Source organism: Triturus cristatus, chromosome 7 (genome assembly GCF_964204655.1).
Source record: "Triturus cristatus chromosome 7, aTriCri1.1, whole genome shotgun sequence".
Classification (NCBI taxonomy): domain Eukaryota; kingdom Metazoa; phylum Chordata; class Amphibia; order Caudata; family Salamandridae; genus Triturus; species Triturus cristatus.
The window spans coordinates 1,347,914,700-1,348,185,272 of NC_140590.1; the positions used below are offsets into that span (position 1 = coordinate 1,347,914,700).

A 270,573-nucleotide genomic window follows, 5' to 3' on the forward strand; every position below is an offset into this window, starting at 1 on the left:
TCACTAATATTGCCAAACTAACCAAATATGCCTCCTCTCTTTTACATCTTCTTAGGAAACTGAAGGCTTTAATTACTTACTCAGACTTCAGAAATGTTGTAGAATCACTCATTCTCAATTATTAAGATGTAGGACATTCAGTCCTTACAAGCCAACCTAAATCCACTCCTGCTCCTCCTAGAGCTATACTCCTTACCACTACTAGACTATTATGTATGCCAAACAATCACACCCACCCTGAAACACCTCCACTGGCTTTCCCTTGAATTAATTATTAAACCTATCTATCACCAATGATTTACCTTCCTATGTGGAATGAGAAATTTTACCTCATGGGTAGAAATGCAAAAAAGGGAAAAAGGACAGACTAATCCTCAAAAACCCTGAAACCAAAAAAAAGCAAACGTTTAAAAAAAGCCTTCTTATTCCTTGCCTTAAGAATATGGAACTCTATTTCTGACCATAAGCGAATGAGGCCAGAGCTACTGGCATTCGGAAAGTACTGAAAACATGCCTCTTAAAACTGTACTTCACTGACAAATGATTAACAACCAACCTGTCCATTACTAACTGCGTCTTTGCTCATACTGTTCCATTGTGTTCCAATATAATCTATTTTATGTAGTGCGCTAGTATCTCTATATTACATGCAAATATATTATGTGAAAGGGATCTGATGCCCTTAGACTTCGTCCATTTAATGAAAATACTAGAAGTAAATAATAAACCCTTGTCTTTCCATAACATGAGAAAATCTTAAAGCCTCTGGAACTAAAATATGTTGTCTTGTATGTATATGGTATTTCAATAGCAAAAACCTGCCAAAAGGCAGTGGAGCACTGTGCAGGGTAAAAGACAATCATAAAGTCAGTGAGTGAGAGGAAAGGTAGATGGGTTTTGAATGGTTAATGTGTTGTGATGTAGTATTCTTTAAACGGATGAAGGAGAAGAGCCAGTGGAAGACAAATTGTCTCTTCAATTAACCAATCAAGTTGTAAATCAATAACTTTATACTATCATATACTTTAATCATAAAAGTACAACAGTTTAATAATTTAGTCCTTTTATTTTAAAAAGGCACTGATTTATGGCATTTTATGTCAGATTTTAAAGCGGAGCCGAATGCAAAACAAACGTTCTCCCCATTCAACATCTGTAAAAAGCACATTACAGGTCAACATTAGGTAAAATGATATTGCTTCAACAAAGGAAATAAAAACCATTTTGATAAAGTACCATAATATTTGCAAGGGAAGACAAAGTGCAAGAGTGTCTAATCTGAATGATCATCGCAGGCGCATGCACAGATAATTGGTTTCAGTCATATCGGCCCAAGGGAAGGCATATCTGGGAGCATATAACCCCTGCCCTGAAATGAGTCAAGAGAGCCCTTTCCTAGTGCCCTGCTTGTTGCAATAGGTACCCGTGTTCGTCTGTAACACAACATATTTCCTAACAGTGTACTGTTAACAATTCTTCTCTGTGGCATGGGCCACAGGCTATGGCAAGGCTGCCCACTGTCACCACTGGTATTGGAGCTGGTGATGTAACTGCTGGCCTGCAAGCTAAGGTCTGCGCTACGCCCCTGGCGAATAAAAGTTGGTAACGCCTTGCATTTGGTTTCCATGTACGGGGATGACACATTGGTCTAACTCCAACAGCCAACTTATTCGTTATCGATATTGCTGCATGCAATAGCCGAATACTGGGAAGTCTTAGGACTCAACATTCTCCACACTAAAACTCTACCCAATCAGGGGTGTGCAAGAACAGGGAGTTGCCAACCTACCCTGCCTGGACATACCTTGGGTGACTTCCGATGTCTTGGCATTTAAATTACTCTGACAAAGCAAACAGCCACAGGCTGAACATGGTGGGAAGGGTGTTCTGGAGGGCATCCAGGAATCAATACAATGTTGGAACATGCTCACATTATCGGTCATGGAAAGAGTCGCAGTGGCTAAAATGGTGATCTTGCCCTATGTCCTACAGGGTATCACGTACACTATCCCAAGGCATGTTTATATACTCCTTAAACATTTTTCGGAATAAACTGATCTGGGCAGGTAAAAGAGGTAGAGCCAAGCTAGATACGTTAAAACGTAAGTGGGAACAGGTAGCCCAAATCTGGAACCTTACTACATAGCTGGCGATTTACAACATGCGGCTCAGTGGCTGGACGAAGGGGACAACTGGGAGAAACGATTACTGAGGGATACCCACAAGGGGAACCCTTGCCTGCATCACTGATGAAGTGACGGGCAACACCACACCATCTCCCCTATTTAAACCGTAATGTCTGTCACATACAGGATAAGGTTATCACAATGGTACTCAAATGCCCACCCTTTGTGTAGTATGTGCCACTCAGGGACATTTCGCTGTTTCCTCAGATAGCCATGACCATGTCAGCGGACAAGTGTAAGAGAGGGGAATGCTTAACCATGGTCGACTTATACCTCAAGAACAGATTTATCACATTTGACGATGATCAGATAGTATTCATGTTAAACTCAGGGCTGTTTCTCCAACAAGCAAAGAATGCTTATAGGACCGTGCAGATATGGACCTCCTTCCCAGAGGCTCTACCACAGACTGTTGCGGGGTTCAACAGGGCCCGTGCTCAAATGCATCCATTTTGACTTACAGTTTTAAACTTGACATCTTTTTAGATGGTGACTTTTTACATGCTTTGCACATCCATGATAATACACTCAGAAAATGTTCTGCATGCAAGTATTTTATTATAAGAGGTGGGCAGAACTCGCAGAGTTTCACTCCATGGAATTCCGCAGAGTTACATAAAAACGGCACAGGATTCCACGGAGTTCCGCGAGTAGGTGTAAATTGGTACGTCATGCTGCTTGGGCCGATTTTTAGCAATGGGAGCTTGTTCAACACTGCAAAATAAACGCAAACTGTACCATGCTGCGGGCCTGAGTGAGCAGCTTCTTTGCTGCTGTTTCAGCAGATCTTCTTGAGCGGCAGCTTTCTCACTGCGAATGGTCGCAACACGCCACGGCCGCCAGCGTTGAGAAAATTTTCCCGGCACCCATTCTAGCACCCAAAAAGCATTCTAGGGGACACCGATTCTTGCTTGCACTCACCAACCTAATGTGAGCCAACATGAGAAAAAACTGCACCATGCAGCGGTTGGCAGAGGTTTGCCTGAACTTCGCATTACATTCAGGGAACTGATCCTTGCTGGGTGTCACTCATTCTCAGAACAGACCTTGTTCAGGGTCACACACTGCTTCAATCCTTTGGGGGGGCACTCTCTGCTCAGGGTCACACAGTGACACTGCTGCTCCGAGCCACACCTGCTGTATCCGAGCCACCTCCACCGCATCCGAGCCACCTCCGCCTATGGGCACTGGAGGAAGAGCTGCGCCCCGGAGAGAGCTACCACAGCAGAGCGGGGAACACCTTCACGCCCTGCGCCGAAGGGAGTACGGAGGATCCTGCTGCCCTCCTGTGCTGCAGGGATACCTGGAGAAGGTTTTCTTCACGTTGGCCTGGGCGGTAGCATCTGCGGCTGTGGACGCTGCTACTGCCCGCGGGGTCCTGGTGCCAGCGGACTGGTTCCTGCAGCTGAACTCCTGAAGCCTGGTTCCTGCGACCTCGCCTTCTCCTGCAGATCGGCTCCTGCAGACAGCCGGGGCCCCGGGGATGCAGAGCCCAGAGTCCAACATTTACAGAGGTGAAGGCACTGCTGGCACATGACCTGAAGTCTTCGACTCCGCTCTACGTTCCCTGACAGCGGTCCTGTCTTTCTTTCGATGCTCCAGTTCCAGACATCAGCTCGGATCCGGAAAAGCCTCCAGCTGAGACTAACGTAGGTCGGGTCAGAAGCGCGTCCTCTCAGCAACATTCTGCTTCCTTTGCTGACTCCAAGAAAAGACGAAAAGGAAGAGAATTACGGTAAAAGCAATCTTTTTTTAATTACAATGACAACTATGGAACTGCTGTGAATAACGTCTCCGTTTGACTCAAGAAATCTTTATTGGCAAAGTTGAATTAGACAATAGTCTAGTAAACGGACAAAGCATTGTGAAATATAATTGAGAAGGGTTGGCAAGGCACTACAGGATTGCTTCGGGCAGCACTTAAAGACATTATTTAAGACTGTTATCTCCCTGTTCATGTTTAGTTGAATATTGTATCTGTTCCCTTGCGCATACATTACCAGAAGAAGAACAAAGATTAAGAATGCAGTGCTGTGTTATGTAGGGGAGGTAGTGTGTCCCTCACCTCTCTGCCTTTGCTCCCAGTTCCAGGACCTGGTTCCAGCTCTGACCTTACAACAGCTGGCACTGGCATCATAGCTTTAATAGCTTAAATCACAGCCAATCCGACTCAACCATCTAACCATCTATCTTGCCTGCTTTGTTTTGATTCTTTGAGTCGGTGTGTGGATTGCTGTGGTTGTTGGGGGAGCCTCAAAGAGGACCTTAGAGGACCCTGACAAAGGGTTAAGGTGCACTCCAACCAGGAGGAGCGTAAGCACTGAATTGAACCTCCACAACTTCTAGACACAGACGTTCGAATATGACGCTTAAAAATAAACAGCCAAATAATAAAGATCTAGTCCGTAAGGCCTGTACCAAGAAGGACTACAAGACGCACAGCTATCTCACAAACTCAGGAACAAAATAACTGTAACACCCCCCGCCAAGGGCTTATTACTCGCTTCTTCCTGGCCTCTGGTGGTCCAACAGACACGCTGACAACTCCCTCAGGAGGGGAGGAAGACGAGGCAGAAACTACCTTTAAATTGTCAGGACCCCTAGGGTACAACAAGGATCTGAGTGGTTACCAATTTTGCAATCCCACCAACATACAAAAAATAGGGAGCCCTGATAACACTCCTAAGCCTGCAGCCAAGGCTAAGAGCCCCTTACGGATCACAGCAGAAATCCATCAATGGCCGATAGAGGTGGAGGATAAGGAGAACAAAGAGGTGCCCGTGGTCAATCTTCTGATGCCCGCCTGCATGAGAACTGCTCCAATAGCGACACCCTGGAGAGATCTTCAGACCAATTCTCCAGGTACGGACGATTTACCCTCCTCCTTCCTACAAAAACTTGAGCTGACCATTGAAAGAACATTGGGCACTACACCATTAAATCTTGGAAGGAATTTCGACATGAGAATGCATCAAACATAGGGTTGGAGCACGATGGGCCAAGTAGCCAAACAAAATGCAGCGGAAAAAGATGCAACTCACGAAGTGTTAAATCTGTTAGCACTGAGAGAAGCACAGGATACAATTGCCAGGGCCTTGATTTGTCAGTCTACAAAAATGGAAGTACAAATTGATCTATTGCAGTCAATGGCCCAGCATCTGGTGCGCCAAGTTGATAGGCTGGCAAAAATAGAGGCTTTACTCGAAATTCACGAAGCCAATTCAGCTTGCACTAGCTCTTGTGTCGACATCATAGAAAAGTGGTCAGGGCTACCAGAAGTAGTAAAGGACATGCTGGCACTAGCTGAGGGACAGAGGGAGAGGTAACCATTAGAACAAACAACCCCCAAGACACCAGTTGAGAAGATCATGAAACCAGACAACACTAGAAACAACCTCCCGGAAGATAGCAGAGTACTCAAGGAGCATCAGGCAGGGCTAAGCAATACGTGCAATAAGAACAACAGAGAAGTTCAAGGGAATAGGGACCCTGAGGACCAATTAAGCAACACAATACTCGATGCCCCACAGGAAGAAGTAACCCCCATGGAAAAAGTGGAAGGCGCAGTGGCAGGGGCAGGAGTCCCACTGTCAAGGAGGGCCAAAAGGAAACTGAAGAAACAACTGAAGAAATCCAAAATTAAAAGAAGATCCATGTAACCAGCAATACTGATCTCTGGCCGTATAGAGAAAACAAACAACTCAAAACCACTTTTCCCCATTGTTAACTGCAAACCGCCGAGCAAGGCTGAGACCATAAGGGAAGAACACACTGAGACAGGCGAGGACCGAGTTCAACGGAACACTCACTTGGAGGGCCCACAAATTGCAGGGCAAACAATAGAGAAGACTCAAGAAGACGCAGTTTGGCAGCCCCTATCACAGGAGGCAGTTTGGCAGCCCATATCACAGGAGGCTGTTAGTAAATAAGTCAGGATTACTACTCCCCAGGTCCGGAGCTTCTAGACAGTGCGCCGAAACATCTCAAAAGTAACCAGGCTGATCTGCTTGAAGAACAAAATTGGGTGGGATTGCCAAATGGGGCAACAGGTAGACACCAGGAAAGAGACGCCCACAATAACACACTAAATGAGAATTTACAGAGGCCTTCCCTGTGGGAGGACAGATTGAGATTGCACACCTCCAAGCACAATAATCAACTAGTAATCTATGAGGTGTTTCTCACCCCTAGATACTCGGCTAAAAAAATTCCTATGACATCCTGAATAGGGCCAACATATTACGTCTCTGTGGACACATCGAATCTCTGGCTCAGATTACCTCAGATAACATAGAGTGGGTAAAGTTCAGAAGTCTAGAGAGGGATACCTACAGAAACTCCAACTTAGTCGGTTTTACCCAACAACAACAGGCTGTCCTTAGCGAAGCTCCACATCTCGCAGAATGGGGTATCGAAGCCACCGCCCTCAGTATAACGAAATACCCACTCGTTCTCAAACCCAAATATGATCAGCGGGAACCAGCTTCAGTCCTCAAAGGCACAACGAATAAAAGCCTAGGAGGAAGAAAGAAATCCGGGCGACTCAGAACCCTATTTAAAATTAACATCTCGCACAGCGACATGCAGCGTAGAGTGCAGCCGCTGCAGCAAGAGCATGTCCGAACGGCGGTGCCATGGCAACAGCGTCCCTAACCAAAGAAATAGCGAAGTCAATAGAGGACCCCCAATTTCAATTAGTGGTCAACAAAGTAAACTAACCCTTATTTCATGGACTATCGCTGGGTGAAGCAACATCTTTAGGGACAAGGACACACAAGATTACCTCACAAAGGGGGATATTTAGTACTTCCAGGAGACCTGGGCCCAGACAACCACTCCAATTGGCGGCTTTTATGAACATCATATACCAGCGACTAAAAAGACCTTCTTTGGATGCCTGTCAGGGGGTCTTTCTATTTTTTAAGCCATGCTTGTAAATTCAAAACCACAGTCATAAAAGTGGAAACACTCGACCTCCAAGTTATTAGAAGGGACTGAGAAAGGGACATTAGCCCCATTCCCTGCTATTAATCAATTGCTATATTAATCCAACAAAATTTCAAACACAACAGGCTATGGAATCGTTTATTAGCATCTTGGAAGACATACTCATTAAATTTGAGCACGAAAATGTGATAATTGCAGGAGATTTTAACACAAGAGGTCTGGATCAAGTGCCAGTCATGCCCAGCAGTGGAAGAAGTTGGGCCTGTTGATCTCCCTCCTTAAAACTTTAAGTTGCAATCCACTCACATAATAAACAAAATCAGCCACCCCTCGCGGATCCCCAAGTTGACCTTTAGGAACATATCCACTATAGATTACATTTTAATCAATGAAGGGCTGGCACACAAACTATGTAACTTCGTAGTAGATGACAGAGATGAAAGCAACCACAGGCCACTTTGTGCAATTTTCAATCTGACACTGGAACCAGCAGAAGTTCAGAAAACAATCGGTGTAAAGCACACAATGAGACGTTTCAAAGCCAGGGGGTCATAGGGAGAATTTTAAGACCACACAGGGTTGGATCCCCAACCAAAGTACCTAAAAAACAGTGAGAAACCCTGAGGTCTGAACAAAATGAATTAATAAGGTAAAGTATATAGCACGGACTAGGCCCAGTTGAATAAGTCAAAGGGCAATCCCTTTTGAGGACGTAATCCCTCACTCACCCTAGGTGACATGCTTCATCATATGGGATTCTCCTCCCAGAGAATAATCCTAGTTTCTCTGGGGGCTACAACCCCCTCTCTGAGAGGGAGGAGCTCAGGGATGTTTTATTAGTACACTAGAGGATGAACTAAATCCACATATGATGAGCTAATTCGTATGAGTGAGGGGTGCAGTGCTGTTACATAAATGATGCAGTGAGGAAAGTGTGTTAAAACTAGTTCAGGGACGGCAAATGAAACATGAAGATGATTGCTGAAAACTGAAAAAAAAAATTCACAGCCGTACCAGACCCAGATTAAAATAGTGCACACCAACAGTCAACAATGTAGACTATGGTGAATCAACAACAAATGATGGTCGACATGTTTCAGCCGCAGCGCCTAACAAGGCTAGGCTTTCATCAGGACCACTCATGCTACTGCACAAAATGAAAGCTGTGTGACTCCTACACAGAAAAAGGATACTGCGAACACACACGAGATGCTTGATAGGTCTGCGTCAGCATAGCGTCTCAACTTCACCTAAACAAAGAAAATGAAAATCTGAATTTAAGTACATCAGAAAATAGTGGTACTTAGTGAGAAGTACTACAGAAAAAAAATGTAGGGAATTATATCCAAAAACTATCAGAGAAAACCTGTGAACAGTGTAAGGTTTAAAGACGAGAACCCTCACTCACCGAAATGGTGACATGCTTCATCACTGGGTCCCCTCTTGTACACAGTGTCCGCAAGGTACTCTGTGTAGGCTACAACTCTCCCGCAGGAGAGGAGCACGAGGTGTTCTATACTCCAATGTGAGTGTGTGAATAAAGGGCAGAGTGCAAAAATAATAATACCTAATGTGAATTTAAAATCATCTCAGATGGGAGAAAAATTATTTATTGGCTCTCCCTAATAGATGGTTAAAATAAGTAGTGTGACGATAAGAATACAACATTTCTTATCTGACTAGGTCAGGTCAACATGTTTCTGCCTGTTGAAACGAATTCATAGCATTCTTCAGGACCATTGTCTTGTCGCTCTGCTTAAAATGTATAACAAAAAAACCATACTCAGAATGTGTAGGTCTCTTAAAAGACCAGCGTCATTGGGTCTTCTTTCTGTAATATATGAATATAACAATCTTTAATGTCTCACAATGTCTTTCCCAACATAAATCACCAAGTTTATATACTTATAGTGCCAAAAAACACCCAGGTGGCACACAAGTGAATGTAAAATGAAGAATATTATCCTCACCATTAAGCAGTAATTTACCTGCCAATACCCTTCAATGGTCTTTGCGAACGGGTGTCTAAAATAATTAAAAATAGGCAAGGACACACAATTTAACACATCTTAGGAATTATAAGCAGACACACATCATGTTCATAGCGATATGGTCAAAACTCCTGTTAAGGCATTTCTCATGTAAATTTACAATGCATCATCTCCCATGTAGATGTTATGCCAAATGGAACCAATCGATGGTTCAACCCACTCGTCAGTATAACTGTTTAGGGCTATCCTAGCCCGCATGAGCGCTGCCTCTCAAAGCAATTAGAAACCAACACTATCTATAAACAGCAGAGGCACTCCAAACGAGTGTTCGCTACAAAAGCGTGCTTTTATATCATTGGGACTCGCTGTCAGACATGCGAGTATTATTCCAAGTGACGTGAAAACAAAGCGGGTCTCAGAGAAAACAATCTCCGTAAACTTGTTTGATGGCGACTTATGACGTTGTGTCATTATTTACCAATATTCCGCAGGATGATACTCTCGAAATAATAGAACTATTGTTAGAGAGCCATTCGCGTGATGATCAAACACCCAATCTGTTTGTAATGCAATGTGCACATTTGGCACTTAAAGAAAACTTTTTTACATATGAAGGGAAGTTCTATTGGCAAACAACTGGAACATCTATGGGGAGCACTTGTGCCCCCAGTCTGGCCAATCTCTATATGTATAATTTTGAGTCTCGTTTGATTTTTGACATTAACAACCCCTTTACACACCATCTGACACTCTGGAAGCGATATATAGATGACATTCTGGTCATATGGGAAGGTGACCAGATGTCCCTAGACTCGTTTTCCCGTTGGTTAAACTCTCTTGATCGAAATCTAAAATTTACAGGGGAATCAAGTAATACTACTCTCTCCTTCTTAGATTTACGACTCTATCCTGGTCATGGTAAAATCCAGACAGAGCTATATCAAAAACCGATGGCCCGTAACTCTTTGTTAAGTTTCAATAGCTTCCATCCACGAGCACTTTTGAATAATCTGCCTGTGGGTCAATTTCTTAGATTACGCAGAAATTGCAGCGAAATATCAAGATACAAAATACATGCAAAAAATCTATACCAAGAGCTAATATCTCGCAACTATCCTAAGAAGTTGGTGTTTGGGGCTAACAAAAGAGCACGTAACAACCATCAGGAGGCTCTTCTGGAAACCTATGTAAAACCAGATAATAACAAAATGGTTTGTGTGACCACCTTTAGCGATCAGTCTGATAATGTGAAAAAGGCTGTTAATAAAGCTTGGCACATTTTGAACACAGGTAATCTGTCTCTAGAAAGACCTCTTTTCGCCTTCAAGCGTAGTAGTAATCTACGGGACATGTTGGTACATACTAGACCAAGATCTAATGTACATGAAATGAGACAACCAACTATATGGGGAACCACACCAGTAGTTGGTCATTTTCCGTGTGGGTCATGCTCAGTTTGTCCCCTCACGCAAAAAGTGACACAGCTTGAGTTAGGCCTTGAAACTCCTTGGATTTTGCATACACACACTAATTGTAACACGAGTGGTGTAATATACATGATCAGATGCCCTTGTTTACTTATATACATAGGCATGACTACAAGGAAGGTTAAACAGAGAATGATTGAACATCGTAGTGCCTTCCGTTGTAAAAAAACCAACACGTGTATGACTAAGCATTTTTTGATAAATCACACAAAGAAGACGATTTTACTTGGGTGATCATCGACAAACCAAAATACAATACAAACATGGGCCCTTTAGAGAGAGTACTATTTCGCAGAGAACAGAGATGGGTGTTCCGTTTAAAAATTCATGTTACTGGGTTGAATGAAGATATACTGTGGAATACAGTGTGAGGTTGGTTAATACAATCACTATCCTATTGGGTTGTTGTTTCTTCACATCCTTGAGTCTTAACCCCGACCTCCTTTTGGATCTGTGTGTATTTTGAAATAATTATGGTGTTTACACATTAACAAACCATTTTCTAGCACTTAGAATTCCAGACTGGTCTCAGGGTTATCCTGTCAACGAAGAATTACACCTAGAAATAACATACTAGTTATATAAACTAGATGTCTCAGAATGCATCTGATCGGTGGGACGAATAGATACGAGTGAGTTATACATCTTTTCACAGCTGTAGTTCTTTGTTTCATATTATGGGCTCACTAGTTGAAATAATGTTATTATTCTTTTAAAATTACCGACACTGGTGATACCCGTTATATTTACGAAGCATTTACGGGACTTTTTACCGTATACCGGAAGTTCTTTCCTCAACTTCCGGGTCACGCTAGGTATAGAGGGAATTCATTGGGTATTTAAAGGAACGCCCCATTGACTAGCGTCCGATCCATTCGGGAGAGACGGACGGCTGAGTAGGTAAGCTAGTTTCTCGCTTTTGTTTTGGGTCCTTCGTTCGTTTTTTTGTAACCCTCTGTGAGACCCGCTGTTTCTTTTAGACCTGCCTTTGTTTTACGGAGATTGTTTTCTCTGAGACCCGCTTTGTTTTCACGTCACTTGGAATAATACTCGCATGTCTGACAGCGAGTCCCAATGATATAAAAGCACGCTTTTGTAGCGAACACTCGTTTGGAGTGCCTCTGCTGTTTATAGATAGTGTTGGTTTCTAATTGCTTTGAGAGGCAGCGCTCATGCGGGCTAGGATAGCCCTAAACAGTCATACTGACGAGTGGGTTGAACCATCGATTGGTTCCATTTGGCATAACATCTACATGGGAGATGATACATTGTAAATTTACATGAGGAATGCCTTAACAGGAGTTTTGACCATATCGCTATGAACATGATGTGTGTCTGCTTATAATTCCTAAGATGTGTTAAATTGTGTGTCCTTGCCTATTTTTAATTATTTTAGACACCCGTTCGCAAAGACCATTGAAGGGTATTGGCAGGTAAATTACTGCTTAATGGTGAGGATAATATTCTTCATTTTACATTCACTTGTGTGCCACCTGGGTGTTTTTTGGCACTATAAGTATATACACTTGGTGATTTATGTTGGGAAAGACATTGTGAGACATTAAAGATTGTTATATTCATATATTACAGAAAGAAGACCCAATGACGCTGGTCTTTTAAGAGACCTACACATTCTGAGTATGGTTTTTTTGTTATACATTTTAAGCAGAGCGACAAGACAATGGTCCTGAAGAATGCTATGAATTCGTTTCAACAGGCAGAAACATGTTGACCTGACCTAGTCAGATAAGAAATTTTGTATTCTTATCGTCACACTACTTATTTTAACCATCTATTAGGGAGAGCCAATAAAAAAATTTTCTCCCATCTGAGATGATTTTAAATTCACATTAGGTATTATTATTTTTGCACTCTGCCCTTTATTCACACACTCACATTGGAGTATAGAACACCTCGTGCTCCTCTCCTGCGGGAGAGTTGTAGCCTACACAGAGTACCTTGCGGACACTGTGTACAAGAGGGGACCCAGTGATGAAGCATGTCACCATTTCGGTGAGTGAGGGTTCTCGTCTTTAAACCTTACACTGTCCACAGGTTTTCTCTGATAGTTTTTGGATATAATTTTTTAGGTCTCCTTTCCCTACATTTTTTGTAATGTTTTTCCAATGCGGTATTTTTTGTGAAATTCATGATTAGGAGTAGTACCGCTGTTGGTTGTTAAGTCTCCACTGTGACCTCTTTGTGAGTTTACAAGTACTACAGAAACACACAGTGTAATTCCGTATCTACTACATAGTCACACACCCGTGAAAACTGGGTGGGACCATAACCTTCACCTGGCAACCGCTCAGGAAGGGAACACCGCTCTGAAAAAATGATGCAAGAAACTCAAAATCTGGATCCTACATCTCATGAACGAGTGTTCAATGCTAATGTTATCGAATAATCAACAATCTGTGAGATATAAAAACCCTATCAAAGGGAGACTGACAACTTTACAAGCTAGAAAAAGAATCTAAAGTACTTAATCAGAACGGACTCTTACTACAAGACACACCAATGTGTGTCATGTTCATTTGATTTACATAACACAGTGTGAAAATAAATAAAAAACAACCAAGGTATAATCTGCTAAGGATCTACATTCCTTATTGATAGGAAGTGGAAAGGAAGCTTGTCTCTAGTTTTTGTTAAAGTGAATACTAAACTAAATTTGCATCACCTCGATAATAAGTAAACAGGGCACAGAACCGCCCTACATGTAATTGTTCAAACTACGTAGAAACTGCAAATAAACAATTAGTGAAACAGACCGTTCACAGACTAACACATCACGCCTACCTTTCCGTCGGGGAACCGAGGCTTGAATGAGCCTGAAGCCGGAGGTCCCGCGGGGCTGGTGGCGTGTGAGATAAAAGCCGTCCGTTGCTAGAAGGATCGGCCAATCAGAAAGCTCGTTGTAGGAGGACCAATCCGAATAGCTCTAATACCCGAGTCTCTGTTACCCTTGACAACGGGTGAAGCAACACTCGGAATGACAACATAAAGTTATCGTAAGCAATAGAAATGAAAAGACAAAAGAGTGCTAAATGGCAAGAGGAGCTCAAAAGCACAGCTGGTGAATTACTCGCATAACATACAAATGGAGTAATCAGGTGTGTGAGCAAGCAAGCGCCGGCCTAAAAATGTATGCGCATGCGCTATTCAAAATGGGAACGAAACAAATAAAAAACCCTTTTAAGATGTGTTTACAGTCAACACACAGGGTAAAACCAATCAATAATCTGTTAAAGACAACGTAATGGGCAGAATCCATGGAAAAGTGAAAAACTTTGGGACACAGCTTGTGCCAACTCAAAGAATGAATAATGCATATCTAAGCAAATGGAAAGGTGTCTAGTTAAGGCATCCACTGGGTAGGGATACCTGAGTGTACTACTATGCCACTTTGTACAGAGAACAATGAACCAGACACTTAGATGAAACAGACAACTAAAGATAATGTGTAGACCTAGTCCGATGGGGTGTGGAGATAGCCTAGCTCTGGAAAATTCATAGTAGCAGCCACGGTATTTCATCATTCAACCCACTCGTATGCGTCTTGAGTTTGTAAACCCACCATTGCTCACGTTTAAACAGAAAAGGAGAGCAATCCGTGAGATGGAGAGGTATGAAAGGTTTTTCAAGAACTGTCCATTGTAGGTCATTCGGGGCATGATTTGCTGATAGAAAATGATTGGTTAGTTTGGTTGAAGAACGACCACACCGAATGGTGCTTTTGTGTTCCAAAATGCGGGTTTTAACCCGACGGGTGGTCATTCCAACATACCGCAACTGGCACGGACAAGTTATTAAATAATTCAAATTGGAACTATTGCAGTTGGTGTGACTTCTAAGCATCCAAGGTCTGCCGGACCCTATTTCGATCTCTTTTGTCACAGATGTATGACCACAAGCTGCACAAGAGCCACAAACTACTGGCATCAGTCCCCATAAGGTGTGTTGTGTGTCTGTTTGATGAGTCCGAGGTCGGGTGTGTACCAGTTGATCTCTGATATTGCTGCTGCGTTTAAAGGCAAAAAGAGGTTTCGGCAACTTAACCTCACCTATGTTTAGAATTTTCCAGTTGGTCAAAATAGTTTTCTTGATTTGATTAGAAAACTTACAGAAAGTGTGTACACAGGTCAACCTGTTTTCAGAGGGTTTGGAAAACTTGGGTTCTAGTAAAGCCTCCCGGTTATTATTAGAGGCGCGTTTCAAAGCTCTTCTGATCAATTTTTTAGGGTACTGTCTCGCCTGCAGTTGTTTGGATAAATTTTGCGCGTGCTCCTGGTATTTCTCACTCGAGGAGCAATTCCTTTTCAGGCGTAAAAATTGACCAAAAGGCAGGTTATCCCGCAGTGCTTGTGGGTGAAAGCTGTCATATTTTAAGAGAGCATTCACAGCCATGGGTTTTCTATACAATTCAGTACTTAAACCACCTTCAAAGGGGGTTATCAAAATGTCCAAAAAGGGGAGTTGGGTCTTTGAGTACTCACAGGTGAATTTCAAAAATGTATTGCAGTTATTCAGCCAGTTCTTGAAGTCAAGCAGTGAAGTCAATGGTCCGTGCCATAGCACGAACACATCATCTATGTACCTTTTCCATATCCGTATCTGGTTTCTGTATGGATTGTTGACACTAAAGATGTGCTGCTCCTCAAAAACATGAACATACAGATTGGCCAGGCTGGGAGCAAAAATGCTCCCCATTGATGTTCCTGACACCTGTAGGAATAACTGTTCCTCAAATTGAAAAAAGTTTTCTTTCATGGCTAACTTAGCGCACGAAATAATAAAGGAGACTGGAGTGATGGAATCAGGTGGATTGTCCAACAGGAGAGTTTCGATGACATCTAACGTTTCATCCTGTGGAATGAACGTATAGAGTGATTCAACATCAAATGAGACTAAGGTGCCGATTACGATCCGGCAAAAACCGGGTACTAACCGTCGGACGGAGGCTTTTTTCCGTCCGACTCGTACCCGGTCGTAAAACTTTACGAACATGCAAGTACGATTCGCACGGAAACAGCATTTCCGTACGAGTCGTACAAAACACCGACCGACGAAAAGAAACATACAAATGTGATCCGGGGAAAGCGCCGACGTGACGTCGGGACGCTCTCAGGCAGCGCTTCACGAACCAGGAATTACGATTCGAACCGACAGCGGTCCGGACGACAATATTTTTACGGCACCCAAAAAGTGCCGGAAAAGCGAAGTACGCCGCGATGCGAGTGGAATTGGGGGCCCGGAACGCGCCGTACCCCCCCCCAGCCCCCATGAGTACGCGCTGTACCCCCCCCAGCCCCCGTGAGTACGCGCCGTACCCCCCCAGCCCCCGTGAGTACGCGCCGTCCCCCCGTGTATGCATGGAGCGTACCCCCCGTGTATGTACGGTGCGTACCCCCCGTGTATGTACGGTGCGTACCCCCCCGTGTATGTACGGTGCGTACCCCCAGTGCGGGGTACGACTCGTACATACACGAGGGGTACGCACCGTACATACACTGGGGGGTACGCACCGTACATACACGGGGGTACGCACCGTACATACACGGGGGTACGACTCGTACATACACGGGGGTACGACTCGTACATACACGGGGGTACGACTCGTACGTACACGGGGGGTACGCTCCATGCGTACCCCCCGTGTACAACCATGGAGACATGTGCCCGCGTATGCGGGCACATGTCTCCATGGTTGCTATGGGAGTTCGGTCCGTACGGTGCATTTCCCATACGGTTGTATCATCGGACGCACGGGACGGATCGTAATTCCTCGGTCGGACTTCACTTTTCACATTTGTACGGTGACTCATCCGAGGACGTGTCGGACACATTTCCCGACCCGAGGACGTGTGGGGAATACTTCCCAATGCGATTCGTACGGACTTTTTACCATGCGAATCGTGATTGCCAGTTTGTACGTCACTTGTACGATTCGTACGGTAAAAAGACCGGATACGAGTCTTACGGGGAATATTTTTACCGGATCGTGATCGGCACCTAAATATTCAGTCTCAGGATCAAAGGACAAGTCTTTGAGCAAGATCAAAATGTCCTTGGTATACTTAAGATACGTAGGCATTTTTGCAACCAAAGGACGTAGAAAGTGATCAGAGAATGCCGATAAAGGTTCCAAAAGGGATCCTAGTCCTGAAACTATAGGACGGCCTGGTGGAGGATTGACATTCTTGCACCTTTGGGAGAATGTAAAAATACGGTACAATAGGAGATGTTTTCACCAAGTATAAGGCCTCATTAGCAGTGATCCAGCCATTGGTGCTGGCTTCATTCACCAGAATCTGAATACCCTGTTGTAGTCTCTTGGTGGGATCCTCACTGAGAGGACGATATGAATGATCATTGTTAAGCTGTCTCAAGCATTCGGCCCGATAAGCGGTAGTGTCCATGATCACAGTGGCCCCACCTTTATCTGCCGGCTTGATCGTGATCGTCTCATCAGAGGTAAGAGATCTCAAGGCTTGTCGCTCAGATTTAGTCAAATTCTGATACTGGCGGCTCTCTGCTGAAAAGATTTAAATGGACCACCAACCTTAGTAACAACCTGTTGGATTATGAGGCAGCAAGGGAGGAGGTATTTCAGAAATGCCATACAAGAACATCATACGTCTTTGGGAAACACTGATAGTGGATGTACAGAAGACCCTGGGAAATGTCAACCAAGTAAGAAGAACCCTCAACCTAAAACAACCTTTGCCGGAAGTAGGAGCACCGAAGTTCTTAAGAGCAATTAAGGCAAAAATTAAAGGAGACCAGTTTGACCCCCATTTCTGCCCTGCGATCCACATATAATAAAGTGTGGGAGCTGAAAAGACAGCAGACGGAAAAGAAATGGCTCAAAGTGTTCTCACTCATTAAAGAAAATGATAACACCAAGCTATGGAGATACATCAATAGCCTGAGCTCTCGAAGCACACCCAAAGAAAAGAGCGTTGCTGGCAATGTGTGGGAACAGTATGTGAAGGGTCTGTACACAAGCGAACCATATAAGGTGGGCCCTCCAATCTCAGAGTGGACAGTCAGTTTGACGCTTATACAGTGGAGGAGACCGCCAGGTACATCAGGGCGATAAGAAGCAACGGCGCCCAAGGACCAAACGGCATCCCCGCTCAAATCTTTAGGTCTGCCCTAGCCTCCTTTGCATCCATCCTTACTCTGTTATATAACCACTCATACTTCACAGCAATGTTACCACAATCCTGGAAAGGCTCTATCCTGTTTCCAATCCACAAGAAGGGAGACCACTCGAACGCTGCCAACTATAGGTTAATAGCCCTGCTTGACATCGAAGCTAAGGTTTATGCCTGCTCACTATTAATGGACTTAGAGGACTGGGTGGATAAGATTGGAATTCTCCCACCGGCTTCAGGGCAAACAGCTCCACCATGGACAACATCCTAGCGCTGTCTTAACCTCGAAGCAAGCAGTAATGAGCAATAAGCTTCCCTTGTTCTGCTGCTTTATAGACTATTCTACGGCTTTTGACAGAGTTAATCGAGGTCATCTATGGGTAAAACTCGAATCCTGCGGGATTGTGGTAACCCTTTTAAAAGCGATAACAGCCTTCTACGAGGGGACAAGGGTCCAGGTCAAATTAAGTCCAACAACTGCAACCGCGAGAATTGAAACCAACAACGAACTAAAGCAGGGCTGTGTGCTTGTCCCACTATTATTCAACCTGTACACAGCAGATCTGGGGCGAACCATGAAAGACTCCAGCCTAGTACCCCCGAGATTGGGTAAAATGACCCTGGGGATCCTTCAGTATGCGACAACACAATGTTCTTGGACTACACCAGGGTGGGACTCCAAAGAGCATTGAAAAGTCTAACATTGTACAATGAGGAAAACAGCCTGCAAATTAATGAGACCAAGACAAAGATAATAATCTTCGGTAAATATCCAAACAAAAAGCAAGCAACCTGGTCTCTGGGGGAGCACCAAGTAAGGACAGCTGTATCTTACAATTACTTGGGGGTATGGGTAACAGAGAGGGCTACATCAGCCAAACATATAAAGGAGCTAATGCCGAGAATTGCGATTCTCATATTACCATGACTAGAGAATGTGACACGGAGGCTGACATTATGCGTTATTCCCTTAATGCAGTCCAAGCAGCCGCTTTCATCACAATATTAAAAGGTTCCAGAATAGAACAAGAGCAACACATGAAAGGCATGAACCATCAACAATCTGCCTCTTTTAAATGTGGAGGAAAATAAGTTCATGAACTTGAAACATCAAAACGATCTTCTGATGAGCAGGATGAAGGAGAAGGAAGAACGAAGGTAAAACCAAAGGCGCATTACCTGAAACGAGAAATAAGTAAATATCTCTTGAATGTAAAAAATAGTGTCAAGCTTATCAAGCTAAAAGGAACAAGAGATGAAACTAGTACTGTTAATAAAAAGTACAGTAATAAACTGTAGCAAAAACAGCATTAAATCATTGTAAGACCACCAAGGGGTGGGATGGGAGGGATAATGTCAGCCTCCGTGTCTTTAATGAAATCCACATTCTCTAGTCATGGTATTATGAGAATCGCAATTTCATTACAAGAACAGAGGCTACATTATGCATGTTGGTAGCTTTGTAAAACAACATCAGACATATGTTTAATAGGCTTGCAATAATGGGGTGCAAAGGTGCTAGCATTTGACCAGTCAGCAGCTCTGAGAATGTCATCCAACTTACCTCCAGACCAGAGAGATTTACTGGCCATAGCACCTCTAAGGGAGTGAGCTTGAAATTTCTTTAAGTCAATACCTGCTAAACTCATAACAGTCTTAACCCATCTAGCAATAGAGGTTGAGGTTATGCCTTTGTGGGGTTTAACAAAGGATATAAGTAATTGGTTAACATCCCGAGGGCGAAGAGCAAACATTCTGCGATCATACTCTCACATGCAGTCCACAACGCAAAGTTTTGGACATAAATCAAAACATGGGTAAAAGATTGAATCAGATATAGTCTTTGTTCTTCTATAAATCTCAAATTTGACTCCAAACATGTTATAAGATCTATTCGTAATCTCCAGGGCTTTGACATCAGAGACCCTTCTGCATGAGATTAGGCATAGTAGAGTAACCAGCTTAATGGAAAGTTTTTTTTGTTTTTTTTTTGATTGAGGAGAGTATTAACAGCCCAGTTATTAAAAAGATCAAGGATTAGTTTAACATCCCAAAGACTTTCATATTTAGGTTTAGGAGGTCTTCTTAAACGAATGCTTTTCATCACTCTAAAAACAATGACTTTTTTACCTACCGTTTTACCATTGACAAGCAGAAATAGACGATCTATAGCAATTGATAGGTCTATAGTTGAGGCCTTTATCAAATTGTTTAACAAGGAAGTTAACTATGTCGACAATAGGTGCTTCCAAGGAATCCAGGTTCCTTTCCAGGCACCAACGTACCCAGATTCTCCATATGTTGTTATATCTGTATTGAGTGCCTGGGGCCCAAGACTCTCTGAGGAGAGTTGCAGCCGTCGCCGAAAGTCCTGAGATTTCATTGGATCTCCTCACACTCTGCAGACAAGAAGGGTTAAACTCCTGTTCTGAATTAGGGGGTGAACTCCTCCATCTACATCTGCAAGTAGATTCTCTAGGGTAGGAATTAAGAAGGGGGGGTTGCAAGCTAGTTCTAGAGTTGTGGGGAACCATGCTTGGGATGGCCAAAAGGGAGTTATTAGGACAAGGAAGCACTGATCCTGTCTCACTATCTGAAGAACTCTCTGAATCATGGCAAAGGGAGGGAGTGCGTACACCTTGGCTCCTTTCCAAGATTGTAGTAAGGCATTGACTGCTAGAGCACCCGTGTCGGGCATCCTGCTGAAGTTGTTCTCCAGTTGAAAGGTTAGTCTGCTCCCAAATAAGTCTATCTCTACAGGGCCGCAGATCTTGTTTAGGGTACTGAACACGGAAAACATTCCGTTTTCAATTGCTGTGATCTAACAGGAATCTTGAGTTCCAGTCTGCAGAGATTTTCGATTTCCCCGGAAGGTATTCCGCTTTGAGAGCGATCTTGTGTTCCAGACAGAACATCCAAAGTTTCTTTGCTAGATTTGAGAGGTCTGCAGATTTGGTGTCTCCCAGACGATTTATATAGGCTACCGCTGAGATGTTGTCCATCTTTAGAATGACTGACCTCCCCTGGAGAGAGTGTTTGAAGCTCATGAGGGCATAAAACTCAGCAGTTAGTTCTAAATAATTTATGTGGTGAGATGATTCCTCTTGTGACCAGATACGACCAGTGTTCTGATTGAGAAGGCAGGCTCTCTAGCCATGAAGGCTCGCATTTGATTCTAAAACAAACTCTGGTTTGGAACCAAAGATTGCTTTTCTGTTCCACGCGTCTAGGTTCTCGAGCCACCAGGCTAGTTCCGATTTGGCTTCTTGATCCAGACAGATCCGATCTCTGTACCAGAGGCCAGATCTTAGGGCTCTAGCCTTTAACCTTTGAAGGGCCTGATAGTTGAGGGGACCGAGAAAGATGGCTTGGATGGAGGAGGAGAGGAGACCCAGAAGTCTGGCTAGCTCTCTCAGAGATAAGTCTTGCTGTTTCAGGACGTGTCTTATTTCCTTCCTGATTTTGGTAATCTTTTTGGAAGGTAGTAAAAGGAGACATTTCAATGTGTCTACTGTAAAACCTAGGAACTCCAGAGATCTGGAAGGGGACAGAATTGATTTTTCTTTGTTTATGATGAATCCTAAACTTTCTTGGAGATCCATCACAGTCTTCAGGTCTTTGGCTAGTTGTGAAGGATCTTGAGACATTATAAGAATGTCGTCTAAGTAAATGATTAAATGAATGCCCCTTATTCTTAGAGATGAGGCAACAGCTCTCATGACCTTGGTGAAGCACCAAGGGGCAGAAGAGAGTCCCAATGGGAGAGCCTGAAATTGGTGAAGGTGATTTTTCCAGACTAATTGCAGAAAGGGTTAGTGGGATTCGGCCATAGGAATGGAGAAGTAAGCATCCTTTAGGTCCAGTTTGACTAGCCAGTCTCCCTCTAGAAGTAAATCCCTCAAGAGATGGATGCCCTCCATCTTTAAGTGTCTGTAAACCACATATTTGTTTAGTTCTCCTAAGTTTATGACAGGTCTCCAACCTTTGTCTTTCTTTTTTACAAGAAAGAGTGTGCTTATAAATCTTGAAGTTTCTAATGGGACCTCTATTATGGCTCCTTTCTGAAGCATAGAGGAGATCTCCTTCTCTATTATTTTTTGTTGCTCTAGAGAGAGAGGCATGTCTCTCGGGAAAGAAGTTTGCAAAGGTATGTGAGTCAAATCTATCATAAACCCATTGACAGTGTTTAAGAACCAAGGATTTTGAGTGATCAATCTCCAATTGTGAAGGAAGTATTTGAGTCTGCCACCCACTTTTTGGGGGAAAGAAGGAGAAGGGAGAGGGGAGAGAGTTCTCACTTGCAGGGTTGTTTGAGATGAAGGTTCCACGGGATCTAAATCCTCTGATGCGTTGGCCTCGAATTCTCTAGGGGTAAAATTGAGGCACGTTGTACTGCTGATACCCTCTTCCGAAACCACAGAATCTTGGATATGGCCTTTGATTGAAGCGGCCGGAAGAGAGGCCCCGTCTTCTGGCCCAGCCAAAAAAGTTAGGATTGAAAACTGTGTGCCTATTTTGCTGTGCCTTGTCCAGGGCGGTGAAAGTGGAGACGTATTTCCCCAAGGATTTAATGAGGTCTTCTCCAAAGAGTAAACCTTTTGGGTTTTGCGAGGGTTCTTTATCCGCCATGTCAGTTAGTTTAGATTTATTTTTATCAAATCAAAACGACTCTTTGTCTTTCTGCATTAATTCTAGCGTTGGCATTACCCAGTAGAATTAATGCTCTCTGGCTCCATCCCCTGATGAGAGTGGTGTTGTGAGGGGTGTCATTTATGTGGTGGTCTAGGATTCTGGCTAATGGTCCCAGTACGTCGAGAAGACGGTCTGGCACCCTTTCAGGGATTTTTCCATCCCTTTTCTTGGATCACGTCCAAGTTCGAATAGGAATTTAATGAGTTCAGTGTCCAAATTGGGGGTATAGAAGCTTTTATCCTCAGTAGAAAGACTAGAGCTTTCAGCTCTAAGGATGTTACGAGTGTCCCTTTCTAAGAGGTTACTTATCCATTTTTTAATGAACTTCTTGGGTGTTTCAGATTTAATGGGGAAAACATTTCTTCCCCTAAGGGGTCAAGGATAATGTCCTTAGAGTATGATGGGAGTTCCTCTTATGGATTGTAAAATTCTTGATCATATTCATCAAGATCAAGGACATACTCATCAGGTGTGTCCGAGGATTCTATATCATTAGATTCGTTATCTCCCATATTGTAAAGAGCATTATGATATTTTGTGCCGCTAGGGACACCCAGATGTGTTGTGCAGCTAAGGACACCCAGATAAGTCATGCCGCTAGGGACACCTTGGAATTCGAGGTGCGAGGACCTCCATTAGAAGTTGAGGTGCTAAGACCCCCCTGAATTGATGAGGTGCTTGGACCTCCTATATTGCTCTTATCAATGTTTTTACTTTTCTTAAGTCTTTTACCCCTTAATTCAGTGATCTTGTCAGAGTAGGAGGTTGGAATTTCTGAGATTTCGTCCTCATCAGGGAGTGACCTTTTAGAGGACATGATCTGCTTTGTTGTCTATATTTAGGAGTAGGGGCAGAAGCCTTGTCTTAATCAGAGTCAGACATGGTATATAGAAAATGTTAACTTGTAAAAAGTGGTAAAGCCCTTTAATGAAAGATAATTAGGGAGGATTTCCCTTAATAATAGTGACAAGGTTTATAGATGAAGAAATGTCAAGAGAATAATTCCTCTCTTATTATAATTAATTTTGTTTTAGAATGTTGAAAAGGCCAGTTAAATGAGGATTTCCTGCTAAAAACCCCCTTTTTTTTATGAATAAGTTTGTAAAATAATAACTACTTGCAGATGAAATCCGAAATAATAAAAAGGTAGCGATGCAGAGCTGCGTTGGTGTGCGCGGCCTGCATCGGTGGAAAGAGGTGAAAAACTGGAGTTAAACAAAGACATTAGGTAAGCTAATTATGGCATGAGGAAGTAGAACAAGGATGAAATTGAAGAATAATCGTTTACACAAAAAACAAAATATTAAGGTTCGATTAAACATCTAAAAATCTTTAAATATATTCAAACATTAGAAATAGTACATAAGCTGAAAGAAAAGGCAGGTTAATCTGGTCAGTCACGCAGGGATGGGACTAGGGAAGGGGGTGTGGGGAGATCTCCGTAAATTGGAGATTGGTATAGAGGCAGTAGAAAAGGGGGTTGGGTTAAGCCACACACAAGGGAACTTCAAAATAGAGATAAAAATGATTAATGGTAATGAAGGAAAAGGAACTTATCTGCTTGGAGCCGCATTTAAAAGAGGCAGATTGTTGATGGCTCATGCCTTACATGTGTTGCTATTGTTCTATTCTGGAACCTTTTAATATTATGATGTAAGCGGCTGCTTGGACTGCATTAAAGGAAAAATGCATATTGTAGTCTCCGTTCTTGTAATGAAATTAACAGAATAATTCTGTCACTTAGACATCTAAGCTACCGCCTAGCAAGTCCATCTATAGAGCCCATGCTGACAGTACTTAGGGCGAAACTAATTCCAGCAATTACGTATGGTCACCTAGCCTTCCCTGGTGCATTAGAGAAAGTCATCAACGCAGCTTAGATAAAAGCTTATAAGAGCGTGCTACAGGCAAGCAAAGAACAACAGGCTAAGGCTGGAAATAGGGCTAAACAGACCGGACTTGGGATTACAGGGAGACCTAATAAAATATTATATCAGAGTACTGAAAGCCCCGAAACCACTCTCAAACAATCTTTAAAAACGATTTTTAGCGCAGTGGGTTCCCCGTGGCACCTCAAGCTGGATCAAGCTGTAGATTGTCTGAAAATAGAGGCAGAGAGCATGTCACTTCATGAAATTCCTTATTCCGCCTAGGCTAATGCTGTGAAGCGCGAAGTCCAGACTATCTTGTTTGAACTGTATTGATCCTCACTCCGGTATAACTCCCTCACATCTGTTCCTGATAGTTCAAACATTCCCAGGAAAGCTCAACTATACTTGTGAGATCCACTTTCAGCTCAAGTGAGAAAGAAAATTCTGTTTTTCTGCCTCACAGCCCTCAAGATCTTGGATTTCAACCCAAAATGGGTGCGAAAAGATAAAATCGTCTCCTGCTGGCTGTGCAATTACTGTAGGGAATCTTGGTTACATCTTGTATGCTGCTGTCCCAAACTGTCCAGCGATCGTCAACGTTAGTTGTGCCCAGCTCTAAGGGATAAGGGCCACAGAACCTGCAGGGAGGCCTCGGAATGGTGCTTCACAGAAACCATGACCTGCTTACTTGCTAGAGTCGGCAGGGTTACTTAGTAAATTAGAATGGTGGTTGACTCTCACCAACAGGCTACAGATTCCAGAGTCGAAATCATTCAGTAATAAACCAAGATGGTGGTAAAACACCGATGGACGTCACTCAACCTAGGGGCCCCCAGTACGGTCAAGCGGATTATAAAGAGTGTGTGGGATCCAGCAGGGGGTACATGAACAATCCATAATTAATAACAACCGATATCACGAAGGGAATGAACCTGTTTGATTTTATATAATCATTGATCTTTATAGGACTAAGTGAAAACTGGTTTGAAAAGGTATTTATCCCATATTTCAACTCATTTTTATTCTTATAGGGACACCAAGCAGCAAACAGAGCACATGCAGGCAGGGTGCATATTTTACTTCATATGCTGGGAAACTCCTTGGGGGAGGGCGGATGGAAGGGGGGGGCGTTGTTTATGTGTTTTATACTGTAAAGGTTTTAAGTAATCGTACGGTCAATAAAGAATTAATCTTACTTCGCATTACTAGAATTTATCATCCATCCCTATTTAAAATTACACATGTACACTCTGTCCAAGATTAAAGAACACTGGGCATGTTGCCCTTTCTTATTGCTGTCCGGTTGTAGACAGCTCTGAATTGGAAAGACAAATAATCCCATCAGCAGCAGTAAGATGAGTAGATTGAAAGCCATTTTGTTTCATAAGGGCGTGGCTTTAACATCTGCTAGAGAGATGTTTGATCTCCAAGTAGCAAGGTCTTTCTCTGAATTATAACCGCTGCTATGCACAAATCTCCCTCAACACTTTGGTGAGCTTGTGCACCACATATTTAGTTCTTCAAATACTGCAGGAATAGTGCCCTTTTGAAAAGCGATTGGGTTTGGCTTTGTCAGTATGTTCCAGAACTGTATTCAGAGTGATTCCGTCCTGTATACACTCATGGTTTCCAGTGTATTTGGAGGCATACCGCTAATGTTTTTTCTGATTTGGGGGATTTTGGTCCTATTTTTGCTGCTCCGCAGTGGATGTTCTACCTCGAGGCCAAATGGTAATTCAACTACCACACGTCTTGCTGTGTAATGATCGCATGATACAGTACTTTGGAGTGTCTTTGCTGCAGGAACTGAATGATAACTGGTCTTTGTCCTTTCGACCTATATGGTTACACTGCATTCAACCTGTGTTCCAGTGTCTCCTGTGCACTTTCGAGTGTACACTGGATCTGTGTCTTGGAATAAAGGTGGTTCGATCTATGCATATTGATCTGCAGGTGTATCCTTTGAGGATTTATCTTCAGTGGTGTCCTATGAGACTACCCTTTCTGCAAGATGCATACTACAAGCCTTTAATGTAGGTAAGTAAGTAAAATTTTGTTGATTAATTAATTAAAACCACAACAATGTTTCTTTACTGTTTGTAACAACCATGATAAAAAGAATCAAAACAAATTTTAAAATCTTTCAACTATCCGATATGATGCCATTAAATATATTACAGATTTAAAATCCACTGTTGACCATAAATAAACTATAAAAAACCCAATGAGATAGTGACTATACTCTATTGTTTACTACATGGTTTACAGGAGTACACTGGCATTTATCAGGTGACAAAAGTTATCCGCTTCAGTACCAGCAACAAATCTTTATAGTTAAGAATAGAAGTCTCTACTTCCGAGCTGATCAAGTCCACTTGCTACCTACTTGGGTTATCATCCTCAGGATGGTTGTTCAAAAGGATCAATTTTTGCGGGTGTTAGACCTTCTGTAGGTGAGCCCTCTTGTTGCAGTATTGACTTTATTGCCTGATCATGTGTGAGCAGGAACTTAACCAGTTTACAGTTCACCTGAGGATCAGATTGATCAAGCCCTTTGATAATAGCCACCCGGCACGATCGCATTCCTCTGTCCAAAAAAGCTTTTCTTAGTAAAGTGACTCGTGCTGGGTAAAGTTTCTTGCAGATGTTTGTTCGGCACCCTGCCTTCCCTCCTCTTCAGCCCTCCGGTATGGCTAAGCACGCCACCCGCCTAGGTCTGAAAACTTTAGCGGACCTCTACCCGGGGGACCCGTTCTATTCTCCCGCTGCCGATTCTGGTCCCATGGAAACTCTACTTTTTTATCAGTTGCGGGCCATATGTAGGGAGCTGCATCCCACGTTCCCCAAGCCCCCTCCGATGACCACTCTCGATTTCTTATATTCGTCTCCCACTCATCGGAGGTTGGTTGCCAATCTCTATGCCCTCACGCTGGCGGTCACTTCTATCTCCACTGACCGCGCTCGTTTGGCATGGGGCGAGGACCTCAGTATTGATATTTCTCAAGCCGATTGGCTTTACTGTTGCAACCAAATGAAGCGATCATCTCCGAACTATCGCCTGCGCCTCATACATTTTAAATATTAGCACAGGCTCTATCGCACCCCTGTTCAGCTACACAAATTGGGACTCATTCCCAGTGACAGATGCCTGTGCTGTGCTGCTCCTGCTGCGGACTTCTCCCATCTTGCTTGGTTGTGTCCAAAGGTCTCCGACTACTGGCGGGAGGTTTGTACTGCAATATCCAAAATCACCTCTTCTCCTGTTCAGCCTGATCCCCCGCTATGCCTCCTAGGCTTTGTTAAATATTGCCCCATCCCCTCCCGCCGCTTGATTGCCATGCTGCTTGTCCTCGCGCGACGAATGGTGTCAATGTGCTGGGGCTGCAAACCTGCGCCTATGTTTGCCCAATGGCTTGAGGATGCATCACATTGCCAGACCCTACTGTCTGAATTCTGGGATCTCATGCCTGCTAGATCTCGCCTGCTTGATATTTGGGGCCCCCTAGTGACATACCTCCATACTCTTGCACCTCAGAGCTAGTCAGCCTCTCCCGTGGTCCCTGCTGGCATTTTGCCCGCGGTGGCCGCCGGTGTTGGTCAGTAGCCACCCTTTTCCTTGTCCTTACTCCCCTCCTGTCAGGCCTGCTCCTTTTTCCCGCAGTCTAAACGATCCTCCACTGCAGTGGTTTGTGGCCCAAATGTGCCCTCATGGTGTCTGTAAAAGTTGTTGCCTCATGCTGATCTGTCTTACTGGCTTTCTTTTTTAACAGCAAATGTACTAATGTATGCGGTACTCTGATTCGATGCAAGTATGTATTATATTTCTGCAATTTTGTCAATACAGGTTTTTGAAAACCCCCCCCAAAAAAAAGTTTCTTGCAGATGCATATCAGGTCGATAAGATCTTCTTTTGTACTTCCACATAGGCGACACATTTTTAATTCTGTATTTTTCCAAAAAGGCAATTAAAGCCATAAGACTTATAGTTGGTGAACATGGCACTTAGCCAAAACTAACACCGAACAGCATTTTGTTAGCCTGCTTTATCTTTATTTTAAAGCTATGAGTGACATTATATACAACGTGCACAGAATGATTCAAACTGGGTATTGGTTAATTGTCCTCGAGGTCTTATTTTTCAAATGTCAATATGAGCACTTAGCTGAGATTAAACATTTGAAATCCGTGGACAGGGTTGGGGCAATTGTTGTATTTCATTCTGAAAAGTACTCAGATTCAGTATGAGGTTGAAATGTAATCACACTTGCATTTTACAAGCATTGTCAAAAATATGTCCCTCCATGTAAAAATTTAGAATGAATGTGGGACTGCAATTCTCAGAATGCCCCACAAGGGGTTTTATGGATATTTATGTTTATGTTTGGGATTTATAAAGCGCACAGTTGCCCAAGGGATTCCACACGCTGATCGAGAGTATTGTTCCGGGTAGCTATGCCGATTTGAGATTACAGGGGGAATAACTATGTCTTGAGTTTTTTCCTAAATGTGTGTTCCTCTTCCATCAATCTCATTCTGAGGGGCAGAGTATATTAGGTGTAGGACTCACTCACTGTGAGCAAGACATGTTAATCGAAATGCCTCGTTCGGAGTGGGTGCGGATGTACTATGTAGAATAAAAAATTGCTATGATTTGAACCCCCAGGAGTGCAGCATAATTTTCTTGAATATATATGTGCACATATATATACATAGATGTATATTCAGTGAAAAAAACTAAGGTTCTAGGGACTTTATAGTTAGGCTCACATGTCACTCGTACAAAACCAGAGCAATTCAGCAGTTATAGTTAGCTGAGCCACCTATAATTTTCGCCCCCTGCCATGGACTGCGTTAGAACTCACATAGTACATACCGCATGACATGGTCAGTGACATCACTGATGACATCTCATATGACATCACTGATGACATCATCCAGTGATTGTGAGTGTTTTCTAAAAGTTACTGAGTGTTAAACATGATTACTAAGGTTAGTGGCTGTGGGAGTGCCTGTATGGGTGAGTGAGTGGGTGTGTAAGTGGTGTATAGAAGGGTGAGTGGGTATGTGAGAGACTGTACACATGAGTGAGGGTGTGTGTGAGTTTTTGTATGGTTGAGCGAGTGGGTGTGTCAATGGGTGTATGAGTAAATGAGTGGCTATGTGCGTATCTGTATTGGTGAGTGTGTGGGTGTGTTAGTGGCTGTAAATGGTGAATGAGAGGGTACATGAGTGGCTGAATGGGTATAATGGGTGTAATCTTTTCTCTAAGTTTGGCAAGCAGATTAGTATAATTGATCTGGTAATATGCATTTTCAGTGTCTTGTATTTCTGCCTCAATGTTGCTTAATGTGCACCTGATGGATTTGAGACCCCCACCTGCTTGGCTATGCAGGCTCCCCTTATCACTGCTTTAAAAGTCTCCCATATTTTTGCGGGGGATTGTACGAGTGTTCATTTATCTCAAAATATGTCAGTATCACTTGGCGGATTTTTTCACAGAAAGGTGTATCTAACAGTGCCTCTGGTGGGAGTCGCCACACAAAGGCTCTCAGGACTGTGTGAGTGAGTTGTAATTTTAGTAACACCGGTGCATGGTCTGACAGGGAGTGCAGCATGTGTTTTAGATCTGTAGTCCAGGAGACAGTCCATTTGTCAGTAGCCAGAAGTTCAATCTGGACCATGCTTTGTGGTGCATGGAGAGACATGTGCCTGCTAGTGGATCCGGGTATAGCCCTCTCCAAATATCCACCAAAAATCATCCTCCATAAAGGACTGTATCTGGGCCGCGGCTTTAGGATGTAGTCGGAGATAAAGGACATTATCTGGGCCGCGGCTTTAGGATGTAGGCGGGGAGCTGCGCCCACTCGGTCTTTTTTATCGTCAAGGACTACGGTAAAGTATTCCCCCCAAATTACAGTTTCTCCCCCTATTTTTATGTTGAGGCTAGAGCCAGTGTGCATGCGCTGCTCTGCGAGGCTTACTGTAGAGGAGTAGGTGAATAGAAGCTTTGCCCACTCTTCGTCCATATTTGCGATTGGCTTGTATCATTGTCTTTCTTAAATGCTGGCTTCTGATTCGTCGATAGGCTTGTTAGTCCCTCCTTAGTACCGCCTCCTCTTCATTTGTCACCTCCCATGGCGACTGGCCCCTTTACTTTGAGTGTTACACAGTACGTGCTATTTAGACTGTGAGCACTATTTTCGTTAATGAGGTTCTCCTACTACAGGCACAACTTGCTTTGGTACCTTCTTCCCCCCGGTCTGTCCTCCCGTAAATGTGAGTCCTATTGCCTTGCAAATGTTTGTCTTTCAAGCAATGTGTCACTTAATTAAATTTAAAATACTGTCTCAACAGCGAACTGCCTCCCATTCCACCCCCCTTGCGATTTTATAGTGTTTGGTGGTTAGAACTGACTTGAGCCACTCGGACTGTACTCCATCATGGAAAAGGTCCATGCTCCCAAGCTTCATACCATCAGGGGGAGTGACGATTGGCTTCATTTTAACTCCGGGCAGCTATTAACTACATTCCGAAATCACTGTAAGAACCCGATTTGTTTTCTTTGTCCGACCTAAATATATCTCCTTTGATTTGAAAGGTTGGTGCAGAAATTAAAACCGGCAATAGCTGATGGTGTTCAAATGTTGCCTCTTCATTAGGTTAGTTCTAGTAGAGCGACTCTCTCTGTGATTCGGTTTCATAACATACATACAGCATTGAACCAAATCAACGATCGTCTGCTTTCAGCAAAGCCTTTTCCCCTGTGTGTGTGTTGTACTGTAGCACTGGCTCACAAACTTAAGCCCTACATTTGTAAACACTTTAATGAGCAAGAGGTCTGGAGCGACCACTATATATGCTGTGGGAATTCTGACGTTCAAAATGCGAAATGGACTTTGTTTTCGCTGTATGTGAAGTACAATGATAGTGCATAGTAATTGTAATTACTCGATCATCTGAATGTAGTAAAACAAAAACAAAAAGGGGTGTCTCAGCATTGAGTAATTGTACGTGGGTTTTTTCCTTCAACTCTGCAGTTCTGGGGGAGGTTCTGAATGGAGAGGATTCATTCCTCTACTTTATTCTCAGCACAATAGTTCACACAGCGAAAGTCAAATGAAAAGGTCTCACTCACAGAGTATGAATGTAAGGCACGGATGCATCTAATATTAAGAAAGCCTAACAACCAAATTGTACAGAGAGCCTAACAACCAACTCATACTTGAGTTTGACATTAGGTGGTTGTATCCATCCATACCTCAACTTTTTCTGGTGCCAGACCCCACCTAATATCAGGAGGAAACAGAGCCAAGTGATTAGAGCAACTTGCATAACAACTAAGATGAACAACCGTTTGTGTTGAGACGAAACCTATATTGCGAGGGAAGTATTCAATCATTTCCTGGCGCATTTCTTCATGGAAGGCACTGTCTAGCAAGGTTGTGGGCTGTAGCTGCAGTAGCGGTATAGGGATGAATTGCCCGGTGGCGAGAGACTCATGAGCACGGGGGAGTGGTCTGAGAAGGTATGCGCCAGGTGGGTTGTCTCCCGAAGCCACGTATTGAGCCCTTTTGAGAACAGCCACAAATCAATTCGAGACCAACTGGAATGCACGCTAGAGTAGAAGGTACCTTCCCTCTGTGTTGGGTGGAGGGACCTCCAGGGGTCAAAGAGTTGGTGATCCGCCATAATGCCTGTGAGATGTTTAGTCGCATGTAGATGTGAGGGTTGGGCCTCGAATGAGCGGACAATTTGTGGGTCTAGCGCTACATTGAAATCCCCTCCCCAAATAATGAAGGTGAAGCCTATTTCCAGGATGCGGCCCCATAGTTTGTCAAAGTACATGGCATCCTCTATGTTGCGGGCATAGCAGCACACTAGGGTCACCGTGTGTCCCACCGGTCTGCCCCACAGCATGCTGAACCTGCCCTGTGGGTCTTGGATCGCCCCGATCGGGCAGAATCCCACGCTAGCTTTAATAAGGATTGCCGTTCCTATAGCATATGTTGAGAAGGAGGAGACGCAGCTATGGGCCGCCCATCTTCTCCCACAAATGGGTGCAACTGTCGGGTCAAGGTTGTTTTCTTGTAGCATGGCCACCTGTACTTTATTTCTGTCTAGGTAGCCTAGGATCTGTCTCTATTTTGCGCTGGTCTCAAAGCCCCCGCACATTCCATGTCATATAGGTATAACTGCAGGCTTTGTCCGATCTCAGTCTTGTCACATCCGATCCTCTATCATTGAGACCGGAGGTGTCTGTGAATTCTGTCATGTATGGTCTGTGTGAGGTTGTGTTTTATGTGTTCGTAGCTGTGGAAAGTTAGGGTTCGCCAGTGCAGTGCTAACTTGTGTAACCATTGTGAACCTGGTTCCCCCCTCCCACGCCTATGCCCCAAACCTGTAAGTGTATAGTAGCCCCCCGGAACAATCCTCTATACAAGTCTATACATAGGCTCTACAATATCCCTCGTTTCAGATATTAATATCATTGTACGCAGACGACATCACCCTTTATTTAGACTTGTATAGCCTATTCTCTATGGTGTTGCCGTATTATGGCCGCAAGGGGTTCAATGGCTAGGGCAAAAAGTAGCGGGGATAGGGGGCAGGTTGGGTATATAGTAACTTTAATAACGCCAAAAAAGGCTGAGGGAGGCCCATTCTACCCAGTATGGTAAACATGTAATCCCATTCCAGGGAGTCGAAGGCCTTTGTCGGGCCTAAAAATATCCCTGCTGCGTTCATCTCCAGATCTATTTCATGTAGTAGCACGAATGTGGTACGCAAGTTATGGGAGGTGGCCCTACCAGGGATAAAACCTGCCTGGTCTGGAAGGACGAGTCCTTCCATCAGTAATGACAGCCTGTTGGCGATAATTTTAGCTAGGATCTTGATGTCGCAATTCATCAACAACAGGTGTCTATAGGCCTCACACCTATTTGTCTTTTTGCCCGGTTTGAGCAGGGATATGATCATGGTTTGACGTATGGTCATGGGAAGGGTTCCAGTCTCCCTGGCCTCTTCAAAGACCTGTTTAAGGAAGGGGACTAGCTTGTTTATATAGCTTTTGTAGAAGTCCACGGGCAGCCCGTCAGGCCCCGGGGCCTTGCCTTAGCTCAGTGTAATATTTAGTGAAAACATTGACGATATCCAGTGATTCAATATGTCTAGTACCCTCTTTATCCCGTATTTCTAGAATCTGATTGTCGAATCTGGGGGTCTTAGTAAATGCAGCCAGAGCTCCACCGGGGCGCTCCCCTTCACTGTAAGATCTGGCCACATGGTATTTAGAGCAGAATTTAGACTCACGCTCCGCCTCTGTGGAGTATTCAATTAGCAGTTCTTTAAGCAAAGCCCTCTGCTGCGGTGTGGGGGCAGGAGTCAGGTGCTCCTCAACCTGCTTGATGTCTCTTTCCAGTCTATTTAAGGTTTCCCTGGTGGACTGGAGAATCCATCTGCTCTTGCCCATGTGTAATCCCTGTATAGTGACTTTAAAAAGCTTTTCCATATGCAAGTGAGTGTTGAGAGTCAAGTCTTTATTAACGGTTTCCAAACGATATGTACACGGGCCATTCCCTCTAGAACGGGGCGAGCTAAAGGTGGCTTAGCCACCGTAATCTCATTAACTTTGCCCCTAACATTAAGAAAAGCCTATAACATATCACAATTTTACAAGTTTCTTCATTTTTAAATGGAGAGGAAACAGTCCATTATTTTAATACATTTTTATAACAACATCTTTGATAACTCAAGAGTTAATGTAATTAAGTCACTAGAAGAAGAATTGGATGTTTTTTTAAAGGGGATGGGAGGTGATTATACTCTCATTTGGGCAGGTGATTTTAATTGTGATAGATGCAATATTGTAGCAGGAGAAGAATGTGGTTACTTTGATCATCTTGGTGACCGAATTCCTCACTTCCCACACAATATTTGCGGGAAGCAATACATTCTGCTATTCATAAATATAACCTAGTAGCCATGGAATTGGATGAATCTGATGAAGAGGTACCTACCCAAACATTTGTAGGGGGCAGATCTTCCTCAACCATTGACCATTTTATTGTATCATAGCATTGTAGGGACTTAGTGGGAAATGTTTCAATTTGTGTAAGTTTGTTTAGCGATCATCACCCACTAACCATGATTCTGAAGTTTGTTATGTCACGGCAAAATAGCTGGAGGGCAGCTGATACAAATATTGAGACACAAGGTAACAATGTGTTTCAATAAAATGGTCAGGTGTTAACCCAACCACTTTTATGGATAATCTTATAGGGAAAAGACAGAAAGACAATAATACCTGTTTAGATAGTTCTTCTAATAATTCAGACATTGTTAGTACATTTTGTAATATTACAACTGAAATAGCAGATGATTTAAAAACAAAACAGAAGAAGATAACTTGTAATAAAAACCCCAGATGGTTCAACCAGGAGTGCTTAAGGCTAAATAAGAAATTAAAACCTGCCCTAAAAATAAGACCCAGAGCTAGCGATAGGATAAGTAACTTAAGGAAAAGTTATAAAAACGCCTCGAACCTAAGAAAAATAGAGATTTTTGAGGAGGCTTGGGAAAACTAATTCAAGCCGCAGCGACATGTGACACAACCTTATTCTGGAAAACTGTTGATCTCCCTTTTTTTAAAAGATAGTTCAGCGGTGAAGATAGATGTTATAGTTCCACCGGAAGAATGGACAATGCACTTTGAAAGTATTTTTAATCCAGGAGCTGCTATTGTTAATAAAAAGGAAAAGAGCAGCTTTATCACAGTCGAATCTGTTAGGTCACCCCTACTAACCATGGATGAAATTAAAACAGCTTTAAATAAAAGTGCTAATGGCAAAGTTGCAGGACCCGATGAGGTTCCTATCGATGTTTTCAAACATAACATCGACTTTTGGTCACCTATTTTACTAAATATTTTTAATGCCACCTTAGGTGGAGTATTACCAGCATCCTGGATAGAAAGTATAATAGTACCCATTTTTTAAACAGGGGATAGAGGGAAGGCCAAATGCTACCTTCCCATATCCCTTCTCGACTCTACCTCAAAACTGATGGGTAGAGTCTTGTTAGGAAGATTAGGGAACTAGGCCTCTGAGAATAACATCTTATCCGAGGCTCAGTATGGATTTAGAAGGGGTATTGGGACAGTGGAACAATGTGTGAACTTGGAATTATTGGTAGGGAAATACACCTTTGCTTTGTCGATCTTACCAGTTCTTTTGACCTGGTTAATTATGTTAAACTATGGCAAACACTGATTGAGCTAGATGCCCCCAATGACATCGTTCTTTACCTATCCCAGATTTATACTTTTTTAACATCTAGAGTGCGGTTTGGTACAAAGGGTGAATGCACCCCGCACTTCAGGGTAACCCGCGGGATACGACAAGGTTGTATTTTAGCTCCTCTTTTATTTTCATTATATATAAATAATGTTGATTTTTTCTACAAAATTTAGAGGTAGATGCCCCAAGAGCAGGTGCTCGTTCCACCCCAGTACTTTTATATGCGGACGACTCTGTCCTGCTTTCAAGGACAGCGAACAGCCTGCAATGTCTAATAGAAAAATTCACGCATTTCATGACTGAAAAAGATTTACAGTTGAATCTTACAAAAACGTTTGTCATGACATGCGGGAAAAACAGAGTGAGGAATAGACAGCACCATGTGGGCGGTGCCGTAATTAACAGAGTCTCAAGTTTTACATATCTGGGATTACTGTTTTATAGGAATGGTACTTGGGGCACACATATAAAATTATTCAACCTGAAATTCCTACGAACAATTGAGGACCTTTTTAAATTTTCCACAAAAATAGGAAACAAACCCATACGGTATATCCTTGCCCTATATAGGAGTAAATCTATTATCACTGCATACTATGGGGAAGCTATATGGGGAAGGGCCAATACTACCTCCTTACAAACCCAAGAGAAGACATTTCTAAAACGATTCCTGGCTGTCCCAAGTTCCACAGCCAATTATATAGTTCATAAAGAATTGTCCGTTCCTTATATTAGCGATTTTATATGTATAGCAGGACTTACCTTATGGCATGGGATCTGGACGAAAGAAGAGACAAAGTGTACAAAGGACATAATTATGGTTTGTCTGGTCCTTGACCATGGTAGAAAAATTCCCTGGCTAGATTATATCTATACCCTCTTAAAAAGCTGTAAGGTAACTCTAGACCGAAAAGAGCCATCACTTATACAGGGTTACAGTAAAAATGAGCTGAAGACAAGGTTTATTACTTCTATGGAACTGATAAGAGAGGCCGAAGTAAGTTCAAAACAAAGCGTTACCACTTACTGTGAGCGCCCTCTTTTTATGGGCACACACACATATTTCATCACGGTAAGAAATAACCAGCAAAGGTTTTACCTAACGAGGCTCAGGTTTGGCACCCTACATTATTTAATAGCATTCCCCAGATTGGGAAAGCGGGGTCATAATCTCCCGAATTGTCCATGTGATGGCAAATCCCCCCAGTCTATGCTGTATTTTATACTATTTTGTAACTTTTATAGGGATATTCGACAATTTGTATTAAAACCACTTTTTTTTAGCTAATTTTTTTTATCATTCTAAACAAGCTTTTAATTTCATTTGTAGTCTGGAAAGTGATAAAATTACGAATGCAGTTATCAGTTTTATACAAATATCTATTAGGAGAAGAAAGAATTACTCCTATTTAGAGGCTTTAACTTATGAACAACCTGATGATTGATGATTCTGATGTGTGCCACCATCTTGCACTCTATGCAGTTTAGGAGAATCTCTTCTAGCCAAACGATGATTTTATTGTAGAAAAATGTATGGTTTTATAAACGGTTTTAAAAGGTTTATATCATCCTAAATTATGATTGACTAATTATCCTGAACTATCGATTAAAAATGGATTGTGTATGAATGTGAATTTTTTCGACTTTCCACAAATTTTATTGTTTCTCAGAAATGTAAATTGGTTTTTTTTTGTGATTAGAATGCTTTTATGGTTGTACACAATGTACCAAATAAAGCTTTTTTGACTTGAACAACCGTTTGTCTATTACTTCATTATTTGAATCTAGAAGTTTACTGTCATTGCTTATATACCAGCAGTTTTGCACTTTAAAAAATATATTATGTATTTAATTTACAAAGGCCATTTCAGAATAGTAAATAAAAAAATATATATGCAAAGAATGCCAATGAAAAAACAATGGCGTAACCAATAATTTGTCACTTCCCTTTTGAAGGCGAGCCCTATTGGCGTTGCCAATGCTTGTTAAAACTTCCGCCTATACCTTACTGTAGAATTCAGGGTTGTCAGTGTTCGGGCCGTACATTGCCACCAGTGTGATATTCTTCTCTCTAATATGTCCATCCACTATTGCGTATCTGCCGTTTGGGTGTATTTGGGATTTCGTTGTAATCCAGCCCAAGTCCCTGCAGAGAAGTATTGCCACTCCCCTGTAATAGTTTGAGTATGTTGCTGCATATGTATGTTCCCATCTTCTCAAATGCAGCTTAGTCAATGATGCAGCCGTGAGGTGGGTCTCCTGTAGGAAACACATGTCTACGTTGTGTCGGAGTAAGTAGGATTGCACTAGATGTGCCTTCCTATGATCATTTAGACCGTAAATGTTCCAGGTAAGGAACGTTATTGACGTCATTTCTGGGCATTCAATGTGTCTTCCATTGTAGCTAATCTTCGTGTTATGTCTGAGGACTATGCATTGGTTGTACTTATTCCCTCTGCCACCCACTTCTTGACAAGTGTATCTGAAGATTGTGCTTGATTCATGCATGGGCTTCCATCTACCCTAGTAAAGTAATGATCATTCAACTCTCGTTTATCCAACAACTCAACTTTAAAAACTTTACCCACCACCCCACCAACCCCAATCAGTTTGTGATCCCATGCCCACCCCCACCCCTCAACAAAACTACATACTTGTACATATTAGTACGGGAGCTCTCCCCTGGAGGACAAAGCATCGCCGGCAAACAGCCTCACCATACCAGTGAGGTGGCCAATCAGGCTGAGTGCTCGGTGGACTCCCATTGCATCCAATAGTTCTGCAATAGTATTTGAACGAAGAACCTGACCTTTTTGTAGTGTCTTTTTAGTTCGTTGGGGTTAGTATTGAACAGTAACATTGTCTCTGCTTGGTTTTACCCGGGGCCTTGGGGCTTTTATATCATTTGGGATTGCCAGCCTTACCGATAAGTCATTTTCGCTAAAATTGCTACTTTCTTCCCCTCTGGGAGACGATGAGCAGGAGTGTCCTGGCTCTTTAGGTGCTTTGCATATTTCTGTGCTTATTTCACATCCACGAAAAAATGTTGCTTCTCCTCATAAGCAGCCGCGGCCACTGTAGGTAAGAACGGTGAGGCGGTGGGGCCGGCTGGGGGGGATTTCGAGACACGACCACGAGAGAAAATTGAATATTTATTTATTTTTCCGTCTTGGTCATCTCTCGAAATCCCCCCCACCCGGCCCCACAGCCCCACCGCTCTTACCTGCAGTGGCTGCTCATAAGTAATGCGCAGTTTCGCCGGGTAGAGGAGTGCATAGGGGACTTCTGCCTTCTGTAACAGATGCTTCACCCGGAGAAATTCTCGTCGGGCCACTTGCATACCGGAGGGTGAAGTCAGGGTAGAACTGGAGCGTATTACCTTGATGTTGGATAGTGCCACATTCTCTTTCCAAGTGCAGGATCCCATCGCAGTCTCTATAGTTTAGTATTCATCCTATAATTGGCCTGGATGTGGCCCCGATGAGGGGCTTGGGTCCCAGAGAACAGTGGGCTCTCTCCACTATAAACACGGTGGATAAGTATGTACCAAACAAGTCTTTTAGTAGGGATTTCACATATTTTTCCATTGTCGGGATTGCAGTTGTTTCCGGCACTCCTACGAAGTGCAGGTTGTTGCGATGGAAGCAGGCTTGAGGCCATCATTCATGGCTCTTATGATTGAGAGGACCTTTTCCATTTGTAGCATCTGCCCCTTGGTGTCGACTTTGAACTCATGTATATCATCCGCTCTGTTTTCCAGTGCGTCTAGTCGAGTTTTGTGCGTGTCCACTCTTTTCTTTACTTGATCCAGGCTGGCAGGCGGGGCGTCCAGTTTCCCATCTATGATCTTGAGGCTTGACTGTCCTTCTAGTAGTATGGTGTGGAGGTCCATGTCTGTCTGACTGGTATCCTCCCTTGGTGCTGTGTCAGTGTCTTGCAGTGCCTCTGCATTCGTGTGTCTGGTCTGCCTTTTATTATCAAATTTGATTTTTGGCTGTTTGGCATCTGCTGTCCCTATTTTTGTATGCTTTGGCAGAGTGTCCCTTTGCTGTAGTCACGGGGTGTTTTATGTCTTGCTTGCGCCGTGGTGTCAGTGGGTTGTCTGCACTGGGCTTCAATGTCTCTGTCAGTATTGCCACTCTGTTTCCTGTTATCAGCTAGTGTTTGGCAAGAGGTGTAGGAGCTGTACACGATGAGGCCGCACACTGCACGCATACAGTTTACCCCACCATTTTATTTATCTCTACACCCTCGAGCATAGAGGTGTGTGGCATCTTCTACCAGGCCCCCACGGGCGTATCGCAAGGAAAACGATGATCGGTGGGGTCAGGCCTAGGATCCATCCCCCAGGTGTATCTGGCACAGTCTAGGTATCTCTGGCCCCACTCGTGTTCCTATTCCCTACGTGACCGGTCTTTAGCTCCGATCATGCAGAGCCGGCTCACGCTGCGATCGACACGTTCCCTGCAGTGTGACAGAACCTGGCTCATTACAGCTTCTGCTCCGCTCTGATCAATGGGATAAGGAGAGGCAAGCTGGCACAAGGCCAATTTTCTGTGTGTGTAAAAGGCCGCTTTATTGAAACAGGTGCATATCACAATTTCATCACCTTGGCAACTGCCTTCCAAAACTAAAACCTCACTATACATGAATTTCCTGACCCCTTGTTCCCCCCCACCCCTACGATCCCCACATCAGATCCCCCACCCCACAAAATACAACATAACATTCCATTACAATAATATTACACAATCCTACACAATCTAGCATTTACAAATCCTAACCTTCCCTGACCCTAATCCCTACCTGCCTTTGTGCTGCTGTAACTAACCAACCTCTAATCTAAACTTATCCTACCTGGTTACCCTTTTCCTGCTCCTGCTCACAAACTACCAACATATAACAAAAAACTACAGCCAATCCCGGCCAACTGTCAACCACCCCGTCACCCAGAAAAAGGCGGGAGTGCAGGCAAAGACGCCGCCTCCCCCCTTTTTCTGCCCCCCAACCAAAACCCCACCCCCCTTTCAACGCCTATGAATGCCCAGCAATCTGGCCAACACTTCTCTCAATTCCAACAAGTACAAGTCCATACCCAACCGGGATAGATGGACCCGTCACCTCTGAAAAAATCCAGCGTGTCATACCTAATATCTTTATGCGCAATCCTGCAAATCCCCGACTGCTGACAAAATCTCACTATTTCCGTATTCAGCTTATGCCGGGCTTTGTCCACCGCACCCGGGTTAACCGCCCCTCTCCAAACCCTGCGAGGAACAAACTCTGTCCAGACAATAGTACAACCAGCCCACTGAGCCTTAATCAAAGCCAAGTCCCGCTTCATACATCTCATAAGTGCCAGGCCCATCTCCCTTACCATGTCGTTCTCCCCTAGATGAAGTACCAAAACATTCGGGCACCTACCAGCCACCAAAATCCTGTTGAGAACCTGTAACAGCTCCTTCCACCGCATACTACCCCTGCCCCGCCAGCACACAGAAAACAGTTCTTTATTAAACCCCAAACTTTCCCCAAAATAGCTGGAGCGGGCCTGGAATTGCGCCCGCTACACAAAAGAATGGCCGACAATCCAAATGGACATCTCCCTGGCGAGGGGACCCATCACCGAACCTGAAACGAGAAACATAAATGAACAACAGGAAAAAGGAACAACCGCGCTGTAACCCCCCAGGTACGCTGCTCACATAACGCTGATCGCAGTCAGAAGACCACCTACCCAACCTCATAATGTCCCCTCGCCCCCAGCCTCTAGTGTTAGCTTCTGAAGCCACACCAATCCGAAACGAATGCGTCCCAAAATCTTTCCCTTCAATCCCCAGCCTACCCAGCGCTTTCCGCAGTACAGCTAAAAGCTGTGAATCTTTAACACACCGTCCATTCTCATGCCCAAAGACCCAACCCCCAAATCCCCTGCAAAAGACCTCCACCTCAAACCCCACTGATAAGGACAAACCTGCGAATCAAACCCCTTTTGCAAAGAAACCCATTTTCCCCTTCCCCTCTGATCCGTCTTTGCTTTCCTCAGCCATATGTTGACCCTATCGGAACTAAAAGACACCTCGCTCCAAGACAGCCCCTGCTCAGCTTTGGTTCCCAACAACTCCGAAACCCGAAAAGCCCCGAAAAACATCCAGGGCATCAGTATGGAGAAAAGTAGAACTTCCCCAACGTCAAAACAAGTCCCAGGCAACAACCTAATCACCCCCTCCAACAGCTCCCATGACAAAGGATTCCGCACCCGGGTTACGCGGCCGCATTCATGCGCCCAACCTTCCAAAATGCGCGACCCAAGTTCCCTCGCGGAGGGGGCATAGCCCCACAATAATTTTCTGACAAAAGCAATCCCCGCCAGTTTACCCGCTATCGTGACCCTCGTAAGACCCTTCTCAACCAAGTCCAAGATAAGTTAAATAACATCTTCTTGTCTAGCCGCCAAAGAGACCTGCCGGAGCGCAAATACTCCTCCCATGCTGCCCGATACTCTGCTTTCGTGGAATGAGCCAGAGAACCTAGAACCAGTTGCAAAATCCTGTGTTGCCTACGTACCACAAATGCTGCGGCATTCTGGTTGGGTCCTGTCCGCGTCCTTGGCGAGCCCACGGAATCTCCCCCACTGCGAATGAGACAAAGCATCCGCAATGTCATTGTCCACACCTGGCACATGCACCGCGCGAAAAGCAATATCATGCTTCAAGCACCCCAACACAAAAACCCTCAACAACTTCAGGACCTGTTCATCTCAGGCAGACTGGCGAATCACGATGTGCACCACCACCATATTATCAATTCTGAAGGTGATTTTCTTGTGCGCCAAGAGTTTCCCCCATAGTGTGATTGCCACCACCAGAGGGAAAAACTCCAAAAGGCTATGCTCCTGCCCCCCTCCAACCACTCTTTGGGCCAGTGCTCGGCACACCACCTCCCTTGCCAGTACAAACTAAAACAAGTACTACCCGCCGCGTCCGAAAAAATCTGGACATCCCACAACATGTCTGCCTCCCTCATCAAAGGTATGCCATTGAAATGTTGCAAGGAAAACTGCCACATCCTCAAGTCCTCCCGCACCCCCGCTGACAGACATACATGATGATGCGGAGGCCTCTGTCCCGCAAGTGCCCTGCTCAGTCGCCTACAAAACGTCCTGCCTACTCTGACCACCCAACATGCGAAATTGAGGTGACCCAGCAGCACTTGAATGTCTTTAACCGTGACCTTATGTTTTGCCAACATGATTGCCAGCAGCCCCAACATTTGCTGCTTGTTGTCTGCCGGAAGGCGTGCCTCCATCAACCGTGAGTCCAGTACAATCCCTAAAAAGGACAGGGCCGTGCTGGGTCCCATAGTCTTCTCCGGTGCCAACGGCACGCCCAGTTCCCTCATGATCTCATTGAAACTGTCCAAAGCCCTCTGGCAGTCCGTCGAGCCTGAGGTGCCAACAAAAAAGAAGTCCTCCAGGTAGTGCGTAACTCCTTGGTGACCCGTCCGTTCCGTAAACAACCATTGTAGGAACGTGCTGAAACACTCAAAAAGTGCACATGACATAGAGCAGCCCATTGGCAACGCTTTTTTCCACGTACCAGTGACCGCCAAACTGGATGCCCAAAAGATCCCAGTCATCCGGGTGAACTGGAAGCAGCCGGAAAGCCGACTTTATGTCGCACTTTGACATCATTGCTGTTGCGCCCGCGGTCACTACCAGTGACATGGCTACGTCAACAGATGAATGGGATACTGTGGCCTCCCGTTCATCGATGAAATCGGTCACCGAACCTCCTTCAGGCCACGACAAATGTTGAATGAGGCGAAACTGACCCTGCTCTTTCTTAGGCACCACTCCAATGGGTGACACAATCAGATCTGGCAAAGGCCAGTCTTGAAAGGGACCCGCCATGCGGCCCTCACACACTTCCTTATCGAGCTTGTCTTGCACCACCTGAGAGTGCTCTCTAGCCGATATCAGATTGTCCGCCCACCTTCTCATCCTCTGTCCCTCGTACCCCAGTCTGAAACCCTCCAGAAACCCCAATCGCAAACGCTCGGCAGCCTCCACCTCCGGATACCCCTGCAAGGCTGCCAACAAATTTCCAACGTTAACCGGAGTACGCGCCCTTGGGCCCAGTCCCCTTAGACCCTCGCCCCCCTCCCAACTGCTGCTGCTACTGACCCCCCGCCTTAAACCCTCCTGTCTGCCACTGCTGTGACTCTTGCTGCTGACCTTGGCCGCCCCAATAATTGACCAGCGCGTGCCTTCCTCCGCACCCTGAGCAATCGTGCCGGACACGGCAGTACTCCCGGGTGCACAACCCTTTGTTATAATCTCAGCAAATCCCTTTCGCCCCCGGCTGTCCCCTGCCTGCTCCCCCACGGGTGGGGCCTCCTCGAAAGGGCCGATACACAAGCGGGAGCCCACTGGCCATAAAAATGGTTTTCTCAGACCCAGCTAAACCCATCGTGTGTTGCCACAAATCCGTATCAAGCTCTCCCCATTTTGCCTCCGGGTCCCACGCCATGCGTGCCCGGAACTCCACATCCTACTGCGCCCAGGCGTACCCAGCCCCGTAATCTGAGCCTTCCAGATCACATCCATGTATTTGAACATGGCCACCGACCTTTCAGGGTATTTTTCGCAATACACGCTTGCGTAAATGAGAAACGCTGCCATCCAATTCTCAATCGTCAACTGCACCTTTGGCCGTTTTGCCCTCACTTCCCTATGGAGGAGTTTAAGCATCTCGACATATTCCCCTTTCCAAATCCGTTCCTTGGTGGACAACATTGGATGAGCGCCCAAGCGCTTAGTAACACCCATGTATGGCAACCGTTTTATTTTCACCTCTTTGCTCTCCAATTTGGTCTCCACCTCCCCCGTCTGAATCTCCACCGTCACCTTCTTGTCCGTCACGCCCCCAATGTCTATAGACGTCTTACCTGTCCCCTCCACCGAACCCTTACCTGATTCCTCCGTTCCTACCCCAACATCCACCACATAAGCGCCCTTGTTCAACCTACTTCCACCCCCTCCTCCCTGTCAGCTCTACCCACGCCCACAGACACCATCACAGGATGCAAGCGCGAAGACCGTTTACCTGGCGCCAAGGACTCCGTCCGCCGTTCCACCCTGCGTCCTGGCAAAGGGGCCGACCGCTCCTCCCAGCGCGATGTCCGACCCGTGGGCTGCGCCTGGCGTCGTGACACCTGTAAAATACTAGGCACAACATTACTCACCCACCCTCTCCCTCATCGCCAACATCTCGCACCTCTCCCTCCTCCATACTATCCTCCTCATCATCCAACTCCTCCTGCCTAACGCCCCCAACGCTCCCTGCTGGTGGTGCAGAATGCACCCTTCGTGAAAAACAAAACTCGTTCTCTGCGTCTCTCCGTCTTCTGCTTTGCCCCCGGGACGTTGTGTGCCCATGGGTGTTGGGGCCGGCGAGCCCGTCCCGGGCGTACTTATGCCAGCCACGCCGGGATCCCCTGCTGGTACTGGGTACGCCGCCCGAGGCTCCATCCTCCCTTCTCCTTGGTGCCAATGGGCCGCTCCCAGCCCTACCAAGTCTGGCACCCCGCGATGGTCGCTCCACCGCCTGAAACAAAAAAGTATGGTCTGGTGTGCTCGGCCTACCTCTCTTCTCTCTCCCATCCCAACCCCTCTTACTTTCGGCCCCCAAAGTGCTAGCTACCCATGCCCGCCCTACCGCGCTCAAGTCTACCACCTCCTCTGCTTCCCCACATCCCCTTCCCCATCACTCCACCCCAAACCCCCTGCCTCAGACCCCCCCGAAAACTCGGCCCAGCCCCCTCCTCCTCCAGGTCACCTCCCGACCCCCTCCGCACCCCCCCACTGGCAAACCACGCCGAAACATCTTCCACCCCCCCTAAAACCTCAGGCCCTACCCCCAAGTAAAACCCTTCCTGCTCCACATTCCCCGGCGCCCCGGAAACCCCCTCCTCCCATGATGAAAAAATGTCCAAACCAGCCCAGTCACGCTCGCTCCTGTCCGAATCTATCAGCAGAGGAGAATCCCCCCTGTCCGCCTCACCCCCCTCTTGCCCTAACCCACCAGAGACCCCCAGGCCCCCTCCCAGGCCTACCTGCCCCCCTGACCCCACAACTCCTGCAACTTGGGCCTGCGCCCCTAGCCCAGACCTCCTACCCTCTCTCCCAGCAGCCAAAGAGGCCTGATTTCCCCCACCACCTACCGCAAACTGTCTCTCCTCCACCACCTGTCTCCCTCCATTGCCTCTATGTGAAAAATCTGGCCTGTTGCCCGGGGCCGCTCTCCTAACATATGAGTGGCCCCTCTCAGCCTGCGATCTTGGAGGGGAGCCACGCGACCCCCCCTCCGATCTTTGTTTTGGGCCTCATTCCCTGCCGCCGTACCTTTGTCCCCACCGCCCTGCCTCCCCACCGCAGCCCGGGCAGCACGCTCCGTCCACACGCTGCCCCGCTGCTTTCCTGCCCTACTTTGCACCGGGGCCGCTCCACTGTCGTACGAGCGTCCCCCAACAAAATGCTCCTCATTTTCCCCCCATCTGGGGCCGCTCCTCTGGTATACGAGCGGCCCCCAGCAACAAGCAGGCCCTGCGGGGAGACACGAGATGCGCTCCCCTGCCGATCCACACTGCCCCCAGCCCCGCCACCAGATCGCGCCTCCCCCCACGCCTCCCGCGACCCCGCAAGACGCTGCCCCAAACTCTGGGGCCGCGCGGCCCCCATAACTTACCTTGGGTTTAACAACCGACGGTGGCCACCATCCCATCCGATGCGCGCCTCACCGGGTGCGGGGGCGCGGAAACCATGGGGATCAAAAGATCCATCCGCCCGCCTTGCGGAGAAGCCTCATCGCCTCCAAGACTCTATAATCGCCGCCAGCCTTCACAACTGCACGTAATTCAAAATCCCTAAAACCACCAAAAATTCCCTCACTAGGCCTGACAAAAACCTGGCTACCACATCGCTCCCAGCCACCAGGTCACCAAACCTAAAATGGTGGCTGGGGAAGCGCGAAAAATACCTAAATACCCTTTGGGCTACTCTCTCGAAATTGGTCTACAATTGGGCTAGTCCCAATGTAGCCCAAGCTTACAAAATGGCCGCTCGCCGACCAGCCCCCCCTCCCCTCGCCGTGCTCGGCTGCCCCCCAAACCCCCATTGACTGCTCAGGACCTGCGTGTTGTGTCACTGCCACCTCAGTCCCAAGTTTCAGGCCCTTGCAGCTTTATAAATCAAGGCGGGAGTCGGGATATCGGCCCCAAGGCATGCACCCGGGGGGAGGGCCTTCGCTAACCTCGTCCGCCCTGGGTCGCAGCGGTCCCAAAGCCGAGTCGGCCTCCACTCTACGCCTGACCTCCTGCCTACAACATCAGCATTCCTCTCCACAGGCCGTCAGGATCTCAGACTCCGCTCCTGGCAGCTCTCCGTCGCAGGTATGGAGCGCAGCTGCCTCTGGCGCCTCGCTCCAATGCCTAGCATCTCATCTGCTTCGCGAAGGCCGATCGCGTCAGGAGGCACTTCGGCAAAGGTATTTTTTAATGTAATGCTCTGGTTCCCCCCGTCAGGATCCCCTCCTCATGCTCCGGTTGTTTGGCGCTATGGATCGCCACCGGGCAAAGAGATAACTGGAGGATTACCTCTTTGGCTGGCAGATACCTCTTAGTGTGCGGCCATTTTGCTGCAGGGCTAGACCGCACCCCCCTTATCAGGAAGTTTAAATGTTCAGTTGATGTTGTCTTTGAGGTTGTTTAGTGCGTGTCAATCCTGAAGACAAAAGCTGAATAGGTGAAATATGGAGTACTTCTAATGGTACAAAGCTCTTTTAATAACAGATTCTCAAATGTTAGAATTCTGGGGACATACCTATATTGTGGGGGGAGAAGGTTGTAGGGGGTATCAGGTTGGTAGCCACATTCTGTGTAGGGTACTCAGATGAAGAAAAATGGAATATGAGTCTATTTGTTTTAGAAATATTGCAACATTTCCATCTGTAGTTGAAAGAAATGTGTAGTCATTCACGACAATGGACAGTCCTCTACTAAGTATGGAGATGTCTTTGGATGATAAAACGTGTTTGGAAAGGTTAAAGATTGGGATGGTATGTCCATTATGTGTCATACTTACAGAGTACCAGATTTTTACTACGGTCCCTCCCGTCCCCATCTGTAATACTTCCACTGTGCCTCCCTGTTCTGGGGGTTCTGATTCTGTAATCTGCCTACACCTCTCTTCCCTGTCTGACTCCTTGCTAACGAGTTGTTGCACTTGCACCTGTCCTTATGCCCTCCTGAGGATCAGAGTAATCAAACCCAGCTGAGGATTCTGAAATGTCCTTACCTTTTGGTTTTCATTCTGGCCCCAGGTCTGACACCTGTTGTAGCTTTGTGCCCGGTTGTAGAATTTGGCAAGTGAGTAGGGGCATGGTTTTTATTTGTTATAGTTATTTATGTTGTTTGAAGCATTTCTGCCTTTGTTAGTTGTATTTAATTAAACTCTGCAATTAATTTCTTCAGTTTTTCTAGTGCTTACTTAGCCTCTGCTAGTGCATCTACTTCTAATAAACTTTTTTCTAGTTTAGCAAATGGTAGGCACTGAAACAGTGCTGGAAAATAGCAAGAGAAAGCTGTAGGGGACCTACTCTCTCTTACTGTGTTTTAGTCAAATTCCCCCTTCGGCACAGACTAACTACCTCAGCATCTAATTTACTCCAATACATTCATTGGTGGGGCACATAACACCAATATACTTACTCGGTTGATCTGTTTTCTGAGGGAAAATTCGTCTCCCAACGCTGACATGAGAGTAATACCTTTACCTTACCCTTAAACACATTGCCCTCAGACTTTTAAGATATCCCTCTCATAAGGAGATGGATCATTTAGTTGTTATACTTGGTTTTAATGAATAATGCTCGTCTATCTATACATTTCTTCCTTACCACATTTCTCTTATTCAAATAACTGACACAACACATTTGTCAATTAATCAAACACTCTTTATCTAAATTATTTTGCAAGAAAATTAGAAATCATCATCATCAACTTTTCAGAGCATTATATTTACCTATTCTGGGGAACAACCTTTACAGCGCAACTTTTACAACGCACTACCATTACAACGAAACTGTTACAACGCAAATGCATTGACAACGCATGCCATTACAACGCAACATTACAAATAGTGTAGTTTACTATCCAAACACCTTCCCTACTGTTACGTGGACTGGAGTTAGAATAGTAAATTACACTTTTTTAATGTTAGCACGCCATCTAGTGCAAGTCGATGTAAAGACTTGCGTTGTAAAGACTTGCGTTGTCACTGCATTTGCGTTGTAAAAATTTCGTTGTAACAGCATGCGTTGTAAAAGCATGCGTTGTAACATCATACATCCCCTATTCTGGCTAAAATCGTCCTCTAAGTCAATCAGTCAAAGAAGAATTTTATTCAGCAAAGTTAGGCCGCAATTCAGTCTTTCAAAGATTCAGGATAACAGCTCTCCAGCAGTGTCACATTCCTCTCCGTCAGCATAACGTCAGGTAATCGAGTTCGTCAAAGAAGAGCGGGGGTAGCGTTACTATCCTAATTCCCTACCTACTTTTATAATGAAAATAATATCAAAATGTATCAAGATCAGGGTTTAGAGAGTCTGGATTGGTCAACTTGGGGTTGTGAGGTGAAGTTCTCACATAGTCCGCAAAATGAGGTCATCGCACTTGCTGGGTCCGGTTTTTAAATCAAGCATTGTCCTTTCTCTTGAATGGGTTCCCGGAGTGTCCTTGGAGGGTACATGTTCTCCCGGGGTCAGGTCCAGGCCACTGCTGCTGGAGGTGACGCCTGCGCACTTCACCCAGAACCTCGTGTTGTCAGGCCAGTCACGTTTAACGTCTTGATCAGCCATCTTGTATAGGCCGAAATGGTCAACTTAAGCAAAAGAAACACAAAAACGTAATTAAAAGATAGAAATGACTAATAAAATGTTATCCCCTTACTAATACCCATATGTATGTGTATTTATCTAGCAAAAGCAACACTCAGAGCGGTTTATACTCACTGAATAAAGCACAAATCACAAATACATCACTTTAAGCAACATATAACATGTAATATTCTAATTTTCTACTATTAATAGGTGTACAAACGTTAATTCACAATTAATATAGCCATGCAAAGTGCAATTCCCACATATAATTCTCTTGTTAATATAGTTTGTGAGTTATCACTTCAAACAGATTAATAATATTACAATTAATTGATTATTCGGATTAATATAAACATGCAGAATGGGGGGATATACAAAATGTTGTACTACCCGCTCCAGCAATCCCCCCTTTGGTGATTATATCACCACACTAATTTAAAATTTTGTATCCCTTTTACGGAAATTTCGAATTGATTTCTTGTTTTGTTCATATTTCAGTTTCCCCTGTTTCTTCTCTATTTGCTGTTTTATACATGCTATCCTTTAATTCTTCAAGTTCTATTTCTTCAAATTCTCTTTCTTGTTTCTTATCCCTTCTCCTTAAGTTTTCTCTTTTTATTTTTTTCTGGTTTTTACTCTTTCTAATACAAATACAACCTAATCTTATTATTAATACTAAAATAATCACACATGTTAATGGAAATAATATCTTATCTATAAATGTACTACCTAGTTTTACTACAAAGTCTTTAATAGCTGATATTTTCTTACCAATCTTCTCCCAAACACCTTCAGCCTCCAGTGGTACAATTTTGTTATGCAATTCTGTAATGTTTTTAATATAATTCTTCAAATCTTTACTTTCGTCAGGAATGTAAGTACAACAATGTTGCACTTTCAGCATTCCACAGACTCCACCCTCTTTTGCCAATAAAATATCAAGGGCAAGTCGATTTTGCATTACCATAGCACGCATGGCAACCATTTCAGTGTTTACCGATAAGAATCCTCCAGCGGTGCTTGTTGACAAGCGATCCACTACTGTTGAAAGTTTTCTAATTTTGTTTGCATTCAGAGATATTCCCACTGTGGCTATCAGTGCTCCAAAAATGTCACCCACATTTTCAGTCCAAGATTCTCTCTTACTACGTGCTAAATAACTACCCAAACTATGTACACCATCTTCTCCTCTATCCATGTGAAAAATCTTTGGAAAAACCAGGCCAACATAACATGTGCCATACCAATGGTCTGGTAAACGATAATATGCCCTGTTCCCACAAATAAAATACAGTCCTGGAAAGACTGGATCTCTTCCACCTTTAAATCCCCCCATGATTCGGTATGTATCATGGCACTCACTATTCCCTAGAAAATAATTGTCATACGCCGTCTGATTCCTTCTTATACACAATTTCCCTTTCTGAGGCCAATCTAAAGCCATAGTTGGACTCGTTTCTCCTCTTAAATGTTTCTCCGTTTCTACATCCCAAACCGTTTTCTCCACTTTCCCTTCTGAAACCGTTCTTTGCATTTTCAATCTCCTTTCTTCAACCATATCCAAAAATGTCTTCTCCTCTTTCTTTAAACTGCAAGTCAAGTTATTTCTAAATATATATTCTAAGGTTAGTTCATTTGTCTCTAAGAAAAATTCACCTAATACTTTTGCAGGTTTTACCTTGTTTAGTTTGTTAATTGCGGGTACTTGTGAAAATATAGTATCTACATCTGAAAAATAATACTCTAATTTACCTGTTTGATAAAATAAACTAGCTATTATGCTACATGTTATTCCATATGTTACAGGAAGGTGATGATAAGTCACTCCTTCAGATACAGATGCAGGTAATTGCATACATACGTAGCAATCCCTTACGTCCATTGTTTTTACATATTCAACTTTGAAAATACATTGTTAGAAAAATCTGTTATTGACCTGTCTTTATGTAAATAGTTTTTATCTATTCTAGTTGGAACTACCTTTTGAACTTTCCCTATATTAGTTATGTTATCACTATGTCCTTCTAATGTATCTACAGTAACTTTAAATGAAATTAGTAGAGCAAGAATACTCCAAAGAAGCATTAATAATCCTGTACAACAACAACACATTTTTCACCATCTTCTAAGGAAGGTACATCTACTTTTGCTACTTTCTATGTTTGCCATCTTTCTAAAATGAGCCGTGTCTTTTGACTTAGCCTCTTCTACTTCACAACTAGTTTCTAACCCTAGGCTTCTAAGCACCTATGTGGTTCTACCAGTTTTTGTCTTTTTCAATATTTTATTGTTTTCCCATCAGTAATTTCTTTATCTCATTCAGTTTGGCATCTCATCATCTTTCACTTTCCTTTCATTTTCAGCATACAGGTTGTCCTGAACATCCACTTCTTCTCCAATATCGGACAAGATAACTCTCAGGGTTTCCGATTCTTCGTCTTCCTCAACCACTTCCGGTACAACCACATCTGGATTTCCTTGGCTATCCGCCTCTTCCTTCACTTCAGGCAGGGCCACACATGTCCATTCCGTTGATTTATACTTCTGGTTAGGTTTTCTTGTTCTTTTGTTTTCTTTGACTACTGTCTGTTCTTCTTCTTTCGATTTTTCCTGACTCGTTACTTCATTCACCTTTTCAGCTCTTGGTGAATTTACACATGTCAGTCGATATCTTAGTCTCTTTATTTTGTTTGGCCACACCTCGTCTTTGGCCGCTCTTTTCAGTTTACTCCCTTTATCATTCTTTTCAGTTCTCCAAGCTCTCTTTCTCAGAACTCGGCCTTCTGGTATTTCATCTTCGCTTTCCTCAGATTCTGTTTCGACTTGCTTTTTACCTTCTACGAGTGAGTGTGACTACGAGTGAGTGTGGTGTGTGTTGTTTGGTCCTGAGGCGGAAGCCGGGACAGTGCTAGTAACTTTACCGCTTGACTGCAAAGCCATAGATTGTTTTTAACGCGCACTTGAAAACCGAATGCTGTATTATAGCTTCTTTTAAAATCACATTTTGTATTCTGCCACTTACTAATCAGGCCGACGCTGAGTGATAGCGCATCCTGCCCCCCCTCGTGAAACCGACAGAGCCTTCGGCTCCCCTGCTGCACCTTCAACTTCCGGGCCCACCATCTTGGGTGAGGAACCCGATCACCTTGCTAGGCCCCTCCCACCCCGAGTCCTAGCCTTACAAAAGAACAACGATTACACCATTCGCTCACTGACTACGAGTGAGTGTGGTGTGTGTTGTTTGGTCCTGAGGCGGAAGCCGGGACAGTGCTAGTAACTTTACCGCTTGACTGCAAAGCCATAGATTGTTTTTAACGCGCACTTGAAAACCGAATGCTGTATTATAACTTCTTTTAAAATCACATTTTGTATTCTGCCACTTACTAATCAGGCCGACGCTGAGTGATAGCGCATCCTGCCCCCCCTCGTGAAACCGACAGAACCTTCGGCTCCCCTGCTGCACCTTCAACTTCCGGGCCCACCATCTTGGGTGAGGAACCCGATCACCTTGCTAGGCCCCTCCCACCCCGAGGTCCTAGCCTTACAAAAGAACAACGATTACACCATTCGCTCACTGACTACGAGTGAGTGGGGTGTGTGTTGTTTGGTCCTGAGGCGGAAGCCGGGACAGTGCTAGTAACTTTACCGCTTGACTGCAAAGCCATAGATTGTTTTTAACGCGCACTTGAAAACCGAATGCTGTATTATAACTTCTTTTAAAATCACATTTTGTATTCTGCCACTTACTAATCAGGCCGACGCTGAGTGATAGCGCATCCTGCCCCCCCTCGTGAAACCGACAGAACCTTCGGCTCCCCTGCTGCACCTTCAACTTCCGGGCCCACCATCTTGGGTGAGGAACCCGATCACCTTGCTAGGCCCCTCCCACCCGAGGCCCTAGCCTTACAAAAGAACAACGATTACACCATTCGCTCACTGACTACGAGTGAGTGTGGTGTGTGTTGTTTGGTCCTGAGGCGGAAGCCGGGACAGTGCTAGTAACTTTACCGCTTGACTGCAAAGGCATAGATTGTTGTTAACGCGCACTTGAAAACCGAATGCTGTATTATAGCTTCTTTTAAAATCACATTTTGTATTCTGCCACTTACTAATCAGGCCGACGCTGAGTGATAGCGCATCCTGCCCCCCCTCGTGAAACCGACAGAGCCTTCGGCTCCCCTGCTGCACCTTCAACTTCCGGGCCCACCATCTTGGGTGAGGAACCCGATCACCTTGCTAGGCCCCTCCCACCCGAGGCCCTAGCCCTAGAAAATGATTTACCTACCCAGTAGGCGCAGCGGACGGGCGCAGCGGCGGCACCGGCGGGGCATCGAAGGCGTCCCAAAGGCAAGCCCGTCTGCGCCCGTCCGCGACCGACCGGGACCAGGGGCCATGACCGCTGGCAAAAGTTGTCCCATACAGTACTCCCCCAACAAACTACATCTCCTAGGTGGACACTCTAATAATCTTTGCCATGCGTCATGGGACCCCACTACAAAACACTTCAACTGTTCACACTGTAAGTTTCAAAGCCACCCTACCACACCTTCCCCCTTGTTCCGCATGGTTCTACTCAACTGCAGATCCCTCCCAAAACATGCCACAGAAATATCCCTGCTGATCTCGGACACAGACCCCGACACCTTTTTCCTCACGGAAACTTGGCTCCAATCTGACTCCGACCCCGAGGTCATTCAATCACTCCCTGCAGAATACCAAATTCTCCGAGCAGATCGCTCTTCTGGAAAAGGCGGCGGCATAGCCATTATTTATAAAAACTCCTACACCTGCCGCTCCTTTCCAACTAATCTATCCAACTGCGAACACCTCACTTTCTCGCTGGACTTTTCCCTGCCCTGTACCTTCTCAGCGACTCTCATCTACCATCCACCCGGCACTCCGACTAATTTTATAAATCAACTTGCCCCAGGGATAGCCAGTGGTATCTGCTCATCACCTAATTACACTCTATTAGGCGATCTAAATGTGCACTTAGACGACCCCCTGGATTCGGCAACCGCCGAACTACAAAATAATCTACTAGCACTAGATCTCCCCCAACTAGTTCTGCCACCCACCCACGAAAAAGGTCACCTCTTGGATCCTATCTTCAGTAACTGTACCCATTTTACAGTTAATTCACCCATCACCCTCCCATGGACGGACCACTTCATGATCCCATTCTCCTGGGCACCAGCAGAATCTCGCCCCACACCACTCCCTGCCCCAAGCAGAAACCGCAAATGGTCACAACTCAATACCAACCTGTGGACCTCCGCACTGGAAGTTTCTGCCCCGGAAAACAACCCCGATCCGATCATCAGTAACGACAATTTTAATAAATGGATTTTCCACCTCTTTAGACTCCACTATCCCATTTAAGGACATCAAATCCAAACATAGACCTAAAAATGCCCCTTGGTACTCCCAGGACCTGCGCACTCTTAAGAGAGAATGCCAAAGACTGGAACGGAAATGGCGCCTTGACTACTCTCATACCAACAAAACTGAATATCGGGCGTCTTTAAAACTCTACAAAATCAACATAAAAAAGGCCCAAGCCAGTTTCTTCGAAAATAAGATTAACAAAGCAGCATCCAAACCTAAGGAAATTTACCAGATCGCAAAAAATCTGCTAAAACTCCCAGACAAGCTTCCAGATCCTCCGACCGCACAAACTCGCTGCAATGAACAGGCCGACTATTTTTACAATAAAATAGCCATGATCTACTCCTCCTTCCCCCCATCCCCTCACCCCCTATCGGCTCAACAGTATACCAGACCCACCCCTCCTACTTCTCTGGAAACCTTCCCTCCTCTGCAATCTACCAATCTAGAATCCATAATACTACAAGTCAAGTCTGGATCCCCTAGTGACCCAGCCCCAGCTCGTTTCCTAAAAACTCTTACCCCTACCATCCTCCCCACTATTCTGAACCTAATCAACAACTCTCTCTCAGCAGGGCTTGTTCCCCCAAAGTGGAAACAAGCTATAGTGAAGGCTCTCCTGAAGAAATCCAATCTAGACCCGATGAATCCGGGGAACTACCGCCCGATCTCTTTGCTACCATGGATGACTAAAATCGCGGAAAAATACGTAAACCAATGCCTGACAGAATTCTTGGAAACTAACAACTCTCTGGACACCTCTCAGACTGGATTCCGCCCCATGCACGGAACGGAAACTGCTTTATTAGCAGTAACAGAAGGAGCTAGAAAAATCGTGGATCAGGGCGGCACTGCGGCCATCATTTTACTGGACCTCAGTGCCGTCTTTGACACTGTAAATCATGACATCTTATGCCACAGAATGTCAGAGCTAAGGATAACCTCCACTGCTGCGACCTGGCTACACTCCTTTCTTTCTAGCCGCTCCTTCCGTGTCTGTGAGGGAAATACCACCTCGCCCAGCAAACCACTTAGTTGTGGGGTTCCTCAGGGCACGTCCTTGAGCCCTACACTATTTAACATTTACATGCTTCCCCTTGCAGAAATAATACGCCCTTTTGGCGTTCAAGTCATGTCTTACGCCGACGACACGCAATTGGTGGTTACCCTGACTCATCCCTCCTCTTACTCCAGCGATCCCAGAGGCTGCATGGAAGCAGTATACACCTGGATGAGTCAGTCCTACCTGAAGCTGAACGGCGACAAAACAGAGCTAATGGTGCTGGGTAACTCCCCCCAAAAATCCATCGACTCTCTGTGGCCGCCAGCACTAGGCCCCGCACCCCCAGCCGTGAATTCCATCAAGAGCCTCGGCATCTGGCTGGACAACACATTAACCTTCGGCCACCAAGCAACCAAACTAGCAGCCACCTGTATAGGTATTATGAGACTCATACGAAAGATCCTACCGCTCCTCCCTCTCAAGGCCAGACAGATATTGGTCCAGGGTCTAATCCTCTCCCGGCTAGACTTCGGAAATGCCCTTTACCTAGGAGCCCCTGAATCCACCCTAAAAAAAACTGCAGGTTATCCAAAACTGCGCGGCTCGTACTCTCCTACGCATCCCCAGACGGCAATCAATGAAATCTGAATTAAGAGCCCTTCACTGGCTGCCAGTAAAGGATAGAGTCAACTTTAAAAGCATGTGCATCGCCCACCGTGCTTACTGGAGGAAAGGAGCAACCCTGAATCACACCTTAATCACCCCCTACCACCCCAACAGGCAGCTGAGGTCGACCCTCGCCTTCCAAGTCATCATTCCTAGGTTCAAAAAAGAAAGAAGTGGAGGAAGAATGTTCTCAACAAACGCGGCCAGGCTCTGGAACTCCCTCCCACTCTCTATCCGATCTGAACCTAACATCCTGCTTTTCCGTAGAAAATTAAAAACCTTTTTCTTCAGGAGATAACCTCGACCCGCGCCACCCACTTGTATTCTGTTAAAGCTCTAGGACGCCTGCGGGTAGCTATCGCGCTCTATAAAAATGTATTCCATTCCATTCCATTCAATTCAACGAGTTCCTTTTCCACCTCTTTTGTTTTCCCTACTTCTGTCCCTCCTCGAATCTCCGTCACGCAATCTTCCTGCTGACTACTTGTCCCTGCTTCTAACTGGATGTTGGAGTTCCCTACACATCTTCGGGGGTCTTCCGCAATAATCTTTCCCTCTCTCTCTGTATCTGGCACCTGTCCATCTAAAGGTGTTGTTTCAGGTGGAATTTCTCTCAATCTTTCATCTGGTACTTCCTTCTCACAGATTTCTTTTATTGTCTCTCCACTGTCCTTTTCTTTGTTCTTTCTTGGATGAATGGGCTCTTTGTTCTGTCTCTGAGTCTGAACTGGATTCAGAAATCTGCAATCTTTTCCTCAGGGAGTTACTTCTGGGGACCAAAGTTAGCCTTGGCTCTGTCTCCCCCTTTCAGAGTTTTCTCCTTCCTTATCCTTTGGCTCTCCGTCATCTGACTCAGTACTGGATTCTGACTCATCAAAATACTCTTTCTCTTTACAATCCGCTGGATTTGGAATTCTCAAAGTATGACTTGCATGGATCCAGTTCTTCAATCCAGCACACTTCACAGCTGTTGTCATAGTCAAGATGACTTGCCTTGGTTTTGCCCACCTGGGAACCAAACAGTTTCTTCTTCTGTGTACTTTTATCCTTACCCAGTCCCCCGGGCTCAGATCATGAGCTGGCTTCTTTTCAAGAGTGGTGGCATCCGCTCCAACCTGATGAAACACAGAATGAACTGCGTCATCCAGGCTTTTACAGTATTCCAATACCATGTCATCAATTATTGTCATCAGCTTGTTGACTGGTATAAATACATGTCTCATTGCGCGTCCCATGAGAATTTCATGAGGACTCAAACCAGTAGTTCTGTCTGGTATTGATCTAATAGTCATGAGTACTAGAGGCAAGACATCGGGCCATTTCATACATGTGGCTAAACACATTTTCCCTATTCTGTTTTTGATAGTACCATTCATTTGTTCTACTACACCAGAAGCCTCTGGTCGGTAGGCACAATGCAGTTTTTGTCGTACATTCAATGCTTCACAAATCAATTTTATGATCTCATTATGAAAATGTCCTCCTCTGTCTGATTCAATTGTTACTGGGAACCCAAAACTAGGTATAAATTCCCTCAACAATAATTTTGCCACCGTCATTCCATCATTTCTTCTTGTTGGGAACGCCTCTACCCACCTGGAGAATAGGCATACCATTACCAAAACATACCTCAACCTGTTACAAGGAGGCATCTCAATGAAATCTACTTGCATTCTGGTGAAAGGTCCTCCCTCTCGGCCTATTGTTCCTAGACTCACCACTGTTTTTCTTCCTGGATTGTACTGCTGACAAATTAGACATCTTTGACAAATACTTTCTGCCACAAGCCTAAACTTGGCATTATACCAAGTCTGTTTAAAAGACCTAATCATGGCGTCTCTCCCTATATGTCCCTGTCCATGATACATCCGGAGACATTCTTTACGATTTAAGAAGTGCAGTCAATACATGATACATCAGTGCCATGGCAGACATCATGCTATCAGTCATAACTGGTCTTCCATCTCGATAGACCCACACATGATCTTTCTCTCTTGGTGCACATCCTGCTTTTACCCACTGTTTTACTTCTTCCTCTCCTGCCTCTTCCTGCAATTGTCTTACCTCATCCCATGTTCCCACAGTGTTAGTAAACATTGGGAAACAAGAAACCAATTATTTTTCCTTTGCCCGATTGATTGAATTCTGATTTTGTGCACAATACTGTGCCATGTCATTGGCAAATTTATTTCCAGTGGCAATATAATCACCACTGCGACTATGAGCAGCACATTTTACCACAGCCAATTGCCTGGGCAGCTGTATTGCCTCAAGCAACCTTCCAACCACTTCAGCATTCTTAATGGGAGTCCCACTTGAGGACAGGAAACCTCTTCGCAGCCAAATTTGGCCGAAATCATGGACCACCCCGTAGCCATACTGGCTATCAGTTATCACAGTCACTCTTACATTTTTACCAATCTTACATGCTCTGGTCAGGGCGATAAGTTCAGCTACTTGGGCCTACCTTACTCCTTTCAAATAGGATGCTTCCATCACTGCTGCAACTGTACATACTGCATATGCTGCACTTAGCACTCCATCATCTGTTCTCAAACAAGATCCATCAACAAACATGACATAATCACTTTCTGGTAAAGGGTCATCTTTTATGTCAGGCCTTGGTTTTGTACAAAAATCAAGTACATCTAAACAATCATGATCTGCTTCATCTCTTACCTCCACATGCTCTACATCAGGCAACAATGTTGAAGAATTCACATTCACGCATCTCACAAGACTCACATTTGTTGCGCCCAAAATGACCTTTTCATACTTAGTCAGTCGGCTGTGCGTCATATACTGAGTACGACTCCTTGTTAAAAGAATCGCCACATCATGAGGTACAAACACTTTCACAGGGTATCCCATCACAATTCCTTCGCTCTGTTCCAAACTTTGACATGTAGCAGCTACTGCTTTCAGACACCCAGGAAGGGCTACAGCTACTGGGTCCAACATGGATGAAAAATATGCAATTGGTTTCCTCAGTTTTCAATGCTTCTGCACTAGAACAGAGAGTGCACATCCATTTCTCTCACTGCAATACAACTCGAACTCCTTATCATAGTCAGGCATACCTAATGCTGGTGCTTCACACAATCCTTCTCTTAACTTTTTGAATGCTGCCAACTCCTCTTTGTTCAAATCAATCGGATCTCTCACATCACTTCTTGTCAGACGTACCAAAGGTTTTGCAATCAAGGACAAATTTCCTATCCATTGACGACAATATCCAACCATTCCCAGAAACATTCTCACTTCTCTTTGGGTCATTGGTGGACTCATTCTTTTTATGATCCTGATTCTATCTATGGTTATTTTCCTGTGTCCTTTCTCAATGCTGTGTCCCAAATATTGGACTTCTCTTTTACATAATTGTAATTTTGATGGTGACACTTTTAGTCCTCCATCTGCTAAATGATTTAACAAAGCTACCGTGTCTACCTCACAAGCTTCACGAGTTTTCAATGCCACAAGTAGGTCATCGATATACTGGACTAGTACTGAATTTTCAGGCATTTCTAGACTCTCCAAAGACTTTTTCAATAGCTGATTGAATATTGAGGGACTTTCTGTATATCCCTGTGGAATTCGGCACCACGCCAAAATACGTTTGCCGAAACGAAATGCAAAAATTTGCTGTCGTGGTGCAATGGGATGGAAAAGAAAGCATGGCACAAATCAATCACTGTGTACCATTCTGCGTCATGAGGGATCTGATATAAAATCACAGATGGGTTCGGTACAATGGGACAACATGGTACAACAATTTTGTTTATCTTTCTCAGATCTTGCACTATTCTGAATTTCCCACTAGGCTTTTTCAATCCCATTATCGGTGAATTACATGGGCTACTCATTATTTCTCTCAAAATTCCTTGTTTTATCATTTTCTCAATCACAGGAGTAACTCCTTCGATTATTTCTGGGGTCAATTTATATTGTGGGACATTTGGATAACATACTCCTTCTTTTACAGTTATCTTTACTGGATCTATATTCCTCATCAATCCTACATCTTCTCCAGTGAAGTCCCAAACTTCAGCTTTTACTGATTGTTTCAATTCTTTTGGTAGTTTGTCAGGGTTGAATACAGCATATGTTCCTGTAACCTCTTTCTCTCTGTTTGCCAATGTCGTTTTATACAACACATCATCATCTGGCGTTTCAAAGGCTATTCCATCTGGAGTACAAAATATAGTGCAATTCATCTTGCACAATAAATCCCTACCTAACAAGTTCACAGGACTAGTGTCACACACTACGAATCTGTGCATTTCAGAAAATTTCCCTATACTAACTTTCACTGGTTCTGTAAGGTAAGTTTTAATCTGTCTGTTGGAGACCCCAACTACTTGGATCGTTTCATCCGAGAGAGGAAGATTCTTAACATCAGCTGATCTAACAGTTGATTGAGTAGCACCAGTATCAACTAGGAAAGTAATATTTTCATTATTAACTTTTCCATCTACAAATGGGCCTGTCTGGTCTACTTCTAGAGTTGCGCAAGGTACACACTCTTCTTCCTCCCTTCTGCACTGTCAATAAGCCTCTTCTGAATCGCTTTCATCGCGTTGCAGCCAATACTCCTTACTATACTTCTGGCAATTTTTGTTCTGTGGAAAAGGTGGTTTTGGCACCTGATTCTATTGTGTTACACCCTGCTGTTGTCGTTGCTGTTGCCCACTCACCTCATTCTGCACCTGTAGATTCAAGGATGAATTTTCATCATTAGTACTTGGTGGATTCTTACACTCGGATTTCCAATGCCCTATCCTACCGCAATTATGACACGGAAATTTAATTTTAGCTTCCTCAATATTCCCTTTATTTTTCCCAGGATTCAATCTTGGCTTTGACCCAGCTTGTTCTACTAATTGTGCTTCCTGTCTCTCTGCTACTTTTATCTGTGCCCACATTGCCTTCTCTTTTAGTTTTTGCTGTTTTGCTTCAATTTCATCACTAAAATACTTAGCATGTCTCAATACTTCGTCTATTTTCTTGTTTTGCCAATCTACCGTATGCTGTTTGATCATTTGACTAATTTCTGGACAAAGACCATATACAAACCTGTATACAAAATGACTCAAATCCTTGTCACTCAAATTTTCATCTCCACTGAATTGTTTAAAGGCTAAAATTAACCTCTCATAATAGGCATGTACTGATTATTTGCTTTCTTGATGTGTTCTGTCAATTTTCACCCAATCTGTCTCCTTAGGGGGTACTTTGTTCTTCAAGAATGCCATAACCTATTCGTATTTCTTAATTACCTCAGGGTCTGGAGCTCCTGTCTTTGGGTCCCTTGGGTATTCCTGTGTTGGCCAATCTATTACTATTTTACATTCTGTCCATAGATCTGCTGGTACAATTATGTCAAACAGACTATTCAGATCAATCCACAATACTTTGGATAATTTCACAAATCTGTCCACCTGTCTATACCACTCGACGGGCTTTTCACGCAGTCGAGGGAAATCATTCGTAAATGACAAAATATCCTGTCTAGTCCATGGGACATGCACATATCCTCCTCCTGGAATCTCTCTCATAGGGTATTCTGTCACAACCTTCTCTTTCTCTCTCACAGGATAAGCTGAAAACGTTGTGTCTGAAACTTCGTCTCGCTTACGATACCATCTGCTCTTCCATTTGTCTACATCTCCCCATTTTCTCAACAAAATAATTATATCCTTAATCTGACCTATTCGTCCTGTGGTATTCATGTTTTCGATGTCTTTTTCGGTGAAATCTACTCGATAGGGTTTCTGTAAGGGTTTTACCTTTTCAATATCAATACCCATCTCATTTGCCACTTCTTCTAATCTTTCATGAAGACTTTTCGCTCTCCATGTTACACTTTTGCACAGAAATAACAATTCCTCATCTTGGTACGTTTTTTACTTCCCTGTTGGGATAGTTCCTACTATTAATTCTTCCAGTACCATTCGTAATTTTGCTACATCTATTGACTGGGATTCGTTGTCTTTCTTTTGCAAGCTTCTCAACCATTCACTCAATTCCTCTGTAGATGGTCCTACTGGTTTCTCTACATTTCCTTGTCCAAAATCCTTTTGAGTTTCTGACATTGTCTCTATCATTGTCATACGTTTCTCTGCACAGTTCTGACTTACAAACGGATTATTTGAAAAACTCGTTTCTCCTTACGACTATACCACTACTCTGTCCACTCGCAGCGCGACTCACACTAAAGCACCAATCTGGGGCGTCTACGTCACTGTCACAATCCTCAAATCCCAGCGCGACTCACACTAATGCACCGATAGGGAGCGTTTTACGTCACCCTGTATTTCTCCACTCCTAGCGCGGCGCAGACTAACGCACCAATCCAGAGCGTTTTGCAGTTCTGACCGTCTGTCCAATCCCAGCACAGTCGTTCTGACGTCAGCAGCCGCTGCGGCAGCTCCTGCTTCTGTCTACCCCTCCTTTACAAAATCCGCTGTAAGTTTTTTGTTTCAATTGCTACAATCCTGTTAGTAAGAACATAAAAACGTCTCAATTGTCCGCTTCGCTAACCAAAGAATAGCAATAGACCTTTCTCACGAGAATTCCGTCTTTCCCGAGAGCAGGGCTTACCTCTGCCCTACTACGGAATCGTTACTTCCGTTGATAAAGTAGCACATCCCTCTACTTCACCTTTCTAACAAGCATTAGCTAACTGTTTCTCTAGTATTTAAGACACATAGTTGGAGACCCAATGCTCCTGAGAAATAAACCCAGAGTTTCGCAATTAACCCAAATGCTATTTCGTTCACGCACTTTCACACTAGAAAATGTAGTACATTCACACAGAATCCTGTCTTTCCCGAGAACAGCGAACAGTCTGTCCTACTACAGAATTATAACACACGTTAACAAAGCAGCGCTTCCCTCTACTTTGTCCTTCTAGCAGGCTCAGAGAATACCTATTACCTTTCCAGTGATAAGCGTTATCGGAATGCCAATTGGATCCCTGGTACCTAAGACAAGAATTTCACAGATAACCTTCGCTATCATACACACTTCTCTCACACAGAAAATGTCTCTAATGGCAACACACGGCGATGTCACTGAATCGAACCCAGACAATGCTTTGTGCAACTTCAATCGTCACACGTTTTCTCCTGTGTACCTACAGGATAACAACAATTCCGTCATTCCAGAGAACAGCGCTTACCTCTGCTCTACTACGAAATCGTTACAAACTTCCGACTTCCTACATCCCAGAAGTCGTGCAAACAACATAAAACTCAACGCAACTCAACATAGAGTGTTAGTACATAAACCAATCTCAATAACCAATAATCAATAAGCTATTTACAAGCAACAATCACCAAACCAAAACAATAAAAACCATTGTCTTGCTACCAGAAAACTGATGCAGCGCAGAACGTCAAATTCCCCCTTCGGCACAGACCAACTACCTCGGCATCTAATTTACTCAAATACATTCATTGGTGGGGCCCATAACACCAATATACTTACTCGGTTGATCTGTTTTCTGAGGGAAAATACGTCTCCCAACGCTGACATGAGAGTAATACCTTTACCTTACCCTTAAACACATTGCCCTCAGACCTCTAAGATATCCCTCTCATAAGGAGATGGATCATTTAGTTGTTATACTTGGTTTTAATGAATAATGCTCGTCTATCTATACATTACTTCCTTACCACATTTCTCTTATTCAAATAACTGACACAACACATTTGTCAATTAATCAAATGCTCTTTATCTAAATTATTTTGCAAGAAAATTAGAAATCATCATCATCAACTTTTCAGAGCATCATATTTACCTATTCTGGCTAAAGTCGTCCTCTAAGTCAATCAGTCAAAGAAGAATTTTATTCAGCAAAGTTAGGCCGCAATTCAGTCTTTCAAAGATTCAGGATAACAGCTGTCCAGCAGTGTCACCGTCCTCTCCGTCAGCATAACGTCAGGAAATCGAGTTCGTCAAAGAAGAGCAGGGGTAGCGTTACTATTCTAATTCCCAACCTACTTTTATAATGAAAATAATATCAAAATGTATCAAGATCTGCGTTTAGAGAGTCTGGATTAGTCAACTTGGGGTTGTGAGGTGAAGTTCTCACATAGTCCGCAAAATTAGGTCATCGCACTTGCTGGTTCCGGTTTTTAAATCAAGCATTGTCCTTTCTATTGGATGGGTTCCCGGAGCGTCCTTGGAGGGTACATGTTCTCCCGGGGTCAGGTCCAGGCCACTGCTGCTGGCGGTGACGCCTGCACACTTCACCCAGAACCTCTTGTTGTCAGGGCAGTCACGTTTAATGTCTTGATCAGCCATCTTGTATAGGCCGAAATGGTCAACTTAAGCAAAAGAAACACAAAAACGTAATTAAAAGATAGAAATGACTAATAACATGTTATCCCCTTACTAATACCCATATGTATGTGTATTTATCTAGCAAAAGCAACACTCAGAGCGGTTTATACTCACTGAATAAAGCACAAATCACAAATACATCACTTAAAGCCACATATAACATGTAATATTTTAATTTTCTACTATTAATAGGCGTACACAAGTTAATTCACAATTAATATAGCCATGCAAAGTGCAATTCCCACGTATAATTCTCTTGTTAATATAGATGGTGAGTTATCACTTCAAACAGATTAATAATATACAATTAATTGATTATTTGGATCAATATAAACATGCAGAATGGGGGGTATACAAAATGTTGTACTACCCGCTCCAGCACTGTATCAATGCCTGACATCATGCAGGGCCTAGAACATGTGGTTGTGATGTGGCTGAAGCCTCCTCTAAACGTTACATCTTCCCTTATAGTGTCTGGTACATTGCGACTTGCAACCCTAATGCTATAATTCCTGCTTCTAAATATTTTGTTAGCATATGTGTAATTCAGTTTGTACATGCAGGTTTTTTACATAATCCAAGTTTCTCTAGGGTAGTCTGCTTAGGATCTTGTCTAGTTGGTTTAGCACTTAATAGTAAGGCACCACTAATGACTTTTGCTATGTAGCCAACTGTGTATGTGAGGGTTTCCCTATTGGTCATTTTTATAAAAGGAAGTCCTCAACTTAATGAAAAAAAGGTGAAATTGGCACAGGGAAAGATAAGGAAAAAATGTGGGAAAGACACCATTCCAACTGAGGGGAAATTTCGAGTGTTAAAGGTCTTGCAGTCATGCAACAGCGCTCTGTAACTTTAAGACATACAAGAGCGACCCATCTGCCAATTGGAACCTGGGTGTAGGGATATGTACAACAACAGTGGTTCACCAATGTTATTTTGATCAGTCTTCCACCCATTGTAGGTCATTATAAGTGCACCACTGTGTTGTTTGCCTGTTTACTCACAAGTCAAAAACTTTTGTGCATGATCAAATAAAAAAACGTATAAATCATTTGCAAACTTGATTCCATAACTGCAGTGTACTGAACATGTGTGATGAGAACTATATAGGGCAAATCATAGGGCAAGATAAACTGAGAATAGGACAACATAGACGCCAGATAAGATGCAAAGTACTAAATACCCCTCTTGTTGCAGTTTCTGGAAATGGTTCACACAGCAGATGATCTAAAATTGCAAGTCATTGACATGGTGTGCAAACCAGAAAGAGGAGGAGACCTTGAAGCCATTTTGTAACGATTGGAATGCAAGTGGATTTAGCAATGTAACACCATTGAAAACGGTCTGAACACAATGGAGGAATTAAGATGTTGTATTGCAACATGTGACTAATGCCACCACTTACTGCTTGTGATAGTGCAAATATGTTTTTTCATTTTTCCCCTCTTTAAAAAAGACTTGAGATCAGAACCGACAAAAGACTTGTGATAAGTGCTGGCAAGAAGGTAGTAAAATATTGGACTTCTAATAGGGATTTGAGATAACATACAATCATGGGTCTATAGGACTCTCTCTGTCTATTTACAATTTATCTTCAGTAATGCATCTTTTTATCTGGAAAAATCAATATCTCACAAACATTCTCTTTGCAAAACTTTTTTTTTTATTTGTATTTTTTCACAACCTTATGTTCTTTTATAGAAAATATGCAATCTTTGTAATTATTAACCACATCCTTTTATACACAAAAATATGTACAAAAGGGTGTCCTTGAATGTACACATTTCACATGATGACCAGTGCTTTTTTTTTTTACTCTCTGATTATCTTAAGCCTTATTTGGAATGTGCTAGACCTATTGAATTGTTGCTTTTTCCAATTTACACCGTTACTAGCTTCATATATGAATAGCTATGAGGCGGGTGGGCTTGATATATGTACAATTAAGCAAATCTTATAACTCAGATTCCAGACAAACTTTTCAATAATCCGAACTACTCACTTTTTTAAAAGGTGAGGCCAGAAACAAACTCCGACAGTACTCATATGTAAAATAAGAATACTGTCTTATCGGGTGTAGTCAAGCTATAGTTAGCAAGTGGTGCCTAGTGAGGCTTTTGCTCTAGGCTCCAGAAATAAGTCTCTTTCGAGTCTCTCAAGTTCCCTGGGGGTAAGAAGCAGAGATCACCAAGAAGCTCAACTTTTATGCAAAGATCTTACCCTTTTTAGTGAGGTGTTATTAAATATATCAGGAGCTTCACAACCAGCCTTTGCCTGCTTTCAAAGTCTGTGACCCTTTATTGTTATCAGAGATTATTTTGTGATTATACCTTTTGAGGAAGTTAACGTTGTAATTAGATTAACTAAAACACTATTTCTAAGTCTTTCTAGAAAAAGCGTGTGCACTTAAGAAGTGATCATGACAATAACAATACATATCTTGGTGTGTTGCATGACAAATCGGAAGAATCAGAAATGTGACTTTGTGGAATAAATAATTGTTGGGAATATTATTGATTTTCTGAAACTGACATTATTGTTTTCTTTCTGTCTTGGCTTGCTCATTCCAGGCTCCCGTTTTGCATCAAAAGGCAACTTAAGCTTCTCTAACACAGACAGTGATACTTGTATTCATTGCACTTCTGTTGCAAGGACTAAAAATGTGCCTGCTCGGAAACAGAGGTCACAAAGTACAAAATCTGATTCAAATTATGCAGATTTGAAAAATAAAATACAGAAGTATCCTAATAACGAAAAGGACCAAAGAGAACCTGACAGCGATTTAGGGAAGAGACATCCTATTCATAATAGAGAACAACCAGACATACAAACAACTCAAAATAGATGCACCCAACAGGAAGAATTGCAGTCATCATATGGACTTAGCAGACAGCATGTATCTGAAAATTGCATGGTATATCCCACTTTAAGTGACAGAAAGCTACAGCAGACTTCAGATTATTTGGTGGAAATATCTAAAGCAACCAGTCCAGTATTTCCACCATCATCTTTTTCTCAAAAAGGCAGAAATCCCCAGCAACTCTACAATACTCAAAATCCAGAGGCAGGTGAAGTTAATCTCTTACAAACGTTGAAAACTAACTCCCAGAGATATGGTTTGAATGCTCATGGAACCACAAAGCAAGAACATTTAGACAGTAGAACAACAAGGTGTTCTCTGGCTTCAAAACAAAGTAAAAATCCCGATTTCAATTGCCAAAGTATTCTTCCATCCTATAATTGCATACGCAAACCTTCACCCAGGCAATCAAAACATGAAGCTCTAGACTTCCCTACAAACCTCCCAGACCACCAGTTCAAAACTTGTTCTTGTTCTGATGAAGATTCCTCCATTGTTATTACCTTAACTCTAGACGCTGGTAAATTAGACACGCCTGAAAAACAATCAGATTGTGATGAAAATCAATCAGAAGATCTTAAATATTCAAATACTACTAGGTCAAAGGGTGAAGAATTAGCGAGTGTGGGCACTAATTATATTATACCTCCATTTGAAGAACATCATTCAGGACAACATGCAAATAAGTTCACAACTTCAGCGTCCACAAAATATAAAAGTTTAAGTAGCAGACCTAGGAATAACAATGTGTCCTCAAATGTATATACTGGAGGTACCCAACACAAATCCATTTTGTCCCTGACAAATACCTGCAGCAAGACGTCAGAGTGTAGTGTAAATGAAAACTGTCTATTGAAAAATAAGTTATCCCCTTGGCGATCAAGTAACCCTACGCAGAGTCGGAATTGCAGTTTTAAAAGAAAGCTAAATCTGCAGCATTTTCCTTCTGCTGCTGAAGAATACCCTGTTTCATTCAAAAAAGAAATACCACATTCGTCAGAAGAATCCATCTGCTCCTCCCAGCTTCAAATCAAGGGGAATGACATGGAGGCAGTGTGTGAGAACAAGTCTGAGGACCAACATAGTGTCTGCGAAGGATGTTACAGTGGAAGTGATGGTGAACTTTCACTATTATCTGAAGGGGAAAAACAACCTCAGGCTTTACATGGATGCCACAAAAACACAGGATGTACAACTTCATATGAACTGCTGGACTCCCAAGAATCTGATCATGATTTGTTTTGCAAATGTGGGCGAGTACCTCAGTATGGACTTTTCCCAAGTGAACCTATTACCCAGGCAGTCACTCCGCAAACAAAAAAGGCTACTTGCACTGATGGAAGGGATACAGGTTACGAACAGGTGCCCAGGGATCTATCTCGCCTTAAACATCAATTCCCTGCCGCAGCTCAGAAACCCATTAAACCTTACACATATTCCTCGACCTCAAGTCACTTGCCTTCTGAAGAGGATGTGCGTGCATTTATGAACGGATACGAGCACTTTACTAAAACACAGTCCTATTTTGAGTTTGGGTCAGGGAAGAAGACAGTGCGTCAGAGGAATGACATAGATTGGGTAAAGAAGGAAGCAATGATCGAAGAAGAATGCATAGGAAATGCTGGCCCTCGCATAGTAAAAGAGGATGGAGATGCCGCCGCCCGCTATCGTTTTGGCATCAAACTAAAGGACCGTAATTTAGAACCAAACGAGGAAGACCACATTTTAATCAAAAATAGAGAACATAAAAAACAATTATGCAGCGGAGTAAATTTATCTAGCTGTCAAGGAATGTGCTCACATAACCTGAATCCAACTGAAAGATCCTGGGATACGAGGGGGGCGGAAAACAGAACTCGTCCTGATCGAATAGAGGTAATATTGATTGTAATTTTTCATTATTTAACCAAAGTGTAACATGTTTCTGGTAATCATGCATATTTTAAGACTGCACATCTTAAAGAGTTGTTTAACAGTTGTTAAATCACCTCTGGGCATTGCCTTTTTAGTGCCAGGGAGAGCAAATTGCAATCTGTAACACCACATGCAGCCTGCTAAGTGATAGCTGTTTGCAGTCTCTACATTCAGCACTGATGCTGACATCAAAGGTACCCCTCTAACCTCAGATCTGTTTGAGTTGCAGGAGAATCGTTTCCACTGCTGCACCTGTGCCTCAAGTGTGCTCCAAAATACCAAAATTAGGCCAACAGAGTTTTTTTGCTCGAAACCATGTCACATAAGAACAGTGGCGGCTCGCACAGGTCAACGCTGTGGGGGTGGTGGGGCGGGCGCTGAGGCAGGGCAGGGGCTGGGCAGTGTGGGGGGCAAGTAGGGTTCGACATACGACGGGAAAGTAGAAAGTAAATAAAATGACTTACCTTGCGCTCGCTGCATCGCCGACTTGGCAGTACGGCAAGCGCAAGGTAAGTTGTTTCATCACCGCCCACAGCGTTTACCTGTGCGAGTCGCCATTGCATAAGAACTCCAGACAAATGCGAATATGCCTTCAACATAACTACCAAGTTTTGAGTCTGCTTATGTGTTACATTTACATGCTTACAGTATGACATTTCAATGCTTTATATGTGACACTTTAAGTTACACTTTTTCGCTGGTGGGGAATGCAGTTGTATTCATATAAATTGATTCATTTCAGAAAAATCCCACTGTCGGCTAAGGAAGTGTCTGTTTCACTCATGAGAATATATTGGGGGTTTTTTTGTGTTCATGATGCTTCTTTTGATGATTGTTTAAGGCTGGGCTCATTTTGGGCCTTCTATGGAAGCCCAATGCTTCTGTTTAAGTGGGGTTGTGCTTGCTTAGTATTTCAAATCTAGCAACACAGCAGCAGTCATCAAGCAGCAGCAAACAGTGGATGTCGACAGATATGTGGTATCTGGGCCCCAGAGGGAGGGACACCTACAGTTGGTAATTGGTGTTTGGGGGCACAGTGCTTTGGGGGAACTTGCAGAAGGTAGATTTAGTGAGACACTGTGATGGGGCTTTTGTGGTAAGGGAAAGTAAAAGCAGGAGACAGGTACGTAATGCATCTAGGTAATTCGCAGGAGTTCATTCTGCTGTCTGTGAATGAACACACTTGTTCATACTATTTAACCAGCAGAGTAGGTTGAGGACATTAATGCTTATTGGTCCCATGTCATGAGTGGCCTCTTCAGTCACATTGACATTTTAGTCACCTGCTCAAAGCATCTTGGTAAAGGTACTTTTGATTTTTAACATGTTAAGCAGTTTAAGATCCTGTCCCTACTGGGCTGTCATTTCTGTACTTGATAGTGCAAAAGAAATCTGGAAGCCAACAAAAAACCCAAATCTGTGTGACAGACTTTGAGGGTGTACCTGACTAAAGTTATTGTGGATGGGTGCTGGGGAAACAAGCAGTATGAGGAGGAAGAGGATGACAAGTAGAAGAATAAGGGCCAAGATGTGAACCTCTTGGACGGCTATGATGACCAGAGCCACGAAGACCATTACAAGAAGAACCAAACCAGAATAGGCAAGGAAGACGAGGGTGCCAGTGCCAGGAATACCAGGTGGCTCAGTGCCAAGGGGATCAGGACCAGAGCAAGGGGCTAAGAAGGATCAGCACTAATAGGACCAGGAACAGGCTTAGAAGTGCCAGCTGGACCATAAGCATAGGACCATTGCCTAGAGTACCTAGTGGAGCAGAAAAACCAAGACTTGGGGGTAGCAGGACCAGGGCGAGGAAGATCAGGAGGACCAGGGCAGCGGGAGCAAAGAAGACTAAGAAGACTGGACCTAGATGTCCAGGAGGAACAGAGAACCAGTACCAAGAGGACCAAGACCATTGGGTGCAGTGCCAGAAGGACCATGAGGACAAGGCACAGAGCCAGGAAGGCAAGGTTGATCAAAAGCAGGAAGACAAGAGATAAGAGGGTAAGGCCAAAGAGGACAAGGGCACAAGATACTAGGTAGACCGAGGGGATCAGCAGGAACTGATATACTGGGAGTCCTATGAGCAGGATAAGGAGGATCAGAAGGACCAAGTTAAATGGACATGGGTCAAGAGGATCAGGAAAGTAAAAAAGGGGGCCTGAAAGGACCAGGGTGGCCAGAAGGAGCAGCACCAAGAGGATTAGTCATACAAATACACAAACAAGGAGGACCAGAAACAAAAGGTTCAAGTCTAGATGGCACAAAACCAAGAAAAGAACACAGACTGTAGGACCAAGAATAGAAAGACCATTGCTAGGCAAACCAGACTGAGAGTGGGGAAGACTAGAAGAACAGGACCTGAAGATTGCCAGGCACCCAGAGTCAACAGGGCAAGAGCTAAGAGGACCAGGGCAATAAGGACCCGTGGAACCACAACTAAGGGGGAAAGTAAGCTCAATTCACAGAGGCCCAGAGTATCAGGACCTAGTATACCAAGACAGCAGGACGAGGATGAAAAGGAAGATGAGGACCAGGACAAGGAAAGCCTGGATGACAGGAACAATGATGGCAAACCTGGGTGGCTAAGAATACCTAAGAACAGGATGATCTGGAGCATCTGGATAAAGTGGACTTGTTAGTCCAAGAAGGCAATGAACAAGATGACCATAGCCAGTAGTGTCGTGACATGTTGGAGGAGGACCCGGAGAACCTGTCAGGTCAGGAGTAGGTAGACTAGGGTCATTAATACCAGGGACCAGATGGGAGAGCATTAGGTCGACTAGAAGGACCAGAATAAGCAGAGACAGGGCTAGGAGGATCAGAGAGGTCAGAACCAAGGGACCAGGACCTGTTTTTCCAAGTAGAACAGGAGAACTAGGAACTGGGGTATTAGGACTAGGATGGTGATGATGAGGGGAACCAGGATACCCAGAGCCACGAGGACCAGGACCAAATCAGGACCAAAATGACCAGGCCCAGCCCAAGAGGACCTAATAAGGAAGACCAGCAGAGGCAATACCAGGTGGACCACAAGGACCAGGGCTATGAGAATCAGGATGACCCAGACTAGGAAGACTGGGAGTGCCTGCCCTAAGAGAACCAGGACAACAGGGCTAGGTGGAGTAGGACCCAGTAGACCAACAGGAACAGGATGAGGATCATTAGTAAAAGGATCAGGAAGCCCAGGAACGGCTAAAGCAAAGATGAGCCAGGAACAGGGCCAAGAAGACCAGGGTCAGGAAGGACTACAACCAAAACATCCAGATTCAGGAAACTGATCTGACAAGTTAGCCAAGATGAGGTTCAGAGGAACCAAAACAACCCAGAAAAGGAGGGCTTAGAACAGGACTGAGAGGAGGACCAATGCCTAAAAGTACAGAAGGACTGAGATGTGAAGGAAGAAGACCGGGAGCAGGAGGACCCCTCTATGAGTCTAGGCCATATATATTAGGTTATCCCTTTTGTGAATGGTTCTTATTCATGCTTCTTATACTGCCAACCTCTAGAAATGCCACCTCTTCAGCCCACGTATAGAACTGGTAAGTATTTGCTGAAAAGTCAAAGCATGCAAAGGGAATAAAAAGCTGGGGCTGTTACACTCTGATTCTGGTACACTAGTCTGAGGGTGGATCTAAGGGCATAGGGACTGAAACTTGGCAGAGGCGTTTAAATACTGATGGGTGAAATTTAGTGTGGTCTGTGAAGGATGGCAGAAAGGGTGTGTAAAATTCAGATAGCTTAAGTCAGGAAAGACAGTTAATGGCTAACAAAGGGGTCAAAGGCATATGGCAGTCAGCAAAGTGAAACTCAAGATCCTAAGAAGGCTCTGCTGAGCAGAGGAGGGGGTGATGGAGCCTCCAGATAGATCCTCTCAGCTGGTCCAAAGAGGTATTCTATGTGACCCCCAGATCTTTGCATTGACATTCCATATGTGTTTATGTGAGGTGGGGCAGATGTACTAAGAAGTCACTTAACGCAAGCCAGCAAGACACTTGCTGCAATGCGTTGCGTGAGAGGGAGAGAGCAGAAATGTGCCATTTCTACAAAGATATGATGCATTTCTGCTCTCTCCCAGCGCTGGTGCTGTCGGTTGCGTATACAATGCAGGCACCCTTGCGCCATAGTAGGGTGCCTGCATTACAAATAGGCTTGTTTATGTGCAGGAAGGGGCACTTTCCTGCACAAAAACAATAATTCAAGGCATTTTCATCTTCCTACGTGTGCTGCAGATAAAGTAACGATGAGCAATACATATATTTCTTCTTGTTATTCCTCACTTGGAAAGGCGTACCATTTTGACGCAATCACAGGTCTATGCACTTTAGTAAATCTGAGATTGTGTCAAAGTCCGTGGGTGGATCCATGGGAATGCTTTACCAACACAGGGTAACGCAAGGTAGCGGTTTGTGTTGCCTTGCCTTTCTCTGGATTTACTAAGCCACGCAGAGCCATGCAAGGTGGCTTTCCTTGGCTTAGTAAATCCCATTAGTGCTTTTGCTGCATTGTGTCACCCTTAGTAAATCTGCCCCTAGGCGCATAGTAGTGACATTCCTTGTGTGATGAAAATCTTAGTGCATGAACCAGTGGGATGTAGTTTCTATGATGTGATGGAGAGTAGATACAGCCTCTCTACAGTGGATGTGTATTGACTGCATCCCTGTTGATGGAGGGTGGAGACCCAGAACTGAAGTGAGAGAGAATGAAAAAAGGCTACTTATAGAAATTCAGTGTGGTCCTTTTTAGCAAAGGGCTGCTGATTAGTTCTTCCTGACAACATAGGGTAGATGGTAGGAATGAGGGGTAGATCATAGGTTTCTCTTGTTAAAGGTGTGAACGTTTCTAAGCAGGTTGGTCTGTGCCTGATGACAACTCAGAAAGGCTGGTAACAGCCAAGTGCTGAGATCTCATGCTTTTTTGCGTCCTTGTTTGGATACTTCTGCTTGGAGCCAGCACTATTGCTACTGCTGTGAGAGCCATCACCTAGCACAAAGGCTATATCTGAGCCACAGCCAGAAAATTATATTTGAAACAGAAACACCCCAAAACTGTTCTGAAACCTCAATAGTTAATCGACATCCCATGTCTGGAAAATTTGTATCAAAGTGAAACGGTGAAATAATCAATCAGTAGGTCACAAGAACTGAGGTAACAAAATGTCTGTTTATTCGATGCCTTTTTTCTTACAATGTTTGAAATAACGTCAATGAATAAAAATCTCTGTAAGTTTATTTTCTTCTATGTGTTTGATGCCAATATGTCTTTCTCTGATTTACCAGGAAAATTCATTCATATTCGAGTGACATTCAATTCAATTGATTATATTCCTATTCCTTTGCTTGTGGCTTCTTGACAGAATACTTCCTCTAATGGCCCAACAAACAAGGTGCCCTCAAAGGAAGGACTTTATATAATCTACCCTGTTTAGAGTAAAGTGAAGTGATGTGTGGCACATCCCCAGCTGCTGCGTGGCCTGCTGCACTGTGTGAGCCACAGAGGAAGTGGTGTGCTTCTTTTTGTTTTGCCCCTCTATTCACCAGTGGTCACGTGTAAAAACGGTCCCTTTTCTCTAAGAAAATGATACCGGGGCTGACTGGACAAGTTTAATCTTGACACCTAAGCCTCAGCTTGAGCAACTGTCACTGTTCTGACTCACACAGGTTAACCTCAGAGCATTTCAAAACCTGAGCTTGCCAGGATTCTGAAGACCGGCCCTGAGACATGGTGACAAAATTTAACCTTATCACACATCTCCCTTTTTATAAAACAAAAGAATTCAATAACTTACAAAGCTTATTGAAACAACAAAAACAACCCACAATAAATGATCTCTTAACAAGGAAATAGTCTAAGTAAAACAGTTAACCAAAAAAGCACCATTGGAACAAAAATAAGTGTCAATACTTTAACACATACCTTTTCATTTGCCATGACTCTCTTCAAGAAAGGTCAGAGGGGGAGTCACTCTTCTAACCAACAACTTTAAAATGTCTGCACATTCATTTGACAATAAAATCGTTAAGAAACGTTGGAGGACGTGTGACTCACCCACTTGATCTAACTATCCCCTTAAACTTAATGTTTAAACACACTCCATCACTCCCAATTCTCCTGGTCACACCCCTGCTGACCAAAAGATTCAATTTCAGGCATTTTATTCTTTTTTTAAACATTTTTTAATGATTTTCATAAAGTCTCATACAGTTCACAAATAAGGCATTGGAAATGATGTCAATGTGAAAAAAAAACATTACGATCAATCAATTTGTGACTATAAGGTACCTATACAGAGGTAGATTCCAGTTCTTTGGCAATACAGTTACAATTGTCCCACATCACATGCATTGATACTGAGCGTTATTTACACAGTCGCGATGTTAGGGGTATCAGGCTGTACACTCGTGCGTAGGCAGATCAATAGAGGCTCCCAGATATCATTCGGTCGGGAGGTCACCGGCAGTTCCTCCGCGTATAACACTAAGCTCTCGCTGCAGTACGTCAAATCACTGAGCCATAGTTCAACTGTAGGACTCCGCTTACTATTTCACACCGTTGCCACTCGCCGCTTGGCAATGAGCAATGCCACTCTTGCTAGCTTACCCTTAACACCTTTCAGAAAAGGGAGTAGACCCAATAAACACACATGTTATGTTATGTTATTCTGATTTGTAAAGCGCACAGCTGCCCCAGCAAAGGGGCGTCCCGGCGCTGCAGCATCAGAGAGCGGATCCAAACCCTAAAACAGAGGAGCGGCAGAAAGGAATAAAATAAGAAAAGAAAAAAATTAAAACTAAATAGAGGGGAAAAGAAAAGTTTTAATCGCCTTCCTAAAGCCGGACAAACAGGTCATGCTACGAATCTGAGCAGGCAGAGAGTTCCATAGCTTAGCTGCCAGGCAGCGAAAAGACCGCCCCCCCGCGCGAAGGCATTTAATGCGGGGGACAATAACCAAATGCTGCCCCAGGAGCGTAGCTGACGCGCAGGAACATACGGAATGAGTAAATTACTAAGCAAACTAGGAGTAGCCAGCTTCAGAATCTTAAAAGAAAGACACAGCGTCTTAAATTGAATGCGCTCTATCATGGGAAGCCAGTGAAGTCTACGAATGGCACTGGCAGGGGAACAGAACCGCGGGAGCCCTAATAAGGCTCTAGCGGCAGCATTTTGAACACGCTGCAGCCAAATTATTTCTGCTTGGTTAGCCCCTAATAATAGAGAACTAGCATAGTCCAGACGAGATAAAATTGCTGACTGGACAATCAGCTGGCGTGTTGGGGGATCAAAAACCTTTAGAAGAGGCTTAAGACCCCATAGGAGTCCAAAGCAAGTACCGGCAACTTTTTTTGTATGGTCTTGAAAAGTGAGGGAGGAGTCCATCCAGACCCCCAAATTCTTGACCACAGGCTTGGGATTAGGGGTGCTGCCCAGGATACTCGGCCACCAACTCTCACTCCAGAGGCTAGCGTTCTTCCCTACTAGCAGAACCTCGGTTTTGTTAGCGTTCAGCTGTAAACAATTGGAGGTCATCCAATCTGCGAAGGCCGCCAGGCTGTCCCTGAACCTGGAGGCGTTCAGTGTGGAACCTTCAGCCAGGGCCACCACCAGCTGCGTATCGTCCGCATAGGAGACCATGGTGAGGTTCCACTGCCTGGCGACCGCCGCAAGAGGCTGAACATAAAGGTTGAACAATGACGGACTGAGTGCCGAGCCCTGGGGCACCCCCTGATCGATGGAGTGAGTCTGAGAAAGAAAGGGGGGGCTGACACTCGAAAAGATCTATCAGTTAGAAAAGATCTAAACCATTCCAAAGCCAAGCCGGCCACACCCACCTCCTCCAGCCGCTGGAGCAAAATACCATGCGAAACCGTATCAAAGGCGGCACTGACAGGATCAATGCCACCGTCTAACTGGAATTAAGAATGGTCCGCAGATGTTCAGTCATGGCCAAAAGAGCAGTTTACGTGCTGTGGCCCGGGCGGAAACCATTCTGAGACGGATCCAAGATGTTATTAGTGCTTAAAAAATTTGTGAGTATGGTATTCACATGTGTTTCTGTAATCTTAGCCACCCAAGGGAGGAGAGAAATAGGCCGGAAATTTTCAGGTTTGGTAGTGTTAAGCGATGGTTTTTTAAGAATAGGGGAGACCCATGCCTGCTTCCATGATACAGGGACAATAGCTGAGGAGAGGGAGAAATTAATAATCTGACATAACGGAGTCGAGAAAAAGGGGAAAGACTCCCTAAACTGAGCCGGCTTTAAAGGGTCGGCCGGAGAGCCAGATTTAACTTTCCGGCTCAACTGAGTGAATTCATCCGGTGAAATACTAGGTATGACTGTTAAGGAAGGACAAGACAAGGATCTAGAAAGAGTGGTAGAAGATGGAGAGCTCACTTGTGGGAAAGACAGGTAGATGGTACGAATTTTCTCAATAAAGTAGTAGCCAGGTCTTGACACTGCCGATCAGATGAGATGACGGGAGCCAAGCTTTTTTTGGCCTTAAGATCTTTGAGGATCTTAAATATGCATTTAGCTGGATTGGGACTGAGCTTGATTTCATTGGCAAAATATGCCGCTCGAACCCTACGAGATCTGTGATATTGTTTAACCAGAGCCAAATAACATGCTTTTTTCCAGGGATCATAATCCTTTCTCCATTCACGTTCTGATTTTTTACAAGCCTTCCTTAAGATAGTCAATGAATCATTGTACCAGGGACTCGTGTCCAAAAAACAACCCCTAGACCACTTGGCCGGAATAAGAGAGTCTAGCCCATGGGTGATCCAGTCGCAAAACAGACTATATCCCATTTCGGCATGATTAAATGGTCCCAGAGGATGCATGTCGAGAAATGCATGAACATCCTCCAGCCTCAATTTAAAAACAAGTGGTCAAATGGTATTATTAATAGATTCAGAGGTCAAAAAAAGCATTGTTACCAGCGAGTGGTCAGTCCAACCCATAGGTTTAGAAGTCTCCACAGTTGCAGACAAAATGTTGGAAAAAATAGGATCCAGCAAATGCCTAGCAGAATGGGTAGGCCCAGGAACCAGTTGGTTAAGTTGGTAGGCAGCCAGGTCCGCAAGCAAGCAACAAATCTCATTGTCTTGCAAAAGATCAAAATGCAGATTAAAGTCGCCCATAATACTAAAATTGGCAGTGCCCATAGTGAGCGTGCAGACAGCCTCCAGCAAAGCAGTTTTAAACTTAGTGGCAGGCCCAGGTGGATGATAGATCAACAGGCCAGATATGGTCAGATGCGTACTCACAGTGATGCCAAAGCGAGCACACTCACAACCCTCAATAGCTTCTTTCACGAAGAGACATGTGTAGCAAGATTTAAAAATCACCGCAATGCCCCCACCCCTAGAACCTCTATTAAGCATGCAGATGGAATACCTGGCGGGTAATGCAAGATTCGGTTCAACCACTGTGTCCTCAATAAGCCAGGTCTCAGTCAGGAAAAATACATCTGGGGATTCCTCCAAGACTAAATCAAAAATTGCTAAGTGGTGTTTAACCAATGAACACACATTCAGCTGAAGAATTTTCAGCTGTCGCTGAGGCTGAACAGTAGGGGGAATTACAGAGGAAGGTGAAATGAGAGAGACATATCTACAACATATACAGCTAAATGGTCCTTCCAAACAATTTGGTGGAGATATACTACGCACCTTAGCCGAGGGATTGACCGCCAGTAGCTCTTCCCTTGAATAGCTATGCAGCTCAGGCATCCCCCGACCAGCGTTTCTGTCGAGAGGCGACATACTGGCGCGGACGGGCGCAGACAGGCTTGCCTATAGAGCGCCTTCGGCGCACTGGTGGCGCACCTGCTGTGCTCGCCCGCTGATAGTCCGCCTCTCGCGCATGTTATGTAGCTAGAGCCCCTGACGACTGGACCGCGCCTGAACACAAGATGGCGGTCTAGAATGTCCCCCCAGAGGTCGGAGTGTGTGTGCTGAAGACGTGGAGGTACGCGAACATTAAAATTCCCCGTAAAGTAGGCAGTGTACCAAAACAATAGCAGCAATCTAAAAATAGCAGCAATCTTTCTAAAATACGGAAAGAATAATTTTAAAAGACAGAAGGGGCAGCCTGGGAGCAGCAAACAACACCACCACTCACCCCTGAACATGTGGTGAGCAAATCAATTCAACCCCAATGATTTTGGACAGTTAACAACCGCCTCACCCGCCTACAGGCCCAGGCCAGGTGCCAAAAGTCCGCACCTGAGGCACCACATCAAGCATATGTGTCTGTGTCTCTCAGACCATATTTAAAAAAGCCTGTGGGGTGTGTGGTAGACCCGGTGAAGGTATTTGAAGCGTATAATACACAAGTTCCCATTAGAAGTGAGGGTGCTAGTTAGGTTGCAGCAGTGTTCCCATTCCTCCTGAGATAGCTGTGGGTCCAAACATTCGTTCCATTTATCCAGCCTCTTATCATCGGAGAGGACCCTATCCTCCCTAGCAGCTCGGTATAATTTAGTGACAAGCTTGTGTCAGGTGGGGCTGGTAAGTAAGGTGTGTAATGCCAAGGATGTCGGGGGTTCCGCAGGGAACATTGGGTAGTGGGCCTGTGATGCTTTTTTCAGTCTGTGAAGCGAGAATGCGAACAGCAGGGTCTGATGCTGAATATGGTCAACATCAGCGGATGGCAAAAAAGTGCCATTAGGGTATAGGTCCTGCATTTTGTTGATGCCCGCCTGAGCCAGTATGCGCATGACTCCCACCTCGTGAGTGACTGAAATGTCCGAGTACAACAGCAGTTTCTCAGCCACTTAGTCCAGTGCCTGCCAGGCTGTGATCGTCGAGTTGATAGTATTGATTGCATCACGGGGTGTAAGTCTACGCCTATGTTTTAATATGGAGCTCAATGGGATGGGATGTGCATCTCACTGTTCCACCGACACATGCGAAATAGAATCGTGAGAGGCGTACCAAAAATGTGCGTATTGCGCGTGCGCGCACAAATAACACAAATAGATATCAGGTACACTGAATCCCCCGTGTTTATAATCAAGGGTTAGAGTCTGCCAGCCCACCCGAGCCTGCTTTTCACCCAAGACCAGACGAAGAAGCAGCGCGCGCACTGTTTTAAAAAAATGTTGGGATAGAGGGATCGGCATGTTATTAAAAAGATATAAAAATGTGGGTAACACCACCATTTTTATTAGGGCGATACGATCCGCAAGAGAGAGGGGAAGATGAATCCATCTGTCTATTTGCTGCTCTAACAACGTCGTAGTGCCATAATTCTCATGGAGTACCCTGTTGGGATCTCGGTGAACCCAGATTCCCAAATACTTAACCGACTCCGTTGTCCACACGAGGGGGAATTCTGGCTCATGCGGGTGTGTGCATGTGGTCAGTGGCATCACTACAGACTTAGACCAGTTAATATGTAACCCAGAGAACCGAGCAAACTGAATGTACTCCCGCAGAACCGGCGCCAGATGAGTGCGGGGTTCTCGAATAAAAAACAACATGTCATCCGCATATAATGAGATGATGAGCGGACGGTGAAGCAAGTTGAGAGCCGCATACTTATGACATTGCCTGATGAGGCAGGCCAACGGCTCCAGTGTCAGGGCAAACAATAGTGGCGAGAGGGGGCACACCCGCCTGGTGCCTCTAGTGATGGAGAACGGTTCCAAGGTATGACCCCCCACTCGGACCCACGCCGTGGAATTTGCATAAAGTAGTCGCACCCAGTTAAGAAAGAAAGGAGAGAAACCCATCCATTAGAGTACAAAGAACAGATAGCCCATTCGATTGAATCGAATGCCTTGGCAGTGTCGAGCATGACAGCTGAGGCATTTTATTCTTTTTTTCCCACTTATTATGACTCTGAGGAGGCCACACATAGTTCACCACTCTACCCAAATCCCAGATTCTGCCATCCTGTATTTTCAATGCATTTTGGAATAGTTTTATTATCTTTGTTGACTTAGTAAACCTCAACCACTTACAATTTCCAGAGGGAGCTTTTACTCTGACCCAATCTCCTATCTTAAAATTCTACCATTCGGTAACTGAAATGGAGTTCTTTTTGTAAATTGATGTGAAGTTAGTTGATTGTTTTTGAGGTGTGTCATCATTTCCTCCCTCCAACACAACCCACTTCACCTAGCAAATTGTATACCTTCTTTAAGTGTTTTGTGAAACCTTTCCACAAAACCATTAGTTTCAGGATGGTACAGACCACATAGATGATGTGAAATCCCATTAGAGCCCAAGAAATCTTAAATTTCCCTTGAACAGAACTGAACACCATTGTCAGTTAGGAGTTTTCTGCAGACCATCCCTTATATTTTGTCCACTTAATATTGTATAACATTACTTGTACTAATATCTGAGACAAACTTTACAGACGACCTTGAGAAAAAATTTACTGTAACCAGTATATATGATGAGTTTCTTTCCCCAGATAACTGACCAATAATGTCTATGCCTGCATCCATCCAAGGCCCTGCTGGAAGAGGGCAACAAAACATTGGAGGTGTATGTGACTAGGGAAGACATGGCTTGGCAGTTCGTGCTGGACTGTTCCCATGAGGCACAGGGTCAGACTGATTTGCATATGGCCATGTCTGAACTGGGGTGGCAGAGTGGGCTAAAGAACGGTGATGGATTAAACCCAGATCAGTTGACTGGGGGTGAGTGCTTGCAATGTTCAACACTCCGTCCGTCATTTCCTTTGGTTTTTTGCTTTGTTCGCCATAAGATGGCAGGGTATGCTCAGACGTGAGTCCCTTGCTCACTTTGCCACTGGATTCAAGCAAGCCTGGCTGAAGACGGCCTAAATGCCAGAAACCGGTCCTAGGAAGCTTGTTTCCGGTCCAGGGAAGACATGGCTTGGCAGTTCGTGCTGGACTGTTCCCATGAGGCACAGGGTCAGACTGATTTGCATATGGCCATGTCTGAACTGGGGTGGCAGAGTGGGCTAAAGAACGGTGATGGATTAAACCCAGATCAGTTGACTGGGGGTGAGTGCTTGCAATGTTCAACACTCCGTCCGTCATTTCCTTTGGTTTTTGCCTTGTTTGCCATAAGTTGGCAGGGTATGCTTAGACGTGAGTCCCTTGCTCACTTTGCCACTGGATTCAAGCAAGCCTGGCTGAAGACGGCTGAAATGCCAGAAACCGGTCCTAGGAAGCTTGTTTCCAGTCCAGGGAATACATGGCTTGGCAGTTCATGCTGGACTGTTCCCATGAGGCACAGGGTCAGACTGATTTGCATATGGCCATGTCTGAACTGGGGTGGCAGAGTGGGCTAAAGAACGGTGATGGATTGAACCCAGATCAGTTGACTGGGGGTGAGTGCTTGCAATGTTCAACACTCCGTCCGTCATTTCCTTTGGTTTTTGCTTTGTTCGCCATAAGTTGGCAGGGTATGCTCAGACGTGAGTCCCTTGCTCACTTTGCCACTGGATTCAAGCAAGCCTGGCTGAAGACGGCTGAAATGCCAGAAACCGGTCCTAGGAAGCTTGTTTCCGGTCCAGGGAAGGCATGGCTTGGCAGTTCGGGCTGGACTGTTCCCATGAGGCACAGGGTCAGACTGATTTGCATATGGCCATGTCTGAAATGGGGTGGCAGAGTGGGCTAAAGAACGGTGATGGATTAAACCCAGATCAGTTGACTGGGGGTGAGTGCTTGCAATGTTCAACACTCCGTCCGTCATTTCCTTTGGTTTTTGGTATGTGACTTTAACACCTGGTCACTATTACAGCAAGGCAGACAGGGGCAGATGTACGACCGTTTTTTGCCGTTGCAAGCAAGAATTCGGACCGTTTGCTACCGCAAATTTGTCTGCCCCATTTACAAACCCTATTTTGCGAGTCGGTAACCTATTATCGACTAGCAAAATACGGTTTGTGACTCGCTATGAGGAAGGGGCGTGCCAAGGGGATCCCTTTCTAATAGCGAGCCCAACTGCAGTGTATGATTGTTTTGCGACCATATTTGCGGGGACCCCTTCTCCTTTGTGAGTGTGTGTGAAAATATGTTTTAAGAGCAGGCAGTGGTCCCAGAGACCAATGCCTGCCCTTGAAAAATGAAACTGAAAAGTTTCATTTTTCTTTTTTAAAGGGATCCCGTTTCCCTTTAAGGAAAACGGGCTGAATTTAAAAAAAACTGCTTTATCAAAAAAGCAGTCACTGACATGATGGACCCCAGCAGGTCACTATCCCTGGGAGTACTAGCCATTCCCATTCCTAATGGGATCGCAAATAGCACCTGCCTCTTGAATATTAATAAGGCAGGCAATTTGCAACACCATTGGGAATAGCTAACAGGGTCTGTGACACTGTTGTACATTGCGTTTTGCCAGTCGCAAAGCGACGCAATTTGCGAGTCGCAAAATGTAAGGGTCGGCCACATGGCCCACAGTCCCTAATCACCCTTTCTACCAACACATCCATTCCTGGCCCCAAAAAATCCAACCCTAACCTTTCTTTGGCTTTAATAATACCAAAGTGACCTTCATGAAGAACAACAACAAGCTTCACCTGTAATGTTTCTAGAGGTATCACTCTTGTTCCCCTAAACGGACATCCATCTGACTCTAGCAATTATCCTCTGATCATCAATAAGGTCTCACTTGTTCCCAATCTTTATCTTTATCCCCCCATCCTTCTATAAGCATTCCTTTTCCCTTACATAAAATGTAACTACTTCTTGTGTAATCACACACACATCCTCTCTCAGCAAATCAAAATTATCTTACGTATCCTTTTCTACACTGGACTAACTGTGACAGGCAATCTGCTGCATAATTCCTAGCAGCAGGAATATATTCAATATTATAGGTAAACTTTTGTAGATTGAAAATCCATCTCCTAATTTTACGCTATATTTCTTTCAAACCTTTGTTTGTAAAAACCTACTTAAGTGTGTGATCAGTTCTCAAGTTGAACACTTTTGCTCAAATACATTTTTTCAATTTGTTAAGTGTCCAAACCACAGCCAGTGACTCTTTCTCTATCACTGAGTAATTAATCCCGGCCTGTCTCAAAGCAGGTTCTACTAAAAGTACCACACCCAAACCCTTAGAACTCGCATTAGTTACAACTATCACCCTTTTACCAGGTATAAATGCTTTCAATTTCAAAGCACTAGCTAAACCCTTGATTACTTCTTCAAATTCACTTTCGCAATCCTTGTCCTACTTGAAACTCACCTTGTTCGTAAGATCTTTGCTCTTGTGAAAAGTTCTACTTGCCAGATTGCTTATGAAATTACTATAAAACACTAACATGACACACTGCCACTGTGCACTTCATGGGAGCATGCACTAAGGGAGACTGCTTTTAAATATAACGCTGCTAATTATTGCTAAAAGCTGAATTTGAGGTTTACTGTGTTTTTTTAAAATAACTTGCACTACAGGAGACTGCTTTTAAATAGAACGTTGCTAAATACAGATAAATTTAATTTGAGTTTTAATGTGTTTTGTAACTTACGCGCACTTTGTCAAACTTGACGATGTGCACTTTGGAACCTTGCACACTCTACTGGGAGAGAAGCGCTCACTCAGGGGGGACTAGCCCACTGGAGACTCCATCTTGGTCAGTGCTCCAGTTGCTCAAAGGCCAATCAACACTATATAATGAAGGGCAGGGTGTGCCAAAAGCAAGCCTGTCTGTGCCCAGACAGGACCAGGAGCCAGGAACCCTGGGTCCCCAACTTCATGTACGTTTAGCTACTCTTCCTCACAATTGCGGGCTCTTAGAGGAGCAACCAAGGAAGAGTGCCTCCACTTGATTGATCTCTACAACAAGAAACTGCAATGCAGGATGTTCTCTATCTCCCCCTCCTTCTATCCCCCATGCAAAGATCACCAGTGCAACACGACTAACTGGTGCCTGTACATGATTAACTGTAGATCTCTGGCCGCTCAAAAATTCAAACTCTTCTCCTGATATAGTTTTCGAGACAGAAACCTGGCTCCAAGCAGAAGCTGGACCAGATATTACCTACGACCTGCCTTCAGGCTACCATATATGCTGAAGAGATAGACCAGATAGAAAGAGAGGGGCAATTCTAATATTTTCAATCATGTATTTTAAATTCCTACACAAACATATCCCCCTTCCAGACTGCATAAGTATGGCATTTGCCATCTCCCTGAATCCCACCTTTTCTGGGTCGCTCCTTTTAGCCCCCCCCCCCCACCCCAGCCAGCCACTTGGCCTTGGTCCTCCTGGATATAATTGCTTGCTGGGCTCTTAATAAGTTACACTTTACGTTACTGGGTGACTTCAACATTCATGTAGAAGAGCCAGCAGGCCCGCAAGCTGCAGGGCTTCTGAATGATCTATTAGCCTTACAAATGTCCCAGAGAGTTCCTGGTCCTACACATGAGAAAGGGCACTTGCTCTGCCCCATATCTTTAAACTATCCCCACCTCAATGTTCTGAACCTCCTACCAGTAGTGTGGTCAGATCACTACCTGATTCCCTTCTTTGTGAACACTCCAAGCGGCAGCCCACCCCCCAGTCCATTCACTTGGAGAGACCACAGCTGGTCAAAACTTAATTGCGATAAGTAGAGGTTTAGCCTTGGGGGATCCAGACCTGATCTAGGTAAGGAACCTCAGATTGGGAGTGACAAGGTTATCTACTGGATATATCACTCACTGGACCATGTCATTCCTATAAAAACTCTCACATGGCACACCAAGAACAAATCTGCCCCTTGATATACACCCATCTCTTTAGAAAAGGCTTGTAAAAAAGTGGAAAGGATATAGAGGAGACATTGTGGAGAACTCAGTAAATCAGAATATTAAGAATTCATGAAGAGGTATCACTCCAAGATCAAAAAGGCTCCAGCAGCCTACTATGAAGCAAGGATTGCACCTCCAATGCCCCATGTGAAATGTTCCAGATTGTTAAAGCACTTATGGAACCTATATCCTACTCCTGACCCTCTGCAAAATGCTGCAAAGACCTTGCAATCTTTTTCTTAAAAAGGATCACTGATATCTATCTCACATACCCCGAACCTTGCAAGCATCTTAGTCCCAGTCAAATCAAAAATAACCAAACAGTGCAGAAAATCTGGTTGGCGCGCTTTCCTAATCTCACCCCTGATAGCTCTACACTTTTATACAGTAAAGTCAAATCAGGTTCCCTGCTTGACCCAGCTCCACCGTACATTTTTGCATAAGCAGCTGAACTCACCTTTCCAGTTATGTTGGAAATGACCAACCTATCTCTTGCAAAAGTAATAGTGCCCCCCATATGGAAACATGCTATGGTCAAAGCCCTTCTAAAAAAAAAAAACTTGGACCCTCTCTGCCCAGGAAACTACAAACCTATTTCCTTGCTGCCTGGTCTGAGTAAATTGGTAAAGAAACATGTAAACCAGTATTTCTCACATTTTTTAGAAACAAACAATACCCATGACCCCACCCAGACTGGTTTTTGCCTTAAGCACAGTACAGAAGCGATAGTAGAGGAGTCAAAAATGCTGCTTGATCGAGGAGGCATGGCAGCCATCATCCCCCTTGATCTTAGTGCAGCATTCGACACGATGAACCATGACTTCTTCATCAACAGAACCCACAGTGTGTGTGTGAAGGGCCTGGCACTAAAATGGCTTACCTCCTTCTTGAAGGACAGGGCTTATCAAGTATTTGATAGATCCTGCTCATCTGACATTTTCCCATTGAGATGCGGGGTCCGCAGGGCTCGTCCTTGAGTCCGATGCCCTTCCATACATACATGCATCCATTAGCTGATATAGTACTGTCATTCAGGATATCCATAGTTTTGTATGCCGATGACACCCAGTTGGTGTTCTATCTAACCCAAGAACAAGACCTCCAATCCCCTGGATGAGTACTCTGCCTGAAGAAAGTAGCATGCTGAATGTCAGACTACTGCCTCAAACTCAATGGGGAGAAAACAGAACTCATGGTCCTGAGCAATAACATTAATCCCCACATCAACCACGGTTGGCTTGATAGCTTAGGGGCATCGTCTGCCCCCAAGGTGGTTATTAAAAGCCTGGGGGTATGGTTGGACAAATTATTAGACATGGAAACCCAGGCTACCAAAGCTCTCCACATGCTGCTATGGCATTCTCAGAATGCTCCCTAAAATATTACTCTTGCTCTCCCTCTATCCTGAAGGCATGTGCTCCAGGCATTTATTCTCCCCCGCCTGGTCTATGGGAATATACTTTAACTGGGACCTCCAAAATCGATCATCAAAAAACTACAGGTGGGACATATTGCATCAGCCCGATCTCTACTGAATATTGCCAGACACTACTCTGCCCGACAGGTCCTGGCCACGCTGCTTTGGCAACTGATCGAGCAAAGGGTCACATTCAAAGCCCTATGCATAGCCAATAGGGCACTCCAAATAAAAGTCCCTGCAATTCTCAGACCTCTGATCTCCCACTACACCCCTAAAAGAGTCCTCCCCTCCACCAATGCTTGCCTGGCCACCTCCAATTCATACGTAGAGAGAGAAGTGGTGGGTGCCTCTTTGGCTACAGTGTGGCCAAACTATGTAACACCATCCCCCACTCACTGAGGCTCACCGGCAATAAACTTAAATTCCCACAAACATGGTTGTTTGATTATTAATGCCCTCCTGAGCACATGGGTGGACATTGTGTTGCATTGCTTGCGCAGGGATGTCTACAGGTTGCCATGCACTCCATAAATGCACATAGAATAGAATAGAATATAAATCAACCATACCTAAAATAGACCACAGCTCATCTTTGTTCTTAGAACTTACTAATTTCATGACTGTGTCAACAAATTCTTTTTTAGGGTGCACCCCCTCCAAAATGATCTTGTGGACTAGGTAATTTATCTCTATACAAAGTATTATGCCAGAAAAACCATACTCTTGAACTTTTTGCAATACCAACCTCAATCTCTCATCATGCTGGTCCTCTGAGCTACCATAGACCAGGACATCATCCTGCTAAAAGAATACACCAGAGATCCCTGAAAGCATAGATAACATTGTTCTTTGAATCACAGACTCTGCTGATACAAAACCAAAGGACATATGCTTGAACTTATAAATGCTGTCAGCTCTTGAGAATCAGGATGTAAACGAACATGGTGATATGCTAATGTTAATTTCACAGTAGAAAAGAACGTAGCACCAGCTACTGCTATAAGCATCTCTGTTATGCTTGCCAATGGCAATTTATCCACAACGGACAGATGAATCTTTCAATCCACCATTCGGTAGCTTCAACAGGTTCAATCACACCCAGTTTGTGCAGTTTCTTTAACTCCTCTCTATCAGAATCTTGAGCACTCATGGGAACACTCCTTACTGTCACTATTACATGGATTGTCCCTTCTTTCAACTTGATTTTATGTACATTGACTTGAGACTACCCTGCTTCTCAGAAAATACTTTTGGGAATTCCTCCTCAAATACAGACATCTTATCTCCACTCTTCACTTTATTCTGTACTAAAATCTGTGAACAAGCATTGGGATTGAGATAAAACCCTAAATCCTTTTAAACAGGCCATCCCAAATTGTTACCCTCTCTTACTGACACATATACCTTGCATACTGCATATCTATTCTTATATTCAACCTTGCATACAAAAATCCCTTCATCTATGTTGGTTGTCCTCCATACCCTCCTGGGCAAATATCAGTTTTCTTCAACTTTACAGTTTCTTTAAATGGCCTATTATACAATCCTTCAGAAATGATTGTCTGCCTAGAGCAAAAGCAAACATGACTTCTACCTCATCTACCATTTTCACCCAATCATTGGGATTACCACCCTCACAATCAGACATTTGTAACACAATCTCATCACATACCTGTCACATTGATCAATTACCACTCATGCCTTTACCAAGCCATCTATACTACGTATGCATCATTACCATGCTTGCTTTTAGAACAAATATTTTGACAACACGAATGCCTTTACCACACATGCCTTTACTACAAAATTTCGTTCTAAAGGAATGATTGGTAAAGACATTTGTGTTGTTAAAATTCTGTAGGTAAGTTTTATACGGGATCTCCCAATTCGCAGTGGCTTTGTCAACTGATGAGGAGATTCAAGAAAATTCTTTACTATGAAAGCTGACGGCCATCCTGTCATCAAGTGTGCGTTCACTTGCTGACTATTATTTGCCCATAGTAACCAATGGGCGTCCTGCAGCACACACAGGATTAATCTTAAACAACCAGGAAACGGAGTGTGTAGTTCGAAAACTGAGTGAAAACCAGGACAGAACCCATGTGTCAAACTGGGAGTCAGGAGCAGAGTGAGGTTGCCCCGGCCCCAACTTCATGACTCACATCCACTGCCTCCCATTACTCTTATGCTTCTCAGCGCTGTAGGCAGAGTCCCGGGAACCCCTGGGGGAAAGAGCCCCTCTCATGTGCTCCTTAAGGCTCTAATATAGCGCTACACAGCATCAACAGCTTTAAGTGACATCCTAAAAGTGAGGGGGATCCTCAAGAAAATATCCAGTGTCAGATAACTTCTTTTTCCAGATGTCCAGTGGCTGTGAGAATGTTATTAAAACTGGTTTCATATGGAAAGTGTCTCGCCTGGTTTCAATTACTGGTATGTTTCTGAGAAAATCTAACTGCTTAGTCCGAATTATGAGTATCCCTAATCGGTTGTATGACAGAACCAAAACAAAACCAACCCTAAACACTTAGACATGAGTACGATACCTAAAAACCAACCATAAACACTAAGAAATGAGCGTGGCAACTAAAAACCAACCTTAAACACTACCATACGAGCACAGCACCTAAAAACCAACCCGGAACCACTAAGAAACAAGAGTGGCACGATTCCATTACCATGCATGTGCCTTTATCATTCATTCCTTTACCACAAAATTCATAGTAAAGGCCTGCATGGTAAAGGCATATGTGTGGTAATAGCATCGTGGTAATGGCCATGTGTGGTTATGACCGCGTTGTAAAGGCTGTTTCCCCATTTGTGGGTATTCAACTTGCCACAATGTTATGTTATGTTATGTTATATGATTTTTGTATAGCGCACGGATGCCGCAGCAAAGTGGCATCCCGGCGCTTTGGAGAATAATAACACAACACGACAGAAAAGGTGGAAAAAATGGGCCTAGATTGTGGTAAAAAGGAAGGTTTTAAGTGCCTTTCTGAAAGGAAGCAACTCAGGAATGGAGCGCAAAGGGGCAGGCAAAGAGTTCCAGAGAGTAGCCGCCAACACTGAGAAAGAGCGTCCGCCCATCCTAGATTTTTTGAAACGTGGCACAATGGCCAAATTAGATCCAGCAGAGCGAAGAGCTCTGGCAGGGACATAGTGCTGGATAGTCTGTGCAAGGATGGGAGGGGAGGCTGCTTTGAGAATCTTAAAAGTTAAGCAAAGAGCTTTAAACTTAATTCTCTGCCCCACCGGCAGCCAATGGAGATCCTGGATAGTCCGACGGGCCGAGACAAACTTCGGAAGGCCAACAAGCATCCTAGCTGCCGCATTCTGAACTCTCTGAAGACGAGATAGCTCGGCCTGATTAAGGCCCAGAAACAGGGAGCTAGCATAATCTAGTCTGGTAAGAACCAGGGCTTGGACAATAATCTGTCTGGTCTCCGCATCGAAGAACTTAAAGATTGGTCGGAGACACTGCAGGGTACCAAAACAGGTGCCGGCCACACGTTTTGTGTGGGAAGTGAAGGAGAGCTTATGGTCGAACCACACCCCAAGGTTTCTAACCTCAGTCACAGGGGAGGGGACGGGGCCAAGATCAGAAGGCCACCACTGATCTCCCCATAATTCACTTTCCCTACCAAAAATAATGACCTCGGTCTTAGAGGCATTAAGTTGGAGCCGATTGTTCGCCATCCAGCCGGCCACAGCTTTTAGAGCTGACTGAAAGGTGGGGGCATCCATGTTGGAGTCGCCATTAAGAGCCACCGCCAACTGCGTGTCATCGGCGTATGACACTAAGGAGAGACCAAAACTGTGGGCTACCTACGCTAATGGCTGAACATATAAGTTAAACAAGGTAGGGCTCAGGGCCGACCCTTGGGGAACACCCTGGAGTATGGGGCGAGAAGCAGAAACAAAAGGGGGTGTGGAAACCTTGAAGGCTCGATCCTTAAGAAAGGAGCGAAACCACTCAAGTGCCACCTCTCCAACTCCTGCTTCCATCAGGCGATGTAAAAGAATCTGGTGAGACACCGTATCGAAGGCGGCACTGAGATCCAAAAGGATCAGTGCCGCCGTCTGACCCAGATCCAACAGATGCCTGATGTGTTCCACCACAGCCAGGAGGGCAGTTTCTGTGCTGTGGCCTGCACGAAACCCATTTTGGGAATTGTCCAATATATTTGCTTCCTGCAGGTGAGAAGATAGAATAGCATTAGCATGAGCTTCTGCTAATTTAGCTGGCCAAGGAAGAAGGGAAATAGGTCGGTAGTGTTCGGGCTTGGTGGGATCAAGGGCGGGTTTTTTAAGAATTGGAATAACCGTCGCCTGTTTCCAAGCTTTAGGAACACTGCCCGTGCTGAAGGACAAATTAATAAGGCCATGAAGAGCAGGGAAGCAGCCTTCAGCGAATTCCCGGAATTGAAAGGGTCTCATGGGGTCGTCCGGGGAGCCGGATTTAACTTTAGTCGTCAAGGCAGAGAATTCATCCAAGGTCGGACTAGGAATAATCAGTAATGGTTTGTGAACCAGTGACGTAGGGCTAGTCTCCGCAATAGGAAGCTGGGCGAATGACTTATAGATAGCCTCCACCTTTTCGACAAAAAATGAGGCTAAGTCCTCACAGTGCGTCATAGAGGGTTGGAGGGCAGCAGTATCAGTCCTTTTACTAGTAAGGTCCTTACACACCCTGAAGATGACCTTGGTAGGGTTGGTGCTGTTCTTGATCTCCTGAGAGTAAAAAGCCGCCCTGGCCGTACAAATGGCCCGATGATACACTCTAGTGCAAGCCCTATAGGCTGCCTTGAGGTCAGTATCATACGTTTTTCGCCACGCGCGTTCTGCCTTTTTACAGGAGATTTTGAGAGTTATGAGGGAATCATTATACCAGGGGTTAGAAGGGCTAGATCTGGTCTTACTCCACTTAGCCGGAATAAGTGAATCTAATGCGTTATTTAGCCACTCGCAGAAGCTGTCATAGCCGCGGGAAACTTCAGTGGGGGGTAGGGGATGAAATTTCATCAGGAGCTGATGGAAATGCTCTAAATTTAAGTTTCTCCAAGGGCGTCTAAGACTGGCTGAGGGATTGTTTTTAGGAAGGGAGCAGGAAGTTGTAATACGAAATTCAATGAGATGGTGGTCAGTCCATGCCATGGGTCTGGGATGGAGCACTGAGATATTCGTAGAAAGATTCGTCAAAACAGGATCCAATAGATGGCCGCCTGTGTGAGTAGGGGATTGTACCATTTGGATCAGTTGGAACGCCTCAAGATCAGCCAACAAGCTATGGATCGAGTTGGAAAGTGGCGCGTCCATATGCAGGTTGAGGTCGCCGATAATCGTAAAGTTGGCAGTCTTTAAAGCTAAGGAGGAAATTACCTCCGGAACGCTTTGACGAAAAGCGGCGTCAGGCCCAGGAGGTCTGTAAATTAGAAGTCCCGTGAAGGTGAAATGGGGATTCACTGAGATGTTAAATAGAGCACTCTCACAACCTGCTATGGTGATAGGTTTCCAGATGCAGGGGTAGCAAGTTTTTACCGCAACTGCAATACCTCCACCTCTGGCCTTGCGAGGGAGAGAGTGCATAATGTAGCCCGCAGGAAGGGCTAGATTAATGACCGCCATGGACTGGTCGTGCAGCCAAGTTTCCGTAAAGAAGAAAATGTCCGGATTATCATCAGAAATCAGCGAGAGGACTTCTTGGGAGTGACAAGACAGTGATCTAACATTCAAATGCATAACTTTAAGGATGGATTGATTAACTGTGCCTATGGTATCGGCTGGTTGAATGTCCGCCGAGGGCCTCAACTGGAGACTATTAATGCACATTGGTATAGGAAGTTTAAAAGGACAAGTGGGGCATTGGAAAGGACCACTGAGAGGATCCAAGGAGCCGAGGCAGCAGTCACATACCTGGTGTCGTAAAAGACGCAGTTTCTCAGCTGATATCATCCTGAGAGGTCCAGAGTCCCCTGCCCTAGCCCTGCCTTAGCGCTGACGAGCGCAGACGTGCAGGACTCTGGCTGGACTCAGGCGCGATGAAGGCGCACCGCTGCGCGTCACCGCTACGCGACCGAAAGAAGGCTCAAGTAGGCTCAGAAGGGCGAGATCTCGCGAGATTGCGCGAGAGTGCCCCAGCCCAATGCAAAATGGCGCTCAAAGTAGTCCCCGATACCCCGTGATCCCGGACCCGCCAAAGGCAGTGGAGATGGTCCCCAGGGGGGTATTATGGTGCAAGAATAAGGCCAGGGGGGTCGGTGCAGATAAAAACAAGGTGAAAATAACACAAATAGAATAAAATACAAAACAGGAATTTTAAAATCAGAAAAGCAGGCAAAAAGCGCAGCTAGCGCTAGCGAGGTCGGTGTAGATGGTCACCTTCTCCAGGCTGACCTGCCGTCTCTCGCTGCCTCAAGTAGGCTCAGAAGGGCGAGATCTCGCGAGATTGCGCGAGAGTGCCCCAGCCCAATGCAAAATGGCGCTCAAAGTAGTCCCCGATACCCCGTGATCCCGGACCCGCCAAAGGCAGTGGAGATGGTCCCCAGGGGGGTATTATGGTGCAAGAATAAGGCCAGGGGGGTCGGTGCAGATAAAAACAAGGTGAAAATAACACAAATAGAATAAAATACAAAACAGGAATTTTAAAATCAGAAAAGCAGGCAAAAAGCGCAGCTAGCGCTAGCGAGGTCGGTGTAGATGGTCACCTTCTCCAGGCTGACCTGCCGTCTCTCGCTGCCTCAAGTAGGCTCAGAAGGGCGAGATCTCGCGAGATTGCGCGAGAGTGCCCCAGCCCAATGCAAAATGGCGCTCAAAGTAGTCCCCGATACCCCGTGATCCCGGACCCGCCAAAGGCAGTGGAGATGGTCCCCAGGGGGGTATTATGGTGCAAGAATAAGGCCAGGGGGGTCGGTGCAGATAAAAACAAGGTGAAAATAACACAAATAGAATAAAATACAAAACAGGAATTTTAAAATCAGAAAAGCAGGCAAAAAGCGCAGCTAGCGCTAGCGAGGTCGGTGTAGATGGTCACCTTCTCCAGGCTGACCTGCCGTCTCTCGCTGCCTCAAGTAGGCTCAGAAGGGCGAGATCTCGCGAGATTGCGCGAGAGTGCCCCAGCCCAATGCAAAATGGCGCTCAAAGTAGTCCCCGATACCCCGTGATCCCGGACCCGCCAAAGGCAGTGGAGATGGTCCCCAGGGGGGTATTATGGTGCAAGAATAAGGCCAGGGGGGTCGGTGCAGATAAAAACAAGGTGAAAATAACACAAATAGAATAAAATACAAAACAGGAATTTTAAAATCAGAAAAGCAGGCAAAAAGCGCAGCTAGCGCTAGCGAGGTCGGTGTAGATGGTCACCTTCTCCAGGCTGACCTGCCGTCTCTCGCTGCCTCAAGTAGGCTCAGAAGGGCGAGATCTCGCGAGATTGCGCGAGAGTGCCCCAGCCCAATGCAAAATGGCGCTCAAAGTAGTCCCCGATACCCCGTGATCCCGGACCCGCCAAAGGCAGTGGAGATGGTCCCCAGGGGGGTATTATGGTGCAAGAATAAGGCCAGGGGGGTCGGTGCAGATAAAAACAAGGTGAAAATAACACAAATAGAATAAAATACAAAACAGGAATTTTAAAATCAGAAAAGCAGGCAAAAAGCGCAGCTAGCGCTAGCGAGGTCGGTGTAGATGGTCACCTTCTCCAGGCTGACCTGCCGTCTCTCGCTGCCTCAAGTAGGCTCAGAAGGGCGAGATCTCGCGAGATTGCGCGAGAGTGCCCCAGCCCAATGCAAAATGGCGCTCAAAGTAGTCCCCGATACCCCGTGATCCCGGACCCGCCAAAGGCAGTGGAGATGGTCCCCAGGGGGGTATTATGGTGCAAGAATAAGGCCAGGGGGGTCGGTGCAGATAAAAGAGCTTGCACCAGGTATAAAGAGTGGACACTCAAATCCACTCTTCGGTACACTCCTGGATATGCAGTATTTCTGTAGTCTTCCACTTTATTCTCCAGCGGAATGGCCTGCTGCTTGAGGCCTGCCTTGTTTCTGAGTGGACTGTCCTGCTGCTCGAGAACTGGCTTTGTACTTCAGAAGACTGCCCTGCTGCCTGAGGCCTGCCTTGTTGCTTGAGGGAGAGAGGACCAACTCCTAGAACCCAGGATTACCAGAGTGACTTCAGAGCAGGAGGTCAGTCAAATGACACCCTGCTCTGAAGTACAGTGACACAACAAGCTTCAGATGTCTCCCTGTAGCTGATCCGCTGCAACTAGCACTGCCTGGACCTGCAACCAGACCTGCCTGGACCTACAACCGGAACTGCCTGCCTGGACCTGCAACTGGAACTGCCTGCCTGGACCTGCAACCGGAACTGCCTGCCTGGACCTGCAACCGGAACTGCCTGCCTGGACCTGCAACCGGAACTGCCTGCCTGGACCTGCAACCGGAACTGCCTGCCTGGACCTGCAACCGGAACTGCCTGCCTGGACCTGCAACCGGAACTGCCTGCCTGGACCTGCAACCGGAACAAGCCTGTGTGACTGGCCCCTTTTTTAACAGCATCATCTGACTGGGGATGCCTGTGAAGGATGGGTGGGGGGTGGTGTTAGTATAGCCCCTGGGGAAGGGCGGATTAATTACATATCCAGCAGGACACTATATTCCTCCCAAAATCCAAAAGAAAGGACAACAAGTCCAACCTGTGGAAACAAAATCAAAACAAACTGGATACCAGGTAGCCAACCAGTCTCCAGAGTCAGTCAGCAGGATAGCAGTGAGTACATGGACTGATGACCTGGCTGTCCCAGGACATCTCTGCTCGCATTCATAGTTTAAACTGAATGGTTCAGGACATGAAAACACTAGTTTAGAGAAGTTGGGGCCCTTCTGGCAGCTTACCGGATGGAATCATGGCCATAGTCTGGAGTTGGACCACTCTGCTGACGCTCAGTATGATTTGTGGTTGGCATCAATAATTCAATACAGTGTGTGTCAGGAGCAGTGCTGGAGTCCATTGGGGTGCTTATTTTGGTGGTGTTACGTGACTCACTGAAGATAGTCTTTTCGTGATTGGGAAGATAGTCTGCAACCTGTTGCTACTTGGTGGGGCAATGTCAGGTCCATCTCTTGCATGTAGAGGCCCCTTGGATGGGCTGCCACAGGACCGCGTTTGTTCTAAGCTGGGGCTGTATGGGTGCTGTGTCTGGCCTACTGCACATTCGCAAAGGAGCCAGTGCCTAGTCACACTTGCACTTGGTATATGAATCATGGTCAAGATACGCTTTTGCCACCGCAATTAGGATGCATGTAGGATGAGCAGGTAATCGTTGGCTGACTGATTCTTCAGATGGTCATTGGCACTTCCTTCCTTTAGGTATAACAATGGTGTTGGAATCCACTCTGGTTGTTCAGTGTTCCATGGGTGGTAGTGATGCTGCACTAGACAGGGGCTGGCATGATGGGGTTGGCAGTCATGTGGTGAACCTGTATGACTGGTAGTGAAAAATTGCCTTGATGGTTGCAGGTCTACTTTCTTGGTCGTCGACAACTTGGAGTGATGGTGACCAGGTGCTTGCATCCTTTCTTTGTGGAGGCATCTGCACCCTTTAGCCTGGATACTGTGGGGTTGCTGAGCTGTCGGTTACTGTGTCTTCACGGTTGCACTGTGAAGCATGGGGCAGAAACTCAGTTCATGCATGCTTGCGACTTACTGTTAGTTCTCCCGCTGAACTGTTACCAGGTCATTGTTGCTCCACATCAGAGGCTCGCTTGTGTTGTTAGGTGCACTCACAGTCCTTGGAATTAAACAGTTGTGGAGGCTACTTTTATGCCTTGTTCCACCTGGTCTTCTCTCCCTCTAGGTTTGGTTGGTCATCAGGTTTCCCAGTGTGAATTAGCTGTTTACACTTCCTTCTCTTCTTTTCTCTTGATGCTTCAGCATGCACCTTCTTTAGACTTATGTGTTGAGACTTCTAGTTATTCGAGTCTCTTCTCCTTCTGTGTGCAGCAGTGTGCAACTTCTTTGGGGCTGGTCAACAGGGCCTCTCAGTGGTCAACTGTCATTGTAGTCCAGCCACCAGCTCCACTGTTGAGTTCTAACCTGGAGATGATTGGGGCTGTTGCTGAACAAATTCGCCTCGTCTTCTCTGGTGCTGTCGTGTGTCCACACTCTGTGATCTTCTTGGAGCTCCCACTCCATGGGTAGATGTGTTTGGCTTGTCCTCTGCCTCAAGGGTTTTATTGCTGTCTGTCACTCTTCTTCTCTGTGTCGGTGTAGTGCCATGTCACGTGTCGCATGTTCGGTCCTCAGGATCTTTCTAGGAACTCCTATTCCATGATGTTCCTTGTTTTTTCTTTTCCTTTTCTTATATTTTTATTAAGAGCAGTAAGAAAAAACACTGTCCATTACACCAAAATACATACAATAGCAATGATATTCTTAATTAACATCGAGAGGTTAAGAAAAAACATTTTAGAAGGATACGTTAAAAGAGAATTCTATAGCAGCTTATATTCCCTGGTACTTTATTTCTGCATGATACATCACTGCATTCTATCGGTGTGTGGCTACAGCCCGTTTTGACTCATTGGACAAGTATACCAGAAGAAATATTGGTCCTTCGAATTGATAAAGTAATATTCGGAACTCATTACATGTTCAAATGTACATACATCCAAAAGGCCGGCTGTTGCAATTGTACAATCAGTTCTGCATATCATCCAGTCCCCTGATCTGGGATCGAGAATTGTCTAGACTGGGAGTCATCATAGACCCTCTCTGCTTTTTCTTTTTATATTAAGGCGCTAATTAAAGTGGTTAAACATAACACCGTGAAGGACGAAAGCATTTTGTATTCCATACTCGCCTTACTAGGTGGTCCAGTTTTCAAATAGAATCAGCATTAAAGATCAATTCGAAGTCTGTACTGGTGCTTTTATGATCGGGAGACTGCAACCAAGGATTCTGCACTTCTGCCCGCATCCCTGGGACACAACGCATGCAGCACTTTGTACCCGGCCCCCGGATGGGCTTTAAATAAACAGCGGCGGTCCCGCGATGCGGGAGACCGCAACCATGGATTTTGCACTTGTGCCCGCATCCCTGGGACACAACGCATGCATCACTTTTTACCCGGCCCCCGGAGGGGCTTTAAATCAACAGCGGCGGTCCCGCGATGCGGGAGACCGCAACCATGGATTTTGCACTTGTGCCCGCATCCCTGGGACACAACGCATGCAGCACTTTTTACCCGGCCCCCGGAGGGGCTTTAAATCAACGGCGGCGGTCCCGCCACGCGGGATCTGCGCGGGGCGTGCCCGGGCTTTGCCCAGGTGAAGACCGGGCCAAGACGGGCCAGTCTCAGCCCGTCAAGGCCGAAGGAGGTCGGGCTGGGCCACACCACTAAAAATTACTAATCGATGGTCTTGGAGTTCCCTGGTACTGGCCGTTTAAGGATAATGTATTGAAACTTTGTCATATTTGATAATTGATATTGACACTATCATAGACATTGGCCGTAGACTAAAAGAGTGTGAAAATGAGCAGGCCGAGATGTGGAAATGGGCAAGGGGCCGTGGGGACCTTGGATGCTTTTTTACTCAGGGCTGAGTCCGTACTCATTCATGAAATAGAGATCACTGAGCGCAGACTGTCCCTGGAACCCCAATACCCTCGCAATCGACTTACTCCCACTGCCCCCGAACCATGATAACCAATAACGTGCTATTTTCATAATTTAAGATAGTGCGTCGAATTGGGTGGGTGGGCAATTCCACCAAGAACCTCCCGCGAGATTGTATAGTTTTGTCATTCAGATCCCCAGATCTGGTTAAGATGATACTAGACAGAACCGAGAATTGGTCTGTAGATACAAGGGAAATATCCCTTCTACCCCTGGGGTTCTTTTACCAACCGCCCAGACCCCGTGGCAAATTGTAGAGGAAAAGAGGTTTATTCGGGCAAGCACGCATTCTCTGCAACCTGTCTGGTTTCACCCAAATCGCTTTGAGGCTCTGAGTGGGCTAGCAGATATAGATTGGCAAACCCCTGCTCAGAGAAATGTAGGGAATTTGGACATTCCCCTGAATGATTTAGAGAATGCCCAAGATTCAGCTGAAAGGGTTGTTGCCTCCACTCCTATATATGATTATGACCTTGCTAATAGATCATGCCCTTCACCAGTGCCAGAAATTACTGATATTATTGGGAAAGCTAAAGTTAAGTATGATATCAATATCTGCCCTCTTAGACTTATCTCTTGGAATATTGCAGGTATTTCCTTAAAATTATCTGATGAGACGTGACTTCAATATATTAAGACATTTGACATAATTTGTGTCCAAGAAACTTGGAGTATGAATGATATTGATATAGATGGATACCTTTAATGTCCAGGCAACACCTTCAATTGCAGGGAGAGCAAAGGGAGGACAGTTAACATGGATTTCTGTTAAATATGGGTCCCTAACAGCAGAGAATATAATTGTCTCCCCCTGGTACCAGCTCATCTTGATCTCAAATTTGATTGATGCTACAATACTTTTGGTGAACTGGTACTATAATATTTTTGATCCAAATAATTGTGAGGTCATTAACACTCTCAAAGAGGAAATTGATAAGGTTGCAGGGAAACATCATCCTTTATGCACAATTTGGGCAGGTGATTTTAATTGTACATTGTGTGACTATAGTTCAACCAATGTTTGCGGGCTCACTGGTACTGAGAATCAGCCCTTGTCACATTTTAAACACATTGTGCAGGGTGAAGCATTAAACTCTATCATTGTGGTTAATGATTTATGTATAGCTGATACTTTGCTTAGTACCCCGTTAATACAATATCCAACTTACCAGGGTGGGGGTAATACTAGCATAATTGATTTTCTGTTAATTTCTAGTAAATTCGCCTGCCTCGTAGCGAAGTTTGTGGTTGAACCAAACCAAGCTAGTGACCACAATCCCCTCACTATTTCTGTGAATGTAACGGCGCAGGAGGGCAAGGGTGATAAGTGTGCACTGAAGTATAACCGCAACTAGGGAGTAAGACTAAAATGGAGTAAAATAAATCCCTCCCAATTTGAGGCGAACATTGTTAAAACCAATTTAAGTCAAATAATGTCATGTTTAACCCATGATTCCCACCCAGACGTAGTTATACGGGATTTTAAATTAATTTGTAAAAATGTTGCTAAAGACTTGACTAAGCCCGTGAAAAGGAGGGCTAATCAAGAAACAAGATGGTTTAATGCTGAGTGCACTGGGGCGCATAAAGATCTTAAGAATGCCTTGCATGTAATCCCCTGTGATCAAACTTTAATCAAGAGAGCAAGGCAAACTGATAAATTAGTAATTAAACAGAGAAAGGATGAACTGAGAACACAAGCATGGAAAGATCTTGAAAGAGCTAGTTCTCTCAGGGATTCTAAAAGTTTCTGGGAGGTTATTAATCGTTCCCTTTTCACAAACGATGTGAAGAGTATTGAGTCAACAATACTAGGGGAAGCCTGGGAACTTCATTTTACAATTTTTTTTTAATCAAAACTGTGTCAATCCTGATGAACAAAGGAATGGATCAGTAATTAATTTAGGTACAGCATATCACCTTAGCTCCTCCCTGACTGTTAGTGAGGTTAAAGACGCCCTAACAAAGGGTATTTCCTCGAAAGCACCAGGCCCGGACAGGGTGCCCCTGGATTTATTTAAAAGCAACCCCAGACTATGGGCTCCATTGTTGGTTAATGTTTTTAAAGCTGTAATAGTGGGACAGATCCCCTCATCATGGAAAGAGGCTGTAGTGGTGCCGATCTACAAAAAGGGTAATAGAAACGATCCAGCATGCTACAGGCCCATATCCCTAATTGATGCCACGTGTAAAGTCTTGGGAGGGTCATTCTTGCACGTTTGGAATCTTGGGCTAATGTCACATATCCAACACTCAATACGGCTTCAGACGGGGCATGGGAACAAACGAACAGTGCCTCAACCTGTCCCTAATCATGGGTAAGTACATGAAGGCAAGGAGGGGTCAATCCACATTGCCTTCATGGACTTATCCAGCGCATTTGATACAGTGAACCGGGGGAAGTTATGGGACCTAATGGAAAAAATGGGCTGTGAGGAACCCCTTATAACCCTGTTACGGAGGTTGCATGCCTCTACTACTGTTTCTATCCGTTATGGTCCAGAGGGAGAGAAGACTAGGTCAATTGTCTCAACGGAGGGGGTTCGTCAAGGGTGTATTTTGGCCCCGTTTTTATTCCTTTTATATACTAATGGTCTGGAGGCTTTTCTTTTGGAGCAACAACTAGACTTTCCCAGCATAGGAGGTAAATCAGTACCCCTGCTGTCATATGCAGACAACACTGTCCTGATGGCCTTGATGGCCAATAGTCTTCAATAAGCCTCGAATGCCTTTACTGATTTTATGTTGACATTAGATTTGAAAGTACATTTTAGTAAATCTTTTATTATCGTGTGTGGTCCTAAACAAACGAAAACAAGGACATTTGTGGTGAAGGATAAGATAATAGATAAGGTGCCCAATTTCACTTATTTAGGGCATGTTTTTAATAATAAATTAAACTGGGAGCAACTGACTGTGGCCAGAGTCCAACACACTAGTAGAACAGTGGAGGGACTGTTCCTCTTTGCTTGCCAGCTAGGACATAAGCCAGTAGCGAAGATGATGACCCTATACAAATCTAAATGTTTATCAGTGGCCACTTTTGGGGCAGGAGTATGGGGATATCACAAAAGCAACCAGTTACAACCCCGGAAAACACATTTAAAAAAAGATTATTAATGATCCCCGTTAGTTCCCCCAATGCTTTTAATCACCTAGAAGTGGGGTTGGACTTTGTAAGGGATAGAATAAATATTGCACCGTTGATTCTTTGGGGAAAAGTGTGGACATCAGAGGATTTATCATTCTCAAGGAGTGTTCTTAGAGACTGTATGTCCCTTGAAAAGGCTCTTGCCATTCCCTGGCTGAGATATGTCAAAGTAAATCTCTATACGATTGTGTTAGGGCATTATTATGATAATCCCAAATGTATTCAACCTAATATGAAATTGACGAAAAAAAATGCCTATTATGCTGAATTAAGTATGTTTAGTCGGGATTGTGAAACACGCAATTGCGTAGATGGGCGTTCAAACCATCCACAATTTTATCTGTCTTTTACTCTTCAAGTTCATTCACGTTTCCTTATGACAAGATTTCGACTCTGCACATTGCACCTTCTTGTGGCTTTCCTTAAACAGGTGAGTTGGTGTGAGAGACTAACTCCATGTCCGTGCAATAATTTAGCCCAACAAAGCACAATGCACTTTGTATTAATTTGCAATCCCTACAAAGATCCAAGGGCACGTTTTATCAAACCCGTTTTGCATGATATTAGACCCTGTTCCTATCAGGAGGGTTTTAATTTTTTACGCTTTTCATCTACCGCTGCTATTCGTATTGCTATGCTTAATTTCACTCGAACTGCCTTATCAATTAGGAAACGGTATGAATCGTAATATGAGACTAAGCTTTTAAATGATTTTATAGCATTATTTATTTAATATTTATGTGTGGAATACCAATATGATGAATTAATTTTTATTAATAAGGACATTCCTGTAGGGGGAGTTAGAATGATGCTGGAGGATGATATATGTTTTGGAATCCTACATTTTTAAAGTTCGATCATGTATTTTGTGACCGTCTTTTTGTATAGGTTTTCTTAAGAACTATACACTGTACACATGTAAACTTTTATGATTCTTAAGAATCGAATAAAGTTATTTTGGCTGACTGATACATCCACCCTTACTTTCCTTTCCTTTCCTCCTTCCTCCTTCTCCTCCTCCCCTCTAAAGTACCTGAGCAACTAAGAAACAACTATTTAAAAAAAGAAAAATACAATTCAGACATCCATCAATTTTTAAAGTGCATGTGCAGCTAGGATCAACTATTAATCAGTACAAATGTCAATGAACTCCATAAAGTGCAGGTGCAACAGTCAACATTAATATTACTAAATATTGTCCCGTAATTCATTACTAACTACAGCAAGTTTCTCAATCCTACTCTAACTCCGCTATACCAAATTTCTGCCAGACAGCTCTAAATCTTACTGTAGCTCCTATACATTTTGCGTATGCCTTCTCAAATCTATAGGTCCTACACATTTTACTGACCCATTGATCAATTCTGGTTTGTGTACTGGTTTTCCAGTTTTGCAGCACCAATGACCTGGCAACAGCTATAGAAATTATTACATAATGCTGTTGATATTTAGTAAAACATTGCATCTCTGGCGAGATACCAAATAGAACCAGCCTTGGTGATGGGACAATAATTGATGACAGAAACTGAGATATCATAACAAACATCCTTCCAAAATTGCTGCAATTTACTACAACCATAAAATATATGAACCCATCCTCCTTCATCCCATTCATTACATCTAAAACATTGATTCGAGCAGGTAGGAAACATTTTATGCAGTCTCTGCGGAGTGTAGTATGATAGCAATCTTGATATAATATTCATTCTTTTATAATTTGCTCCTCGCAATGCTTTATTCAAGCATTTGCTTAATTGTTGCCATTGCTTAATATTGAATTTACAGCCTGTCTCTAAGGGAATTTTCTGAAGTTCCTTCACAATAATCTCTTCATTATGTGCTTGCTGTTGTAGAAGCCGATACCAAACTCCCACACCTGTGACCTTGTTTGATATTTGCTTGATTATTGGAAGCTCTGTTTCACTCAGCATACTATAGTTATTTTCGAGAAATTTCGCAAGGTAAAGATATCTTAGAAAAAAAGCAGTATTTAAATTACCAAACTGTAGCCTTATCGATCCCATGTAATTAATGTTTGATGATTATAAAAATCACCAAGAAGGCCGAAGCCTAATTCTTCTCACTCTTGATAGAGTTCTTTTGACATCATTAGACCTCCAGCTACACAATCCTGTATGGGGTATAAGCATGATACGCTGGAATATTTCTTGAATAAAAAAAGCGTAATCCTAGTTACCAATGCAGCAATGATCTTATATCTGTTTTTTTCGGTAGTTTTGCAGATCGCAGAAAAATGGGGAGTTTTATAGTGCTTTCTTTCACCATTTGTATTAGAAAGTAATTATCAAAGACCAAATTCTCTTCTCCTAATTGTGAGAGTAAGTTAAGCAGGGAAGCCTGATAATAAGTTGGAAAATGTGGCAGCGCTAATCCCCCGGATGCTACATCCAACTGTAATATGGGCATCTTGACTCTAGGTTGCCTATTGTTCCATACAAATTTCCTAATCATTCCTTCCAGTTCTTTGAAATAGGTACTTGGAATTTTCATAGGAAGATTACTAAAAAGAAACTGAAATAGCGGGAGCACTGACATCTTGACCATAGACAGTGGGCCTATCAAAGATAAATTCATTAAGGTCCACTTTCCCGGAATTTTTTTTACTTTTCCTAACATGGTGGTATAATTCAAGGAAAAGAGTTCGTCATAGTTGTTTGTGACATAAATGCCTAAGTATCTAATAGGGTGTGGCCTTCGAGTATATATTGATGCGGGAAGATCAGACAGAGTGGAGTTAAATGTAAGGACCTCTGTTTTTGCCGGATTGATTTTATACCCGCCTACCCTTGTAAATTTCTGGATTTTCTCCATTGCATTCTGTATGCAAGATTCTTCAGCTTTAAGATATAGAAATATATCGTCTGCATACAACTTGATGTTGGGCATATTTACAATAGGGGGCATAATCAACAAATCATTTCAGATTTTTACCGCAAGGGGTTCTATAAACAGGGAAAACAACAGCGGGCATAAAGGACACCCCTGATGCGTACCTCGTTTGATACTCACTTTCCCGGCCTCCGCACCATTAATACAAAATTTTGCTTCCGCCTGACTATATAGATTTTTTAGCATTTGTATCAGCTGGGCAGAAAAAACAAACTTTTTTAAAATCGCAAATAAAGCACACCAATCCACCAAATCAAAAGCTTTTTCCGCGTCCATCATTAAGATAGCTGCTTTAGTTTTATTAACTGAACAAAAATCAACTGCTTGCATGAGAAAGTATGTATTAGTAGCCATTAGCCGCCCCGGAAGAAAGCCATTTTGATCCGAGTGAACTATTTGTTGGGTACACGGAGCAATCCTTCTAGCCCAAATCTTCATAAACAGTTTATAGTCTGTATTTAGCAGACTGATTGGGCGATAGGAATTGGGATCGCAAGGATCTTTATCTTTTTTAAAGAAAAATTACGAGAACTGACTCCTTAAAACTATTCGGGAACTCCATCCCATCCTTGATTTGAGTAAACATTTTAATCAATAAAGGGATTAGTTCTTCCTGGAATGCCATAAACACTTCGACCGGCATCCCATCTGATCCACTAGCCTTTGCGTTGGACATACTCCCTAATACTTCTCAAATTTCTGATTTTTCTATTGTTTTATTCAGACTCACAGTGTGCTGCTGGGATATCTGGGATAGCTCTAATAATTCTAGATAGGACTGTAATTCGAAATCCTTAACTACTAATGTTTCTGCATAGATTTGTTTAAAATGAGCAAGGAACACCCCAGATATTGCCTGTTTATCCTTTTCTAGCAGGTTAGTAGAAGTATTTCTAACCTGGCTGATAGTCTGCGCTGCTTTCTTACTTTTCGTAGACCAAGCCAGGAATCTGCCAATTTGCTAACTCTCCTCTTAGACCTTTTGTTGATAGGCCTTGCTGCCTGTGATCTCTTCTAACAAAAAAAAATCTTTCAAGTGATCTTTTGCTTTTATCAATTCTTGCTGCAACACTTTGAACGTATGTTCCGGAATCCCTATCGAATCTGGGTTTTGTCTTGCCTCCTCTACTGCACACTGTAATTCGAGATCTTTTATCTGCGTTGTTTATTTAACCCGTGCTTATAGGCTATCGTCTGTCCTCTGAAGGTGGCTTTGAAAGCCTCCCAAACCACAAATATTGGGGCAGTGTTTATATTCAACTGAAAAAACTCCTGAATAAAAGTTTTTGTCTCAGCCACCCAGTTGTTGTCTTCCAGTAAGGATTTGTCAAACTACCATCTTGCTCTCTCTTTTCGTTTCATCCTTAATTTTAGCAGGAAAGAAACTACGGAATGATCTGAAAAAGAGTTAACCACTATCTCTAACTTGCCATTAGCCAGTAGTTTGTCAACAGGAAAAAAATCCAAGTGAGAAGCGTTTCTATACCTTGAGGAATAGCATGTAAATTGAGCGATACCAGAGCGTCCCTGCCTCCACAGGTCCGTTAATGCAAAGTCTTTTAACAGTCTTTTTATTAGCTTCGCAGTCTTAGATTTTAACTGTCGTTTGTTCTTATTTGAGGTATCTAATGCTAGATTCTGTATGAAAATAAAATACCCCCCAAAATCATTATGCCTTCCGCGGTTACTGCATGTTGATAAATCTGCTCAAGCGCCACACTATCATTGTCTATGGGGCCATTATAGTTAACTAAATTTAGCCCAATCCCGTCTAATTTTAACCTTCAGCCATAACCATCTCCCTTTTCCATCGCGCAAAACCTCCTCAACCTGCCAAGCTAATGTATTTGATAGGAGAATTCCTACCCCACGTACCACTAAATTAGCTGACGAGAAATACCCCAAGGAATATTTCTTAGGTAGTGTTATTTTCGGAGTGTCTGTCCTGAAATGCGTCTCTTGAAAAATATTATTTCTGGAGAAAGAGAGGCTGGCCACTTTAAAAACACTGAGCTTGGGAGGAGCCTAGCGCGCAACCAAGATGGCCACGTAGGTGCGAGGCTCCCGAGGACCTCCGCAACCTCCTACGACTATCCTGAATTTATCCTGTCTCGGACGAGGGGAATGTGTTGGTGAGCCTGAGCTGAGGTGGCACCCGTTTCCCGTTGTCAAATCGGACCTCGGACACCGGAGTGAGCACCGATTGAAGTCTGCGGCCTTCTCCTCGCCAGACCCCGGATTTGCGCTGAGGGGTGACCCAGTGACAAAGTGAACAACAGCGGCGGGCCGGGCCTGGCGAGTCGCGTACCCGCACTTTCGCTTTCACTTTCGCACCCCCTTGCTGTCTCTGCAGGGTTGGGTCGCGGGGCTCTTTGTGTTGGTGTGGTCTCGCGGGGAGACTCGGCCTGCCCGCCGGCTGTGACCCACCCCGCCGATCTGAGGTGGCCCCCCCCGGAGCTTGTGGCCCTGATTGCCTGCTCTTCACGTCGTGGCTGGTGCGATCGGAGTCTGGTGGCCATGGCCACGAAACAAGATGGAGACCGGGCAAAGACCAAATCGACCCGGCGTGGCACCACCCATCAGGCCAACAGTATGGACCGCTATACCCTCCAGAAGGGATCTCCTGGCGGACCGCACAAATCCCCTGAGGGCCCTCCTGATGCCCCGGACCTGCCCACGGATCTGACTCTGCGTGATGTCATGGGCGCCATTGCCGAGATGAAGGCCTCGGTGGGCCAGCGGTTCGACACACTGGCACAGAAGATCGACTCGGTCCTCGTGGATGTTGGCCTGGTGAGGGCCGATCTTTCCAAGACCAACGACCGAGTTGATTCTTTGGCCCACACCGCATCGGGCCTTACTACTGAGGTGGCGGCACTACAAAAGGAGGTGCGCCGGCTTAGTCAGGTGAGCGCCCTTATGGATCGGCGCCTGGAGGACTCCGAGAGTTGGGCCCGGAGGAACAACATTCGCATCATCGGGGTGCCCGAGGGACGGGAGGAAGCGGCGGCGGACCTATTTGTGGAGGACCTGATCGCTACCCATCTCCAGCCACGGGGGCTGAGTAAATTCTTCGCGGTGGAGCGGGCCCACAGGGTTCCCGGGGGAAGGCCGAAGGTCGGAGCCCCTCCGCGGCCTCTCATTGCCCGGATTTTCAACTTTCGGGACAGAGACGCTATCCTGCAAGCCTCCAGACTGCATGGGCCGGTTAAGCTTGACAATATGGAGGTGAACTTTTATCCTGATTTCACCCCAGCGGTCCAGAAGCAGAGACTGAACTTCCAAGGCGTCAAGCGCCGTCTTCGGGACCTGAACCTTAAATACGCTATGCTCTTCCCAGCCAAGCTGCGAGTGGAGGTAGAGGGTCGCACGCACTTTTTTGACCGTCCCGAAGCGGCCGGAGACTGGCTGGAAGCTCTGTCTGGGGATCGTGATCTGGGGGCGGGGGGGGGCGGCGGGGGGAGACGGCACACTGGATCGGGACTGAGGGGGTAATATTCTGCTTCACTCTGGACAAAAATGATGCCGCTCTCGATTAAGCGTTTGTCTGTATAATTTCCCCTCCTATGGAGGTTGTGTGGGGTCTACTGGGGGTTCTCCTTCCTCCTCTAGGGGGTTCAGCTAGTTTTTTACTATATATATGGGGCGACAGGCACACTGCACGTTGGGGGGGCTGTTCGGGCTCATGCAGGGGTGCAGGGAGGGGGGAGTTTTGTTGGGGCGGGTGGGCAGGGATGGGGGGGTGTTGTTCGTTTTTACCACAAGGCAAAAGTATTATTGTGCTAGCTCTATAGTGCTCTCCGGGGGACAAATGGTGGCTTCTGTCTACGATGGGGGGTAGGGAACTAACTTTGTTGTCCTGGAACGTGAATGGACGGGGGACAGGATAAAACGAGGTGTGGTCCTGCAGTTCTTGAAGCGAATCTCGCCTGATGTAGTTTTTCTGCAGGAGACACACCTCATTGGCAACTCCTTCTGCGCCATGAATCGGCGTGGCTATCGCCTAGTGGCCCATTCGGGCTTCACGTCTGGCTCAAGGGGTGTGGGCATCATGGTTAAGAACTCGCTCCCGTTGGAGATTGATGAGGTGCTCCATGACGACAGGGGACGTTATGCGGTCTTGGTGGGAAGGATGGAGGGCAAAGTGGTCGTTTTTGTGTCCGTATACGTCCCGCCGGGGCTGCAGTCGACTACCTTTGCGGACCTGGGGCGCCTCCTCCTTGACCTTCCGGGGGGGGGATTCTGGTGGTGGGGGGGGATTTCAATGCGGTGGTTTCCGGGACTCTGGATCGTCACCCCCCTAGGGACCTCCCCCGGGCCCAAGCGTGGCTATCTGGTCTATTGGACACCTTGGGATTGGTGGATTGCTGGCGTTTAAAACATCCCACGCAGTTACAGTATACCTTCCATTCGGGGGCCCATGGTAGTCTCTCACGACTAGATTATGTCCTGGTCCCGGCGGCATATGTTGGGAGGGTGGGAGAGGTGCGTCATTTGGCACGGGGTATCTCGGACCATTCCCCGCTCCTGTTACACCTGGATCTTTTTCCGAGGGGTGAGGGTAGGGTGGTCCCGATAAATCCCTGGTACCTGCGCGACCCCACTATTCGCGCTGAATTGATTAAATCCCTCCAGCGCTATTTTGACGAGAATGTGGGGTCCGTGCCGTCGGCTGTCTCACTGTGGGAGGCATTCAAGACAGTACTACGAGGAGAGGCCCTGTCCCTCATTTCCCACACCCGGAGGCGCGAGCGGGAGGAGGTGACCCGGGTGGAAGCTTAGATAGCCGAGTTGGAGGGTAACCTAGAATGTGGGGTGACGGATGCCGTATTACATGTCCTCCAACTCAAGCAAGCGGCCTACAGGGCCCTCGTCACGGAGGCGGCCAGGGGCCTCAGTAGAGAGCAACAGGGGAGACTGTATGATGTGGGTGATAAGGCTGGTAAATTGATTGCGTGGCTGGACAAAAGGGAGAGAGCGAGTCGTGTAGTCCCGCTGATTGAGAAAACAGATGGTGTGTGTGTTACTGAGCCGGAAGAAATTGTCTCCTGCTTCGCGGACTATTTCCGTGGGGTGTATTCCCCGGTGTCTTCCCGCTCTGAAGAGGATTCCCGTGCCCTGCTCAGGGATATCGCGCTGCCTTCCCTTTCGGAGGAGGACAGAGTGTCGTTGGACGCCGCTCCAACCTCCGACGAAATCGCCCTCGCCATACGTTCGGTCGCTTCCGGCAAGGCCATGGGTCCCAATGGTCTCCCCATCGAGTTGTACAAGTTGCGACCGGATACGCTGGCTCCACATCTCCGATCGATGTTCCTGGAGGCTCATTCGGTGGGCTCCCTCCCGCTGGACCAGCGTCTGGCTACAATCGTGGTTATCCACAAGGAGGGGAGACCTCGGGACCGGGTTACATCCTATCGGCCCATTTCGCTACTGAACGCGGAGCCCAAAATTCTCGCCAAGGTCCTGGCCAATCGGCTGGTCGGCGTGGTGGGCGAACTGGTTCACCAGGATCAGTCCGGCTTTATTCCCCATCGTAGCACGGCCCTTAACTTGCGGCGTTTGCATGGGGTGCTCGCACGTGTTCAGTACATCCGGGAGCCGGCCATTTTGGCGTCCTTGGACGCCACCATGGCGTTTGACACGCTTGAATGGCCATACATCTGGGCGATGCTTGCGAAGTTTGGCTTTGGCGCTGGGTTCATCAGTTGGGTCAAATTGCTGTATTCGGGCCCATTGGCGCAGGTGGTGGTGAACGGTAGAGTATCGGCTCCGTTTGAGCTGGGCCGGGGCACGAGGCAGGGTTGCCCCTTATCGCCGCTCCTTTTTGCGCTTGCCTTGGAACCCCTGGCGGAGTGGCTGCGGTGGGAGCCTTCCATCCGTGGTCTCCGTTGGACCCCCGAGTATGAGGACCGCGTATCCCTATACGCTGATGACATCCTTCTGTACCTAGCTTCCCCACGTAAATCACTGATAGTACTGGTTGATGTTTTGCATTCATTTGGTCGTAACTCCGGCCTTGTCATCAACTGGGCTAAATCGTGTGTGTATGTTCTCTCTGGGGAGGCTCCTATTCTCCCGCGGGGCTGTCCGATCCAGATCGCCCCGCAGGGATTTCGGTACCTGGGTGTCTTCATTACTCTGGACCCGGAGGCCCGGTATGATCGGAACTTGCTTCCCCCCCTCCTGCGCCTGAAGGAAGATGTCACGCACTGGCGGCGCTTGCCGCTTTCGCCGCTCGGCCGGGCGGCATTGTTTAAGATGATGTCTCTGCCGCGTTTCCTGTACGCCTTGCAGAACACCATGGACCTTGTCCCAGCGCGCTACTTCCGTGAGGTGGAGAGTTTGCAGCGCCGCCTGTTCTGGGACGGGAGGCCGCGTATCCCGCTGGTGAAGCTGACGCTCCCATGGTATGACGGAGGGGTCGCCCTCCCGGATATCAAACGGTACTATTGGGCCTCCCAGCTGGCTGCGATTAATCACGGCCTGTACGGGCCCGCCTTAAACCCGGCATTCGCAATGGATAAGATGCTACTCCCGGGTGGGGACTATAATCGAGCGCTCTACTCCAGCGCGCCCGGCGCTCGGCTGACCGGCCCCACGCGTGTCATGGTGCGAGTGTGGCACGCGGCCAATGTGGCGATGGGGTGGAAGGACCGTTTGACCCGGGCATCGCAACTATACGCGTCCGAGCAGTTGGGCTCCCTGTGGACCTCGAAGGGCTTTGAGAAGTGGGACATGATAGGCATCAGCAAAGTGGGGGATCTCTGGACGAGGGGAGGATTTAAAACGTTCGAGATGCTGCAGACGGAATTCCAGTTGCATGACAGGGAGTACTTTCGGTATTTGCAGATCCGTCATGCACTGGGCTCCGTCTTCCCGGACGTTGCATCCATCCCGGAGTATTCCCCCCTGGAGGATAGAGTGCTGGATGGACACGTTCCGGACAGCACGATCTCACTGATCTACAAAAAACTGATCAATGACCGCTCGGGATTGCTGACTGCCCTTCGTGAGGCTTGGGTTGCCGATGGACTGGAGCTGGACGACGAGGACTGGACCTCTGCGGTGGCCTCCCCGAAAGAGGTGGCCATACCGGCCCGCCTTCGCTTCGTCCAGCTCAAGATACTCCACAGAGTCTACATGACGGGGCCAAGGCTCCTGCGTATGGGTTATGCTGTGGACGGGTTGTGTAAGCGTGGGTGTGGCGCTTTGGGGACCTTTCTACATATACTGTGGGAATGCCCGGAGGTGGAGCGATTCTGGCGTGGTGTGCATGAGGTCCTGCGTGTGGTTACGCATGTGGTGCTGCTACCCGAAGTGAGGAGATGCCTGTTGAATGTGTGGGAACCTGCCGACTACTCGGCGCCACAGACGTGGTGGGTGACTCTGGGATATATGGTGGCCAAGCGTGATATTGCTCAACTGTGGGGATCCCAGAGGTCCCCGACTGTCTCGGCCTGGAAGGAACATATGGATTGGTGCATGTTTCGGGAAAAGGTGGTGTATGTGGCGAGAGGTAAGCCTGGGACATGGGTGAAAGTATGGGGCCCCTGGAACGCCTACCGAGGGGGAATTTGTGCTCCGCCGTTATTGACCGATCCGTCGCCTGCCCCATCCCCTTAGCCGACCCATCTTCCTTGTTCCGGACATTGAGTTTACCCAGCCCTAGTCCTGATCTCTTCTCCTTCTTGATACTCCTATGGACTGGTAGGGTCCCCCTCTCAGGGGAGCACATGCTGCTATTTCGGATTGTGGATTGCCTTGTGGGTTTGTTTTTTCAGTTTAAAATGAAACCGTACAGTGGGGTCCGGATGGGGTGGCTATCAACGCTGCTAACTCCTGTGCATCTTCCTCAGCTGCAACGCACGCTCTACAATGTGTATCATATGCTCCTTTTGTCTACTAGCGGCCGGCCGGAAGGTTGTAGGCCCATCTTTGTATATTTTTTGAGTTTTGTAATAAACGGTTTCAAAAAAAAAAAAAAAAAAAACACTGAGCTTTCACGTGGATTCAATAATCCATTGACAGTACATGTTATTATTTTTATATCTTTCGACATTTGATCCATCCCCATTAACCTATCCCTACTTTACCTGCTCTAAAATTTCCTTCAATAAGCCTCGCCTCTCTATACATTCTCTTCATTGCTTGTATACATGACTGATACAATACATTTTTCTCCTGCTCAATTTTACTGCTATATTCCCACCCCCACCACCCTGCTCAACCTCCCCCGGAAATGTGGACAGCCCCTCTGGCCACGCTGACCACATTTCAACCCACCCTACACACCTGTTGGGTGTCATTTCATTACACCCTTGGTGACTTTGCCACTCTTTCTCCCCACCCGCAATGTCAACATGTTAACTTCCACTCATGAATCATTTTTTTTGATTTTCTAGAGGAGATTTCTTCCAGTAAGCCCTGGGCATCTTCTGAGTTAGAGAAGAGATGAAACTTCCCTTTCACCAAAAAACGAAGCTTAGATTGTTGTGCTATTGAGGCCTGGGCACCCTGAGCTTTAAACAAGTATAGCATCTTAATGAATTCCTTTCGCCTACGCGCTGCGGCAGCTATGTCAGAAAAAATGCGACATTTAATAGACTAATTTATGCGAAATTGTCTTTGCTTTATAGCTTTCGCTAAAATTCTCTGTTTAACACGAAAGTCAGCAAAATTCAATAAAATTGTTCGTGGTATCTTTGAGTTTGGCAGATGGTGAGCAGGAACTCGATGCGCCCTTGTAATTGTTAAATCTCCATTAAATTCTGGAAGGACTTTTTGTTTAATAAATGTGTCAACCCATTGAAGAGTCTGACCCCCCCTCAATTCCTTCAGGGACCCAGACTATTCGGAGATTAGATCTTCTAGAGTGGTTCTCGAGTTCCTCGAGTTTATTCTCTAGAAAAGTTTTACTTTTCCCCGCTTCACTTGTCCTCAAACACGTCGCTCATCTGATCTTCTAATAATGCAATTCTTGTTTCCGCCTCCTGCAGTCTGGCTGGAAAGCAAGCCATAGCCTCCTCAATTTTACCGAGCATCTGATGGAGGAAGGCAATCAAAAATCCTTGTGTTTTTTTCATCTCTCTGATCTCCTCCAGGATATGATTCAGCATGTCCTTTATCTCCATCTGCTGTGAAAAGCTCCCTTCTGTCGGGATTACAGCCAACCCGAGAGGCATTCCCATTAGACTTTTGGTTTCTGATTAGTGAAACCCCGAAACCGGTCCTAGGATGCTTGTTTCCAGTCCAGGGAGGACCTGGCTTCGCCGTTTGGGCTGGACTGTTCCCATGAGGCACAGGGTCAAGACTAATTTGCATATGGCCAGGTCTAAACTGGGGTGGCATGGTGAGCATAAGAATGATGGATTTAACCCAGATCTCTTGACTGGGGGTGAATGTTTTGATATGTCCTGCATTCCGTCCATCAATTGTGTGTCTTTTGCCTCCTCTTCACCAGTGGGCAAGTGTAAAAGCTGTCCTTTTTTTCAAAGAAAATGACGTAGAGGCTGACTGGACAAGTTTAATCTTGACACATAAGCCACAGCTTGAGCAACTGTCACTGTTGTGACCCACACAGGTTAACCTCAGAGCATTCTAGAACCTGAGCTCGGCAGGATTCTGAAGACAGGCCCTAAGACATGGTGACAACATTTAACCTTATCACGCATCTCCCTTTTTATAAAACAAAAGTATTCATCAACTTACAAAGCTTATCGAAACAACAAAAACAACCCGCAATAAAGGATCTTTTAACCAGGTTATAGTCTAAGTAAAACAGTTTACCAAAAAGACACCATTGGAACAAAAATAAATAAATGTCAATACTTTAACACGTACCTTTTCATTTGCAATGACACTCTTCAAGAAAAGTCAGAGGTGGAGTCACTCTCCTAACCAACAACTTTAAAATGTCTGCACATTCATTTGACAACAAAATCTCTAAGAAAAGTTGGGGGACATGTTACTCAACCATTTGATCTAACTATCACCTTTAACTTAATGTTTACACATAATCCATCACTCCAAATTTCATTACAAGACCGGAGGCTACATTATGCAATAACTTTTATTGCTGCCCAAGACATGCAGCCCTTTAAAGTGTAACAAGTACAACATAGATAAAACATTCCAAATAACAATAACAAAGCGCCATGGCAACCAACTATGTTCCTCTTTTATTCGCTGCTGCAGGACAGTTAAGTACAACTTCTTCCTATCTCCTATACTTAATGTCTTTTGATGTAATTGTATAGGATTAAACTTGATTTTTTTGAGATTTATTGGAATGGTAAGTAAGCCTATCCACGTGGGCTGCACTTTAGATAATATTATCCTTATCTGGTAAGTTTAACTTTCTGTTCATTGACACCCTTCCAATTTATGGTTGGGTTCCCTTCTTTTCCCTTTATTTAAAAAAAAACAAAAAAAAAACCTGTTTTATTCAACTTTTGAGCACTTGCTTTTAGCCTTTTTTTGCTAAAAAATCAATGCGTCCACACTGAGGACAGCTTTCAAACCAATCCTTACTCTTGGTCATTTTATTAATTATTAACTTTCCCAATAAGGTTTTTTAAAGAAAACAATTTTATTTTTAAAAGGGAAACCTTATTGAAGCAACATCTCTGGGGCATCTATTTAATAAAAAAAATAAAAAAAATAAAAAGGGGATTATAAAGGCATTATGTCTCAAGGCGATTCTCAACCTAGTAATGAGTCTCCTCTCACTGAGACCTCTCTGATGAACCTCTTTGAGAGGCAATTAAAGTCCTCCCTAAAGGAAGCTGTGGAGGCAGCACTTGCCCAAAGAAAAAGGGATGTTCCTAGCGAAGACTCAGCACTCTCTTCTGAAGAGGAACAAGGCGCTCTCCCCAAAAAAGGCGGTAAGGTCCTAAAAAAATCTAAAAACATTGAGCCTCATGGTAACCTTCGTGCTACCAACGACAGGGTTTTATCGATTGGTAGCCTGTGCGCTACAAATGACCTAGGTGCCCGAGCAGCACAAAAAAATGAGCGACCTTCATGGCGCAAAAAGCACAGGTGTCCCTCGCGGCACACAATGACCAGGTGTCCATCGCGGTACAATAGAAATCATCGAAGATGACGATGATTACCTGTCTTTACTTGATATTGATGATGAGGCTGACGAATATGTTCTTGATCCCCAAGAGAAATTTGATGATGACCTCCTTGATGAGGACCTGGGGCAATCTAGCAACAACTCTGACTCTATTAAAGACCCGTCAGGGATTGAGATGTTTAACCCCTCAAAGATCACCCATCCTAGAGGTTCAGAATGGTGGCCTTTAGATCATGTATCTAAATGTATTAAGGCCTGGATAAGGAAACCCCTCGAAAGAGATTCTCGCAATCTCATGAAATCTGAGTGTCCAAGACCCTTTTTGGATAACAAGGCTGGCATGATTCGCAACCTTGACCCTGAACTTCTGACTTTCCTATTCAAGACCGGTAGAGATTCTCGCAAGGGCCTGGAATGCTGCCTTAAGCAGTGCCAGAACAAACTATTAGACACACTTGGTCCCCTTGCCAGGATGTTGGACCTAGCTGAGGAGTCCTCAATAAATGGGATCCCAGTTGACACTGAACTCCTACGAGGTTGGAGCCAACGTGCCATTTGCCTGCTCGGAAATGCTAACGCCAATCTAACCTCCGAAAGACGAAGGGCAATATTAATGCGCATGAACCCCAAGTTGGGAGATCTAGCGAACAAAGATGTTCAAGGAGACCCGAATTGTCTACTCTTTGGAGAGACCTTCATTAAGACACTTGGTAAATACTTCTCCACATTCTCCGCCTTTAACAAAGCCCAAACAAACATGAGACGCAAGTTCGGAGGAAGAGTTTTTGGAAGGGCTGTCAGGGCAGGACCAGCTGCGCGGCGTGGATATAACAGGTCCTTTACCAACAAAACCAACGCGGTTTTTCAAGATACTATCGGGGGAATAACCGCATCTTCCCCCAGAGGTGCCGCAACAGTCGAACACAAGGTGGAAACAATCGAGGAAGATTGCAAGATCAAGGACAACAAGGTAAGGAGCTCTCCTCCTGGTTCTTCCCCCCAAAGGTGGGGGAAGGCTCTCTCTTTTCAGCCACAATTGGTCATCCACAATGGACAATGCCTGGGTCCTAGAGATTGTAAAAGGTTTCAAAATAGATTTTATTACTACTCCTTATCAGACTAAACAACCCAGAGAACTTTCACTAGACCAAGAACAATCCACGCTAGTAGATGCCGAAGTGAGTCAAATGTTAGCCAAAGGGGAGATTCTTATTGTTTCAAACATTGGTCCGGTCTTTGTGAGCACAATCTTTCTCGTGAAAAAGAAAGAAAAGGGCTGGCGCCCCGTAATAAATCTAAAGGAATTAAACTCCTTCCTTGTATACAGACACTTCAAAATGGAGGGTATACATCTTCTGAGAGATATTCTCCAAGAGGGAGATTGGCTCATAAAACTAGACCTCAAGGACATCTATTTTACAATCACTATGGATCCAGATTCTCAGAAATACCTAAGGTTTGTATGGAGGAATACAACCTACCAGTTTCGCTGTCTCCCCTTCGGCCTATCCTCAGCTCCTTGGTGCTTCACCAAGGTCCTGAGGCCAGTGGTCACCTCTTTAAGGAGAAGAGGAGTACGTCTGATTATCTACCTAGACGACATCTTATTGATGTCTCAAAGCCAGGAAGAATTACTGCCTCACATTAAATGGACTGTAGATCTCCTAGAGAGTCTAGGTTTCATTATAAATGTAGAGAAATCCATTATGACCCCTTCACAAAACCTGGAGTTTCTAGGTTTTCAGGTGAACAAACCTCTAACTCAATTACAACTTCCCTCAAAGAAATTATCAAAAATAAAGAAAGAAGTTTCCTATGTTTTGTCCAATGACACAGTGAGCCTGAGGGAACTAGCAAGGATAGTACGGCTCTTATCTTCATCCATTCAAGCAATTTCCCCAGGGCCCCTTCACTACAGGGCCTTACAGAGACTAAAATCTTCAGGACCGAAGAAAGATCTTTGGTACTCGGACATCGTTCCCCTGTCTCTGGAAGCTCGAGAGGATCTCCTATGGTGGTGCAACAACCTAGACAGTTGGAATGGGAAAGCAATATTCGGGAATACTCCAAATCACACACTGGAATCTGATGCGAGCAATCTAGGCTGGGGTGCCACACTAGGAAAAATAGAAACTGGGGGGAAATGGTCCCAGGAGGAACTCACCCTACACATAAATTGCTTGGAGATGTTAGCCAGCCTGAACGCACTAATGAGCTTCAAGTCTACCCTGAAAAACAGTGTAGTTCTAATCTAATTAGACAATTTCACAGCCGTCTCCTACATCAACCGATTAGGGGGAGCAAGGTCAAAGCTTCTAGCAGATCTAGCCAAGAAGATTTGGTATTTCTGTTGGAATCACAAAATAATTCTGAGGGCAGAATTCATCCCAGGCCATCTAAACACAAGGGCAGATTGGAACTCAAGGTTCCTAAGAGACTCCAGTGACTGGAAACTGAATCCTTCGGTCTTCCAGAGAGTTCAAGATCTATGGGGGCCCTTCGAGATAGATCTCTTTGCCAGCAGGCTGACCTTTCAGATAAATCTTTTTTACAATTGGAGGCCAGACCCACTAGCAACTGCAGTGGACGTTCTTCTCCAACCTTGGGACATACTGAATTGTTATGCCTTCCCTCCTTTCGCACTAATCCAGAGAGTTCTCTTGAAAGTTCAAAGGGAGCGTTGCCGCATTGTTCTAATTACTCCTTTTTGGAATTCTCAAATATGGTTCCCAGGTGTGATGGCACTGGCAGTAGAAACTCCACGCCTTATCCCAGGGAGTTTGGACCTCCTTCATGGCCCAGATGGAAAGGTACATCCTCTTCTCTTAGAAGGAAAGATGAACCTTCTTGCCTGGAAGATTTCAGGGGTTCAAGAAGATACTCGGGCCTTTCAGGAGAGGCTAATAACCTATTGGATGAGTCATGGGCTCCGGGAACAAGGAGAAGATACATCGGTGCTTGGAAAAAAGGGTGTAGTTGGTGCATGGAACGGGTATGGATCCCATGGACGCACCTGTTGTAGAGGTAGCAAACTACTTAGCAGACCTTTTTAAATCAGGACTTTCCTATAGAACAGTAAATTGTTACAGATCAGCGATTTCTGCAGGACATTCCTTGTTAAATTACTTCTCTATCGGTACTGACCCCCTAGTTCGTAGAGTGATGAAAGGAATAATACTGAAACGTCCTCTTAAAGCCAAATATGATTCATTATGGAACGTAAATCTTATCTTCGACCTTTTTACATCCTGGCCTGATAACCTTTTCCTTACAAGGAAACAACTTTCCATTAAGTTAGCTACACTACTTTGCTTAATATCTTTTAGACGAGTTTCAGACGTTAAAGCATTAGGAATTTCTAATAGGATTTATTCACCTGATGGTGTATTATTTGAGATATGGAAAAGGACCAAAACAATGTCGGAAAACATTTTCTACCCGTTCTTTTTTGACTGTCCCAAACTTTGTGTGGTAAGTTGCATGAAAGTGTATGAAGAGAAAATGAGTGTTTTTAGACCTATGAATGAAAATCAACTACTGTTCTCTTTTGTTAAACCCTACAAGGCAATCTCTTCTGCTACTATCTTGAGATGGGTTAGAACGGAGATGTTGGAAGCAGGTATTGACTTATCCTAATTTGGCGCTCATTCTTCCCGAGGGGCTATGGCCAGTAAGGTTTTCTGGGGAGGAGGTTCCCTTTCAGATATCCTCAAAGCAGCAGATTGGTCAAATGCTTCCACTTTTAGATTTTATCTTAAACCTGTAGAACATGTAAGCAACGTAGCATTGCAGAGCTTTAAACTTGCATAATGTAGCCTACGGTCTTGTAATGAAATGACGATTCTCCAATTATCATACAGAGAGAATCTTGATTTCATTAAAGACAACGGAGGCTGACATTATCCCTCCCACCACTCCCTGGTGGATGTTTTATCAATGTTAATTTATATCAAATGTTACTTATATGGATTTATGGAAATAGTCTCTACCAATATTCCTTTTTTCTATTCCAGACTCTACATCTTTGTAAAGAAGTCATAATGACGTTTATCTTGGAAGAAGTTGTCTATCCTTTCGCAGCTCCAAGAGGAACATAGTTGGTTGCCATGGCGCTTTGTTATTGTTATTTGGAATGTTTTATCTATGTTGTACTTGTTACACTTTAAAGGGCTGCATGTCTTGGGCAGCAATAAAAGTTATTGCATAATGTCAGCCTCAGTTGTCTTTAATGAAATCAAGATTCTCTCTGTATGATAATTGGAAAATCGTCATTCTCCTTGTCACACCCTTGCTGACCAAAAGACTCGATTTTAGGCATTTCATTTGTTGTTTCCTCCTTATCATCACCTGCGTAGGCCACACATATTTCACCACTCTACCCAAATGCCAAATTCTGACACCCTGTGTTTTCACAGCATTTCGGAATAGTTTTATTATCTTTGTTGACTTAGTAAACCTTGATCACTTGCAATTTACAGAGGGAGCTTTTACTCTGACCCAATCTCCTATCTTAAAATTCTATAATTAGGTTACCTACCATTCAGTAACTCAAATGGAGTACTTCTTGTAAATTTCGTTTTGAGGTGTGTCATCACCACCTCCCTCTAACACAATCCACTACACCTAGCAAATTGTATACCTTTTTTGAGTGTTTTGTTAAACCTTTCCACAAAACCATTAGTTTCAGGATGGTACAGACCACATAGGTGATGTAAAATCCCATTAGAGCCCAAGAAATCTTTAATTTCCTCTGAACAGAACTGAACACCATTGTCAGTTAGGAGTTTTCCGCAGACCATCCCTTATATTTTGTCCACTAAATATTGTATAACATTACTTGTACTAATATCTGAGACAAACTTTACAGACAACTTTGAGAAAAGATCAACTGAAACCAGTATATATGGTGAGTTTCTTTACCCAAATAACAGACCAATATGTCCATGGTTACATCCATCCAAGGCCCTGCTGGAAGAGGGCAACAAAACATTTGAGGTGTATGTGACTTTAACACCTTGTCACTATTGCAACAAGGCATACAGGGGCAGATGTACAACCGTTTTTTGCGGTAGCAAACGGGAATTCGGCCTGTATGTAACCTATTACCGACTTGCAAAATATGGTTTGCAACTCGCTATGAGGAAGGTCGTACCTTTCTAACTGCGAGTTCAACTGCAAGGTATGATTGTGTTGCGACCGCATTTGCGGTTGCAAAACACTCGCAGTTTACCATCTACTTCAATCAGGTGGTAAGCCACTCGTAAACTGGAAGGGGTCCCCAGGGGACACCTTCCCCTTTGTGAGTGTGTGCGAAAATATGTTTTAAGAGCAGAAAGTGGTCCCAGGGACTACTGCCTGCACATAAAAAATGAAACTGAAAAGTTTCATTTTCCTTTTTTAAATGCATCTAGTTTTTCTGCATTTAAAAAAAGAACTGCTTTATTAAAAAAGCAATTACAGACTTGGTGGTCTGATGACCCCAGCAGGCCACCATCCCTGGGAGGGCTAGCCATTCCTAATGGGGTCGCAAATAGCAACTGCCTCATGAATATTAATGAGGCACGCAATTTGCGACCCCATTAGGAATTGCTAACGGGGTCTGTGACACTGTTGTACATTGCATTTTGCGAGTCGTAAAATGTAAGGGCGGTACACCTGGCCTACAGTCCCTTATCAACCTTTCTACCAACACATCAATTCGTGGCCCCCGAAAATTCAACCATAACCTTTCATTGGCTTTAGTAATACCAAAGTGACCTTCATGAACAAGATCAACAAGCTTCACCTGTAATGTTTCTGGAGGTCTCACTCTTGTTCCCCTAAACAGACATCCGTCTGACTCTGGCAATTCTCCTCTCATCATCAATAAGGTTTCACTTGTTCCCAATCTTTATCTTTATCCCCCATCCTTCTATAAGCATTCCTTTGCCCTTAAATAAAATGTAACTACTTCCTGTGTGATCACATACATATCCTCTCTCAGCAAATCAAAATTATCTTTGACATCCTTTTCTATACTGGACTAACCGTGGCAGGCAATCTGCTGCATAATTCCTAGCACCAGGAATATATTCAAATGAAAGGTAAACTTTTGTAGACTAATAACTCATCTCCTAATTTTATGCCATATTGCTTTCAAACCTTTCTTTGTAAAATCCTACTTAAGTATGTGATCAGTTCTCAATTTGAACACATTTGCTCAAATACATTTTTTGAATTTGTTAAGTGTCCCAACCACAGCAGTGACTCTTTCTCAATCACTGAGTAATTAATCTCTGCCTGCCTCAAAGTTGTGGAGTCAAAGGCAATAGTCTGTTCACCTGAATCATGTTCTAGTAAAAGTACCACACCCAAACCCTTAGAACTTTTACCAAATATAAATGCTTTCAATTTCAAAGCTATAGCTAAACCCTTGTTTACATCTTCAAATTCACTTTCATAATCGTCGTCCTACTTGAAACTCACCTTATTCTTAAGTTATTTGCTCATGTGATAAGTTCTACTTGCCAGATTGCCTATGAAATTGCTATAACACACTAACATGACACCCTACCACTGTGAACTTCAAGCAGGCATGCACTAGGGGAGACTGCTTCTAAATATAACGCTGCTAATTATCGCTAAAAACTGAATTTGAAGTTTACTGTGTTTTTTAAAATAATTTGCACTAAGGGAGACTGCTTTTAAATAGAACGTTGCTAAATACAGTAAACATTGAATTTGAGTTTTAATGTGTTTTTAACTTACGTGCACTTTGTCAAACTTGATGATGTGCACTTTGGAACCTTGCATGCTCTACTGGGAGAGAAGCGCTTGCTCGAGGGGACTTGCCCACTGGAGTCCATCTTGGTCGGCGCTCCAGTTGCTCAAAGGCACCCGACCAATCAACGCTATAAATGAAGGCCGGGGTGTGCCAAAGCAAACCCGCCTGTGCCCGAACAGGACCAGGGGCTAGGAACCCTGGGTCCCTAACTTCAATTAAGTTTATCTACTCTTCCACACAATTGCGGGCTCTTAGAGGAGCAACCAAGGAAGAGTGCTCTACTTGATTGATCTCTACAACGAGAAACTGCAATGCATGATGTTCTCTATCTCTCCCCTTCTCACCCCTCATGCAAAGATCACCAGTAACTACACGACTAACTGGTGCATGTATATGATTAACTGTAGATCTCTGCCTGCTCAAAAATTACAACTCTTCTCCTTTCTAGAGGAAAAAAAACCTGATATAGTTTTCCAGACAGAAACCTGGCTCTACGCAGAAGCTGGACCAGATATTACCTATGTCAAAGAAAAGCTCCCTTTAGGAAACCACAATAGCATACTTCAACAGTCACTTCTCACTCAAACCAATCTAAATAGAAATTGTAGCAGAAGCCAAGAAATCAAATGTATGAATGCTTTATTCACCAGGTGAATGCAAACATTAAAAAACATATAAAACAGTGTTTCATCAATCTAAAAAGTTAAGAAACTTCATTGGGTGCAAATAATGTCATGACTAGCAATTTTATGCAAAATAAATCAAGATAATTTTTAGACAAAATACAAACCAATCAGTATTAAAAATACATTCACAGTAAAAAAAAGGCATGGTATTTGCCATCTCCCTGAATCCTACCTACACCTTTTCTGGGTTGCTCCCTTTTAGCGTCCCCCCCCCCCGCCCCCCCCCCCCCCCCGGCCCAGCCAGCCATTTTGCCTAGGTCCTCCTGGATATAATTTCTAGCTGGGCTCTTAATAAGTTATACTTTAAGTTACTGGGCAAATTCAACATTCATGTAGAAGAGCCAGCAGTCCCGCGAGCTGCAGGGCTTCTGAAAATCTATTAGCCTTACAAATGTCCCAAAGAGTTCCTGGTCCTACACATGAGAAAGGGCACTTGCTCAGCCCCACATCTTCAAACTATCTTCACCTCAGTGTTCTGAACCTCCTACCAGTAGTGTGGTCAGACCACTACCTGATTCCCTTCTTTGTGAAGACTCCAAGTGGCAGCCCACCCCCCCAAGTCCATTCACTTGGAGAGACCACAGCTGATCAAAACCAAAACCTAATTGCGATAAGTGGAGCTTTAACCTTAGGGGATCCAAACCTGATCTAGGTGAGGAACCTCAGATTGGGAGTGCCAAGGTTATCTACTGGATAAATCACTCACTGGACCATGTCATTCCTATAAAAACTCTCACATGGCACACCAAGAACAAATCTGCCCCTTGATATTCCCCCATCTCTTTAAAAAAGGCTTGTAAAAAAGTGGAAAGTAAATAGAGGAGACATTGTGAAGAACTCAGTAAATCAGAATGTTGAGAATCCATGAGGAGGTATCACTCCAAAATCAAAAAGGCTCAAGTACCCTACTATGAAGCAAGGATCAACAGCACCCCCAATGCCCCATGTGAAATGTTCCATATTGTTAAAGCACTTATGGAACCTATATACTACTCCTGACCCTCTGCAAAATGCTGCAATGATCTTGCAATTTTTTTCTTTTAAAAAAGATCACTGATATCTACCTCACATTCCCCAAATCTTGCAAGTATCTCAGTCCCTGTCAAATCAAAAATAACCAAACAGTGGAGAAAATCGGCTTGGTGCACTTCCCTAATCTCACCCCTGATAGCGTTACACATTTTTCAGTAAAGTCAAATCAGGTTCCCTGCTTGACCTAGCTCCTTTTAAAAATTGTTTCATACATTAATAAACCCCCCACACCCATCTCCCACCCCCCACCCTTCTCAGACATTGCCCACACCTAAGATTTATTACATATTACATACATATGAATATCACAAAAGTAGATTTAAGTTCCTCTGGTGCAAAATTATCCCTTACAATCACTGCAATTCAAATCATATTTGGTTTCCACCAACAAACGTAATACATATGTCATAACTTAACCATTCTACGTCTGGTTTTGCATCCACAGCCTTAAAGGGTCCCATATTGCTAACCCTCTTATGCGTTTATTGGGCCCCTTCTTTTTATAGATGGCTACACATTGCCAATAGTCTGGCTCTCTACTGTTGAAACGCAGGAGGATTTGGATCCAACCAGGCTGACGCTATACACTTCCTTAAACATGCCATTGACACGAAGATCAGACCTTGCAAATGTTTAGATCGGTTTATATTCGCTGTGCCTAACATTATTTCCTCCACTGTAATTTCTATTCTTGCTTTTAAAATCTATGACAGAAAACCTGATATCTCATCAATCAGATTACGTATAACATTGCAAGATGCAAATATATGTACAGCGTCGGCTTCAAATAGTCCACAGCAAGGACATGATGTACCTTTTCCCGTCCCCCACTTCGCTATCTTATACGGCGTATAATATAATGAGAAAATAGTTTTATAGTATTGAGCTTGTAATTTAGTAGACATTAAGCAAGACAGGGATAGATCATAAGAGTGGTGGAGGGTTTCGGGGGAGGCCCCCAATTTATCTTGACATTTTGACACCCACTTATCCATATCATCTGGATAGGAGGCATTCATGTATTCATACATTTCTCCTATTGTTGTTGTTGTGCTTTTAAGCAGCTTCTCAATGATTTGAATTCCTTGAAATTTTGCTCCACCACCCCCTTTCCTCCATAAGAAATCTCTAACCTGTAGGAATTTGAAGCAATCCCTATACCCTATCTTATAATCTTTCTGTAGCTCCTCAAAAGACTTCAACCCTACAGTAGAGTAAAAGCAGCCTAGCTGCGTGATCCCTCCTTGTACCCATTTATCCATACAAATGTCTCTAAAAATCTATGGGAGGTTCTCGTTTTTAGCTATAGGTGTGTAGTAATATAGCCGCCCTATTCCAAGTATTTTACGTACATTACACCAGGCCTTATAAATGCCATGGAGGGGCTTGAATCTAACTTTCTTTTTTTTTTTTTTTTTGAAAACCTTTATTGACATTTCAATCAATTACACATATGGGCCTACAACCCCCGGGGCCGGCCGCTAAACAATCAGGATAACAGAAAGCAGGTCTATCCCAGTCAGTACCTCGGGGAGCAAAATCTCGACGCTAGCATAGTCTCAGTCTCTGAACAGCCCAAGTAGGAGACCAGGATAATAAAGGTTTACATTTTATAATAGAAAGGGATGGAAGGATCAGGTGCCAAACAGTTTCCCAGCAGCGAAAAATGGCAGGCAGAACGATGAACGTAAACAATACACAGCAGTCTATCTAGGCAATGGCGCTGAAACAGGAAGTTCAGGATGTGGAGGAATGACATGGCCATTTGCGCCTGCAACCCCCTGCCCCAAGACCCAGGAAACTCCACGGAAATTATGGCACTCCGGAAACAGCAGTGATTAACAACAAAGGAGTACTACCATACTGATCCCAGAAAAAGACAAAGAGGAATAAGAGAAGAAAAGGAGGCCATAGAAAAAGGAGGTGAAAGACTAAAGGATCCCCCCCCCCAACCCCCCACCCTGCACCTCTGCAGATGAGTACGGCCCCTCCCCCCAGCAGTGTGCCTGTCGCCCCGGAACCAGACCCGAAATATAGAAGAAACAGAGAAAAGAAGTGGGAAAGGAGCCCCCACCAGACGGGGGGGTAGAAAGAGTATTAATAAACTGGAGGAGGGCCTGCAAAACACGCCCCCGGCTTCTCCCTCCCGCACCACACAGTTACCCATAAAGCATACAATAAAGAACACAAGATCGACCCTGTCAAAGAAGAGGAAGGAGCATTACGCACTTGGTACACTAACAGTTATGCCGTGAGAGCACACAACTCCCGAGCCCGCCCGCCTAGTAGGTGACCACCTCGGAAGGGTCAGCATCATCCTTGGACACTCTTTGCAAACCCACCCATGCACACCCCTCGTCCCAGTGCCATATCCAATGTTACTAGGAAGAGAAGTGTCCAGTAAAACTCAGGAAGCGACACACACAGGTAGGGTAGAGGGCTCTGAAGATCGACACAGTCAGCTCTAGGGAGGATCGTCTTTCCCGATGCCGAGCCAGGATTTACACTGCACACCAGGCCCAGGAAGGCGGAATCAGCCCGGGCGGGCGACCGTTGCTTGGACGTTGCCTGGGTCGTCGGGGACCGCGCACGGGACAAGGCCACCACCCCCCACTCAGGTCCGAAACCTCCGGAACAGACCAAATCCACAGCCAGCTGATCGCACGTTAATATACTGTCCGGAGAGTCCAGGCGTGCACTATTCACAGGGGCGGCCACGACACTGTCCCCCCGTGCGCGGCGTGAGAAGTCCCAGTGTACCTGGGGATAGGCAGGCGGCAACTGTTCCGACGCTGATGTCACTCCCTCGAGCTTGCTCCCCAACACCCAGGCTCCGTGAATCAGGGTGGAGTGAAGGGCACCGAGAGCCTCGAGTAGGTCACCGTACCCCAGTACAGCTCCCGGCGCTCGCTCCGCTACGCTCCTCAGAGTCCCACCCTCCCAATCCTGCTGCAACCCGGTGTACAGGATGGTGGACTCTGGCATACCAAAATGGCCGCTGGGTGGGTCCATCCCAGATCGGGACCGGGGCTCAGACACAAGCGCCTCGGGTTCCATGGCACTGGTAACTGGGTTCCGAGGGCAGGCAAACAATGTGTCCGGTGTGTGGTCACGGGCCACAGTCGTCCCCACCACGGACCAGCGCCCGCGAAAATCCGGGAGCAGCCCGCAAGAATCGGGACAAGTTACGGGCGGCGTCCGGGCAGCTCACCGGCGAAGGCTGAAGCAATCACCGGAGAGTCTTGGAGTTGCCACCTCGGGCACGCACTCGTTCAGCTACGCTTAGTGGTAGGAGCGACCACGGCGAAGCGCAGTCCGACATTCGCACCACTCTGGCAGTCCGACCCTACCCAGTCACCAAAGGCCGTTGTTGTTGCACTACCGCCCGGCCACGGCGTTCACTCGAGGTCCCGGCTCCGGGGCTGCACAGGCCGCAAACTTCTGACGGACATTTCTCCGGCGGTACCGCTGCCAGAAACTTCGGGGTCACACGGCCGGTTGCCGCTCGCGTTCACCAACACGGGTAGATAGCGCAGGCTAAGGATCTCGTGCAGGATATCTGTGCGGGGTGCGGAGGTTCACGGAGCCGGGAGCCTACGCTGCCGTCCCGGTCGCCATCTTGGCTCCTCCCCCTCGAATCTAACTTTCTTAAAGTAACTGTCGTTTAGTTGTCGCCAGAGATACCCTCTGGTTTCGTCGCCCAATATCAATTCTTGCGGTGTTGGAACGTTGTTATTAATCCTATTATCCGTTTGAGTTAATAATAATTCTCTACAGTACTTTAATATGGTAACCCAGTAATATAGTTTAAAATTGGGTAATGCCAGTCCACCTCTGTCTTTAGATAGAGTGATAAATTTCAATGCTCTGCCTGGTCTTTTATAGCTCCATATAAACCGAGAGAACATACTGCCCATAACTTTAAACAGTTGTGGTGGAAATTCCAAACAAATCATTCTAAAAAACTAAAAAAATCTAGGTAGAAAAAGAATTTTGATCAGGTTACACCTGCCCCCTATTGATAAATGTAAAACATTCAGCTTGCTCAATTCTTTCTTTGTGTGCTGTAATAATGGGTCAAGATTATTATTAACTAAGTTCTCCAGATTAGCCCTGATGCTAACACCCAAATATGTAGCTTCCCCCACTACCCGCTCATCACTCACCCTGATTTTACTATTGAGGATGATCTGTGTTTTATCCTGATTCAGTTTTATACCCTGACACCTGTCCAAAAATGTTAGCCTCCTCTTCTACTGCGTTTATTGCGTTATTAGGATCACTCGTAACTAGAGCGATATCATCCGCATACGCTAACGTTTTTGTAGGCCAGTTTTGTGCCCATATTGGGGGTATTGATATGTTGTTCTCGAGTCTACGAATGAATGGGTCAATAAAAAGCGCAAATCGAAGAGGAGAGCAGGGGCATCCCTGTCTTGTCCCCCTAGTGATGGTTATCTTTTCTGACATTGACCCGTTTACCATTACAACTGCCGTTGGATCAATATATAACATTTGTATTGATAAATTGTTCTCTAATACCGCTTCTTAACATTACGGCCCAGAGATATTTCCAGGAGACCCTATCGAAAGCTTTTTCAGCGTCTAATAATATAAATGCCATAGGGTCTCCTGCACTTCTGATTTGTCAAACAGTGATATCACCCTTTGCACGTGATCTGTTGTGGATCTCCCTGGGATGAACCCATGTTGGTGGTCGTATACCATTTTATGTATAACTGGTTCTAATCGACTAGCTAATAGCTTTGAATATATCTTTGAGTCCCCATTTATCAGGGTAATAAGGCGATAGGACCCGAGTTCTGTAGGGTCTTTATTTTTTTTTAAAAAGACTACGATTTTAGCTAGAGACCAAGATCCGGGAGGGCGTCCCCCCTGGAAGATATGTATGAACAGTTCCTGCATTATATTTTTTAGCTGCGGAGAGAATTTAACATAAAATTCCGATGGTGTCCCATCCATTCCGGCCACTTTCCCTATCGCTAAGCTGCTCATTGAAAGGAGGATTTCCTCCCACTGCGGTATGCCATCCAAGCTATCTTGATCCTCTGCTTCCAGTCTTAATGGTTCATTTTGATCTAGGTATTTCTCAATTTTTCCCTGCTGTATATTCGTGTCATCATATAACTTTTGATAAAACCGCTGAAACGCAGATCTTACATCATTCAGTTCGGCCCTTTGCCCATATTCAGGGTCTCTGATTTCCCTTATTATATTGGCTGTGCTTCGCTCTCTGGTACGTACCGCCAATTGATGTCCAACCTGTTCTCTCAATTCGTATATGCTTTCCCTATGCGTTGTTGCCTTAGCTATGGCTTTTTCCTTTAAACTGTCGATAATAAGATTTTTAGCGGTTGCTACATGCACTAGTTCATTTTCAGTTTCCTGTCCCTCTTGTATAGCTTTTACCAATACTTCCTCAGCGATACCCAAATTTCTCTGATTACCATCATTTGTTGTTTGGCCTCCCTGTTATAATTTAGTGAAAATCGGAGCATCTCTCCTCTAATTCCTGCCTGCAGGGCGTCCCAAACTATATCAATAGTAGTGCTGCCTACATTATCCTTTAGAAACTCGGGTATCCACTTCTTCATATGGATAATATATTCCTCTTTCACTAACAAGGCCCTTTCAAACGTCCACGTTTTAACATTGGCGTTCCATGCTCCAATTTCTATATTTAAAACAGGGGGATTGTGGTCAGACAACACCCTAGGCAGTTTCTCTATTGTGCAGTTAGAGCTTATCGTGTTTGAGACCAGTATATAGTCCAGTCTCGTATTTTTAGAGTGAGGGTTGGAGAAATAGGTAAATCCTGGATCCCTTGGGTGCCCTGTTTGCCAACAGTCAGTTAGACCATGAGTTTGACAAACATTTGTGAGCCAGAAAGACTCTTGGTTTCCTGCCCTGATATTTAAATCCTGAGTCCACTGACCAGCCACAGGGCAGATTTAGATTATAATCGCCACATACTATTAGAGGGAGAGGCCAGTGAGCAAGTTCATTAGAAATATAGTTTAACACATCTGGGTCATCGCTGATACTACCATATAATGAACATAGTGTCATTTTTTGATTGTTGTTATGCTGACATTCTGTAATTACCCACCGCCCAAGTTTATCCGATATGGACCGTATAAATTGCAGTCCCCCCCCTTTCGCTAAAATAGCCACTCCCCTGGTCCTAGTACCTTGAGTTGTAGCGGTTATTAACCTATACCCGAGAGATTTAAGTAAATGCCGTTGCGACCCCTCTATGTGCGTCTCCTGTAGACATATAATATTAGCCCCAGTTGTTTGCAATCCAATAGAGACTCTTTGCCTTTTCTTAATATCATTGAGCCCACATATGTTGATAGTGAGAATTTTCAGTCTAGCCATATGGGTTCTCAGTTATGTCCTGCTGTGGATATTTCCCCTCTCGGGTCCACTTCCAGTTGTATACTTTTAGCCATTGTTTGTCCTTCCTCACTCTATGATGGTCTCCCCTAATTGCACCTTTTATACCTGCTTGACCTAGCTCCACCGTACATTTTTGCATCAGCGGCTGAACTCACCTTTCCAGTGATGTTGGAAATAGCCAACCTATCTCTTGTAAAAGTAATAGTGCCCCCACATGGAAACATTTCATGGTCAAAGCCCTTCTAAAAAACAAAATAAACAACTTGGACCCTCTCTGCCCAGGAAACTACAGACCTATTTCCTTGCTGCCTGGTCTGAGTAAATTATTATTATTATTTAAGAATTTGTAAAGCGCAAACTGTCACCATTGCAGGCATCCTGGCGCTGACAGAAACAGAGGAAGAGCGCGAGAGGACCAGCGGGGAGTGGGCTAGCCAGGGAAAAGCCAGGTTTTAACCTTTTTTCTGAACGGCAAGAGTTCATTAATGTGCCTAATCTCGATGGGGAGGGTGTTCCAGAGTTTAGCGGCAGCCACCTCGAAGGATCTACCCCCGGCTCTGACCATCCTGAATTTGGGGATGACCACCAGTTTGGCATCAGAGGAGCGAAGATTTCTGGTAGGAACATACAACACAAATTTAGCTTGGAGAGGGGCCGGCCCGGTACTATGGAGGGCCCTAAAAACAGTACAGAGGGCCTTAAATTGGATCCTCTGTCTAAGAGGGAGCCAATGCAATTTAGCCAAGGCAGATGGACCATGAGATCTTCTCGGCAGCCCCAAGGCCAATTTTGCAGCTGCAGATTGGACCCTTTGGAGCCTATCCAGCAGAAACTCAGGGGACCTGAGCAGGAGGGCATTGCAATAGTCCAGCCTGCTCATGATGGTACATCTAACCACTTGGGCACGGGCCTGGGTGGGTAGGAGGGGCAAGACTTTTCTTAGAGAACGGAGAATGGCAAAGCAGCAGGCCGAAGTTTTTTGAACATGGGTCTCCATGCTAAGTCTGCGGTTGAGCGTAACCCCTAGATTGCGGACAGAATCTGCAGGCTGCACATTGGACCTTGTTTCTGGGGGCCAAAAGTTGTTAGGGAACGGACGAGGGATCCTCGAACCTGCGCTAAAGAGCACCTCAGTTTTCCCTGCATTAAACTGAAGTGAGTTATCCTTCAACCACCTTGAAGTGTCCCGTAAACAATTATGTAAGGCCTCCACAGAGATAGAATCCTTACCATCCAAGGAGAGGATCATCTGCGTGTCGTCGGCGTAATTGACGGTTTTAATGCTGAAACTTTTGATCAGTAGAATTAACGGCCTGAGGTAGACATTAAAAAGTATTGGGCTGATAGCAGAGCCCTTGGGGACTCCGTACGTAACCGGGGAGAAGGCATATTGGAAAGGAGGCAATGATACAGCCTGCTGCCTGTCCTGCAAGAAAGAGCGAAACCATTGCAATGCCGTATCCCTCACTCCTGCCTCCGACAGCCGCCTTAGTAGGATCTTATGATTCACCGTGTCAAAGGCGGCAGACATATCAAGCAGTATCAAAAACGATGCCTGTCTTCTGTCTGCCCGTCTTTGAAGTTCGTCCATAGCGGTGATGAGGGCTGTTTCGGTACCATGGGCCGGTCGGAAACCAAATTGGTCCCCGTCAAGTAAGAGATGATGTTCCAGGTGGTTGGAGAGTGTGGTACTAACCACCCGTTCCACTATCTTGGCAGGGAACGGCAACAATGAAATGGGCCTGTAATTTTTAGAGCAGTCAGGATCAAGGGACGGTTTTTTTAGCAAGGGGGAAACTAATGCTCGTTTCCAATGGGCAGGGACAGTGCCAGTCATTAGAGATTGCTCACAAATTAGGTGGAGATGGGGGAAGAGTTCATCTCCAAATTCCTGCCAAATTTTGGGAGGCACCGGGTCCAGAGGGGACCCGGAAACAATTTGTCTTGCAATTTTAGTGAAAATATCATATGTGAGCGGAGGAAACCTAAGAAGTAATTCTTCTGGAGTCCTAGCTGAGTCAGGTGATTGATCTTCCAGAGAGACAGGAATCAGGGCAAGAGGAGCTTCAGTATCATAAGGGGTGTCCAGGTCTTTAAGGATGAGTTCTATTTTCTCCTTGAAAAAAGTAGCCAGATTGTCACAAAGGTCTTGAGACGGAACGATCGAATTTTTGCAGGATTCCGGGTTGGTGACACTGTTGAGGATGTTAAAAATGCTCCTAGAATTGTTGGTAGTGTTACAGATCAAAGAGGAGTAGTGATCGGATTTGGCTTTTTTAATGAGAGTTTTATAGGCATGAACCTTAGTTTTCCACGTATCTTTGGACGTTTCCTCATAATCGTGTCTCCACCTTTTCTCTGCTTGTTTACATTCAAGTTTTAGCAGTTTTAGATCGTCGTTAAACCATGGGGCAGAGTTTTTTCCACTGTGAGTTCGACTTTTAAAAGGGGCATGGATATCGACAACCGTAGAGATACTGGTGATAAAAGAATTGTAGTTGTCACCTGTACTATTGTTCACATCGAAGAGCTGTTGAAAATGGAACACTTCACCAGAAGGATGAAGGCGTGAGAGAGCCCTCCAATCTCTGCATTTAATTTCCTTGGTCATCACAGGGGCCTTATACGGACCAGTCTTCTTATGAAGAAAAAATTTAACCAGAGTGTGATCCGTCCAGTCCATCGGAAGAGTGTCCCCCATAAACACCAGATCAGGTGCCGCGAAGACCAGTTCAAGTAAATGGCCGGCTTTGTGGGAGGCCTTGGAGGCCAGTTGAGAGAGACCAAAACTCTCACAGGTGAGAAGTAGATTCCTGAGAGCTGAGTCAAGGGAGCCGTTGTTCCAGAGATTAAAATCTCCAAGTATAATTATTTTCTGGTGCGATAGAGCGATGTTAGTCAAGGTGGCGATTAGCGCTTGTTGCTGCTGAAGGCTAAACGCCCCTGGTGGGCGGTAGCAAACTATCCCTGTGACCAAAGTCCCAGAGTGAGTCTGGATTGAGAGCCCTAACAACTCGGTGCCCACAGTAAGGTCAAGAGTAAGAGCCTTAATGCGGCAGGAAGCTCTGAAGATGACTCCCACACCCCCGCCTCTGCCAGTAGGCCTAGGGGAGTGGAGAAATTTAAACCCATGAGGGCAGGCAAATCCGGGATCGACCAAGCAATCTGGACGTGTCCAAGTTTCTGTCATGAACAGAATGTCTAATTCGTGAGTGTCGATCAGAAGTTGGATCTCAGTGCAATGTCTAGGCAGGGATCTAACATTTAATAACCGCAATTCAAAACGTCTACACCAAGAACGTCAGCCCGGGATGTGATGTAGGTGCTAGAGAAAGTATTCCTCTATCTGCATGTTGCTTGCCAATTTGGATGAGCTCTTTTCTAGAGTAGGGTGGCCCAGCAGGAAGCTGAACCTGCTGTACAGAGTCAAAACCGACAGCGTAAGTGGCCCATGGCGCTACCTTGGCGCGGACGGGCGCAAACGGGCTTGCCTTAGGCGAGCCTTCGGCGCGCATTCGTCGCGCCCGCTGCGCTCGTCCGCTGCGCTTCCGGGGGAGGCACATTTTCATAGGCTGTGGCCTCAAGGTCACGCTCCCGGCTTCCGCCTCAGGAGGTCTGTCTATGATGATTACGGCGCTTGTGGTCCGCGCTTTAAATCCTGGTTCGCGGTGGGCGTCGCCTCAGAAGGGGGCGTGGCCTCTGCGAAAGAGCAGGAGATGGCGGCAAAATTCAATAACAATTAGCCGTGGCAGCGTTACTATCGGCTGCGCGGCGTGTCCAGAAGCAGGCAAGTGCCCAGAAATGGTGAGGGAAGGGGTAAAGGTGAGTGATTAAAACAACAAGTTTTACAGAATGCAGTTAAAAATATCAGCAGGTCGCGCTCCCGGCTTCCGCCTCAGGAGGTCTGTCGATGATGATTACGGCGCTTGTGGTCCGCGCTGTAAATCCTGGTTCGCGGTGGGCGTCGCCTCAGAAGGGGGCGTGGCCTCTGCGAAAGAGCAGGAGATGGCGGCAAAATTCACTAACAATTAGCCGTGGCAGCGTTACTATCGGCTGCGCGGCGTGTCCAGAAGCATGCAAGTGCCCAGAAATGGTGAGGGAAGGGGTAAAGGTGAGTGATTAAAACAACAAGTTTTACAGAATGCAGTTAAAAATATCAGCAGGTCGCGCTCCCGGCTTCCGCCTCAGGAGGTCTGTCTATGATGATGGTAGAGAAACATGTAAACCAGCATCTCTCACATTTTTTAGAAACAAACAATACCCATGACCCCACCTAGACTGGCTTTTGCCTTAACCAAAGCACAGAAACCGCCCTGCTGGCGATAGTAGAGGAGTCAAAAATGCTGCTTAAACGAGGAAGCACAGCAGCCATCATCCTCCTGGATCTTAGTGCAGCATTCCTCATGATTAACCATGACCTCCTCATCAACAGACCCTACAGTGTGAGTGTGAAGGGCCTGGCACTAATATGGCTCACCTCCTTCTTGAAGGACAGGATTTATCAAATCTTTGTTAGATCCTGCTTATCAGACATTTTCCCATTGAGGTGCGGGGTTCCTCAGGGCTCGTCCTTGAGCCAGATGCTCTTTAATATATATATGCATCCATTAGAAGATATAGTACTGTCATTCAGGATATTCCTAGTGTTTTATGCTGATGACGAACAGCTGGTGTTCTCTCTAACCCAAGAACAAGACCTCCAATCCCCGGATAAGGACTCTGCCTGAAGAAAGTAGCAGGCTAAATGTCAGACTACTGCCTCAAACTCAACAGGGAGAAAACAGAGCTCATGGTACTGAGCAATAACATCAATCCCCACATCAACCTCGGCTGGCTCGATAGCTTAGGGTAGTGGTTCCCAAACTTTTCACTCCTAAGGACCCCCATTGAGTCACTACTGGCAGCCGGGGACCCCCAGGCAATTTGTATGATTTAAATGTCAAACATTAACACTGTAATTCGAAGAAACACACACGTATGCACATCAAACAAAGACTAGACTTAAATTACTAAAGATTTTAGTATTTTTATATTAAAATATTTGCAAAAATAGAAAAATCCGAATGGGAAGGTTGGTGCTGCATCTCACGACTAACTTTTCATTGTTTGGTTTTATTTCACAGCCCGGGCTCCTGCTCCTGCCAAGGCTAGACTGGAAACTTAAAGCTGCTCTGACAAATGTTGTCAGACTAGTCCCCATACATTGCACACCAAGTGCAGCGAGTCAGTCTGACCACTACAAAGGGGGCATTGGGGGCCTCTCCCCCAAGAAAATTTGGGGGAAAATGGTGCATTTAACAACACATTTGTCATATATTGAATTGAAATAATGACCTTACTATGCACCAGCATACAACAATCTTTTGTCAATCTTCATTGATTCCCTCACTACTACCCTCCAACAGTGCCTCTCATCTCTCCATAGCCCCACTGTCACATGTATTTAATTTGTTTTATAGCACCTCTCATACCACTGTAGGGTGTCGGAGCACTTTACATCACACACATACAGGGACAATGAATCATACGTCTGTAAATCAGTGACTAGAAAATGTTACATAAGGCAAAGGGGACTACAAGGTGTAGTATTCACAAGTCATCCATACTAGTAGGCATTTTTTAAGAGTGCTTGATCTGAAGAGCACAAACTCAGGATTCAGAACATAACACAGGGGTTAGCATTGACTTTAATAATAAAGATTTATTTCTACCCAAACAAACCTTTTTAGCAGCATCGGGATAATGAAAGACTGGGAAAAAGCATAACTTACTAACTTGTACCATGCAGTTTGCTTGCAGCTCTTTAATGTCAGTTCATAGCTCACTGTGCTAAATGCGATTGGAACTTGTGAACTGCATAATAACAAAAGAGTCTCTGGCAAAAGCAGGAACTGACTGAGCTATGCACAAAACAAAATACTTATTTTTTTAAATGCATGGTAGACATTTTTGCAGCAGGCATATTAACCATCTGGGCTTCCTAAGATGACTCAAAGCTGCCACTGGACAAACCCCCCATCTCTCTCCAGCAGGTACATTAATCATCGGAGTTATCTTGTAACTTTTATTGGTGCCCAAAAACTGCTGTTTATACAAGGAGCTTTGCATTGCTTTTAAAACTGCTGCCTGCGGACCCCCTGGGAATGTGTCATGGACCCCTGGGGGTCCCCGGACCCCAGTTTGGGAACCACTGGCTTAGGGGCATCTCCTGCCCCCAAGGTGGTTATTAAAAGCCTGGGGGTATGGTTGGACAAATCATTAGACATGAAGCCCAGGCCACAAAAACTCTCTGCATGCTGCTATGGCATTCTCAGAATGCTCCCCCTCATCACTTTACCTGGGAGCTCCAGAATTGGTCATCAAAAAACTACTGGTGGTGCAGAATGCATCAGCCCGAGCTCTGTTGAATATTGCCAGGCCCTACTCTGCCCGACTGGTCCTGCTCTGACAACTTGTCGAGCAAAGGGTCAAATTAAAAGCCCTAGGGCAAAGTCCCAGGGCACTCCAAATAAAAGGCCCTGTAATTCTCAGACCTCTGATCTCCCACTACACCCTTAAAAGAGTCCTCCACTCTACCAATGCTTGCCTGGCCACCGTCCAATTCATACGTAGAGGGAGAAGCGGTAGGCGCTCCTTTGGCTAGAGGGTGGTCAAACTATGGAACACCCTCCCCCACTCACTGTAACTCACTGGCAACAAACTTAAATTCCCAAAAACACGGTTGTTTGATAATGAATGCCCTTCTGAGCATATGGGTGGACTTTGTGTTGCATTGCTTGCGCTGCGATGCTACGGATTGCCATGCACTCCATAAATGCACATAGAATAGAATAGAATACAACTCAACCATACCTAAAAAAGACCACAGCTCATCTTTGTTCTTAGAACTTACTAATTTCACGACTGTATCAACTAATTCGTTTTTAGGGTGCACCCCCTCCAAAATGATCTTGTGACCTAGGTAATTTATCTCCATACAAAGTATTATGCATTTTTCTTTCTGTACAGTAAAACCATACTCTTGAAATGTTTGCAATACCAATCTCTCAGCTTGCTGGTCCTCTGAACTACCATAGACCAGGACATCATCCTGGTAAAAGAATACACCTGAGATCCCTGAAAGCATAGAGAACATTGTTCTTTGAAACACAGACGCTGCTGATACAAAACCGAAGGACATAAGCTTGAACTTGTATGCCCCCATCGGCGTGATAAATGCTGTCAGCTCTTGAGAATCAGGATGTAAACGCACATGGTGATATGCTAATGTTAAGTCCACAGTAGAAAAGAACGTAGCACCAGCTACTGCTATAAGCATCTCTGTTATGTTTGACAATGGGAATTTTATCCATAACAGACAGATTAATCTGGTACTGGAGGGGAAAATGTATGCTATCGGCACAGACCTCAGCCTGCTAAAAGATGATCATCACAAACTTAAGGACAGAGTGTCCAGTAATGAGAAAGAAATGAGTGGCCTTCGGGAGTCAGTTCACGAGATGCGTCGATCCCTCACAGACATGGAAGCTAAAGTAAAAATCCCGGCAATGCGGGCCGAAGACAGCGAAGGGAGGTCACAAAGGAACAATATCCGCATTATCGGGATCCCAGAAAAAACGGAAGGGACAAATATGGTTCTCTACTTGGAAGACTGGCTCCAATCTGAGGTGACTCCGACGGGCCTGTCGCGCTTCAACGCACTGGAGAGGGCACACAAAGTTCCAGCTAAGCCTCCAAAACCAGGGGCTCCTCCCAGACCCATTGTGGCACGCCTGTTACACTTTCGGGACACAGTCAAAAAAGTCCTTTCCCATCACCAAGCGGGAGCGGATGTCGCACGGACAGCCCGGAGACCTCGCCGGACCGCAGCGACAGCCTTGGAATAGATTTGCCACAGGTTACGACACAAACGGCCGATGACCTCATGTAAAGGCCTTGTTGAGGCGGCAGATGCAGTGGATCCCCGGGGCCGCCTGTCCACATGTTACTGGTGAAGTATCCATAAACCTGAGGCTTCCCCCCATTGAACTATGGGTAATGTTCAGCAGATCTGGGACTTGTTATCTTCGTCAGTTACTGGGGAGGTGGCGGTACGGGAAATTAGCACGGTACTTGTCAGGTGACCACCCTTGCCACTATCACTGGATGATGGTATGTTTTGATACTGTTTGGATGGGGACTCTTTTTTGGATACCTGTCCTGGGGAGGGGGAGTTGGGGATGTTCTTGTAGTTGAGGACTGTTAAGGGGATCCAGGCGTGTCACTGGGGTATTTTTTTTAAAGAGACCAGGCATAGGCAACAACAATGGGACACCCATTAGGCTTGAACTGTCTCTCGTGGAATGTGAGGGGGATGCATTCCATGATACGGCACCATAAAATACACTCCTATTTGGTGCGCAGAGGCATTCAGGTCGCATTCCTTCAAGAAACCCATCTGTTAGCAAAGGAAGGGAAGGCGATGGAGGGGGCAGGCTTATTACACTACTTACTCTGCTTTCGCGAGAGGAGTGTTGATATGGATACTAGCAGGTATTCCATTCCAATGCACAAAACAGTTGCTTGACCCTGAGGGCAGATATGTGGTGGTGACTGGGAGGCTGGATGGTAGAGACCTTACACTAGTCAGCCAGTACCTCACCAGAACCCTCTCTGATCACAACCCTATACTGGTGAAGTTACATTGGTCAAGCATGCGTCCAAAAATCCCCACCCTGCGCCCAGAGCCTTTAGATGACCAAGTTTTCCGCGCTGCGATAGACTCAGCTATCACTGCCTACTTTCAAGACCACAAGGGCACTGCCACATACTCACTCATTGAATGAGACGCATGTAAGGCAGTCCTTAGGGGTAGGTGCATATCTGAGCTGGTTGGGGTTCGGAAAGTAATCCTTCAAGAGATAGAGAGAGACGATGAGCGCATGTTCACCCTGGAAAAAGACAGACCTGAAAACCCGGGCAAGCAACTGGAGTTATTAGAGGCTAGAGAGGCAGTAGCAGTACAGGTAGAGCGCCTGCGATGCTTTTAATACAAAAACTACATAACTCAAGCACACTCGGAGAGGGACAAATCAGGAGCCCTTCTGGCTTGGTTGGCCAACCTGTCCAGACGTGGATCAGTGATTCTGGAGCTTAGAGATCAGAACGGGGTAGCAAGATACAACCAACTGGAAATCAATGACTTGTTTTTAGCATATTATACGGAGCTTTATCAGAGTCAGTTGTCCCCAACAGAAGAGTAATTACATGAGTTCGCGCGGGGTGGACCTGCCAGCCCTAGACGAAGACGCAGCAGTATCACTGGGACGAGAGATTGAAATTGGGGAGGCGTGTGGGGGTAAGATAGGCCTGCATTACACACAGGGGGTGGCCAGGGAAGACAGATGCCTGCCTTACCTGGGTACACATATATACCATACCCGGGAAGACATCCTTGAGGGTAATATAGAGAAGGCCATCAGGGGGGCAAAAACTAATTTGGATTCTGGGGTTCCTTGCCGTTGTCAGTTGCGGGCCGTGTGGTCCTACTTAAATTGGTAACCCTCCAGAGGTTATTATATTACTGTGGGACCTTACCGATTTGGATCCTGGCAAAATACTTCACACAGCTCCGGTCAATGATCACAGCCTTCATATGGGGTACCGGCAGACGCCGAGTGGTGCTTGCTACACTCATGCGACCGACAGCGGAGGGCTGCCTAGCGGTCCCTGATCATGAGACGTATTACTTGGCAGCAAAATTTCAATGGCTCACGCGGTGGGTAGCGAACGCCACCAGGGGGGAGAAGAGCACGGGGAGGACTTTGGGAGCCTATTGCTGCTGTCCCGCATTATTCTGCGGCTCCCGGTCAACACCGCAACCCTCACCCTGGAACTTAACACTGCACGAAAATGCTGGAACAGATATATGAGGCAGGCCTCTCTTGAGTGCCCCTACATGCCAGAAATCCCATTGCTTATGTGCAGAGCCCTGCCGCACTGAGGCAACTGGCAGAGACTGGGGAACTGGGCGGAACATGGGCTGGCTAGCTTGGGGGACCTTTCTGAGGAGGGAGCCATGATCTCATTTAATGATCTACAAACCCGCTATGACCTATGAGACTTCCTACAGTATATGGCCCTCACTGCGGCTATCAGGAAGCACTGGGGAGGAGGGCTTACTGAACCGCAGACATCTCTGGGCTGCCAATGTGTGCCAATATGTGGTGATGGCAGCAGGTACATTTAAAGCAGTAACGTGCCTGTATAGACGTATGACGCTAGAAACACTACTTCCCCTGACTGACCTAAGGCTCAAGTGTGAAACGGATATTGGGGAGGCCATCCCAGAAAAGACATGGAGCGAGTTGGTGGAGAGAGCTTGGAAGAGCACTCGGAATGCACGGTTCCAGTTAGTACACTTCCATATTTTACATAGAGCGTACCTCGCCCCTAAAAAACGACACAAATTCTTCCTGGCCCATTTGGCGGCTTGCCCGAGATGTAATGCAGAAAGCGCAGACTTTAAGCACATGCTCTGGGCCTGCCCGCTCCTCGACTCCTACTGGCAGGATCTAACGACAATACTATCAGACCTCACTGACAGAGAGTTAGAACCGACCCTGGCGCACTGCATTTTACACTGGTTCCCACACATGTCAAAGAACAAAATCACTAGTAAATTTGTAGATTTGGGTTTACTTCTGGCCAAGAGAAACACCACCACACATTGGAAGGCGAAACAGGGTCCCAGTATAATAAGGTGGAAAGCAGAATTTCTAAAATGGTCCGAATGTGAAGGAGTGATTAGGGTACAAATAGCGAAACGAACAGGGAGTGAAAAAGCCCTTGAAAGGGCGAGAACTTGGGAAGCGCTAGCCGTAGCACTCAAGTCCCCCGAAGAGGATGCTGATGATACCTCCATCGGAGACCCTGTAGCAGCCGCGATCTAGCGCATGGGTAGGCATAGGACCATTACGATCTGAAGCCTCGTGGCCAGTGATGGCCTCAGTCACTCAAGCTGAAACGCACTCCACCGCAGGACCATCACATGCAAGCCTGGCGCCTCTCTGCCGAAGCAGGGCTATTGACCTCCTGCAGCCTAGACCTATGTGACACACCTGGGGGTGAGAGGGAAGAGTGGGGGGTAGTTGGGGAAGGGGTTCACAACTGTAGAGATTAATATTTCTGATGATTGCATAACACGCCCAAAAGGATGGCATGGACATTCTATTGTGTCACATCTAAACCTCAAATAACCTGATTGTAACTTTACTACCTGACAGGGGTGCAATCGCGGAGCCACCTTTTTGTTGTATGAAAAATCAATAAAATGTGTTTAAAAAAACAGACAGATTAATCTTTCCATCCACCGTTCAATAGATTTGACAGGTTCAATCACACCCAGTTTGCACAGTTTCTCCAACTCCCCTCTATCAGAATCTTGAGCACTCAGGGGAAGACTCCTTACTTTCACTATTACAGGGATTGTCCCTTCTACCAACATAATTGTATGTACATTGACTTGAGACAACCCAGCTTCTCAGAAAATACTTTTGGGAATTCTTCCTCAAATGCAGACATCTAATCTCCATTCTTCACTTTATTCTGTACTAAAATCTGTGGACAAGCATTGGGATTGAGATAAACCCCTAAATCCTTTTCATCATCATGAATCTTTATTTCGGCAATATTTCAGCCATAAAAGAACACATAAAATAATTTATACAATATAAAATACAGTAATGAAGCAATAATTACAATTTCATGATCTAATGTAAACCAAAGTTACTAGCCACTATTTGAAATTATGAAACTCCTTTTGATCCAAATAGCATGCAGATACTTCGATAGTGCAAACACAATGTGACCTGCAGTGTCGGTTTTGAGAATCCTTAAAGCATCTGAGCATTTCCTGAATCCTAAATTTCTACAGATTGGTACAATCCAATTCTTCCTTGCTCTACTATAAAGAGGGCAGAAAAATAAAATGTGGCATTCATCCTCATTATTCATACCACAGCCTGGACATTCGGAGGCCCTGGACGGAGACCATTTGCTGGTAAGGCACGCTAAAGGAAGGGAACCAAACCTCCACTGTATGTAGAGCTTCCTGGCCATAACGGGAAATATTACATCCAGATAATCTTCAAAAGAGTAGACAGATTTTATCTCTAAGAATGATTTTACCATGGACCCATTCTGCGAATCATGCAGCCATACACTTGAGCAGCGTGATCTATAGTGCTCCGTAAATAGATTCCCTGAGATCTCACTGCAGGCTGTTACCGGATTAAGCCACATATCCACGAGGCCCATTTTCAAAAGTTCATCTTTGATATAAGAGAGCCAGGGAATATGCACTGCCTTGCTTAGACTCAATATTTCTTGTAGTTCAATTCTATACTGCAGGAGTTCGGGGGTCAGCCATAGCCTCCTCCAAAACCTAAGAGGTTTAATGGCTAGTTCCTCCTGGATAGGAAATATACCCAAATCAAGCCTTAGCGGCAAAAGAGGTGTGCTTTGAGGGAGCGAGAGCAACTGCCGCAGGAAATTGTTCTCTACTTTGGTCATACCAGGTCTGGCGGCGTGCCCCCATAATTCCCCACCGTACAATGCTGCCGCTCTAGCCCTTGATTTATAAATTTCAAGCCCAGGGCTTATAGGTCTGTATGTGGAGGCATTTGACATTTTTAGTATTCCCCCAGCTATTTGGGTCAATTTAAGTTGTGATTTGGCAAGATGGGGACCCCAGGAGAGATTTTCACTTAGAGTGACACCTAGGTATTGGAATGTATGAACTCTCTCCAATGTAACCGAGTCCAGAGTGGGTGGAGGTCTAGTGTGTGAAGAGGGGTTAAAAATCATGTATTTAGTCTTGTCTACATTTATCTGTAGACCATGGTCACAGCAAAAGTTATTAAAACCATCCAATATGCGTTGTATCCCCATGGGGGGCTTAGATAATAGCAGGTGTCGTCAGCAAACATTATAGCCGCGACTTTCTTGCCTGCCAACCTGGGGGCATTGTTGTTTGGCACTGCATCCAGGTGCGATATCAACCCATTTACATATAAACAAAACAAGGTCGGAGCCAGGACGCACCCTTGCCTGACTCCCTTGTTCACCGTGAACCTAGCGGACAGTGCACCTCCTCTTGCGCACCTGACCTGTGCGAAATTCTGGGTATGCAGCCTCACCAGTATCTCCAGTAATAAATTGGGAACTCCCAGATCTCGTAGGACAGCCCAGAGTTTACCCCTAGGGACAGTGTCAAACGCTGAACGTAAATCTACAAACACCATATAGAGGCTGCCACCCTCTATTACCACAGTCTTCCAGTACAGCATTATTAAACGGAAGATCTGGTCCATGGTGGATGTTTTACTTCTGAAGCCGGCCTGATATGGTGAAAGAATTTCATTCTCATTGGTCCACTCCTGCAAACGATCTAAAATGAGTCATGCAAATATTTTTTGGGGGACATCAATGAGGCTGATGGGCCTATAATTGACGGGGAGCAGGGGAGAACCCTTCTTGAATATTGGTATAATTTCTGCTCCCAACCACGAGCCCGGAACCTCTGCACCGTGCAGGATGGAGTTATAAAGTACACATAAGTACGGCGCCCATATCTTTGGCTGTTCTTTGAACATGTCCCCAGGTAGTTTGTCAATACCTGGTGCTTTGCCCGTCGCCAGTTTGCCAAGGGCATTGGAAACCTCCTCTAGGGAGAATTCCAAGGCCTCAGCATCCCCAGAAGGGGGTGCATAGAAGGGCAAAAGATCTAAATCGGAAGTTGCTGCGTATAGGGATTTGAAGTGAGATTCCCACACCCCAGCATCTAGGTTAACTTCGATTGCGTTACGGGGTTCCGCACACCCTGTATTCACAATAGACCAAAATCTACGCGCTTCCTTGTTGGCAAGTGCAGAGGCTAAATTCTCCCATCTCTCCCAGTCCCAATCTTTTTTTGCCTGTTTCAGTACTTCTTTGTAGGAGAGCCTAAAGGCACGGATAGTTTGCCTATCACTGCTAACTTTAATGGCATTAATCAGATCGAATTTGGATCTCCTACATATAGCGTTATACCAAGACGAGGGGGTGCTCCTGGGCTTACTGGATGAGATAATAGGATTAAAAATGCCTGCTAGGGTGTCAACCAAATCCTGATGGACAGTAATCAGGTTCACAGAAGTACCCAGGGACATCCCCTGGGCCCAGATGTTGCTTGCCATTTTAAGGAGGGGAAGGATGAGTGTATATAGGCTTGAAAGTGCATCCCTCCTCTCACGCAGAGTCGCCCACTTTACCCGTCTCCTGTTGTTGGTGATAACCAGGCCTGGGTCAGCGGTCGATTCCGTATGGGTTTTCGAGAGTTTAGGGAGTTCCATTTTCAGCAACAGTGCGTTATGATCGCTGTCTGTTCTATTCAATACCTCCAGATCCACAATCCTTGACCACAGCCTGGTCTGAACCATGACGTAGTCTAAGTGGGATTCCTGATCTTTTTTGTTATACGTGCACTTGGAGGGAATATCTGAGGGCATCCGTCCATTAACCGCCCTGACTGAGTTATGGAGCGTTAGGGTCATGATCTGCATGGCCAATGGGGTCCATGCCTTTGCGTAGGAGGACCTACATGGAGGGATTCCCCAGAACTCATCCTCATCTAACAATGCCCCCTCATTCAGCCCTTGCAGAGGCTCATAGTGGCAATTAAAGTCTCCTGCGATCACATAGTGAATGTCTCGATTTAGGGATTCAAGAAAAGCTGATAATTCCCCAATGGTGTTAGATTCCTTTGCCAGAGCAGTTGGTCGGGAATATACATTCACTAGTGCCAGTTTATAAAAAGTGGGCCATGTCATTAGGACGCATAAAATGTCGTCCGAATTTGTCTGGATCGATTCCACCCTACAACCCAGATGTACACCGACCCACGTTGTCAGACCACCAGAGGGGCGGCCTTTACCTCCCCATCGGGCAGAGATGTTGAAAGCCACAAACCCCAATCTATGAACCTCCTCCCTGGCCCAGGTCTCCTGAAATAGGATCACATCAGAGGTATCGACAAAAGAACCCCATGCTGGGCATGCTAGCTTATTTTTCAGGCCCGCCACATTCCATGATATTAAGTTCATGAGCTGTGGGAGACACGGGGGGTTAGGTGAGGGATCCGATTGATAAAGGGAACACCTCTGCTGGTGTAATTCAGTTGGCCAGGGTGGGGCAGCACTAGTACATTCTAGGATGTCTGGCGGTTGCTGGGCAGCGGGAGTCAGTATAGAAATCTCTAGGGGGAGACTAATAGTAATCTCCACAGTATTGGAGGGAGACCCCGTGGAGCAAGATGACAAGATACTTTCCCTTATTGCCTCACTTGGCTCAGAACCTATGATGTTACCCCCCGATGTACCCTGTGCTTCTTTGTTATACCTAGCCAGTCAGTCAACCTGGTCAAGATAACTGAATCTATTTGAGCAGGGGGTAAAGGACCATTTTGAGTCATAAGGATCTTGCCTTAATTTCCCGCCACCTCCCCTACGCGTATGCTTTTGAACAAGCCCCCCCAAAATGTTGCTCCCACTTACTGACACATATACCTTGCATATCGCACATCTATTCTTATATTCACCCGTGCACACAACCATCCCTTCATCTTTGTTTGTTGTCCACCATACCTTCCTGGTCAAATATCAGTTTTCTTCAATTTTACCGTTTCTTTAAATGGCCTATTATACATTCCTTCAGAAATAATTGTCAGCATAGAGCAAGAGTCATACTTGACTTCTACCTCAACATCTACCATTTTCACCCAATCCTTGGGATTACCACCTTCACAATCAGATATTTGCAGCACAATCTCATCACATTGATTGTCAATTTTATTTATCGATTTTTCACTCCCACGACATACCACGAAGTGACCATGCTTCACAAACTGCTCACATTGTCATGCGCAACTCAATGCCTCCTCGCTCTGGCTTCAAATTTCCAATACACCATCTCTCCCAAACAAGCATATTCCGCATAATTGTACGGAAAAAAACTGTCACACTAGGCACATTGTTGTCAATGTTTTCACCAGCTGAACTTGAACTAGAGTGCTCCAGTAGACTCACCCAATAATTAATTTTACACACCATCTTCCTTCTCTGTTGATGATATACATACTTCAGACACAATAAGACCAAGAATCAATCACCTTTTGTCTCATCAAAACCAGTAATGGAGAGAATCTTCCAAGACTCCCACCACTTATTTCAACAATTGTGTCCTCTTGTTCTCTTTCCAAGGAAAGTCGGTGCAATAAACCACCCAAGCTCCTTGACACATAGCATGTTGAGGTTACTTCAAAGGCATCCCATCCTCGTCGCCAGTGTAAAAGCTGTCACTTACTCCAAGAAAATGATACAGAGGCTGAATGGACTCAGAACAAGTTTAATCTTGATATCTCGGCCACAGCTTGATCAAATGTCACTGTTCTGACCCACACAGCTTAACCTGAGAGCATTCCACAGCATGAGCTCACCAGTATTCTGAAGACAGTACATAAGACATGGTGACAATGTAGGAAATTGGGTTGTTGGTTGACTGGGGTATAAGCCCTGGTCAAGCGGCAACTACACTCCTTATCAGGGTAAGGCACAAGCAAACCCCAAATTAACTAGTGAACACCCCCTTTGTAGCTTAGCACAGAGCAATCAGGCTTAACTCAGAGGCAAAGTGTAAAGTATTTGTGAAACAATTCATACAGTAAAACAGTGAAAATATACCACAAAAGGAGCCCACAAAGATTTAGAAATATAGAGTAAATTTTAATAAATAAAACAAGACGAAAACTACAACAATCCAATAATTAGAACCAGAGATATTGAATTTAAAAGTACGTTTTTAGTGAAAATAGCATCAAAAAGCACAAAGCGCCGACTGGGAATATTTAGTCATGCCGGACCAGGACAAAGTCACAAATTCAAGCCGACTGCGATGGAGCGATGGCCGGCTACAGGAACCCAGTTAGTCCCGCTGACCAGAGTACTTAAAAGCCTGGTTGCGTAGTGTTGCGTGGATCCACGTCCAAGATGCACCGCATAGCCTAAGTGATGCATCGGTTCTAAGAAGTGGCAAAGCTGCGTAGCGAGGTCCTGTTGCACTGTCGTTGAGGATCCTGTCGACGGGACCTGCGATGCGTAGTCCGGCGTCAGGAATATGGCATGCGGCGGGCGATACGACAGTTCCATAGAGCTGTGAGGATCCGACATGGAGCCTGACAGCTGTGTTGAGGCTGTCGTCGACGAGAGATGCTATGACTTGGGCTGTGGCTGTGCAGCACTGCCAGGTCGATGCGTCATTTCCTGAAGACTCAGGAGGCAAAGTGGTTGTTTGGGATGGGTCCAATCCACTCAGCCGTGGAGATGCACAGCTTCTGCTCAGGATGCTCAGCAGAAGAGATGCGTTGATTCTGCACAGGGATGCGTGGGTCAGCAGAGAAGATGCGTCGGTTCTGCTGGCAAGCATCATAGTCCCACTTCCAAAGGTCCAGGACTGGGATGGCACCACTTGGCTGGATTGACTTATAAAAGGCAGAGTCCAGGTACAGAGGTGCAAGGTGGTTCGAAGCCTGCTATGTCCTTAAGGCTTCAGATCAGGAGGCCAGCCAACTAGCTCTTGAAGTCACTCTGAGTTCAAGAGATGCAGGTCCAGTCCTCCTCAGCCAGACAAGAGGGCAGCAGGGCAGTAGTTCCCTCAGAGCAGCAGTACATCAGAGTGGAAGTCCTTCAGCAGCACAACAGTCCTTCTTCCTGGCAGAGTATCCAAAGGTTTAGAAGTGTACTGAAGATTTTGTGTCTGAGGCCCACTTTTTATAACTTGGTGCCCTGGTTCTGGAAGGTGGCAGAAGCTTCTAAACAAGGTCTTTGAACTGCAAGAAATTCCCTACCTTCCGGGTCCCTGGCTCCAAGCTGGCTGAAGTGACAATGTAGGGTAATTAGGCCCATTGTGTGGGGACAGGACACAGCCTATTGAGGTATAAGTGAGGCTGGGTCAAGCTCCTCCCATCCTGACCAGCCTGTCACACCTAAGCTCCCATTCAGTGTGGCTGTCTAGAAGGAATACACAAAAGTCCAACTGCCAACTACGCCCCGTCATGTGACCAGAGACAAGCTGCAGGCACCACATGGCTTAATGCTTTAAGGAGCGAGCACAAGCACTTTAGCACTGTTAAGCAGTAGTAAAGTGCACAGAGTCCTAAGGCCATCAACAATGAATTTAGCAAAAATTGTAGGGTAAATGGCAAGGGTTTTGATGATGACCTTGAAGAGAGGGCCAGGTCAAACAAACAGCATTTAACATTATCACAGTAAGGCATAAGGGAAATGGGAGTAAAGAATACCCTCGCTCTTGCCAAGGTGAGAGTAGTTAAGATCAGAATTTCAACACCCCCTTGGGTAAGATGTAAGCAGGATGGGAGGGCACACTGATCTTACCCTTGGAAAAGGCAAATAAGTAAGTAAGTAATAAATATTATTGTTTATAGTTATTTAAAACCATAGCAAGCTAGCATATTAAAGCAGCATAAAATATTCAACGTGGTACATACATCATTCCCAGGAAAAACAATTAAAACTTTTCCTTTAAAACCAATTAATTTCAACATTATAGTAAAAAAATCAGTGTGCTAAATAATCCCAAAGCCGCTCATTCATGAATGTGTAAAGTGCATGGTGCATATTAAAACAGCATACAATATTCAACATGGCACATACATAATTCGCAGAAAAAACATAATTAAAACCTTTCTTTTAAAACCAATTAATTCCAACATCATAGTAAAAAATCAGTGTGCAAAATAATCCCATAACCGCTCCTTAATGAATATATAAAGTGCATAATGCTGACGTGGACTGTCTCATCCTGCATGCACCAAAATATAGCCAACACAGTAGCCCTGATTGATTACCAGGGTCAATTGGAACCAGATGTGTAAAGTGCGGTGTGCCACATCCGGAAAGAAGGAGTCAATAACCTTGTACTACACGTGTACTCTTGCAACTAATGTAATAAGCTTCCTTCAATCCCTTTACCATCCTATATAATGACTGTGCAGAATCTCTCCTAGAAAATACATTTGATTTTATAAAAAAAAAAAAAAAAACAGAATGGAGATTTGGGGCCATATGTAGGAAGCCAAATTGCGATCCCAAATGCTGAAATTCGCCGAATTGGGATTCGCAAATAAGGAATAGGTGGGAATCGCAAAATATTTTGCTAATCCTACCTACATTCCGTTTTGCAATTCTCTAATTGCGATTCCCTAAAAATTGCAATTAGAGAATCGCAAAACACGTTTCACCTACATATGGCCCATAGTGCTGTGTTTATATCCAGGAAGGTTCAAGATTGCCTCAAATAAACTCCCCTAATCATTTATCTGTTATTATAGTTGTGGTACTTTAAAATTTGGGACCGCGCAGGAGGCAGGGCCCTACCCCTGTCTATTCCGGTATTAGCGAACCGCGAATGGCCAATGCAGTATGTACAAGTACTTTGCATAACGTTTTATCGATAAATGCACTTTGTATACAATATTACACATTGACTTCGTGGGTTCCATCTTGGAGCGGTGGCCATCTTATGGTTGCCCTCACATAGGCTACACATTAAGGACAAACACCGGCCTTTAGAACACATGTGCCTTCCTTTGACTTCTCTGTGACCTGTGCGACTTCACCACCGCCCCAGGTCAGTCCGGTCCCACGAGCTGCCCGTCCTACGGCTACCTGTGATTAGCATCAGGGTTTGACACACCATTAAGCCTTTTCATCCTACACGAGCCTCCGGCTAATCTCTTTCACACCTGACTCTTCCTACTTTATGGCCTGTTTTACGAGCAGGAGGTGCCCGTGTTTATTGGGGTCTGCTGATATCTGATGTGGGATCTGAGCCTCGCTGGGTAAATAATTGAGGGCTGGCTGAACTGGAATGTGGGATGGTCATCATGACTCTGCCTTTTCGTTTGTAATGAATACATATGAATGACCATATCATAAAACGAGGAATGTGTGCCTGAAGCATGATATTTTGTATATAAGGAGAAGGCCGTTTCTGTGAGTTTAAGCAGTCTCCTGAGAACATACATTGTGTTGTACTTCTCGGATACCTGTAATTGGTCTGCAGCCAATAAATCGATCTTTGACTTCACCTAGAAGACTCTGTGTTTCTGTGGGTCTGAAACAGGAAGAACTCGAAGTCTTAGGGTGTGTTCCCCTGCACCGCTGGGTTTTAAAAACCCAGTACTTCAGTTGGCGCCCAACTCGGGCGATTTCAGCGGTACCGGTCCAAGCCAGAGGTTCGTGAGGAGCTTCGTGTGGAAATTCTGGAGAAAGGCCGCCACTTCATCGACCCCTGCATGTCGACGTGGTCCGAAAGTCTTTTCTGCGAGGTTCTCCGCGTCCCGACGGCTACGAAGGACTGCTGCCCTGATTAATCGCCCTGTTTTGGACCCTTGATGATTTGGTAGAGCGAAACAATCGAGAGAGTCTTCTGGTGACGCCATCGATCATCGATATTCAGTTAAGTATAAGTGGAGCGTCTCCCAGTTTATTTGGTATCCTTCGGGAATTTGGTATCCTTCGGGATCGCTTTGATTTGGAACTTGCAAGTCCCAAAGCCAGAGGACTCGTGTATTCACGAGACTATCGTATTCGATAATCCTTTGAAGTTTGAAACTAGACTAGTGAGCGAAGATGCCTAGTTCTGGTATATTTGGTAATTGGTTTTGTTTGGGTTGTAGAAGGGATTCCCAATTAGAGGATTCATGTCCGGTTCCTCCCAATTGGAACTCCAACTTATGAGCTTTATGTAAAACATGGAGTGGGCCCCATTGCGTATAATGAAGTATGGATCCGATACACCAGAAAGGACGATGTTTTAAAATGGCCCCAAAATGGTAGTTTCGATACAGATATCTTAGATAATTTGGAAGTTAAATTGTTTAAAAAGAAAGCCCGGCCGGCGTTGTTTGATTCTTTCCGCCTATGGCGAAAGGAAGCCAAACAGAAGGAAATAAAGCTAGCAAAAAGGAATAAGAGAGAAAAAGGTATGTCAATGATGCAAGCAGCTGTGCAATTTAAAGATAATGAGGAGGAACAAATGAATGAGCAGTTATATAGACAGCGCAAACTAGGGATCGATAAATGTTACCCAGTTTTGTCACCCCTTCCACAAGATGAGACAAAAGAGAAAGAAAAGGATTCCCTACAGCGCAGCCCTCTCAAGGGCCGCCAGTTTTGTTACCTGTTGCCCCTGCGCTTCCTGCGACTTTGCCTAGTACATCAGCTGCCTCCCCTGGCGCTCTTTCTTACACTACCCAAGTGCCTGTATCTGCATCCTCTTTTCTTCCCTCTGTCTTTCCCCCCGTTTTCGCCTCAACTTCTCCTTCAGCGTGACAACGACTAGCTAATGTAGTTACTAGTTTAATGTTGCCTCTCTTTGGGTCATCTAGTATGACCCCTGGTTTACAACGTAAGCAATTGCGTAGTCAGCTGCCTAATCCTGAAGAAAAAGAGGTATTAGATCATATGGCGCGTAGGTGGATTGTTGTTCCTTCACTCTATGATGTGGAGTCAGTTGTTAATGTTTTTCACCAATGGGACGCCCCAAAACAGAGGTATGTGTTTGAAAAAATGTGTGAATTCCTCTGTGAGGAATTGGAGGATCATGGTTCAAACTCGAACCCGCAGGAGTTGTGTCGAGTGCGATTTGATTTTGGAACAGGTACAATTGTGGGTCCTGATGTAGATAAAGCAGTTGCGATTTTACTGTCCCTCAGGAATGGCGATTGTCAACAATCATTGTTCGAACAGGAATTCCCTGTGGGGAAAAACGTAAAAGCACGCCAATATCCGATGCGTGAGGTTCCTCCAGTTTGGAGACCTGCTGATCCAAATGCTAATCCAGCTGTTCCAGCCCATTTCCAGCGTGTTTGGGTGCATGTCCCTTGGAACCGATCTGAAGTAATAGCGCTTAAACAGACATTGCCTGACCCCCGTAAAAACCCTGCAGGATATTATAAGGAGTTATCACAGACTGCAGAATCGTGTGTCATGAATCTAGCTGACATAGATATGTTGTTCGGGAATGTGGTCCCTCAGCCTTTATGGGGATCCATTCGTAACACTGATCATGCTGCAGAACTAGGGGGCACATGGGCTAATATCATTGCTGCAGACGCTAGACAAGATGGTGGTGCCAAACCTGACCCTTTGGTAGCAGAACTCCCTGGTAGAATTATCACTTACATGAAGACTTTAATGCCCGCGATGCGCGTGAATTGGGATAAACTATCCGCATGCAAGCAGAAGAAAGATGAGACAGTGTCCGATTTCTTTACAAGGTTTGAAGAAACGTTTATCGACCACAGTGGTCAAGACATGAGTACTGAAGGTGGCCAACGGTTATTTGTTGATAAATTTGTGCAGAATCTACTTCCCGAGTTGTGTAAGAAGTTGAAAGATTCAGAGAGTTCTTGGGCTGTTTCCTCTTCAGCGCAAATACTGGCTACTGCACAGTATTACGAAAATAGAGATAAAGACGAGAAGGATAGAACGGACAAGAAAACGAAAGAATTGAAAACGAAGGTCCTTTTACAGCAGGCTTATCCGCCACGTGGAGGACAGAATAATTATAGGCAAACCCAAGGTATCTATCAGCAACCCCAACAGTTTCAGAATAACCAGCAAACGAATGGGTATTATCAACCACGTATCCCTATAGGTCCCAATCAATGTTCATATTGCAAAGAGGAAGGTCATTTTAAATATAGTTGTCCTAAATTAATGCAGCGTACTAGTAATGCGTATGGCGCAAGAGGTAGAGGTGGTCAGCAAGGTCCTAGAGGTAGAGGGCGTGGAAATGTTCCCCAGAACGTGCGTCCTCTTCCGCCTCAAAATACGATAAATAGCTTTGATCAGCAAGCAAATGCAACTGGTAATACAGCTCAGTACTATAATAATGACTATTATGCAGAAGACGACAATGTGGAAGGTAATGATTACTAGGACAGCCATAGACAGAGAGAGGGAGTTGTTTCAGTACCAGTGGATCAGAGTGGCCCGTATGTTAAGGTGACTACAGCGGGAGTAACAGAGCCCTTTCTGCTGGACACTGGTGCTACAAAGAGTTCAATTATGCATTCAAAACTCCCTGGCGCGCCTTTGTCTGGCGAAATAAATGTTTCAGTAGGTTTTTCTGGCGCCCCGGTTAGGAACCCAAATTCTAGTCCTATGCCACTTTCTGTTGGACCTTGTGAGCTAAAAGCACCCCTAATCCTAACGACAGGTTGTGGTGAAAATCTGTTAGAGTTGGATTTGTTAAAAAGATTGCATGCAACGCTATATTGTTCTCCCTCAGGAGTACAACTTACATTGGGTAAGGAAGTGATTTCCCCGATGTACTTGTCAAAAAATACATTGCCACCTGAATTGTCATCCCTTCCGGATGTCCTTTGGGCTACTGGTCCCAATGACGTGGGTCTCTTGGAAATACCACCATATGTGGTCACTTTAAAAGCCAATGTCAGATTGCCACGCATTCCCCAGTACAAGATCTCCAATGAAGGTCAGAAAGCGTTGTTAGCAATTATCAGTGATTTGATTAAAAAGGGTGTCATTGAAGAGACAAGAGGCAACGTTTGCAATAGTCCTGTTTTACCTGTTTTAAAACGAACGGACCTTTCACAGCCACCTGTTTACAGATTTGTGATTGATCTTAGAGAGGTAAACAAGATTGTTGTACCACAGTTTCCAGTTGTCCCTGATATAACTGCCTTGTTAACTATGATTCCAGCTTCCGCTGCATGGTTCTCAGTGATTGATTTAAAGAATGCCTTCTTTAGCATCCCAATTGCAGAAGAGAGCAGGGACATTTTTGGCTTCAGTTTAGGAGGTCGAAGCTTCCGCTTTAAACGCGCTCCACAGGGCTACTGTGAAAGTCCATCAATATACAGTCAGGCTTTAAAAGCGCAGCTTGATGCACTTGTTTTACCTAGTGGCGCTATCCTTATTCAGTACGTTGACGATTTACTAATCGCCGCGGATACTGAAAAGATTTGCAAAGAAGCTACATTGTCATTGTTGCGTCATTTGTCTGCCTTTCATCACAAAGTGTCTCTCTCCAAATTGCAATATTGTCGACAAGAAGTGACCTACTTAGGTCATCTCTTATCGAAGGAGGGAAGGAAACTGACCCCAGAAAGAATTCAAGCCATTGCACAATTAAGGGTGCCAAGAACACAGAGAGAAGTGTGTGCTTTCTTGGGCATTACTTCATACTGTAGGCATTGGATACCGAATTTTTCTTTGCTGGCAAAACCTTTGTTAGCATTAACATGTAAAAACACACCGAATCCTGTCCCATGGTCTGAAGAGTGTCAGAAAAGTTTTTGGGAATTACGTAATGCATTATGTTCAGCTCCTGTGTTGGGTACCCCTGACTACAGCAAGCCTTTTACGTTGTATGTTCATGAAAAGGACGGTTGCGCATTATCAGTGTTAACACAGCCTTTGGGAGACAGACCGCATCCATGCGCGTATTTTTCGTCAACTCTGGACCCGGTAGCGAGGGCATTGCCAAGTTGATTGAGAGCTACAGCCGCAGCAGCTATATCTATTCGACAGTCTGCTGGATTGGTAATGGATAACACATTGATTGTAATGGTTCTACATGCTGTGGACACATTGTTAAACAGGACCAAGATACAGCATTTACCTAGTGCTCGATTATCAGGATATGAATTAACACTGTTGGCAAACCATATACACATAAAGAGATGCAACACGTTGAATCCAGCTACATTATTGCCAATTCCAGCAGACATAGATGAGATTGAGCAACATGATTTTCTGTTCAGAACAGAAGAAGAGACAAAAGGGAGAGTGGATCTTAAAGATACTCCCCTGACTGAGTGTGATGGTACCTTATGGGTGGATGGTTCATGCTTCAAGCTTCCGAATGGTGATACGACTGCTGCATATGCTATCACGACTTTGCACACGATTGTTGAAACTGCACGTGTGCCACATTATTCGGCTCAAGCAGCAGAATTAATTGCCCTTACAAGAGCATGCGTGTTGTCTGAAAGAATGAAAGTGAACATATATACTGACAGCCAGTACGCCTTTGGCGTGGCTCATAGTTTCGGGCGATTGTGGAAAGAACGTGGGTTCCTGACTTCGCATGGAGCTAAAATTCAGAATGGCAAGTTGGTGAATGATCTCCTCGAGTCACTGACCCTACCGTTACAAGTTGCGATTATGAAATGCAGTGCGCACAAGAAAGTCACTGATGATGTTGGTCGTGGTAATGCATTTGCTGACGAAATCGCGAAAGAGACAGCAAAAGATGTGAAGACTCGAATGTATGTTGCAGGCCCTGCAAGATGGGTTGGTGATGTTGGAATGTGTGAAGACACGATAGAGAGTGTGAAGTCCCTTCAAGCTGAAGCCACAGAGAAAGAGTTGAGCAAGTGGAGAGAAAGTAAGGGTAAATTGGATGAGAATGGTTGTTGGGTTGATTTGTCAGAACATCGGCGATGGTTGCTACCTGATGCATATGTGCTTCCAGTGGTTACTATGGCACATGGAATGGCACATATCAGTGTGAAAGGAATCTGTAAGTTGTTGGCTCCAGTATGGCAGAACGCTGGAATCCCCAAGTGTGCAGAGAATGTGGTTAAGAATTGTATGGTATGTTTGAAATATAACCCTGGTAGGGGAACCCCAACTCCAGCTGGTCATTTTGCGCCTCCATCATATCCATTCGAGGTTTTGCAGCTAGATTGTATCCACATGGAAAGGTGCAACAACTTGAAATATGTACTGGTTGTTGTTTGCGCTTTTTCAAGATGGATAGAAGCATATCCCCTAAAAGACAACACTGCTTTATCCACAGCCAAAGCCCTTGTGAAATAATTTTTCCCTAGGTTTGGAATGCCAAGGATGGTGTGGAGTGATAATGGGAGTGAATTTGTGGGTAAAGTGATGAAGAATGTGTGTGAGGGATTAGGTATAAAGCAGAAGTTTCACGCTGCAAATCACCCCCAATCAGCTGGATTAGTAGAGTGCTACAACGGCACTCTGAAGCTCAAACTGGCCAAAATCCAGGCGAGCTCCGGTCTTAAATGGCCTGACGCTCTGCCTTTAGCACTCCTATCAACAAGAATGACTGTGCATTCACGAGTGGGACTTCGTCCATATGAAGTTGTTTTTGGCCGCCCGGCCAATGTATGGGGTGTGCCAAGACCTACAAAATTCAGCGAAATCGAACATCCAGTACTGCTTGACTATCTATATGAATTGACGGCTAAATTGCGTGTTTTACACCACCAGGTGCACGATACTCTGCCTCAGGCCTCTGAAGCTCCTGGACACCCCATCGATCCTGGCTCTTGGGTGCTTGTGAAGAACTTTCAGCGAAAAAACAACGATGAGCCCCGTTGGATCGGCCCTCACCTCGTACTTCTATCGACAAGATCAGCAGTTCGAGTGAAAGGAAAGAAGAACTGGATTCATGGCACCCACTGCAAAATAGCCCCTTTGCACCTACCATATGACCGGTGGGTCCAGGAGGGTGTCCCGGATTCTGAAACAGACACTGTACCTCGTTTTGTACCATTTAGTGATGCACGCGTAAGAGGCACAACTTCAGAACAAGAAAGTGACGATATTTTGCAAGAAGCTGTGCCACCGTCAATTCGTTTGGACACCACAGAGCCTGAACTCTTGTTTCAAGATCAGACAGCCCCTGGCAGAAACCGATATAACTTGAGAACAAGGCCTATGGACAAATAAAAATTCCTTTCCCTTACTATTTTTTGATATTATAGCTCTCCCATCTGAAGGACTTTTTGACTTTTTGTTTTTCGAACCACCATCCGGGTTCAGCCGCAGGTTCGCGGTGCCAAGACTTTGGGGTACAGGCCGAAGACGTTAGGTCAACGGTTCTGGTTGGTCTAGGGCGTTCCCTGGACTAACAGGCGTACTCCTTAGCAGAAGATACTCACCCGCCGCGAGCGGCACGATTAGAGGATGGAGTTTTTCAAGATGGAGAGACCCGTTGAGGAAATGAACTTTAAGACGAAAATATGTAAAATATTGAAGAGCAAACGTTTTGTATTTTTATGTCTGTTTGTATTATGTAGTATGATGGTGTTTACTGTAGGATTTGTATTCTTCTCCTCTCAAGTGCCATTTGCACCCACTGAACAGCCTATACCTCCTCCTACTGTCTCCTTGCACTCTTTCCACCCTCTGCCTGAACACGAACAAGCTAGACGGTCTGAGTTTGTAAATAACTCGTTTATTCAGCTCCTGCACCAACACCAACTAGTCATGAATACAACCAATTGCTGGGTGTGTGGGTTAATGCCACATACCATTAATAAGGGTATTCCTTATCTAGTGTTGCCGTTTAGCTATATGGATCGTCATGGGCATTCCAGACTATGTTTCTTTTTGCATTAGATGCCTACTCCCCGCGACAACCGCGTTCCATCAGACCTAGCACAAACAATAAGGCCTTAATGAAAGGAGTTGCCGACATGAGCAGAGATATCGACGCATACTCATCTATTCCCAAGGATGAATTGCGAGCTTATGTAGGTTGGAACGCGACGGGGTATAGCATTAGTCTGGGTGAAAGGCAGCGAAAAATCTCATCCCCAATTTGGGTCGTACCCCACATAGGTCGGTTCTGTTTACAAGGTAATGGTCGGAATCCAAGAGCTCAACTGGGGAAAAGTGACTGTACTGAAACGTACACTTTTCCATCACAGTTTTCCCCTGCTTTTTTGGCTGCCAAGGGTACATATTTTGTCTGCAATGACCGAGCATATACATGGTTGCCCCCTGATTTCTCGGGCACATGTTATATTGCGAATTTGCTACCGCCAACATTTACTGCTGCCTCTGATTATCACAAGACCAGAGTTGTGAGAGGTGTGATTAATAAGGAGGACCTGAGACAACTGACTCGTGTGGTTGAATCCACTGTTAATGTAACGGCTGGTGCCCTTGGTAATTTGACAGCTGAGCTCCAAGCGGATCGCCTCATGACTTTGCAGAACCGTATGGTTCTAGACGTCATACTTGCAGACCGCGGTGGGGTATGTAAGGTTATCCAATCTAGCTGTTGCATTTTCATACCAGATAACGCTCCAACAGTTTATCAAGCCATCTCCAAACTGCATAAAATATCTGAATCCATACACGTGGATAAAGGAGATTGGTCACTGATGGGGTGGTTCTGGGAACTGATATCTGCCTGGGGTTGGAAAATTCTGATGGTCATTGGAATGATCTTAGCCATTCTTTTCCTGTTCTGTCTGTGTGTACAGTGTGCTCCTGCGATATGTGGCCTCTGTGCTACATTATGTGTAAGGAAACCTGTATCGAGGGACGAGCTAAGTAATAGGATGATGCTACAGCAACATCTCCAGGACTTCATGAATATAGACCTGGACTCGGATTGATATGAGCATAGTTATTGCCTATGTAAGGGCTAAAGGAGGGTCTGTGGTACTTTAAAATTTGGGACCGCGCAGGAGGCAGGGCCCTACCCCTGTCTATTCCGGTATTAGCGAACCGCGAATGGCCAATGCAGTATGTACAAGTACTTTGCATAACGTTTTATCGATAAATGCACTTTGTATACAATATTACACATTGACTTCGTGGGTTCCATCTTGGAGCGGTGGCCATCTTATGGTTGCCCTCACATAGGCTACACATTAAGGACAAACACCGGCCTTTAGAACACATGTGCCTTCCTTTGACTTCTCTGTGACCTGTGCGACTTCACCACCGCCCCAGGTCAGTCTGGTCCCACGAGCTGCCCGTCCTACGGCCACCTGTGATTAGCATCAGGGTTTGACACACCATAAAGCCTTTTCATCCTACACGAGCCTCCGGCTAATCTCTTTCACACCTGACTCTTCCTACTTTATGGCCTGTTTTACGAGCAGGAGGTGCCCGTGTTTATTGGGGTCTGCTGATATCTGATGTGGGATCTGAGCCTCGCTGGGTAAATAATTGAGGGCTGGCTGAACTGGAATGTGGGATGGTCATCATGACTCTGCCTTTTCGTTTGTAATGAATACATATGAATGACCATATCGTAAAACGAGGAATGTGTGCCTGAAGCATGATATTTTGTATATAAGGAGAAGGCCGTTTCTGTGAGTTTAAGCAGTCTCCTGAGAACATACATTGTGTTGTACTTCTCGGATACCTGTAATTGGTCTGCAGCCAATAAATCGATCTTTGACTTCACCTAGAAGACTCTGTGTTTCTGTGGGTCTGAAACAGGAAGAACTCGAAGTCTTAGGGTGTGTTCCCCTGCACCGCTGGGTTTTAAAAACCCAGTACTTCATAGTGACAATATCAATAGAATGCGGATTTAATGATATAGTCAGACATAATACGGATGGTATTTGGTATTCATTATTTTGTAAGCGTCCTTCAGAATTCCAACAATCTAGATGTTAACTGTACATTGGTCCCACTCAGACACATTTCTGTCGTTTTCTGGCATTGCCTGATTCCTAAATGGCAGAATAATGGTTGTAGCCAATAGCTTCTTAAGACCTTCAATTCACTACAAAGGCAGACTATTTGTAGGCCTTCAGAGGTAGTATTCCACATCTTAGTCTGGTAAGATCTTTTATTTGCTTTAAACTCATATAACTAGATAGATGTGGAGCCCTCCCAATGGACTGGAAGAAGGTGACACACAAATATGCATTGGCCTTCGCTGATAGCTCCTGCCAGGCATCCTCAGCAGACTTTAATCTTGCATTTTTTATAAGCATGTTGGCACACCATTTTGGAGGAAGGTTTAGATCACTGATACTCAAAGTAGGCCCAGGGGCCGCATGCGGCCCTCCTGACCTTTACATGTGGCCCCCTGGTGCACAACTGCACTCAGCTGCTGTTTACTAGAGAGTGCTAACAATGAAAAAGATGTTAAGTAAACAGTCACACTTTATATAAAGGCTAAGTGGTGTTAAAGAAAGGAAGTAACTATTGAATCCTGCACCACTTAAATTTAGGAGTACCTTCATTTTTAAAGCCATCTTGCAGACAAAGTGTAAAAATTTGATAACGTCCCTTCAAAATTCAAAAAAGTGCATTTAAATTAATGTGCATAACCTTTTCACTTTAGTACATCAGATAATAGTGTATTGAGCAGTATTATTTTAAAAGTTATAGTTTTCAAATATGAATTTAGAAACATTAATTCTTCCCCCAACCTGACACCAATGCCAATAGTGAACTAAAAAGGCAAGCTAGTTGTTATGCTCATTCCTTGGGTAACCTGGGCTCCTATTATAGAAGTAAAACATTACGGTTTATTATATCAAACACAGAAGGCTTTGTACAGCGCGATTCCTGAAGTCATATATTTCGAGGTCCTTGTATATGTGATAATAAAATAAACCAAGGGAAAGTGAAATAAAACAATTGCCAAGGATCACACAATTTGGTAAAGTGGGGAAACCAGGATTAATCCCAGCTGTTCTGTTTTTTCATTGTGCATTTTTGCAATTAGATGTATATGCTTTGCTTCCCCTACCCCCACCTTACTGCCAATGCCCTCCCAACCGCACCCCACTGGTATGAATGCGGCCCTCGGTCTCTTCACAGACCACACCTTTGGCCCCTGGGAAAATGCGAGTACCCATGGTTTAGATCAAAGTTGGCCCGAGCACTCAAGTCATTAGTTGAATCTTTCGCGTAAGATTCCCATGCAAACGTACTGTCCTGCATACTTGACCATATTAGCTGACTCAATGAGCCAGTCGGGGCAGCCTTGAGCTTAACATATTAGCTTAAGAACCTTGCCTTCCCTATGATCACCTGCTTACTTAAATTTAATTCAACTATCGCTTCTCGGCCATTTGGCTAAGATCAAATGTAATACTTAAATTGGATTCAAGACAAACTTGAGATAATGGAGTGGCATTAGGCAGCTGGAATAATTGCCTATAGCAATGGCACTGGGCCTTGTCCAAACAGATTCCTAGACGATCCTTGAATATTAGTGAGCCATATGAGAGTATTGGAATAAATTTGGCATCAATGACATGAACAATTATTAATAAGTTAGGCCTTTAATTTGTTTTAGCTATATTTGAAAGCTAGTAATAGTGGCTGTAGACATACCTTTCAACTCCAGGAGCCACGCTTACTGCGAGCCCTGCTGGTTGAAATAAATAATGCGATATTTCAAGCTTGATACCGGCTCTAAATTTACCTGATCTAGACAACATTTAGCTTTCTTAATTTTCCTCTTTCCACAGACCATTATTTTTGTTTTTGAGGCATTGATCGAGATCTTATTTGCACTACAATAAAAAAAAGAGCATTCACCGATCTTTGCAAACCAAAAGCTCTATGATCAAATATGAATGTATCGTCTGCATATTGTAAACACTGGTGGTGAGAGCTTGCAAACTTGGGTGGAAATGCTTTCACTTCCACTAACCCCTTATTTAAGTCAGCCAAGCACAGATTAAATGGAACCGAAACCAAAATACACTCCGGCTTTAGCCCTTGCTTTGTCCAGATCTTTTTTGTGGTCACCCGGTTGTGACCTGAGGAAACATTAACTCCCACATAAAGTCATGATAGCTCTCAGCAAAACAGCCGTTGAGCAAGTTGTGGAGCTTCTGCCACAACCTTGTTCTGTCAACTGTATCAAAGGCGGAGGTGTAATCAATAAATCCTGCAGGGAGAGTTTGGGCTTGAACTTTGTTTGCTGCTTCGATCGAGGAGGAGAAAATCACCAAATTATCTTCTGTGCTACCACCTTGTCTGAATCCTGACTTTGTGATAGATATTAGTGCCCTCACCATAGCCCATTCTTGTAAATCGGAATTTAAAGCTTTCTCAAATCCTTTCCTGTCTACATCAAGCAGTGCCATCATCCTGAAGTTGGCTGGCTGATTTATTGGGCCTTTGTTTATGTATTGAGGATAATATGAAGCCCCTTCAGCTGTGCAGGACCTCAGTTGTCATAATGCAATGCTTGAAGAACAGGCATAGCCATTCTTCTTGTGCAACTTTAAATATGCTGGTTGGCAGACCGTTGGGGCCTGGGGCTCTGGCCAAGCAAAGGGAGTTAATTATTGACTGTATTTTATCTATGTTATTTTTATTGACCTCCCATTCTGTCTGAGTGTCAGCAAGGCACACCGTACCCAGGTCAAGATCTCATCAGTCGAACTTTCAGCATTTGTGGCATATAAGTTTGTGACATAGTTGACGCAATTTGTTGCTGAGATGCAGGGCTGTGCACTCCGAATCTTTCCGCTTGAGCGTGTCCACATCAGCTGCTAGAACTTATGAGAATGAGAATGTCTTGCTTACGAGGCCTCATAGAGTTCTACCCACTGTTTTTCTCCAGTCTGTCTGCAGAATTCCCATATGTTTGATCTATAGGCCTTTCTTGCATTTCGTATGTTGTCAGTGATCACACAGAGATTGTTCCTGGTCCGACTCCTTCTCAAGAGGTTATTCAGTTTCTGCTTCAGGACTCTTAGTTCCATTGAGGAGTGAAAAGAAAGTCGTTCTTTGAGTGTACATGGCATTTGAAAGTTTTGGGAAAGGCAAGGATAGTAATTATAAAACAACTATTCACTCATGAGGTGGAGAGGTCTGTAATATGTTTCCATGTGGTTTATATTCAATCTCCATAATGTTTTTGTTGAAATCTCTCCAGGTTTATGTAAAACACCAGAAGAGATTTTTTTGTAAAAATGAGCACAGGAATGAGGAGTGTTAAAGAATCACTCCACCCATCTCAGAGCTCAATACTTAACTTGCTGTGTAGTGTAGGCGATGCAGTGGGTGTAAAATTACCAACGTGATCTATATTACATGCAATATAATCAAAAAAGTTAAAATGGGTTTAAGAGTGGCTAATATGTTAAGGAGATGTTTATATTGTGTAATGTGTTTATTTGCGAAGAACATATACTGAGGAGGAAGTATCTCGGCATTGAGACACAAGGTGAAAGTAGCACCTTATTGCGTACATGTCATGGCTTTTCAGTTTTTTATGGCAAAACAGTGTTTAAATGTTAGTCAATACTACCTTTCTTTCAGCTTTAGCTTTTTAGTTAACATATTCGATACTCACTTAAAGAACTTAGTTACATTGAAGCTGAGTTACAAAAAAACTCGCAAAAAAACACAGAAATTGATCACTTTTGGTTAGTTGAGTAAACCTACACCCATGCCTCTGAAGTAAAAACCATAATTGCCCACCAAATGCAAAATGCACTACTCTCGTCCTCAATTTCAATGTGACAGATGACATCCCAAATTACCTTGATGGGCTCACTAATGGCATTACATATCACCTTAACATTCTATTCTGCCTCGCGTAACAAACTGGCACGGCTGTATTATTTTTTTATTTCAACTGCTATGGCGGGCCAGGTAGGGATTGAGAGTCATCCGAGGTTAATGTTGGACCATAATTGCCTTGTGTTAGATCTTGCAGTCACAGATATTATCAGAGATCAATTGCCCTGGACATTTGAGAGGAAACTCCTGCTTGATCAGGCTTACAGAGATCATATGTCTGAATGGATTTTGGGAGACTACTATGGGGATGGCGTCAGTCAGCTCTGTTTGGGATGCCTTCGAAGTTGGGGTCAGAGGGGAAACCCTGAGTTTTTCTCTCCATCAGCAAAAGATAAAAAGAGCTGAGCTGCATAAATGGAGCAGCTGATAGTGGCAGAAGCGAAACTTATGGGTAAGGTGTCTAGGTTGCTAGATGTCAAGAGAGGCAGCAGAGAACAGCAATCCTGAAAGTTAAAATCAGTTAAAATTCTGGTGCTGATGTTGCTGCAAAATTCTATAAATATAAATCAGAATCTTATGGAATCTTATGAGTTGGAAGAAAACACAGGCTGGCTGTTAGCCAAATGCATTCAGAAGAAAGAAGTGAAAAACCAGATTGTGGCAATTAAAGATCCATCAGGGCAAGTGTTTGAGTCTACACCAGATATTTTAAGGGTCTTTAAGGATTTTTTTGAACAGCTATACACAAAAGAAAGAGCTGCCCCGGTATGGGGATTATTTTAGGAATTTGATTATGGCTTAACTGTGGAGGAAATAGAAGAAGCTATACAGTCTCTAGCTGCTGGCAAGGCCTCTGGCCCAGATAACATCCCTCTGGAATTTTTGAAAACTTTTTTTCAGGTGGTATGACAGGATATGCTGCAGATCTCCTACACAATATAAGCAAAAGTGGTATGGAGGAAAAAATAGAGCAATATTGTTTGCCAAAGGACACTTTTAATTATCCTTTCATATGTGTATAAATTCACATCTCATTTTCTTCGTTTTTTGCTGAGCATATACAAAAGACATATTTACAAAACAGGACCTCTGTACATTTGACGAAACTACGCTACTGTCCTAAACAATAATTTTCGATTATGGGTCCACCTTTCAATAGTGTGGACACCCCAGAGGGCATATACATTGCATAAGGAAATCAATATCTCCACAATTTCAAAGGCAATGCAAAGTTGTTAAATCCCCACACATTCCAATTTTTTAGGGTCCCTCTGTGAAACCAAAATGTCGACGCGGTCGCGTTTCAGCCAATCAATTCCTTTTGGCCTCTTCAGGACAAGGAAAACAGCAGCAATCTTTGATGACAGGTGCTTTAGAAACGGGCCCGTTTCTAAAGCACTTTGACGCGGACATCCGGTGGCACCGGAAGAGACGTCACCCAGGAAGTAACTAATTTTCAGGAACAGGCAAGGATCGTAGAGGCCAAATAGCAACTCTTGATACAGCTTTTGAAACATGGCAGAGGACTTGAAGCGGTTCCTTTACAAGAAGTTACCAAGTGTCGACGGTCTTCATGCTGTTATTGTGTCCGACAGAGATGGTGTTCCTGTCATCAAAGATTGCTGCTGATTTCCTTGTCCTGAAGAGGCCAAAAGGAATTGATTGGCTAAAACGCGACTGCGTCGACATTTTGGTTTCACAGAGGGACCCTAAAAAATTGGAATGTGTGGGGATTTAACAACTTTGCATTGCCTTTGAAATTGTGGAGATTTTGATTTCCTTATGCAATGTATATGCCCTCTGGGGTGTCCACACTATTGAAAGGTGGACCCATAATCGAAAATTATTGTTTAGGACAGTAGCATAGTTTCGTCAAATGTACAAAGGTTCTGTTTTATAAATATGTCTTTTGTATATGCTCAGCAAAAAACGAAGAAAATGAGATGTGAATTTATACACATATGAAAGGATAATTAAAAGTGTCCTTTGGCAAACAATATTGCTCTATTTTTTCCTCCATACCACTTTTGCTTATATTGTGTTTTCCTTACCCAGGTAATGGGAGGGTAATTGATGGGTATACCCCCAGTTATCAGAATGCAGATCTCCTGCAGGCTCAGGCGGGGAAAACTCCGGTCTCTAGGAAAATTAATAATATTATAGTCCTTAAAAAGAATGGGAAACCAGGAATGGTGCCTGGATCTTATAGACCAATTTCCCTTATTTATTTATTTACTTAGAAGTTATAGGGCGCACAGCTACCCTAAAGGGTTTCCCGGCACCAAGCAAAGTAGGCCAGCGATAAAGATTATAAATAAGACTAGTTTAAGTTTCAGCCAGGTTTTCAGACCCTCGCTAAATGTGAGCAGAGAGGTCTCGCTCGCAAAGTAGCATGTAAGGCGTTCCATAATGTCGGTGCCAAATTGGCTAGTGACCTGCCTCTCATGCGAGCCCGTCTGATTTTGGAAATTTGGGATTTTGGGCAATGCCGCTTCATCAAATCTTGTAGGTATTTTGGGGCCAAACCTGATTTAATTTTAAACATATGACACAGCACTTTAAATTTGACCTGTTTCGGCACCGATAACTAGTGTAATTCATGGAGACTCCATGATACAGAAGAAAACGTAGGCAGTCGGAACTATAGTCTTGCAGCTGCATTCTGTACTAATTGTAGATAGAGGGCATTACCGTAGTCCAGTCTTGAAATAACAAGAGCCTCGACCACAGTTCTCTGTACTGAGAGAGGACTCATCCATAAAACCTTCTTTAGCCAGCACAAAACTGCAAAGCAGGTGGAAGAAATCTTAGGTCACTTGCTTTTTCATTGATTAATGTTCATCCATTATGAAACCCAAGTTCACTGGCAAGGGAAGAGGACCTAATTCAGGGGGCCAATAATCAAAACTTCTGTCTTTTTGCCATTTAATTTGAGCAGATTATTTTGCATCCACAAGGCCACTTTACACAGTCCTAGGTTAAGATCACAGGGTATGTGTCCTAGTGACGAAGAGAACGAGAAGATAATCTGTGTCATCAGCATAGGAAAACAAAGACAGTACTACTTTTTCAGCCATCTCCGCCAATGGGCGGACGCATATATTAAATAACAGCTGACTCAGCACTGAGCCCTGAGGGGCACCATAAGGGGAAGAATGGGAATTCGAACAGGCCATGGTTGAAGAGACCTGGAAGCTCCGATCTTTTAGAAATGAGTGAAACCATTCTAACGCCATTCCCTCCAAGCCTAACAACTGTAAGGCTTTCTCCAAGATGTGATGGGATATAGTGTCACTCAGATCAAACAAAATAAGTGCCGCTGTTTCGCCTTCATCTAAACGATGCCTTAGCATTTCAGTCACCCCCAACAGAGTGGTTTCTGTAGAGAAACCAGCTCTAAAACCTGACTGGTAGGTGTGAAGAAAACTCCGGGTTTCCACAAAAGAGGTCAGCTGGCCATTTACATGCTTCTCCAAAAGTTTCACAAAAATGGGGAGCAGTGATATGGGTTGGAAGTTAGCCGGGATAGAGGGATCAGAATTGGCTTTCTTAACCCCTTCAGCGCGGCGCGGATTACCGCGCTGTGCTAAAGGGTTCTTGCGCGGGCGGGGCCGTGACGGAGCGGTTCCGTCATGCGCACAGCGCGACAGACGCGCATGACGGAACCGCTCCGTCACAAGCATCGAAAGGGTTAAGGAGGGGGAGGACCATCGCATGCTTCCACCTGTGTGGAACTATCCCGTCCTTTAAAGAAGCATGTAAAAATTCCATTATCAACTGTGACGGTAAAATCTATTAAAAAATAATCGCTAATTGATTAGGGAATGTCATTGTTCCTTTAGTGTCTTCACGGCAGCATGGCTTTATCCCAGGAAGAAGCACAACAGATCATGTTCGTAAGGTGATCATGATGTTAGACTGGCCTCAAGCTACTTGTTCACCATTTGAGGTGATGTTACTGGTGATGTTACTGGATGACAAAAATGCGTTTGAGCACGTTTTGTGGTAGTTTTTGTGGTCAGTATTACAGTAGAAAGGATTTGGTGATAACTCCATTCAGGCAATCAAAGTGCTGTATCGTACACCTAGGCCATTATTTGAATAATGAGACACGATACTGAGGAATTCGATATTACAAGGGGCACCAGACAAAGATGCCCATCTCCCCGCTTTTATTTGCCTTATATATTGACCCTTTTTTAGAAAAATTGGGGGGAGCACCAATAATGACCCGGTGATGTTTAATATCATGGAGTACAGGGCCCTTGCATATGCTGATGATATAGCGGTGGTTACCACGGACCTGGTGTCTGCACTTCCTGAGATCGAGGCTCTGGCCAGGCAATTTGGGTCATGGTCCAGATATAAACTGAAGGAAAATAAGACACACATTGTATGCACAAAGGGACTGCAATTTGGGTATTCACGGGTAGTCTCTGAGGCTGTCTATTTGGAGGTTAAAATCACAGCATCCCTAGACAAGATTGTTGGTTTGAATCTGGCCCTGATCTTAGATAATACTAGAAGGGAGCTGGAGAGAATGGATCATTTGCATCTTTTACTGTACGCGAAGAGCAGCGTGTTATAGATAACCATTTTACCCAAAGTACTGTATATTTTGATAACAGTCCCTCTAGAAATTAGCACATTTTGGTTGTCCAGTCTTGAAAGGATTTGTTTTAGATTTTTATGGGGCTATCGTAAATCCAGGAGGGCAACTAAGTGGATGATCTTGCCAAGGTGGGTGGGCAGTCTCCATCTTCACGTTGTATTACTGGGCATGTATGCTTCAATATATGGGTATTTTGGTTTCAGACAACCCGGGGAAAATTAATGTAGCAGAGAAGCCAACTGTATGCGAGCTAGTTTTGGGAAATGAGGCCAGAGGGTGTCTGGTTAAGATTTGAGAACCTAGCTATTTTAAAAAGACCAGATTAACATTTTAAAAGCAGCATATAGGGTTTGGATACAGGTGAGATGGAAATTCGGCATCCCTAAACTCTTATACGCCAATGACGGCACCAACAATTCCTCTTCCAACATTTCGAGATCATGGAACATTTAGGTAGGTACATAGGGGGGTAAAATCCCTGGGGGGATATGTATATTGATGGACAGTTCTGCTCCTTTTCAGAATTACAGGAGTTATATGGATTGGCAAGGGGAGATTCTGTTAAAAATATTTCCTATTGCGTGGCTTTCTCGTCAAGAACATGAAAGACGCACAATTGGTTACAAAGCTATCATTAGTGGAGGCAATGATAAGCAGGTCTCGGCCTGGTAAGATGATGAGATACTGATGCAGAGCTGTCCTGATGATATCACTGTGCAAATCTCGAAATGGGAAATCAGACTAGGTTTAGAGTGGTCTTTTATGAAGGAATCACTTGGAAATGGCTAATAAGGTCCTCGTAACAGGTAGCTTGAGGAGCCAACATTTTATGTCAATTTTCAATCTATATTATACACCTGTAAAAGTGGCAAAATGGGGTGGCAGGTTTGGGGGTAAATGTAACAGATATGGGTTACAGCTGGCAGACTGCTTGCATATGTTTTTCCCCTGCCCCAGCTTGGATATATTTTTTCAGGAGATTGGCAGGCTTTTGGGGGCTATCATTGGTACACAAGTTTTAATTAACTCCACCTTAATGAGTTTGTAGGTGTTTGATCACCCCAAGCAAACGAAGTGGGGAGGGGGGCACATTTTTTATTTTTGGCTATGGCAGAAGCCCGTCTCTGTATCACTTTGCAAGGGTCAAGTCCCGACCCCTCAACATTTGCAATCTGAAGAACAAGGCTCTTAGGTGTTTACAATATTGAATTCCATCTTTATAACCAGAAAGGGCAGAAAAAAGAGTATGGGCCGCAGGAGTTAGCCTTCTATCACTACTTGGCTTAAAGATTAGCAGGAGAATTGCAGGAGTGTTTTTTTAGCTGAGGCCTCTCTCCGGGGAAGGATTAAAGTTGCCCTGAGGGCATATGATCTTGTAATAGTGTTTTTTAGGTTTTTTTTTAACCTATTTTCTGCACTTTAGGAAATGTTTGCAAACCTTTGGCTGGATAATTATACTTTTGTTACGGCTTTATGATGAATGGTTGCACAGATATAGCAAATTTATGAATTATGTTTAATGTATATATTGTATTGACTGTCGTGGGTTCTGATTATATCCTGTTTGAAGGGTTAGTAGGAGAATGGAGTTAGTTTCGTAGCCGAGGTCTTTTCCAGGGAGAGGCTTGGTCTGGCCTTAGGGACATTTTTTCTCAAAGAAGCACTTTATGATATATTTATAATGGAGCCGATTCACAAAGGTAATCTGAGACAAAAGTCTAACTTTACGACTTTTGGCATTCATCGAGATCATTTATGAGTCGTATCTTTACGTCCACAGTCGGTCCGGAATCGCCGCACCCCGGCCGTAGTCTCCGCACCCAGGCCATACTCTCCAGCTCAAGACTTACTCTCTGGATCGGGCCGGATGAAATGTAATCAATGGGCCAGAATCCAATTTTTTCAAAAGGGAACATTTGGACGCCTAGAGAAAACCTGGCGAAACTAGAAAACCACGGAAGTACGGAACAACCACAGGAGCGCCCTAAAGGAATACCACCAGCGCATAAGAGACACCAAATGGACCTTCATAAGAGACAAAGTCCAGACCAACGCGACCAATGCCAAGGAACTGTTCAACTTCAGACAGCAGTTCACCAAACACCCCAGCGAAGCCATGGATGTCACACCTTCCCAGGAACTCTGCGACAAGCTCAGCTCCTACTTCCATCTGAAGATCAAGACCCTCTATGACAACTTCAGCGAGCAGACGCCGAGCACCACCCCCCTCTCCACCACCGCAGATAAGCCAACCGTCACGACCTGGAATCCCACCTCTGTCGAACACATCACCGCAACCATGAATAAAACCCACTCAGGTGCCCCAACGGACCTCTGCCCACCGCTCATATTCCACAGGCCCGCTGCCGCCAGCGCACCCGAACTAGGACAGACCATCAATGCCTCCCTCAGATCCGGCATTTTCCCTGACAACTGGAAGCGGGCGGAGGCTAAACCCCTCATCAAGAAGCCAACGGCCGACCCAACGGACCTGAACAACTACCGGCCCAACTCTCTCCTCCCCTTCCAGCCAAAGTCACCGAGATACTCGTGAACGCCCAGCTGACCGCCTTCATCAAAGAGAACTCCATCCTAGACGCCTCACAATCTGGATTCCACAGCAACCACAGCACCAAGACCGCCCTCCTCGCCGCCACTGACAACATCTGAATACTACTCGACCATGGACACACTGCGCCCCTCATCCATCTAGACCTCTCTGCAGCCTTCGACACCATCTCATATCGCACGCTCACAGCCAGACTCCACAACTCGGGGGTACAAGGAGCCACTCTCGACTGGATCCAATTCTTTCTCTATGGCAGAACCCAGAGGATCAGACTCCCTCCCTTCCTCTCCGAACCCAGCGATGTCAACTGAGGAGTACCCCAAGGATCATCGCTCAGCCCCACGCTCTTCAACATCTACATGGCCCCCCTCGCCGCCATCGTCAGACAGCATGGGCATAGCATAGTATCCTACACCAATGACACCCAGCTCATCCTCTCATTCACGAAGAATCCCGAAGACACCAGGCTCTGCTTCCATGAAGGAATGAAGAACGTCGCAGCTTGGATGAAAGACAGCTGTTTGAAGCTCAACTCAGAGAAAACCAAGGTCCTCATGCTCGGACCCTGCACCTCCGCCTGGGACAACATTTGGTGTCCCTCCACCCTTGGAAAGCCACCTACCCCTACAGACCACGCACGAAACCTCCGTATCATCCTCGACTCCTCCCTCTCCATGAACTGCCAGATCAACGCCGTCGCTTCCACCAGTTTCAACAGCCTGCGCATCCTCCGCAAGACCTTCAAATGGATCCACCCCGATTGCAGAAGGACCGTCACCCACGCGCTCATAACCAGCACACTGGACTACGGCAATGCCCTATACACCGGAATCAACAGAACTCTTCTAGAAAACTCCAAACCATCCAGAACGCCGCAGCCAGACTCGTCCTGGGGACACCACGTCACAAGCACATGACTCAACACCTACGAGACTTCCACTGGCTCCCCGTCGAGAAGAGCGTCACCTTCAAATTCCTCATCCACACCTACAAATCCCTCAACAACATCGGACCCAAATACCTCAACGAAAGAGTCTCCTTCCACGTACCCAAGAGGAACCTCCGCTCCTCCGATCTCGCCCTGGCAGAGGTCCCCCGCATCCGCAGAAACAGAGCATGCGGGAGAGCCTTCTCCTACATCGCAGCCAAGACCTGGAACGAGCTCCCAGTGAACATCAGATGCTCTCCGACCCTGCACACGTTCAGGAAGGACCTCAAGACCTGGCTCTTTGACTGACCCGGAGCTGGCCCCCATCCCCCCTGCGCCTTGAGACCCTCGCGGGTGGTTAGCACGCTTTATAAACCCCTGATTGATTGATAGGAATGTTTGATAAATGGTAGAGGAGGTCATGAAAATCAGTTTGGGCATGGAAAAAGGTGTGGTCAGACACTACATTATATCCCAGAAAAGTTTGCTCCATTGCATCATGGTACACGCAGTGCACAATTTGTGTTCCCCTCAGTGTTGACTGTAGTGTCAACACTAAGGGGAGCACCCTTAGTCTTGAATCTAATGTTAACCTATGTGCTAATCCTAGGCATAAAACACTGCTACAAAAATAGACATTTGAGGTGAGCAGATTCATAGTGTCACTAGTGTTGTAGGGTGCTCCATATAAAGGAGCTGTTCTCCGCCTAAACTTGGGAACTACCCAGAGTTCCTTAGTTCCTGTTATGCATATTTTATTCGGCACTCGAAGCCTGGAAACATATTGTCTTGACTTAGATGTGGTGCTCCCTTGAGTATAGACAAAGCTGCACCTCTTTGGTGAGCTCTAACTGGAGTGAAAAACTTGTCAGGGGTTGCTTTTATTGATTCCCGGTTGACTTAGCTGGTATTTTAGCATTCCAATGCTGCAATACTGTGCCTGGAGTGGTAAAAGGTTTTTGTCATTTTTCAGCTCGGTTTGGATGGCACTGTGCTAATCCTATGTTTAAAGACATTGCTAAAAAAATGGTGAAATGCTTTGTAGCTTTCTACCTTGGCGTGGATGGAACTGTGCTAATCCTATGCTTAAAACTCTGCTAGAAAAACAGACATTTGAGGTGAGCAGATTCAGAGTTTTGCTGGTGTTGTAGAGTGCTTCATATAAAGGAGCTCCTCTCTGTCTAAACTTGGGAACTACCAAGAGTTCCTTGCTTCCTGTTTAGCATACATCTTATATATCATTCCAGCCAAAACGCATCTTCTTCCATGTTATATAAATGCAAAAGAAAATCATCTTTTTATGCCAACTCACAGTGGCAAGTTATTTGCATGGACTGAAGCAGATAAAGATTTGTGCGGATTTAAATGTGGGTGTAGTGAGCCTATAACCACAAGCACCAGCTACAGTCAGGAAACCTATTGGATTGTAACACTAAGGGCCTTATTACGATGTAGGGAGAGCGCACCGTATCAGTATGGGAACCGCCCGACCATTGGTCAGCGGGTCCGCATACCTAATTACAAAGCGACCGCACATGGTGCGATCACTAACTCCCATTTTGCTATGGGAGCTTGTGCTGCAGCCGTAAATTGGCCGTAGCACAAGCTCCCATAGAGAAATGGGAGTTTATGTGAATCCCTTCACCGTGTGGCAGGCACCTCGTGGTGCCTGCCACACGGTGCAGGGATTCACAAGACCCCAAACTGGAGGCCGCAGGAAGAAGGGGGCCCTTCTCGGGGCCCCCAAAGTCGGTTTTCCGACAGGCTTTCCATGCTGAAAAGCCCGACATGGAAAGTCTGTCGTAAACTGACATCGTACTCCATACAGCAGAAACTCCGCCTATAGGGATTACGTGCTGGTCTCCGACTAGCCAACGGGCACCTTGAGCCAGTCGGAATCCAGCTGTAATGGCCAGCTTGTTTCCCTTTTCGACCACCTGCATTGTAATGCAGCAGTCAAAACTGAAACCGCAACTGAGTTTGGAGGCTTTCCAAGTCTCATCATAATCGGGCCTTATATATATATATTTAAACATGTATGTGTATATATATATTCACTGAAAAAACCATAGGTTTCAGGCACGTTATAGTTAGGAATTAGCATTTAAAAAACCTTAGAAATTCACTGATAAAACCATAGGTTTCAGGGGCGTTATAGTTAGCTGGACTTTTCATTCGTACAAAACCATTGAAATTCCCCCGTTATAGTTAGTTCAGCTAACTATAACTCTCGCGCCCGCAATGCACTGCTGATGACGTCACATATTACATCACTCATGACATGGTCAGTGACATCACTCATGACATCACTGATGACATCACTGATGACACCATCCAGTGAATGTGTGTTTTTCTGAAAATTACATATGTTTTATATATGCATATCTCAAGGTCGATGGAAGAATAAATGGGTATATAAGTGTCTAAATGGATGATTTGTTTTTGAAAAATTGATTGTATAACTGACTGATTAAGTGTATCTTAGTGAATACATGGCTTAGTGAGTAATGTTTAAATATGTAAATATCTGTATCAGTCTCTCACTTTGTGTATAAGTGGCTGCATGGGTTGGTGAGTAGCTACATGGGTGTCCATATAGGTTATTAGTTGGTTTTTTGATTATCAGTCTGAGTGTCTGAATGGTTCGGTGGGGGGTATTACGTAGTGCATAGGTGCATGAATGAGTGACTCACTGTTTGTATGTGTTGAAGACAGCATGTGTGCAGGACCGTATGGGTGGATGAGTGTGTGTATGGGTGTGTTAGTGAGTAAATGACTGTCTCAATAGTGTCTTTATGAGTAACTACATATGTTTTAAACTAGTATATGTGACTATTGGTGTATATAAGTGAGTATATGTGAGAGTGAGAGATTGAAAGAGTTCCTGTATGAATAAGTATGTGTTTCTATAAGTGATTGTTTAAAAGACTAAGTATGTGTAAGTTTCCGTAGAAGTAAGTGTGGTGGTGTGTGTATAACTGTATATGCAAGTAAATGTATGTTTGATTCTTTATTAGCATGAGTGACTATGTGTGTGAGTAACTCTATGGATGAGTGGCATTGTGTAACAGGATGTATAGGTGTATGAGTACATATGATGAGTGAGTACATGTATGAGTGACTGTATAGGACTGTTGGTGAATGAGTGGATGTGTATGTGGATCTTAGAATTACTGAATAGGTTGTTGTAACTGGTATTGGTATGTCCATTGTTTTGAAAATTTTAGTTTCTATTTTTGAATGTGTGTATCAAAGGTTATATTAGGGGGAGAGGAGGTCTGCCACTCTATCACAAGGATGATGTCATCAGTGATGTCACTTGAGATGTCATCAGTGATGTCATGAGTGATGTCACTGACCATGTCATGAGTGATGTAATATGTGACGTCATCGGCAGTGCATTGCGGGCGCGCGAGTTATAGTTAGCTGAACTAACTATAACGGGGGGATTTCAATGGTTTTGTAGGAATGAAAAGTCCAGCTAACTATAACGCCCCTGAAACCTATAGTTTTTTCAGTGAATTTCTAAGGTTTTTTAAATGCTAATTCCTAACTATAACGTGCCTGAAACCTATGTTTTTTTCAGTGAATTTCAAAGGTTTTTTAAATGCTAATTTCTAACTATGCCTACAGAGATAGGACATGTGAAGAAAGAAGAAAAAGCGCACAGAAAGAAAAAAAAGAAATGCAGAAAGAAGCAACAGAAGTCCTCAAAGATGCAGAAAAGTGCACGAAGAAGGATAACGTGCAGAAAGAACAAACAGAAGAGCAGAAAGAAGCCTTGTTGCAAAATCATCCTGTACCCTCAACTTTTTCAGACGGATACTGGTAGAGCCAGTGCTATGTTAAAAGACACTCAGAATACAGTGAAAACACCTACATACACTAGGGAACACTATGCGTTGGGGTCCCCCTGTGATCAGCATGACCTCCTCTGTAAGCCCCTAGTATATAATAGGGCAGGGGATTAAAACTACCTCTTAAAACGCGCCACAAGGCGTGTTTGCACACGTCACCTCAGGCCCCGTCCCCTCACTTCTCCACTGTGTAAACACGCCCTGTGGCCGTTTTAAGTTGGGAGATTAAGTCCCCTTGAATTCTGAGGGTCCGTAAGGTCCAACTAGACCACTAGGTACCTCCAGTAAGCGCCACAGAGCTGCGTTGCAGAGAGATGTAAAAAGGGGCACGGCCTAGACCACCTCTCTGCAACGCAGCGCAGTGGCGCTTACTGGAAGCACCTGGTGGGCTAGTTGGCCCCCAGGGTCCCTCAGGATTGAAAGGGAATTATTTCCCCAACTTAAAACGCGACACAGGGCTTGTTTGCACACGTTAACTCAGGCCCCGTTCCCTCCCTTCACCACTGTGTAAACACGCCCTGTGGACGTTTTTAGTTGGGAGATTAAGTTCATTTGAATCCTGAGGGTCCCCAGGGTCCAACTAGCCCACTAGGTACCTCCAGTAAGCGCCACAGAGCTGCGTTGTAGAGAGGTGTAAAAAGTGGCACGGCCTGGACCACCTCTCTGCAACGCAGCTCAGTGGCGCTTACTGGAAGCACCTGGTGGGCTAGTTAGCCCCCAGGGGCCCTCAGGATTGAAGGGGAATTATTTCCCCAACTTAAAACGCGCCATAGGGCGTGTTTGCACACGTCACCTCAGGCCCCGTCCCCTCCCTTCCCCACTGTGTAAACACGCCCTGTGGCAGTTGGGAGATTAAGTCCCCTTGAATCCTGAGGATCCCTAGGGGCAAAATAGCCCACTAGGTACGTCCAGTAAGCGCCATTGCAGAGAGGTGTAAAAAGGGGCACAGCCTGCACCACCTCTCTGCAACGCAGAGCAGTGGCGCTTACTGGAAGCACCTGGTGGGCTAGTTGGCCCCCAGGGTCCCTCAGGATTGAAAGGGAATTATTTCCCCAACTTAAAACGCACCACAGGGCGTGTTTGCACACGTCACCTCAGGCCCCGTCTCCTTCCTTCACCACTGTGTAAACGCGCCCAGTGGCCATTCTAAGTTGAGAGATTAAGTCCCCTTGAATCCTAAGGGTCCCTAGGGTCAAACTAGCCCACTAGGTACCTCCAGTAAGCGCCACAGAGCTGCGTTGCATAGAGGTGTAAAAAGGGGCGTGGCCTCAGAACACCTGTCTGCAACGCTGCTCCCTGGCGCATACTGGAGATACCTGTTGGGCTAGTTGGCCCTCAATGACCCTCAGTATTGAAGGGGAATTAATTCCCCAACTTACAACTGGCCAGAGGGTGCGTTTGCAGAGTGCTGCAAGGAGGGGGCGTGGCCTCCGGCGCAATACCTTTCTTTTATTTCTTTTATTTTTTTAAGAAGGACGGCTGTGTGGCCCCCCTTCTTTTTCTAATTTACTGGCCCTGGGGACCCCATCCCCCAGGGCCTGCACCCTAATTTTTTTGTTGAAAAAAATTAATTTGGCCCTCCCAAGGCCTTAATCGACCCCGGGGACACCAACCCCCGGGTCATGGCCTTTTTAAAAAAAAATTCTTTAGGAGGGGGCTGCGTTGCCCCCCTCCTCAGGCCACTCATGGCCCCGGGGACCCCATCCCCCGGGGCCGGCCATTGTTTTTTATTAGTTTTAAAAATATATATATTTATAGAAACACCTAGTACATGCTGGACAAACAGTATGTACCTATGACCATGACGATTTGCGTGATATTCATTAAAAGGCGACTATGCATAGAATGAATCCACATGGAATGTTCTTACACCGCTAGAGAAGCTCTGACGTGTCTGACGCCCTACCGTGCCTAATCTCGGCGCCCCCGCCGGTGGGTACTCTCCAAGTAGACACCCTTGTCGTTTATTTATACAAACATGGGCAGCTATTGACGGGCACATTTAATATACATGCACACCAAGCCATTCAAAGGGGATTTGACAAAAATTCAACCAAACTATGCAAGAAACCCCCCTCACGGTTAATAAAACACACATCCACCGCCGGATGTGTAATACTTTTTATTTTACTCTCTGGAAAGGAGATGAACCTCACTTGAGAGTCACAGCGTGCTCCTGGCTGAGCCCAATGCTGTGTTACACCCACCAGTGCCCGCCGAGTGCCTCACACCTCTGTGTTGTATTCCATCAGCTAGTGCGTATGCTATGACACATTCTAGCCCATGTGCACTGTAACACCACCCCGTGAATATGTCATGCCACACTTGCCTTCGCACGGGTTATATTGCCCCATCTAACGTGCCTTCCTCGATGCCTATGTTATAACGCACAGCGCTATGCCATACATATTACAATCTGGGATCCATATCTTTGTCACAGTGCATATGCAACGTTACACTCCCCAGCACATATTTTATATTACAACTTTAAAGACTAGTTAGGTTACACAACACTGCCCTGTGCATATTACACTCCAAGGCGCATATCGCATAGCACGCGCTAGTGCCTGTGCTATCTCGCGCTCTCCAATGAATCTGTCATTGCGCACAATGTATTGCATATTATATTTCACGCCCCGGTTCATCTTATATCACACTTTTTGGTGCATAGTTTATACCATATACTATATCTAGTTTTCATTTCCAATCGTGCTCTCAGGACTATGTTCTATATAACACTGCGTCCACCTACCCTTTTCACGGGCATTACATTTTGCGATGGGGGGTGGAGGGTCAGGGGGTGTTTCTGCCAAGTGAGCCCGGAGTCACAGTCACAAACGTCCTCTTCTTCCTGAATAAAAGTGAGATTATGCTGCATACTTGTTCATATTTTAAGTAGTTCGCACAGACACACATTTTAAAAACAATAAAGTTCCTAATACCCACCTTCTCTGAACAGTTAGCTCGCTGCCCCCTCCACCTCCTCCCTATCCTCTGTTGTCTGAATCCATGGACTAGCCTCCTCCCTCCTGCCATGTATGGTCTGATGTGCTGCCACTGCCCTCCATTTAGCATGATGTACCAGTCCACTCCTCCTGCCCTCCATTGCCCAATTATATGGCCCATCATTGATCTCCTGATTAGCCTCTGTTCTTAGCTTGCTGCCCCTATTCTCCTTCCCCCTTCCCTCCGATGTCTTTGTGCATGCCCCTGCTCCATCCTTTTTGCCCACCATGTTGCATGGACCTGCCACTCCTATCTACTCTGAGTGTTCTGTTGAGCTGCCACTCCCCTCCCACCTGCCTAGCATTGTCAGATGACTGTAACCTGTCCCTGCCACCTCCACCCTGCCTGTCCACATGCCATTCCCCAATCCCCTTCCTCCTGTCCTCCATGGTCCATTTTACTGCCACACCCTTCTGCCCTCCCTGGTCTGTTGTGCTGCAACTGCTCCTCCTGCCTGCCCCGTGCGGTCTGTTGTGAGGCCCCTTCCCCTGAACTCTCTTGTCTGTGCCCAGGTCCTGACCCTCCCTTCTATCCTCCATGGTCCTTTGTGCATGCCCCTGCACCCTCCTTCTTGCCCATCATAGCCATTGCGCTGCCACTAACCCTCCCGCTTGCCATGCATGGTCTTCTGTGCTGCCATGGCCCCTCCCACCTTTCCTGTGTGGTCAGCTAGCTGCCCCTGACCCCCTCCCACCTTCCCTCCATGGTCTGTGTGTATGCCAACATAGTCTCATTGTTGCTCTTCATGGTGTGTCTTGTTTCTAGTGCCCATCCTGCCTGACCTCCATGGCCATCTTGCTGCTCCTGCTCCTGCCCTGCCCCCTTGCCCCCAGCCCTCTGTTTCCATCTGCAGACCCCTATTCCCTTCCTCCTGGCTTGTCTGTTCCATTGTAATGCCCCTGATCCGCCCCTCCTGCCCTTTATGGTCTGTTATGCTGCAGCTTTCTCTCATGTCTGTCCATTATGGTCAGCTAGCTACCATTGCCTCTTTCCCCTCTGTTCTCTGTTGTCCATGTGCATGGTCCTGTCCCCTTCCTATTGCTTTCTATGGATTGTTGTGCTGCACTCCCGTCCCGCATGCGCTGTGTGGTGTATTGTGCTGCTGCAAACCCTGATGCCTGCGCTGTAGGGTCAGTTTGGTGCACCTCTCCATGTCCCTCCTGTCCTCTGTTATCCGAGTCCATGTCCCTACCCCAATTCCTCCTGCCTACCATGATCCAATGTACCATACTTGCGAACCTTTTGAACTTGGTAAGAGGGAGATTTTGAAAAAAAACTGGGATATTGATTTTCTCTTTTGAGTTACATTGAAAAAGAGGAGATTGTAGACAGGAGACAGATCAAATAAAGCCCATTTGAGCTTAAAAACATTGGACGTTTCCTGGCTGAAACGGGTCTGCTGGCATGTATGGTTGTACTACCACTTCCTCTTCCTTCTGCCCACAATGGTCTATTAAATTGCCACAGCCTCTCTTGCCAGTCCTGTATTGTTGGTTTGTTGCCCCTGCCCCCCTTTCCACTGCCCTCCATAGTCTGTTGTGCTGCCACTGCCCTTCCTGCCTGCCCAGTGTGGTCAAATTGTTGCCTCTGCACTCTCCTACCTGCCTTCAATTTTCAGGGTCTGTGCCCCTGGCCTCTGCCTCTCCACAGTATCCCAATGAACAACTAGATTGCTAACATTCTATATTTATTACAAAAGTGTGGAACGCCTGACGTCATCTTGATGTAATCAAAACTGTAATACCTAGAGTATTTCCTTTAGAAATTACATATATGAGAGGGTCTTATTTGCATCAAAATGATGGTTAGTGCTCTAAAAACTAAAATGAGGACATACTTTATGAGTTTTCAAATAGCGACAAAGAACTTTTAAATTATTTGTAATCTTTATGTTTTTTTATCCAGTTGACCACTTGATTAAATGTTGCACCTAGGTGAGAGGATGTGGTGTTACTTCCAGAGCAGCAGACTTTGCAACTGTGGAACCAGGTTGGAGTTTCTGCTTCAGCTCAACAGTCTGTGATTCTGGTCAAATCACTTAATCTCCCCATGTCTACAACCAAAATGAATTTGATCTTGTGTGATGTAACCAATGCTCATGTAAAGCACTCCAATACCTGACAAGTCTGCACTATATAAAACTGCAAATACACAAAAAATAAGTGTTTTGCACACTTCTGTCATTGGGCTACATGTGGGCTACATCTGGGTGATATTTGTGCTGCATTTGGGCTCTTTTGTCTCTGGTGGCCATCTTGGGAGATTTATTTGTTATGAAGTTTCCTAATTTCCTCATTTACTGCAGTCTCCTCAGTAGGAAATGCTTTCAGTTTTTTACTTTGATTCCATCAAGAAGGTATTCAGATACGTCACACATTTGCCATAAATTCTGAATGTTAGCACTCTAGTTGCTCATTAGATCACTGTAGTAAAGCTACTGCTCACCAGGGAAGTCTGCTGCTGGTATTAAAAAGTGCATGTTTCAGTTTGTATATCAGAATTTTTTAATGAAATAGAAGAGGATTTGAGAAGTCACTCAAAATGTGCCCTAATTTTTCTTTCTTCAGCACTAATCATAATTTCTATGGCAAAATGAACCCCCTCATTGTGTTCCTTTTTAAATTAAATGTTTTAAGTGTTACCACTTTATTCCAATCAAGATGGCTTCAGGTGTGCCATACTTTCGTCATAAGTAAGACTGTTAGCGCTCTAGTTGTTTGTTGGAACACTCTGGGACATTCTGTCATTGGGCTATACTTGGGCTACATCTGGGTGATATTTGGGCTACATTTGGGCTCTTTTGTCTCTGGTGGCCATCTTGGGAGATTTATTTGTTATGAAGTTTCCTGATTTCCTCATTTACTGCAGTCTCCTCAGTAGGAAATACTTTCAGTTTTTTACTTTGGTTCCATCAAGAAGGCATTCAGATGTGTCACACATTTGCCATAAATTTTGAATGTTAGCACTCTAGTTGCTCATTAGATCACTGTAGTAAAGCTACTGCTCACCATGGAAGTCTGCTGCTGGTATTCAAAATGCATGTTTCAGTCTGCATGTCAGAATTTTTTTATGAAATAGAAGAGGATTTGAGAAGTCAAAATGTGCCCTAATTTTTCTTTCTGTAGCACTAATCATAATTTCTATGGCAAAATGAACCCCCTCATTTTGTTCCTTTGTAAATTAAATGTTTTAAGTATTACCACTTTATTCCAATCAAGATGGCTTCAGGTGTGCCATACTTTTGTCATGAGTAAGACTGTTAGCGCTCTAGTTGTTCGTTAGAACATTCTGAGACATTCTGTTCATTGGGCTATACTTGGGCTACATCTGGGTGATATTTGGGCTACATTTGGGCTCTTTTGTCTCTGGTGGCCATTTTGGGAGACCTATTTGTTATGATGTTTCCTAATTTCCTCATTTACTACAGTCTCCTCAGTAGGAAATACTTTCAGTTTTTTACTTTGATTCCATCAAGAAGGCATTCAGATGTGTCACACATTTGCCATAAATTCAGAATGTTAGCACTCTAGTTGCTTATTAGATCACTGTAGTAAAGCTACTGCTCACCAGGGAAGTCTGCTGCTGGTATTGAAAGTTCATGTTTCAGTCTGCATGTCAGAATTTTTTAATGAAATAGAAGAGGATTTGAGAAGTCACTCAAAATGTGCCCTAATTTTTCTTTCTTCAGCCCTAATCATAATTTCTATGGCAAAATGAACCCCCTCATTGTGTTCCTTTTTAAATTAAATGTTTTAAGTGTTACCAGTTTATTCCAATCAAGATGGCTTCAGGTGTGCCATACTTTTGTCATAAGTAAGACAGTAAGCGTTCTAGTTGTTCTTAAGAACACTCTGGGACATTCTGTCATTGGGCTATACTTGGGCTACATCTGGGTGATATTTGGGCTACCTTTGGGCTCTTTAGTCTGCATGTCAGAATTCTTTAATGAAATAGAAGAGGATTTGAGAAGTCACTCAAAATGTGCCCTAATTTTTCTTTCTGCAGCACTAATCATACTTTCTATGGCAAAATGAACCCCCTCATTTTGTTACTTTTTAAATTAAATGTTTTCAGAGTTACCACTTTATTCCAACCAAGATGGCTTCAGGTGTGCCATACGTTTGTCATAAGTAGGACTGTTAGCGCTCTAGTTGTTCTTTAGAACACTCTGGGAAGCTGCAGTAGAACACAAAGGAATCAACTGACAGTCTCTGCCTTTGTTGGATGTACATGTTTTACTGAGAATGTCAGACTTCATTCTCACATGACTGAGAAAGATAATGTGAATTTACAGAAAATATGCTCTCAGTTTAGCTTATAGATCACCTTCCAAACCTCTGTGGGAAAAGCATGAGAAAATAGTTTCCTCTCAGACATGATTAATGATATAACAGCAGAAGGCTTTTTCACATGGTAAAATCACCTTAGAACACACCACAATTCCTAAAATGAGTATGGTACCATCAACAAATGATTTACAATGTAACTAAAGTCTTAAAACCTTCTATTAACTGCAATGCTTTTTAATGAGGTGCTATCATGTATATTGGTCCCAAGATGGCTGCCAACACTTCTTGGATGAAGTGCTGACAGCCAATCAGATCTCACGATGAGATGTGTGGTTAGGCTCCGCCCAGATATATATGTGATTTTACTTTTGATTTTCTCAGGAACTACTGAACGGATTTATACCATTTAAGCAAAAGGCACGAGTCTGAACTGAGGACTACCTCTTTGCCAAATTCGGTGTAATTCCGTTCAGCACTTCGGGCTGTAGCTGCGTCAACAGGTCCTACGGGAAAATGCATAGGGAAAACGCGTTTTGGGACCCCCCTTTTTTTCTCGACCCCCTCTTGACGAATCACCGTGAAATTTTCAGGATAGGAGCGGACCAGAGCTGGCCAAAAGTTTGGAAACTTTCGCTCAGATTCATCAATCGACGCCAACGTTATTCCAAATAGAATGTTGCAGATTTCCTATGGAAAATAGGTCCTAACTATAACTACCTTCTGGTGGCGACTCCCAGTAGGATATATATATATATATATATATATATATATATATATCACTGAAAAAACCATAGGTTTCACACATGTTATAGTTAGCTGGACATTTTACTGATAAAAAACCATTGAAATTCCCCCGTTATAGTTAGTGCAGGCAACTATAACTCACGCGACCACAATCCTCTGCTGATGCTAATACTGTATTTAGACACTTATTTGCCCATGTCTTCTTCCATTAAATTTTAGCTATACATATATTACAAATATTTTTTTTCATAAAGACACATATGTCATCAGCAGAGGCACTAACATCTCAAATGACATCACTGATGACATCATCCAGTGAATGTGTGTTTTTTTGAAAATTAAATATGTTTTATATATGTATATCTCAAGGTCGATGGAAGAAAAAATGGGTATATAAGTGTCTAAAAGGATGATGTGTTTTTGAAAAAATGATTGTGTAACTGACTGATTAAGTGTTTCTTAGTGAATACATGGCTTAATGAGTAATGTTTAAATATGTAATTTACTGTATCAGTCTCTCACTTTGTGTATAAGTGTCTGCATGGGTTGGTAAGTAGCTATATGGGTGTTTATATTGGATTTTAGGTTATGTTTTGAGTATCAGTCTGAGTGTCTGCATGGTTCGGTGGGGGGTTGAACGTAGTGCATGGGTGCATGAATGATTGTCTGTCTGGTTGTATGTTTTGAAGACAGCATGTGTGCATGACTGTATGGTTTGATGAGTGTGTGTATGGGTGTGTTAGTGAGTGAATGACTGTCTCAATAGTGTCTTTATGAGTTACTACATATGTTTAAAAGAAGTATATTTGACTATTGTAGTATATAAGTGAGTATATGTGAGAGTGAGAGATTGAAATAGTTCCTGTATGAATAAGTATGTGTTTTTATTAGTGATTATTTAAAAGAGTAAGTATGTTTAAGTTTCTGTAGAAGTACGTGTTAAGGTGTGTGTATAACTGAATATGCAAGTAAATGGATGTTTGATTCTTTATTGGCATGAGTGACTATGTGTGTGAGTAACTCTATGGATGAGTGGCAATGTGTAACAGGATGTTTTGTTGTATGAGTACATATGATGAGTGAGTACATGTATGACTGACTGTACAGGACTGTTGGTGAATGAGTGGATGTGTATGTGGATCTAAGAATTACTGAATAGGTTAAAGTAACTGGTATTGGTATGTCCTTTGTTCTGATATTTGTAGTCTTTATTTTTGAATGTGTGTATCAAAGGTTATATTAGGGTGAGAGGAGGTCTACCACTCTGTCACAAGGATGATGTTATCAGTGATGTCATTTGAGATGTCATCAGTGATGTCATGAGTGATGTCACTGACCATGTCATGAGTGATGTAATATGTTACGTCATCAGCAGTGGATTGCGGGTGCGCGAGTTATAGTTAGCTTAACTAACTATAACGGGGGAATTTCAATGGTTTTTTATGATTAAAATGTCCGCTAACTATAACGTGTGTGAAACCTATGGTTTTTTCTCTGAATTTGCAAGGTTTTTTAAATGCTAAATTCTAACTATAACGTGTGTGAAACCTATGGTTTTTTCAGTGAATTTGCAAGGTTTTTTAAATGCTAATTCCTAACTATAACGTGTGTGAAACCTATGGTTTTTTCAGTGAATTTGCAAGGTTTTTTAAATGCTAATTCCTAACTGTAACGTGTTTTAAACCCATGGTTTTTTCAGTGAATTTTTTATGGTTTTTTAAATGCTAATTCTTACCTATAACATGTGTGATTTCCATGGTTTTTTCATTGTTTTTGTATGATTTTTTAATTATAAATTCTTTTATTAAATGTGGGTTTTTTTAAAAAAAATCCAGTTTATTTTTTTTTTTAACTTTATATTCTCTTAAAACACTATGTTTTTTTGTTAAAAAAAAATCTGCAATATATTAATTTTTCTCTTTTTTTTTACCACACAGGTAAGATATATTATTATAACATGGAAATTCTTTTTTTTTTTTAAGTGCGCCTACGGTAAGCTTATGGTAAGCGTACGGTTTGCGTAATGTTCGTATTTTTTCTGCTCTTTTTGCGTATAGTTACGCAATTTGCGTAGCCGTGCGTACTGCGTATGGGGCGCGTAAGCGTGTACGCTACACGCGCACGTTACGCGGAAGTGTTGGGGAGTGCCTGTTATGCGCATGCGCGCGAGCGCGGGTCTTTTTTACGCGCATGCGTACTTTTACCGTAAGCGCACCGTAAGCGCTCCGTAAGCGTAACGTAAGCGTAACGTACGCGCACGGTGGGTCATGTGATCATGAAACAAAGCATTTGATTGGTTCAAAGTAGTTTCAGTTCTAGAACTCTCCAACACCACACCCATTCCCCTCATTTCTGCTTGTGATCCCTTAGGAGAAGGAGCTGACTTGTCTTTGTGATACGATGGCAGACCAGCACTCTTCTGCTGAGAGTGAGGCTAGCAGCACCACCATCAGGCAGAGAAAGAGGAAACAGAAGAGCTCTTTTATATGGGAGTATTTTACGTTTCCAGAGGGTGAGAAAAAAGTCAATGCTGCTTTGGTGACTTGCAAGCTGTGCCAGCGTGTACTTTCAAGAGGAAATCCCAACAAGAAGTATTCCTTCGGGAATCACACTATGTTGAGACACCTTGAGGATGTGCATCCTAGGACACATGCACGACATACTAGAGGCAACCCTTCAGTAAGTCGAGCAAGCACATCCACAGCAGCTCAGCCGAGTCCTTCTTCGGAAGCTCAGCAGAGCCCTTCATCTGTGGGGGCAGATTCACCTTTTTCTGATCCTGTGGAAACGAACCATCGGTTTGCGAGGGTTACTATGCGGTGTTCATTTTGCCATGGTCTAATTGTTCATAGGGAGACCAGTCTTCCTCTCATTAACAACAAAATAGACCAGCACATTTGTTCTACCAGCTAATGTTCCCATTCTTCCTTTCCTCTGTCCCTGCATGAACACAACGGCTCTTTTAAGAGCCAACCTTACCTTTCAACTTTTTTTTTTTTTTCTTTAAAACTTTTTTTTTTTTTTTTTACCGTACGCGTACGGTAAGCGTATTTTTTTTTTAAAACAGTAAAAATCAATTACCACATCTCAAGATCCTTGAGGAATTAATAACTAAATACTAAAAATCTGTTTGAGGAGAAGTGGAAGAAAGGGACCATCTAATTTCTGACTTACCTGACCCACCCAACATTTTAATTTTTAATTAAAATTTAATTGAAATTACTTGAAAAAATGGTTGGTTTTTTTCGACAATTTTCTTTTACAATCTGAAAAAAAAGAAAAAAGTATTAATATTTAATAAATCATTATAATACACAGTACACGTATTTACATATTTTTTACCAAAACATTTTTTGCCTTTTTTTTGCTGTTTTCAGAATATATTGCATTTCACTATAAATCGTGAAAGCAATTGCATTCATCACTTAACAGCGGGCAAAAAAAAATAACAATCCCAAAGATTGTTTTAAAAAAGCCCAGAATCTCTTCTCACTTAAACATAACATTATAGAAATGCATAATATTCTAAAAAAATATCATCTAATAACATTAACTATTTCTTTAAAATTTCGTCTGACAATTTTGTTACAAAAGCATAATCTCAAAAATAATATATCTCAAATAACTCCACAATACATCTGGTTACATTTCCTTTAGGCCAAATATTAATTTTAAAATTCTTTTTTGATTAAATTTCCAATGGTAATCTAATAAAATTCCCAAATTTAAATTGTACAGATGTTACCGATTCTCTCTTACATTTTGGTTTCCGAAAGATTAATTAATAATTAAATAAGTCCACAATACAATTGGTTACCTTTCCTTATGGCCAAATAGTAATTTTAAAAATCTTTTTTGAAGAAATTTCAAATGGTAATCCAATAAAATTCCAAAATTTAAATTGTACAGATGTTACCGATTTTCTCTAAATTTTTGGTTTCTGAAAGATTCAATAGGAATTAAATAAGTCCACATTGCAATTGTTTACCTTTCCATTAGGCCAAATGGTAATTTGAAAAATCTTTTTTGATGAAAATTCCAATGGTAAACCAATAAAATGGAAAAAATGGTTTTGTACAGATCTTGCCAAGTCTCTCTAAAATTTTGGTTTCAGGAAGATTAGATATGAATTTGCTAAATCAAAAGGCAAACGTTGCTTGAAAATCAATTGGGAATCATTACACAGTGTCAAGCCTTTTTCACATTTAAGATAAACTGTGTAATGTCCAGAAGTTACAGTAGGTCCTTCATGGAAAATTATTGCAACTGTGACAAAAGTTTTTCCTGAAATTGATAATTGCTGTCCTGTAAACTTCTTTATTAAAGTATCCAATTTTGTTCCATCAGCTCTACAACGTTGCATCATTAAAATTACATACTGTCCATATTTCTTTAAAAGTAAGGTTGAAAACATGTCAGATTTACATTCACAACATTCCATGCTATGATTAGCATCTTTAACTAATTTAGCAAAAGTGACTGTTTTACTGTCTGGCATTGTTAAATAAATAAACCTTTCAGAATCAACATTAGAGCCACATGTATTGTAACAGTTTTCACAACTATGTTCCCATTTATAAGAGACACCAAACATATTTTCAATTGGCACCCCTTCTTCTTCCAGTACCTGAAGAAAATACATCAAGAATTCCTGTGCGTCTTGCTGTACATTTTGAGAAAACTGTGTTCGTCCTGAACATACATCTAAAAGTTTTCTAATTTCAGTTGCACTTTCTATTTGAGTTTTATCATTACTCACCTTTTGAAAAAGGAGACTCAACTCAGAACAGAATCTTTTTCTCTGATTTACTATTATCTGCTCTTGCAAACTTTCCAGATAAAATGCAACATTCAGCACTACATTAGCGTAGCAGTTGACACCAGAGCTATTTTCAAAATGACATCCTACAACCTCTTCTTCATTTTCCTTTTTCTTTTTGCTTGCAATTACATCACTCCTCTTTTTTTTCCTCCTCTCTACATCCTCATTACAGATATTCTCAATTCTCCTTTTACGAGAAACTACACGTTTCTCTAACACAGGATACTGACCTAAATGAGGAGCATAGGTTCTTCTTAATCTATTATACTCCTTTACACATTTTGTATCAGCACTAACTTTTGATTCATCAAAGTCTATCATGAATAAACCAGATAATGTTTTCACTCGTGACAAAGCAACATAAGCCATACCTTCTTTGAACACAGTTGAACCAATGTTTACAAATGCACAATCTACAGTTAATCCTTGAGACTTGTGAATAGTTACAGCATATGCTAGAGAAAACGGAAACTGTTTCCTTTGTACATATAAGTCTTTCACAAGCATGAAACGAACTGTACAACGACAAATGTCTATAACTTCTTCTATCTGATCAAATTTTATTTTTAAACATTCAATTCCATCTTTTTTCTGATAATTAATAAAACCCACAACTCTTCCCATAGCTCCATTAACTAAACCTTTTTCAACATCCAAATTTCTCCTTAAAAATACTCTACAATTCATGCAAACAAATAGATTTTTTTCTAATCCAGCAGTTTTGGAAATGTTCTTCTCTAGTGAATCCAATTTATTTTTCAGTTTGCCTGTTAATGTGATAGTAATTCTTCCATCCTGTATTTTGTCCACTGCTTCCAATTTCCTGATCTCTTCCTTTTCCAATTTCAAAAGCTCCTCATTGAATATTGAGCATTCACGTAGAGTTGGCATTAAGCAGATGACACTTTTCTTTTCTGCAATGTTCTTGTATATCTTCTCTGCAACTATTTCTTCCTTTGGGAATAAATTATGTAGCAACCGACTCTGTAATGCTTTCGTGCCAGCTTCAGTGAGTAGTCCAATTCTGATATCTTTCAGAATACTTCCATATTCTTCATCGTTTGCTTGCCTCATATTAGTAGTAAGTTCCTTGTACTCAAAGAAGGACCAAATATTTGCATTACCAATGCTTCCCAATGACTTCTTTGTGTCTTCATGTGTCACAGTATTAAACACTGGTTGTCCTTTAACTGGAGTAAGCTGTAGAAGATCCCCAAAAACTATGACATGTTTTCCACCAAATAACACGTCATAGTCTGTCCTTAGAATTTGCTGCATTCGTAAATGCACAAAGGCAAGCATTAAGTTTGATACCATGCTCACCTCATCAATAATGAGAACTTGCATCTTCTTCAATACTCTTGAGACTTCCAAGCATGCTTCTCCAGTTAGCTTGTGGTATTGTATTTTGTTCTCATGCTCCACTGGTAACATTAGCAAACGATGTAAGGTGATTCCTTTTATGTTATATGCTGCTAACCCAGTTGGAGCAGTAACCACACAAGACAAAGTTGATTCCGTTTTTTGCTGTAGGTAGCTTCTGATGACTTTTATTAAGAAACTTTTTCCAGTTCCAGCTTGTCCGCTTACATACATCCTGATTGGATGAAATGATGTGCATGAGCACTCTTTTTTTTCATGTAGTAATCCGTGATCAATTTTGTTTCTGATCTCTTCATAAATTTGTTGCTGCTCTTCATTCAGTTGTCTTTCCAAATTTGGTAAGTCTATAAATTCTTCTTGAGCTTGATTCATAGCCGTTTCCACTTCATTCATGGCTATTGCAGCTTCATTTTCAACGATTGGTTGTCCTAGGGGATCTTGACTGAGTGTTCCAGAACTTTGGCTGTCTTGAGAACTGTCTCTAGCTACTTCAGCTGCAATTGTAGTTTCCTGTTCAATTTCTTCATTTAACATTTGCACATAATTTGTGAAAGTACTGCATTGTATGGTGTCTTTGCAAGCATTAAATGAATCTTCATAGCTTTGAAATTCTCCCAGTAGTTCATCCTCTGTACGCCATGGTTTAAACAGCTGTAAAAGAGCAAGTAGTAAAATTCCTTTTTGTCAGTAGTGTCGCAACTCAGCTTCCTGTGATTTATCAAACTTCCTTTTGTTTGCTTCACCAAACATCCTTCCTCTTCAATGACTTTATATTTTCCATTGTTGATGTCTTCTGTGGCTTTCCGTGAATAAATGTAGTTCTGCAGCACTTCATAGAGACACATGTTCTCTAGATGATGACTTCTCTTGGGATAATATGTGTCCAACATGTTTGATTTCAAAATATCTGTACTTTCAGGGTCATTCTCGGCCAAATATTCAATTTCTCCAACAGATTTCAGTACCCGATTTCTCATTGCTGCAAGGCCTAAACTTGCCCAAATTATTCTTCTTGATTTCGAGTAGAGACTTGCAGAAGATAACCTATCTGAACATTCGTAGGATCCAATTTCTCGATGCGATAACATCTTTAAACTGAAACTGTACAGCTTCTTACTGACAGTCTTTTCGTGAGAAATCTCTTCCCACATTTCTTTCAATTCAGTTTTTTCTGATTTAGTGATGTAAGACGTTACATATCGAGCAACAGCAATGGAATTGTCAGCTACATACTGTATATCCATGTTAGCATTCCACATGGATAAAATGACTGGGTTGTAGTCATTTATATTTTTAGATTCTTCTTTTCTTTTAAGGTTGTAGGTATTCTTAGGTGATTTTCTTGTAATAGTATGTCTCACAGCTGACATAAAACTGTTTACTCTTCCATTTGAAAGAACAGGTCTAGGAAATCCAAATCGACATTTAGTGTAGTATTTATCTTTGCTCTTGTATTTCCGTCGACAGTATTTTCCACACCGATGACTTTGGAAACGTAAAACTTGCTCCTTTAACTTTTGCTCTTCTGTGCTTTTTGGTATAGCACATGTTGCATATTCTTCAATGAAAGATAACACTGCTTCATCAGTATCTGTTCCAAACTTTGGGGCATCCTTGATCCACAACAGCATATGAATATGAGGAGCACCTCTTGCCTGGTACTCTTTTCTCCAAAAGAAATCCACTACTTCTCCAAGAGGTCGATTTTTTTTATTGCAGATGAAGGACATCATAGCCTCAAATCTATGATTGAAATATCTGCAAACATTAACCGGATCCAATGAGCACAGTTCTCCTGCTGTCTTGTATTCGAAGTTTTTAATGTTTGAATTTGCCTCTCGTAGAAAATCCAGTAAATCATCCCAAGCATACTCAGCACAGCTTAGGGTAAGGAACCATGTTGGTGTTCCTAAATTCCGTAACATGCATTTTAATTCACCATGGCGTCGGTACCAATATTCATTTGTCCCACGCTGACAAGCCATCAGATTGATCAGTTGTGTTTCCAAATGATCATCTCGGTGCTGCACTTTCTCCATAAAATCCTTAGCAGACACATTTTGTAAATGTACTCCACTTTTTAAAATGTGATTTACTGCATATGATAATGCAGACAAGTCGCTTTCAAATAAAAGATGGAACAAATAAGGAATACTTTGTCAAAATCTGGGATCTTCTGCATATAGTCTTGTAGTTCGATACTCAGAAGCTGGAATCTGTTCTGGGCGTTCATCGTATCGTCCACCTTTTCCTGTAGGAAACAGCTGGGGAAAACATCGAGCTTCCAAGCTCTCCTCCCATACACTCACAGGAGTTCCTTTTGCTTTCTTCATCTGAAACAGATCAATATTGTCTCCCATAACTTCTTTTGAATGAAGAGGATGTATGCTAAAATGTTCATAAATTTCTTCTTCCTTTGACTTGTCCACTTTTTCAATTTGTCCAGTTGGTGTTTCTGTGTCTTCTTGTAAATCTTCTTCTTCTTCTTCTATATAAATTGATTCATACCATTTGTTATTCCTTTTCAAATACAAATTTGCTCTTTGTACTTTCCGTACATCTACCAGCTCCTGCCAAATCTTCTTATTCTTTGTAGGTACACCATTAACCAGAATAACTAATGGTTCAGTTTCCAAAGTATCTGCATCAATAGTTTCCATATTTTTCTTCAAATCCAATGGCAAATACACCACTCTTCCTTTTAAACCTCTCAGTAAATCTGAAGGAGGTAATTCACCCGTTCCAGACCATAGTACGTATGGAGCCAAAAACTGGTAAACACATTGAATAAGTATAGACTCATATGTTTTTAATTCAGAAAGTTCGGCAGGAATAGCATCCAATTCTAAATTATTATGTACAGCTCTGGTCGGCATTCTATTTTCCTCTAACTTATTGTAACAGTATTTACAAATACGCTGATCTTCACCCAATTCAAAACAATTTTCAAGAAATATATAAGTGGCAAAATCCTTCCACTTATAATTATCTTCATTTTCACTTTTTCTGTAGAGATCTATATTCCTGGTTTGTTTTCTATAATGAGTTCTGCGGCAACAAATACAAGTAATATTTGGTCTTTCATTAGAGATTATTGCAAATTTTGTTATGTGATCATTAAATGCCTTACTTACAGAGGGTTCTACATTCTCTTCCACTTCTTCCTCATTTACTGTGTCCTTTTCTGCACTTTCTTGTTCTGGACCAAAGTAACAAAACTGAATTTCATCAGTAACCTTCTCTACATCTGATACCGATCCACGGAACAGAGCCCTATTTAATTCATCTAACTTTATTGCTGGACTTTTTGCAAAATACAACCGTCTCACAAACTTTCTCATTTCAGTATGATGAACAGCCAGCATCCTAAAATGATGAAAAACACTTTTCTAGATAGACAAGCCAGAGAATGTCCCTGCAAACCAGTATTCTCTCTCACTCTACATGGATCTAGACTTTGAAGCACCTTAATCTTCTGTTTAACACTTTTTTTACTATATTCTCTAAGAAACTCACGAAATTTATCAATAGATTCCTGACGCACAGTGCAAATACTACTACAATTCCAAGTGTACACTGGGGCTTTAGGACGTCTCCCCATAGCCTCATCCGCCATCACTTGTACCTCATCTCTTGGAACCATTTTCTCCTTCTCCATCATACAACCATTTTTCACTTCATAAGCACGACCTCTGGTGTCAACTGCATGCAGCAAACTATTACTTTGAAAATAACTCTCTTCATTAAAAAAAGGTTCACTACTTGAACTATGCATCCATTCTCCTAAAAACACTTTACAAAAGTTTGTTCTTTTCACTACTCTTTTCCTTTTGCTTTGTGATTTCAGTACATTAACCATTTTATCTAATGTACGCATCCTATTCAAAATTAAAATGAATAGTTTCCTTTTTAATTCTAAAGCCTTTGCTGCAATGGCTTCAATTTCTTTTTTTCTCTTATAAAATTTAGCTTTTTTCTTATATTTCTTCACATCCTTTATCAAATTGGACATAACTCTTCTCTGAAACATTTTTCTACGTATCTCTTTAAACGCTGTTTTTGTTTTTAAGTTAATCTTTATTGTTTCTGAAGGTATATTTGCATTAACTAAATGCTCAATTTTTTTCCTGTTGTTTTTTATTTAAAACATTCTTTCCAGTACAGACATTTTGTACATTTTTCCTTTTTTTGAAGATGTTCTTTAAAAAATCTTTTGTCTGCTTACCAGAAGACTTTCTCTTTTTCCCAACATGAGCATCTCCAACCATCTTAGGTCCTCCAGTTGTCTTCAAATATAGTTTTTTTTTGTGGTTTTTCCTTAGTCTGGATTTTGTAGGCATCTTAAATTTTGTTCACTGCTCTTCAGCAATACCTGAAAAAAACTAAAAAGAAAATCCTTTATTTTATTTAAATATATTACTACATTTTTAATGATCTTTTCAAATCTTAAAATACTATGTACCCCTTTCCAACAAGTGAAAATCACCATAACACCTTCACAAATTAAATATGTAAAAACAATTCCTGTGTGCACACAGAGTCATGGTTTGAAATTAGGCAGAAGACTAAATTTCTTTGCCAATTGGAAAGCACACTTCCTACTCTTTTTTTGGCAAGTGATAAGTACTTTTACACTCTGACACATTTTGAATCCACTTTTCAGATTCTTAAAAAAGCACATGTCCAAACAGGTTTTTGAGACCAGCAACATCTGTAACCTGGATGACTGACTACACTCCAGCAAGGGCAACCAGCCTTAGTGATGCTGAATGTATTTGCATTACTGACTGCAACCTCAAACCCCACTCGGTTGTGAATACTGTGCATGATTCCACAGGATAAGCAGCTGGGTGTTTGCTAAGAGTCTGGTTCTGCAGAAAAAAATAGCTCCCCCTTTCCATCTAATTCAAATGTAAAATTACCACAGCAATACGCAATAAATCTCTGTCTGTAATTCCTCTTTGCACACAGAATCATGGTTTCATATTAGTCAGAAAATGAAATTTTTTTGCCAATTTGAAAGCACACTTACTACTCTTTTTTTGTGCAAGTGATAAGTACTTTTACAGTCTGACACATTTTGAATCCTCTTTTCAGATTCTTTTAAAAGCACATGTCCAAACAGCTTTTTCAGACCAGCAACATGTGTAACCTGGGTGACTGACTACACTCCAGCAAGGGCAACCAGCCTTAGTGATACTGAATGTATTTGCATTACTGACTGCAACCTCAAACCCCACTCGGTTGTGAATACTGTGCATGATTCCACAGGATAAGCAGCTGGGTGTTTGCTAAGAGTCTGGTTCTGCAGAAAAAAATAGCTCCCCCTTTCCATCTAATGCAACTGTAAAATTACCAGAGTAATACGCAATAAATCTCTGTCTATAATTCCTCTTTGCACACAGAGTCATGGTTTCATATTAGTCAGAAAACGAAATTTCTTTGCCAATTTGAAAGCACACTTACAACTGCTTTTTTTGACAAGTGATAAGTACTTTTACAGTCTGACACATTTTGAATCCACTTTTCAGATTCTTTTAAAAGCACATGTCCAAACAGCTTTTTGAGACCAGCAACATGTGTAACCTGGATGACTGACTACACTCCAGCAAGGGCAACCAGCCTTAGTGATGCTGAATGTATTTCCATTACTGACTGCAACCTCAAACCCCACTCGGTTGTGAATACTGTGCATGATTCCACAGGATTAGCAGCTGGGTGTGTGCTAAGAGTCTGCTTCTGCAGAAAAAATAGCTCCCCCTTTCCTACTAATGCAACTGTAAAATTACCAGAGTAATACGCAATAAATCTCTGTCTATAATTCCTCTTTGCACACAGAATCATGGTTTCATATTAGTCAGAAAACGAAATTTCTTTGCCAATTTGAAAGCACACTTACAACTGCTTTTTTGCAAGTGATAAGTACTTTTACAGTCTGACACATTTTGAATCCACTTTTCAGATTCTTTTAAAAGCACATGTCCAAACAGCTTTTTCAGACCAGCAACATGTGTAACCTGGGTGACTGACTACACTCCAGCAAGGGCAACCAGCCTTAGTGATACTGAATGTATTTGCATTACTGACTGCAACCTCAAACCCCACTCGGTTGTGAATACTGTGCATGATTCCACAGGATAAGCAGCTGGGTGTTTGCTAAGAGTCTGGTTCTGCAGAAAAAAATAGCTCCCCCTTTCCATCTAATGCAACTGTAAAATTACCAGAGTAATATGCAATAAATCTCTGTCTATAATTCCTCATTGCACACAGAGTCATGGTTGCATATTAGTCAGAAAACGAAATTTCTTTGCCAATTTGAAAGCACACTTACAACTGCTTTTTTTGACAAGTGATAAGTACTTTTACAGTCTGACACATTTTGAATCCACTTTTCAGATTCTTTTAAAAGCACATGTCCAAACAGCTTTTTGAGACCAGCAACATGTGTAACCTGGATGACTGACTACACTCCAGCAAGGGCAACCAGCCTTAGTGATGCTGAATGTATTTCCATTACTGACTGCAACCTCAAACCCCACTCGGTTGTGAATACTGTGCATGATTCCACAGGATAAGCAGCTGGGTGTTTGCTAAGAGTCTGCTTCTGCTGAAAAAATAGATCCCCCTTTCCATCTAATGCAACTGTAAAATTACCAGAGTAATACGCAATAAATCTCTGTCTATAATTCCTCTTTGCACACAGAGTCATGGTTTCATATTAGTCAGAAAACGAAATTTCTTTGCCAATTTGAAAGCACACTTACAACTGCTTTTTTGACAAGTGATAAGTACTTTTACAGTCTGACACATTTTGAATCCACTTTTCAGATTCTTTTAAAAGCACATGTCCAAACAGCTTTTTCAGACCAGCAACATGTGTAACCTGGGTGACTGACTACACTCCAGCAAGGGCAACCAGCCTTAGTGATGCTGAATGTATTTGCATTACTGACTGCAACCTCAAACCCCACTCGGTTGTGAATACTGTGCATGATTCCACAGGATAAGCAGCTGGGTGTGTGCTAAGAGTCTGCTTCTGCAGAAAAAATAGCTCCCCCTTTCCATCTAATTCAACTGTAAAATTACCAGAGTAATACGCAATAAATCTCTGTCTATAATTCCTCTTTGCACACAGAGTCATGGTTTGATATTAGTCAGAAAACGAAATTTCTTTGCCAATTTGAAAGCACACTTACAACTGCTTTTTTTGACAAGTGATAAGTACTTTTACAGTCTGACACATTTTGAATCCACTTTTCAGATTCTTTTAAAAGCACATGTCCAAACAGCTTTTTGAGACCAGCAACATGTGTAACCTGGATGACTGACTACACTCCAGCAAGGGCAACCAGCCTTAGTGATGCTGAATGTATTTCCATTACTGACTGCAACCTCAAACCCCACTCGGTTGTGAATACTGTGCATGATTCCACAGGATTAGCAGCTGGGTGTGTGCTAAGAGTCTGCTTCTGCAGAAAAAATAGCTCCCCCTTTCCTACTAATGCAACTGTAAAATTACCAGAGTAATACGCAATAAATCTCTGTCTATAATTCCTCTTTGCACACAGAATCATGGTTTCATATTAGTCAGAAAACGAAATTTCTTTGCCAATTTGAAAGCACACTTACAACTGCTTTTTTGCAAGTGATAAGTACTTTTACAGTCTGACACATTTTGAATCCACTTTTCAGATTCTTTTAAAAGCACATGTCCAAACAGCTTTTTCAGACCAGCAACATGTGTAACCTGGGTGACTGACTACACTCCAGCAAGGGCAACCAGCCTTAGTGATACTGAATGTATTTGCATTACTGACTGCAACCTCAAACCCCACTCGGTTGTGAATACTGTGCATGATTCCACAGGATAAGCAGCTGGGTGTTTGCTAAGAGTCTGGTTCTGCAGAAAAAAATAGCTCCCCCTTTCCATCTAATGCAACTGTAAAATTACCAGAGTAATACGCAATAAATCTCTGTCTATAATTCCTCTTTGCACACAGAGTCATGGTTTGATATTAGTCAGAAAACGAAATTTCTTTGCCAATTTGAAAGCACACTTACAACTGCTTTTTTTGACAAGTGATAAGTACTTTTACAGTCTGACACATTTTGAATCCACTTTTCAGATTCTTTTAAAAGCACATGTCCAAACAGCTTTTTGAGACCAGCAACATGTGTAACCTGGATGACTGACTACACTCCAGCAAGGGCAACCAGCCTTAGTGATGCTGAATGTATTTCCATTACTGACTGCAACCTCAAACCCCACTCGGTTGTGAATACTGTGCATGATTCCACAGGATAAGCAGCTGGGTGTGTGCTAAGAGTCTGCTTCTGCAGAAAAAATAGCTCCCCCTTTCCTACTAATGCAACTGTAAAATTACCAGAGTAATACACAATAAATCTCTGTCTATAATTCCTCTTTGCACACAGAATCATGGTTTCATATTAGTCAGAAAACGAAATTTCTTTGCCAATTTGAAAGCACACTTACAACTGCTTTTTTGCAAGTGATAAGTACTTTTACAGTCTGACACATTTTGAATCCACTTTTCAGATTCTTTTAAAAGCACATGTCCAAACAGCTTTTTCAGACCAGCAACATGTGTAACCTGGGTGACTGACTACACTCCAGCAAGGGCAACCAGCCTTAGTGATACTGAATGTATTTGCATTACTGACTGCAACCTCAAACCCCACTCGGTTGTGAATACTGTGCATGATTCCACAGGATAAGCAGCTGGGTGTTTGCTAAGAGTCTGGTTCTGCAGAAAAAAATAGCTCCCCCTTTCCATCTAATGCAACTGTAAAATTACCAGAGTAATATGCAATAAATCTCTGTCTATAATTCCTCATTGCACACAGAGTCATGGTTGCATATTAGTCAGAAAACGAAATTTCTTTGCCAATTTGAAAGCACACTTACAACTGCTTTTTTTGACAAGTGATAAGTACTTTTACAGTCTGACACATTTTGAATCCACTTTTCAGATTCTTTTAAAAGCACATGTCCAAACAGCTTTTTGAGACCAGCAACATGTGTAACCTGGATGACTGACTACACTCCAGCAAGGGCAACCAGCCTTAGTGATGCTGACTGTATTTCCATTACTGACTGCAACCTCAAACCCCACTCGGTTGTGAATACTGTGCATGATTCCACAGGATAAGCAGCTGGGTGTTTGCTAAGAGTCTGCTTCTGCTGAAAAAATAGATCCCCCTTTCCATCTAATGCAACTGTAAAATTACCAGAGTAATACGCAATAAATCTCTGTCTATAATTCCTCTTTGCACACAGAGTCATGGTTTCATATTAGTCAGAAAACGAAATTTCTTTGCCAATTTGAAAGCACACTTACAACTGCTTTTTTGACAAGTGATAAGTACTTTTACAGTCTGACACATTTTGAATCCACTTTTCAGATTCTTTTAAAAGCACATGTCCAAACAGCTTTTTCAGACCAGCAACATGTGTAACCTGGGTGACTGACTACACTCCAGCAAGGGCAACCAGCCTTAGTGATGCTGAATGTATTTGCATTACTGACTGCAACCTCAAACCCCACTCGGTTGTGAATACTGTGCATGATTCCACAGGATAAGCAGCTGGGTGTGTGCTAAGAGTCTGCTTCTGCAGAAAAAATAGCTCCCCCTTTCCATCTAATGCAACTGTAAAATTACCAGAGTAATACGCAATAAATCTCTGTCTATAATTCCTCTTTGCACACAGAGTCATGGTTTGATATTAGTCAGAAAACGAAATTTCTTTGCCAATTTGAAAGCACACTTACAACTGCTTTTTTTGACAAGTGATAAGTACTTTTACAGTCTGACACATTTTGAATCCACTTTTCAGATTCTTTTAAAAGCACATGTCCAAACAGCTTTTTGAGACCAGCAACATGTGTAACCTGGATGACTGACTACACTCCAGCAAGGGCAACCAGCCTTAGTGATGCTGAATGTATTTCCATTACTGACTGCAACCTCAAACCCCACTCGGTTGTGAATACTGTGCATGATTCCACAGGATAAGCAGCTGGGTGTTTGCTAAGAGTCTGCTTCTGCTGAAAAAATAGATCCCCCTTTCCATCTAATGCAACTGTAAAATTACCAGAGTAATACGCAATAAATCTCTGTCTATAATTCCTCTTTGCACACAGAGTCATGGTTTCATATTAGTCAAAAAACGAAATTTCTTTGCCAATTTGAAAGCACACTTACAACTGCTTTTTTGACAAGTGATAAGTACTTTTACAGTCTGACACATTTTGAATCCACTTTTCAGATTCTTAAAAAAGCACATGTCCAAACAGCTTTTTGAGACCAGCAACATGTGTAACCTGGATGACTAACTACACTCCAGCAAGGGCAACCAGCCTTAGTGATCCTGAGTGTATTTGCATTACTGACTGCAACCTCAAACCCCACTCGGTTGTGAATACTGTGCATGATTCCACAGGATAAGCAGCTGGGTGTGTGCTAAGAGTCTGCTTCTGCTGAAAAAATAGCTCCCCCTTTCCAACTAATGCAACTGTAAAATTACCAGAGTAATACGCAATAAATCTCTGTCTATAATTCCTCTTTGCACACAGAATCATGGTTTCATATTAGTCAGAAAACGAAATTTCTTTGCCAATTTGAAAGCACACTTACTACTCTTTTTTTTTGCAAGTGATAAGTACTTTTACTATCTGACACATTTTTAATCCACTTTTCAGATTCTTTTAAAAGCACATGTCCAAACAGCTTTTTCAGACCAGCAACATGTGTAACCTGGGTGACTGACTACACTCCAGCAAGGGCAACCAGCCTTAGTGATGCTGAATGTATTTGCATTACTGACTGCAACCTCAAACCCTAAAAGTATTCCTCATTTATACCAGTACACCTTAATTTATGGTGAAAACACAGTCCATATTATTTTACATGTTCCTCACATTTTAATTTCTCCCATATCACAAAACGATAAACACAACTTCAACAAAAGGAATTCCAATTCTATTATTCATTTCTTATTTTACCATATACATCCCCTCTCAAACTCATAACTCACCTTTAAAATTAGTTAGTTGTGAAAGAAATGTGGCACTCAAACAGCAGATTATCAGAGCCAGGATCTCTGTTCTGTACACCTCTCTCCTCTCAGCAGAACCAGATAATGGCAATGTTTCCCTCTCTTTTTCCACACATATACATGTTAATTTCAAATCTCAGTGCTTCCCCCTTTTTTTCAAATGTAATCACACATTTCTATTGGTTGTAAACCAACCCTTTTCCAAAAGTACCCTTCCCCCAACTTGACTTCAGCCTAGTACCCTTCCCCCAACTTGACTTCTGCCTGCTACCATAGCAACAGCTCTTGAAACACTGCTGTGTAGAGTTAGGTCAGAAGTTCACCACACAATGTTTCATTTCCAAAGAGCAGGAGTGTTTGACTTTTCAAACCTAACAGCAAATCCATAGTACTGTTCTTTGGTAACACATTTTTCTGTACCAATACAAAACATGCTTCTATAATTTTACACATACAGCCTAGTTTTTAGTGTAGAATGGTATGAAACAGCCAATCAGTTCTTTTTTTAAAAAAAAAATATGTATGCCTCCATTTCCAAACTGTCTTTCATTTTTTTTCCCATTCTACTGAAAGACACCTCCTGAGTGCATCCAGATCTCCTTGGAAGATGTTCACAGTGTGGATTGTAGGGCACAGCTATGTCTTCTGGAGTGAAAAGTATGCAGAGAAAACAGGTATGGTGAGAGACCTTGCTTTGCCAAATGTAGACATTAAATGGATTGGTCAGAGAGGGTTAAAGTGGCACCAATTGATGCCTTTGGTGAAATCCTTCATGCAAATCCAACACCCTGACCTCATAATAGTGCACTGTGGTGGCAATGACCTAGGCACTTTGACTGGGGTAGGTCTGGAAATGCTTATGAAGGAGACCTTTGCACAACTTTTTTCACTTTTCCCTAAAACTGCCTTTGCGTATTCTAACATATGCCAAAGGCAAAAATGGAACTGGTCCAATCATTTTTGTCCGCAGATTGACAAAGCAAGAAAGCACGTCAACAAATCTGTTTCTGCTTTCCTCCGAGACTATGGTATGGGTTCCATTTACCACAACAACTTGCGTTACGACATGCAAGACATTTATAGAGGAGATGGTGTACACTTCACTGATGAAGGGAACAGAGTCTTCCTCTTCAACCTTAGACTCTGCATCGGTACTTACTTGTAGGTACCACTAAAAAATGAAATCACTTCATAAACACAACGGCTCTTTTTAGAGCCCCCTAATATCTAAACACTTAAATCTGAATTTTATTTCTTTTTTTATTTTTTTTTTCTACCGTACGCGTACGGTAAGCTCACCGTAAGCTTACCGTACGCGTACCCCGCGATTTTTTTTTAAAATTAATAAATGTTTTTTTTTTACTTTTCTGTCCTTCTTTGACCCCCTTTCAAATGTTAGGGGGTCTGTAACTCTCTTCCTTGCCCCCTTTTCAAGTTATCACCCTTTTTTTTTCTGAGTGAAACACACGAAATGGCGGCCGCCGCTTCCTGGTTTCGACCGATTCGAATGTTTACTAAGATCTAACAGCCAATCAGAATCGCGCTCGCGCACGTCACCGTACGCGTACGGTAAGCTCACCGTAAGCGCACGGTAAGCGTACCGTAAGCTGCCACAGATATATATATTGATTTAAATGCTATTTTCTCAGGAACTACTGAACAGATTTACACCAGACCTACAAAAGGCACTTCCTTGACCTGTGGACTACCTCTCTGCCAAATTTCAAGTAACTCTGTTCAGCCGTTCGGGCTGTAGCTGTGTCTAAAGGTCCTATGGAAAAATGCATGGGAAAAACGTGTTTTGGGACCCCCCTTTTTTCTCAGCCCCCGCTTGACGAATCCCCCCGAGACTTTCAGGGTAGGAGCGGACCGTAGCGCCCCACCTATTTTGAAAATTTCGCGAGGATTCGTCGACCGGCGCCAAAGTTATTCCAAATAGAATGTTGCGAATTTCCTATGATAAGAGGGTCCTAACTATAACTATATATATTTTTTTTTTTTTCGAAAGAACTCTCCAAATGTGCAGTGGCACACAACAACAGGAACGGACAACTTCAATCGCCAATGCTGAAAAAATCTTCTTTTATTAATCAACGATAAGTGCACAGTTCATGACGCGTTTCGAGCCTCTTGGCCCTTGCTCATATGACCGCGTTATGTGTATAGCAGTGAATTTAAAGGAAAAAAAACACCAACACCTGATCACACTGATGCGGCATTATCATGAAAACTGAAAAGATACTTACAAACACTGTTTCAACATTTTGGATACAATGTCTTTTTTTTTTGTTTTTAAAACAGCTTTAACATCTTACGTAGCATAGTGCTAGCTAAAATTTCACAATATATTCTTAAAGATAAAACTTCATTAGTGTAAGTACAAAACAATATTTTCGTTATTCTTTTAACGCTTTACAAATATATAAGTCACACATTAATGAGAAAATGAAAAAATGCACATTGCAAATATCATCATTGATACTGCTCTCGGTAAGAATCTTGTTATGCTAATTATCATTGTGTGAACTTGTATGCGTAAAAACGTGTAACATGATTGCGATGCCGTACATTTACATTGCTAAGTGCCTAAGTGCAGTAAAAATTTGGTCTCAAATATAATTCTTAAAATCTTTACTTTGATGGACTTTTTACTAAATGTCCAAAGTGCTGGGAAAGTAAGCCTAAGGCTAATACATTCCTGAGGGATCCCCCTTAAAAAAGACCTAACAATTTGTTTAGAATATTAGTAACAATGTTGTGAGTGTGAAGCTTGAACATTATTGCCAAGGAAAGCCTGCAGCATCTTAATAACGGATCATTAGCTTCACGGAATCAAGCATTTAGTAGAGATCCGTGAAAGAACCCCAGACTTGCTATACAGCAGATGGTAGAGATATCAGGCAATTATAGTGTCCCGCAGTTCATATAATGTCCAGAAAATCATTCAAGGAAATTATGCATATCTTCACCTGTGTTCAGACCTTGAGGCTATTTTGTGTCTAGGTCTATGATGTAACGTGATTCCAGTTGACGCAATCGTTTTTCACGATTTCCTCCTCTCTTATTGTTTGTAACAGAATCGAGGACACAGTATTGCAAGCATTTAAGATTGTTGGCATGTTCTATTTTGAAATGTCTGGCCACCGGATATGTGGGATCGGAGGTAACTATGGCCCGTAAGTGCTGTAGAATACGCATATGCACATATATATATATATATCCTCTTGCTTGGTTCCACCATTACCGGGTGTCTGCTGCGCTCCTCGTGGGTGCTTGTCCCTGCGGCAGAACCATGCCGCTTCAAATCCACACAATCCCTCCGGCTGGAGAGACAAATGGGACGCATTCTCTGAAACCTTTTGCACTTTTTGTATTTTTTTTAATTCTTCATTAACGGAATACAGACATGAACAGATCTACGCGTTTCGGTATGCCTAGATACCTTGCTCAAGGTATAACGTTATGCCGTTAATGAAGGATTTAAAAACATTTTTAAAAGTGCAAAAGGTTGCAGAGAGTGCGTCCCATTTGTCTCTCCAACTATATATAATAAATCACTGCGTCCCAATTCAACCCAGAATAAAGCTTGCACTCCAAGATATTGTTGCCGTGAAAGTTTATTCAGAGGGCTGATGTGTTTCGACCGGAATGGTCTTTGTTGGAGCCTTAACTGTGATAGGTGTTCTCATTCCCTTTAAACCCAAAACGTCACCACGGACATTGTAAAAAGACTTTAAAACATATCATGCACGATATTTACAACAGTTTAGGAAAATTGGAAAAAGATATGCAGGTATTATAATTATACTCATTAGAAAAAATGCAAGTAACATGGGAGACAAAATTATACTCAAATTGCCACAGTGTTCTAATAACGTATGCTCCAACAATACATGGCACTCTGTATACAGTTGCCTAGCACCAATCATCCTAACAGGCAATTGCTACAAATGAGATGGGTTGCAATGCTGGTGTAGAGTACGTTGCTGTAGTCCAGTCTGCTAGTGATTAGCGCAAGCATGATGGTACGTCTGGTGTCCATTGGGAGCCACTTAAAATTTTTACGTAACATGCAGAGAGTGTGTAAACATGAGCAGTTGACAACATTGACCTGTGACTTCATGGTGAGGTTGGTACCCAGCATGAGTCCTAGGTTCCTAGCGTGGTTTGTTGGAGGCCAAAGATGAGCTCTTATTCTCGAAGATCAGCACTTCAGTTTTGACGGTGTTGAGCTTGAGGCAGTTTTCTTGAGCCCAATTGGCCACGTTGGTCATGCATTTTTTGAAGTTTGTCTCGGTGGTGGTGGTGGTGTCGTCTGAGAGGGGGAAAATGAACTGGATGTTGGCACAGGAGATGATGTTTATTCCCTGGGATCTCATCTGATGGTTTGCCAGAGGGGTCATGTACATGTTGAAAAGTGTGCCGCTGAGTGATCATCCCCGTGGGACTCCACAGATGTTGTCCTTGGGTTCTGATGTAAACTGTGAGAGCCTGACTTCTGTTCCTCGAGCTATACACTTGAATGCTGATCCATGTATTCACACTATGTGTAGGCTGGTGATGAGAGTGTAGAGGAGGGTGTTAAAAGCGGCAGAGAGTTCTGGGAGGATGAGGGTCAGGGATGGTGCGTATGCCGTCTGTGGCAGTGATGAGGGTTGCTTCAGTGCTGTAGTTATTTCGGAAACCTGATTGCGAGTCATCCAGGAGTTTGTGGCATCCTAGGTGGTCCGAGAGTTGTCTGTTGTTGGTCTTCTCGAAGGCTTTGCCTGGGAAGGAGAGCATCAAGATGAGCTGGTAGTTGGTGAGTACTTTGGGGTCGGCTGAGGGTTTTTTGAGGAGGGCGGTGATTTTGACATGTTTCTAACTATCTGAGAAGGTGGCTGATTTGAGGGAGGCGTTGATGATGGAAGGGAGTGCAGCTGGGATTGTGGCTCTTCCCAGGTTGTAGACATGATGGAGGCAGGGGTCTGTGGGAGCCACTCAGCGGACTGTCTTCATATTGCTGCAGTGTCCTTGATGGATAGAGGGTACCATGCTGTCAGTTGGTATTCTTTGTTTGATGAGGTTAGTAGGTGGGAGGGTCAATGGGGGGTGAAAGGGGTTTGAAGTTGCTGTGGTTCATGGTGATTTTTTTGTGGAAGAAGTCAGAGAGGTTGTAGAGTTCTTCTGTAGTGATGATGGTTTGGGATGTAGCTGTTGGGTTGGTGAATTCCTTGACAATGGCGAAAGGTTCCTTGCAGTTATTGAAGCTAGATTTGATTATCAGGGTCAGGGTAATTTTTTGGTTTCTTTTACTTGATGGTGATAGTGTCCAAGTGTGGCCTAGAAGGTGCTTCTTGCAGTGGTTCCTCGGGTGGTTCTTCAGTTCTTTTTGAATTGTGTGCAAACTCTTAGATTTTCTGAGGTCAGTGTTGTACCAGCTAGCTTTGTTTTGATCTGTTGGGTTTGGTGTTTATCACGGGTACCAGGGTATTGGCACAGGTAGTGATCCAGTTGTTGAAGTTGTGTGTGTCATTGATGAGGTCATTGGTGGGGTCTGGGTAGTTGATTTGGAGGGCGTTGAGTCATTCAGTTTCTGTAAAGTTCTTCCAGCAGCAGCTTAGAGTGTTGCTAGACTCCGTAGGGGTGGGAGGTGGCCCTATTATGTAGAAGTGGACGATGGAGGTTTCCATCCATGTGAGTAGAGTGATGTGGTGACCTTAACCTTGTTACTGGAGGAGAAGGTGGGGTCCAGGCTGTGTACGGCGATGTGTGTAGGGCCTTATATGAGCTGGGTGAGGCTGATGTTCTGCAGAGTTTCGAGCAAGTCTTTTGAGTCCGTGGGGGTGATGAGATGAAAGTTGAGATCACCTAGGAGAATAAAGTCTTTGGTGCCCATGACGAGGGGTGCGATGAGGTCAGTAAGAAGGTTGCTGAAGTGGTTGCAAAGTCTTGGGGACTGGTAGGCGAGAGTGCCTTTGATAGTGGTTTTACTCTCCTGAAGCTTGAAGTGCATGTGTTCCATAAAAGTGTCGTCTGGGTCATTGTAAGAGGTATACTTGATGGTGTCTCTTTAGATGATGGTGAGCCCCCCTTCTGGTATATGGGGTGGTCGTGGTGTAGGATTTTGTGTCCAGAAGGGATGGCTGTGGCGATGTCTCACGCCAATGTGAGGTTGAGCCAGGTTTCGTTGAGGAAGAGGAGCTCGAGTGTGTTGGAGTCGATGAGGTTGCAAATCTCGATGGAGTGCTTGCCATGTGAGCGTATGTTGAGGAGCATGCATGCAAGTGAGTATTGTGCGGTGTGGGTGTGTGCTGCTGTACGAATGCTGTTTGAGTGCAGATCTTGAATTCTGATTTGGTGAGGGGTGCAGTCTGTGTGTGGACAGTGGGAGGGGGTGTGTGGAGACAGGTGAAGTGGTAATGTGAGCAGGAAAAGGGGCCCACAGTCAAGTGAGATGCAACTCTGCAGCAGCGTTCATGGCAGCATCCAGGGGTGAGCAGGTGGAGCTCGTAGGTGGTGTAAGTTGTAGTTAGGTTTGCTACTAATATCTAACATTACATTAAAAACCCTATAAATTCACTGGCAAAAAAACTAAAGTTAAGTGGTGTTATAGTTAGACCGTGTAATAATATAAAAACCATTATTTTATAACAAAAAAGTTGCATTTCACCACTTATAATTACTGAGCTAACTATAACCTCCGCTCCGCCATTGAGCTATTACATCTTCTTTATCCATACACAAAGAAGAGTGCTGCATAAGCAAATTTTGTGAAGTCACACATTAAAAAGTCCCAAAAAACAAATTGAAACACATATTGTGGCATATAGAAGAAAAACGAATATAAAAGAATATAAAAGATACATGCAATTGCAAGTATCTTTTATATTGTTTATTCTTCTATGTGCCACATGAAGTGTTTCAGTTTGTTTTTTGGACTTTTTGTGTGAGTCAGTGGGCCTCATAACATTTTTATTGGTTTTCCAGACAACAAAAAGGTGGCTTCTGGGTCGCACCTCTGTCAGGTAGCAAAGTTACAATCAGTCAGGTGTGATACAATAGAATGTCCGTACCAACATTTCGGGCGTATTTTGCAATAATATATTCTACAGTTGTGCGTCCCCTTCCCCAACTCCCCCCCCCAACTATTCCCTGCTCGTCCCTTCCCTCCCACCCCCCAGACATGTCACTTAGTTCTAGGCTGCAGAAGTTCAATAGGCCTGTATTCGCAGTGAGGTGCCAGGTTTGCATTTGATGGCCCTACATTCAGTGGGTCTCATAACATAACTATTGTGGACAATATGGCGATTCTCTTGTTATGACACAACACAGGATCAATTTACAGTGGCCAAGTATAGGATCATGATATGTTCTTTATGGTTTGCCCACTGGGTTGTCAGATGACCTTTGTTTTTTCTTTTTCCTAGTGATGTCGTACTCCTGCTGATAATAGGCCATTTGGCCATTATTGATGTGCGAATCTTCACCAAATTTGCTTATTTTGTCACAAATATTGTCATATTATTTTATTGAGGTCTTCCCACTACCAGCAATTGACTTGTTGAAAATCTGATCATTATCAAATGTCAATAATGTATATGTATAATTCTGTATAATTTTGTGACTCGATATAAATCAACCCCATTACTGTCTCTTTTTTTATTTTAAATGTATATATAGCTCTGTGACATGTCCATAGTATTTCCTTTATGTTTGACACATGTGAAGCTATTTCTATTGTGGGTGGGGCACTATTTTCAAATGTGGGTGTGACAAAGACCTACTTAGTTTGAAATGTGCTCCCTGAAATAACTCTGTATGGAAGAAGGGGGGGAGGAGGAGAGAGGGTGTGTGTGTGTGTGTGTGTGTGTGTGTGTGTGTGTGTGTGTGTGCGCGTGTGTGCATGTGTGCGTGTGCGTGTGTGTGTGTGTGTGTGTGTGTGTGTGTGTGTAAAAAGTGATTTGTGAATTGTAGAAAATATTGTTTTCAATTCGACGGAACTCCTAATGTGAAGAATTGTTTACTTGATGTAGCTTGAATTCACATTTATACAAAGGTTTTAAGTATTAATATAATGTTGTATATTACTTACATGGTTTCGCCTGCTAGAAGATCGTGGCTTCAATGTTACTGTTTGTGCATGTATGCACTTTTGGGGTGGTCTGCCATTAGTGTTTAAAGACCCATTGCTTGTATTTATGCTTTATGTAATGGTAGTGTTTTCATCGTGAACAAGGTAGCTTTGGCTACCAAAATGCATCGATTGAGCCTTAATTTGGCGACTATATCATTGTCCTGAGTGCCGTGCTCTTCTTTACTTTGATAGAGATTGCTGGAGAATATATTGCACTAGATGGCACCCAGACAGCACTAGCTATAGCACCAGATTGCACCCTCAGCACCACATTGCACCAACAGGACTTGCCACAGCACCAGATTGCACACAAAGTAATTGGCATAGCACTAGGTAGCATGCACAGCAGTTGCAACAGCACTAGGTGGCACACACACCACCAGCCACAGCACAAATTGCACCAACATCACTTTTCACAGCATCAGATTTCACACACAGTACCAGATTTCACTTGGCACAGCACCAGATTACACTCACAGCATTTGCCACACCACTAGATTGTACCCACAGCACCAAATTGCACCCACATCACTTACCATAACACCAGCTATAAACCCACAGCACTTGCCTTGGCACTGGATGGCATCCACATCACCAGGTATAACCCCACAATACCAGATATAACCCTATGGCACAAGATATCAACCCACTGCACCAGATAAACATCCACAGCACTAGATATAACCCCACAGCACAAGAAATAGATCCACTGCCCCAGATATAAACCCACAGCACCAGCCATAAACCCACGGCACAAGACATAAACCCACAGCACTAGATAAAGATCCAGAGCACTAGACAAAACTCCACAGCAACATATACAACACCATAGCTCAAGATATAAACCCTCAGAAACGGATTGCACCCACATTTCCTACATCTATGCCATCTATTTTCCCCTTTATGTCTTGTTATCTCTTTCCCCTTTATTGTGTTCCATTCCTCTTCCCCTGCCTTCTCTTTACCATTCCATTGTATGTATTTTCCCCCCACCCTGTCATGTCTTTTCCAGTGTATGTATTTCCTTCCCCATGTGAGTCTGTCATCTCTTTTCCCCGATATGCCTTTATCTCCTCCATTTATTTTTGTTACATGATCCAGATCCACCATTTTTTAACCTTTTGGGTGGAAAGGAAGGGCAGCGGCTGTCTTACACTTTCGAGCATAGATGGGAGGCTGCGGAGGCATGTGATGTGTGATGCTGCAGTGAAACTGACCTGCCACTGCCCGCCGCTGACATTGCGGCATGCAGTGACATCATCTCAATACCAGTAGCGTGATCTTGAAATGTTTTTTTCAAGGGCAAATGAAAAATCCAGGTGCTTGCCCCCCCCCGCGGACACCCTTGCACGTATGTATATGTATACAAATAGGTATATATATGTTTATATATAGATTGTGTGTGTGTGTATATACCCACACACATACGCTTTTCCTTTTTAAAGTTTATATTACTGCATACACACACTGGGCTGTATTCAATAAATAGTGTATTATAGGTGTGTAATTTGAAGTTCACAAATCTCTGCTTACCAATATAGCAATACAAAAGGGGGTGGTGATGGACGGAGTATCAGAACCAATCAAACACTCACACCCAGTCAACAGATCTGGGTTTGATCCATCACCGTTCATTAGCCCACTCTGCCACCCCAGTTCAGACATGGCCATATGCAAATCAGTCTGACCCTGTGCCTCATGGGAACAGTCCAGCCCGAACTGCCAAGCCATGCCTTCCCTGGACCGGAAACAAGCTTCCTAGGACCGGTTTCTGGCATTTCAGCCGTCTTCAGCCAGGCTTGCTTGAATCCAGTGGCAAAGTGAGCAAGGGACTCAAAGTCTGAGCATACCCTGCCAACTTATGGCGAACAAAGCGGTACAAAAGGGGGTGGTGATGGACGGAGTATCAGAACCAATCAAACACTCACACCCAGTCAACAGATCTGGGTTTGATCCATCACCGTTCATTAGCCCACTCTGCCACCCCAGTTCAGACATGGCCATATGCAAATCAGTCTGACCCTGTGCCTCATGGGAACAGTCCAGCCCGAACTGCCAAGCCATGCCTTCCCTGGACCGGAAACAAGCTTCCTAGGACCGGTTTCTGGCATTTCAGCCGTCTTCAGCCAGGCTTGCTTGAATCCAGTGGCAAAGTGAGCAAGGGACTCAACGTCTGAGCATACCCTGCCAACTTATGGCGAACAAAGCGGTACAAAAGGGGGTGGTGATGGACGGAGTATCAGAACCAATCAAACACTCACACCCAGTCAACAGATCTGGGTTTGATCCATCACCGTTCATTAGCCCACTCTGCCACCCCAGTTCAGACATGGCCATATGCAAATCAGTCTGACCCTGTGCCTCATGGGAACAGTCCAGCCCGAACTGCCAAGCCATGCCTTCCCTGGACCGGAAACAAGCTTCCTAGGACCGGTTTCTGGCATTTCAGCCGTCTTCAGCCAGGCTTGCTTGAATCCAGTGGCAAAGTGAGCAAGGGACTCAACGTCTGAGCATACCCTGCCAACTTATGGCGAACAAAGCGGTACAAAAGGGGGTGGTGATGGACGGAGTATCAGAACCAATCAAACACTCACACCCAGTCAACAGATCTGGGTTTGATCCATCACCGTTCATTAGCCCACTCTGCCACCCCAGTTCAGACATGGCCATATGCAAATCAGTCTGACCCTGTGCCTCATGGGAACAGTCCAGCCCGAACTGCCAAGCCATGCCTTCCCTGGACCGGAAACAAGCTTCCTAGGACCGGTTTCTGGCATTTCAGCCGTCTTCAGCCAGGCTTGCTTGAATCCAGTGGCAAAGTGAGCAAGGGACTCAACGTCTGAGCATACCCTGCCAACTTATGGCGAACAAAGCGGTACAAAAGGGGGTGGTGATGGACGGAGTATCAGAACCAATCAAACACTCACACCCAGTCAACAGATCTGGGTTTGATCCATCACCGTTCATTAGCCCACTCTGCCACCCCAGTTCAGACATGGCCATATGCAAATCAGTCTGACCCTGTGCCTCATGGGAACAGTCCAGCCCGAACTGCCAAGCCATGCCTTCCCTGGACCGGAAACAAGCTTCCTAGGACCGGTTTCTGGCATTTCAGCCGTCTTCAGCCAGGCTTGCTTGAATCCAGTGGCAAAGTGAGCAAGGGACTCAACGTCTGAGCATACCCTGCCAACTTATGGCGAACAAAGCGGTACAAAAGGGGGTGGTGATGGACGGAGTATCAGAACCAATCAAACACTCACACCCAGTCAACAGATCTGGGTTTGATCCATCACCGTTCATTAGCCCACTCTGCCACCCCAGTTCAGACATGGCCATATGCAAATCAGTCTGACCCTGTGCCTCATGGGAACAGTCCAGCCCGAACTGCCAAGCCATGCCTTCCCTGGACCGGAAACAAGCTTCCTAGGACCGGTTTCTGGCATTTCAGCCGTCTTCAGCCAGGCTTGCTTGAATCCAGTGGCAAAGTGAGCAAGGGACTCAACGTCTGAGCATACCCTGCCAACTTATGGCGAACAAAGCGGTACAAAAGGGGGTGGTGATGGACGGAGTATCAGAACCAATCAAACACTCACACCCAGTCAAGGGATCTGGGTTTGATCCATCACCGTTCATTAGCCCACTCTGCCACCCCAGTTCAGACATGGCCATATGCAAATCAGTCTGACCCTGTGCCTCATGGGAACAGTCCAGCCCGAACTGCCAAGCCATGCCTTCCCTGGACCGGAAACAAGCTTCCTAGGACCGGTTTCTGGCATTTCAGCCGTCTTCAGCCAGGCTTGCTTGAATCCAGTGGCAAAGTGAGCAAGGGACTCAACGTCTGAGCATACCCTGCCAACTTATGGCGAACAAAGCGGTACAAAAGGGGGTGGTGATGGACGGAGTATCAGAACCAATCAAACACTCACACCCAGTCAACAGATCTGGGTTTGATCCATCACCGTTCATTAGCCCACTCTGCCACCCCAGTTCAGACATGGCCATATGCAAATCAGTCTGACCCTGTGCCTCATGGGAACAGTCCAGCCCGAACTGCCAAGCCATGCCTTCCCTGGACCGGAAACAAGCTTCCTAGGACCGGTTTCTGGCATTTCAGCCGTCTTCAGCCAGGCTTGCTTGAATCCAGTGGCAAAGTGAGCAAGGGACTCAACGTCTGAGCATACCCTGCCAACTTATGGCGAACAAAGCGGTACAAAAGGGGGTGGTGATGGACGGAGTATCAGAACCAATCAAACACTCACACTTTACCAATATAGCAATGCATTATGCAAGGAAATCTTGTTTCTCCATATAGGAGAACTTTAAAGGGATTTTTCAAATCCCTGCAGCTCATCTACAACGCCCAGTTTATTGAAAACAGTCTAGTGGTGAGCAGAGTATTTAATGATCCCCATTTCTTTTTAGAAATGGACATTCGTGAATTTGTTTCAAAACAAAAATTCGATGATTTGGAATCTGATAAGGAAGCAAGAAAATAATCTAGACATGGTGAACAGGAGGCTGAACCAAGCACAAGCAGTTCTGCAAGCCCAATTTCAGCTCTAACAGAAAGTAGCCATGTTGATAATCCTGTAAATGATATTGGAACATATTTTATTGAATAAAAAAAACAACAGTTAATTTTAAATACAATCTGCAAATAAATACATATACCCCACCTTAAAAGTATGACTTCAAGAAGGATTCGGGTAGACCACGCTGTTTCCGACGTGTGGATTTATCAATATTAACCATGGCTTAGCTACTCTCCACAACTGAAAGGTGAGATTTGCAAGTATTTCACAGGTTTCCCACAGCCAGTTTATTGTGGGACACAATGAGCATTCATAGCTATGCCTTTCACTAAATATATATACTTCCACGAAAGTGCACGCAACCATGTGTCATCATCTTGGCATAAAAATGCACAAGTGGACGCGACTCACTTTTTGGCGATCAGAAAGAAACCAGAAACAAGTATTGTTTGCTAAATAGAAAGCGCTGTAAAAAAAGGCAAATTAAATTAAATCGGAAAATTTTATTTCCAATTTTCTCCACTATCTTATTTTGTGGTATACATTGCATCGCTTTACGTGGGGAAAAAAGTACAACTGGAAACGTGCAATGTCTGGAACTATTTCATATTGAAGCAGGAGATGTGATCCTAAAGAACCATCTGGGAAATGAACCCGTTAATACATGGTATACTTCAGTTTGAATTGAAAATGAATTCATTACATTAGGTGAAGAAGCATTAAAGGGAGATCTAGTATACTTAGTCAATATGTCAAAAGTATGTTCTATCTTTGCTGATGAAAGTGCTGACATATCCGGAAAAGAACAGATGGCACATGGTGGAGATTTTGTAAACACAAGTAGCACCGTAGCTGTCATCAGAGAAGAAGTCCTTAGATTTGCAACCTTAAACTAAATGGATGCTATCTCAATTGCAAATATGATTATGGATGCATGTCCTAATGTTCTTTGGATTAAATGTAGTAAAACTCCACAGCCAAGGATATGATGGATGCTTTACAGTGGCAGGAACGGAAGGTGGCGTTCAAGCCATAATAAAGGGAAAATATTCTAAAGCTTCTTTTGCTCACTGTGCTGCACATAAACTTAATTTGATTGTTCACGACCTGAATGCTGTTTCTAATATACGAAATTCTATTGGCACAGTGAAAGCCATCATCAGGTTTTTCTGTGAGAGTCCAAAAAGATCTTTTATTCCCAATGTGCCATTGATAAATGAAACATGATGTACAGCAAAATACAAGAGCATTAGAATTTGTAGCTCAAACTTTGAAGAGACTTTTAAGCAATTAAGCTTACTGGCCACTACAGCATCAGGGAACACACTTCAGGATTCTTCATTTCAATTGAAATGTTTCTCAAACACAGTGAGCTTTCTCTTTTGCTTGACCATCATTTCAGATTTCTCATCACAATTGAAATCTGTAAGACAGGCTCTCCAAGCTGTTCAGCTTGATATCCTCAAGGTGTGTAATCACATGCAAGACCTTCTGACTGTGTTCTGTGATCACAAACTAAAAGCAGAAGAGCAATTTTCAAATATTCAACCAATAGCAGAAACATGGAACATCAAACTTTGTGTTCCGAGACCGTGTGTCCGGCAAGTATTTCATTCTGATTTTTTTTCCTCTTCTGTGGAAGAATACTATCTCCAGTCTATCTATGTACCGTACATGGACTCTATCATTGGATCATTAGAAAGCAGGTTTGGAAATGAAAACAAGAAACATTTCAGTGTGTTCTCACTTTAACCAAAACAAATGGCAAAAATGACACTTGAACAATACAAATGCCAGATTGCAAACATCAGAAAAATTTACGACATTGAAAACCTGGAATCCGAAGCAGTCACATGGTTTGAGATCTGGTCAAGGAAGGATGAGCAGTTTGACAATGGATTTCTGGATTTGCTAAACCACATAGATTTATTTCCATCAGTCCAGCAAGCAATTCTCATTGCTCTCACATTACCAGTGAACACTTATACAGTGGAAAGGTCTTTCATTACAGTGAGAAGGGTAAAAACCTGGTTGAGGTTGACAATGGCAGATGATCGCATTACCGGGTATGTGCATGGCAAGCTACATAGAGCAGAAATTGATGAAAACAAGCAACAGGTGATTGAAAAAGTAATTGATACATTTGCACAACACCACAGATGTTTACAGTTCCTTTTTTGAGATCACTAACCAGTAAACAAAAACTGTATAAAACTACTGATTGAAAAAAGTGATTGTTAAATTTGAGCAAGTAAGAATATGTTTGCAGTTCCTAATCGGCAACAATTATCTCGTTAGTTTATATGTTTTTTTTTCAATTGGATGAGAATAGTTGTTATGTAGATACATATATTTAAGTTAATATATTTAATGTTATTTATTTTAACATATTTAAGTTAATTCATTTTCAAAATAAATGCATTTTTCATGTATTTTAATTGTCATTCATTTTTGCACATTACCACAAAATGCAGATTTATATTTTTTCATAATTCAGTTATAGTGCCTTGATCATGTATGTATGAATAATATGATGCATTCAATAGTGAGAACATAAAAACCTATTTGAAATTACCGATTAGACAATGTCAGTTTGATCCATAAACGTTTGCATCATGGATCTCAACCCTTTGCATGCCTGCGCTTTATGGGATAATAACTATGCCCTTGCCCTTTGACATTGTCAAAAAGGGTCGGAGGATAATTGACGTTTAAATTATGCTTCTCTTAAAAAATATTCTGTGGACGCCCATGGCAGGAGAATTTTAACATTACTTATAAGAAGATCATTGAAAGAGATATGGAAAATTACTGAACTGGTGATATCTATTTCTACTGATGGGACAAAATTTGCTCAAACTGTAATGAACAATGAACTTTTAAGATCAGTGTGCAAACAGCATTTTGTATTGAGTGCCAAGGTTCAAAGTATGTTCCAGATTGGACATTCTAGACAGCAGGAAATTCCCACTGCATAGTATCAATTATTACAGTTTGGTTGGACTTTATTTGTATAAAACTCATCATATTAGTGAAAGTGTAAGCTTAATTTTCCCTTAGTTGCCCATGTTCTGAAAGCTACTCACTTTGAACTCATTATATGTTTTTGCAGCAAATCAGTTGTTACATATTGCTTTTTTTATTGTCACTTTACCCATCACACATTTATTTTCAAAATCTGTACCAATACTCTCAAATGAGAAAGCAGGAAACCAAAGAGATAGGCTTTCTGGGGAAATGGTGGTGGTATGACCAGATCATATACGATATAACCTGCTTTCTGCCTTCAGAGTACTTCCTAGATATGGATACTGAACGCCTAGCAATATCGTCATAATGTAGAACAGACTGTACTCAATCCCATATATATGTATAAACTCACGCGTTACCATTAGATACAAATGAAACTGCAGTTTAGGACTCCAGGGCAGACACATGCACAAATTTGTTCATAAAAAGTATGATGTAGTAATATTCTAACTGTTTTTTGATTCACTGCCTCATTATTTCCATGTAATTGGATTGAAACGTTAGTACTCTGTACTGTGACCGAAGGGGAGCAGACAATGCACATGGTAAGCTCTAATAAGGAGTCACAAATAAACAACCACAGTCACAGTGTAACATAAACTCTTCCCCTCCACCTATCTGTACAGCACAGCATGTATGCGCTTTTACTTGCCTAATTGTTTAGGTAAAATCAAAACTGTTGTTTGATAGAAAATCCTTTGAGAAGATTTCGTAATTGAGCTTCCCAGGAATGACGTCAGATTGTACGATGTCATATCATGCTGGCCCTAAGTTACATTTGAAATGGGAAAGCGGTACATCCAAGACGTAAGGCATGATGTTAATTTATCTGAATATAGAAGGGAATGTAATATTTGACATTTTGGCTGTGTATCTATTTAGTAAAGGCGAGTTTGCATAATATATTTGAAAAATTTAGAAATTCTGCCAAAAAACATTTGTACAGTTTTATATGGTTTTTAATTCTAAAGTATTGCATCCATTTACGATTTGTCATATTTATATATATATATATATATATATATATTTATATATATCTGATGTTCCATCTTTGTTGACTGGATTTATATTAATATAATGATTTACAGTTACTGCAACTAATTGGTGTGAACGTGCCTCTGTCTTCTGCGATTCCTGATGAGAGCTTTTTCGAAGCTGTGATAATACTTTAAACTCTGCACACATAATGAATTTCAAACCATATGACCATACTTTGTTTATAGAGGCCAGTGCTTTATTTTTGTACCTGCTTTTGTTTTCATGTAGGAAATGGCAAAAACAGACGATGAACAAAGTTGTGCATTCTGTGATAACTTTTATAAATTTGGCCTATCTAACAACCAAGACTGAAGAATATGAAGACTGTTTTCCAGAAATTGAATCCAAAATACTGAACCTCCCTGAAAAGATGTGTAACTCTTTAAAATAAAGCAAAATGTGAAAGATCAATATCAATTGTGTCAACTAATATGAGGTGACTTAGTAATTGTGATGTTGTGGCGGCTGGTGAGATTTGAAAGTGGTGTGGTGTAAATACTGACTTCAAATTGGACTTAGCGATCGAAGCCAGTGAAGAGGATTTGCATTAGCATGGTTCCCCCACAAGTCTCACCTCCCAGGAAACAATCTTTGAATAAATCAGGGTCTAATGCTGCATTTTGTAGCACTGTGTTCATATAAAATGGTTACAAACCCAGAGATTTTTAAAGGGTGCTCATGAAATATTTAAAATATTTTGTGGTGTGCCAGGGTAAACCTTTCGCAACCTAGGGGTGCTGAGGCATGACTTCTTCAAGACAAACGTGAGCAAACTGTCTCAAAACAGTGATATTTTCAGCATAATTGTCTAAAGAACTACATTTAGCCTGTTTATAAATCCAATCATGAAATGCCACATGACCTAACATTTTTCTTAAGGCATGAAGCTCTTCCAAGACTTCAATTTTTCATCCACTTTTTCAAGGTAGATTCTTTGTCTATAATACGAGAGATGCTCTTTTGGACGAAGCAGGGTCAAAAAAGTGGCTGAATCTCTAATTCACCGGCCATACGCTGTAGAGCTAGACAAATCCTACTGTCTCATACAGTAACAGTACTGCTAATTTACATAGAACCTATGGAAGTGGCTATATACCTGGCCAAATAGTACCTGATCTCTGCTATTTACCTGTCAAAATGGTACATAATCTTTGCTGTTTAGCCAGCCACGCTCTAAATAGTAACGATTATGTACAAGTTGATTGGCGCTGGGGAAACAGTGTGAAGGAGGTCTTAATTTATGTGGCCATTAAGGAATAAGGTAAAACAAGCAATGGCAGGGTGTTAGCCATCTTGTAATGGAGAAGCAACATGTCTGAGGCATTTGAAGGTAAGTGCATACACAAATGTACATTAGTTTGTACAAAGGTAACTGCATGAATTATTTACAGATGAAAAAACTGTAAAATCAATTTTGAATAAAAACATTTGTTATTTTAATTTTCAGATAAGAAATGTAGGAATTAAACTTCTAATTCAGCTTCTATTTCAGGAGCTTTAGAATATGGCACACAGATATTTTGCACTGCAGTTTAGGAGTATATGCCTGTCTGCAAAGAATAATGAGTATGATTTTAAGGCATGCTACATAAATATTTTATTCACTAATGAGAATTATTTTATATATTCATGGTCCTCTATTTTTGATGATTTTTGAGGGATATGGTCTTTTCTGGGCTACTTATAGAAGACCTTGTGCTAGCTTTAGGATTGGTTGCGCTTAGGGTTGTGCTTGCTTAGTATTTCGAACCATGGCACAATAGCATTAGTCGACAAGCAGCAGCAAATAGGGAATGCAGACAGATAGGTGGTGTCTGGGACCCAGAGTGATGGACATGTGCAAGAGGCAATTGGTGCTTGGGATACAGTGCTTTGGGACACTTGCAAGAGTAAAATTGAGTAATGGGGCTCCTGTGGAATGGGGAAGTGAAAGCAGGAGATGGGAATTTAATGCATCTGGTTAATTCACAGTTCACTGTGACCTCCAGTACCCAACTGGTACACCCCAGAACTCAGGACCGCCAAGCGCAACTGCCACCAACTGGTGAAGCCATAGCCCACCACCAGGCACCCCGCTGACAGAGCAGCCCACACAACAGCCCCCCAGACTACTTTAACAGCAAGATCACCAGCATCTACAATAATTTCAACCTCCAAACCACCGCCCTTAACCCCAACAACCTCACCCATCCAGCGAGCATCAGCCAAACCATTACCACCTGACCTCTGCTCACTGCCCTGTCCAACTGAGCCATCATGTCTTCCATCCATTCTGGGGCACCCACTGCCCCCTGCCCCCACCACCTCTACAGCCTCGCAAAAAACTCAATCAGCTCACAACTCACCAGCATCCTCACCACCTCCACTGCAACCTTCCCTAACAGATAGAAAAATGCAGATTTCAGACCCCCTCCTTAAGAAGTACTCTTCCAGCCCCAGCGATTTTAATAACTATCGTCTGATCTCCATGTTCCCCTACTAGGTCAAAGTACTCGAGAAAGCCATCAACCAGCAGTTCAGCAAACTCCTGGAACAAAACCACCTACTATATGCCTCACAATCAGGATTCCCGGCAAACCACAGCACTGAGACAGCTCTGATTGCTGCCCGATGACATCAGATCACTCCTCGACCATGGAGAAATGGGGGCCCTGATCCTCCTCAACCTCTCCACAGAACAATCGTCACCAGACTCCACAACATAGGCATACAGCCAGACGCCCTCAAGTGGATCGCCTTACTTCTCACAGGATGCACACAGAGCATCCAACTGCTTCCCTTCACCTCCGCACCCAAAGACATCATATGCGAACTGTTGGACTTGGCCCTTTTTGCAGGGTCATTCCCGAACTTTTTGCCTTCCTCCTAGTCTTTTTTCTGACCTGGTGTTGGTGGTTTCAGGACTCTGGGCACTTTTGCACTGCTATCCAGCATAAAGTGTGTGTGCTCTCTCTTGTAAACATGGTAAGATTGGTCTACACCTGTTTGGCGTATTTAATTTACAAATGTATGACGTTACAATGCATACATTTACAACGCATGCCTTTACAATGCAGTTTTTACATCGCAGCATGCTTTACAACACATACATTTACATCGCATGCCACTACAACAAATTTTTTAAAACTACATTTACAACGCATTCCATTACTTCGCAATATACCTTTACAATGCATACCATTACATTGCATTTAAGGCAAGTGTTGGATAGTGTAGGGGTAAAAATTACTATTCTAACTCCAGGGGGTGCAACAGTAGGGTAAGTGTTGGATAGTGTAGGGGTTCAATGCGTTGTAATGACATGTAATGTAACGCCTGCATTGTAGTGACATGCGTTGGAGTGTCATGCATTGTAGCGACATGCAATGTAATGGCTGCGTTGTAGTGACATGCATTGTAAAGGATATTGCGATGTAATGACTGCGTTGTAAATGTAGTGCGATGTAATGACTGTTTTGTAAAGGTTGTTTCCCTTAATTTACCTGTTAGTTCCTTGTAAAGTGGTATCTCAGATACCCAGGGCTAGTAAATTAAATGCTACTGGTGGGCTTGCAGCGCTGATTGCGCCACCCACCAAAGTAGCCTTTCAAACCTGTCTCAGGCCTCTGCCATTGCAAGGCCTGTGCGCGCAGTGTTACTGCAGCTGTGACGTGGTGCCTAAAGTGTGTGCCACGTCTGTAACCCCCCTTTTACTGCATGTCAGTCACCCCTAAGGAAGGCCTTCACTAGCCCTATGGGCAGGGTGCATTGTAGGTAAAAGGTAGGACATGTACCTTAAGTGTGTGACATGTCCTGGTAGTGACAAACAGCCATTTTGGTTTCTCACTGCTGTGAGGCTGCCCTGTCATGAGAATGCATTCCCTGATAAATGTTTTAGTGGTAATTAATGATATGCGAGGAGCAGCGTGGTCAAGTTTGGTATGTTTGGAATAGTAGTAATAAATGCTGCACAATAGTGTGCGCAGATTTATTATCACTATTTTAGAAATGCCACTTTTAGAAGTTGGCATTTCAGTGTGCTATGTGTCTGCCTGCCTGATTTGTATTGCATGTCTGGCTCTGGAGTGACAGGGACTGGTGAGGTGTGTGGCTCCAGGGAGGGCAGAGTGAGTCAGCGCTAGGCTGAATGGGCAGATCTGCATTAGGTCTGTGCCTGCCTAGGTGATTGCTGGCTCTGCCCCCCTGTGGTGTGTCTGAGGACCGAGCCCCATCTGACAAAGGAGGGTGGAAGCCTGGTAAACAGAGTGCTTCAACACCCCCCAGAACTAGTTGGGCTGGTTCCCCAAGCCCTGTGCCAGAGCAGAACAAAGGGAAAATGAGTATAAATATTGGGACTGTGACCCCATGAAGGTGTGCTTCCTTGTGCTGTCTTGGGTGCTGCTTGGACCTGCTTGGCCCCAGGAGGAACTGCCACGAGGGACTGCCCGTCTGCTGGCGGGCCCTGTGAGCTGGCCTGCTTGGACCCAGCTTTGCCTTTTGGAAACTGGACTTAGCGCCTCATGAGTGCTACACTTTGGTTGCTGAGAGCCCTGTTGGGGGCCTGATACTAAAGACTGGGATTCTGCCTGGCCCGTGTGCCAAGAACAGCGCGAGGCTCGGCAGCGCTGTGCTGCCTACTTGAGCGGGAGCTTACCCCGCCTTTTAGTGCTTCTAAGAAACAGAGCGGGAGCCCACCCCGCATTTGTGTGCACAATGGAGTGGGAGCCTACCCCGCATTGCTGATGCACCGGTGAAACCGCAGCTGAGAGCCGCGATAACCGGAAGACAGGCTGACCGCCTGACCGAGGGCAGAGCCAGCCCAGAGGAAGTCTCGTGGTGGGTTGCCGTGCGCCGCGGCAGGAGTCAGGCCTTGTGGAAGCCTGATTGTGGGAGGAGTCGCGGAGTTGGAGCCTCGTGGGCTGCTGTGGCCGCAGGAGAAGCCGGGGCAGATCTGGAGCGGCCACATGAGCGGGGCCTACTGAGGCACTTTGTTGGTGCCTTCCCCCTGCACCCAAACAGACCCGAGGAGTCGAGAAGAGCCCCGGTGAGTGGGGCTCCCATTGAGCAGTGTTGGTGCTCAATTTCGGCATAGTTGGTGCTAGTGCTTGTTCCTCACAGCTGCACAGCAGGAGCGCAGGCAGCTGCAACGTGGGGGTAATTTTGTTGTAGGAGTCCCAGAGTGGGGCTCCAGAGGCAACGTGGTGCCACAGCCAATTTTCTCAGCTTCCCCTCAACAGCGCGGGTAGCTGCAACACAGGGGCATTTTCTATTCTTAAGAAGGAAGGAGTCAGATACACTCCCCGCCCCAGTGCATTACGCACAGTGGTTTTGCTGCCAAGGCAGCCTGAGGGCCAGTGGAAGGCCCTACGTTTAGAGCCCTGACATTTGGGACAGAGGGTATTTGGGCCTCCAGGAAGGCCAGTTGGCCAGGGGTCGCTTTTGTGTACTGAAAGGTCGCAAGACCCTAATGTGGTTATGCTGAAGGTGATGTATGCACCTGGGGAGTGTTGATTTACGCATAATGTGTTTATGCTAAATGTGATGCAGACATAATGCTTTTATGTTGCTAGTGATAATGCTGAGGACAGTATTTTGCCAGCAGTTAGTGGTTGTTTTATATTTGCTAACTGTGCTTTCTAAAAGTTCTGACAGTGGCCCGATTGGCCCTGTCATGCATATAATCCCTTGTAAATTACTACCTGATGCCAGTTGGCACAGTGTATATGTGTAATTATGATTCTAATGTGTTTTGGATAATACAAAGGCTATTTTTTACATAACCTTGTGTGGAGTCTCTTTTGTGGTGTGCCTAGTGTGTTGCTGCTGTGTGTGTGTGTTGCGCAAACGCTTTACACATTGCTTCTGGGATAAGCCTAACTGCTCGTGCCAAGCTACAAAGGGGTGAGCAGAGGTTCACTTCAGCATGTAACTCCTTTGCCCTGACTGGAGTGGTGGTTTCTGCCTGGCTTTGGTGCATGCCTTAGCCAACTAGAAATCTCATTTCTAAGACGGCGTACCTCAAGGATCATCCATCAGCTGAACCCTGTTTAATATCTACATGAACCCCCTTGCATATGTGATCAGATCCCACTGATTCAACGTAATCTCCTACACAGATGACACTCAACTGATCCTCTCGCTCACAGAGGACCCTTCCAACGCCAAAACCAACTTCTGCAATGCCATAACCAATGTAGCCAAATAGATAAGAGACAACTGCCTCCAACTCAGACAAAATTGAAGTACTGATTTTTAGAAAGAGCACCTCCGCATGGGACCACAGCGGAATCTTCAGATGTTTTCCAACCATCACCAGAAAGACTGTCACTCAGGCCCTCATCACCAGCCGCCTCAACTACAGCAACGCCCTCTATGCTGGGTTCCCCAACCAGCAGAGTGGGTTTCAGGCATAGATACTTATTGGCCCCATTTTATGAGTGGCCCCTTCAGCTCTATTGGCATTTTAGTCACCTGCACAATGCATCCCCTTCAGCTATATTGACATTTTAGTCACCTTCACAATGCATCTTGGGAATGATAGTTTTAATTGTTAAAATGCTAAGCAGTATTTTAAGCGGGCAAGGCCCAGTCTCATCTGAGCGCTCATTTCTGTCATTGACAGTGCTGTCTCAGCAGAAGAAGTTTTTAAGCCAAAAATATTTAAATCTGGGAGACAGGATTCAAGGCTTTACTTAACTAAATGCATTGTGGACGGGTTCTGGGAAAGGAAGGAGTAGGAACAGGGGGAGCAGGATGATGAAAAGTAGGGGAATAAGGGCTGGAATGTGGTCCACCAGGAAGGCTAGTATAACCAGAGCCATGAGGAGCAAAACAACAGAAAACAGGCTATGGAAGAACTAATAAACAAGGACCAGGGTTACCAATTCCATAGGGGACCAGGAACAAATAGGTAATAAGGTACAGGACAAGAAAAAACAGGACTAGGGGTACCTGGCCCAAGTGAGAAGAATTAGAAGGGCCAGGAGGATGTGGAACAGGGGGAACTTGACACAATGGACAAGAGCCCAAGGAAAGAGAAACATCAGGTGTAGAAGGAATAGAAAGCCAAGGACAATAATGATGAGGAGGGCCAGGGAGCGCCAACCAGGCCCAGAGGAACAAGCACAACCAGGGCCAGCAGTTGCAGAACCAGGTAGAAAAACCAAAGAGGGTCAGTACTAGGAGACCAATTTTATGTATTTCAAGTATTTATAGAGCACTAGCTATCACCCCCAAAGGGATATCATGGCTCTGAGACTGTCATATGTATAGTAAGCAGGAAAAGCAGATAGAAACAGAAGGGTGCAGGTGCATCAGACAGGGAAAAGCCATGTTTTCATTTTTTTCCTAAATACTAGTTAATCCTCGGTAAGGCGCAGATCCAAAGGGAGAGCATTCCAGCGAGCCGCTGCAAAATGGGTAAGCGAGCGACCACTTCCTATGGCCCTCTGAATCCTTTTAGTTTTGGCCAGGGCAAGGTTTGTCGATCTTAAATTTCTTAAAGCTTGGTAGAATTTAACCTTAGAAGCCAAAGGCCAGTTGTGCAAAGCCCTGTGAGTATGAAAGAGCAGCTTAAACGTAGCTCTTTTGGGTGTGAGCAGCCAGTGCTGAGTTTTTAGGCAGGCGGAGGCAGAACTATATCTGTCTTTATTGCAGATATGTTCTGCTGCTGCATTTTGAATCATCTGAAGATATGTAAACAGATAGTCTGCCATTCCAATATACAAAGAAGTTTCAGAGTCCGGACGACTAACAATTAAAGCCTGACTACAGTGCCTCACCACTCAATCGGGATCCATCTGAACAGTTTTTTTTATGTCAAATCTTTTTATTGAAGAACATAAACACGTACCACAGTGTAAAACATATAGCAGGCAGTTGATATCAGCAATACTTTCTTGGACATGAAAGGCATACATTAAAAGCAACTGTTTTCTTGCATCACATAACTAAGCCTGGGCTGAGTTCGCGTAGCAGCGCAACACGGAACTCCTTGAAGTGGTAAAAAACTCTGCTGCGCTACGCGGAGTACCATGAGTTGATAAAGTTGCTTGTCCCGCACATTCACATGAAGTTTCTGCCGTACTGCAATGCGGATTGCATGTTCGGGAGAAAATATTGTGCAAACTGCTTGTTTTCTTTTCTGTTATGGTGCTGGAGTCTACTTTTTGAACCCTCTCTAAATATTTTCAATCCTTCTTTCCCAAAACTTTTTTTAGGATCTTTTTTTTATTTATTATCTTTCCCTGGATCCTCTTAAGTGTATATTTTGCGTTTTTTCCAACTTTTGTGTGTGTGTTTTAATGAGTTTTGTACTGTTTTTCTCTCTACTTCCTTCCTAATGTTTTTTCCTTCTTCCTTAAATTTTTTATTCTGTCTACATTTTATTTTCTGCCCCCCCAGCATCATGGCAGAGACCTGTGCCACTGGAAAGATGGCAAAGAAGAGCCGTCTTCCTTGTGGAAGAAGGCACCCAGAAGGGGTGCAGCCACGGGCCTTCTTTTCACAGGTGGACGTGGCAGCGCAGGTTTTTGGTTGTGTAGCACCACCTCCCCTCCACCCTGGCAGCAGGCCTGTGTCTGGGTACGGGCTCTGGGAGCACCAGCAGAGGTGGGCAAGGGTGCGCCTGGTGCAGTTCGGGTCACTAAATCTTCCCCTGCTTCCACGGACGGAATGATTTCTCAGTCACACGCACATACACACATCACACGCTGGTGGGGCCCATAACACCAACATTCATTCCCTCAAACTATCCGTGCCTACAGAGGGATATCCAATCCCGAACTACAGCTATTCATTTGGATAGAGGAAACCACTTCTACTGAATTACCCTAACAGTTCCTCCATCCGGAGGCCAATTGGATCATTTAGTTGATATTGAATTTGATGACGCTTTAACTCTCAAATTAATCAATAAACATTTTCAAAGAAATAATCACCCGACACAGTTCTTCAAATAATGATTTTCTTTTATCTAATTAAAATGCAGGTTAAATCCTAATAATGCAATATTATCTTTTATCATATTTACCTATTCTGGCTAATTGTCGCTTTCTAAGTCAGAACTGGTCCTCAGAAAGTTCATCAGAGTTCTAAAGTCCCGTCCTCTTCCGTCAGCATAAGGATCTCTAGCGAAGAGCAGCAGCATAGAGTGTAGCATGGGAGAGTCTCGAATAATTCCCTCTCTAGACTACTAATATTTATACTAAAATTTACATATAACCGTAACATTTTCTCAATTCCCAGGCCAGGGATTGGCTGAATTCAAATGCATCTCAATACATTAAGACACTTTTTCTAATTTTCACATGTGGAAAAAGTATATTTTCAGGCGTATGAGAAAATCTGTTCCCAGGTACAAATTGTAACTTTCTCGTTGTTAACCGGTAGATTTTCAGCAGTTCATTTGTATTTTGCAACATTAAGTTCAGGTTCAGGGACATTGGCACCTCGCCCAGGGTAGTCTTCATGGGCATGGTCTGACAGGTCACACAAGGGACACGAACGAAGTCAGTGCAGGCGCCTTTCTCCATTGTTCAAATGATGAAGTCATGTACTTTAGTTAGGTTTCAGTCGGCGGCCATCTTTTGGTAGGCCAGAATAGTCATCTTTAAGCAAAGAAACACAAAATCGTAATTAATACATAGAAATGATTAAAACAGTGTTAGTCCCTTGCTAATACCCTTATGTGTATGTATTTATCTAGCCATATGCAACATTCAAAGCCATTAATGGTGGTTTATCTAAGCGCAAATCACATTAACACTGCTCAAGCAACACTTATCGTTTTACTATGCATACCACTTAGTTCACTTATTAATTCTAGCCATGCAAATGCATTCCCACGTATATTTTCTTTGTTAATAAGGTTGAGTTAGTACCATCACATCAATCAATTAATTATTAGAATTAATTATTAATCATTTTAATATAAACTTATATAAATGGATTGGGTATATAAAAAGAAAACGTTTTACCCGCTCCATCAATCCCCCCTTTGGTGATTTTATCACCACAAACAAAACCCACAAAAAAATCAATTTATTTCCCCTTTTATGGAAATTTGAAATGTCTTCTTGCTCAATCAAAATTCTGTTTCCCTTTCCTCTTCTCTTTTTGTTTTGTCATACATACTCTCCTTCCATTCTTCCAATTCTATTTCATTAAAATCTCTTTCTGGTTTCTTTTCTTTCTTTTTGTAAATTTCTCGTTTGACCTTCTTTTTATTTCTTCTATGTCTACAACACATACATCCTAATCTAAGTATTAATAATACGAAAATTACACATGTTAATGGAAATAATATTTTCCCTATTATAGTACTACCTAATTTACCTAAGAAAGCTTTAATAGCAGCCATCTTATTACTAATTCTAGTCCAGCTATTTTCAACCTCCAGTGGTTTTATTTCATCATGCAATTCTGTAATATTCTTAATATAGACTTTTAAATCTGTGCTTTCATCAGGAATGTAAGTGCAACAATGTGGAACTTTAAGCATTCCACAGACTCCACCCTCTTTTGCCAATAAGATATCAAGGGCAAGTCGATTTTGCATAATCATAGCACGCATGGCAACCAGTTCAGTGTTTACCAAAAGAAATCCTCTAGCGGTGCTTGTTGACAAGCGATCCACTATTGTTGACAATTTTCGAATATTATTTGCATTCAAAGATATTCCCACTGCTGGTATCAAAGCTCCAAAAATATCACCTACAATTTCTAACCAAGTTTCTCTTCTACTACGCATTAGTAGGCTATTTGGTCCACTATTTTCTACTCTATCCATGTGAAAGATCTTTGGAAAGACCAGGCCAACATAACATGTGCCATACCAATGGTCGGGCAACCTGTAATAAGCCTTGTTCCCACAAATATAGTACAGTCCAGGGAAAACTGGATCTTCTCCACCTCTAAATCCCCATCCAGATGCAATGAAATATGTATCATGACACTCACTTGTCCCTATATAATAATAATCATATTGGGATCTTTCTCTCATAATGCATAATTTGCCTTTCTGTGGTGAATCTATAGCTATGGTTGGTCTAGCATCACCCTTTGTCTCCTTTTTCCCATCTATCTCCCAAATGTTTTCCCCTTCTTCATGTCCCTCTGCATTCTTGTGTATTTTTAGTCTTCTCTCTTCGACCATATCCAAAAATGTTTTCTCTTCTGTCTTCAAACTGCAAGTTAGATTGTTCTTAAAAATATATTCTAGTGTTAGTTCTTTAGTTTCTATAAAAATTTCTCCTTTTACATATACATTAGCATCCTTAGCTGGATTCAATTCTTTATTCATGGGCAATCGTCCAAGAATATTATCTATATTAGACAAATTATACTCTAGTTTTCCTACTTGATAAAATATACTAGTTAAAACGCCACATGTTATTCCATAAGTGGCTGGGAGGTGATGATAAGTCACCCCTTCTGACACAGATGCAGGTAATTGCATACATACGTAGCAATCCCTTACGTCCATTGTTTTTACATATTCATACAACAATTTTGAAAAAACATTGCTAGAAAAATCAGTTATTGACCTATCCTTGTGCATATGCTCAGTGCTTGTTCTAAATGGAACTACCTTTTGTGAATTCTTCACTATATTAGTCATATTCTCTGTATGTGCCTCTAGCGTATCTAAGGTTACTTTGAAAGAGATCAAAAGAGCGAGTACGCTCCAAAGAAGCATTAATAGTCCTGTACAACAACAACATGTCTTGCACCATCTTCTCATAAAGGTACATCTACTCTTGTTATCATCTATTTTAGCCATCTTGTTAAAATGAACCGTGTCTTTTGACTTAGCCTCTTCTACTCCGCCTCGTGCAGCTTTTCTACAAGAGCTAAGACCTTATCAGGTGATCCAAATATTTCAATTTCTTATTCAATCCTTTATATTTCTACAAGGACCTTTTGAAATTACTCAGCTTGGCCTCTCGTCGTTTTTCACTTCTTTCTCGTCATCCACATACAGGGTTTCCTGATCTTCTGCTTCTTCTCCGATATTGGATAAGATAACTCTCAGGATTTCCCCTCTTTCTTCTTCCTTTATCACTCTCAGTAAAGTCTCCTCTGGATTTCCTTGACAATCTTCCTTGTTCAGGCAGTGCCACGTACGTCCATTCAGGTGACTTATACTTCTGGTTTGGTTTTCTTGGTCGTTTGTTTGCTTCCGACACTTCTGTTTCTCCCTCTTTCTCTTTCTGCTGACTGGTTACTTCATTCACTTGTTCAGCTTCTGAGGGTTTGACTCGTGTCAATCGATATCTCAGTTTCTTAATTTTGTTTGGCCAAAGATCTCCTTGAGCATTTCTTCTTGTTTTACCGTCTTTACTGTTTCTTTCCTCAATCCAAGTTCTCTTTCTTAGAACTCGACCCTCTGGTATTTCAGTTTCACTGTCTTCAGATTCTGTCTCGTTTGACCTTTCTTTTTCAGTAATCTCTTTTTCCACCTCTTGGGTTGGCCCTACTTCTGTCCCTCCTCGGGTCTCCGGCACGCAATTTCCCTGCTGACTACTTGTCCCTTCACCTAGCTGGGTGTTGCAGTTCCCTACACCTCCTCGGGGGTTTTCCGCAATCTGTCCCTCTCTCTCTGTGACTGTCCCTTCTCCTCCCTCCAATATTTTCTCAGGTGGAACTTCTTCTATTCTCTCATTTGGTGTAAATGTTACTTCTGACTGGACATTCGTTTCTTTTCTTTTCTTCTTTCTGTTCTCACCGTTGGCGTTCTGTTCACCTCCAGAATCTGAATCATCTGAAATCTGCAATCTTTTCCTCAGAATTTCTTCTCTTGGAGTCTGGACTAATCTTGGCTCATTTTCCCCCCTTTCAGGATTTTCCTTTGACTTTATATTCTCATTGCTTGACTCATCACTTGATTCTGATTCATCAAAATATTATTTTCCAATACTGTCTGCTGGATTTGGAACTCTCAAAGTGTGACTTGCATGTATCCAATTCTTTAGTCCAGCACACTTCAGAGCAGTTGTTGTGGTCAAGATGACTTGCCTTGGCCTTCCCCACCTCGGAACCAGGCAATTTCTTCTTCTGTGGACTTTTATTCTCACCCAGTCCCCTGGGCTCAAATCATGGGCTGGTTTCTTTTCAAGTGTTGTGGCATCCGCTCCAACCTGGTGAAACACAGAATGGACTGCGTCGGCCAGGCCTTTACAGTAATCCAAAATTATGTCATCAGTTATAGTCATCTGCTTGTTGACTGGTACAAACACGTGTCTCATAGCGCGTCCCATGATGATCTTGTGTGGACTCAACCCTGTGGTTCTGTCTGGAGTAGACCTAATAGTCATCAAAACCAGAGGCAAGACATCAGGCCATTTCATTCCTGTGGCTAAACACATTTTCCCTATTCTGTTTTTGATAGTACCATTCATTTGCTCGACCACACCAGAAGCCTCTGGTCGGTAGGCACAATGCAGTTTTTGTTGTACACCCAATGCTTCACAAATCAATTTCATGATCTCATTGTAAAAATGTCCTCCTCTGTCTGATTCTATGGTTATTGGGAACCCGTACCTTGGGATAAATTCCCTCAGCAAGAGCTTGGCCACTGTGATTCCATCATTTCTTCTGGTTGGGTATGCTTCCACCCACCTAGAGAACAGACAGACTACCACCAAAACATATCTCAGCTTGTTATAAGGGGGCATTTCAATGAAATCTACTTGCATTCTGGTGAAAGGTCCTCCCTCCCGGCCTATGGTGCCTAGACTCACCACAGTTTTCCTTCCAGGATTGTACTGTCGACATATCAGACATCTCTGACAGAGACTTTCTGCTATCAACCTGAATTTTGGATTGTACCAAGTCTGCTTAAAAGCCCTTATGATGGCATCCCTTCCCAGATGTCCTTGGCCATGATACATCCGTGCCATGGTTGACATCATGCTATCAGGCATTACTGGTCTTCCATTCCGATAGACCCACACATGATCTTTTTCCCTGGATGCACAACCTGCTTTTACCCACTGCTTCATTTCTTCATCAACTGCTTCATCCTGTAACTGCCTCACTTCATCCCACGTTCCCACAACGTTAGTAAACATTATGGAGCAAGAAGACATTTCCTTTTCTTTTGACCGATTAATCGAATATTGGTTTCGGGCACAATACTGAGCCATGTCATTTGCAAAGCGATTTCCCGTAGTGATGTAATCACTACCTTGCCCATGAGCAGCACATTTCACCACAGCCAGTTCTTTGGGCATTTGTATTGCCTCAAGCAATTTTCCAACCACTTCTGCATTCCTTATGGGAGTTTCACTTGAGGTTAGGAAACCTCTTTGTAGCCATAATTGGCCAAAGTCGTGGACAACTCCGAAGCCATACTGGCTATCAGTCATCACAGTCACTCTCACATTCCTCCCAATTTTGCATGCTTTTGTCAATGCCACTATTTCTGCTACTTGAGCGGATTTTACTCCTTTCAAGAGTGATGCTTCTATAACTGCTGAAACTGTGCATACTGCATATGCTGCGCTCAACACTCCTTCATCTGTTCTCAGACATGGTCCATCCACAAAAAACACATAATCACTTTCTGGCAATGGCAGATCTTTTATGTCAGGTCGAGGTTTTGTACAATAGTCAAGCACATCTAGACAATCATGATCAACATCCTCTCTTATCTCCACTCTCTCTGCATCAGGCGAAAGTGTAGCTGGATTCACATTCACACATCTTTCCAGACTCATATTGGTTGCACCTAGAATGACCTTCTCATACTTAGTCAGCCGACTATGTGACATGAACTGTGTTCGACTCCTTGTTAAAAGGATTGCCACAATGCTAGGCTTCGGCATGTAGCCGCTACTGCTTTTAGACATCCTGGCAGACCTATCGCCACTGGATCTAACATTGACGAGAAATATGCCACTGGTCTCCTTTGTCTTCCATGTTTCTGTATTAACACAGAGAGTGCACATCCGTTTCTCTCACTACAGTATAATTCAAATTCTTTCTCATAATCTGGCATTCCCAGAGCTGGGGCTTCACAAAGACTGTTCTTCAACTGTCTGAATGCTGCCAATTCTTCTTTGTTCAACTCAAGGGGGTCTTTAACCTCACTTTTCGTCAATTTTACCAATGGTTTGGCAATCTGGGAAAAGTTACTTATCCACTGACGACAGTAACCATCCATTCCTAGGAACATTCTCACCTCTCTTTGGGTCATTGGAGCTCTCATTCCTCTAATGATTCTGATTCTGTCTATTGTTACTTTTCTCAGCCCTTTTTCGATAGTATGACCCAAATATTGTACTTCTTTTTTACAGTACTGCAATTTTGTTGGAGATACCTTCAGTCCTCCATCTGCCAAATGATTCAGCAAAGCTATGGTGTCTGTTTCACAGGCCTCATGTGTCTTTGACGCCACTAATAGGTCGTCAATATATTGGACCAAAACTGAATTCTCAGGCATGGAAAGACTCTAGAGATTTCTTCAACAACTGATTGAAAATGGAGGGGCTCTCTGTGTACCCCTGTGGGATTCGACACCATGCCAAAATACGCTCTCCAAACCGAAATGCAAAAAGCGGCTGGCTGTCATGATGCAACGGAATGGAAAAGAAAGCATGACACAAATCAATTACTGTGTACCATTCTGCATCATGAGGAATCTGATATAAAATTACTGATGGATTTGGAACAATGGGACAACATGACACAACAATCTTGTTAATCTTCCTCAATTCTTGCACAATCCTGAACTTCCCACTTGGCTTTTTCAGTCCCATTATAGGCGAGTTACATGGACTGCTCAATATTTCTCTTAACACTCCTTGCTGGATCATTTTCTCAATCAAAGGGGTTACTCCTGCAAATATTTCGGGTGTCAGTCTGTATTGTGGAATGTTTGGGTAAACTGCTCCTTCCTTTACAGCGATTCTCACTGGGTCTACGTTTCTCATCAGGCCTACATCTTCTCCAGTGAAATCCCAGACTGCTGCCTTCACTGTTTGTTTCAATTCTGGGGGCAATTCATCTGGATTGAATATTGCATAGGTTCCAGCAACCTCACTCTCTCCATTAGCTATGGTCATTTTATACAGAACATCCTCATCTGGTGTTTCAAAGGCTATTCCGTCTGGTGTACAGAATATGGTGCAATTCATTTTGCACAACAAATCTCTACCTAGCAAATTCACAGGACTGGTGTCACACACCACAAATCGGTGCATGTCTGAAAATTTCCCTATTCTGACCTTTACCGGTTCAGTAAGATACGTTCTAATCTGAGTGTTTGATACACCAACTACTTGGATTGTTTCATCCGAAAGAGGAAGGTTTTTCACGTCTGCTGATCTGACAGTAGATCGCGTAGCTCCTGTGTCTACTGGGAAAGTAATGTTTTCATCATTAATTTTCCCATCTACAAATGGTCCTGTCTGATCTATTTCTAGAGATGCGCCAAGTACGCACACCTGCTTCTTCTTTTCGGCACCGTCAATAAATCTCTTCTGACTCACTCTCGTCATTTTGCAGCCAATATTGTGACACAGCGTTCGCGCGTTGCGGTTTGTTTACCTGTTCTTCATTGTAGAATCCCGTCTCCTTACTATATCTCTGGGTGTTCCGGCTCTGCGGTAAGGGCGGTTTTGGCACCTGATTCTGTGTATTAACAGCCTTCTGCTGTTGCGGCGGTGGGCCACTCCCCTCACACTGCACCTGTGGATTCAATGATGGATTTTCATTATTAGTACCTGGTGGATATTTACACTCGGATTTCCAGTGCCCTAATCTTCCACAATTGTGGCATGGGAACTTCCTTTTGGCATCTTCTATATTACCCTTCCCCTTGCCTGGGCCAAACCTTGATTTATTTCCTGGATTATTGGCTTGTTCTACCAGCTGAGCTTCCTGTCTCTCTGCAACCTTCACTTGAGCCCACATTGCCTTTTATTTTAGTTTACGCTGCTTTGCCTCAATCTCATCACTAAAGTATTTAGCATGCCTCAGGATCTCGTCTATTTTCTTGCTCTGCCAGTCCACGGTGTGCTGCTTAATCATGTCCCCAATTTCGGGACGCAGACCATACACAAATCTGTACACAAAATGACTCAGGTCTTTTTCTCCCAGACTGTCATCCCCACTGAACTGTTTGAAAGCTAAAATCAGCCTCTCATAGTATGCGTTAACTGACACCATGACCTGTTCATATTTCTTCATTACTTCCGGGTCTGGTGCTCCTGTTTTGGGATCTCTCGGGTATTCTTTGGTTGGCCAATCTATGACTATTTTGCATTCTGCCCACAAGTCTGCTGGCACTATTATATCGAACAGACTATTCAGATCAATCCACAGCACTTTTGACAATTTAACAAATCTGCCTACCTGTCTGTACCACTCGACTGGCTTTTCCCGTAATCGAGGGAAATCATTTGTAAATGACAATATGTCCTGTCTGGTCCATGGGACATGCACATATTCCCCTCCTGAAATCTCTCTCATCTGGAACTCTGTCACCACCTTTTCCTTTTCTCTCACAGGAAATGCTGGAAATGTTCTGTCTGAGGTGTCATCCCGCTTCCTATACCACCTGCTTTTCCATTTGTCCACATCTCCCCATTTCCTTAACACTGTGATTATATCCTTAATCTGGACTATTCGTCCTGCAGGGTTCAGATTTTCAATATCTTTTTCTGTGAAATTCACTCGATATGGCTTCTGTAAAGCTTTTACCTTGTCAATGTCAATTCCCATTTCACTTGCTATTTCTGCTAGTCTGTCATGCAAATTCTTCGCTCTCCAGGTGACGCTTTTGCACAAAAACAATAGTTCTTCATCCTGATCATTTTTCAGCTTTTCTGTGGGGATTGTCCCTACTATTAGTTCTTCTAGCACCATGCGTAATTTTGCCACATCAATGGTTTGGGGTTCTTTCTCTTTTCCCTGTTCAACCATTCACTCAATTGATCTGTAGTTATACCCACTGATTTTTCTACGTTGCCCGGTTCTGTCATTCACTGTGGTTCTAATATTGGTCCTCCTGCTAATCTGTCTCTTTCTACCAAATCAGGACTGTAAAACGGGTTATTTGACATATTCAATCCACCTTCCCTCATGGTGTGTCTCCAAGGATTCTCCGTCGCTTTCATTTGGGGCTGTTCCGCTGGTCTACTGCTCACATACGCAACTGTTAGACCACGCTCACTTTCTTTCTGCTTCTCAAAAATAGGCATAACAGGACCTATGGTCACAGGGACTGTAACTGCGTCCAGATTTTTCGTCAATTCTCTTATTTTCTCTGTCAGCTCTAATGTGGTTTCTGCTAATTCCTTGGAATTTCCACTCTCTACCCTATTATCTTTTCCCCGTTCCCTAAGAGAGTTTCTTCTCTTCACCTCCGGGGTCACATCTTCTGTCTTAATGATTCTCAGAGTCTCCCTCACTGGTGTATCTGCGGTTGGCATTTCTGATTTCTGCCCGTACGGAGGTGGGCTTTTGTAAAACATATCATCTAAGACGTCGTCATCCATTTCGTTTGCCCCATACCTCCGGGTTTCTACATGTTTTTTCTTTTCTAGGCATTTTCTTCCCTCACTTTCCTCGGCAGTTGTCACTGGAAACAATCCTTCAGTCATACTTGCTTCTCGCCACCTTTTCATTCGGTCACAGTGAGTTTCGCGATCATTTAGCCGTCCAAACATGTATCGGTACCTACTGCCATTTCTCTGTTTTTCCCGTTCATGCATCTCATCTTCCCACTCAGTCAATGCCTCAAACTGTGTAGGTCTAGGACGAGGGTCTAATCCCATCATCTTTTCACATAGGTTCCTCAAAATTGCCAAATTAAATTAACCATGTTCCGGAAATGCTAAAACTCTGTCATCCCTTGTATATTTTGCCCAATTGTCTAACCAAATGCAAGTATGATACCCATATTTCGCAACCATAAAGGATGCGGTGGTCTTTGTCGGAGGAATTAACTGTCCTTCCCTTGTCACAATCTCTTTGTCTTTCACAAACCACACCTTGATTTTACTAAATAGGGATTTCTTCTTCTTTTCTGCTGAATGATAATACATCTTCCTCTCTTTCGTGAACCCCTAGGGTTTTCGTCAACTATACGGTCTCTTGTCCAATAGCAGCGCGACTCTCACTTACGCACCAATCCTGGAGCGTCTACGTCACTGCCACAATCCACAAATCTTTGCGCGACTCACACTAACGCACCAATCCTGGAGCATCCTCGTCACTGCCACAACCTCTAATCCCTGCGCGACTTACACTAACGCACCAATCCTGGAGCGTTTACGTCACTGACTAGCTGTCCAATCCCAGCGCAGTCCTCCTGACGTCAACAGTCGCTGCAGCAGCTCCTGCTCCTGACTCCTGTCTCCAGTCTACCCCTCCTTTACAAGACTACTCGGTAGACTTTGTTTCAATTTTTACAATACTTGTTAGTTACAACGTACAAACATCTCCATTGTCTGCTCCGCTAACCACAGAATAGCAAAAGACCTTTCCCACGAGAATTCTGTTTTCCCGAGAGCAGCACCTACCTCTGCCCTACTACAGAATCGTTACGTCCGTTGGCAAAGTAGCGCATCCCTCTACTTCACCCTTCTATCATGCATCAATTAACTGTTTTCTCCGGAATTAAGACACATAGGTGGAAACGCAATGCTCCTGAGAAATAAATCCAGAGTTCCGCAATCAATCCGAATGCTATTTCATTCACGCACTTTTACACAAGAAAATATAGTTCATTCACACAGAATCCTGCCTTTTCCGAGAACAGCAAACAGTCTGTCCTACTACAGAATTATAACATACGTTAACAAAGCAGCGCTTACCTCTACTTTGTCCTTCTAACAAGCTCAGAGAACACCTGCTACCTTTTTAGTGATAAGCGTTATCAGCATACCAATTGGTTTCCTGGTACCTAAGACCAAAATTTCACAGGTAACCCATTTGCTATCATACACACTTTTCTCATACTGAAATATCACTAATGGTAACACTCGGCAATGCTACCGAATCGAACCCAGACAATGCGTCGTGCAACTTCAATTGTTACACGTTTCTTCCGTGTACCTACGGGCAACCACAATTCCGTCTTTCCCCAGAGCAGCACTTACCTCTGCTCTGCTACGGAACTGTTACCAATTCCCGACTTCCTACCTCCCAGAAGCCGTACAGACGACATAAAACTCAAGACAACTTCAACATATAGTGTTAGTACATATATCAATACCAATCAATAATCGATAAGCTATATACATGCCAGAATCATCAACCCAAAACAATAAAAACCATCTCTAACTACCAGAAATACTGGTGCAGTTCGGGTCACTAAATCTTCCCCTGCTTCCACGGACGGAATGATTTCTCAGTCACACGCACATACACACATCACACGCTGGTGGGGCCCATAACACCAACATTCATTCCCTCAATCTATCCGTGCCTACAGAGGGATATCCAATCCCGAACTACAGCTATTCATTTGGATAGAGGAAACCACTTCTACTGAATTACCCTAACAGTTCCTCCATCCGGAGGTCAATTGGATCATTTAGTTGATATTGAATTTGATGACGCTTTAACTCTCAAATTAATCAATAAACATTTTCAAAGAAATAATCACCCGACAAAGTTCTTCAAATAATGATTTTCTTTTATCTAATTAAAATGCAGGTTAAATCCTAATAATGCAATATTATCTTTTGTCATATTTACCTATTCTGGCTAATTGTCGTTTTCTAAGTCAGAACTGGTCCTCAGAAAGTTCATCAGAGTTCTAAAGTCCTGTCCTCTTCCGTCAGCATAAGGATCTCTAGCGAAGAGCAGCAGCATAGAGTGTAGCATGGGAGAGTCTCGAATAATTCCCGCTCTAGACTACTAATATTTATACTATAATTTACATATAACCGTAACATTTTCTCAATTCCCAGGCCAGGGATTGGCTGAATTCAAATGCATCTCAATACATTAAGACACTTTTTCTAATTTTCACATGTGGAAAAAGTATATTTTCAGGAGTATGAGAAAATCTGTTCCCAGGTACAAATTGTAACTTTCTCGTTGTTAACCCGTAGATTTTCAGCAGTTCATTTGTATTTTGCAACATTAAGTTCAGGTTCAGGGACATTGGCACCTCGCCCAGGGTAGTCTTCATGGGCATGGTCTGACAGGTCACACAAGGGACACAAACGAAGTCAGTGCAGGCGCCTTTCTCCATTGTTCAAATGATGAAGTCATGTACTTTAGTTAGGTTTCAGTCGGCGGCCATCTTTTGGTAGGCCAGAATAGTCAACTTTAAGCAAAGAAACACAAAATCGTAATTATTACATAGAAATGATTAAAACAGTGTTAGTCCCTTGCTAATACCTCTTATGTGTATGTATTTATCTAGCCATATGCAACATTCAAAGCCATTAATGCTGGTTTATCTAAGCGCAAATCACATTAACACTGCTCAAGCAACACTTATCGTTTTAGTATGCATACCACTTAGTTCACATATTAATTCTAGCCATGAAAATGCATTCCCACGTATATTTTCTTTGTTAATAAGGTTGAGTTAGTACCATCACATCAATCAATAAATTATTAGAATTAATTATTAATCATTTTAACCCCTTGAGTGCCCATGACGAGATGGTCACGTCATGGGCCGCGGTTGCGCTGTGCCCATGACGAGACTATCTCGTCATGAACCCCGCCCGCTAATTCAACGCCCGGCACAGGGCGGGGAAAGGGCGGGGCACACAAGGGGTTAATATAAACTTATATAAATGGATTGGGTATATAAAAAGAAAACGTTTTACCCGCTCCATCACGCCAAGCAGTGTAACACTGCTCTGGGGTCCAGCGCACCCAAAATCGTCTGACGCATCGGTGGTCCGACATCCTGGACCGAGAGCAGGTCCTGCTGAGGTCACGGGGCTCGGTGAGTAGCTAATTATTATTATTATTACTTGTGTGTTCTATGTTATTGCTAATATTTTTTTCCCAAATAGCAAGCATGCTGCTCACATGCAGGTAAGTTACGTTTATAAATCTTACATTGTGTGCTCCAAATCGTACCTGTTTGCAACTTTGCACTTTGAGAGACTTCTTTCCTTTGTCCAGTCATAGTGGTAGTTAGTTAGTATTAGTAAATTAGTACAGCACATCCTCTCACTTCAGTTCTTAGAACATTTTTTGTAGCTCGTACAGTGACAAGCAACCAACCAATTTGGTGTATGCATGCATCCATTTATGCATTTAAAGACATAATGCAGACTTAGTGAATTGGCCCATCAAAGTGGGTTGAGAATGATTGCGAATGAGATCGGAACTTAAAAGCAAATATCATTTGTTGCAATTTATTCAAAATCTTTGGAACTAGTTTTAGGAAATTTGGAATCGATAGGAAAGTTCACAATACTAGTCTAATACTAGTCGAAACAATTTAGGAAAGTTCAATGTTTTTGCCATTGCTGTTTCCTATCCAAAAATCTTTTTGGAGGGATTAATTATTTACCACCAGTCAGTCAGTCATATTAACTTTATTTCGCGGATAGAATAATGGAATAAAAAGTATTCTACAATAAAAACATTGCAGATAAAAAGACATCGATTAAAATTCAAAGTTCTTATACAATTTAAAAGGTATAAAAAACATGTTCAATACAAGAAATTAAACAGTTCAAAAGAGAAGGAAGTAAAACGGGAGTTAGTCAAATTGGGCGTTATCTCAATTATAATGTTCAGCTAAAGAATACACCTTGTTGACTTTACTGCGGATAAAAAGAACAAGGCCAGAGAGAAGCATATCAAGGGATCCGGTAATTGCTGCAAATAGTAAAGTGCTGTGCTGCATTGTCTAATCCTTAGCTTGTGTATTAGGGGAAGAATATATTTATTCATTTCATTCTTGTAAAATGTACAAAAGAAGACAATGTGCAAATTATCCTGGGATGAATGATTATCGCATAGGCATCAAGAAAGAGCATCAATGGAATACGTTTGGGGGGGAAAGAAAGCCTAACATAAGTGGGATATATTTTAATCTGAATCTCAATAGTATATATCTATGGTGGAGATTTTCACAAATGACAGGTGTGAAGTTGAAATTTCAGTTATACTAGCACCTAAAAGGTAATGCCTTACAGTCGTCCGGATACCGTTAAGTTCATACCTCTTTGTACTAGAATAGTCTAATAGGTGCAACTTAAGTTCTTTTTTGGAGATTAACAAACAAGATTTTGGGTCCTCATAAAGGTTGCGTAAGCCGATTGCCTGTAGGTTTGTCTCTATGTCATTTAGCCATTTAATTTGATGTACGCCATCTAAGTTCAGGCAGTCTGCCAGAATATGTCTTGCCAAGCTCAACGTTTCTATCCTCCAAACTAAGTGCCACAGACGAATTGGGGCAATATGAATTTTGTCTGTTATATAAGGAACGCTCAGCTCAGAGTGGGTTATGTATGACGAACAAGAATGTGGAACACATATCAATCTCTTAAAAAAGGTGTCCTCTATACTCTGCAATTTTGTAACATCCCAGAAGACCCAAACAGCTGCCCCGTAAGTGACGAAAGATAATGTTTTTGCCTTGTAAATCTTTTTTTATTGCATTTAGTGATTTAGAGCCTAGTTTCTTTATGAATTTAAAAATTCCTCCAATACTTTTTTCCATTACACTGGTTATAGTAGTCACCATATCTAGCCAGGTATTTTTCTTATCAAACATAATCCCCAGGTAATTAGAAGAGTCCACAAGCTCAAGTTTCCGGCCTTCAATAGTGAGGGTGGGATGTTTTTCCCGCCACAAGTACGAATGACATGGTTTGGTTTACTTTCATGTCTAAATTGTATATACATTTTACATACTTCTCTATGAGTCTCTGGAAGTGCATTACCAGTTTGTGCCAAAAGGCCTGCATTGTCTGCATAGAGGAGTATAGGGACAGGAGAATATTTAATAAAAAGTACATCTGGGGTAGAATCTACCAAGGCCGATTCCACCGCATTGGTGTATAAAGCAAATTAAAATGGGGCTAGTACACATACCTGTCTCACACCACGGGTGATGTTAAAATGTCTTGTGTGTTCTCACGTTATCCCATAACGTACAGAAGCCAAAGCATAAGTTTACATCTCTCGAATAAAGGTCATTATCTCTGTCTCCATATCCTCCATTATAGGCCATTACCGAGAGTGAGCCACACAGTCGAAGGCGGCTGATAAATCCATAAATGCCATGCAATTTGCATTCTTGGCCTCCGTATACTTTGCAGTTATCATGCTGAAATTGAGACACTGATCTACTAATCTCTTTCCTTTTCTAAAGCCATATTGGCTGGGAATTATTATGCTCTTTTCAAGGGCCCACTCCGCCAATCTGTTCAATAATACCCACCCCATTAGCTTTGCTGTCGTGTCTAATAAAGATATGGGCCTATAATTTTTTGGGGTGACCTTGTCTCCTTTCTTAAAGATCGGTATTATGACCAACTTCTTCCAGGAAGCCAATGAACCTGTCCTCGCTATGGTGTTAAACACATTTGTGAGTAATGGAGCCCAAAGGTCCTGGTTATCCAAAAAGAAGTCGACCGGGACCCCATCGGGACCAGGGGCCTTAGATATTTCGCAGTGCTTGAGGGCGAGTTTAATTTGATCCTGAGTAAAACTTAAAAACTCTCCAGGATGATGAGATAACAGTGACACAGACAGAACAGTGGGTTGACCTGTTTTTCCCAAAAAGTGCTTCAAAGTGTTCAACCCATGCGTCCTCATCCACATGGGATTCTAGCGAAATGTCATTTTCCTCTCTTAGAAAGGAGGTATTAATTCTGGACCAAAAGTCCCTGCCACTATTTGATCCTGCCGCTCTTTGCAAATTCTCCCATGCCTCCTCTTTCAATAGATGTAGCCTATCTGATCTAGCCTTTTATAGGTCCGACGTGCTGACTTCACCAAGTTCTGGTCTCTTGGTACTACCCTCAAGTCATCGTGCAGATTCCTAAGGGCCTTTGCACATGCATGATCGAACCAGCTAACCCTCATGCGTGTCCCACCCGAGACGGAGGTAGTCAAATTAGCCTTGATCTCAGATAGGATCCGCTCAAAGGCTGCCAGACAAATGGTGTGAGATGCAACTGGGTCTAAACAAATCAAAATCTCCTGGGGCACCTTAACCCGTATTAGGCCAGTAAACTCTACAGTATTCACCTTTTCCCATTTCAGGTGAATCCTATTTTTCCTAGCTATGGAGAGGTTAGGAAGGGGTTTCTCAGGTGATTTAGGCCTTTGTGCAATTGTAGGGAGGTATGTAATTGCCGCATTTACACTAAATACCAACCAAACAAATGCCAATACTGATACCATTCAAACTCAAGCACACCACACACCAGATGACCTAAACACTCTGGTTGAAAAAAATTGAATTTTCTTTTTCTTTTTTAAATTCTCTTTTTTAGTTATTAGTTATCTTTTTTTGTGATAAATCATTGTTTGTAAATTTAAACAATACAAATCAAGAAAACATCTTGGACATACACTGAAGACACACAAACACTAAACGCACAAAGACACACAAATGTGATACAATCTACCAATTATTTATATATCTTTTGTTTTCAACAGATTTTTTCACTTTTCAAAACAAGCAGTGCCTCTGACACCATTTGATTATTTACAAAACTTTTCAAAAATTGCCACCAACAAAATGGCCAAACGGATATTTTATTATTTCTGATAGGACATACTGTATTTACCCGAGTTGCTAGTGATGTGTGTGAGTGTATGTATTTTCAATTTTGCCACTGAAAAAAATAAAAGGGGGAGGCGCATATGGCGTCTAAAAAAAGTGTCATGTTTTTCTAGCCTCACCGATCACCAGTGCCGGGGACGGCTGCTCCCTCCTTGGAGGAGATGCGGCAGCTGAAGGGAGTGAGCCAGCAGTAGTGGTGGGAGGTGGTAAGTCATATTACTTGCTTACTGAGAATTTGTATACTCGCTGCAAGGGTGTACATTGTACTGCTGAGAGTGAGACTAAGTTGTGAACAGTTGAAGACACCCCTCTTACTTAGCATTAGCATATACTGGGGGGGTTGAGTAACTAATGGCCTCTTTTATCTTCAACTCAGCAGAGAAAGTTTCATGAAGAAGAGTCAGACCTTGATGGATTGATGGAAAAGGGAAAGAAGGATGGAAGGAGAAAGGACTGTCAGAGAAGGCTGCGTGGGTGAAAGGATGCATATAGGTGGCTGATAGGATGCATGCATGGGTGGTTGAAGGATGGGAGAAAGGTAAAATAAATGATGCCTACCTGGGTGGGTTGATGAAAGTGTATGGGTGAAAGGAATCCTCCCGGCAGTTTGATGGGTCAAAGCAAGGATGCATGGGTGGTTAAAATGACAAATGTATGTTGGTAAAAGATTTGTTGAGAATGATAGCCATGTTTGGATGGTACTATTCATAGGTGAAGACTGGAGGAAGAGAATGTACAACTTAAAAGGTGACTGAGTAGCAAAGCCGAAGGTGCAGAGTAAAAATAATGCTAGAAAAAAAATGCAATGATAAATGGAAAAATCCCTGGGAAGAAGAGTAAACAAGGAATGTTTTTTTTTTTATCAAGGTTTTTCATTCAAAGGTTTGAGCAAGGTTGTATTTCAGACTACTCCCTTGACTCACAGTAGTTTTCAAGTACAACATATATTGTGTACCCCTACCAATCGGCTCCCGCTGCGGCACACTCCCTACCTACGGCATTTCACCAGTGTCAGCCATGGGTGGGCTATTGGCTGCATGGTTACAGTAGTAATACCTCACGTCATGTCGTATATCTTTCATATATTAGTAACTATTCATCTGCCTTATTGTAGTCAGGGTGAAAGTGAAATTGAGCATTTGATTTAACAGAGCATGGCCATGATAGCAACAGAGATAATTGTGTTGTACAGCTGTCCCACCTGCAGACAGTAACAAAGTAACTTGGTACAAGTATGTCTGTCTAGGGCTCAAGCTTAGCTGGCATGCCTACATTAATTTAGCTAAAAAAGAGGGAGAAGCTAAATCCTTGTATACTCCATAGTGTTTAATGCCTGAAACTCCACTCACATCAAAATCGAATGGGCTGAGGAATCGTAAATACCAGCAAATGTTATGTACTGGTAGTTGTAAAGTCTGTGCCACTATATCATTTTTTGTGTTACGGTTTTGCTAAGAGTATTGGTTAAAATTCGTAGGCAGGAGGTAGCAGCCAGAACCTGGCAAAAGAAACTGGAACTATCAGGGCCAAAAACCAGTAGCTGATGGTCCTGGAAGAGGAGGAGCAGGCGGCAACAGCTGCAGCCTCTAATGCCCCAGGCCCCAGTGCCTCAAGTTGTACAGTGCTGTGGTCAGGCAGTCTGCCACCATCATTCAACCACTGCTGCTCTCCCCTTTAGTCTCCCCTATAGACTCTATAGAGCCATTCAGTGCTCCAAAGGATGATGTTTCTGGAAGCCAGGATGGATGAACTTTTCGACAGGCTGAAGAGGATGCTCCTAGCCCGCCGCTAGGCCTCTCTTGCTTGCCCCTTTTTTAATCTTTTGCTTGGTGGGTGGGATTTATTGGGGAGAGAGTGGGAATGTGGGAGCTGGGGAACTATTGGTATTTTTTTGCAAATTTATTTATGGACATTTGTTTAGACAATTTTTTGGACTTTCTGATTTGGACATTGGTTGGGGTTAGGGAGAGGGGTGGGCTAGGTGTTGTGGGTTTTCTAGTTTTTATTTGTTAGGGGAATACATTTTTTATAGTTGTACATATGTTTGAAATCTTTTTTGGGGAGTTAATCTTTTACTTCGCACTATTTCCTTTTCCGCAGGTCTGCAGCCAGTTTTTAAAATCTTCAGATGGTGTAACACACCAACAGATAGTTAGGCGGTACCCTCACTTGTCCTACTACTCTCTCCTCCTAGTCTCTGCAGTCTCTTGGACTGTTCATCAATCTTGGATGCCCGGCGGATGCGGTTCGGTAAGGTAAGTGTGTGTATGTTACACAGTTTTTCCAGTATGACGCAGGGTAAAGGGCCTGTAGATTGAAAAGCAAAAAAAGATATTGAAGAATCAAGGAGAAAAGTTAAACTGCATAAGGAGAAGACTCAGAGGCTACATGGCTAAATGTCTGTTTCTGGCAGTTACCTCAACAACAGGTCCCCAATCAACCACCACTTAGCTTCGAATTTGAGCCAGACAGCAGTGAACACACACACCCAGCAACATAGCATTTTCCCAATCAAGTAAAAAGTCAACGCACCGCTGTCAGTCATACCACTCACCAACACCACTACACAGACTTGTGTAGGTCTGGTGTTGTTTACCTTTAGGCCACTTCAGTCATCATTATCATCCAAATCGGTTGGTTTCAGTGAATTTGAAAACTTCCATCTTCTTCTGGTGGAAGTTCTCGAAGTAGTCAAGCTCACACCCATGCCCTGAGTCATTCCATCATTTCTTATCTTCCTGAGTCTGACCCTGAGTACGGTGTCCAATTCCGTACCAACAGTGTCCAGAGTCCCGACTCAAAATGCAATAGATCGGCCTGTAGTAGTACAATTTTGTTATTGAACAGCAAGAAGGGAAAGATTGAGTCACCTTTTGTGTAAACTAGATTTATGTTTGCAAACTTTGCATTATCTAAGGGACTGGTTGGGTCTGAGCCTTTGAGGAGTATAAAGAATAAAACAATAAAAAAACAAAGACAGGTGGACTGCATGGAGTTGACCCAGTAAAGGAATCTCACTATCCTATCTCTCAAAGAGGAAGGAAAAAAATAAACTGATTGATCAGCCATCGGTACTTGAGCTACCGACATTGTGAATCTCAAATCTCAATCATCACTAACACATTAAGCTTAACAAACAAACACCCAGTCTCATACTGCCTGCCACCACATGAATCATCTCTTCCCAGGCTCAACAAACATGATGATGACATATCACAACAAGTTCACATCACAACAAACAACAATCACTCAGCGTGCAATGCATGCCAGCATTTACCTGTTCTTCCGGTTTGCTCACCGTGATCGATTGGTGGTACATTGCAAATGCAGATCCTCCATTTGTTTGCAAAGCAGAGAATTGCAAGTGTAAATCAAATTATAATATCAGATGTGGGACAGTCCCTCTAGGGTAAGAAAGGATAGTCACAGGCCATGGCCCAGGGTTGCAGGCACACATTTGCTGGTTTTCTCTGTCCAATGTCTGGCTTGTGGGAAATGGCTTTGGAAGGCAAGTCGGTAGGGACTTCTTCACTGAACACAGTTGCAACTCCAATCCGGCAATAAATTGTGTCTAAGAGTAAGACAGTGGTGATGAATTGGTCAACCAGAAACACAAAAATAATAAGGTAAATAATGCTCCCTAGCTATATCTTTTTTTATTTTTGGGTCATCAAAGAAAGAAAGAAAGCCAAGTAGTCAGGGAAGTAGAGCTTCCCTGACTATTTATTTTGGGGCAAGAAACTGGTCCTTCTCACTGTGATTACGGCACCAGCAGCACTGAAAACACGCTCAGCAGAGATTCTGGCTACTGGGCAAGCCAGATTGTTTATTGTCAGACTGCTGAGCACTGGCCTGGACCAGTTGCTCAATGTCCATTTCTGGTGCTCCACTTTGCTCAACCTCTTATGCCTTTGCCTCTGCACTGGACTTAAGCCCTGTCAGAAGACAGCACCCTTTTGCAGATTTTGGGACTGATGCTCCTGCTCTTGTTGTTGTTGTTAGTGTTCTTGTTTTTGGTTTTGGTGTGAGCCAACAGCACTGCATTCAGGCTCTGAACTTGAAGGCTGCCCCACAGGACTTGTGCCATGGAGCAGTGGGACTCTAATTCCCTGCCGTTCTTTTTCTAGCTTGCTGCCTTGCTCAGCGGTCCATGTTTTGTATTTTCCAACATCCCTGTCTGAAAAAGGAATGAAACTGGACAGTAATGGTTTGTACTGTGGATCAAGAATTGTGGCACAGATGTAATGTTTAGAGGACACAATGTCTCTTTGCACCCTTGTATTAGTAGACAAATAAAGGATTAAGCTCTGCACAAAGTCATACACATCTTTTTTCCATCCATACCTGTGTACATTGCAGACACCTGCTTTAGCTGTTCCTGTAGCATGTCAAACAACGTGATAGATTGGCCCCTGGTACTGTCCTCTTTGCGGACTTCCTTTGTGAACACCTCAAAAGGAAGCAGCATCTCCATCAGGCATTTGACTAGGCCCCATTAGTCCATCTCAATAATCATGCCTTTCATAGTTGCATCACCCTTTGCATGACATATTCATTGATGGGTCTCTACTGCTCAAACAGGTGTTCAAGCATGTAATAAGTGGAGTTCCAATGTGTTGGCACCTCCTGTATGAGTGCTTTAACAGGCATTTTATTATCACGCTGAATGAGCCGCAGCTGTTTCTGGGCTTTAAATGAATGGCTGAAATCAGTGTAAATTCTTCTTCAGGTGGACAGTAAGTTGCTCACTTGGTCTTCTTTTTTGAGAAAGTCCTGTACAATGATGTTGATGCAGTGCGCCAAGCACAAGACCCTGAAATAACCACCATCAGCCATGGCCTTAACTATATTACTGCCATTGGCCGTGGCAGCAAATCAAATCTTAAGCCCTCTTGGTCGCAGCCATTCAAAGACCTTGTTGTTAAAGCCTTCTGAAATGTTTGGAGCTGTATGGGATTTCTCCATTGCAAACATTGCTACTGTCACATGCTTCCGACCAGTATTAAAAATCTCAGCAGTGTCAACACCTGCATATATTTTTTCTCTAGCCCCCACAAAAGAGATCCAGTGTGCAGTGATGCACGTGTAAACACTCGCTTGGCAACTGGTCCAATGTCTGTTGTCAGGTGGATACTGTGGACAGCACTGTGCTGTAAAGGTTGTCCATGCAATTCAAGCACATCGTGATGTAGTGCTGGAACAGCAACTCTGGCAAAATAGGACTGGCTGGGAATCTTCCATTTCTGGCAGATGGCTGGCATAAATTCAAGGAAACGCAACCCTTCAACAAAAGAAAAAGTAATGAGGTCCAGCACTAACATTTTAGACGGCTGCACGTTGTACAAACTTGCCGTTGGGTGGTTGCGTTCATACTGCCCCTCTGGCCTAAACATGACTGGAATAGTAGCCTGAATTATTTTCTTTCCTGATGCCACTGATGCAGGTGAATTCTTGAGAGCAGGCGGTGTTAGGTACAATGTGCTTTTCAGCGAGGCAGTCACTGTCCTCTTTTGCCTTGGTGTCTCGACCTGAGTCTTGTGCCATTGCAATGTTGCTGATGTGGGCGATACTACTGCACTGTTAGTGAGAGGGCTGCTTTGTGTAATGAAGATGTTTTCCTCTTCCACCTTCTACTGTGATCAGGTCGGATTCAGATTCCCTGCTTATCCTGCTTTCACCCTCTTCACCAACAACACTTGCATTTTTTGGGCCACTAAGGTGTCCCTCCCAACAGATCGTATGGTGCTTTCTCAAATGGGTTGTTTGGCCCCTTTTACCATAGTTTTTACCAAACTTACCCCGAATAACACTTGCTCCGCAAATGGAGCATATGGCAATGTTCGTCTTCTTCTGGCTAACCAAAAAGAAGTCCCAAACTGGGGAGCTCAACTTTCTGACGCTGGTGCCACTGCTAATTTCAGATGATCTGACGGTAGGTGGGCATTTTGATGTTTTAATCTCGGCAGTACCAGCTTCTACTGAGGTGGTTGTGGATGTAGGTCGCTGCCGGAACTTTGCAAATATGGCAGCTGGTGGTGGTTGGATCTGTGGTGCCACTTCCACAGTCCCCCCGGGAAGTTGGGATGGGGTAACTTTGGTCTCCACTGGGGCTGTGCTAACATCCATGATGACTGGCTCGTTGTCATCCTCCTCTTCTACATCTGCCTCTATAACTCTAAGGCTTTCTGAAACCTTCCTGTAACCTTCCTAAACCTTCTGCAACCTTCCTGCAACAATTGGGTACTACTTTGCGATAGAGACAAGTCAATGTCAACATCACTGCTTGTCGGTGTTGCCATGATTAGACTGGCTGCCACTGTGAGAGACATGGGCTTGGGCCACTTTCTTCATAATACTTTCAGAACCTTTCTTTAAGGCCATCTTCAAGCTGTCAGTTAGCAGTGGCACTTAGCTTCACATGCTGAAAAGATGTCTGATGTGTGGGTCACTCATGCGTCACGCCGTGCACAGACCTTCTTTCTGGTAGTACTGTGGGTGATGTGTCGTTGTCTCTTCTTGTCTTGTCGTGCACCTAGAAAAAAAGAAGGACATCAGTGAAATGTGGTATTGTTAATGTTCAATTAGTTGTACAAACAAAAAAATATAATTTAGTGTGGTCACTGCTGTTACTCCCTTAATTAACAATACTGTATATATCTAATTATTCGTAAAAATGAAAACCACACCAACATATACTTTGATGGTGACTGACAAACTACTCAGGAAGAATAGGAGAAAGCAAAAACAATGACAACATACATATAAAACTGTTTGCTTTATGTGCGGCATATGACGTCACTCACATGTTTGATGTGGCACTCAGAGAGGTGCACCTGTCAAATGAGAATTGAAGGAATAATCCCTTGACAATGAATGCTGTTGTGCAATGTGCACCTATAGCAGACATGGGGTTGATTGATGCAAGATGTAGTGTAAAATTGTATGAGCAAAGAAAATGTTTTAAAAAAATTATACAATTGTTTTTAGAACAAATAAAAAATATAAATTACCAATTAATTTAAAAAATGGAAAAATTAAAATTATAAAAATTAAACATGAGTGAAGTTATCCTCAATCATATCATAATAAGTTATAATTAAGCTGCTATCTCATAATTGCTCAACCATCCATTCAGCCCATGGCAAAGGGCTGAATTTGGTTGTATGCACAAAATGGCTGCTAACCAGTGCCACGTTGTCATTAACAACAACAATAACACTGAACAGGAAGGCATTCATTAGGAACAAATAGAAGACATGCAGGCATATAGAGAAAGCACACTGGCTGGATCCACAAAAATGACTCCACCCACATGGTCACAACAAGAAGCAGGAGGCCTAGAACAAAGAACGCATGCAGGCCTATGGCAAAAAAACACTGGCTGCCCACACAAAATGGCTGCCAGCCACATAGTCACAACAACAACAACCAGCAAGAAGGCATAGCCACAACAAAGAAGACATGCAGGCCTATGGCAAAAACACACTGGCTGGATATACAAAATGGCCGCCAGCCACATGATCACAAAATAAGAAGCAGGTGGCTTAGAACAAAGAACGCATGCAGGCCTATGGCGAAAGCACACTGGCTGGATCCACAAAATGGCCGTCACCCACATGGTCACAAAAATAAGCAGGAGCCCTAGAACAAAGAACGCATTAAGGCCTATGGCAAAAGCACACTGGCTGCCTACACAAAATGGCCACCAGCCACATGGTCACACGAAAATGCTGGAGGCCAAGAACAAAGAATGCATGCAGGCCTATGGCAAAAGCACAATGGCTGCATACACAAAATTGCCGCCAGCCGCACGGTCACAACAAGAAGCTGGTGGCCTGGAACAAAGAACGCATGCAGGCCTATGGCAAAAGCACACTGGCTGTCTACACAAAATGGCCGTCAGCCACATGGCCACTAACAAGTCACAACAACAAGAGGCAGGAGGCCTGTAAAACAGACAGCACATGCAGGCCTAGGGACAGTCCACTGACTATACAAAATGGCCTCTGGACAGTAGCCATATGGCATCTGGACCAAAAGCAAATGGTGGCCTGTAGCAAACACACACACTGGCCAGACAAAGGAAAAATGGTAAAACAGAGAAAACATAATTAATTCAAAAATGCCAAAACCGAAAATTGTTGGGCTAAAAAAAAAGTTTACAACAACACACGTCCTTTGCATGAAAAAACATGAAATACCACAATAAAAGCACATTTTGTATTTCAATCCAAATCCATCCATGCCCTAAATGCTGTAAACACCACAGAAACTGTTGTTTCATGCACCCAAGACTAGCACTGGGCCTGCTGGCTGGAAGGCCAATTGCCAGACGAGGCCACATGGTGAATTCAATCAATATTTCAAATGTAGTAAAAAACATGGAGAAAATGTAGTAAACTGGGAAACTATTTTCCTTCACAAAAGAAGAAAAATAAAATGCAAAGAAATCAGTGATCACTAGGCCCCTACTGAAACAACAGCCCACTCATCACAGTACATTTTAAAAATCCGTTAACAGTACAAATAAATCCAAGTGCATGGCCCCAATCAATAAAACACCAGTTTTTCAACTTGTGAAATCACAAATTCAAAAGTCCTTAAATCCAATTGGATATGCAGCAGAGCAGAGTGATCCTTCCAGCTCCAAATCGAAATGAAAAGTGACCAGGAGATGGACAAAGCACTGGGAGAATCCTGTTGGACAGAAACAGGAAGTTAGAGATTCTGTGGCAATTCCAGTTGAAAAAAAGTAAAAAACAAAAAAAAGACTCCTGGTACAAAAAAACACAGACAAATGTCAATTCGAGGAGGTTTTTAACTCCAAATCATCAGTTCGGGAAGATTTTGATGCTTCTTGAAGAGAGAATCTTCCCCAGATTGCAGCCACAGTAGATCCTGCGCTTTCAGTATCGCGTACAGCAGAAAACATCCACTGGAAGTCGCTGGCGCACCCGAATGATGTGTCAGTGACATGAAAAGCCCTAAAAATCTCGTGGGCAATCGTGAGCGCTCGACAAGTTGCTCCCGCACGCACAAAATAGCATTTCGAGTGCGCAGGCCAAAAAAAACCTCAGCTCCATTGCAGAGTTTGACTTTAACTCCACGTTTCCCCTGAGTTGCTGAATTCCAAAAACTCAGTCAACAGAGTGGAGTTTTACACCTGGGCTTACACATAATCAGCGGGCTAGGATCAAGAGTAAAGCCATGACCGGCCAGAAAAGTGGCAGCTGAAGCAAGAGAGGGAAACAGAAAGTTCCCCTCGTCTTAAATTAAAGAGTGGTCAACGCCTTTGTCAACATAATATGAAAACAGGGAAAGGGTGGGGGAGGGGAGGAGCCAGAGATACAGCAGGTTGAGCTCTGAACGGGCTGATAATGGGGAGAGAGAAAGGGAGAGTAGAGGAAGAGAGGATAAGAGACGAACAAGAGAATAGATTGAGAAGAAGAAGACAAAGAAGGAGGGGGACAGAAGAAAAGGGGGGAGAGAGTAGGGGATGAAGCATCTCTGGTTGGGTCTGGCGAGGCCACTGTAGGAGGCTAGTAAGTGACAGCGCCTACGCCATGGGGAACAAACATATTGACACCGTACCTCAACCCAGCCACCCCACATGAGCAGAGGTACAATGCAGCACACACCAGCACACAGAATGTAATTGAACGCACATTTGGACTACTGAAAAGTCGCTTTTGCGTCCTCCACAAAACTGGCGGAGCGTTGCAGTACTGCTGCAGGATTGTGGCTGCATGTGCCATGTTGCACAACCAGGTGAGGCATACCCATTGACGTGTTCGACAGTGAGTCTGAGGGGACAACCAGCCACCGGCACATCTACAACAAGCGCATGGGGCAAGCTCAGCAGAAGGGCAAAGCAGACGTGCAGACATCACACAACATTATTTCTGAGGTATGTAATGATGAGACACAACACTTCATGTTTGAACAGAAAAGTATTTACTACCATGAGACCATGTAGTAGTGTGTAGCCACACATAGAAGGTGCTAAGTAGCACAGTGATTGCATGCACAAAGGAGCAAATTAACTTATCTCAGGACCTGGAACCCATTCACTATTATGGTTTTGTCCATGGTTACGTCACCATGGGCAAATAAAGATGGACAAGTCAGTCTAGCACTTCCTGCCACGCACCCCCAAGCGCCTTTCGCCTTAAACTGCAACATCCCTCATGGGTGCACCGGAAGGTGTTGTGCTTTGGGTACTGCGCCTCCTGCCAGTGGTGACTGGCACCGACAGGCTGCTAAGGCTGGATGCCTCCTCACTCCCCTCCTCCCCTGTAACATTGCTGCCCCCAACAGTGGCAGCCTCGATCTGTTCCACAGCAGTGGTTACTTGGCCATGGGCCCTGGCCACATCCCCACAACATTGGCCCATGTCAATTTGCATGGCCACGGACCGACGTGACAGCAGTGCAGTGGTGTTGCAAAGGTTATTGTTTGATCTGGTATAGCCAGATGCCGATGCCTTCTCCTCTGTGTGTCGTGGCCCTCCTGCATCACCCGGGTCAGCTCCTGCATGGTTGTGTTGGTCTGCCTGCTTCCTTCCACCACCGCTGTAGTTAGTTCTCACATAGCATCAGTCATGACTGTGATGTTCCTAACCAATTTAGTGATTTGCAGCTGTATTGACCCCATATGTCTCGCTTGTAGGCACTGCACCCTCAACACCTGGGACTCCACGCCACCCCACACATTTAGAGTTTCGTCATCCTGTGCTGCAATGTGGGCCCTTGAGCTGCGCCTCCGTCTTTGTTGGACCGGTGCCTGGGGTGTAGTTGTGGGGCTTACACAAGGCTGGCTAGTCACAGGAGCTGGTTCAGGATCCAGCTAAGATTCCATGGGCTGCAGTGATGTAACTGGGCTGCGTTTTGTGGGTGCGGGGGGTATGCTTGCTGGGGACGCAGGTGTCTCCACGTCAGCCTCTGCAGGAGTCTCCGTGATGTCTACACATTCACTGTTGTCAGTGTCTGCTTTTGCTGCATCTGTGATGTGAAACAGTGCAATGTTAATTTGAGGTAAGGCTACTGTTGTGTGACATTAAGCATACTTGGCTTTCATTAAATCACTGACTGCCAGTGTTGACGTGTTTTACTTGCCATTGTTGTGTTTGACTACCCACTTGCCTGACCTCCCTACAACTCCCATAAGCTATGTATGAGGAACAAGGGCACCCCAATATTAAGACCTGGGGTAATGAATGCTTACGAATAGTAACAATGGTCTAGAGTGGCCCTAGGGGTCCTAAGAAAGGCTTCTGCCTGAAGCAGCTTGTAATAGGATTAAGTCAAGATGCACCAATTTAAATGGTGGTCAAATATTTTGCAACAGATGCTGGGAAACACGATAGATACAATATAATATTTATTAACTCCATAAATTATATATCATAAATTATATGCTAGTTCCAGTGCTCTACAAACAAGAGTATAGTGCGTGGTGAAAAGGTGATAGTGAAATTAAAAGAAAACATCGCATTGACAACATTGTAGAAACTCCATGGGCAAATTAACACAATTTAAGGGAGTTTTTTGTTGTAATTTGATCGACGACGTTTCGATCTCAACTACTTGAGCTCATCATCAGGACGTAAAAATTAGCACTCGGAATCCTGACGTCGAACTGGATTAGCGAGGTAGTCTCGATGTCGAGGGAAATTAACTGCAGCGTCATCATCCTATCACATGGGTAGGCGCGTGTTAAGCAGTTCAATGCGTGGGATTCCACCGTACAAGTTAATTCGTAAGGATCGAGGGGATCAGTCCACGCAGATTCAAGCAGCATTCAATCCCGTGTTCGGGAAAAATCACTAGGCAGCAGCTACTCAAATCCCATAATGCATTTGGGTTTTGAGGGAAAAGGTGGACTGGAGTTTGTATCTGTACACTGGGGTTGGACTGAGGGGATGTGCACAATTGATCAGTACTTTGATATGTATGGTTGCATGCATCTTACCTTGTGAAGTACTGGCCGCTCCGGATGTATACAGCTGGGTCACTCCCACCACTGCTTCTGGCTGGATTGTGGACTCAAACAGGTCCTCCAGGACTGTATTGTCAGGAACTGTTGATGGGCCCCCTCCAGCACTCTTGGCCTCATTCAGCCTGTCTGTCATTCGCTCCTTGGCACGGCTGCGCAGGTCGTACTATCGCTTCTTGAGGTCATCTATACTGCGGTGTGTGACCCCCCACTGCATTTACCTTGCTCTTGATCTAGAGTCATATGTTTCTTTTTTCTGCCTCTGGCACTTTGAGTGAGAGTTTGCCACAGAGCTTGTCATGGCTCTTGGCCACCTCCTCTATGAGGTTTTGAAGTTCCCTCTCACTAAATTTCAACTTGCGCTTCCTGGGTGTTGCACTCTCCCCTGATGTAGGTGGATCCATTTTTGTGCACTGGAAGTTCCTGCAAGCAAAGTTGGATGCTAGTTCTGCTCAGCTCCAGCACTCAGCTTCCTCCTCTCACTTTCTCTGGACACTGAATGAAGCATGGGCTGGATGACTTCCTGGTTGTGATGTCATCAGCATGCTTCCAATGCGACGCGCTATTTGCGATTTCGCTATTAGCGAATTCGCTATTTGCGATTTCGCAAAAAGCGAAATCGCAAGACAGCTTTATCGATATTTGCGCGTCTCTATTGTCAGATCGCTATTAGTGATTGCGAATTTTACCGATTCTGTAAATATTCGCTAGTGTGGTCATGCATTGCAGATAGCGTTTCTAAATAGCAATTCCTTATTAATCGCTATTTAGGAATCGCTAATTCTGCTTTTGATGCATGTGCCCCTAGATCTTTTAGAGGGACTACGATTTATTGTCAATACAGAAAAGTCCATAACAACTCCTACACAGAACCTAGAGTTCTTAGGGTTTCAAGTGAATACCATCACAAGCCAATTACAATTACCCCTAAAAAAATTGTCCAAAATAGAAAAGGAAGTGGCCTATGTCCTATCAAAGGATACACTGAGCCTAAGACCTCTGGCAAGAGTGGTTAGCCTACTATCCTCTTCTATCCAGGCTGTTTGCCCAGGTACCTTACTCTACAGGGCCCTACAGAGACTAAAATCCTTGGGTTTGAGGAAGGGTCTGTGGTATTCAGACAAGATTCCTTTGTCTCAAGAAGCACCTGTGGTGGTGGAACAACCTGGACAGTTGAAATGGGAAGGCAATCTTGGGGAATGTCCCAGATTACATATGGAATCAGACGCAAGCAACCTGGGATGGGGTGCGAGACTAGATATGACGGAGACAGGAGGGAAGTGGTCTCAAGAGGAATGTTTACTTCACATAAATTGTCTAGAGATGATGGCTGGCTTGAACACACTGATGAGTTTCAAGTCTTCCATAAGGAACAGTGTAGTACTTTTAAGATTAGACAACTTTACAGCTGTGTCCTATATCAATTGCCTAGGGGGCGCAAGGTCGAAAGTACTCGCAGACATGGCCAAGAAAATTTGGTATTTTTGTTGGACCCAAATTGTTTTACTGAAAGCAGAATTCATTCCTGGTCACCAGAACATAAGGGCAGATTGGAACGCGTGGTTTCTAGGGGACTCAAGCGATTGGAAACTAAATCCAAAAACCTTCCAAAAATACAGAATCTTTGGGGGCCCATTCAGGTGGATCTGTTTGCCAGCAGATTAACTTATCAAGTGAAACAATATTTCAGCTGCAGACCAGATCCCAAAGCTATGGGAGTGGATGCCCTACTCTTGGGACAAGAAGAACTGTTATGCCTTTCCCCCATTCGCTCTAATCCAGAGAGTATTCCTGAAAGTACGGAGAGAGACATACAACATCATACTGGTAACTCCCTTTTGGGATACACAAGTATGGTTCTCTAGGGTGACGTGAGGGTTCAGCTTAGCTATGCTCATCTCTGGTGGTCAACATGTTTCATGCCTCACGGTCCTAGTGATCCTTGGCAATTCTTCAGGACCTATTGAAATGCAACTATCTACACAGTGTGGTGGGTGCAATTGTTACCTACCACCCTTAATACTATGGGGAACGGTCTCTCCATGTATAACTGGTAACCTAAGAGAAGAATAAGGTAAGCATGACATGGGTCAGTGTAGAGAACATGACACTCTCTCAATGTCAGAGAGTATTTTTACCCTTATTTTAATGATTGTAAAAAACTATGTGTTGTAAATTGTTTGAAAGCTTATGAAAGTAGCACGTCTGATGTTAGACCAGTTGGTAAGAATCAATTGTTGATATCCTTTGTGAAACCATGTAAAGCAATATCTACAGCTACTATCTCTATATGGGTAAGAATAATTATGTTAGAAGCAGGAGTGGATTAAACAAAATTTGGAGCACATTCTTCGCGAGGTGCGATGGGTAGCAAAGTGTTTTGGGCTGGAGGTACACTTTCAGATATACTTAAAGTGGCAGACTGGTCCAGTGCTTCTACCTTTGCAAGTTTCTACCTTAGACTGGTGGAGCACGTGAGCAGTGTGACATTAAATAGCTTTAAACTTGCATAATGGTAGCCTCCGGTCTTGTAATGAAATGGCAATTCTCCAATTAACATAGAGAGAGAATCTTGATTTCATTAAATACAACCGAGGCTAACATTATCCCACCCTCCACACCCATGAGGAGTTAATGTTATGGGGAATTTGTAAAGCGCACGGCTACTCCGAGGAGTGTCCCGGCGCTAAGAGGTCCCCGTTGAAAAGAGAGACAGTATGCACTCAAAATCCTACACGTCCCTATTACTGATGGAACAGCCAGGTCTTAAGTTGGCGCCTGAAACTAAGAAGCTCTTGTCTTAGGGAAAGAGGCAAAGTGTTCCACAGTCTTCCCACTACCACCTGGAAGGAGCGTCCCCCCCTTCCTGGTCCGGATGAATTTTGGCACCATTAGGAAATGTTGGGCCGATGACCTCAAAGTCCTGGCTGGGCTATAAGGTATAATGCTCTTTCTGATGTACTGAGCCCCACTGTTATGGAGAGCCTTAAAGGCCAGCACAAGAGACTTAAAATCAATCCTATTTTTCACTGAAAGCCAGTGTAAAGTTTTCAAATGAGTCGTCATGTGAGTCCTAGGCCCTACCAGAGAAATTGCTCTGGCGGCCGCATTTTGAACAACTTGTAGGCAGCCCATTAAATAATTTGGGATGCCCAGGTATAACACTTTTGCATAATCCAGCCTTGACATAATCAAGGCTTGGACCACAGTCTTCCTATGGGACAATGGCAGCAGTGGTAAGAAGTTTCTCATACTTTTTAGGAGTCTGAAACACATGCCAGCCACAGATTGAACCTGCAACTTGATGGAAAGATCCGAGTCAAGCATGACTCCAAGATTTTTAACAGTGGTGACTGGACTAGATGGTGGAGGCTGATCCTGGGGCCACCAATTCCGCCATTCATCACCAGGGGTATGTCCTAAGAAGATTATTTCAGTTTTGGCGGAATTGCATGACAGTTGGTTTTGTCGAAACCAGTCAAACACTTTAGTCAGGCATAGATGTATTGAATTGTCATTAAGCGGCTCGTCCTTCTCGTACGTGAACAACAGTTGGGAATCATCTGCATAAGTTATAACTTTTGCCCCGTGTTGTTCCGCTAGGGGTGCCAATGGTGCCATATAAATATTAAATAAAGTTGGACTCAAAACTGAGCCCTGAGGCACTCCAACATTCAGTGATGGAATATCCGCTGAGAAAGGTGGGGACCAGACAGATTGCTGACGGCCTTCCAAGAAAGAGGAAAACCACCTGAGAACCGTGCCCCCAAAGCCACATTCACTGAGTCTCTGTAGGAGTCGTCCGTAGGGCACGGTATCAAAAGCCGCCGAGAGGTCCAGCAGTATCAGTACTGCCTTACCTCCTCTATCAAGGGTGGAGTTGATACTTTCAGTGACTTCCAGTAAGGCCGTTTCAGTACTATAATTTGCTCTGAACCCCGATTGACTGGGATGAAGAGCATTTGTGGCCTCAATGAAGTCATTGATAACCACATTCACATACTTCTCCAACGCCTTGGTGAAAAAAGGAAGCAGTGTTATAGGCCTATAGTTGCTTACCACTGCTGGGTCAGCGGAGGGTTTCTTCAAAAGAGGGAGAATTTTACCCTGTTTCCACCTCGCTGGGACCTTTCCTTCTGACAAGGACAGGTTCAGGACTTGATTCACAGCTGGATTCAGAACCTCAGTGACAGATGCTACTATTTTCGCAGGGCATGGATACGAAGGTGACCCAGACTTAAGCGCCTTCATGATGGTAAGTGAAGTATCCAGAGAGACAGGAGGGAAATCCAGAAGTATTTCCTCCCTAGAGTGTTCTTTAGGGTCTGGCACATCGTCCTGACTCATACAGGTAGGCATATCAAATGTGTCTTGAATGGACTTAATTTTGTCAAAGAAAAATTTAGCAACCTGATTTGCCCATTCAAGGGTGGGAGTGAAAAGGCTCTGAGTGACATTGGGGGTTGCAAAATCTTTCACAATCTTAAGCAATTCTCTACTGCTGTTTCTGGCTTGATCAATTTTAGTAGCCAGAAAACTTTTTTTCTCATCCCGAACGTTTGCATAGTGCGTTTGAGTGCCTGTTTATAGGTGTCTTTACTTAATGGATCAAAACCTTTCCTCCATAGGCGCTCAAGGCATTTACACGCACTTTTACTTTTTCACAAAGCCTCAGTGAACCAAGGAGCCAAAACTTTTTCCTGTACGGCACTACACATCTTAGGAGGAGCAAGATGCAATACCCAATTCTGAAGCCAGCTTTCCAAAGCGTGTGTCACATCTTCTAAGGAGCCCTCCACAAGAATAGGGTGATGGTTCAATATTTCTGCCAGAGAGTTGGGCGTAATCAGCTTAAAGGATCTATATTCTTTTGCTTGTTGAGTACAATGAGACTGTGCCCTACTCAGATCTTTTTTAAGCCGAAAAGTGAGCAAAAAATGGTCGGACCAAACAATAGGAAGGGGGTTGTCTAAATCAATATTACACATTGAAAAAATCTGGTCCAAGATGTGACCCTTTTCATGAGTGGGAGACATCACATACGGAGCCATGCTGAAAATATTTAAAGATTCACACAACTTCTTGGTCTCTGGGTCTTCCTTTTGATCTAAATGTATATTAAAGTCCCCAAGGACCATGCATTGACTAAATCTAGTAGCAATGGGTGCTACGACATGGCCGATTGACTCCAGAAAACGTCCGGACGGCCCAGGTGGCTGATATATAATCACCCCGGCAACTGACTGGTGGGCGGAAACTGACAAATGAAAACCTAAACCTTCCTCTCCCTCCAAGTCAGTAAAAGGTATAACCGAGCAAGGGAGAGAATTCTTGTGAATAATCGCTACCCCCCCACCTCAATTACCTAGTCTATCTTTCCTGATTATCGTATATTTGGGGGGTATAGCGTTAGCGAGAGTAGGGTTGGATCCCTCATGGAGCAAAGTTTCAGTAATAAACAGAACATCCGGCTTGGCTTCAGAAAGGAGATCATAAAGTTGAAATTCATGTTTCCTAATAGACCTGGCGTTGATAATAATAGCTTTAAGATTATCCCCGGTCTCATCATTCATGGAAGTTTGTGAGCAGTGGGTATAGTCATTTCAGTAAGAAGATAAACATCTTTAGAGTTATATATATACTTTTTATTATATAACAATGTTATCTATGCATACCTTCTTGCATTTGCTGAAATTTATAGCTTCATTTTTTTTGTATATCTCTTCCTCTGATAACTTTATCTATTTTCCTTATAAGTTGGTATCACCCGTTTTTCTCTATTTTATTCCAGAGAATTCATCACTGTGAAGCTTCTATTCTTATCAAACAGTATCACCATTACTTCAGGATAACACTGATGGGATTAACTTTTCGTCGCAGCCTTAAGAGGATGATGCATAGTTACGTTGTTGCTATGTTGTTTTATTAAGTTCTATGGAATGTTTTACTTGTGATTTAACACATGTTCTTTAAAGGGCTGAATGTTGGGGCAACAATAAACGTTATTGCATGATGTTAGCCCTAGTTTGCTTTAATGAAATCAAGATTCTCTCTGTATGTTAATTGGAAAATCACCATTCTCCCTTTTCTACCATATTTTCACATTTGGTAAAGTGTCATTTATTGATCAATCTCTATTTAATGATCTCTTTTGAAAATTGTGTAGAATTTTGTATGCCGTTCTTTTCTTGTAATTCATTAAATGTCATTAGTTCCACAACTCAAAGTTTGTTGACCTGAAAACTGTAAGGCATGTAAATTTGTATGCTGAACATAAGTGGTATATGTGAAGAATTTATTCTGCACTGTTTACATGATGGCTACTGCTAAACATCCTTCTAAGTTGTGTAAAAGACTGGTCTGTCAATTTCTTCTTAAACATAACAGACCATACATAACACAAATACTCAGTGCCATTTTTACATTTCCAGTTCCACATCTTGCCACCATGGAAGAAGGGGATATTATCAAACCAATCAGATTCAATAGGCAAAATATTATTGAATTATGTCATCAGCTGGAGCCAAATCTACCTCGCAATAGGAATGGCACAGTGATAACACCAATAAATCCTGGCAGTACTCAATGTAGTGCCCGCAGGATCTTTCCAATACACTGTTGCAGTATCTGGGGGAATGTCACAATCAGCTTTAAGTGGTGTGTTAAAAGACGTTCTTTCTACAATGGTGAGACACTTCAACAATCAACAATCCATACTCTTAACACAAAATGAGCATTTTCCCAATGTGAAGGGAGATACACGTTGTACAGTCAGTTGAACGAGCCGGGCGCACCCATTGGCTACAGACTGTCATGGAGACGGATGCGGATTCAAAACTTGTACGAGTTGTGCACTGGAAATTCAGTTGGATGCCTACAACAATGTTACAATTTCAAGTGTTCCATGAAGGTGAAGATTTGAACGATGTGGAAGGCGTGTACGAGTCATACATTTAAATGTATTGGCCAGATTCATAGAATGCAACCATGTTGGACCTATCACTTGGGACACATGGCACAGAGTCTGCCTCTGCAGCACAGATATAAGGGTGGCTGGCCCCCAGGGAACTCACTTGCCTGCACTACATGCTACTGGACCACATCCCTGCTTCCACTGCTGCTGTCTCTGCATCCTCTGGCTCCTGCTATGGCACTTACTCTGGAGAGAGCCCCAGCCTTCACTGAGGAGGAGAACCAGGCCCTGCTGGACGGGCTCCTTCCACAGTACAGCAAGCTCTATGGGAAACCAGGGGAGCAGGTGAGTGTGCAGTCCACTGCATTCCTAATTATGCATGTTGTCTGACTAGCAGGACTAGCAGTGTGTACACCAGTGGCAAGCATTCTCACTGACTACTTTCATCCCCCAAAGTGTGTAGGTACATGTAATGAATAGGTTTCCTGCTGCTAAAGTGCATTAGTGCAAGCTTAACCCCTTCGGTGCTCATGACGGAACGGTTCCGTCATGAGCGTCGGTTGAGCTGTGCTCATGACGGAACCGTTCCGTCATGAGCCCGCCCGCGCAAGAAACGGTCAGCACCGCGGCGGAATTCGCGCCGCATGGAAGGGGTTAAACTATCTAGGCATTGTTAACATGTCAGACATGCAGGTGATTTGTCCTTCCCCATGGTTGCACTACCTGTGTAATTCATTTCCCTTTGTGATGATGACATGTATATCCAAATGTGTGCTGCACAAATCTGGGGCATGTGTGTTAATGTACTTTTCACTTTCTCATCCTCACAGGTTGATGCCCACCAGAAGCAGGAGATCTGGCTGACCATTGCCCGGGCTGTTCATTCGGTGAGGGTCTACAAGCGCCGGATCCGCAACTGCCAGAAGAGGTGGCAGGACCTTCGGGGCTGGATCCGGAGGATAGCTAGAGTCTAGCTGAACTGTCACTTCCATGCAGGAGGGGCGGACACCGGACCCTGACTCCCCACATGCTCCGTATACTGGCGGTGGTCTTCCCGGACCTGGATAGGCAGCTGAAGGCCAGACAGCAGCAGAAGGGGGTAAGTCCATGCCTGATCTGTGTACTATGTCTGACATGCTAATAGCAGTCTTTTGGCCTGGTCACACTTCCACATTACGTAAGTCTTGTAGTCCAATACTCATGTCCCTCAATTGTGTGATGCACCCTCCTCATCTGATCCACAGGTGTGGCCCCTACAGTGTGTTGCTTGTGTCACTAGGGCACTGTGTCCCTGCAGTCAGCTATGCTTCAGCTACCGGTCAGCATCTGTTCCCGTGACTCTGTTGTGTGTTTCATGGGTGGGTCAATTGTTTACACCCGTGGTTCCCAAAGTGTGCGCCGCGGCACCCCGGTGCGCCGTAATGAGGTGCCAGGGGCGCCGCGACCACAATGCGTGCAGACAAAGGGCCACTTGTAAAAACGGCGGGATCAAACCTTGACACTGTCCCTAGAAAAAACAGCTTTTGAATGAGGTGTTGAAACGCACACCGCTTCCAAGAAGCCACAGTAGCGGGGCTGTTAGGGGCTGGGGTGAGGTAGCAGAGAGCTCTTGCAGTGGGCGCAGCCTGAAGCGCGCGCTGTTTACATACACACAGAGCCATGGCACTGCGAGTGACGTGTGAGTGAGAAGGGGCAAGCGCTGCGTGGTCTGCAGGGTGAACCAGGCGCGCAACACCCATTGGACTCAAAGGGCTTCAGCCCCCCCCCTCCCCCGTCGTGTGTGGCAGCCCGGGATGAGACACCTTCCCCGGCAAAAAAGCAGCTGCACCCGAGCATTTCACAGGTCTTTAAAAGACCATTTGCATGTCAATGAGGCCTCGCTGTTGTTTCACCCCTCCCAAGAGCCCCTGCAGCTCCACTCTGCCTATTGCTTAAAGTTCAGGCCCCCCCCCGAAATTTTTGCTCAGCACCCCCCCCCCCCCGAAATTTGGCTCTAGTTGCGCCTCTGGGGTGAAGAGCCGTCAAAGTTTCTCGCTAATGAGAAAGATCAAACGTTGGCGCTGTGTTAAGCGGTTTATTTATATGCAAAAATAATGACAGAATAACTCGTACCAGCAGAAGATAATCTTATGGTCATTTTAGAGGTTGTACACAAACTGTAAGGAAACTGCATGCCTTCCCGAACCACAACCATGTCGAATACACATGAACGGGAACCACAAATCAGAAGTTAAACAGAAAAAATATGCACTGAACAAACTTACTGGGTTATCAAATACTTTGCAAAGAAAAATCCCAGCTGCTAGAGTAGTACGTTCTTAATGGTAACATGCACAATGCATACAAAGTACACGTAGACTCGTAGAGGTAATAAAATTGCAATAAATGGCAGACACTCAAAACAGTGACTAAAACAAAAGTTACGTTACATGAGGCAGTGGTGGCCGTTGTGCATGTATCAAAGGCAATCAAAATACAAGAGGTACCAAACGATACATTACAAAAGGAAAGGTGACATATGTGCATGTTACAAAAGAGTACAAAGTACAAGTAGAGGTATAATACTGCACTAAATGGCAGACTCAAAACACATAAACACCCTGGCAAGGGAGGGATTCCTGTGGGGTCCGGTGGGGTCCGTTCAGTGACTGTGTTGCACGGCACGCTCTCACTGACATTGCAGCTGAGGTTGTCTGTAACCAGGCTGAGGGGGAGAGGGGATTCGCCGGTTTATTTTCAGCTCCCCCTTGCAGTGAGCTTGGCCCCTCATAGTGCAGACCCGGTGTGTCTAATATACACAGAGTGCAACCTCTTCACCCAAAGCCGCAGTGACCCCTGACCTCCATGTGTCCAAAGCCCACATCCCTTGGCATGCGGGGTATTTAACTAGCTCGAGCCTCAGCACTCACTCTTAGAAGAACTGGCACTTAAGTGCAGAAATGCACCTGAACAGACTGGGACATAAATTAACCCAGAAAAATGGTTTTGGGCAGCTTGTGGTGGCGCAAAGGACTGATCCTTATCCAAGATCTTTTTTTAAATGTCGAGTTACATATATAATGTCTAACAGACGTCACAGGCAGTTTAATACTACAGCGCCTGGAAGAGTAACTTGGAGCATTGTTTGTCCGCAGCAGTAAATTATGCATGTAGCTTCTCAATGACTTCCCAAACCAGATCCTCTCTAAATAGGAATGCAAGCAATCCAAGTCCGGTTCTGGCCTTGTTTGGCCTCATCACTGAGGTGCCGTTTGAGTCCTATGGCACAGCGAGTTTGGGACCCACATAGCATTCCTATCCTATTTAGGGAGACTAACAGAAAGCACAAAACCTGATTGAAGTAATACTTGAATTAATCGGTTCAGTGTTGCCATTGTCTGTGCGTCTTTGCTCCGGAGAATGGGTCTTTTGATTGTAACGTAAACATGTCCTTGGGTTACTGCGTTTGTCAGAGATTTCCTTTTGTTAGTTGCAGTTTACAGTGAGCTAATAACTGTCATAAAATAACTGGTGGCAGACTTCAAGGTATAGATTTAGAAGATATGGGTTTTCCCCCCAGACTTCGTTATTGAAATGTTGAGCAAATGGTTCACTTGTGTACAAATCTGTTCTTGTCATTAAAGAGAGCCCCAATCTGTTGTGTTACATTTGAAATTCTGAGTTTGTGCTTCTCCAGACCAAGTACTCTTCAACTATACTGCCTACCAATATGGATGACATGTGAATTCACCCCTTGTTATCCCTTGTCTTATGTAACATGTCCTATACACTGATTTGAACACCTATGTTTGATAGTCTCTGTGTAATGTGTGTGTTATGTACAGTGCTCTGACACCCTTCACTCAGGGCCGGCTCTAGGGCAGTGCGACCGGTGCCACCGCACCGGGTGCTGACTTCGCACAGGGGCGTAAATGCAACAAAGGCGCTGCCTGGCCCTGCCTAGTCCTGCTGGCCCTGCCTGCCTAAGCTGTGCCTGGCTCTCTGGCCCGGCCTGGCCCTTTTGACCCCAGCTTTTGAACTATTGTTGTGTGGTTAACAAAAGTTGCATGGAAACATATTTGGCTATTAATCTTGTATCGCTTCACACTTAACAAATTTTTATTAAACAGCTGTTATCTTCGTATTTTGTTACAAATATGATTATAATACCTTCATTGCATCCCAATTAATTTAAGGAAGACAACAGGAAGTACTCCCGAGGTCGGGCTTACATCCCCCACCCGCCCACCCGGAAAAAAATGGTGGGGAGCCACGGCCAACTGCCAATTAGGTCAAGGGAGCCACGGGTCAAAAAAGTTTGGGAACCACTGGTTTACACAATGCCTGAGATCTGACATGTGATATGTGTGATGTGTGTGCCCTTGAGATGTGTTCTAATTGTTGGTCTGACTCGCAACATGTGGCAGGGGTATTCCAAACAAACCCATGCAGCAGGGGACTCCAATTTTTGGGCTTCAGGAGTATGTATATCGAGTATGTCACACTTGCTTAGCCACCTGACTACTGTCCAGGGACAAACACTGTTTCACGTAGACCTTGCCAGTCATGCCTCCTCAAGGGCATTTAGAAACACTCTGTAATCCCACTCCTGTGTATGAAATTGCAGGTTGTGCTTAGTGACATGTGCCCTCAGGTGTCTGCCTCTGTGTCATTAGGGTGTGGCTTGTTGTTACGTACAACTGGGGTATCCATGATTCAGAGGGTCAGCATGACATCTGAGATGTGACTGTGAGAGACAAGACCTGTGTGACATATAGGTGTGTGATCATCTGACAGCGCACAATGGTGTATGCAACTGTGTCCTTCAGGCAGCTGGGTTACATGCATGGCAGACTGTGACGTGTTAATGTACAGGGATTTGTGTTTGCAGAGACTCATATGTCTGATTTGCATGATGTGGGGTCTTCTGGCTCCTGGATATGTTGTTTGCATGGGATGGGCAAGTGCGCCGGTCATCTGCAGAGTTATTTTTACCCCTGAGCTAGGATTGTGAGTCAGTGCATATTGTTGTTGTCTGGATGCCCTGCCCCTGTAACAGGAGACAGTGTTGACTGACTTTCAGGGCATACCAGTGCCATGGCATTTAACTTGCTATGAGTGATCCTGCATTGTGTTCAAGTGTGCACCATGCACACCATTGTGGCATTGCCCATCAGGACATGAGAACATCATAGTGTGTGTTGCTGGCATGCATCACAAGCATGTGAAATGAGTCTCTGCCCATCCCTTCATCCGGACACCTGTACTGATTCAGTAGCAAGAGATGTGCTGTGTGTATAGTGACATACTCCTACATGTTCACTTGCATGTACAACTAATGTGTGGGTGGTGCATGTTGGCACATTGGGGTGTTAGCATCCAACATGCAACAGACATATGTGTGAAAGTCAAGGAAGGATATGTGTGCCATGGTTGATGTTGAGAATGACAATTGTCTTATTCTAAACAGTGTTGGCACTTTGAGCTGTGTTCAGCTGATGATGCCATGGCTTGCCCTGTGATGTGATGTACTCACTGTGGTGCGTGCAGTCGGTGCAGGTGACTGATGTTGTTCTCTTACTTCCTATTCCTATCCAGATACATCCACGGCCACAGGAGGGGACAGCTCCACGGACCAGGAGGAGCCACAGAGCCTTACAGGGACAGAAGAAGAGGAGTCGGGTGGACCCAGTGGCACGGATGGCAAGTGGAGCCACACAGAGGAGTCGTCAGCACCATCCCCTAGCTGAGGGCCACAGCAGCTCTGAGGATGACCCCCTTGTGGAGGCGGGTGTCAGCAGCCACCAAACCCCAGCTAGTGAGGTTGTCCCCGCCACCACCACCACTACCACCACCACCACCACCCTCCCATCGGCTCCCATCCCAGAGGTCCCTGTGGGCTCCCGTGTTCGTGTGCATGCCTCCTTCGTGCCCGGCACCGCACCCCCTGCCCCTGTGTCCCCTGCTGCCCTGAGTGAGGAGTCTGTGGACTTACTTCGACAGATCCATGTAGGGCAGGCGTCAATGGTGAAGGTCCTCCATGCACACACAGGTCTGTTGACACAACTGGTGTCATTCATGGAGGGCATTTCCTCAGGCATGTATGCCCTACAGAGGACCAATCAGTCCGTGGCCTCATCCCTGACGGCAGCAGTGTCCCTCCTCTAACAGTCCCACACCCCTCCTACCCCTGTACCACCCACGATTCCTAGCAGCCTACCTGTCCCAAGCACAGAAACACCCAAACCAAGGTCTAGACGTGCACACAAGCAAGCACAGGGGACTGATGACACACTCACAGGGGCTGGTTTGCAGACACACATACAGTCAACCACAACCACTCCGCAGTCCTCCGAGACCTCTCCCTCCCAGCCCCCTTCCCTTGCATCACCTGCAACCCATCTCCCCAGAAGCTCTTCCTCTGTGACCATGGCCTCTTCCCCACTGACCCAGCAGATCCTGATTACAAGGGGAAGAGGAAGTCCCCACACACAGAGGGGAGTGCTCCTCACACCCAGACACCCTCCCCAGGCGCAGTCAGACAGAGACCCCCACCCGCAAGTCCCCCCGGCGCAAGACGAGCAAGAACCCCCGCCACCACGCAGCTCCAAGGCAAAGTCTCCGTCCTCCATCCCCCAGGCCACAACTCCAGAGGTTCCCCCGCCACTCCCTGCCCCGGGTTCCCCCGCCCACAGATACACCATCCCCAAAATGCTAAGTCCCTCCCCCCCCTAGCACTTGCTCCTCCACACCTGGAAAGACAGTTAGTGCCACTGATGTGGGGACCGTGTCCCCCCCCCGACCTCACCTGCCCCCCATTCCGCTCCCATGGATGTAGGCTGTTCATTGGAGTCCACAACCACCCCGTCTGACTTGGGCACTGCAGTGGTGACCAAATGCACTCCATCTGACCTGCCCACTGGCGTTGTGCCGGCACCCACCCCATCTGACTTTTGCCCCACAGTTGTGACAGCACCCACCACTTCAGTCAGCTCCACTGCAGTTGCAAGTGTCTCGCCTGCATCCACC

General features: G+C 44.0%; 1 protein-coding gene across 1 annotated transcript; it reads left to right on the top strand.

Annotated features, from left to right (window-relative positions):
• Positions 1–56,088: 56,088 nt before the first annotated feature.
• On the top strand, positions 56,089–219,310 carry LOC146812038 (uncharacterized). Its single transcript, XM_085615121.1, has 4 exons — positions 56,089–56,242; positions 67,542–67,710; positions 67,750–69,706; positions 219,176–219,310. The coding sequence occupies exons 1-4, from the start codon at positions 56,089–56,091 to the stop codon at positions 219,257–219,259; spliced, it is 2,364 nt and encodes a 787-aa protein (XP_085471247.1). The 3' UTR covers positions 219,260–219,310.
• Positions 219,311–270,573: the final 51,263 nt, after the last annotated feature.

What these genes read in the sequence shown, in the direction of transcription:
- LOC146812038 (XM_085615121.1), top strand. Translation starts at nt 56,089, where the DNA reads ATGTCTTACGCCGACGACACGCAATTGGTGGTTACCCTGACTCATCCC. An exon ending in AACAGAGCTAATGGTGCTGG is followed by an intron (nt 56,243 to 67,541) that starts GTAACTCCCCCC and finishes TGCTCATTCCAG; the next exon opens with GCTCCCGTTTTGCATCAAAA. An exon ending in TTGAAAAATAAAATACAGAA is followed by an intron (nt 67,711 to 67,749) that starts GTATCCTAATAA and finishes AGAACCTGACAG; the next exon opens with CGATTTAGGGAAGAGACATC.